The sequence below is a fragment of the Marmota flaviventris genome, chromosome 14, assembly GCF_047511675.1.
Source record: "Marmota flaviventris isolate mMarFla1 chromosome 14, mMarFla1.hap1, whole genome shotgun sequence".
NCBI classification, from domain to species: domain Eukaryota; kingdom Metazoa; phylum Chordata; class Mammalia; order Rodentia; family Sciuridae; genus Marmota; species Marmota flaviventris.
Genome location: NC_092511.1, coordinates 5,383,928 through 5,672,285, shown reverse-complemented (window position 1 = coordinate 5,672,285; position 288,358 = coordinate 5,383,928). Strand labels below are relative to the sequence as shown.

At 41.2% G+C, this 288,358-nt stretch overlaps 3 protein-coding genes, 1 long non-coding RNA gene and 1 pseudogene across 12 annotated transcripts in view; 4 read left to right on the top strand and 1 right to left on the bottom strand.

Annotated features, from left to right (window-relative positions):
* The window catches only part of Mboat2 (membrane bound glycerophospholipid O-acyltransferase 2), a 130,349-nt gene extending 7,374 nt beyond the window's left edge, over positions 1 to 122,975 (top strand). Inside the window, exons 2-13 of one of the 2 annotated variants that reach the window (XM_027937876.2) lie at positions 35,462 to 35,607; positions 41,180 to 41,257; positions 76,273 to 76,368; positions 87,369 to 87,424; positions 93,132 to 93,186; positions 99,005 to 99,188; positions 105,058 to 105,250; positions 109,063 to 109,166; positions 111,856 to 111,920; positions 113,560 to 113,692; positions 115,646 to 115,797; positions 116,988 to 122,975. In XM_027937876.2, the coding sequence (XP_027793677.1) occupies positions 35,462 to 35,607; positions 41,180 to 41,257; positions 76,273 to 76,368; positions 87,369 to 87,424; positions 93,132 to 93,186; positions 99,005 to 99,188; positions 105,058 to 105,250; positions 109,063 to 109,166; positions 111,856 to 111,920; positions 113,560 to 113,692; positions 115,646 to 115,797; positions 116,988 to 117,213 (1,488 nt within the window). In that variant the 3' untranslated portion in view covers positions 117,214 to 122,975. Of the gene's footprint in view, positions 1 to 35,461; positions 35,608 to 40,974; positions 41,059 to 41,179; positions 41,258 to 76,272; positions 76,369 to 87,368; positions 87,425 to 93,131; positions 93,187 to 99,004; positions 99,189 to 105,057; positions 105,251 to 109,062; positions 109,167 to 111,855; positions 111,921 to 113,559; positions 113,693 to 115,645; positions 115,798 to 116,987 lie in introns of those variants that run through there. The other variant, XM_071601321.1, reaches the window with a different exon arrangement.
* LOC114094592 (heat shock factor-binding protein 1 pseudogene) lies at positions 22,406 to 22,649 on the top strand (annotated as a pseudogene).
* Positions 122,976 to 136,787: 13,812 nt separating the features above from the next.
* Positions 136,788 to 239,590, top strand: Kidins220 (kinase D interacting substrate 220). Of its 6 annotated transcripts, none has more exons than XM_071601319.1 (31): positions 136,788 to 136,945; positions 144,689 to 144,832; positions 152,046 to 152,144; positions 153,081 to 153,179; positions 155,979 to 156,077; positions 156,426 to 156,527; positions 161,657 to 161,755; positions 164,072 to 164,269; positions 165,914 to 166,012; positions 169,078 to 169,176; positions 170,770 to 170,868; positions 172,704 to 172,881; positions 175,678 to 175,842; positions 176,756 to 176,935; positions 177,776 to 177,941; positions 181,143 to 181,294; positions 181,476 to 181,765; positions 183,852 to 183,992; positions 185,027 to 185,270; positions 185,413 to 185,501; positions 186,995 to 187,139; positions 193,450 to 193,612; positions 212,563 to 212,741; positions 214,160 to 214,386; positions 216,492 to 216,605; positions 228,166 to 228,297; positions 229,469 to 229,567; positions 231,032 to 231,268; positions 233,583 to 233,663; positions 237,718 to 237,774; positions 239,113 to 239,590. In XM_071601319.1, the coding sequence occupies exons 2-30, from the start codon at positions 144,725 to 144,727 to the stop codon at positions 237,766 to 237,768; spliced, it is 4,134 nt and encodes a 1,377-aa protein (XP_071457420.1). In that variant the 5' UTR covers positions 136,788 to 136,945; positions 144,689 to 144,724; the 3' UTR covers positions 237,769 to 237,774; positions 239,113 to 239,590. The 6 variants fall into 6 exon arrangements, with proteins under 6 accessions (XP_071457420.1, XP_071457421.1, XP_027793665.1 ...); XM_071601320.1 differs by having other exon boundaries at positions 238,376 to 239,590; XM_027937864.2 differs by lacking the exons at positions 237,718 to 237,774; positions 239,113 to 239,590 and having other exon boundaries at positions 156,429 to 156,527; positions 233,583 to 236,106.
* A 27,927-nt stretch (positions 239,591 to 267,517) lies between these two features.
* On the bottom strand, positions 267,518 to 269,849 carry Id2 (inhibitor of DNA binding 2). 2 transcript variants are annotated; one of them, XM_027937782.2, is made up of 3 exons: positions 269,383 to 269,849; positions 268,999 to 269,062; positions 267,518 to 268,172 (listed from the first exon to the last, which is right to left on the bottom strand). In XM_027937782.2, exons 1-2 carry the CDS (start codon positions 269,728 to 269,730, stop codon positions 269,006 to 269,008), a joined length of 405 nt encoding a protein of 134 aa, XP_027793583.1. In that variant the 5' UTR covers positions 269,731 to 269,849; the 3' UTR covers positions 267,518 to 268,172; positions 268,999 to 269,005. The 2 variants fall into 2 exon arrangements, with proteins under 2 accessions (XP_027793583.1, XP_027793582.1); XM_027937781.2 differs by having other exon boundaries at positions 267,518 to 268,118.
* An 18,455-nt stretch (positions 269,850 to 288,304) lies between these two features.
* The window catches only part of LOC139701766 (uncharacterized), a 5,255-nt gene continuing 5,201 nt past the window's right edge, over positions 288,305 to 288,358 (top strand). For both annotated transcript variants that reach the window (XR_011704301.1, XR_011704300.1), the window contains exon 1: positions 288,305 to 288,358. This exon is cut by the window's right edge. This is a non-coding gene — a long non-coding RNA (uncharacterized lncRNA).

Genomic DNA, 288,358 nt, shown 5'->3' with positions numbered 1-288,358 from the left:
CCAGCCAGAGCTGCCTTTCCTAGCACGGAGTTTTGGGGAGTATTCTTGTGGGCTTCTTGCTCCTTTCCAAGACTCCTAGTTAAATGTGGATTTCCTTCTGACTCTAGGAAGCAGTGTACAAGGATTCTCCTTACCTTTCCAGGCTACCAGACTTCCGTTTTTGGTCAGGGCCCTCAGAGCAGTGACCTCAGGTCCTTTTCCCATCTTAATGAGCTCTGATGACATCTGGAGCATTTAATTAGTTTTTCCCCTCCAATACTGGGGATTGAATCCAGGGGCGTTTCTACCCTGAGCTATATCTCCAGTCCTTTAAAGAATTAAAACAATTATATATTTATTTTTGTGGTACTTGGGATTGAACCAAGGGATGGTCTACCACTGAACTACATCCCCCGTCCTTTTTAGTTTTGAGGCAGAGCCTTACTAAGTTGCTGAGGCTGGCCTCGACCTTGTGGTCTTCCTGCCTCAGCCTCCTGAGTAGCTGGGATCACAGGTGCTTGCCACTGTGCCAGCAACATTTGTTTTTTTGCTTACTCAACAAGTCTCCTTACCATGCTATAAATTTCTTAAGAATAGGACCCTTTGTATCCCTCTGCTCGGGACTTGGCTTGGGGTATGTTTGGAGGAAGTGGCACTAATGTGATGAAGGACAGAGACTGGCTCAGATTCTGATTGTCACTTGTTAGCTTTGTGCTTTGGCAAGTTGCTGATCCTTTGTTAGCTAGCTGCAGTTTCCTGGTGTATAAAATGGGGCCCACTTCGCAGGGTTGAGGTTAGCACTGCAGAGGTAAAGAGGCAGAGGCTGAGTGTGGGCTGGGGATTACTGACGACTGTGATTCTCTTGCAGGGGCTGGAGGCCACAAAATTGTATCTGACCTTAGCCCAGTCCTCAGTTCATGAGGGGTCTACTGGAGTCTTCTCAGTCATATATTTGACAAGTATTTGAGTGTCTAGCATGGCTGGCTGCCGCAGTCCGGCTGCAGCAAAATAACGGGGGTGGGGGGGTGGGGGGTGACGAACAACTTGTGTACATTGATACAGCAGGAGTGGGAGCCGTTTACTGTAGGACAGGAGGGGTATATATACATTCCACACAGCTTATCTTAATTAACATAAACTAGATACAGCAGTCATCCAATAAGGAATCTCCACACTTAATGGCTCGCTGGCGTTACTTCACAAACCACTCCCTCTGGCAAAATGCCAGGCGCCATCTTGACTTGTTTACAGACCCTAACAGCTGGCAATGTGCTAGACAAGGGGACACTGAGGAAAGTGACTGTGGTCCCAAGAGGTGATTGTAAACTAGAACACTGCAGCTCAGGTCAGATGGAAAAGAATCCTGCTCAGGGAGACGGAGCGGCTAGGGACATTCCTGTTGCATCTGGGGCTTCCCTGGCTTCCCCTGGCACCCATGCCCTTCTGGGCTGGAAGGCAGGTTGGGACTGAGAACAAGGAGCCCCACTTCACTGGCCAGGAGCCGCTGGGCTGATGGAGCAGCCCTCGGACTTTCGGTGTGTGCCTCTTGCTGGCTGTGTGTTGCTCAGCGCTCAGAGGCCCTGGTTGGTCAGGCTTCCTGAAGGACAGACGCACAGCAGATCTCTGAGGGAGAAGCCAGTGGTATAAACCTTTTTGGCTGACTTAATTTTCTTCTGTTAGTTTCCTGGGAAGCCAAGCCAAAGATATGCAAACATTGAGAAATTTTGGGGTGTGTGACTGATTGTTCAAAAAAGAAATGAAGGTAACTCTTGAGGTAAGTCACTAGTTGCAGCTAAGTGATCACAGTGGCTGGAAAGGGAAGCTTTATCAGCGTTTTAATCAAGAGATTCAAACAAAAGAAGCCCTCTGATCACACAGTTGTCTTTATCTGTAAAGAACAAAGGACTGCCACTTCAAAAAGGACTCCTTTGGCATATCTTCCCCACTCTCAAATCCACCACGTCCTCCTCATCCTCCAAGTCTCCCATCTAGTCCAGGGCAAGCCTGACTCTTGGCCCCAATCAGGTGAGTGATTCCTCAGTGGATCCTCCCAGACCAGCTCAAAGGCAGGTGAACTGATGTCCTTGAGAGAAGAAAGCCAGGGGACTGGCCAGCTGCCAATCAGAGAGACCACCCTCTTCTGATCAGTTTGCCTTGCTCCTGTCAAGACATGAGATAAAGACATAACGTACCTCCTGCTTTAATCTGTAATTCTATAGAAAATTTTTTAGTTTTTGGAGGTCCTTTTGGGCCAGAGTAGATGTTTGTGGAAAGTTAGAGTTATAAATAATATATATTAAACATAAACATTTTAGGTGTGTTTAAGTTGTTCAGTTACATGTATGCTAAAGTAACTCCTTGCTTATGCAAACAAACAAAAGATTCAGACTCGTTTAATTTTCTTTTTGAACTAAATTGTAGGTAGAATATACTGCATACATGATAGATATCCAGATGATACTTCCTTGTGGATACTGAGTGGAGAGAGAGGTACTCCACCTTTTGCAAAACCATTAGTTTCAAAACCACCTGTCTACTGGGTGTTCAGTAGATGGTGATTGAATAGAACACATCTCATTTAATCAAGATAAATATTGATACATGCAATTGTGTTCTAGAAATTAACTATAGATAGAAAATTGCGTGAAACTAGCAATACATCTTAATAGTGAACCTTAGCAGTCTGTTTATTTAAGGTGTAGCTTAGCTGACCAGGTCATGGGGTTAGATGAAGTAGCTAATGCCATTTCCATCCCCTGTCGAGACGCCTAGAGGGTACCAGACAAGGTACATAAATGAGTGTTAATATTGGTGCCTCGTTTTCTGAGTCGTGCACAGCACGACCATCTGGAAGCTACGTGCAGTCTGAAGGGAAAGCCTCTGCTTGCTTTTTGACTGATCGCCATAAAGAGGATGTTGGCTTGCTGCTGCCCAAGTTCATTTTTCAAAGGAAGCTCGAATCTGGATTTTTTAATGGAAATACGATTTTTAAAATTCTGGAAAAAAACTTCAAGTTTTTTCTTTTTGAGCCCACATCTAGGCAGATCTCCCAACCAAGAGTTAGGTAGCAGGTTCTATTAGAGTTGATGGTGGTCAGTCCACTCTGAAGTACAGTGTTCTGCTCTGAAACTTTCTAGATTATAACCAGAGCAGGGCAAGTAGGACCAACAAGGGTTCAGAAGACATGTCAAGCAAGTAGCTGACAATGACATTTTTTATTTTATCATTTGATCATTTCATCCTTTTTCATCCAAAAAATTCAGATTACATTTTATCTGGCTCTTTTCATTTGGAGAGGGTCACGTCCTCAGCATAATCTCAAAGGTTAATACCCCATTACAGTGAAAAGCTGGAATTTTACACTACTATTATTTTATTCTTTTTGAAGATTCAGTATTACAATTGTTAACTGGTATACATTGTAAAGGCTATTTTATGGAGTGTAGCATTTTGAAAAAACAAGTCTGGCTAGTGGGGAATAATAAAATAACTCGGAAAGGTCTAGATTGTCTTACAGTGTGAGTGGTGGTGCACGCCCGTGGTCCCAGCTACCCAGGAGACTGAGGCAGAGTCATTGAGAGTTGGAGACAAGCCTGGGCAACGTAGTGATACCTGTCTCAGAAAAGAAAAGAAAAAGAAAAAAAAAAGATTGATTGTTTTATAAACCCCATCAGTTTTTCCAGTTTTCTTAACTGTTTGGCCAGAGTGTTTTATCATGTGATAGCTACTTAGCTTTGGGGTTTAACTTTAATCTGTAGTCTGCTTCATGATGACCGTGAGCCTGCCTTTGCCTTTTCTAACAGTAGAACTGCACAGCTGTTCGTATTAGCTACGTCCCAAGAATAGAAGTGACAAAGATTTTTGGTGCATGAATAGAGCCAAGAGGATGAGGGCAGAGATCAGGTTGGAGGTACCCTATCTAGTACTTAGTATCCTAGAGATAGTCAAGGGAGCGAACCATAGGAGAAAATTAAAATTCTAGGTGCCATAATTGTAGTCCCTGTGCATTTCCTGTGCGATCAGGCTGCATAGATCTTTTCCTTTTGTTCTTGGGAAATGTTGTAAATCTACGTAATAACTTGGCATCAAAACATCGAACTTCAGCTTTCCATTAAACCTGGATGGAGATTCTGATAACACTAATCAAAGTTGAACAGTGGGGTTTGAGTATTGTTAAATTGTATGTAGTTGAATTTTTGATTTGGATTGGAGAGATTCATTTATAAAGCCTGTCTCTTTCTAAGATATAGGAAATATAAATTTATGGAGAAATATGAAGTTCCAAGAATGTTTTTGGCATAGATTGAGAGTTTTACTTCATAGGACTGTAAAGTGATCTATAATTTTTTTAAAGGAATATAGCAGTGGGTAGGAAATACTTGAGGAGATTAAAAAATCCTACTTGGAATATTAAAAATAAAAGGATGTTGGTACAAAGATTAAACTAGAATAGTACAGAAGGCTGGTCTTGGATTGTTTTCCTTTTTCTATTTTATTGCAAGTAGGAACTTCTAGAAAATGATGAAAATATTAGGTGACTTCATTTTGTCCCCACCTCCAGATCTGGTAGATGCAAAACAAAGGAGAAAGGCAGTGCAGGTCAGTGTGTCCTGACTAGGTTGGTCACACGGGTTAGCAGGCAGGTCCATTGTTTTTTATGCCACCTGTAATCAGTGGGTGCAGGGTAGAAGAGGACACGCAACTGTTTTGTGTGTTACTGTCAGTTAACGTATTGGGAAAGATGGACGATTATAAAATCAAGACCTTTCTCTGAAATTTGACATCATGTAGGCTCTGTAGTACAGAGGACAAAATTTGGCAAGTTGGCATTATTCTGGGACTTGTAGATTTGGAGAGTTTCGTTTTTAATGAATGTTGGTGATTTTAGAACATTTTTGTTTAAAAGGAAAGTGATGGGTTTAGTATTATTTATTTTTTGGTATCATTTCAGATGTTGAGAATTACCAAGGGGTTTTAGTAGCTCCTGGAGAGAAAAAGATGAACAAGTGCTCTCTGGCCCTTTAGCTTCTAGTCTAGTGGGATGGGAAGACTAACAGATATTTATAGTGTATCAATGAGTGTTAGAAGACAGATGTGTTGGGATGAGTTTGGATAAGGCTGCTGTGACAGAGTCCCAACATTAATCCAGCTACTTAAAGATGATAGACGTTTTGCGCCCACCCCCCACCCCCCATAACAGTTTTGATGTAAACAGTCCACAGTGTGGGTAACTCCGCTCCACCTGGCTATGCTCTAGAGACCTGTGTGCCTCTAGCCTGTGGCTTTGTAACTTGAGGTCTCATCCCTAGCAGCCTGGTTGAGGCTCGCTCACTTAGGACAGTGGGCTTTTTGCATTTTGATTTGCATTTCCCTAATGATTACTGATGTTGAGAATTACCATATGATCCTGCAGTACCACCACTGGGCACCCATCCCAAGAAAATGCTGAAGAGACACCTACAATACCATGAGTATTGCAGCACTCAGCACAGTATCCAAGAAATGGAAACAACCCAAATGTCTGTCAGCCCATGAATGGATAAAGAAAATGTACACACACATGAGGGAATATTATTCAGCCATAAAATGGAATCAAGTTTTGTTGTCTGCAACCAGTGGGTGGGACTGGAGGACATTATTTTACATGAAAGAAGCCAGGCATTGAAAGACACATGTACCACTTACCTCAACCATGTGGAATCTCAAAGTGTTGACCTAGAAGTTGAGAGTAGAATGGTGGTTACCAGAGACTAAGGAGGAGGTTAGGTAGATGGGAGTGGTGGGCAGAGGTTGATCAGTGGATGCTGATTTGTAGTAGATCCTGGTGGTAGTCTGGTGGGCTATTGCACAGTGGGGTGACTGTAGATAATGATAATGATCTATATATTTCAAGAGGCTAGATGAAAGAATTTTGAATGTTTCACTGTAAAGAAATGGTAAATGAAATAGATATATTTAATTTGATTTAAACATTACACAATGTGTACATGTATTGGAACATCACATGGTACCCCATGGATGTGTACATATTTTTGTTTCTATGTATCAGTTAAAAATGTAAAGTAAAAATAAAAAGTCTGGGCTCTACCACAGAGTTGGGTTGGTATCTGTTAATTTTCAAATCACCGACAGGTTCACAGGCTGCAGGAGTGCTGGGGGAGTGGGGGACAGGAGGGTTGCAGCTTCCTGATGAGAAGGGCAGAGATTGTCGTAGGTCAGCACATACACTATCACTTCCACTCACGTTTCTTTTGCGAGAGCTTTGTCATATGGTAGAGGTCACTGCAAGGAGATGGATTGGGGTAGAAGTGGGACGGTGGCTGGGAGCCTTGCCCAGTTACAGTTCTGTTACAAAGGAAGATCAGGGCAGGCCTAAAGAATAAATTTTCTTGGTATCCTAAAGAGAAAGTGTGAACAAGCCCCCACCACCACTGTCTCCCAGGGATTGAACCCACAGGCTCTCTACCACTGAGTTGCATTCCCAGCCCTTTTTAAAATTTTGATACAGTCTTAAGTTACGCAGGCTGGCCTCAAACAAGATCCTCCTGCTTCAGCCTCCCAAGCCTCTGGGAATACGGCTGAGTGCCACTGTGCCCAGCTCAGTACTGGCTCCACGCTAGATTAGGAGAGTGTTTGCAAAGTAAAGAAAGGGCAGGCTCACTCTTTCAGTAAAGATGGATGGGTCGCCTGGCTTTGTGCTAGGCTTTGAATTTCAGAGAGGGTGAAGTGGGCTGGAGTAGATGAGGTAGCTAATTAAAACGTGTTTCCTGTGTTAAGATTGTGGTGACTGAGGTCAGGGTTCAGGAGTCGGCTTACATTCCCCTTGCTACACTTCCCAGCTGTGTGAGGCTAGGGGCCTGGCTTCTCCTGGACAGGGCCTAGTGTGAGGGAGCACTTGGCAGACATCACTGTGGCCACCTTGTTGCTCCTTTGTAAAGCACTGCTCCTGGGAAACAGAATCTGCTGTGGGCCGGCTGGTTGTCAGTCATCTGGCTGCTACTTGAACACTCAGATGTAGAACCTGTGTCCTGTGTTCTCACCTGCAGAGGGATCGTCCCATGCAGGCTGGCATGTCACAGAAAGCCAGAGCACCCTGGAGGACGCCCAGGGTCCAGGGAATGGGAGTGCTCCCTAAAAAGCAGTACTGACCATGGTGGGGAGTCGATACCGCTCTGCGCAAAAGGTGGGGTGTGTAAGTGCTGAGTGGCTACTGGGCTTTCTGTCATGTCGACACTGCGCACGTCACTACTTAGTGCTGTCACTCAGAACTGTGATGTTATTTTACAGCTTACTCCTTAGACTAGATAGAAGCCCCTTGGGGGAGGAGCTAGTCACTGTCCCCTGACTCTCCAGCACTGGATGAGCCGGTAGTGTTGGCTTGTTAGTGGATAAGTAATGGCTTGAGAACCATGGCATTGTGGAAAGGAGGTGGATTTTAGAGTCAAAAAAAGAAATCTGCTTTAAATTCTTCCTAGTTCAAGGACAGGATACGAAAAAGTAAGTACCAAGAAAAAGAATGTGGACTAATACATCCACACTTAAAGTTTCTAACAGTAGTAATTAAAATAGTTCTGCTTAATCCAAGAACCAAGCTACACAAAATAACACACCCTGAATATTTCCCTTGATCTATATTTTACTGCATTTCTTTTCTCTGCATTAATAGGTAGTGGAGAAGAAGTCAGGTCCTGCTGAGTGATGGAATATTTACAGATGTTAATATTAGAGTGCATTTTCTAATTGAAAAGCAATGACAGGGCTGGGCTGGGGCTCATTGCAGGGCGCTTGCTTAGCATGTGTGAGGCGCTGGGTTCGATTCTCAGCACCACATATAAATAAGTGAATAAAATAAACATCATCAACATCTAAATTATTTTTTTAAAAAAGCAATGACAAAGTAGGAGGAATTAATATTGAATAAATACAGTGAAGCTCATTTTGGAGAGGTCTGCACGTAAACAGCAAGTGAATTCTTGGTGGAGAATAACCCCACCTTCTACGCCTGACATTTAAGGTGCAGGTCCCAGCTCCACATCAGATCACTTACAGCCAGTCCGTAGCCGACTCCCGTTCCTCCTGATGGGCGTCCTTGTTGTCCTCCCAGCAGGGTGTTTTGCAGGTTATGCAGCCCTGCCACACCCTGTGTGTTCCCACCGTGCCTGGTGAGAGGCAGCTTGTAGCTGATGATGCTTACCACCATCACTGTGGATGGTGTCTCCTGCCAGGCAGCTTTTCTGACCTCTGGGCGACCTTACCAGTAGTGAACAATGCTAGGCCATTTAAATCTTCTGATTCCAGAAAGAGCACTTGTATTTTGGAAAACCCTAATTCCCCCCCCCCCCCCCCCAATAATTTTTTTCCCAAAACTTTTGAATTAATTGCATATGCTTAAGGGGTTAGAGTAGTGGACTAAGCATGGTCTTTGGAGCTTAAAATTCTGGCTCCCATGCTGTGTGACTATAGAAAATTATTTGATTTTTCTGATTTTTTGTTTCCTTGCTTTTAAAATGAAAAATTTCCTCATATGAAAAATAGTATTTTTCCAGGGAAGCAAGAGTATTTTCGATTAATGGAAGCCATCGTAACTGCTTAATAAATGGCAGTTACTATTTGTCATCCTTTTAGAATGAGGGGAAATTATATGAAATAATTTCCACTTAGTGAGTGCCTGCACTGTGCAGGCGTACGTTGGCTCCTCCTGTGTCCTGATTGCTCCATTAGTCCTCAAACGATACTATATAGTTTTTGTTACGGATTTGACAGCAGTGGCCCATCTGCCTGATGGGCAGCTGGTGAGTGGCAGGCCCTAGGCCAGAACTTGGATCGAGGACACGTTTGCTGTGAGGCTCTTATTCCAGTGTGTGCATATATGTTGATAGGTGCTTATTTTTTTAATATCAATTTTAAGTTGTAGTTGGATGCAATACCTTTATTTTATTTATTATTTATTTTTATGTGGTGCCGAGGATCAAACTTGGGCGTGCTAAGCAAGCACTCTACCACTGAGCCACAACCCCAGCCCGATAGGTACTTATTTTTGAAATGAGCAAAAACATATAATGAAAAGTATATTTTGTGGGTTTCTGAGTTAGATGTTAATAAAAGACTCACTTTTTTTTTTAGAATTATGTGTTGGTTTTATAAACTACTTATTCTAGAATGCAGAATGGAACTTTTAAAAACTGATAATATAAGCAGGCAAAAAGAAAAGTTATTGCCTTTGTTTAGGCTGGGAAGTGTAAGATTTTAATGATCACTGTTTCTCTTTTGGGAGGGAATTAATTTCCACAGACTTAGTTTTAGGCAAATAAACAGATTTAAAAACCTTTTCTATGTAATTTTCTGACCCTTAAACTTGCTATTTTAAATTTTTCTTTATAAATTTTTTTTTTGTTACAAAATTAACAATTTCCATTGTAGAAATTGGGAAAGTATTTTGCCAACTTAAATCTTGAATTCAAATCCGTAGGAGGAAAGTTCTGTCAGTACTTTCAGTCCTTACTTTTCTCCCTTGGGCAACTCCCTTCAGGAGGCTCCCTCTCTTCCCCTCTGGACTGGTTGCACTTCTGCTCTGTTGACTGCAGTCTCTACTTGTTCTGACTGTGTACAGGAACAAAATGCTTTATTTTCTGAATCCTGTGCCATTCCTTCTTTGGTTAGACTTCTGTTTTGCTGAAGCATATGTCTAAATAACTTCCTAAGAAATTTAAACTTTCTAAGTAAATTTCAGTCTTAAGTGTTTGGAGATGTCATCACGGAACTGCAGGTTGTCAGTGACTCCCCGTATAACGTAGGGTTGTGCCATTACTTTACATCACGCTGCTGGAAGTGTGATGCTAGTCTAGTTTTCGTGGCTTTGTAGTTGATCTGATTGTTCTCGAAGATTACTTAAGTTCTTCTGTTTATCTTACACTGCATGTTATTGTGTCTATATGGATAACTTGGTAAATTTTTGCAATGCAAAGATTCATGCTCTTTAGTTCTGGGAAATTTGCTGATTTTTTTTTTTTTTTAATATTTTCTTCTTTCTTTGTTGTTTTTTTTTCTGGAATTCTTTATTTGTTAGATGTTGGACCTTTTGGATAAATTCTGTCACGACATGTTCTGTTGTATTACCCATGTCTTTGAGAGATTTCCTCCTATCATTAACCATTTGACAGGTGATGACTGAGCCTTTAGAGAATTCCAGTCCCTGATGCCAAGTAGAGCTCCAGTTGGTTGTCTCTATTTTTTTTTTTTTAATTTTTTTTAATATTTAGTTATCGGTGGACACAACATCTTTGTATGTGGTGCTGAGGATCAAACCCGGGCCACACGCATGCCAGGCGAGCACGCTACCGCTTGAGCCACATCCCCAGCCCTGGTTGTCTCTATTGAACCTTGCCCCAAATGCAGATTTTTAGAGCAAAAGAAATGTTGTTATTATCTTAAGCCACCATGTTGTAGAGTAATGTTTATGTTGAACTTTTTTTTTGAAGGGGGCGGGGGTTCCCAAAACCCCAGGGGTGCCTAACCACTGAGCCACATCCCCAATCCTTTCTATTTTTTACTTTGAAGCAGGGTCTTGCTAAGTTGCTTAGGGCCTTGCTAAGTTGCTGAGGCTGACCTCAAACTTTGTATCCTCCTTCCTCAGTCTCCCAAGGCGCGTGTTACAGGTTTGGGCACTGAGCCTGGCTTATGTCATCAAAGCTTTCTTTTTGGCAATTATGTGTTTAAAAAATGTTGAACTTTAATTTCTATATGGTGGAATGCACAGAGCCTCCATGTACAGTTTGAACAATACTCACAAATGCATGTACTTGTTACCCATGTCCTCTGAAAACCTTGTGAAAGAAAATGTGGTAGACCAAGGTGAGAACAGTGCAGCATTAGACGATGAGTTGAAAAGAAATTGGCAGGATCTCTTTTATATTTGGGTATAATCTGAATATGACAGGAAACCATTGTACTTTATTTTAGAATAAACCCTTTATTTTAGAATGATTTTACTTCACACAAAGTTGTGAAGATAGTACAGAGAATTCCCATAAGTAGTCCTCTGATGTAACCCTTTTGTTACTATGTTACATTAGTATGGTCATTTACCACAACTACTGAACCAGTGTTGGTACATTACTAACCAAACTGTATACTTTGTTTAGATTTCTTTATTTCTTTTTGGTGGGTGGGGGTGGGGCTGCTGGGAATTGAACCCCGGGCCTTGTGCTTGCTAAATAAGGACTCTACCACTGAACCACATTTCCAGCTCCTTTTAAAAAAAATTTATTCTGGGACGTTTTTTGCCAAGTTGCCTGGGCTGTTGGTGGACTTGTGCTGCTCTGTCCTGAGCCTGCTGAGTGATGGGATCACAGGTGTGTACCCCTGCACCTGGCTGGGTGGTTCATTGGGATTGGGGCTTCAGCAGAGAGCTTTGGGGAACACAGACCCTTAGCCTGTAACAGGATCCTTTTTGTGTTCCAGGATCCTTTGCTGTTGCCATTGCATTGAGTCTTCTTGTCTCCTTAGGTTCCTCTAGATGGTGACAGTTCCTTAGGCTTTCTCTATGACAGTTTTGAGGGATGTTGCCGAATGTCCCTCACGCTGGGTTTGTCTGAGGTTTTTCTACAGTTTGGGCATGTGTTTGGGGTTGTATTAAACTGCAGTAGAAATATTGTGTAGGCCATTGAAGACTGAATCTGACCTCAGGGTATGTGGCAGGGCTCAAGATTCAATTTGGGGGTTACACATTGTATCTTTAAATAATTCCATTGTGCTTTCAGGCTACGGATTTGGTTTGGTAGAATAAAGTGCCCAGGCATAATTTGGTCAGAGTGATGAAAAAGACTGACATCACACAAATGTTAATAAACACGATGAGAAACAATATAGATAACCTTTTAATCAGCATTGGTGGCCTCTCTGTATGATTTTGAGTCCCGGCTAGTATAGCAAGTTGAGCAGTGGACAATTTAGTTTGATTTAGATACTTCAAAACTACTGGGAAAGAGGCAGTGTCCGTTTCTTCCCCAAGGAGCAGTGTGTGTCTGGCCTTGGGGACAGCCGCGTACCAGTGCCTCTTGTCTCCTTCTTTCCAGAGGGTAACCAGTCAGGAGCAGGGGCTTCCCTGGATGCCGGTGGTGACGGCTCTAGCTTTCATGCTTGTCCAGGTGGAAGCCAGTCTTGGCGCCTCTGCCTGTGTCCTTCTACCCTGCCTTCTCCCTTGTCCACTGGGGAGGGCTGGCTTTCTGTCTTGAAGTCTCTCATTGTGATGATGAAGATGGGGAGACTATAACATTTATATTATTTGGCTACATAATAGGACTTTAACATATATGGCAGTTTTGAAAAATGATATTACATTTGACCATAACCATTGAGAACTTAAATTTTAAATTGCTACATAGAAGCAGACCTATTAACTTTATTTATTTTTTATTTTTTTAAATATTTATTTATTTATTTTTTAGTTTTCAGCGGACACAACATCTTTGTTTGTATGTGGTGCTGAAGATCGAACCCGGGCCGCATGCATGCCAGGCGAGCATGCTACTGCTTGAGACACATCCCCAGCCCTTATTTTTAGAAAATAAAATTTTAAGTTAATATTATTAGAGGAATTTATGGGTCTTTCCTTTTCTTTCCCCCCAAAACTCTTTATTTATTTTTAGAGAGTTTGTACTGGCCCATCATCCCTTTTCTGGGGAGTTGATTTTAAGAAAGTTTTGCAGTGGCTGGGGCTCAGCGGTAGCGTACTTGCCTGGCATGTGTGAGGCACTGGGTTTGATTCTCAGCACTGTGTATACATAAATAAAATAAAGGTCTATCAACTACACACACACATACACACACACACACACACACATATATATATTCAATTTTGCAGAATATCTACAAGCATTGTGTACATAGAGGGTGATGAAAAAACTGTGCCCGTCTCTCTGGCTTAGGAAAACCTCTTCCGACTTTGTGTGCCCCTTCTAGACCCTCGTTCCAGAGAGGAGCAGCTTGGAGATAGGGTACGTGTCAATTCTTTGCTTTTCTTCAAACCACAGATGTGCATGTGTGTGTGGTAAAAATGACAGTTTCTCATCTTCGCCATTTTCAGCATACAGTTCAGCAGTGATGAGTGCAGTGCACCAGATCTCCACAACTTTTGCATTTTGCAAAACTGAAATTGCATGTTCATTGAATAGCTTCCCATTTCCTCCACCCCAGCCCCTGGGAACCACTGTTGTATTTCCTATTTTTATGAAATTGACTATTCTAGACACTGCATTTAAGTGGAAACCTATAGTTTGTCTTTTTCTGACTATTTCAGTAGCATGATGCCTCAAAGTTTATCATATGTATCATGTTGTCGTATGAACTTGAATTTTCTTCTTTTTAGAGGCTGAATAATATTCCATTGTAATAAGGTCTTATTCAAGTGTGAATGAATTGATAACATTTTATTTATCATTTGCAATTTTTTGAACCTCGTGTAGCAAATTTTTCTTTTTGTGTCCATCATAAAGGTATGCTCTTGTATTGTCTCTTGTTTTTGGTACCAGGGATTGAACCCAGAGACATTAACCACTGAGCTACATCCCAGTCCTCTGTAATTTTTATTTTGAAACAGAATCTTACTAAGTTGCTTAGGGCCTTGCTAAGTTGCTGAGACTGGCTTTGAATTTATAATTCTCCTGCTTCAGCCTCCTGAGTTGCTGGGATTACAGGTGTGCAACTGTGCCTGGCTTGTATCGTCTTTTTAAAAAACAATTTTCCTAACTTTAAAATATGTTATATTTACAGAAAAGTTAAAAGTATAGTTCAGAGAATTTTTTCCCCCCTGAACTGTTTGGAAATAAGTTGCTGACTTGATGTCACATCACTTCTGAATATTTTTGTAGCATTTCCCATAAACAAGGGAATAATTCTTTATAACCCCCAGATGACCATCAGAAATTAGGAAATACATACATTTCTTCCTCAGATCTTTAGACCTCTTTCAGATATTACCACTCATCCCACCAGGTCCTTTTTAGCAAACGAATCCAATTCAGCGTCACAATTTGCATTTATTTCTCAAATCTCTTCAATCCCCCTGTGTCTAGGACGTCCCTTTGTTGAACTGGAAAGTATCCTTTCCTTTTTTTTTTTTTATTTTAAAGAAAGTGTGTGAAATTGGTTTTAATTGTTTTCTAAATATTTGGTAGAATTTTCCAATAAAACCATCAAGGCCTGGACAATTTATTTTTTAGAACATTTTAAATTACAGATTTAGTAATTCTCAGCAAATAAATAATAGTAAATTCAGATTCCTGTTGGGTGAATTATAGCAGTCTGTGCTTTTTATGGAGTTGGTACCTTTCACCTAAGAAATCCCTATTTCTGGCATAAATGCCCTAGGGGGACCTATGGTCGTGGGGTCTAGGGATGTGACAGTGCTTTGTAACTGCATGGACGAGGAGTGCTGAGGGGGACACACACACTGTCTCTCTCCATCTTGATAAAAGAGATCATTTTATGAAATATTTTTATGGGTGTGTGTGTAGTTTTTTTTTTTTTTTTGGTGATAGAGAGGACTGAGGCCAGGAACTCGTGTGCTGAGTTATAATACCCAACCCTGTAAAATAGTTATTTTGAATATGGTCTTGCTAAGTTTCCCAGGCTGGCCTTGAACTTGCTGGCCTCCTCCCTCTGCCCCCCAGGTAGCTGAAATTACAGGTGGTGCCACCATGTTCCTGAAAGCTGTAGTCATTATTTAAGGGTAATGCATGGGCAGAAGTAAAACAGGGTCAGAGCCTCTTGAGAGAGGGCCAAGACAAGAAGATAATTCAACAGGCAATTACTTTTTAAAAAAACTAATATTTATTTATTTTTATTTTTTATTTTTATAAGGTGCTGAGGATCGAAACCAGGGCCTCACATGTGCCAAGTGAGCATTCTACCACTGAGCCCAAGCCTCAGCCCACATAGTGTATTTTTTTTTAATTGTTTTTAGTTGTAGATGGACACGATATCTTTGTTTATTTATTTGTTTGTTTGTTTATTTATTTTATGTGGTGCTGACAATCGAATCCAGTGCCTCACACATTCCAGGCAAGGACCAGCCCCCACATGGTGATTTTTAATGGCTTTATCAAGATATGATTTGTTCTGGGCATGGTGGTGCTTGCCTGTAATTCCAGCAGCTTGTGAGGCTGAGACAGGAGGACCACAAGTTCAGAGTCAGTCTCTGCAACTTAGTGAGGCCCTAAGCAACTTATTGAGTCCCTGCCTCAAAATAAAAAATAATAAGAGCTGGGAATGTGGCTCAGTGGTTAAGTGCTCCGGGGTTCAATCCCAGCTATCTGGAGACTAAGGCAAGAGGATCAAAAGTTCGAGGCTAGCCTCAGCAATTTAGTGAGGCCCTAAGCAATTAAGCAAGACTCAGTCTTGGGTTTGTGGATCAGTGGTAAAGAGCCCCTGGGTTCAATCCCTGATTAAAAAAAAAAAAAGCAAACTAACTCTCCCCACAACAGGGAGTTTAAAAAAAAAAAAAGAAAAAAGAAAAAAAAAGGGTATACAATTCAGTGGTTTTAATATACTCACAGAATTGTGCAACTATCACCACTGATGAATCTGGACCACTTTCATCATGAAAAGAAAGACCACTACTAATGTACTTTCTGTCTACAGAGATGCCTGTTCTAGACGTCTCATAAAATGCCTTTGTGTCTGGCTTCTTCCACTTAATGTAGAGTTTTCAGGGGTTCTCCATGTCTTGACATGTATCAGAATGCATTTCTTATTATTGCCAGATAATATTCCAGTATATGGATATTCTACATTTATTTATTCTTTCTCAGTGAGAGAGATGAATACCCTTAAATAACAACATTGGGGTGTTTCCACTTTTGGCTATTGTGAATAATGCTGCTGATAACACTTGTGTAGAAATTTTTGGGTGTATTTAAGTTTTCAGGTGTTCTTGCATATGTATGTGGGAGTGGAGTTTCTGGGTTAAACGGCAGCTCTGTGTTTAGTATTTTGAGGAGCTGGTTTCTAAAGTGGCCTGTTCTGTCTTACTTTCTCACTAGCAATGTGCGAAGATCCCAATTTCTCCACATTCTATCAACACTTATTATTATGTGTCTTTTTGATTGTAGGCCATGGTGGTGTGGGCAGCATAATGCATAACATTTTATAATTTTTAAAAAAGTAATTGCCTGTTGAATTATCTTCTTGTCTTGTATTGGACCTCTCTCAAGAGGCTCTGACCCTGTTTTACTTCTGTCCAGCTGTCCAGGCTGGCGAGCCATGGTGGTGGGGGACTAGAAGCATGCTTGATGAGGGGTTGTGCTTACTATCCTTAAGAAACTAAGGCGTAGAGTCCTAAGTGCCATAGGTGCTTGGTCAAGGCTGGAGTGAGGGTTCATATTTACAGTCCATGAGGTGATGGTTATCTTCTCGCTTCAGATCTGTGTTGTCAGTCTGCTGTGACAGTAGATGACATGCCTGTAAGCCACCGTTCCACCTTGTTAGGCCTTGCCCTGCAAGCTGCTTGCATCTCTGTTTCTCCCGGAAATGTGAGGGTGAGGGCAGTGCTTTGGGGACATCTTTATTAAATCATTCACAAACTTGACTACTTTAGCTTTTTATTAGTATAAATTACTTGAAACACCTCTCAACTGAGCCACTTTCCTGTTGTTGGTGATCAGTGCCTTTGATGGTGCTGACCCTGCCCTCTTCATGGAGCTCTGTGGGGCTGGACAGCAGTCGCCGTGGAGGGGTGTGGCTGTGTGATGGTGGGGCAGTGCCAGTCTTCCGTCTGTGCTCTCCCTGGCTAGAATGGACGCTGCTGTCAGGAGTGCTCTGGGACCCAGCATCACCACTCCCGTTCTTCTCCCTCCTCAGCACGCCTGAGGCGAAGGGGAGCCACGCTGGTTGCACCGTGGGTCAGCGTCGGCACTGACCTCTGTCTGGCCTGGACTCACCACACGTTGCTGTGTAGTGTGAAGCCAGAGACGTGCTTACTGAAGTTTCAAGCAATAGCAGAAAGAGATGACGTATGTCATCGGCAGTATCCCCAAGTTCTGGATAATGTGTTGATCTCAGGAGGTAAATGAGCTTTCGGTGTTTGACAGCACATGTCTGTGTCGGGGACTAGGTGCTGGGGGGTCAGGCAGCCAGGCCAAAGCCATTAAATATCCCCATCCTCTTGGAGGGTACATTCCAGTGATTATGTTAATGATTTGTCATCAGATCATTTAGAGAGTATGACATCGAAAAGAAAAGTAACCAATTTTAATCTTTTGGTAATAGTGTCTGAAAACTTTAAAATTGGGAAAAAGTGAGAAATTAAAAATGGTTACATGAGAGCAGTTGGATTCCAGTGTTTAATGTCGAGTGTTCCGAAGGCCAGGTGTCCGGCTCCACGCTGGGCATTGGGAGATAACCCTTTCGTGTCAAAAGGATCCCTTATGAAAAGGGCCATGCCAGGCACCTGTAAGTTGCCCTTGCATCGAATTGAGATCTGGTGACAATGAGGCAGCTCCGGAGCAGAGTGAGTACTTCAGTTCTTCAGGAGCACCATTTGAAGCCTTGTGAAATTAGTATGAGAGTTGGAATTGATCTTTTTCTTTTGTTAATAGGTTGGGTGCTTTTTTAAAAAATTTTTTTAAGTTACTGATGGACATTTATTTTTTATTTATTCATTTATATGTGGTGCTGAGACTCGAACCCAGTGCCTCACGCGTGCTAGGCAAGTGCTCTACCACTGAGCCACAACCTAGCCCAGGTTGGTGCTTTTTACACAGTTGGGTGCCCAGAGATGAGTGATTTCACGTTAAATTGGGAAAAGATCATTGTTTTTACTTAAGCTGATGCTTCTGATAGTCATAGCAGGAATGAACCAACAAGTAAATTGTATTATTAGCAAATATAATAAGTGAGTAAAGAGGTTTATATGAGAATTTTAGATAGGAGTAAGAACTATGAAGTCAGCAAAGTAGGGTCTGTGGTGACAGCAGATGGCGTGAGGCTTTGGCGTTCACGTCTGGAGCTGTGGAGGGACCTTTGGGCAGAGGTGTGAGGGTGGAGGTGTGTGTGCCTTCTTGGTGCAGGTAGGCGAGGCCCTGATCTTGCGTGAGGTGAGTGTGGTGTGTAGGTCAACATGTAGTTGAGGACACACAGTGCCAGGGGACACAAGACTAGGGAGGTGGGGGTGCCCTGGTTCTGTGGGGCAGCGGAAGAGTTAGAGTTTATTTTTGTTATGATGGGCAGTCTAGTTAAGTATTTTAAAGCTGAGGATTGATGGCTGCATTTATTGAGTTCCAGAGGATAGTTGCTGAGAGAAACTCTCTGGGAAAAGTGATGGGAATTTTTACTAAAATGCTTCTAGCTTTTCAATCATGAAAATGATGGATGGGAAGAAATACATTTAAGCATTGCACATCTGTGTTCCTCCCAAAATTGCTGGTCCAAAAAGCATGATCTGTGCCAGACATGAAATAACCCTTCCCTAAAAAAAAGTGACACTGTGAGGTTTCCAGTTCAACTCAAGCGATGATCAGTGCCAAATGTTTGTAAAATTAAAACATCTGTGGAGGTATAAATGACACACCATGAACTGTGCATATTAAAAGTGTAAAATGTGATGTTTGACATGGGTGTCCACCCACTGCGATAATGATGATAATCACATCTGTCACCTGCCAGCTTCCTAAGTCCCTTACTGGTGTCTCCTCCCTCATACCTTACTGGGAGCCGCCGCCTCCCTCAGCGCCAGGCAGCACTGATAGGCTTTTCCCCTACAGATGAGTTTGCATGTTCTAGAAAGTCATGTAAGTGGATCGCACGGTAGGCACTCTTCTGGTTTTTTTTTTTTTTTTTTTTGGCTTCTTTCACTCATTTTGGAGCTTGCCGCGCTGTTGGTGTCAGTAGTTCCCTCCTCGGATTGCTGAGTGGTACCTGCTGTGCAGACGGACTGAGCAGATGTGCTTTTCCAGTCTTCATGGCTTAGACAGCTTTTCCCCTTCAGCATGTCTTCTGTTTGCTAGTGTTATTTGTGACCATCTGGGAGACATTTAAATGAGCATCCACACTCTCCCACCCTCAGCTCTTCTGATAAGAGGGGTTACCTGTTCTTGTACTCATCCCATTGCCAGTTCAGGGATGAACTACTTGGTTGTTCATTTGCCAGAACAAGTTTGGCATTGCTGTGAGTGGGAAGCAGACCCATCCTTCCTTGTGTCTGTGTCCTGTGTGATATTTTGGATGTGTGTATATTGAGCTTTATTTATTTTTGATTTTGATTATATTTTTTTTCAGCAAATTACCTTACTTTAGCTTCCACAGTATAGCAGTTGTGAGGGCAGTAAATCTAGTACCTTTTAACTTCACAAGGGAGTTAAATAAATTCCTTCCTAGTGCATAGGTATTTTATATAGTTGGTTGGGACTGAGATGAAAATGAGATAAGCCCCCATTAACCTGATAAATAGAAGATACTTCCTTTCATCTGTGGTGTCTTGATTAAATCCCATGCTTTCTGCTTCTGTTCGGTGCACTTGGAAAAGCTTTCTGCTTTTTTTGTTTCTATGGATGATCTGAGAATATGCTTAGGGATTTGCCAGTTGATCAGCCCCTGGGAGTCTGGCTGTTTTAATGGCATCTGCTTTAGTGTGGAGGAGTTGTTTAGGGGATGCCTGGGTCTAGCCTTGCAGTTTTCTGTGCCCCTGATGGGGGAGAAAGAAAAGAGAATGTTGTGTCTGAGGAGCAGCCGGTATAGGGGGAGAGGTTCTTTGCTGGTGCGCACAGTGGGATCAGGTTGGGCAGTTGCCTTGTAGTTCAGGAAACAGGACAGTCCTGAGAGGCATGCCATGCGGTCTGTCCTTTGTGTGCTCACAGAGCTGATCCTCCTCCACCCTGAGACTTGGAGATCAGGGTTGTTACTGTTGGTTGTCTCTCTAGTTGCTGGCTGCTGGGATTTGTAAGTGCATCTTTATGATTACTATACTTAGTTTAAAATTTCTAGTTATCAGGTTTCTAATTATAGCAATTGATATTAAGAGCTTTATGGCCTTAAGAAAGATGGAAGATAAATAGAAATTGTATTCTTGGTAGATGATGCCCCTTGATATTTTAAGCAGACGCTTGAGCCAGGAAGTCCACTCAGGGATGAGTAGGAATGCCTGGATGAATAAAATTTGCTCCTGAGCCCTGAGAAGCTCCCAGTCTGAGGGGAAAGTGAGACTAATAGTCCTGAGAGTGAGTTAAGTGATGGTTTTAAAATATTGTGGAATAAAGGTTCCAGTTGCTGAATGGAAGTGATCTCATTAAAATAGGGAGCCCAGGAGGAAAGAGGCAGGTTTGGTGGTGGGATGACGTGGGGCAGGTGCAGGGATCCACTTCGGGATATGTTCAGTGTGAATTGTTTGTTGAGGGACTATCTGTAGATGACTGGCATAATCTACTGGGCTGATTTATAAAGATTGTGTCCCCAATTTGTAGGTTTGAATTCCTTTGTACTATTAATGGAGAGGTCACAGTTCTTGACTTAAATGTTGTATATTACCAAAGTTGATTTGTATTTTTCTAAATAAACAGTGGAGTTTAATTACTTTTTGCTTGAAAAGTTGTTTTTCTGTGTCTCTAGAAATGTTTGAAAATGCTCATTATTATTTTTTATTTTTGGTACTGGAGATTAAACTCAGGGGCTGTTAACTACTGAGCTACATCCCCAGACCTTTTTTTTTTTTTAAAGAGAGAGAGTCAGAGAGAGAGAGAATTTTAGTATTTATTTTTTAGTTATCAGCGGACACAGTATCTTTGTTTGTATGTGGTGCTGAGGATCGAACCCGGGCCGCACGCATGCCAGGCGAGCGCGCTACCGCTTGAGCCACATCCCCAGCCCAGACCTTTTTTTTTAAAAAATATTTTTTTAGTTGTTGAAGGACATAATATTTTTATTTTAATCTATTTATTTTTATGTGGTGCTGAGGATTGAACCCAGTGCCTCAAGCGTGCAAGGCAAGCGCTCTACCACTGAGAACAACCCCAGCACCCCTAGACATTTATTTTTTATTTTGAGACAGGGTCTTGGTGAGTTACTTAGGGCCTTAGGTGTTATGGTTGGTTTTAAACTTGTGTTCCTCCTGCCTCAGTCACTCAAGTCACAGATTACAGGTGTGCGCCATTGTTGCCGGCAAATGCTCATGTTCTTTAAGACATAGTTGCTAATTGCATAAAATGTAGTGGGACAAAACTAGCATTGTACATTCAGTGTTAGGAAAACTAGGTAATTACTATCTTAAATCCTGGTGCTGCTTTGTTTAAAGTGTGTTTCACTTTTTAAAAAAATCATCTATTTAGGAGTAGATGATAAATGCCAGTACTGTAAAATATAAACAGACCGGAACACAATGAAACATAAGTCTCCCTTTGTCCCTATCTTGACTCTGTGCAGCAGCCACTGTTCCCCACCTATGGGTACCTTCCTGAGCCCTTCTCTGGATATGCAGGGACACTGCTTCCAGGATCCCTCATATCAGTAGCTCAGATATGCCATCACAACTGCATTCTTTAATCTGTGCATTCTGATTTAATGTGTCTTCCTCTTAAGTTGCTCCTCATTATTCCCAGGTGCCTTTCCCATTTAGTGTGTCTCATGTATATGGCAAAGTCCACAAGCAAAAGCCCAGGCTCTTGGCAGTGCCTGTCTTGAGTGAGGACACTCCCAGTGGTCTCAAGCCTCATTTTTCATTGATCAGATGCAGCACTGGCACATTTTCTGAATCAGTGGTAGGCACTGATTGGCTGAGGCCACAGGACCAGGGGAGGGTCTGCTTTTCTTGTAGTGAGTGGCTGCCTGGTTATGAACAGAGCCAGGGTTTTCTTGCTGCTAAGAGTGTCTGGAAGCTCTTCCTACCCAGTCCTTAGGGCTGCTCCTTGTTTCCAGTTCTGTTGCCTCAGTGCTGCCCCCGTGCATGGTGTAAACACGCCGGTCTCCGGGCATCCAAGTTGCTCTCTAGCAGCAGTGTATCAAGTAGACTTTCACTGCCAGTGGTGTGTGTGTGTGTGTGTATCTGGGGGTGTGTGGTGTTGGGGATTGAGCCCAGGACCTAGTGCATGCTCGGCAGACCCTTTACCACTGAACCACATCCCTAACCTTCACTACCAGTGTTTTATTTTTTGTTATTGGGGATTGAACCCAGAGGTGCTTAACCACTGAGCCACGTCCCAGCCATTTTTAATTTTGATTTTGAGACAGGGTCTCGATAAGTTGCTCAGGGCCTTGCTGAGTTGCTGAGGCTGGCCTTGAACTTGTGATCCTCCTGCCTGGGCCTCCCAAATCACTGGGATTACAGGTGTGCACCATGAAGTCCAGCACAACCAGTGTTTTAAGAGTGGTGGTTTCCTGTGTGGACAAATGGAAATGTGGGGTGACAGTCTGAGATCTTGCCGCCAAGCTGGGAACTGGAGAGATGGCTGAGACTGATCCCAGGACCTTGCTGGACCTCACCTTGGTGGTGCAGACACTCCTGCAGCAGATGCAAGATGAATTTCAGACCATGTCCAACCAGATCATTGGAAGAATTTTTTGATGATATGAGTAGTCGCATTGATGATCTGGAGGAAAACATAACAGACCTCAGGACACAGGCTGGGGTGGAAGAGCTGGAAGGTGAAAACAAGATACCTGCCACATGAAGGAGTCGAAGGTTCTGATCACCCTAAAATCCGGAACACAGTTTTTCCAGCCAAGAGAAGACTGAGTGGCCTTTTGCAACTAAATACTAAGTGTGGACAGGTTCTATATTACAGTGTGCTCTTACCACATACTGTATAGTGAGGTTTTAGAGCAATTTTTCTCCCCAGTTTCTCAAACATGGTATCTTCACATCTTGGAAATTGGTCAGTTGTGCTCTTAATTATTAAACACTAAAATTTTGGCAGTTCCTAAAAAAAAAAAAATGTGGTTTCCTTATATGCTTGACAATAGCATGTGGTTTTGAAGTTTTTTATTTTGCCATTCTGATTTTAATTTCCACTTCTCTTATTACAGAGTTTTCTTTAAATGTCTGAGTCATTTGTAATTCCTTTTCAGAGACTAGATCATGCCTGTGTTCTGCCTATTTTTCCATAACAGTGTTTCTCTTTATATATATCAAGAAAATTTATATATATTTTATATATATATATATATATATACATATTAAGGAAATTAGCTTTATATATTGAGGAGCTTTATATATAAGGAAATTAGCTCTGGGTGATATGACTTATAAATATTCCTTGAAGTTTGTTGTGTTTAACTCTGATTATTGCACCCTGCCATGAGGGAGTGTTTTTCCTCCTCTGTCCTCAAGCCTCAGTGATTACCACAGACTTCTGTGGCCAGAAGGGCTATGGGGACTTCTCCCCACCAGCCCACAAGTAGTTGGTCCTACAGAGACACCATCGAGGTACCTCTGACTCAGTTCAGTTCTGACACATGTGCTGGAGGTAGTGCCAGCGCCCATCCGCTAGGCGCTCTGCCCGCAGCTCGGCTGCCCTCCCCAGAGTAGGGCCTCGCTGTGCCTCCCACCCTGTGAATCGGGTTCCCACACTTCCTCCTTGAGTTCTGTCAATTTGCTTGAGTGGGTCACAGAACTCAGGGAAACACTTCTATTTACTGGATTATTGTAAAAGATAATGCAGAGGATACAAATGCAGAGACGCACAGGGGAAGCGTGTGAGAGGGTGTGGCACTTTCAGGACCTCTCTGGGTGTGCACCCTCGCAGAACCTCCTTGGGTTCAGCTACTCAGAAGTTTGTGAACCCATCCTCTGGCTCTTTGTGGAGACTTCACTGTGGAGACATGATTGGAGCAAGGGTAACTGCGTCTAAATGGGCTTGGACAGAAAGGGTGTGACCTCGCGCTGACAGCAAGCTGCCTGCACACTCCTCCCTCAGCTAATGGGGACAGGACCCCTGTGGAACGAGGAGGGTCTCATGACCTACTTTATTTTTATTTTTTTTTTAACATCAGAAATTTATTAGTTGCTCAAAACCTTACATTGATCTTGACATATCATATATCATACATTTGTTTTAAATGGGGTATGAATTCTTATTATTCCCACGTGTACAGATTGCAGGACCACATTGGTTATACCGCCACATTTATACATACTGCCATACTAGTGTCTGTTGTATTCTGCTGCCCTTCCTATCCCCTTCCTATCCCCCCTCCCCTCTCCTCTCCTCCCTCTGTCCCATCTACCATAACTCATTTCTTTCTCTTTTTTTTTTCCTCCCCTTCGCCTCACATCCTCTTATATGTATTTTGTATAACAGTGTGGGTCTCCTTCCATCTTCTGTGCAATTCCCCTTCTCTCTTCCATTCCCTCCCACCTCTCATCCCTGTTTGATGGTAATCTTCTTCTCATGCTCTTTCTCCCTGCTCTGTTTTGAGTCGCCCCCCCCTTATACAAAGAAGACATTCGACATTTGTTTTTTAGGGATTGGCTGACTCTCTTGGCATAATCTGCTCTAATGCCATCTGTTTCCCTGCAAATGCCATGATTTTATTATTTTTTAGTGCTGAGTAATATTCCGTTGTGTATATGCCTCGTTTTTTTTATCCATTCATCTATTGAAGGGCATCTAGGTTGGTTCCACAGTCTAGCTATTGTGAATTGTGCTGCTATGAACATTGTTGAAGCTGTATCCCTGTAGTATGCTCTTTTTAGGTCTTTTGGGAATAATCCTAGAAGGGGAATAGCTAAGGGGAATAGCTGGGTCGAATGGTGGTTCCATTCCCAGCTTTCCGAGGAATCTTCATACTGATTTCCAAATTGGCTGCACCAATTTGTAGTTCCACCAGCAATGTACAAGTGTACCCTTTTCCCCACATCCTTGCTAGCACTTGTTGTTGTTTGACTTCATAATGGCTGCCTTTCTTACTGGGGTGAGATGGTACCTTAGAGTGGCTTTAATTTGCATTTCTCTGATTGCTAGAGATGGTGAGGCATTTTTTCATGTACTTGTTGATTGACTGCTTATCTTTCTCATGACCTACTTTAAAAGGGTAGTTTCAGGAATTTCTTTATGCCTGACTCCAAAATGAAGTCAGGGAAGAGTAGTGTTTTTATGACCTGCCTTGTGAAAGACACCTTCTGGTTTCCATGGCCTGCTTGGAAAGGGAACTATGAGCCCGACACTGTGCGCAAAACCCAAGATATATGTATCATGATATCACACCACCGCCACGATATCATACCACCATCATGATATCACACCACGATCATATCACCTCACTGTCATGATATTACACCACTATCGTGATATCATACCACTGTATTTGGCTGTCTGTAGAATGCCAGTTATATTTTACTTATCTGTCTGTTCATCATTCTAGCTTCTTAAAAAATGTACTTTACTATTGACCAAATTATGTTTTTTTGCATGTATCAATATGTAACAATGAATTCTACTAATATTTGTAACTATAACACAACAATAAAATTAAAAATAAATTTTTAATGGAAAAAATGTACTCTCTGAAAGAGAAAGTCTACCTTCTTTATAAATTCCTGGATATTCTCATGTGTTTGTATTTCTCTATTTTAAAGTTAATTTTTCTTAAGCCTATTGCCATTTCTATTAAATGTACTTTATAATTAACCTAGGGAGAAACTAACATTTTAATGATATTGAATCTTTCTATCCAAGTATTTTTTTTTTTAATTTACCCAAGTGTTTTTAAATCTTTTTCTGGTATTTAAAATTTTGCTTTTGTAGTTTTTTTCCCCCCTTGGGGGGCAGGCACTAGGGATGAACCCAGAGGTGCTACATCCACAACCCTTTTTATTTTGAGACAGGGTCTTGCTAAGTTGCCCATGACCTTACTAAGTTGCTGAGGCTGGCCTCGATTTGTGAGCCTCCAGAGTTGCAGGGATTACAGACGTGTGTCACCACACCTGCCCTAGATTTGTATTTTTAAGTTTTTTCAGTGACTTAAATATTTCCTGTTCCTATTGTATTTGGAGTTTTGATCTTCAGTTATGTCTTCTAACTTCTTGTCTGGTTTCTGACCTGAATCTGAGAGGTCAGTGAGTTGTCTAAGGGCAGCTGCTAATGAGTACTCCTCCTGCCATCTCATCTGCTTGCACTTGTTCATGATGCTCTCCTCGCTTTACGGAACACCAGAGGGTTAAAACCATCACATGGCAAGAGTTACACTGGTGTGGTCAGGTGACATTTGCTTTTTTTTTTTTTTTAATTAATGATTCCTCAAATAATTTGAAAAATGGTCAGTCTTTGAAGTTGATAGATGGGGTGTTTGCTTCTGAGCATACACCGAGCCCTCCTTCCTCTCGTCTGCTTGTGTGGTCATGATATATCCTGCTGTGACACTGGGTCTGATGCTTGCCTGCTGCATGAAAAATCCCATCAAGTTTTTTTTTTTTTTAATTTTTATGTGGTGCTGAGGATGGGACCCAGTGCCTTACACACAGTAGGCAAGCACTCTGCCACTGAGCCACAGCCCCAGCTCCCCCATCCAGTTTTATTGTTAAGTTTTCTGATAAAGTATTCTAGTAGTTTTGTTTGACTTTAGTTTGTATTCTAAAATTTTAAAAAGTGGTTCTTTCCTTTACCTTTGGGCCCTATCATCTCTGCTTGGCTTTGGTATTGGTTTGTGGCAGATGATGTTGCTGGATGAAACCTTTGTTTTCCAAAAACTACACATGAGTTTGGCCTGGGAAAGTAAGGGAAAAAAAAAAAGAATTCAAGGTTGCATTTCAAAAATGAGGAAAGATTCTGGGGCTGGTATTTCTAACTAGCTGTCCAGGTGGTTAAGATGCAGTTAGACTTTGGCAGGTGGAATCCCATGGTGCCAGGAAACAGAAGGGTGTTCTAGGTATCTTGGGCTTCTGGCTGTTGGGCTTATTCTTCTCCACGCTCCTTTCTATCTGAGTGGGGTCTCAACTGCCATTCATCTTGGGAGGGATGGGCTGAGAATGAAAGCGTGTTATCTAGAATTCATGTATAGTGGTAGAAAATTAGCATTAAAATATATTTTGTATTCCATCAACAGAGATGTGGATGTAACAGATTTTGTTGGTTGCTTTTATTGATTTGTCCTGGATTGCAATCTTTTGAGCTGTCTTGAAATTAAAGTTTTTTTTTTTTTTCCCTAAAGGTATTTTAAGTCAGTTCTTGGCATATTGTTAAGTGTTTGATACCGAAAGGTAATTAACAAATTTGTTTGGCATGTGTGTCAGTTAAAGTATTTTTCATAAAAGGAAGAAAAAAGTTTTTTTACCTTTTGAAATAAAGTAGACAAGATATAATGGTTTATCCATTAGAAGTATAATGAACTACAAATGCTGGTCATACATATAATTTTAAACGTTGTTGTAGACACATCAAAAGTAAAAAGAAACAACCAAAATTAATGTTTATAATGTGTTTTATTAACGAGTATAAAATATTACTTTTACATGTAATCAATGTGAAGTTATTAATGACATGCTTTACATTCTTTTGCTTTTCGTACTACATTTCCAAAGTCTTGTGTACACTGGCACTTGCACACATCTCTTTTTAAAATATGCACAGACAAGTGCTCTTGGCCACATGTGGCTGATGGCTGTTAATTAGCAGTGCAGATCCATTAGCAAATTGCACAGGTATAAATGTATGGTTTGATTTGCATTTTGAACACCCCAGAGCCTTCTGTGTGTTCCAGTAAGGGAGAGGAGATGTAAAGCAGAGAAAATGCAGTCTGTTGTGCAGACAGAATGTGAATATGTGAAATTTTCACATTTCTTTAGTCACATATTATAGTCTAGACACCCTTAGTAAAATGAGAAAATGGTAAGATCAGGTTTAACTTTGGGACTAAAAAGAAAAAAACACAAGATGAGAGCCTGGAGGGCAAGGTTCCGATCCTGCTGTGCTTGTTCTTTGCTCTTACGTGGAGATGATTTTGACGTCAGTGAGCACCAAGGATAACTTAGGTTTAGGAATGGAATATGGTGTATTACTGAGAATTATAAGACCTTAGTACTGGGAGCACTAAGGTGCTGGGTTTAAATAGGAATCAGATTGGTGTCTTAGTGTTGAAAGTGGGGATTGCAGAATTCCTGTTTTCTCTTACTGATTTAATCACATTTGAGCCATTTTCTGTTTTTTAAAAAACCCACGTGGATATGTGTTCAGATATTCTTGTTTTACAGTTGTGTGTGTGGTGCCAACAGCAAAAGCACAGCTCTGAGAGGAAGTGGCTGTTGGAAGAGACACTGTAAAGAAGGTGAAAGGCAAGCTGGGGGCTGTGACAGATGCTCTCTGCAGCTCAGTTTCTAGATTTTTCTTTCTTTTTGGAGGGGGAGCAACACTGGAGATTGAGCCCAGGGATGTGCCACCACAGAGCTACCTCCCTAGTCCTTTTTTAAGTTTTTGTTTTGAGACAGTGTCTTCCTTAGTTGTCCAGATTGGCCTTGAACTTGCTATCTTCCTGCCTCAGCCTCCTCCTAAGTTGCTGCTGTTATAGGCAGACACCATTGTGCTTGGCTTGGATAAATATTCTTTTTTTTTTTTTCTTTTGGTGGTGCTGGTAATCGAACCCAGAGTATTGCACACGTTAGGCAAATACTCTCCCACTGAGCTACATCCTCAGCCTGAAATAAATGTTCTGTTAAAAAAAACCTGAAAAATTCAACATAGTAGAAAGATAGGCAGAGGAAGCTAAACATCTAATGAAAATGCCTGGCTCTAGTAATCAGGGAAATACAAATTAAAAAACAGTGAGACAACATTTTATATTCATTAGCTTGGCAAAAATCAAAAGTCTTGACAGTACCACCTGTTATCAAGAATACGTGGCAGTGAACAAAGGAGTCCCAGTTTTGCAACATCTAGTCTCTAGGTGTTAAAGAGTTTGCTAGTGTCATCATGATGAAGTAGCTAGTAAAATTAGCACATTTTATACACCTTTTGTTTGAATTTGAAGGAAAGCTTCTCCTCTATAAACGACTTTTGGATATGAATTTGTTCAGTCAAACTAGGGATTGCATATGCCTTCTATTGTTCATGGAAGTGAAGGCAGGAAGAAGGAAGTGAGGAGGGAAAGGTTCAAGGCCACACTGACCCATAGTAGAAGGTAGCTGGGAGCACCACCGTGGCCATGTGTGAGTTTTCCACTAGGGCTATCACCCAGCAGGCTTATTCTCATGCAAAATGTCCATTTCTTCTAGATATTTAGAAGTACTTAATATATTTAAAAGTAGAAGTAGTAGAATAAAACTTTTATATGTAGCTCTAACAAAAAAAAAAAAATAGGGACCAGTTGAACTCATACTGCTGTGGGGCTGTAAACAGGGCCCTGCTTCCCGGGAGAGCAGTTGAACGCTGCCAGGTGGAGCCCAGTTGCTGACTGGAAGTCTTCCTTCTGGTCAGACACGCGCTGTAGCCGCCTGTGCCAGCATGGATGAATAGCAGCAATGTTCAATTGTAAGAGTTTACGGTTAGATTCTCACCATTTTTATAAAGTTAATCTTTCAAAGCAATCCAGTAAGTAAATTATATAGGTGGTGAGAGTGGAAATGTGCAGGAAGCTACTAGCCATCTTAAGGCTGGCAAGTACTCTTGTAGGCGGGGAGTGGAGAGGACAGGGTCGGAAAGGAGGGCTTTGCACCAGAGGCTTCACTGTTCAGAAATGTGGGGAACCCTGGGCTGTTTCCAGTTTGCATCTTTCTTCATTACCTCCTTCCTATAGGTACCGCCTCTGTTGGCTTGCTATCCAATTTTCCTGGGTCTGAGTGTGTGGAAGCAGAGTAACCTGTGGTTGGTGACATGGGCTCTTGAGTAGAGATGTGCCTGGTTGTGGATTATGTACTCATTCCTGTGGTTGAGCATGTTGCACACGCCTGGCACACACTTAGGACGTGCTGAGCGCCTACCATGAATGAGGGTGGTGTGTATTAATTAATGTCTAGCATGTGGTCAGTGCACAGGAGGCTGCCAGTGAGTACAGATGAATGCATGTTTAATGAACGGGTGTTCATAGATGGGATTTCCCTTCTGTCCTGCAACTCGCACTTCATTTACTAATACGCTGCCGATCTTACCTGTTAGAGCGGACAGATCCATATACTTCCCTTTACCACATTTAACAATCTTGTTTAATTGGTAATATCTATGACTTACATGTTAGTTTCTTTTTCCACATAATGTATTTTTTCTTTTGACTTCTTGAAGTTCTTTCTACATATTTTTAATATGCTTTATTATGTGTTTCATGGGGGTATGTGTATATTTTTCTTTGACATTGTTTTAGTTATATATCAAGTCAGGAAAAACTAGCTAGGTTATGCTGCACTAACAGGCCATCCCCAGACCTCACCAGCTTAAAACACCAAGTCTGTCTTGCTCTTTGTGTAATCATGGGTGGATGGAGGGGCCCGCTTTGCTCTCATTTCTGGAACATTGACTACAGAAAGATGGTCCTGAAAATTTCTTTTCGGGCAGTTGAGAGTTCTGGTCCATGCATCATCTTAGCCAGCAGATCCCCAGTGGAGGTGAAGTGCAGTGCCTCTTGGTGGTTAATGCACACGTTTTTAGTTAGGGTTGAAAAAGAACATTTCTTAGATCTGAATGAGACATTGACATTCTTAAATTTGCATGCCTTTTTGCCCAATTTGCTTTTGGTAGTTCATAATTTTCTCATGGCTATGTAAAAGTTTTCAGTATATTAAAAAAATGTCATGTTTTGTAGATATTTTCCCCCATTTTTTGTTTTTTGCTTTTTTTTCTCTGCATTTTCCCGTATGTAGTTAAAAAAATCTTTGTGTATTCAAAATCTACTGGTCTTTTTTTATGTCTGTTTTTTTTTTTTCCTTGGGAAAGGCTTTCAAATTTCCTCTTAAGGAATCTCTTAAACTTCTTTCAAATTTATTTTGATTTATTATTAAATTCTTTGAATGTCTTTAAAAGATAATCTTGTTGGTATTACTTTGAAGTTTTATGAGCCACTAAGTGCTAAGGTGGCTTTCAGACTCCGTGTCAGACACTAACTTACGTGTTAAATTGAACCCAGTCCCTCAGTGTTGAAACAAATACTTCCCTTACACTATGTAGAGTAAGCACCCCTCTGTCCTATCTAAACCATGGCTTTTCTAAGTATTTTTAGATGCAGTTTTTTTTTTTAAATTTTGTTTTGTTTTTTAAACATTTCTTTTGTAACAAACAGATGTGTTATAAATAAGTCTTCAAAAGGTTTCAGTTTTTCGCTGTTGCCTTCTCTCTCCTTTGCCTGTGCTGTCCACCTTTGCCTCCCACTCCCGCATTACTGAATGCAGTTTTCAGGCTCATTACTTCAGGGGTTAGGTCATTTCAATACCATAAGACGTGCCTCAGTACTGGGGAGGAGGGTTCCAGAATCCCCCTCACATACCAAAATTCATGGCTGTCAAGTCTCCTATTTAAAATGGTGCAGTATTGAATGTGACTTCCTGTATACTTAGCTCATCTCTGGATGATTTACAATCTTAATACAATGTAAATAGTTGTTATACTGCAGTGCTTAGAGAATAATGACAAGAAGAACAGTCTGTGAGTGGTCAGCACACACACACACACACACACACACACACACACAGAGTTTCCACCCATGGTTAGTTGAATCTGGTGATTGTGGAACCTGCAGGTATGGAGGCATGTCTTTATTTTCAATAAAATAGTTTTTGAAAGAAGAACATAAAATCTTTTTAGTTTACTTCTTTCCACCTGGAAGAAAACTTATATAGAAAGATAACTGTAACAGGCCAAAACAAGTGTACAGTAATTCCACACAGCATATTTTTGATCATGTTTATTAGCTATGTGAAATGGCCTTTTGTGGGTTTTTTGGAAACAGAACAGCCATACCTAGTAGATAGCATGTCTTTCAGAATCTTGCCTGTAGCAATTGAGTGTGATCTTCAGACCACCTCTGGAAGCAGAGGCTGGGACAGCGCAGGCTCAGTCAGACTTGGGCTTAAGTCTTCCTTTATGTGACCTTGAGCTTGGTGCTTAGTTGGTTGAGTGACTTGGGGTGCAGCTCCCCATTCTTGGGACTGGATGATGGAGTTAGTGTGAGGAGCACAGTGGGTGGTGGGTAGCGCGACCCGCAACCCTGGGGTCCTGAAGGAGGACCTGTTGGAGGTGCGTGCCTACCTGCACTCTTGCTCTTTCTCCCTCAGGATTCATTTGCCTTTCCAGCCCCACCTGATCTCAGCGACTAAGACAGATAGGATTTCTGTGTGGGGAAGTTTTACATTTAAGAACTTTCAGAGGACTTATTGGAATTTTGGGTGTGTACGTCTTCTAGTCTTTCCTAGCCAAGTAACAGATAATCTGGACTTTTCCATCTGGCTGTCCTGCACATCTTGATATGAATGACGCTGCTCCCCCTCCTTAGAGTTCTACCACCGACGACTGTCCCAATCTTATTTCACAGGCAGTTACCAGGCCTGTGGTCCAGGGTTGCCTTCGGGAAGCCTCCCCTCCGCAGGGGGGTGGGGGCTGCCCTTTCCCTGGGTTTTCTAGGCCTTAGCACTGGATTCCTGCTCCAGCTCTGGACTGGGACTGTTCCTCATCCTTCCTGAGCAGGACCATATTCTGTGCATCTTCCTGTCTCCCGCATGGTTACCTGGGCAGTTGGTGGGTAAATGTATGAATTCTTAGTCAGGCTCCCTCCACACTGGGACTTAAATCTTCTCATCTATAAGATATGGCTCTGGGGAGTTGTCAGCTACTCTCACCACGATCACCAGCGGTGGCCAGATCAGGAGGCTCCTTTGGACTTTTGACACTTGGCAGTGACCATGGCTGCTTGAGCATTTGCCCCCACCCCAGGACTATTCGTTCTTACACTTCTGCTTGCTCCTCTGTTGCTCTTGGTGCTTGGCCTTGGGTGTGAGCTTTGCAGGTCTCTGGGATTTTGCCTAAGGTTTCCTGTCATGCTGAGCTGTGTTTGCAGTGTGCCAGCTTGTCCCCTGGGCACTCCCAAGCCAAGAACAGCTAAGATAGAGTCCATTTCCCCTAAACTGCCCTTGCTGCCCACCTTCTCCCCAGCGTCCATCAGCTGTGAGCTGCCTTTCCCATGCTCTAGTCCTGTCTAGCTACCCACCCTGACCCTCTTCTTTAGCTCACTTCTCTCCCAGCAAGTCTAGGCCTCTGTCCTAGGCCTCTGTCCTCCGGGCATTGGAGCAGTGGCCTCCTACCGTGTTTTTTTGTTCTTTTCCTTCCTATGCAGAAGCAGAGTGCAAATCACAGTTTCTTAAAAGAAAAAAAAAATTGTCAGTGGTTTTTCATTGCTATATTTTCTGGCCCCTCCCTCCCTCTCATCTCCATCCCCTGTTCATTTCTCTCCTGCACATTTTTTTTCTTTTTTCTTGTGGTGCTGGGGTTGAACCCAGAGCCTGTTTATGCGAGCGAGCACTCTACCAACTGAGCTGTATCCCCAGCCCTTCATTTGCACTTTTAATCACTGAGTGCTTCCTTAATGTTGTAGGGTTTCCCCCCTTTTTCTTACTGTCCAGCATGATGGTTCTCATGCCTTGAGGATTGTAAGAATGTGTGCACGGGTGTGTGTTAACAAAGACATTCGGGCACCAAAGATTTTGATTAGAGTAAGATCTGATCTTGTTTTCTTGATCTAAAAAGATGACAGTTTGAAAATAGATGGTCACAAAGATTCTATAAAATCCGTCCGATATGTCAGTAGTTCTAAAATGTTTCTATAGTAATCATATTTTTTTTGAGTGTGTGTGGTAGTAGCAATTGAATGGGGCGGGGGGGGGGACAGCTGCCACTGTGCTACATCCCCATCCCTTCTTAAATTTTGAGGCAGGGTCCCTCTGAGTTGCAGAGGCTGGCCTCGTACTTGTGATCCTCCTGCTTCAGCCTCCCCTGTTACTGGGATGATAGGTCTGCGTCACCATGCCCAGCTTCACACTTTTTGTTTGTTTCTTTGTTTTTAATATTTTTAGTTGTAGATGGACACAATACCTGTATTTTATTTATTTATTTTTATGTGGTGCTGAGGATGGAACCTAGTTCCTCACATGTGCTAGGCAAGTGCTCTATGACTGAGCCACCACCCCATTCCCCACACTTTGTTTTAAATTATATTAATATACAAGTATGGGAAGAGAGAGAAGGCTGAGGGAGAAGGAGGGAGGTTCCTCAAACATAGGGATTTGGAACTCCCTACTGCTGTGGCCCAGCATTTCCACCTGCTTGGTGACATTCACCCTCAGGCTTCTCCTTTATGATGTCCTTAAACCACTATCTGCAAACTTTTTAAAGAGGCTGTCTAATATTGATTGAAATTCTGTGCATATGTTTCCTATTTATATTAGATATCAGAATTACCCTGGGCCGGTGCTGGGCCTGGGCGTTTGTACATGTCCTGTGGCTGCCCCTTGGGCATGCACGGCGAGGGACTTATAGGTGTCAGACCTTATTTTCCTCAACTCTTGGGTAGACGGTATTAAATTCTTTTTCTAAGATTTCTTATTAGGAAAGAAATTTCTTTTTAAAGAATTTCTTCAAGACCATATCCTAATTTTTATTCAGAGATTTGAAAGAAAGAATTGATATATTTGGAAGTTTTTTGACTGTAAAAAGCTATGGAAGTGCGAACAGTTTTTAATATCAAGAATACTGACTTTTCTGATGTATTTTACTTTGGGTTTGATTTTTTAAAATGCTGTTGGAACCCTTTAGGAGCATAAGCACTGCAGCCTGTCCGGGACACTGGGCTCAGGCGGGTGTGTCGGAGAGCTGTGCCTCTCGGGGGCAACGTGGTGTCTGGTGCGCACAGATTGAGGGACACAGCTTCCCGGACATTCTGTGAGAATGTGCCTCGAAAGAAAGAAATGGTGGGTTTCCTTGAGGCTCCACGTGCCCGTGAAGACCATGTTCGGAGCCCTTCTGTGGAGCTCGGGGAGAGAGCAGCCAAGGCCCCAGAGCCTTCGCCTCTCCCGGGGGTTTTGTGGTTGCTGGCCATTGTGAGGCCATCTGGAGGTGCTGCTGGGGACTTGGGGAGGAGTTTCCCTGTGGCTTTCTGAAGGCCGCAGGTCTGTTGTCAGTCCTCTTACTGTCCCTGAGACTAAGCCGCCAGGGCCCTTGGTTGACAGGCGTGGCGTTTAGAGTGTGCAGGCCCCACTCCCACTGCCAGGGATGCCCTGGAGCACTGTGGAGGCCAGCTCCTCTTCCCCCAGGAGAGTTAGTGCAGGGCTCCAACGCCTGGGCTCCCTCTGCCACACAGGTGCCCTTCCAGACTCCCCGACCTGGGCCCATCTGACCGTGCCAGGTGCAGTGTGCACAGAGGGTGTCGAAGCTTGAGGTTCCTCCCTGGGCAGGCTGGATTTTTGTTTGTTTGTTTTTTAAACTGGAAGCTCTTAATTTTATGTAACCATGATGTTTTTGTCCTGAGAATTTAAATGTACCATAAAATGAAAAATTCAAGTCTGTTGCTAATGCAAAATTTTGATTTTTCTTTACAGGTCAACTTTGTAGTGTGCCAACTCTTTGCCTTGTTAGCAGCCATTTGGTTTCGAACTTATCTACATTCAAGCAAAACTAGCTCTTTTATAAGACATATAGTTGCTACCCTTTTGGGCCTTTATCTTGCACTTTTTTGCTTTGGATGGTAAGTATTATTTTGATCACGTTTAAATGAAGACTATTTGGATATATTTGAGAATTGAGCTGCTAAAGATACATTTAAGGGTTTTGTTCTTTTATTTGCTTATAAAGTTTTCTCTCAAGACTTAACATTTTTATTTTTAATAGCAGAACAAAGAGTGGGGAATGGGCTGTCACTCTTTGGTCTTAGAGAGGAATTTACTAAATTGTAACTTATGAAAAAGGAGAGATAAAAAAGGATGTAAAAAGACATTTTCATCTGGCTGGGTAGTTCTTTGCAGCACTTTGCAAATCTTTTATGCCAAGACAGAACATTTTAAATGGTTGTGGTGCTGGTGATGGTTTTCTTTCTTTTTTTTTTTTTTTTGGTGCTAGTGGCTTCTAAGAGTCCGGTAATGTCCACATTGAGAGAGCTCTCTTACCACTGTTTAGGTTCTACCGTTGGCAAAAAGAGTGTGCTCTTGGTGAAGAAAAGTTATTTATGATGGAGAGCTTTATTTGTGTCCTTCGTGTGGGCCTGGGTGGTCCTTCAGTGAGCCCCTTCTCTATCTTGGGCTACCTGAGAGCCTTCATCCAGAACAGCGCCTCCTGGGTGCCAGGGAGAGCATCTTAACCAGGTGGACTCTTGGTGAAGGGCTGCTTGGTGCCTCCCTCTGGTGTCCTTTCTAGGACACTTACCTTGCGTGTCACTTGCTGATTGCTCACCACTCCAGGAGGATGCCAGGCTGCTTGAGAGCAGAGTGCGGTGAGGTGGAAGTGCACCCGCATGGTCTGTCCCAGCCACTTGCCCCCATGGGGTGTGGCACCTGCAGTCTGATGACACTTCTGTTTGTTCTGGGATGATGTAGCATTCTGGAGTGTGTTGGTATTTCTTAGTCTAATTTTTGCCTCTGGCAATTGCAGGTGTTTCCTAGAAACTCATGAAAAGTCACTGAGGAATGATTTATTGTGTCCCTGCCTGCATGGCCCTGTGGCCAGCCTTGAGTCAGGGTGCTGTCTTGGGCATGCATGTGTGCAGGAGGAGGTGTGAGTTGATCTCCCAGGTGGATCCAGACATGGTCTTTTCCTTCCTTGATGACATCAGATTTGTGTCATCAAAGTTTTCTTGGGTAGAAACCAAGGCTTCTGGTAAATCATGCAATGGGGGGAAAATATAAACATTAATGTGTTTATATTTATTTATGTTTATTTATAAACACCCATTTAAAAAACTTTTTATTATGAAAAATTTTAAACATAGGAGTACACACTCTCAGGTGCCCATTACCAGCTTCAACAGGTATCAAACCCTACCATTCTTTCTTATCCCAGTTTATTTTTCTAGAGTGAAGTACATTTCTGCCTATACATTTTACACATAAGTAACTTGGGTTTTCAATATGTACTTGTAGAATGTTCTCATGAGGGTTGGAGGAGGTTGGCCAGGGCATATCACTCAATTTGTGGCCTGTGGCAACAGTGGATGATGATGCTGGGACCCTGTAACATAGAGGTAGGGCCGGCAGGTTTCTCTGCTTCACTGTTCTTTACTGATGAAGCACTTCCTTGACATGCAAGCTGCCTTGGATGCTTCGTAACATGGTGGCACATGATACCTGGCTTTAATGTTAGATAATTGCAAGTTTTTTTTTTTTGGTACTGGGCATTGAACCCACGGGCGCTCTACCACTGAGCTACATCCTGAACCCTTTTTAATTTTGAGACAGGGTCTTGCTAAGTTGCTGAGGCTGACTCAAATTTTCGATCCTCCTGTCTCATCCTCCTGAGTTGTTGGCATTTCAGGCAGACACTGCCATGCCCAGCTATGTAATCTTAGTATTTCAAGTTATATGTGATAATCAGGATTTTTAAAAATTGAGTTTTCCTTTCTTAAAAGAGAAATCCATTTTGCTCTCCTTCCTTTGGGAAGAGAGGCGTTGATGCCTCTGCATCATGTGTAAGATCACTCTTTGCTAGTTGAATTTAGCTAGTGAGAAGTGAAATATTTTTCTCATTTACATTTTAGCACTTTGTTTTTCAGGCTTAAAGGTAATCATCTGTTACTGGTTTTTACAACTTCCTTTTGGAAGGACATACATTTGTACTCTGTAATAATTGATTATTTTACCTACTTCTGCTTGTTCTCAATTTTTTTTAAACTATCATCTGTAAGGTTTTTTTTTTTTAAACTGAAAATTAGTTAATAGTTAAAATCATTTAAATACCTTTGGTAACTGTATAGGGTAATGAAATGAAGCTTAGACTTTGAAGTCAGATAGACCCGATGAGGTCTGGGGGCTTTGCCTGTAGCGGTCTGACTTTGGACTTGTTATTTGACCCCTGTTAGCTTCACTTGCTTCTGTGTAAAGTGCAGTCAGTGATTATTCTGAGCACTAAAAGCCAAGGTGCTACAGCAAACGCTGTGAGCAGGGGCCATTACTCAAGGTCACTTATGTGTCGCAGGTTGAGTATCCCTTCTCCGAAACGCTTGGGACCAAAAGTGTTTCTGGTTCCATAGTTTTTGAAATATTTGTGTAGACTTCAGTAGTTGAGCATCTCCCATCCACAAACCTGTCCTCTGGAATGCTCTGGAGGCAAGCCGTTGGGAGTGAATTTGTAGATTACAAATGCGCAAGCTGGGTTCCTGTCACATAGTTGGTGATCCAGATTGGAAATTTTTGTGCTTATCCAATTTCTTTGTTAGTGTTTATCATACAGTATTGGAGTAGTGTTCTTGTTTTATTTGTGTGTTTCTCTCTAGACTGGAAGCTCTCTGAGGCCAGAAATGGTGTCATCTATTCTTATATTTCCAGTGTCTACCACAGTGGTTTTCAGAAAATGACAATTCAGGAGACGGGGGTTATAGCACAGTGGTAGAGTGCTTACCCAAAAACCTGGAGACCCTGGGTTTAATCACCAACACTTCAAAATAATAATAATAATAATAATAATAATAATAATAATAATAATATTATTCAATAAGTAGTTGAAAAAATCAAATGTTTTCAGCCTTTTTAAAACTTGTGCTCTATTAAATAAATTTATGTCTATCTTTAGTGTGATTTGAAATTCAAAATAAATAACATGTGTTAGTTAAAAACAAATTAAGGCTAGCTGGGTGTAGTGGTGCATGCATGTAATCCCAGTGGCTCTGGACTGGAGGCTGAGATAGGAGGATCACAAGTTCAAAGCCAGCCTCAGCAACGGTGAGGTGCTAAGCAACTCAATGAGACCCCGTCTCTAAATAAAAAATACAAAATAGGGCTGGGGATGTGGCTCAGTGGTTGAGTGCCCCTGAGTTCAATCCCTTGTACCAGAAAATAAAATAAAGTAAAAAATAAAATAAAAATAGGGCTAAGCATGTAGCTCAGTGGTGGAGCATTTGCCTAGCATGCATGAGGCCAGCATGGTTCCATCACCAGCACCTCTATCAATCAGCCAGTCAGTCAATAAAATACTAATACAACTGAAGTAAAAAATAAATTAAAATTTGGGGAGAAAGCATTTATTTTCAAAGTGCTCACACAGCTGAAAAGATTATGATGCACATTCTACCTCACCCCGCCCCTTGAAGAATCAACCAGTGGCCAGAGACAACACAAGTTTTCTTGTTGACTAGAATACCAGCTGGGTGTCAGACCTTAGTTTCCTTAACTCTGAAATTATGAAGGTTGGTTAGAGAGCATCTTAAAATTCTTTTTTTTTTGAGAGAGAGAATTTTTAATATTTATTTTTTAGTTTTCGGTGGACACAACATCTTTGTTTGTATGGGCCACACGCATGCCAGGCGAGCATGCTACCGCTTGAGCCACATCCCCAGCCCCATCTTAAAATTCTTTTTCTAATTTTTTTTTTTTTTTTAGAAAAGAAAACTAAAGAATTTCTTTAAAATTTTCTAATTTTTTTACTCTATTAATAATGCTTACTAGTTGGGTGCTTTCCCTGCCAGGTAACCCGGTCAGTGCTTTCCTTGTATTCGCTCAGTCCTGAAAGACCCAAGTGGCTGTTGTAGATCCGTTGCACCCATCTTCCTAATGAGGACAGGCGGAGTCGCTCAGGAAAGCACGAGGACATCACAAGTGCAGTAACCATTCGAACAGCAGCTGGTGCTGGATATGGAGGTGCTCTAGACAGCTGCCCACGCGTTGCACTGCATCCACAAGATTGCCAGGCAGGTCGTCAGAATGGCGATGCCAGGAGAGTGGGCACCTGAAAGTGACAGTAGGCACCATAGTGCTGTTTGAGAAATAAAATCATTGGCCTCAGAGTTTTCATGTCTTGTATTCCAAGGAAATTTACTCATAGAAAAGTAAAATTTTCCCCAAAGAATACTACAGCTTATTTTCTTTTCTCTTGTTTAAGATAAGTACCTTTAATGAGCTGTGCTCTCAATTTTAAAAGCCCCTAAAAGAATCTAGCAGGCCCTTCAACATGTTCGCTCAAGTCTGTGAGTGAGTTGTTGTGCTGGCAATAAATAGGATGTGGATGATTTTGAGAAGGGTGTGTGTTAATCATGCTTTTCTTTTAAGCCTCTTTATATTTGAATTTATACTCGTAAAGGTCTTCAGCCATCTCCTAGCGCTCTCACCACGGCAGCACTGCAGGCCAGCATTGTGTCCTGTGTGTGAGAGACAGGAGCAGAGCGGCCTGCCTGGCCCAGTGGGTAAAGGGAGTTGCTCCTCTGTGCCTGCCTTGGACCTTCTTCCTTACGTACGGAAAGTGTGTTCAAATATTTAAGTAACTTTTCTACATCAGTGGTGGCAGTTATTTCATAATGATTAAGTTAAAAAGTGATTCTAATCATAGGTTTTAGACATTTATTAATACTTCAGTTGTACACAGTGATTTGAAATTTTTATCATGAATTATTGATGCCACCAAAGGAGAAAGATTGAAAGAGGGAGCACGCACATGCGTGACCTCAGTGATGGTGTGATGGATTTTAATCCCAGAGATCCTAATCCTATGTTGCCTGAATTTTGTGAAATGAATGGATAAATTCTCTCATTTGTTTATTTTCTATATTAAGATATTAGAAAATGCTTCCATGTAAGCTAGAGTGTCTTGTAGATACATTACAGCAAATTATCAGATGACAAATGTATTCTAAATTTATTAGAATTGTTTTGTGAATAGATTTGGGCATACTCATTTTTTAGTAAGCGCTAATACTCAGTACTTTTTGTTGTTTTGTGAGTACAGTTGTTCAACAGAGAAAGGCAGAGTCAAGCTAGGGTTGGAGAAGGCAGCTTGGGAGCAGCGGATGTTGTGCAGGGCTTCCTTGAATACTGCCCTTCACTCACTGGCTTGAGTAGGAGGAAGGCTGTGATCCTTGAGCCACAGACCCCACCCTGCTTCCTGTTGCTGGGAGACATGGAATCCTGGGCCACTGAGTGTAGTGTTTAGGGGTTGGTTTCCAGCTTCTGGGGCTGAACATGGGACTACTTCTCCAGTGAATTTTTGGATTTTTGGCTTTGTAGGTTTTATTCCTTATTTTTTTAATCTGGGAATGTTCTGGGTTCTAAGTATTTGTTAGCTTAAGTTATTGGAGCTCGATGTTTGTGACTTTTTCTAACAGGACTCTTACTTTGTTACAGGTATGCCTTACATTTTCTTGTGCAAAGTGGGATTTCCTACTGCATCATGATCATAATAGGAGTGGAGAGCATGCACAAGTGAGTACTCAACTCAGAGAATTTTATTTGTTATACTAAAAATAATTCTGAATCATGATTCCTTAAGGGAAAAACTGCCGAGTTGGTGCTACGCATCACTTCCAGTCACTTAGAGTGTAGCTGCTCACCTCTGCATTGCTGGCATGTTAGGGTGGCTAGTTCTTTGATGTTCAGGACTGACCTGTGCACTGAAGGACCTTTAGAAGATCTTGGCAGCACCCCCCAAGTGTGACAACCATGAGTCCAGATGTTTTCAGATGTCCTGTGGTGCCATATTGCCTCCACTAGTCGATAGGTGACAGCAGTGAAGTGGGGTGGAGTGAATGAATTGGAGAGAGACTTGGGTAAATTTAGAAGGGGTGGATGATTGACGGGTAGTGCGGGTAGAAAATAAGGAAGTCCCAAGTTCCATACTCTACTCGAAAGTGGGGATCATTTTGAGGATATAGAGCATTTCAAGTGGGTATTTATTCAGCCCCTAAAACAATGTTTGGTGTATAGTTAACACTCAATAAGTATTTGTTGAGTAAATAATGTTGACTTTAAGTAACTGGAGACATGTAATGGCAGTTGGGTAGCTAGGTCTACACATATTGGGATCTGGATAGGAGGATTAGAGATATAAATTTGGAAATATGTAAAAGATATGTAAAAGGTACTTAATGTAAAACCCAGGGACAGAGCATACTAGCAGTTCCTGCTGGAGTGTTCCATAATACCTGACAAGTGATATATAACATTTGTCCATTATTTTTCAAAATTTGGAAACACAAATGTCTGCAAGAGTTTTGCACAAGAAATCAGCCCAGCAGCTTTTGATGAGTGCTTTTCTAAGTCTCACTTTATTTTGCATCTTCTGTGTTTACACTATTTATCACCCTTCTGTTGTGTTCTTCACCAATCAATGGTTAAAAGTTCTTGAAGTTTGAGTTAGTTTTTTTTTTAATATTTATTTTTTAGTTGTAGTTGGACACAGTACCTTTATTTTATTCATTTATTTTTATGTGGTGCTTTTTTATAGGATCGATCCTAGGGTCTCGCACATGCAAGGCTGAGCCACAATCCCAGCCCTTGAATTAGTTTTTATAAGAGAAAAAAGAACATTTTGGTGGTGTTTTAGGTGAAGCAATCTGCACCTTTATGATCCTGTTTTTAAAACCTTGTATAGATGGCTGGTTCAAAGTAAAACTGCAGTACCCTTGATATCTGATAAAAACTAGCTGTATGTTTTTCATCTGGAGATGGTAGGAGAAAAACCAGATTACGTTACTGAAAACAGGATTTATGTGCTACTTACTTGCTAAAGCAGAAGTAATATGCCTTGGGGTTAGAAGGTTAGTTAGGGTTAGCAAGAAAAAGGAAATTATTTCTTTTCTGAACCAATAGAAATCTGTGAAGTTAACTTTCTAGTACTTTGGACAAGTACTGTTCAATATGGTAGCCACTAGCTACATGTGGTTAATGTTAATTTAATGTAATATGTTAATTAAAACTTACAGTTCAGGTCCTTAGTTACACTAGTCACATTTCAGTTGTTATACAGCCACATGTGAGTAACATAGAGAACTTTTCTGTTATTCAGAAAATTCTATTGGATAGTGCTTCTTTAGAGACAAATAGTTGGGTAAAATCTTTATGGTAAGACAGATGGTTGTGTGTTTTTTCTTTATGTAAGTTTTTGGAGAGAAAATGATAGTTGTGTATATGTAACTGACATTTAGAACAGAATTCAGGTGTTGGAATCTGACACTGCTGATGGAACTGATTAGGATGAGTTGGGTTTTGCCATCTGAATTGTTATTAGGAAACAAATAGCAGGGGAATAATTAACTGGAAAAATGTGTGTTTTGATATTTTAAGGTCTCTTCTGTTTCATTTTATACCCATTTATGTTTTTGTGTTTGACTTTATTTTTTCTTTCTTGTTACTCATATATGCTCATTTAAAAAAATTTTTTTAGTTGTAGATGGACACAATGTCTTTATTTTTGTTTGTTTATTTTTATGTGGTGCTGAGGATCAAACCCAGGGCCTCACACATATGAAGGAAAAGCTCTGCCACTGAGCTACAACCCAGTTACACTAGATGGATGGGATTTGAACATTCTTATGTGTTGCTCAAAGTTATTGTCCACGTATTATATAATTCTACTTACATCTTTCAGTCTAGTTTTACGTGGTATGCATATTTTTTTAACAGCTGGGTTTTAAATGTTTAAAACGAATAATTTGTACTTCTCCGAGTACTCAACAGTTTTAAATTTCTTGAATCTATCTGCTTTATGGTCTTTATGAGGTGTTTATTGTATCATTGTTCTCTAAAACAGATCCGTGTGTAAATTAAAATCTTTTGACACAATATAAGCTTGATTTTTTGTAGCTCCCTTCATTTAACATTCATATACAGGCTGTATTATTCTGGTCCATATTAGGTAATTTACTTGTGAAACTTAACTTATTCTAATATTCACTGTTTTTTTTTTTTTAATAGCCAGTATTTTCAAATAAACTTTAAAAATTTTGAGGAAAAATAATTGAAAAGTTTAGGTGATAAAGACTAAGGAAAAATATTTAGGGAACAGAGTATTCTTACATATCTTATTAGTTAGTTTGGGCTTTTGTGACATAGTACCATAAACTGATAAAAAATGGAAATTTCTATCACAGTTCTGGAGGCTGAGCAGTCTAAGATCAGGCTCACAGATTTGGTCTGGTGCAGGCTGGCTTCTGACTCATAGTTATTGAGATTCTCTTTGTAACCTCACGTGGTAGAAGGAGCAAGAGAGCTTTCTAGGTCTCTTCTCTATGGGCATTAATTTCATTATGAGGATTCTGCCATATGATCTAATCACATCCGCAAGACTCCACCTCCAGATATCCTCACATTGGGAATTAGGTATCAAGATTGACATTTAAGCAGTGATACAAACATTCTGTAGTGCTACACATTGGATATTAATTCTTCTTAATTTAAGAGAGTGCAATGTTTGCCTGATTCACACAGCAGACTTTGTAAAGGACCAAATAGTGAACTTTGGCTTTTGGGTTGTAAAACATATACACTCTGCTGTTACAGCTCAAAGACAGCCACAACAAATGAGCATGGCTGTTCTTCAGTTATGTTTTATTTACGAAAGAGGTTGTGAGTTGAATTTGTTCAAATGTGAAAACTAAGATTTTTAAGAGTGGGAAGCAGAGAGATTCTTTATACCAACTTAAAAAAATGTTATAAGTTTGTTTTTTTGCTAAATGTAATTTTAAATGTTATATAGCACAAATAGTGGACTATCTGAGCTTTGTTTATTAATGGCTCACTTTGAATTACTGTTCTAAACCAGATAGTTTCCTAAAGAGATGGTGGAAATGTTTGCCTTCCTCTTGGTATAACTTATTTTGGTAGAAGGGAAGTGGAATAATGAGGTAAGAGCTGATATTTAACACTTAAAGTGAAGAATATGTTATTCAAAACAACAAAAAAGGAATATGGTAAAAGTAAAGGCTTATGAACACATAAATTGTTATTTTATTAGAGATGAACAGTCCTGCAGCTCAGGAGGTGGAGGTAGGAGGATCACAAGATCAAAGCCAGCCTCAGCAATTTAGTGAAGTGGTAAACAACTCAATGAGACCCTGTCTCTAATAAAATTCAGAATAGGGCTAGGGATGTGGCTCAGTGGTCGAGTGTCCCTGAGTTCAATCCCTGATACTAAAAAAAAAAAAAAAACAGAGAGAGAGATGAACAGTCTAATAGTGAAAATTTTAAATTGATTCACAATAGCATCAAAAAGAAGAATATGCTTAGGAATAAATTTAATGAAGCACGAGACAACTATACTGGAAATGAAAAGCACTGCTGAGTCTAAGTGAAGTTAGCCAATCCCCCAAAAAACAAATGCCGAATGTTTTCTCTGATATAAGGAGGTTGACACTCAGTGGGGTAGGGAGGGAGAGCATAGGAGGAATAGATGAATTCTAGATAGGGAAGAGGGTGGGAGGGGGCAAGGAATTAGCAAGGATGGTGGAATGTGATAGACATCATTATCCAAAGTACATGTATGAAGACTTGAAAAAAAAAAAAAAAGGAAAGCGCTGCTGAGAAAATAAAGAAGTCCTAGATAAATATACCATGATAAATATACGAAGGTATACCATGTTCATGGATTGGAAGTTAAGATGGTATTTTATCTGTATTTGATTAATAAATTCAGTGCATTCCTGTTAAAATTTTTACAGATATCTTTGTAGATGCTGACAAGATGATCTCAAATTTTAAGTGGAAACACAAAGGACCTGGGATAGCCCCTAAAGAAAAAGTTGGAGGGCTTACAGTACCTCATTTCAAAACTTACCTTAAAGCTCTAGTAATTAAAATAGTGTACAACAGGTGTGGGGGTAGACATGCATATTAGCTGAGCAAAATATGGTCAAATGATTATTGACCAAAGTACTAGGGCAGTTCACTGTGCCAAAGGATTATCATTTCAATAGTGGTACTATGACATTTGAACAACACATGCAAACAAATAATCTTTACCTTTACCTTAAAACACACACACAAATTAACTTAAAATACATTGGAGGCTTTCATGTGAGACCAGAAATTCTACCATTTGTAGGAGCAAATATTTTTGACATTGGAGTAGGTGAAGGTGTGATGATATTAAAAACATGAACAACAAAAGGAAAATTGATGGTTTTGACTTCATTTAAAATAAAACAGTTTGCTCTTCAGAAGACACTGTTCATAAACTGAAAAGGCAAGCCACAGACTAAAATAAGTTTGCAAAAATTTATCTGATAAAGAATTATAACTGGGGGCTGGGGTTGTAGCTTAGTGGTGGAGTGCTTCCCTTGCATGTGTGAGGCACTGGGTTCAATTCTCAGCACCACATAAAACTAAATAAGCAAAATAAAGGTATTGGGTCCATCTACGTCTAAACAAAAAATATTTAAACATAAATTGTATCTGGAATATTTAAAGAACTATTACAGCTCCATATTAAGCAAACAACCCAATCAAGAAAGGGGCAAAAAATTTGAATAGACACATCATGAGAAACGATAAACAAATGCAACATAAGCATATGATTACATACTTGGGATCATTGGTCACACAAAACCACAGCAAGATACCACTTTACAGTCCCTAAGAAGCAGGTGTGGTGATCACATAGAGAAAACAGGGCAGGAAGGTATAATGGGGCAGCCCAAGAAGGGAAGAGTTTGGCAGTTTTTTAAAAAAATTAAGCACATATTTATCATACAGTCTAGTAATTCTGCTCCCAAAGAGACAAAAACATATCCACATAGATGCTCGTGTGTGCATGTTCAGTAGCCATTGTGTGCATTCACAATAGCCCAAATTGGAAACTACCCAGACGTGCAGGTCTTTCTGCTGGGTGGAGCGCTGCTGGTCAGTGAGCAGGAGCCTGCCACACACGGATGGCTCCTAGAACCTTCATGCTGAGTGGAAGAACACAGGCCAGAGCCCATGTGTGCGGAGTTTCTACAAAAGGAAGACTGTAATGAAAGAGGAAATTAGTGGTTGCTGGAAGCTGGAGCTTGAATTGAGGATTGACTGAAAATGGAAATGAGGGAATTTGTGGGGGCGAGGGTGATGGAAGGATTCTTAAACCGAGCTTAAGGTAAATTTACTAAAATCCATTGAATTTACATTTTATGACATGTAAATTTTACCTCAGTAAAGCAGATGAGAGGCCCTGGGTTCCTGCCCCAGTCCCTGCCTCCCCAACAAAAATGAGCATTATAAAGGGAATTACATACAGAAAGATCAATATTAAAATTGAGGTACCATTTGGAAATGTTTGTTTTAAGGATTTTTAAAATATTTTCTCATTTTAGCAAATTTAGAAATGTTTATAGGCATCCACATTTTTCCTGAATTTAGTTATAAGAATGAAGGGTCAAAGATAACATTGACCCTCAAAGGGTGGAAACCTAGATGTTAGAGGGGAGACCTGATAGCACCCATCTAGTGTTGGAAAGGAGAGGGTTTGTTTGGGCTTTGGATTACTCCAGACAGGATTGGATCACTAGTTGAAATGTGAAAAGGCACATTTTTGGTCCAAGGAAGGATGACCTTGATAACAGTGTGATTTGTGAAATATTGCTTTGTCCTTGAGACATTTAAATAGATGCTTTGGGGACAACTTGGTTTGAATACTGTAGGGGACAGTGCCAGCTGCCCTCCAGATTCTCTTCTGAAAGTCATTCGGGATAAGCCGTAGTTGGAGCTTTCTGGAATCCCAGAATGTGAGATGTTTATGAGTGCCAGTACCTTCCCCCCCTCATACCTATAAAAAGCCCTAAATAAAGTTGAGAGTTCCCATAATTTCAATTTTGACTTTCTCCCTTTTCTCTGCCTTATGCCTCAGTTCATGCACTGCTGCTTTTGGATAGCAGTACCTCATTGTTTCCTGATGCCACCAGAACACATGGAAGGGGAGCTGCCGCCGGCCTCTCGCTCTATGACTGGACAACTGGAGCCAGGCCTGGGGGCTGGGGATTGTGGACTTGTACCCCTGTCCATTACTCCAGGTGTGCTCTTTTAAGTGATTTCATCCCGTGATTAACACTCATTCCTGGCTGTCACAGCCAGCGTGCCCTTTACCCTTTTTATGAAATGAAAAGCTGTTGCTATTAAAGGAATCACACATAGCAGCTAACAGGAGTCTTTCTAGATAATCAGCAGGACTAGGAAGTACAGGGCGGCTCTTCCTGTTGGTCTGCACATCCTGCTGTGCTTTAGAGCTGTCTCCAAAGTGTGTGCTCTCAGTTTGCCTGGGGAGAGGACTTGCCGCTCTTTCCTGACCTCACCTCTGCTCTTTCAGGGACCATGCCTTGCTGCAGTCTGGCTGGGCACAAATCACGAGCCACTGAAGCAGGAACAAACTTACTTCCCAACGCCACGCACGGGGCCTTCTCCCTGGACACACCACACCAACCGGAAATCCCTCCTCCGGAAATCCCTCCTCCTGCACTTCCCCAACCAGTGGGAACTCTCCGGGAATCCCCGAGAGAACTCCAAAGTAGCAGGGGACAGCAGGGGTCTAATATACAATTGAACACACAGCTTAACATAACCATCATCATCTCAATGGCACGTGTCATTCCGACTCAGCAATGCCTCCCGGATGGCAGCAGCTGAGGTCCATTTACTGGGACGTGTGTGGGTGCCAGGCCCAGGAGCCTGGTGGTCTCTGATTGGAGCTGGGGCCCAGAGGCTGGGAGCTGTGTCACCTCCTAGTCTCTGTTCCCTTCCATTCATCTGCCTCAGGACACTTTCTGCCCTGCTCTGCCCCTTGTATGGATTCCGTCTAGCTCTGTCCTGTCCATTCCTTTTGGCCTCAGCGGTCACAGGACCTCTGACTCTGGAGCAGGGGGAGGTGAGTGATGGGATTTGCTGGGGCTTCAAGCTCTAGTGGCTTTGTCAGTGGGATAGGTTTCTCGGGTATGATACATAGGTGAGAACCAGGGTCACAGCAAATCTCTTGGGGTGCACGAATATCAGGCCTCATTTTGTGGGAAGATGACCTGGTGGTTTTGTGGTGGGCAGGATTCCAGCAGGGGCTGTTAGTTGTGCAGTCAGTCTATTTGTTTATTGACATCTGCATCTGTTCTTTTCACTAGACTGACTTGGCGTCCTTGCACGGGGTGCCAGGCTGTCCCTCAGCCTCTTCCCTCAGGACTGAGGCTGGGGGGAGGTATGTGAGTGCATACTTTAAGCCTGTGCAGCTTAAAGTAGAAATGGCTGACCCACCCAGGAGCTGGGAGAACAGGGGCAGGGTGCTGTGAGTCAGGGCCTCAGCTGGCCAGAGTGGTAGCCTGGCAGAGCCTGATGCCAGCCAGTAGCCTGCGGAAGGGCCAGAGTGCAAGGACTGGTGGTTTACTAGGCAGCCAATTGTAAGAGATTATGGGAAGTGTGTGTGAGTGTGAGGTAGGCACAGAGGAAAGGCGAGCTTGGGGAGGGGACAGTGTCAACTCAGATCACACTTGTGAGTGCCTCCCTCTCTTGGGCTGAAGGGCATTGTGTAATAGTTCCCTGTGCTGTCGAGGGAGAAGCAGATGCATCACATTCCTCATCACGTATGAGGAATGAGGAATGTAGATAGGCTGACTTCCTTTGTCTGGCATTTGTTTAGTATATATGGTTTAAAAACAGACACATGGCCTTTCTTATAGAAATATACGGTCTGGTAATGGGCACACTCCCCACGTGTCTGGCCCAGCTAGCAGCATCGAAAGGCCTGGTAGTAGGTGTGCTGTGCGTGCGTAGAGCTCCTCCAGCTGCGTGCTGGCTTCATGGTCACACACCCCTGGTTGAAGTTAGTGTGTATGTAACTCTTGGTCTGCCCTCCCCTGTGGATGTGGGTGAGTTGGGGCATGAACCCTTCACTCATACGCTGTTCCACCCCCAGGGCCTAGCAGCGTGCCTGGTACCTCGGGGACTCAGAAGAATTCGTCCAGGCTGGAGCGTGCTTTCCCTGTCCTTGGCTGGCCACTTGGCCTTGTTCTCCGGGGTGAGCTGCTTTCCTTCCTGGGAAATTCTGTCTTCTTCTGCAGGTGCTTTTCATGTGTTCCGTCTGGAGAGCCCTTCCTCCTCCCACCCTCTCTCTCACTGATCTTTGAGGTTTTGCCCTCACAGACGACAAGTTCTGTGACGTCGTCGTCTTGCTTTGTTTTCCGGGTGTGGTGCAGTACCTAGGAGGTTGTACGTTCTCAGTTTTACTGAATGAGTGAATGAACGGAACATGGCTTCTGTGTGTCAGCAGGCCTGTCAGGTGACCTCCTGGAGCTCATGCTGTCCAGCCGCAGCCTCTGCTCCTTGAGGACCACTGGCTCATCACAGGCCTGCCCCCGAGGAGTCTGGCCAGCAGTGGCTGCTCCTCCTGCTTCCTCTGCACCCGGGAGCGCTCCCTCGCCTGATTCTTGTATCTGAAGCGTCTGCTGCTGGGCTGTACTTCTGTTCCTGTTTCCAGGGGTGCGGAATTGGGAGAAGCAGTGGGCTGGGGTAAGGAAGGGGTGCGTGTAGGGAGCTCCCCACCTAGGCCATGGGAGAGGGAGGGAATAGCAATGGGTTTCAGGCACAGTGAATTGGCATTAGGAAGACAGGGCTTTGTGTATTCTACTGTGCTGAAGAGGCTTTTGTGGATGGTCGTGGGAATCAAGGCACCTTCTTGTATTTCATTTTTTGTTTTTTAACTTTTCTATGGGAAAATTTTGAGTTCCAAAAAATAGTCTTGAGATGTTTGGAACACAGCACAAGGGAACTGCCATTGTTTCAGTCTAAATAGCAGAAACGTGGGCCATTAAAATGGAAGAGTGGAGAACCTTCTTTGCCATGAGAAATGGAACTGAAATATTTCTTTGTAATGTTGCAGTTGATTTAAAAAAAAAAAAATCTTTAGTTGCAGATGGACACAATACCTTTATTTGATTTGTTTATTTTTATGTGGTGCTGAGGATAGAGCCCAGGGTCTCACAATGTGCTAGGCAAGTGCTCTGCCACTGAGCCACAACCCCAGCCTGCAAATGGTTTTCAACAGCACAAATTATGTAAAAAATGTGAAAGATGTAAGTATATGCAGTCAATTGTGTGTAACTAACATGTTGCCCCCTGTGTGGGGGATTATTCTGAGAGAGCTGCAGGAAAGTGACTTCAAACCTCCTCTCAGGTGCCTCAGCTTCCCTCAGGTTGGATCAGTCTTTATCCTGTGGCTAAACATGTCCAGAAACTCAGTGGTAATGGCCGTGTGGTCCACACCTCTGAACTTGGTTGAGGGCGGTCGTTCATGCAGCAGTACTTTTTGCGCTGATAGTGGTGTCAAAGGCAGCGAGGAGGAGGAGGGGTGACTGAGTCCCAGCCATTGACTATTCAGTGGAGTAAGACAGAAACGGTCACACTACAGGGTGAGTATTTTAAAATATTAGGAAATAGTAAAGTGGTATTTTCCTCAGAAGTCCATTTTATTGATGTTTAAAAAATTGGCGCAGCGTAGTAGGACATGAGAAAAGATCAAACTCGAGCTTTGGCTTCCACAGGGTGGCCTTAATATGGGTCTTAGGAGCACTGTTTTGAAGCCAGAGAGGAGTTGGGTTTCAAGCTCTGCTAGATTTCCATTAGCTTTGGGATGTGGCCTTCCTGGGCCTGCAGTGGACTCGGTGCCATGTGCAGGAGCACGGTGTGTGCACTGCATGTGTGGGTGGCTCCGTGAGCCCTTGCTGGGTAGAGGTTTGGCTACCAGGACCCCGGGTTTGAACTTCTGGATGAACTGTTCTCGGAGGTCATTCTTGGTATGAAGCATTTCTTTTCTGGGTCTTTTGACTGCTTGATGAAGCCAGGACGGGCTTGTTGAAGGTGCTCTTGCTGTCCTGTGCCCGGTCTGTACCACAGATCCTTGTTGCTTCTCCTCAGAACATGGACACCTTTTCACACTGTTGTTGAACACATAGATGGTAGCTGATCAGTACTTGAAATTATCTCTTCCTTGTCTCTTGAATGTAACTGTTTTCCAGATAGCATCTATGCTGGTGGCTTTGAGTGCCCTGTTTGATGGGTGGCTTGCAGTGAGGTGGCTGTCCTGTGTCTCTCTCCCTACTTGCTTTTCCCATCCTGGGCTCACCACAGAACAGTGGACATGACTGGCCAGTGGGTGGAGCTAGAGAAAGTAGGGGCCGCCTTAGCTCATGTGGCCTTTTTCTCTGCCCACCATGACCCTGAAAGGCAGACAGCATCAGGGTCTGCCTCAGCACATCACCCATCAGGGCTGAAGAGGCTCCTACATTGCGGGTTCTTAGATAAAAATGTGTCACAACTGCCTGGACTGTGTTAGGAGTGAAGGAGGATCTTGGAACTGTGGTCTGGCAGGCAGAAGCCTGAAGCCATTTGAAAATTTGCTCTCATGAAGCTGATTAGCTGTGGTTAGTTGCTCAGCAGACCCTGAGGGGGACAGTATTACCTTTAGTGAGGACAATCCCATGAGACATAATAAAATGTGCCAGGAAAGAAAGTGGACTTTACGTCTTTTTCTTTTATACTCTTTGTGGACCATATTTAAAAAGCCCTTCAAAGGTTTGGAACAAAGGTACAGGTACTTTTGGTATTCCTGATACTAAACTAAAACTGTTAGCAGTTCTAAAATTGATTTGTAGTCTCATCTTGTCCTCATGATTGTTGCTATTCCAGCAGTTCTGTGTCTGCCCTGTGTTTGCATCATCATTCCATCCTGTTAACCATCCTCAGAGGTGGGTGTGGAATACCATCTCACCAGAAGTGGGCATAGGTGGTGGCTGAGGTTGGAGCCTGATTCCATTTGGCCTGTGCTATCCATCATTGTGTCCTGTTAGTTTTAATATTAACTGTGATTATGAAAACATGTTCTTCAAAAAATACCCTAATTGGCCGTGTGGGTGCACGCCTCTGATCACAGCTGAGGCAGGTTTGAGACTCACCTGGGAAACTTAGGGAGACCCTGTTTCAAAAAGTATAAAAAGGACTGAGATGTAGTTCATGGGTAGAACCCTGGTGTACAAGTGTGAAGGCCTGAGTTCCAGCAGTACCAAAGGAAAGAAAATACCTTAAATAGATTGAGGAGAAATGGAGGCGCCAAGAGGGTGACTGGGCCCTTGTTGGGTGGGGGTTTGTAGGGTTAGTTATTCTTCCTGAGAGCAGATGTGCGGGTGTTCCTTTTCAAAAGACTGCAGTTGTCATTTGGCATATTGTGTTTACAGTGTAGGCTTTTCAGATACTGTTAGCTCCCATAGGGAGTCACTTGGCCTAGGGAATTTCTGAAAATCTGTAGAACATACTATTATTGCATCAGATCGAAGGACATGGCTCAGATTCCTTTATACTGTTAGTCACTATGGAATCTCTTGGGGGTTTTTCAGTTCTAAACTTTATTTCCAGTTGTAAACTGAGTCCCTGTTAAGGAGTTGCCATTCTTGAAAACATGAGGTGAGCATTCTTTATTCAGGTCTGGGCTTGTGAATGAAGTAGGGGTTACATTCACGTAGGGATGCTTGCCAGACTCCAACACCCTCTTTGGTAAAGAAAAGGTTTACTTTGAGTGTTTTATTATGTCTAAATGTATTATAATAGAAAGAAACCTGCATGTATTACTTATGGGCTGGGGGCTCTACCAGGTCAGGAGTCAAAAATGTTTGTTTAATAGCTAATATGCCAAAGTATCCAATTAAAAATAAAAGAACTTTGAAGATGTTATCTAATTGGATGATATGTCTTTCTGGTCTTGAAAATACCATTATTTTAAAATAATGAGGTAGTTGTAATAATTAAAAATAAGAGTATTATGGTATTAGGTACTTCCTGGAAACTAATCTTGCTTTTATATCATGGTCTTAAGTCTGGTCAGAAAAAATGAGTCCATCCTTGTGGATAATGAACACTGTCCTTCTGTGACCTTCCTGGACCCCGTGCTATTTACATAAAACCTGTGGTCCTTGTGGAAGTGTTGTGGGAAGAAAGCATGAGTGACGGCTATTTTACATGATGTGAGAAACGGGGGCTTGCTGGATGAGAGCGCCACCTGGGTGTGGCACTCCTAGGTGGCCAGCCCTGGGGAGTGCGGGTTCCACACTGGAGGCAATGTGGTTTTACAGGAAGCCTTTGGACTGACTTTGAAACTTGGTGGTTTGACTTCTACAGGCCAGGCACTTTGTTGAGTTTTTGGGTTTTTCTTTTTGTTTTTAAAACAAATATCTTGTTTACCTGTTAGGTTGATCCTATGTGGTAGGAGGTGGTATTTATCTGTACATGTGAGGAAACTGAGATTCTTATCACTTGATCCAATCACTTGAACATGGTCATGAAACTAGTAACTGGCTCCAGATACAGAGATGCTCACCTATAATCTCAGTGGCTCAGGAGGCTGAAGCAGGAAGATCTCAAGTTCAGAGTCAGCCTCAGCAACTTAGTGCAACCCTTAGCAACTCAGTGAGACCCTGTCTCAAAACAAACAAAAAACCCAAAACAGGTTGGGGATGTGGCTCAGTGGTAAAGTATCCCTCGGGTTCAGTCTTGGTTAATAAAACTAAAACAAAACTAGAAACTGGCAGCTCTGGAAGTCTGTGGTCCAAGAAGCTCACCCTTGTTGCTGGGATGGTTAGATTGCTTTTTTAATGAGATTCTTTTAAAATGATTTTAAAATTTAAGTTGGGGAAACATTTTTTATTTGCTTATCAGACGGCGTAAAAATCTTGATTTTTTTTTTGAAAGAGTAAGATACTGTTGAGATATTGTATTATGACTGGCATTTTCTTAATCTTTACCAAAATGTGGTATTGGAGGGTCTTTTAATCTTTAGAATTTATTTAAAAATTTCCAGATTGTTTGGTACTAAACTGCTGAGCCACATTCCCTAGTCCTTTTTATTTTTTTAGGGTCTTGCTAATAAGTTGCTGAGGCTGACTTTGAACTTGTGATCTCTTCTTGCTTTTGGCTCCAGAGCTGCGGGGATCACTGGTGTGTGCCACTATACCTGGCCCAGTGTGACATTGTCTTAATGACAGCTTATCAAACAAAAAATCCTTACATAGAGCGTGTGTTGAAAGACAGACAAAGGGAAATAGAGGGAGCATCAATGGTCTGAAAAGCCCCCTGGCTTTTTGGTGAACTGCTGTTGGCAAGTGAGCTGGGAGACCATTGCCTGTGGGAAGGAGGTGGGATTACTGGTGTGTCCTGGCCTAGGAACTGACCTTGGGCTTTGCAGATCAGTGTTCCCTGGTGTGCCTTGCCATAGGGAGAAGGTGACAGACCCAGGATGGGGCGGCCAGTATTTGTCTTTCAGAAAAATTTAAAGCTCTATAGAGCTTGTGGTGGGACGCTCTGCTTTCACAGCCCAGGAGGTCAGAGGCTGTTACGAGAGCAGGAGATGAAGTCTTACCCTGTTGTCACATTTTTCTTAGACACTGGAGTTTTAAGATGTTTAGAAATGGCCTTAAGTTAGGCACTTTTTGTAGCTACTCAAATTTTAAAGTATGAAATCTAAAATCTAATTCTATAGAATCAGTATGATTGAATTGAGCACACTTAGCTCAGAATTCATTTTTGCTCTAGGAAATTGAAGGAGGGGGATCAATTGAAAATAATGTACAAAGATAGAAACATATCATTCTCTGTTTCCTGATTATTTAAGACTCTGCAGGATCTTTTTTGAAACCGGTCTCTGATCTCTCTGGTGTTTGATTCCGGTCCAGTGATTGCATTTGTGTGCATTTTATGTCAGAATCCCATTTTGTTTTACACTTAATGGCTTTCATTCCTTGTTTAAATTGTGTGTTTTTGATATCTTCTTATCCTGTTTCTTTTCATTCTCATCCTTACATATTTTAAAACAAACAAACAAGCCCAAACAGACAAGGTTTCATTACTCTAAAGGACTGAGCTCCCCGGGGAAACACTAGGGCTGCTTTGATCTTAGGCAGATGGAGCGACACCCGTCCGTCCGTGGTGGTTTTCCCAGCCCAGTCCCTCTGTTGTGAGAGTGCGCCCCGTAGCATCCTGCTCCTTGAGACGCTGTCTTCTGGCCATCACCTGCCATTTTCTATCCTTGCCTGGTTCTTAACGTTTGGGTTCCTGTGTGTCAGTGGGCAGTGTGGTGCCCTGCCACCACTCACAGGGACGCACAGCCTCCCTACCCAGCAGGGTCCTGCCTTGCACTGGATTCTGAGTAACTGTCTGTGGCACAGATGCTGGAAGCTTCTGTATGGAGGCCAGAAGGTCAGCGGGATGTGTGGAGCCTTGCAGGTGAGATGAGTGCTGCTCCATGACCTCTGGGTTAGGAGACTCTCGTTACCATAGTGACTGGGATGGCAAGCTCTTTCTGTGTGTTGCTTTCAGGAATCCAGTAGGGTTGTCTTCAAGTTCTTACTTAATATGTGGTCTTCTGTTTTCTGTAGATTTCCTAAAAGTAGTTGAATTGAGTTACAAATAAAATCTAGCAAAACAAGGTGAAATCTGTGTAACTCATCACAACTTTAATTACCGTTAGAGTCTTATTAATAACTAAATTCTATCAGCCCCTAGCATTTGCAGACACTACTGCTATGTCCGATCAGTGTTAACTGCCCCCTCTCCTGGCATTTGGTATTTATGATTGCCCTGGCTAGAGACTGTGACCTCACCTTTCAGTGGAGAAAAACAGAGAGCTTGAGTATGTTTGCAGCGTGTCCTCTGTAGAAACTAAGTTGGTACCGGAGTCTACAGTGCTGAAGCCACTTGCACCTGGCCACCAGACTCGGCTCCTCCCATCTCACTGCTGTGTGGATCCTCCCTGTGAATCTCAGTGTTCTATCCTTTTAGGGTTGTTTTCCTTTATCATTGCTTGGTTTGTGTGCAAGTAACATGAATGATCTTAGTTTGGTATTGAATTGAGAAGCTAGAGCTATTCATTCTTTTTGTTTTAATTTAAATTTTTTGAGATGAGGGGAGGACCTTGCACATGCTGGGCAAATGCTCTACCAATGAGCTACCCCCCAGCCACCCCCCAGCCCCGAGGGTGGTTCATTCTAATTCCCGAGTTAGTTTCTTGGTTTATCTGGGCCTCGATTGGTAACCCCTGTGAAGTGTGGGAGCTGTGGCACGTCAGTGGTTCTCGGCAGCTTTCCTCGTCCTGCTCCAGGCCTGAGCAAGAGGACTCAGTAGCAGCAGTTCTCACCTCTGTGGAGTAAATGGTTTTATCAGAAGTTTGGGGAGTGAGACAGTGATTCTGATAAGGCTTACCCTCTCTACACCTGAAAAACAAAAAATAAACACTAATGGTCCTCGCTGACCTGCTCACTCACTGTGCCTGCCGATGGACCGTCATGGGCAGTTCCCCTATCTTCCCACCACCACTTTCTACTTACCACTCCTCCAGTCTTGGGGTGCAGTCTGACTGCTTTTTTCTTTGTTTCTCTGACTGGGGTGACTTGCCAGCCTCTTGATGAGTTGCTTGACAGTTTGGCCCAGAGACCCTGGTAGTCCCTGAGATCCTTTGGGAGGTAATAAAGTCGAAACTGTTTTGATGTCAACACTTGGACGTTACTGTCTGCCCTCTCCACCTCATTCTCTCCAGGTGGAAGTGGGGCTTTTCGAAGGCAATGGAAGGCTTGATGTTGTAGCAGAACTGTTTTAGAATCCAGCTGTCTCTTTTGAGTTAGACGCTAAAGAGATTTGTAAGAACGTAAAACAGTGCCATTCTTTCCACTAATTTGCTTTTATTTTGGAATATATTTTTCAAAGAAATGTTATTTATGTTGGCCTGTAATAGATTTACTGTCATTTTTATTAACAAATATTTGAATTAACAAATATTTTTAAATTCTCAATTTTGTCGGGATGACAAAGCCCAGCAGTTCTCACCTCCGTGAGTAGGTGTGGAGGGGCGTCCCTTCGCTCTCCTGTCCTCCTGCACGTCACCTCCTCTGTCCTGGGGTGCACTTGTCGCCCCCAGGCACTTCATCTTGGGTGCACATGGGCTTCTATTGGGCATGGGCAGACCTGTGGAGTCAGGAAGAGCAGGCTGAAGCCTCCAGCTCTCTTGAAAGTCATTGTAGTGACATTTTTTCACTTCCCTTTCCTGTTCTTTTCAGAGCTTAGTCTGAATTGTAGCCACCTTGTTCAACCCATTCACTTCTCCCATCCTTGGCAGACAGTATAGATCTGTGATTAAAAGTTGTAAGATGAGGATACAGACAACTGGGAGGTGCAGAGGCAGCTGGAGGAGATGGGGAAGCGACCACAGGGTGGGAGCTGGGAGCTGTGTCTGCAGCTGCCTCTGGGCTGAGGAGGCCCCCACTGCGGCTTGTCCTGCACATTCCTCCCCGGCCCCTGCCCTGTGCATCTAAGTCTGAACTCACCCTTGGCCCCGGGTCTCCTCTCGCGCCCTCACACTCTCTGGCTGAGCTCTCCATCCAGACAGCCAAGCCAGATGGCTGGATGACACCCTCCCCCCCTCCTCCTCCCACGGGCAGCCATCACAAGAGCTGTCTGTGCTTCTCTGGCTCTTGGGCCACTTTGAGGACCTGGCATTAGTGAAGCATTCAGAGCTGCACCTGGCAGGTGTTAAGCTGCACCTCCTGGCAGGTAGGGAGCGCTCAGGAAACAGCTGTGAGCGTGTGCTGCTGTTCTCTCCCTCCTGAAGTCCCCTCACTGCTGCCCCTCAGCTCCTCCTGTGTCTGCTGTTCCCTGATTCACACCTGGATACCCTCACTGTGCTCTGCTGTCTGTCTGATTTTGCCTCCTTGCTTCAAGTCCCATATTGTCCCTGCTGGTGTGGCTGCTTAATGGTGCCCCTGTGACAGCCCCGCCTGCTTTTCCACTCTCCGCCAATACTGCCCACCATAATGAGCCGTTTGTCGCTCCACACACATGCCCCACTGTTTCACATTCGCTCCTTTGTATTTGCAAGCAGCACTGCCCCCGCATGAATTCCTGCAGGGCTTTCACAGCCCTGTCCACTGTGGCCTGGGGGTGGAGACTTTTCCCCTCTCCCAGGTAGGACAAGTCGCCTCTGCCCCTGTGTGATGTGCTTCACCTGCGTTGTGCATACCTGTTCTCAGACACTGGGGCCCTGGTGACAGTCCCGCCTCCAGAGCCACACCTTTCTCATCCTTGTTCATCTGCACAGTGGGCTTCTCTGGCCTCAATTTTCTCATTTCTAAATTGGGAGTAAGAACAATGTCTACCTTGTGGGATTGTAATGAAAACTGAATGAGATACTGCATTTCATTAAATAGAAGATGCCATTTATTGTCAGATAAACCATTATTTCATGTCCACTAAAGAGGATTTCATGGCATCAGTTGAGAAGGGAGTCTTGATTTTACAGATACTAAAATGTGAAAATAGATGTGTATCAAATAAGGTGAAATAGAGGACACAGAGGCCCAGCAGAGGTGTGCCATATGCCTGACGACTGTCCGTTTCCCTTTCTAGACTTTGTTCTTAAGAACACGAGTACCAAGTCTTGTTTCATATTGTGTCCTCAGACCCTCACCAGACAGTCGTAGGTAATTGAGATACAGCAACTGCTTATGAACTGCCCATTCTGTCATACCTGCAGAGGGCACACTGATGTGTGTCCTTCTTCCAAGTCCTGACTTCTCACCATCTGAGCTGCTGGGCTCCTGCTCAGCTGCGGGGGTATCTTCCTCCTCTTCCTCCTTCTCAGACCACTTGCATTATGAGCCAAAATTTGGAATGCAAAGAACTCATGCATTCTTGTCTATTTTTGAACTATACAGAATTGTTTGGGAACCCCTGCCATAATTTTCTACATAAATGTTTTATAAATACTTTTCCTGAAATATAATGGAAGAGAGATGAGTGATTTTTGTGTGTGTGAGAGAGAGTGTGTGTGGTTATGGAGTGGGAGATCTGGGCAGGAATACTGCTTATTGAAATGTACCCTGAAGGATTATACAGGTGCCTTATCATCTGGTTGTGGTGGCCGTAGACCTTAGAATTGGGGCGTGGTTGGGAGTCAGAGGAAGTTTTCTCAAAACATTTTTTTGAGTCCTGGTTTTAGCAGCACCTAGAATAAGGTAAAATCTTGATGTGTGTTTTTGTGGATAATTGCCTTTCTCAGTTGCCCCAATCATTATTGTCAGGCACGATTGATGTTACTAAAAGCTTTAAATTTTGGTTCCTAAGTATTTTTGAGATACTAGATAAAGCTGGATTGGGAACTATTAGTTGGATGATATATTGAACTACATCAAGAAATCTTAAATGTTGTTGTAAACTATAATATTATTCTTCGTAATCTGAAAGACAAAGTAATCTTGCTTAATACCAACAGTCAAAACCCAATTTTGTGGGGCTGGGATGTGGCTCAAGCGGTAGCGTGCTTGCCTGGCATGCGTGCGGCCCGGGTTCGATCCTCAGCACCACATACAAAGATGTTGTGTCCGCCGATAACTAAAAAATAAATATTAAAATTCTTAAAAGTATTTAAAAAAAACCCCAATTTTGTTGTATATTTGAGTCAATTTTGGAAATTTTCTTCATAAATGACAGTTAAATGTCTTAATTATGTTACTAAGCCAGGTGTGGGAGCAAAAGTTGAATTTTGTGAAGAAAGAACTGAATAAGAGGCAGGTGGTTTGGTATGTTTTTGTCATCTGTAAACAAGAAGAGGAAAGAACCGAATGGCTTCATACATCACTATCACTATTTATGTCTGGTTTAGTGCATACAGCTAAGCCCCTTGCCTTTTCTCATGAATAGTGTTTGTAAAGGAACAGACAAAATCCTTTACAACTTTATGTATGTAAAACTTTGAGATCTCTTTGTTCTCACTCAGAACACCTGGTCAGACAAGGCACGGCTGACTTCTAAGGAATAGCAGTCTTTATTAAGGAGCACAAGATTATCTGCAGATCTCTAGAAAGGAATCAAATGTGTGTTTTGGTCACTACATCCAAGAACCTGGTGTTGCAGTCTGTATTCAGGGAAAAGTCTACTGAGATCTGTTTACCAATTAAGTGGTATTAGATGCAAATTGTACAAGTCTGTTCTCTCACTAGGTATTTCTCTTCACTCTGTTGATTGTGGTGCTTATTTACGCGGAACAGAGGAGGAAAGCCAGATGTGGCCCTAGGGTCACGTTTCCCCGCCCCGTACCACAGTATTTCTGTTGTGTGCACTGTACAGAGCTGCTTTTCTGGCCCCCAAACCTTCTCTTTGGCTGAAGTGCAGGTGTGTGGGTGCTCTCCAGTATAGGCCAGGCAGAACCAGGGAGGGTGTCTGCTTCGAGTTGGAGCCCTTGTCTTTTTTTGCAGTGCGGGTACTGGGGATTGAACCCGGGGGACTTTACCACTGCTCTTTTTATTTGCTACTTTGAGATGGGGTCTAAGTTGCTCAGGACCTCACTAAATTGCTGAGGCTGGCTTTGAACTTGTGATTCTCCTGCTTCTGTCTCCTGCGCTGCTGGGATTAAAGGCATGTGCCATCACTCCTGGCTCAAACAAAATATTATCCTTTCATATTTAGTTTTGGTACCTAAAAGTGCCCAGCATTGAAGATATGGTATTATTTCTTGGGTCTTAAAATACAGATTAACCTACAACTTTCACATACTTTTTAACATAAGAGTATTTTTAAAATCTGATAGATCTGAGTTTTATGTGCCTCTTGATATACATGACAGAAGGTTCTGAGAAGGAGCAGGTAACTAAAACATGCTTCAGTCAAAATAAGTTTACTCATACAGTAGTGACAGGCTCCAGGAGGTCGCAGGTTCTTTGTTTATTGTGTAGGTACAAAGATTGAGGTTTATGGATGGAAGAGAATACAGAAAGTGTCCTTCATGAAATAAAAAGGTCACTGCTGTGCTCATTAGCCGCAGAAGACAAGCAGGGTCACTCCGCTCTCTGATGGTCTTTGGGGATGTCCCCTTCCTCGGCCACCCTACTCAGCCAGCAGCATTCCAGACTTGCCCTGTTCAGTCCTGGAGGCTCCTTTCCATGTTGCTTCCTGTCACTTCTTTCACTCAGCTGCCGGAAGTGCAGAGTCCTGGCAGCACTCTGTACCCCTTTTCCTGCTGCTCTGACCCCTAGTCCTTGCTTTGCATCCTGCTGTCATATGCTTTTCCTGCTTCTTTGTTTGAGGGTCTCTGTGAGGTTAATTAACTTTCTCAAGTAAAGGTTAAAACACCCTGGACGCACATTTGTGAATTCAGTCAGTCAGTATCCCCATATCTGCTTTGGTGGGGTTCTTTTTTTTTTTTTTTTTTTGTCTTTTTTGGAACTGGGGGTCGAACCCAGGGCTTTACGAATGCAAGGCAGACGCTTTGCCACTGAGCTACATCCCAGCCCCCCATATCTGCTTTGTGCCACAGTGTGTTCTCTGTGTTGAGGTGAACTGCTGCCAGTGTTCAGATGGTGGAGACAGACAGTGGGCAGCTGCATTCGGACATGGGGTTAGTTCAGAGTGGTGCCAGTGAAGTGTCATGACAGGTTAGCTAGGACCCTAGAAGGGCTCTCTTGTAGAAGGGTTGAGAACTGAGTGGGGAAGAGCCAACTTACCGGGAGCCAGAGAAAGTGCACTCTGGGAGATCGGATAGCTTTTGTGGGACTCTCAGGAGTCGGGTGTTTGCAGGGCTAGTGAGCCTGGGCCTGGTGAGCAAGGTGCCCAGTGGTGTAAGATGAAGTCCAGGCGGCGGGCTGGGCCAGATTGTAGTTTTCAGTGCAGTGGGAACCTCCAGGGAGCTATAAGCAAGGTGGTGTTTTTTGTCAAAGTACCATTGCTACTGTGTGTAGGTAGAGGGCGAGCATGGTAGCAAAAATACCAGTAGGAGAATACTCCAACATATAGACAAGAGATGTTGGTGGCTTCAAGTAGGAAGGCCTCTTTGGAGATAGAGGTGGAGATGAAGGGTCAGTTTTAGAGGCAGACCTAAGAGGATTGACCACTGAGTGTGGGCATGAAGAGAAGAGGGGAATCACCTTTTCTGGACTCAAGCAGCTGGTGAGTCCTGCTGTTATTAAGGAGGTGAGAAGGTGGAGGGAGAAACACATTATTGGTCAAGAGCCTTTGGGCCAGGTGAAGTTTGGGAGCCTTCTTAGACATTTGTGGCAATGTCTAGGTGCATCAGTTGGACAGGTCTGGAGTTCAGTGTAAAGGCAGATGGCCTTGGAGTTCAATGAAATCATCTAGGAAGAGAGTGCAAACCCACAAGAGAAGAGGGCTGAGGCTCCATTCAGGCCACTCGTCTGAAGTCCTTCTACTAGTAAAAGGTCAAGCCAACACCCCAGCCAGTGCCAACCTTTACTCCAGGTCTGACCTCAACTTTATGTGTTGAGACACCCAAATTTTAAAACTTGACTGGTTCTTAGCTTTTGAAATGTTTATATGTTCCCTTGGAAATCCTTAGTGCTTTTTTCCTACCAGCACGTCCTTCATCTTTACTCCATCCCCATTTCTTATGCTGCAGAGCTATCCTGGCTTCTAATCTCTTTCTCTTACAGTTCACTTTTATGGATTATTCTCCGTTAGTCTCCTAAAAACTATTTCATCATATTACATCGTCACATGGAAATCTTCGCGAGCTCTCTCATGCTCACAGAAGAGTAATTAGCGTGTGCATTCAAGGAGTTCAGGTCCCTTCAGAATGCTCTGAGCTCCTTACCAACCCACTTGTTTGCCGTTGTTTTCCCCAGATAAATATTGCAGTGGTACCACATGATATGCCGACTCATGGCTCGGAGCATTTCACGGACAGGGAAGACTCTTTCTGGGTCTCTTGCACTGTGTGACGCAGTGTCCATGTTGCCATCCTGGAGGAGCTCGGGCACTTCTGGAGTCTGTCCATCTCCTCACTGGTCTGTTCTGCCACGAGCTCATCTCTGCCCTGCCCTCTTCCTTGCAGGTGTCTGTTCAGGCCCATGTTATGCCGAGGACTTCACAGAAGGCCCACCGTTGGCCAGACTCAGAAACGGAAATGTCTGAGCTCTTGGAGGAGCTCAGTCTAGTGAAGGATGAGGATGTGCGAGAAACCAGTTTATCACAAAACGTGGTAGACATTCTGGATGGAACACAGTGGGTTATAGGGACCAGGTGGTGGCATTTTGATAGCTAATCCCATAAAACCTGCTATTGCTGCTTCAGTTTTTTGGATGTCTGATTCAATTGCAGGTTCTTGAAGTGGACAGGTTGTATCTTGCTGTTCTTTCTATTCAGTCCTGTAAAAATCACGTGTATTGTGTCAAAGTGACATTTTTAACAAACCAACTCTAAGGAAAAAGATGAGAAATGCTGTCTTCAATTGTGAAGACTGGCTGCTGGGTATCTGTGAAGAGGGTATGTTTGAGTGTGGGAGCAGTGGGAGGGCCTTGAAACTTGGCCCTTAGAGACTACATGACTTGGCTGGTTATTGATTTATCACCTAGTAATTAGTTGTGATAATGTAATAGAAACAGTGTGTGTTAGGATGTATTCCTGCACACAAAGAGTGAGAAGTGTTCCGTTTCAAATTTATAAAAATTCCATCAAATACAAGTGGATTGTTACTAAAAGTCAGGGAATTACCAAGAAGAGTTTAGAAATTCGATACTCTGATAGTGGTTTTAAGATGAAATTCTGATATTTTCAGGTAATTGCAGCAGAGTAAACACAAATATTTCTGCTTTCTTTTGGAATTCCATGTTCTGAAATTCCACTTAAGGAGTGTAAGCTCACAGGGAGGCTGGAATTCCAAGTGCTCACAGAGGGTGGTGATGCCAAGGAGCCAGGCTGTTGGCGTGGCTGAGCCCAGTGCTGAACACTGGAGGAAACAGCCCTCTGGCTGGGAGAGCGGGCTCCTGCCTGCAGGGGTGAGCCGGTTACCAGCAGAGACAGAGCCTGTCTGGTTGGCCAGGTTTTACCCTTTGACTGGTAAACTCTGTGCACCTACAATTTTCATAAAAGTATAGCAGAGACAAGCTCACTTTGGAATGCTGACTTCAGAATAATAGCATACATTCAGATGCTATCTCATGGAAGAATAGTTCTTCAGATTGCCTTGCACGTATTACTTCATGAAAGTGGACCAACTTCACTAATGATAAATTCTTCAATAAAATACATGAGTAAATTTTAAGCAATCTAGATCTCTGATTTTGTTAGACTCCAGATCCTCTTTTGAACTATACCCACAAATAGGATGTTCATGGTTCGTTTCCTTTATTCCATTCATTTTTGGGTCAACACATTTTTTATGTCTAGACATTTTCACTAACATGACTTATATTTTTAGATTAAAAAATACATGTCTATATTTAGCATATTAGTAAATTGTGTGTCTACTAAGGTCATGCGTGTGGTATTTTTCTAGTTAATTATTACTAAGATCCCGTAAATTATTTGCTAAATACCTCTCAGATTAGTGGCATCTTTAAATTTAATGTGTCCTCACTTTATTTTCTACCCCAATAGTATTTACCCCCTTATTAATTTGAGGTTTTAGGTTTATGTTTGTTACTGTTTAAATAGATAAGAAATAATGGGCTAGGATTGTGGCTCAGTGGTGGAGCACTTACCTATCATGTGCAAAGCTCTGGGTTTGATCCTCAGTACCACATAAAAATAAATAAAAATAAAATAAAGGTATTGTGTCCAATTACAACTAAAAAATAAATATTTAAAAAAGAAATAAAAGACAGTCAGGTGCATTGGCGCACACCTGTAATCCCAGTGGCGTAAGAGGCTGAGGCAGGAGGACTGCAAGTTCAAGGCCAGCCCCGGCAACTTAGCCCTAAGCAACTCAGTGAGATCTGTCTCAAAATAAAATATAAAAAAGATCTGGGAATGTGGCTCAGTGGTTGAAGTGTCTCTGGAATCAATCCCTGGTACCAAAAGCAAAACAAAACAAAAAAAGAAAAAGAAAAAAGAAAGGACAGATATTGTGGCATGTGCCTATAGTTCTAGCTACACAGGTAGGAGAAGGCAGGAGGATCACTGGAGCCCAGGAGTTCAAGATTAGCCTGGGCAACATAGTGAGAGCCTGTCTCAAAACATAAACAAAAAGAAGTAGATGGTCTAGCTAGATTGGGTGAGTTATAATTTAAATTATTTAATTGTTGAAATGGGGTATTCTAGAAACAGAAATGTGTAATTGTGCTTAGAAATTTCAGAATAGCTTTCGAGAGGAATGGCCTTAAGATGTGGGTTTGGAGAATTATTGGCTTAGAGGTAAGTAAATTCTCTTCGCGGTCACAGAGATACACACAGGATGCAAGTTGATATGCCGAGAGGTGAGAGAGGCTTGTAGATAACAGCACACATTAGACTGACCCTGTTTTTAGAGCTTCTGTGAGCCCCTAGGAGTTTGAACCTGATCTTTCCTTTCTGTCTAGACCACTGTTTCCACTTGGTAGTCCCCAAAACTCAGAGGAAAGGGAGAGAAAACAAGCAAGGCTCAGAATGGCATAGCAAGAAATAGTTAAACAAGAACAAAATTGTCTTTAATTACTTTGCTCCATTCCATTTTAATGTAAAAACAACACTGATTGAAAATTGTACCTAACTTGAGATGACACTTGTGATAACTTAACCTTCCCCCATCCTTGCTGGGATTCCAGTGGTCTACCCAAGTGATGGGTACTTTGAGTGTTGCTGAGCTTCTCTAAGCACCAATAGATTTCTTGTTTTACTGGTCTCAAAATATACACATGTAAATGTATATCATTCTTCCATAAAAATCAAAGAAAAGACTTAATTAAAAAAAAAAAAAACTTGGCCAGGTACACTGGCGCACACCTGTAATCCCAATGGTTTGGGTGGCTGAGACAGGAGGATTTCGAGTTCAAAAACAGTCTCAGCAATCATAAGACACTAAGCAATTAAATGAGACCCTGTCTTTCAATAAAATACAAAATAGGGCTGGGGTTGTAGCTCAGTGGTAGAGTGCTTGCCTAGAATGTGTGAGGCCCTGGGTTCAATTTTCAGCACCACATATAAATAAATAAAATAAAGGTCTATTAATAACTAAAAAAAAATTGTGTGTGTGTGTGTGTGTATATATATATGTTAACAACTTATATATATGTGTGTGTGTATAAATAGGGCTGGGATGTGTCTCAGTGGTTGAGTGTCCCTGAGTTTAATCCCCAGCCCCCTCCCAAAGAAAACAAACAAACAAAAAACAAAAACCTGGATTCCAGACCATTCTTTTTTTCTTTAGTTATAGATGGACACAGTAACTTCATATTTTATTTATTTATTTTTACGTGGTGCTGAGGATTGAACCCAGTGCCTCACAAGTATGAAGAAGCGTTCTACCACTGAGCCACAACCCCAGCCCCATCCTGGACCATTCTTTTTCTTTTTCTTTTTTTTTAATATTTATTTTTTAGTTATCCGCAGACACAACATCTTTGTATGTGGTGCCGAAGATCGAACCCAGGCCGCACGCATGCCAGGCGAGCGCGCTACCGCTTGAGCCACATCCCTAGCCCCTGGACCATTCTTAAGAAACATGGATTTTATTCTAGTGTGGTGGATAGCTGTTAGAAGTCTTAAGCACCTGCATGCTTTGTGAACCGAAGACTAGGGGTGAGAAGACAGGTAGACTAGTCAGGACATTGTGATGATGGTCCTAGCCTGGATGAGCTTAAGTAGAAACTAATTTGGTCCAGGGTGAATTTTGAAGGTAGATTTGGGTTTGAGTCATATTTCATGTGAGATAGGAAAATAGCTTTGAAGATTGGGCATGGGATGATAAGTCATAAAGATATATTAAGATGACTTTAGTATTTGGGGCAGAGCAATTGGGTAAAAGAATGATCCCTTTACCAAGACAGACGAGTGGGAAGTTTCTAGTTTGAGATACTCATTAGACAACCAAGTAGAGAAGTTATGTAGTTTGTTGCTTTGAGTTTGGGCATCAGTAGACATGTCCAGTTAGACATATAGAATTTGGGAGCTATCCTTATTGAGCGGGTATTTTAAATGATGGGATAGATGAAATCCTGGGAAGATGAGTATAAATGGAGAAAAGAAAGAAACTGGACCCTGGGGCCCCAGGATGAGAAGGAATCTGCAAAGGGATTCTATAAAATTTGATTGTTTCCAAATAATTTTTAATCTACTTTATTTAGATATACTTTACTAAAGTATATCTGTTCCGTGAATCTGGACAGATGTGTAGATCACCACCCCTCAGGCTTTTCACTCATCCCCAAAACTTGCTCTATCCCCTGTACAGCCAACCCCCGCTCCCTGCAGACAGTGATCAGTTATCACCATAGTTCTGCCCGCTCTAGAATTTCAAATAATCTGAATCATAGTCTGGTCTTTTGTGTCTAGCTTTTTTTTCTTTTTTTTTTTTTTTAACTTAATGTTAAATAAATTCATTCATGTTGTGTTTATTAAAAAGTTTGTTCCTCTTTGTTGTCGAGTAGCATTCCATTTTCTGGATGTACCACAATTCATGTATCTTTATTCTTATCAATGGACATTTCAGTTATTTCAAAATCTGGGCTATTAGGAATAAAACTCATAGAACATTCTTATACGAGTTTTTTGTGGATATGTTTTTATTTGGAAAAGGAATTGCTAGGGCAAAAGATAAAAGTATTTTAATCATATAAGAGATTGACAAACTTTCCAGAGTGGTCATAACACTTTATGCCTGCTACCAAAGTGTGAGAGTACATCTCACTGTCGTGGTATTGGTCTTATCTTTCCTGCCACCTAATGTCTCTGATGATTAGTGATGAGGCGTGCATCTTTCTTGTGCTGATTGACTAATTGTGCATCTCTTGGCAGATATTTTCTTCAAATCTTTTACTGCTGGACTTTTCTTGTTATAATTCTTTCTGTATTGTGGACCTCTGTCCTTTGCCAGGTAGATAAGTTCTGAATTTTTTTTGGAAAAGCAGAACCTTTATATTTTGATGAAGTCAATTTAGCTTTTTTTTTTTTTTTTAATTATAGTATTTTTGTTGTTTTTGTTTGTTTGTGTTTGCAGTGCTGGGGATGGAACCCAGGGCCTTGTGCGTGCTAGGCAGGCACTCTACCACTGAGCCACATCCCCACCTGCAGGATAACAACTTTTTAAAGATCACACAGGCAAAACAAAAAGGTTGGTATATAAGCTTGAGAATCTCGAAAAGTATACTGTTTAATTTGACTTCAGCACAATAAAACAAGTATTTATTGTTAATTTTTTATTCCCCCCGTCATTCATGTATTTGTTTATTCGGTATTGGGACTGAACCTCAGGGTTTTGTCTGGACTTTTGGTGAGAGCTCTGCCCTGAGCTGCATGCCCAGCCCATGTCCCATCAGAATTCAAAATCTTTGGATGATGTTACCTGTTTTCCTTGCTTGGGAAGAATTCTTCTGTGTCCTCAGCGTTTTGAGTTCATTAATTCCCTGAGCACCTTGTTTTTTCCTGAACAATTTTGGTTGTGTCTGATACCTAAATAAACAGCTGTTAGAAATGTCATTTTAGCTTTTGAAGCAAAGCAGTAATTCAACATGTGTATTTTTTCATGAATTAAAAAAATGTTCTGTTCTGGAACTTTTCATTTGCTGTTGACTTAATTTTGATATTAGTAATAATTGTATTGGAACACTTTTAGCTACACAGAGCAAGAATACCATGTCAGTGGTACTGTGGTGTAAACTGTAGAAAGTATCACCTCTCAAAGCTAGAAGTTTTGAGGCAGGGCAATTCGTTTTAGCTAATTTAGGATTGATGAGAGCATCAAAAATGCATATTCTGCTTAATTTTGTATTTTGCCATCCCAGCACATTGAGTATTCCTTAAGCGCTCTCCTCTTATCAGTGGAAGTGGCTGCTATATTCTCATATGACAGACAGTAGCAGATGCCCCATGTTCAGAGTGAGAATTGCCCAGAATCTGTGCATCATGTCTCACTGACCAGATCTAAGCTTCCTGTCAGTTGTCAGGAGGGTGAGGGCACAGAGGTCAGGAGGGTGAGGGCACTGGTGGTGTCAGAGTTGGTGGGACGGACTCATCGGGCATCTGCCCATTAGGAGGAGAGAACCAGGCTGTTGTCTAAATCCAGCTCAGGTTTGTCCAGGTCTTATTTGCATGTGCATATTATTTTTTGAAGATGTTCAGTGAAGTTCATACTTGGACCATAGCACTTAAAATGCTCATGTGCATATTGGCTAATACATCTGCTTTTTCTGCTGATGTATGAACTTAAAGAATCAAAGCTTTGCCCAACATCCTTCCTGCAATCTTTCTCAAAAGATAACAAAATTTGATGTGCTCTTTATCAGTTGCAAAGAGTAGAAAAGAAGCTCTCCACCTATAATTTTTTCTGGAATTAGGGTTTTTCCAGAGACCAGGTTTCTGGTTCTGCTGTGCCGTCCTCATGCATGCAGGGCGTTACTGGGGCAACTGTCACATCCATGTGCAGGGCCCAAAGAAAGATAAAAGTGGGAAGAGCCACGCTGGCTGTCTCGCTCCCCTTTTCAAGAACACCTAGCCTCTGTGGTGGAAGCGTAATACAAGCCAATTTTAAATTTTCTAGTAGTCATAGTTTAAAAAACTGCAAAGAAATACATTGTTTATTTTAGTAATATGTTTTATTTTACCCAGTATATCCAAAACATTACCATTTTTAAAGTGCAGTCAATAAAAATTATTAGATATTTTCATTTTGTTTTTATTATTGGTCTTCAGAATCTGGGGCATATTTTCTAATTATAACAGATCTCAGTTTCAAGAGCTCAGCAATCACATGTGGCTAGTAATTAATCAGTTAACAAGTAACTGAGTTTTGAGGAAAAATATATGTAAAAGTACACAGTTGGGCTTTTGCATATGTGAGCCCCACATCTGTGGGTTCAACCAACTATGAATAGAAAATATTTGGAAAAAATGCATTTGTACTGAACATGTACAGACTCTATTCCTTGTTATTATTCCCTAAACAACACAGAGTAACAGCAATTTATAAAACATTTATATTGTACTAGGTATTATAAATAAGGTAGAGGGGATTTAAAGTGCACAGGAAGATGAGTGTGGGTTATATGCAAATCCATTTTATATAAGAGACTGAAGAAGCTGGATTTTGTTGTCTGTGGGGGATACTGGGGGATAGTGGTATACATGAATTTATTATATAATTATAAATCTAGTCGATTTTTTCCACATAATTTACATATAAAATGTGTAATGCTCTTTACTATAAATTTTACACAGCCAGTTGACACCCATAGAATGCTTCTGGACTTTTGCCAAATTCTTGGTGTAAGTACTTCCACTTTGATAAGATTTAAAACCACTAACTTTAAGTTCATAAATGCAAAGTTTTAAAGAAATTCTCAGTAGCAGACATGTAGTATTTCCACCATTACATCTTTGTAAGTAAACTTTGTTGTAAGTGTATTAAGTGAAATAAGAAAGTGAAATTGGCACTTCAGAGAACATGTACACATTCTAATGTGTTCTGCAGAATCGCCTGCCCAGAAGAGGCTGTTCCAGTGGTGTCCACTAGCTGGAGTAGCCTGTCTTCCCCAGCCAGCGGGGACGGTGTGTGCTTTAACTTGCTAGTCCTTCGTTGGACAGATATTTTCATCCTAATATGCATTTCCAGGCTTTTACTGTTTATTCCTGTCCTGAGTTTCATTTATTTTTCTAAAGGAACTGGTGGTTAGTTTTTTCTTCTATAATTTTTCTCTTTATGTTGTCATCCATTTTTTACTTAAATTCTTACTATTTCACATTGACTTGAAGGATTTGTTAAAAACATTAACCTATAGATAGTAAATAATTTTGTTACATATTTAATCTTTTGTCCTTGTCATCTGTAAGTTTCTATGTTTATGTAATAATATATGTCAGACTAATGTTCAGGCAATTGTGATTTTTGTTTTGACATAACAAAGTTATGTCCACGGTAGGATTTTGAGGGTGTTTTCTTGTTTCTTATTATTTTACTTTTTAAGGTATTGTTTTAACACCTGGGTCTTCCATAATCTTACTGGATTGTTTTTACATTTGTGCATGCTGTGAACTGGGAAACTTTCTGAAATATGAGCTAATTTTTTAACCTCATTTAACCTCATCCATCTTCCCACTAATTAAATGTGCCAGCATTGTAATAAACAGGCTCTCCATTTTACAATGAGTCTTTCTGAACTTTCTCCCATTTGCTCAATCTTTTGATCTATTTTTGAAACAATACTACATTATAAATCACCATGGCATATTCTCTTATCTGCTGGGCTAGGGCAAGTCTTCCTTGGCTTATGCTTAGTTTTCCGGAAGACCTTGGAAATCGGCTAGTTTGGCCCCACCAAAAGTATGGTTGGAATTTTGATTAGGATTGCGATGCTAAATTTAGAGACCAGTTTCAGTAGAGTGGACTTCCATGTTTCCTGCGTCGTCCACCTGAGTTGGGGCTGGAGCTGTGCTGACACATGCACCTGTCTCCTGCTCCCCTCGTGGGCTAGATACTGAATGTTTAGGTAGACTTTTTTTTTTTTTAATGTTAAGGAAGTGACTTTTTCCTTTAGTTTACTAAGAGTTTTGTGTTGAAATATATTTGAATCTTCATAAATGCCCTTCTAATCTATTGTTTCCTTTGATGTATCACTTTGATTTTATACACACACATACACACACCACAATTTTCCTAATATATATATATTACTAGTCCTCATAGAATCATAAAATACGCTTCTCTGAGATAGCTGATTATTTTAATGACAGTTATGGTTTTCCTTGGTTGTGTGTGTCAGCTAGGCTTCGGTGGATATTTTGCTTGGGGTCTTATGTGGCTGCTGTAAATGTTGGCCAAGGCCGCAGTCATTTGAAAGCTTGACTGCTTCATATCCACCATGGTTTCCTTGTGTGTCTGAGCTGATATTGGCTGAGCAGTTGGTGATCAGCTGAACTGTTGACTGGCACTTCCTTGTGGCCTCTGCATGTGGCCTCAGCCCTCTCATCTATGGTGCCAAGGCTCAGAGAGAGCACTCAGGGCCAGCCTTTCAGGAAGACCAGAGCTAAACCTGCAAGCCTTCCTATGATGTAGCCTTAAGATTTCAGAAACTAAATGCCCACTGTATTCTGTGGGTAAACCAAGTAATTGAGTCCCGCATAGGTTAAAGAAGAAGAGAATTATGTTTCTGCTCTTTATCCCAAGAGCAGCGTGTGCAACAGGGGGGTTGTCATGGGTGGCAGCAGTCTTCAGAGACAATCTCCATAGTCCACATATATACCATGAGAAACGGACACTCGCTGTCCTCCCAGAATCCTCAGGGTCTCGTCTCGTTGCAGCATCAGGCTCATGTGCTCTGACTTCTCATCTGAGTCAGATCTAGTATGAATGAGCCTCTCTCTAGGGTGGGCCTCAAGTACAGTTCTCCATGGAGGAGTTGAAGAGGGAGGTTTTGCCTCTCACACACCTGGCGTTTAGTGGTGAACAGTGGTAGATAACTGTAGAAGATGCTTCTGTTCAAAGAAGGTGGGAATGGAAGGCCCCATCAGTCTGTGGTCCAGAGCAGTTGTGAAGTCCAGACAGATGTGAATTCCTTCCTTTTTCATAAAAATTAATCTGCTTTACAGTTGAAAAGCTCTCCTAGTCTACTACCTACCAGTAGAAAATTGGGGACCCAGATCTATCTATCTATCTATCTATCTATCTATCTATCTATCTATCTATCTATCTATCTATCTCTGTCTCTCTCTCTCTCTTTCTCTTTTTATCTTTATTTGTTTATTAATTTTTTATGTGGTGCTGAGGATCGAACCCAGTACCTCACATGTCGAGGCAAGCTCTCTACCGCTGAGCTATAACCCCAGCCCCTCTCTTTTTGTTTTGAACTATTTATAATGCCTTTAAAAAACCTTGTGGGCTTCCTGTGCTTCTAATTACAATCTATTACTTTAGACAGAAACCACACTCATAAACCTCTTTAAGTCAATCTCCTTGCCACCATGGTCTGAAAGTCAGAGTGTCCAGGAACAACAATACACTTGGGTTCTTGAATGCCTTTCTTGTTGCTTCTTCTGCCATCTTGGAGCCTGCAGAAGCCTGCTGGGAACGGGACTTCTCATGGGCAGGTATGGAAGGCTGTGGTGCAAGGCCATTTTTGCTGTCTGTAAGCAAGGAATTATGGAACCAAAGAGCACAGAGCTCTTCCTAATACTGAAGGTGTTTAGGCCTGAGATAAAAATGAATTATACTTGGGCAAGAAATATGCTTAAAGAAAAACACAGTGACTCTCAATGACCAGCCGGACAAAACCAGAGTTATCTGGGCAAAGAGAACTCATGCCTGTGGTGTGGTTCATGCCAAAATCCAAAGCCACTCTTTGAAATGCTAGGGCCGCTTGAAAAGGAATCTGTGATGCGTGGTGCCATACTGTCTGAGGGTTTAAAGTAATGAAAAGTAAATAAAAGTGGATGGCGGGGGACTTCCTTTTGTAACAGATGGTTGACAGGCCATGCCGTGGAGATTGTTAGAAACTAGCTTTTACTGGAGAACTTCTGTGAAGGTGTGCCTTTTAAGTCTTACTGAGGGATCATTGGAGATGACACTTGACTTCATCTTTACCTTGACTAAGAACATTTTGCTGACTAGAAGGGCCTTCCTATTTTTGTATATCCTCATTAAAACCTGAACACTCATTTTACTTTCTGTCTGGGTCCGTACCTTGCGATGGCATCTGCAGGAAGCCGGCTAATGTTAACCTTAGGTGTGTTTCCTGTTCTCGGCTTCGCAGCTGCCTGCTTAGCCTTGCTCGGGCTCCGGCCAGCTCCCTCTCTGGCCTTCCTGCCTAAGCCCACATCTCCTGGGGCTGTTCTGCCTCTGAGCACAACCCAGTCCCCAACCCTGTGCTGCGTTTCATGTTTTTGTTACAGAAGCACCCCATTTCCAAAGTGCTTCACAGTCTGTTTTAATGATGTCACTAGATCAGAGCACAGTGGCTTTAAAACAGTGACTTGTATTACTGTGTTTCTGTGGCTTGGGAAGGTCAGCTGAATGGTCCTCTCTTTCTCCTGTGCCATTGGCTTATTCACTCACCGCCTGATGACTGGAGGCCCCCCTGCCTGGTGTCTGCCCCCCTTCCCTTCTCCTCCACAGTCTCACACTGCAGACCCCCACATGCAGTGGTCTCAGGAGCGTCACTTTTCTCTCATGACAATTAACCACCAAAAGAACAAGAAGTAGCAACTGCCAGGACAATTAGGGGCCGTGTGTGGAACTCACAGTATGTTTCATATAGAAGACTGGCCCAGACTGAGGTGGACAGAGAAATAGACTGTCCCGTTGTGGGGAAGCAGGCAAACTTGCAGAAAACTTATGATGAGAGATGTTGTGACTAGGAAATGAGTGGTTTCTAGAAATTTAAGTTTGGTTTGTGAGCGCTTGGTGATCACATGTGCACACAGGTGTAATGATTGTGAGGTGTAATGATCATGGTTTGTTAACTTTGTACAGCATTTGAATTAGGAAATCGTCCTCCCTTTGTCCTTGTTCAAAGTTTGAAAAAAAAAAACAACACAGTTTCATAAAATCACCTGAATTGCCTACATGAGAAGCTTTTAGTTTAGTCAAGTACACTACTTTTCATTTTCATTTCTCTGTATTGTATATGTTTAGAAGGTCCTTCCTGAATTGAGAACATTTGAATCTTTGGCCACAGTTCCTGTTTGGTATATATTTTGTTTTATTCTGTAGTCCATTGTCATAGTGTGGAGTGAAGGCAGAACTTCCTCACATTGTAGACTCATGATTTTATTGCACTGTATAGTGTTATATATTCTAAAATATGTTCCTGCTCTTTTCTATTGATATGTGAATTATTTTTCATACTGTTTATTATAACTCCAACCCAGATGTCTTAAGTTGGTGAAAGTCACTAAGTGTTCATACATCTAAATGTGGCTAAATGCCACCTAACCCACACCAAAGATGTGTGATTATGATTTTAGATTACTGAGGACATTTTTAGACTCCTGTTAAGAATTTGTTTTAATGTATATCTGAGCCAAGTATTTTTGTGCTAAATTTTGTTTTCTAGAATATAAGAATCAGTAGACACAGCAGATGTCAATAATTACAATTTTATGCTCGTAATTATAACTTTCAAATATGTAACTTGATGTGTGGATGTCTTTCACAAGTAAATGAATAAAGGCAGTAATTGATTGCATTTACCATGTAGCCAAGTAAACCAAAGCAGATAACTAGGGAAGAGTTTTCTTAATTTATGAAGTTACTTGAGCTAGCTGCAACTGCCTGTAACCAGCCTGTGCTCCCAGCAACCTAGGAGCCGGAGGCAGGACAGTCACAAGTTTAAGACCAACCTTTGTCACTTAGTGAGACACTGTCTCAACAAAAGTAGTGCTGGTCATATAGCTTCCTGGTAGAGTGCTCTTGGGCCCGTTATTTGAGAGTAGATCTAGTGAGATTTAATCATTCATCCATATCATTTAATTAATGACTTACTTTAAAATATACTCTTTAAATGACTTTTTTATCATTATTAATCTGGCTTTTCTTTTTTTTTTTTTTCCAGATACTGTTTTGTGTTTGCTTTGGGATACCTCACAGTGTGCCAAATCACTAGAGTCTATATCTTTGATTATGGACAATATTCTGCTGATTTTTCAGGGTAAGATTAAAACTTTGATTCAGCACTCCAATTTATCTTTTGTAACTCTTGGTTAAAATAAAACAAAATATAGTTGCATTTACTAGTTCCAGTGAAAAACTATCATTAAACATTTGAGTTCAAAATTCCTTTATGAATTTAGAATTTTTCTTATCATAGTTGGTTTCTTTATAATACTTTATGTCACAAAATATTATTCTAGATATATAACAATTTAATTTCTTACATAACATTCTGATATTGAAAGCATTTTCTAATTCTGATAGAGATTTCAGCAATAATTAATGATTCTGGAAATTTAGCCCCCTGGAGCCCATATTCTTGCTGCTTGCCCTCTCCCTCCCCCACCCGCTCACCCCCTTACCCCCTCTCCCCCTTCCCTCTCCCTTTCCCACTATCTCCACTCCACTTATCTGACATTAGTTTCAACAGTAGTGGAGGTGACTTCAGGTTTCCATTGCTGCAGAGGGGGTTCATTCCCTCCCTGGCCAGTTAGGTCTGTCCTGTTCTAGTAGCTGTTGGAGTTTCTGTTAAGACACCCTGCTGCACAGCCCTTGTCTCCTGATTCACTCCCCCTTCTACACAGGGGTGTCTTCATACACAGTGGGCCAGGTGGGGAGGGGGAGATTTTAAACCTCAGTGTTCTTTATGTCGGGCTCTACAGCTTTCTCTATGGACAGCATACAGAAGATGCTAGGTCAGTCTTGAGTCATTGGACAGCACAATAATCAGTAATAGATCCAATTTAAGAATAAGTAAATTGGAAAAAAATTAGACAAAACAGGTTATAATACTTCTGGAGGAAAAAATTGCTCGACAATAGTAATGGGCCCAAATTGATGAAAAAAAAAATCACTTCTGTGAAACAGAAGATGGACCCATCTTTTTCTCCCTAAAGAGACCAAGTGAGTTTTACTGTACAGATATAAAAGTAGTCTTGAATGAAAGTAAGGTTGCATGAGAAATAAAACCAAGTGAAAACAGAAGGATGCCATAAAAACCAATTAAACCCACTAACTAGCAATTTCACTCAAAATGAGTGAAATTGAGATGCATACCTAGAACGCAGAAAAGGAAAACAGACTGTCAATCTTCTTATGAGTAGTAGGTGTTCTCGAAGAAATTGAGCTGTGGCTGGGTGCAATGGCTATGGGTGTAACCCCAGCTGCTCTGGAGGCTGAGATAGGAGGATGGCAAGCTCAAGGATAGCCTGGGCAGCTTAGTGAAACCCTGTCCCAAAAAGGGGCTGGGGATGTAGCTCAGTGGTAGAGCACCCTTGCGGTCAGTCTTTAGTTTCACTGTGTGTGTGTGTGTGTGTGTGTGTGTGTGTGTGTGTGTATATATATATATATATATATGTATATACACATATGTATATGGATGAATGGATAGATAAATAGAAAGAAATTGAGCTCCTAAACAGAATCACATGTTGTCATCATAGTGTAATGAAGTTAGGAAGTATTTAAAAAGTATCACGGGGGGCTGGGGATGTGGCTCAAGCGGTAGCGCGCTCGCCTGGCATGCGTGCGGCCCGGGTTCGATCCTCAGCACCACATACAAACAAAGATGTTGTGCCTGCCGAAAACTAAAAAATAAATAAATAAATAAATATTAAAAAAAAATTAAAAAGTATCACGGTCACTGCAAAAATTAACCTAAGAATAGTGATCATGTTGCCCTTGTTCATCTTATATCCTTAGTGTAGTAGCACACAATGGCATTAAATATTTAATTGAATTAGAAATAATACTTAAGGGAAAAAGTAGAAAATACAATAGGAAAGGGAAAAACCCAAATAGGGAAACATGAACCATGCAGACAAACTGAATCGAGAGGTGAATTCATAGCTTTGAATACTTGCATTGTAATAAATGAGAAATAAATTAGGCATTTAATATAAAATAGAAACAAAGAATTTTCTCAACTAATTTAGTTTATGAATGTTGAAAACAGAAATGTTAACATCAGCATCTAAGCTGACAGTGCCGTGCAATCATTACTTTTCCACCCCTGGAGTCCTAGGACTCCATGGTAAGTTCTGCAGGCAGTGCAAGAGGATAAGGAGCTAAGCCACTGAGGTTCTAGGTCTCCCAGTCTTGTTTCAACCCCAGTTAAGGTTTTGCTAAGTTAATATTTTAGGATTCTACATATTTCATTAAGAAGTCTTTTCTTTATTTTTTAAAACCACCAGATATAAAAGTAATTTAGTATAATCCAGTTGAATTTGATCATACAACCAAGTGGGTTGATGCTAATACAGCTTTGTGTGACCAGTCCAGAGAGACCCTTACTACCTTTTCTTCAGTTTGAAATTAGTCATTACCCTTTTCATTTGTCTCATCTGCTGCTCCAAACTCTTTTCATTCTCTAGTCCTCCACCTAACATCTCACCGTATTAGCTAGTGATAGGCTACCTGCTGTTACACAGTCACATAACTTCAGTGGAATAACATAAGACTTTACTTCTCATTCACGTTACAGTTCACTGAGGATGACGCTTCCATTCCACACAATAACTTAGGGGACCAGGCCCTTTCTTTCTTGTATTTCCACCTCCTTCAGGCTCTCTGGCAACTTCTTCTAAGTTGATGGGGCAGGTGGTGTCTTTGCACAAGGTATGTACACATACAATTCAGGATATGTTTAAAACATTAATTAGATAATAGGAACTTTTTTTAAAAAAATATTATTGTAGTTGTCAGTGGACCTTTACTTTTTGTTTACATGTGGTGCTGAGAATCGAACCCAGTGCGTCACACATGCTAGGTAAGCGCTGTACCACTGAGCTACAGCCCCAGCCCAAGAGGAACTCTTTTTTAAAAGATATTTTTTAGTTGTAGATGGCCACAATAACTTTATTTATTTTTTGATGTGGTGCCGAGGATTGAACTCAGTGCCTCACATATGCTAGGTAAGTGCTCTACCCCTGAGCTACAACCCCAGCCCCTAAAATGGTCTGTTAATAGAAGTTTCTATTTATGGAAAGATTGAAAGCTGAAATTGTTAGAGCTTAGATTAGCCTTAGAAAATAGATACAAGAGCTGGGTACTGTGGCACATGCCTGTAATCCTAGCGGTTGGGGAGGCTGAGGCAGGAGGATCATAAGTTCAAGGCCAGCCTCAGCAAAAGCAAGGCACTTAGCAACTCAGTGAGACTCTAAATAAAAATACAAAAAATAGGACTGGGGATGTGGCTCATTGTGAGTTCAATTCCCAGTACCAAAAGAAAAAGAAAATAGATACAAGAGAAATATAAAACAACAAAATAGTTTTCCTTTATACCAACAATAATCAATTAGAAAACACAGAAGTTTCAGAAGCAGTAAAAACTATGAAATATCTAGGAATACATGTTTTAAAAAATGAGCAGGATTTCTGTGTGAAAACTAAAACTTTTATTCTAGGACATTGAATACTAACTTGAGAATCATTCATTCATAAGAATAGTAAAATTCAGTTTTGTAAGGATGGTAATTTTCCTGTTGTTAACCTGACACTGAATGTGGTAAAAATTGGGGTTTTGATAGAGATAAGATAAAGTGATTGAAAAGTTTGTCTGGAAGGTTAAATTCTTGAGAGTAGTAAACTCAGTATAAAGATTGCTACTGTCTATAAAATAAGAATCATTAAGCCAGGTGCAGTGGTACACACCTGTAATCCCAGTGACCTGAAGAGGAGACAGGTGCATGGTATGTTCAAGGTCAAGAGCTTGTCTTAAAGTAAAAAGCACTGGGGGTGTAGCTCAGGGGTAGAATACCCCTGGGTTCAATCCCCAATAACCCCCCTCCCAAAAGGTCATTAAAATACTATGGAACTGACATAGGAGTAGACAAATCAAGAAAGCCAGGGTAGAGGACCTAGAAGGAGAGACCCCAGGGTTTTAAGAATAAAAATACCAAATAGCAATGGTGGGATCAAAACCAGTGGGCAAGCCTGGCCCATTTCTTCAGCACCAGGACATCAGGAGGAGGAGGAGGGAAAGGCAGATCCTTACCTCACATGGAGATTGACAAATTGTAGATGGAGGCAAGAGCAGTTTTTCTGGCAGAAGGATAATGAATTCTGATTGAAATATGTTGATTTTTGTGATGCCAAAGAGATTTTTTAATATGTCTACCAAAAAAAGCTATGTGTGACATAATTTTCCATTCAAATCCAGACTCTGTCTCAGCAGAGCAGACGGAAGCAGATGCTCAGTAAGCTACTCGCTGTGGCTTAGCTGGGCCTGTCCTTGGTGGGGGTGGTGTGCCTTCTGGTAGGTGCTTTTGTAGGTGACAGTTCTGTTAAGCACATGCAATGACAGGCCCTGGTTCCAGAACTGCAGATGTGATTTGTCCCCTTCATTACTCTCTTCAGCTGTATTTAAATGCAGAGTCTAAGTTTAGGGATCTCTTCGCCTTCTGTGAAAGGAGGACAAAGGCCCTTGCTGCTCTTTGTGACCCTCCTCTGCCTCGCAGTGCACCCAGAAGCAGCTGTAAATGGGGTGACTAAATTATTCAAGTGCTCACAAGCCATGGTGTTCCACCTGTCCTGGTTCATCCTGTGGGAGTATCTCCCAACCCCTTGACCTACATTTGTCTACAGGAACCATCCTGTCTAGCTGCTGCTAATAGGGCTCAGGTGACTGTGGGTGAAGAGAGACAACCTGTTTATCATTTGTCTGTCCCCCACCCATGCCTGGGCTTTTCCTCTGAGTTTATGGCTGTTACAAGGCAATGCAGCATAACCTCTATCAGAAACATACGTGCTGAGGGGACCAGGGGCTGAAATGGAGTATCAAATTCCTTGCATGTATAGTTTTGTCAAAATGAACCCAACTTCTATGTATAACTATAATGCTCTAATTTAAAAAAAAAATAAACACAGTGCTTCTTAACACAGGCCTACAGAGCCTCTCACAGCTTTTCAGGTCTGTCTCTCCTGTTCTTTCTTTGGCAGTACTTTTGTTCACCCTGTTCTCTGCTTGGAACAGCTTTCCAACCATATCTGCCTGTCAAAACCTCCCAAATCTTAAAGGACTGAATTAAATAACTTATTTGAGATATTTCCCCCTTGGCTCTGTGGGTGTGAAGTTTCTCTCACCTCTGCACATTTGTTGTGCTTTTCACTTGACACTTGTTTATGTAGTTACAGTAGCCCCTTTACCCGTAGGAGGCACCCCAAGACCCACAGGAGGTGTCTGGAACCACAATAGCACCAGACCCTCCATGCACTGTTCCTCTTCCTATATCTACAGAGCTGTGATCAGCTTTGACGTTCACTAAGGGAAGTACCTTACAGCTTTTCTTGGGCATATCTGAAATTCTGTCAGCACTACTTGTGTACTTGGGGACATTATCAAGCATGTGATGCTGTGACAGTTGATACCATAACTAAGACAGCTAGGAAAGGACTGATGGATGGGTGATGCATGCAGCATGGACAGACGAGTGGTTCGCAACCCCAGTGAGACACAAGGGAAAGGCACAAGATTTCATCCTGTTACGTAGAACTACATGTAGTTTAAAGCCTAGGAAGTGTATATTTGTGGAATTTTCCATTTGGTATTTTCAGATTTTGTTTGGCAATTGGTAATCAAAACCACAGAAATCGTAACTGAGGGTGAGGAGGCCATTGCACTCGTGCCCCTGCTGATGCTGCTCTAGGCAGGAGGCCTCTTTAGGAGCAGCGCTGCCACGGGATGGTTGTGTCCCTCCAGTGCCTTGCTCTTGGTAGCAGTTCCAACATGTGCCAGAAGAAGGCTGGATGTCGGACAGGGCTAGCGCTTAGCAACATCTGTGACTCAGATACTGTCTAAGGGCTTTGTCGTATTGCCATTTCATTTAACCCCACGGTGGCAGTGTGGTCCCCTTTTTATAGACAAGGACAGTTGTGAAAAATGTTAACTAAGGCCCTCTTCCACGAGGGTGAGTGGTGGAGTTGGGTTTGTTTTCTGACCTCAGTGTCCAAATGCCTCCTCAGCACATCCCACGTGTCCTCCTGTGGGCATCACTCTGGGCACACCTCGCCCCAGCTGGCTCCCCTTCCCTATGGTCTCCGCTCCCTGCCTTCCTCCCCAGTCAGCCCTGTTCTTATAGTTGATATCCCTGTTCAGAAACCTTGGTGGCGTCGGGTGTTGAACTCAGCATCAAATGCAGTGTCAAAGCTCCTTCAGCCCTGTTGCCTTTACCTTCAGAATATACCTGGAATGGGCTGCAGACACCTGTCCTGTTCCCTGGTCTGAGCCACTGTCCCTTCCTACCTGCCCTCTACCCCTCTGTCACTGTTCAACCCAGAGTCAGAATGGTTCTGTTTAAAACCTGATCACCTCATGGCCTAAATTCTTCCAGGAGTTCTCTGCCTCAGATTGAAGCCACAGTGCCCCGCCGAAGCCTGCCAGCTCTGTTTCCTCCTGCCTGTCTTAGTGACCTGTCCTCCTCAACCCTGTGCAGTCAGACTCTGTCCATGGGCTGCTGAACTTGCTCCTCTCTCTCCTGGGTATTCACCCCAGGTGTCCATGGGCTTGTTCTTTGTTAGGAGCCACTTTCCAGATATGGCCAGTGCCCACCTGTGTCCTGCACTCCCTGCTTCTTTTACTGTGCAGCTCTTGGTGACATCTGGCATGCTGTATGTTTACCTGCTTCTTCATTATAATCTCTCTCTCTCCACTGCTATCCACCACGGGACGGACTTTGTCTTGTCCACACTCTGTCTTCAGCACCTGGAGTGGTGCTTGGTGCATTTTAGATGCCCACTAGTGCTTGTTTTCTAGATGAGAGAGAACAAGTAGATGACGGGTGCAGGACTCTGATCTCAGTGAGCCTTCCAGCCTGCGTTTGGCATTAGGCAAGTGGGGTTGGTTTGGTGTGAGCCCCACTTTTTGTGGATAAAGAGTACTTGTGTCCCTAGGGATTTCTGAGAGTTGGTAATTGACAGTTTGCCTTGTGCTGAAGTGATTGATATCCTAGTCTCAAGCTGACCATTTACCTAGTAGGTCTCTGTAGAAGCTTTGTAAGATTAACATACAAGCATCACTTGAGTTCCGTAGTCTGGGAGAGATAATGGAGCACTTCTTCAGAAAGCATGTGTTCATTAACCCTTCCTTCTCCAATAGTGTATAACGACAGCTGAGGGTCCATTGTTATAGAACCACTTCTACTATTCTTGTTCTTTGTAGGGAAACGTGTAAATATTTTTAAATTTTTTTACAGCCTTTCCTCCTTTTTGTTTTGGAAAGTCTGGAGTTTCAAAATTCTGTACCTCATGAGTATTTTAATTTATATTAGCTGAAACTGTTCCATTAGTTTATTTATTTGACTAGTTAGATTCCATGTTTTCCTACATTCCTAGCAGAGTCTCCCTGGAAGAAAATTTCTATAATACTATTTAAATACAGTGATGCTGTGATACACAGAAGGAAGAGGAAGTCCCACTGACTCTTCCTTGGCGGGTCCTGGAGCCCTCTGCTCCCCTGCCTGCCCTCCAGCTCCCAGCCTCCCCCTGGGAAACAGGCGTGGTTATCTCAGACTTTCCTGGGACCTGGGAGGGGAACATGTCAAGAGTTCCTTTCTACACAAATCCAGTGGAGAGTTAAAAGTATCAGTAAAGGTGAGAATGAAATAATTGGGAGAGTCGCTCTGATTGTCCTGAAAAAGATATTTGGGAACATATTTGCTGTTGAAATCTGCAGCTTGCTTCTGTGGCTAGTGGTGTTGGTTTTACTGGGGGGGTGCCTCTCTGTCCAGCAGCGTCTGCTGACAGGGTGAGGTCCGCACATTCCCTTGGCTCTGTTCTGCCTCCCCGCGGTGCCTGTGCTGGGCCGCAGTCATCTGTCTGTTTACCTGCCGCTTGCTTCTTAACTCTTCTTAGACCTTTTATCCCACACTGACTTTCCCTTTGTAGTCACTCTATGATAATTTTACCTTCTGTTCTTTTCTTAAATTCACCATTGCCCTGAAGATAGGTTGGGCCAGAGGCAGTTGTGAGACCCTGGGTTGAATCCTCAGCACCACATTAAAAAAAAAAGATATTGTGTCTATCTTTATCTTTAAAAAATAAATAATTAATTAATTAAAAACAAAGGGAATGTTTGGGGCTGATGATCACCAGTAAAGGAAACAGAAACAATTATGAGACAGTTTCATAAACCAGGCAGTACTTTGTGTATCAGGTGCCAATTTCTGAAGGCACAAAGATAAGGCAGCGTTCCTGCTATTGAATAGTTCATGGGTATTTTTGTGGTGACAGAGAAGTAAACAGTCTTATTTTAGTATGACAAATGCTTTCAGTGGTGACAGTGGACAGATGGAGAGAAGTGTCACTGCCTGTAGGAGACACCTCTTGGGTAGACACCTAGCAGGGTCACTTCATTTTGTGTCTTTACAGTATTCCTGTCTGGTACCAGGCTGAACTGTGTGTTGGAGGTTCAGTATGGAGGGCGTTGGGCTTCCCTGCTTCATGGGCTTCTAAAGAGAGAGATTGCTGGGCACAGTGGAGCACCCTGTAATCCCAGCTACTTGGGAGGCTGAGATAGGAGGATTGCAAGTTCAAAGCCAGCCCAGCAATTGAGCGAGACTCTGACTCAAAATTTCAAAAAAGGACTGGAGATGTGACTTGGTGGTAGAGCACCTCTGGGTTCAGTCCCCAGTATCACCACCAAAAAAAAAAAAAAAAAAAAAGAAGAAGAAGAAGAAGGGAGACACTTTAAAAATAACCATTGTAATTTAATGAATATAAGAACTGCAAATATGAGAAACACCTTGAAAGAAACAGACAAGAAGCTGAGATGAGGTGGAATGTGTGAGTGTGGGTATCTGTGCTGCTGATGATTTGAAGTGTCTGAGTGTGGGCATCTGTGCAGCGGAGCTGTTTGACATAGGGCCTCTTGGACAGAGAGTAACTTTCAGGCTGAGACTTGAAGGAGGGGCTGTAGGTCTTTTTGCATCACAGCTCCAGAAGAGTAACCCACATGCACCCATGAGCCAACTCTTCTCCCAGCTGAGCATGACATCCTGAGGTTCTGCATCCCTTGCATCTGGTGAAATAGAAGTTGCATGAAGGTGCAGAGTGTGGGTGGGGACAGTGTGGGCAAGTATTCAGAAAGCATTTTGAACATCTTATATATGATACCTGGAAGCTTACCATGTCACTGAGTTGATTAAATTTAATAATTATCAGTTAATTATGTTTTAAGGTGACTTGAGGATTAGACTTTAGAACTGAAATGGCTTTCATAATTTACTGGTAGGATAAACTAAGAAGAGAATTAGGCAGGGTGAGAAAAATGGTACTTTTTTCCCAGGGGAATGGAAGAGGTAGAGCAGGTTTATGGTCCTTAAGATCATGAAGGATGCTCTCTCTCTTTTTTTTTTTAATTTATTTTTTAGTTGTAGGTGGACACAATACCTTTATTTCATTTTTATGTGGTGCTGAGGACTGAACCCAGCGCCTCACCTACACTAGGCGAGCACTGTACCCCTGAGCCACAACCCCGGCCCCATGAAGGATGGTCTTCGAAGCCTAGAGGGCATGAGTCTGCTCTCCAAGCAGAGGGGGATTAGGCTGACTGAGGAATGATTTCTTGGGAATGTGTGGTCTAAACACAGGTCCCCTCCCTTAAGTCTTGGAGTTTCTTCCACCCTGGCCTGTCAGGTGTGGAGGAGGAGCCCACGTGCTCACGGGCCATGTTCCCGTCTGCTTTCTAGAGTGGAAGTGTTTGGAAGCTCTGTCCCGCCCTGGGCCACTGGGCCTTTTCTGTCGGTGGTCACCTTTCCACCTACCTGGCTGGCGCGGGGGATGGGGGGCGGCTCTGCCCCTCAGCAGGCCTCTGGGCCTGCTCTGTGGGTGGTCACAGTTCCCTCTACCTTGCCGGTGCAGGGGGAGGGGGCAGCTCTGCCTCTCAGCAGGCCGCTGCTCCTCTTCTGCCGGTGGGTCGCAGGCCCGCCTACCTTGCAGGAGTGATTGGAAGCTCTGTCCCGCCCCGGGCCATAGAGTGGAAGTGTTGGAAACAGGCCCTCAGACTGTGGGCCGACATTGGGAGACATAGTGTAACTAGTGTCCTGTCTTGACACGTTGAGAGACACTGATTGTTTGCCAAAGGTGGCCATTGGCACTGCACGACTGTGCTGTGAGCAGAGAGGTGGTGGGGGAAACAGACTCCTCCTGGTGGGGTCAGCTCCCTGGCCCTCCTGCCTAGTGCAGGTGAGTCTCTGCCAGGAGGGTGCAGTGAGACGTTCTGCTCCAGGCACACAGAGTACATGTGTTGCCTCCAAGCAAATGAATTTCATGCCTTTTGTTTTTGCAGTTTCCCAAATTAAATTAACCTAACCTAAGGTAACTATGTCTGCAGTACCAGGGGTAGAACCCAGCCGCCTGCTTGCTGGGCAAGCACTCCACCCCTGAACCACACCCACATTCCTATGTGCTTCCTGTGTAGCTCATTTTTTTCCTTTCCAAATTATCCATTTAATTAGAACACTTTTTAAAAATGGGGGAAGTGTTGCCATTGTCTTGCTTGCAACTTGATTTTGAAGTCCTCTTTTCCTTCAAATAAGGCTCAGCTGCTGTGCCTGGCCTGCCCTGCGTGGTGGCTGGCATGCACTGCTTTGAGATCAGGGAAGTTGCAGCAGTCCCTGTTCTCCTTTCCTCCTCCCTGTGCTGTTGCCCTCACCTCTCCCACTTCTCACCCAGACGCCCTTGTCTCCCACCCCTTCGCCTTTCCCAGGCAGTCATATCCTACCTTCCCCCACCCGGGGCTGGAGGCAGCAGCTGGCAGTGTGTGTTGAAGGAGGTGCTGGGTCACAAGAGGCCAGGTGTGTGACCTCTGGACCTCCTTTTCTGGGGCATGAAATGAAGAGATAGGACCTGATCACTGGCTCACAGAAGACCCCTGGTCTTGAAATCCCATTTATGGTAGAAATGTCATCATTTTGTAGTCCCCTAAGAGGAATGAACTCTCTTTACATGCCTTTAGTGCTTTGACTTTCCTCATTTAAACCTCCTGCCTTTTGTCTGTTGTAGCCCGATGATGATCATCACTCAGAAGATCACCAGTTTGGCTTATGAAATTCATGATGGTAAGAATTCTGAAATTAATTCTTCATTTCTGAATATAGTCCCATTCAAATAATCTTTTGCTTGAGATACTACCACAGTTCTCTGCTCCCCGCAGAGTGCCAGGACAGCATGGGGTGAGGTGGGGGTTTGACGGGGCTTGGGCTGCCTGAGCAGGCTTGCTGCCCTGGTGGCTTCTTTGTTCTGCTTTGTTGGCTTGTTTGCAGTCCTGCCGTTGGAACTTGGAGCCTTGCAGATGCCGGGCAAGTGCTGTACCCTAGAGCTACATCCCAACCCTACCTTGATTTTTTTTTTTTAAATATTTATTTTTTAGATGTATGTGGTCACACAATATCTTTATTTCATTTTTATGTGGTGCTAAGGATTGAACCCAGTGCCTCACGTGTGCTAGGCGAGCGCTCTACCACTGAGCCACACCCCCCAGCCCCCTACCCTGATTTTTAATTCAGTTCAGCAACAAAAAGTGAAGTAGCAGATCCAATCATTTGGCCCACATTAGTGACAATTTAAAATACAAAGGAAAGAGACTTTGGTTCTAAATCTACTTTCATTTCTGTTTCATCTCTGCCTTGAATTTATATTAAAATTTTTATGTTTTCCTACCCCTCCCTTTATATTTACAATGCATAGGTACATATTTACATACACTTTTAGGGTAAGCATTTATATATTTTATTTCAAATGGACGTGTAACCATAGGAAATGATAGCAGTTAGAACTCTGAATCACAGAATTTAGGCTCTGGTTTCTTTGGAGATGGAAGAGTGATCCCTGGAGCCCCGTGTGCCCCCTCCACCCAGCCTGTGCCCACTGCAGCCAGAATGCACTGTACAGTTAGGGGCCAGCCTTGACAAAGCTGTGAAGAGAGGGAGGGTGTTCCTCTTCTACCCTTTGGCTACTGACAAGCAGAATCAAACGACTTAGCTTTTTGGAGGAATAGAGGGAGAGAATAGATGACTTTCAAGGAGTCTCAAATACTTGTTTAATCAGATGTGTGTATTGAACAGCAACTCAACGTCTGTCCTTCTGATGTGGAGATCTGAGGCAGGGAGAGGCAGAACTGGCATCTGAGTCTCTGTGGGATGGTGGCAGCTGAGACAGAGATGGCCTCTGAGGGCGGCACATTCCTGTTTCAGGTTTCTCATATGTAAAGTTGTTAGAGTCTGTAAACAAGTCAAAATAACACCTGGCATTTAGTCAGGGGAATGTTAGAGTTCGTAAACAAGTCTGGATGGTGCCTGGCAAAATGCCAGAGGGAGTGGTTTGAGAAGTAACAAAAGCGAGTCATTAAGTGTAGAGATTCCTGATTGGTTGACTGATGTATCTAGTTTATGCTAATTAGATAAGCTCTGTGGAATGTATAAATACTGCTCCTGTCCTGCAATAAACGGCTCCCACTCCTGCTGTATCAATGTACACAAGTTATTCGTCACCCCCCGGTTATTTTGCTGCAGCCGGACTGCAGCATAAAGTCATAGTTCGAGATCCCCTTTGGAGGATCTTTTCAAGGGATAATAGCTGATTTGTATTGTCTCACGGGTTCATGTCCTCAACAGTGAAGTGGGTAGTGCTCTCCAGACAGGGTACTAAACCAGTCATGAAACTTTAAGTTATCTTTGGGTGCTGAGACTTCCACATCCTGATGATGTCAAATCATGCCCAGGACTCTGGGAGGAAAATGTAGGAAAGTCAGGATCAGGGATCTAATTTTATTGGTTTAGAAGCACATGAGAATATATATTCAACTCAGAGCTTTAAAAAAAAAAAAAAAAAAAAGCAGCAGAACTTCATTTCCTGACCTGTTCTTTTAGTTATTTCTTTGGAGCAGTTTAGATTTTGTTTAGCCTTGGCAATAGTTGAAGAGTTTAGACTTCAAAATGGTGCCCCTGCAATCTGCCTCAGTCCATTCTCCTGGTCTCCTAGGCTGGCCCTGCTGCATCCATACCCTGCCACTTGATGCTCACGGGGCAGAGGGTTGGCCCTCTGGCCTGTTTCCCCAGCAGTCTTACAAAGGAGGGCCTCCTCATCTGTGTGTTGGGGACACCAAGCCCATTCAACTCACCGTGTCATTGAATTCATGTCTCATACTTGCTACAGTGAGGATTCCAGGCAAAGTTGATCAGAATCAAAAGGACTTGTAGTGTGGTCTGGAGGAAAACAGGCTCAGGTTTCCAGGAGTCCCCAGTGCAGTTCCAGAGGATGTGCTGGATCCCCCAGCAGCAAGTCACAGCAAGGCCTGAGAAGTGTGGCCTGCCGGGGAGTTCGCTAGGACTCGGCACCCAAGGCTTTTAGGGACCAGTCACATAGGCACCCAGAGGGCAAGCAGGACTTCACAGTAAGTAATATTGTTGGCACAAACTGTCCAGATATGAGGAGCATTGGTCTGTTCTTTTATTCTTTTGGAACCGGGAATTGAACCCAGGGGCACTTTGCTACTGAGCCATATCCCCAGACTTTTTAAAATTTTTTTATTTTGAGACAAGGTCTTGCTAAGTTTCTTAGAGCCTCAACAGCAGAGACTGGTCTCAAACTTGTGATCCTTCTGCTTCAGCCTGGGATTACAGGCATGTGCCACTGCATCTGGCATAAGAGAGCATTTATATTGGTAGGGACATTTTGCCAACTCAGTGAGCCCTAGGTCCATCTTCTTACCAGTAGGCCTTTCTGAGCACTGCAGGCTCAGCAGGTGGGGCCTTTCTCTGAGTCTCTGGTCTTTTTTCAGAGGCCACCCTGGGGCAGTGCTCACACAGGCAGCCTCAGGAAGCAGGTGCTCTTTGGTCTCGGAAACTGCTAGACGTGATTTTCAGACATCTCGTCACCCTCACAGGATTGGTGATGAGATGAGATTTTTTATTTGTATTCTTTCTCCCTCCCTCTCTTTCCTTCTGGTTTTGAAGTATGCGAATGGCATTGCTGAGGCCTCAGGTAGATGAGGTCCTGAAGATGTGCTTGTTGCCTGGCTGCGGGAGTGTGTGGCATGTTTTCTCTGGCGCCTCCCAGGAGGACCGTGCAGTGTTGCTGGGGCCTGTGCCTGGCGTGGGAAGGTGGGGAGCCTTGTTTCCTATCAGATGCAGGCTGCATGACTTGTACTAGGTTGGATTTCTGGCTTTAAAAACTAGCATCTTGTCTTTAATCTGTTTTTGGTCATTCTATTTAAGTGCCCCATTTGTGAACTGAGAAGGGAGGCTCAATTCCTTGTACAGGGAAACACAAAACACAGAACGGGTCTAAGAGAATCTCCTTTAAGCCCATTTCTACTTTCCTTGGCTCATTTGCTACTCTAAAATGATAGTGGCCTCCCCGGTCAGGATAGCAAATCAAATGGACACAGAAGCCCACGACACCAAAGGCGTGGAAATGCTGACAAAACAGCACAAATATGACATGGAGCATGGCTTGGCTTCCCAAACGGGGCTGTTACCGTGGCCCCTTCCTGGTAAAAGGAGCAATGTCCCTGCCCACAGAATGGTAAGGAGCTTTTCTAAAAAATACTGATCCTCATTTCCAGAGAGAGCCCTTGGTTTCTTTTTGTTTTTAAGAAAATGGTAGACAGGGGCTGGGGTTGTGGCTCAGTGGTGGAGCGCTTGCCTGGCATGTGTGAAGCTCAGGGTTTGATCCTCAGCACCACATAAAAGTAAATAAATAGAGATATTGTGTCCACTATAACTAAAAAATATAGAGACTATTAACAAAGAGAAAAAAGAAAAGAAAAGAAAGTGATGGACAGCAGTGTTTCTGACCTGGGGAAGAAAGCAGAGTTTAAAGTCCCAGAAGTCTTCCTTGGCTTCTTCCGGACCACTGTTCACCTTTCTCTGGTCTACAGTTTTAAGGTTTTTTCCTTCTGATTACAAAATGTAGGTATATATTCACTGAAGGAAATTTGAAAATGCAAATTAAGTCCAAAGAAAAAAATAATGATCCTTTGTGTCTGTCTGCCAGAGCTGCTTTGTACTAATGTTTCCTTTGTGTTCTTAGGAAGCCTGGTTCTCTTTAAAATATTTTTGTTGTTGTAGTTGGACACAGTACCTTTATTTAATTTATTATTATTTATCTGTGGTGTTGAGGATCGAACCCAGTGCCTCGTATGTGCTAAGCGAGCACTACCTCTGAGCCACAACCCCAGGCCCTAGTTTTCTTTTTATATAATTATCAAAAATAAATGTGGGGGCTGGGGTTGTGGCTCAGCTGTAAAGTGCTCGCTTGGCATATGCAAGGCCCTGGGTTCAATCTTCAGCACCACATAAAATAAATAAATAAAATAAAGGTATTGTCAACTACAACTAAAAAATATTAAAAAAAAAAAAAAAAGTAAATGTGCAGTTATTTGCCCATTCCCTAATTGTTGTATACATAGGTAGTTTCTTTTTTTTTTTTTTTTTCCCTATTATGTACAAGGCTGTGATGATCCATAGTGCATTTCAAATCACACCTTTGTGTCATTTCCTTACATTAGAGTCCTGGTGCTTTTTTCCACTGGTGGAGAGGAAGATGACATGGGTTTTTCTTAGTAGTACATTTATTTTTTATTTGTATTCTTTCTCCCTACCAGAATATAAGTGCTGCAACACTTATATTCTATTTTCCTCTGCTTCCAGTGCCTAGGATAGTTCCTAGGCATTTTAGGTTCCTAGGCCATAGGATAGTTCCTGTGGCATTTTAAGACTAACAATTTTCTTCTTATCTTTGTTTTGTATACACACATAATAATATTAAAATGTATTACATAATTGAGATCATGTTATATGATCACATTTTCATTGTTAATGAAATTGCAAATCTGTCATCATCATTAATCATAAAGGTAGCATTTTATACATTAACTGAATGCTGGTTTCTTGTATGGTTTGTTTTTCATGTTTTCCTGTCCGCCTTAATGTGTTTTGGTTGGTTTGGTTTTGATTCTTAAGGGTATGTTAACACTGTATCATATTTGCTGTAAATATTTCCTAAGTCTGTTATTTGCTTCTTAATTTAGTCCCCTTTTGGTCTTTAGATTGGATTTAGGGTATATATATTTTAAAGGATATAGATCTAGTAAACTGATATGTAGCCATAGAAATAACTTCCTATTTGGGAAGAAATATATTTGAATACAATTTTGATTTGAGTTTCTGTTCATTGGAGTCATGTGGGGTAAGGAAATTATTCCTTGCTTTATGTTGAGATTTTACTTTGTAGCACAGATGTTTAGTGATTTAAATCATCCAACAATCAAAAAAAATTAAGGCTGCTTTTTTGAAAAGTCATAGCGTTTACTGTTAAGAATAATACATTTGTAAGTTTAAAACAGTAGCAGCATGGGGCTGGGCCTGGGGCTCAGCAGGAGCACACTTGCCTGGCATGTTTGAGGCACTAGGTTCGATTCTCAGCACCGCATGTAAATAAATAAAATAAAGGTCTGTCAACAACTAAAAATTTTTTTTTGTTGTTTAAAAAGTACTAGCATATCGGAATTTTTAAAATTTAACAAGTTTCCTTTAGACAGCAGTCATGTTAGTGGCTTTGTTTGTGTGCTGTTTATCTTATACAGACCTGGGTGTGTTAGACTGCATGATGGTCCTTTCACATGTTTCAAACTGTTGCCATGAGAAAGAAAGGGACAGTTGTTGAGAATATAGCATGAATTTCAGGTGATGTAAGCATGAATGGGGAAAAATGCCCTCTTGGGAGAATTCATAATTGATCAAATTACCTTTGTTTGTTTCTCAGGGATGGTTCGAAAGGATGAAGAACTGACTCCATCACAGAGGGGCTTGGCTGTAAGGTTTGTGCCTTTGTATTATGTCCTGCCAGGTTCGCGGACCACCTCTGCCTAGAATATGCATTACTTGTGTGGCCAAGGCTTCTTGGTCTTTCTAGAGTTATCTGGTTCAGGAAAGCCCAGGCAAGCCCAGGCTGCTTCCCTCTCCTACCTCCCTGCCACTACACATTGCCATGTGAGACTAGCTCCCCTAGACCCTTGCCCCCGGGTATTCATAGAGTACACAGCTCCTGTGGACCAGGAGGCCGTCTGCTAAGTTTTTCTCCCTGGGACTCTTGAGTTCCTTTAATGCGGATGATAGTATGTCTCCCACGTAGTAATTATTAGTAGTAGTCGTAGCCACCATTCGTAGACCAGTAACTTGATAGCAGGCATTGGCCAAGACAGAATATATCAATATAACACACAGATGCCACATTTTGAAAAAATGAAGGACCATTCAGATATTGCTTATTGTTAACTTGAGGCATTAATTCTGGCATAGGCTGCTTCTTCATTTGTTACCAATATTCTGTCGCATAATCTAAAGAATAGCTTAATGTCTGGCAAGGTCTGTCTCAACTAATATAGTTAGAGATCAGATACTCATTTTACTTAAAGAAAAATTTCCTATAGAATACTTATTCCTGAGTCTTCAGCTGGTAAGTACACATCTACTAGCAGAATGAGATGACGTTTGTGACAGGAGACAGACCTGTAACAGATGTTCCCCTTGGATCCCAAGGAGCATGCCTTTAAAAAATGTTCTGTTTTATAGATAAAGAAATTGTGGTATATATGTATATGTATATATATATATATACACACACACACACACACACACACATACATACATACATACACATTGGAATGTTACTCAGCCTTAAAGAAGAATGAAATTATGGCATTTGCTGTTAAGTGGGTAGAACTGGAAAATATTGTGCTATGCGAAATAAGACAGTCCCAAAGAACCAAAGACCGAAAGTTTTCTCTGATATGTGGATACTAATTCACAATAAGGGTCAGGGGCTAGGGAAGAATTGAGGTAATTTGGATTAGACAGAGGGGAATGAAGGAAGGAGAGGGGGCTGGGGCGTAGGAACGATAGTAGAATGAATCGGACATTATTACCCTATGTACATATGACTGCATGTAGACCTGTGTAACACTACGTCATATACAACCAGAGAATGAGAGGTTGTATTCCATTTATGGATGTTGTGTCAAAATGCAAATTCTTCAAAATTAAAACCCCCCTCCCAAAAAGGAAAAAAAATCAGCATTTAAAAAAAAAAAAGTGTTTTATTCTGATATTCTCTGTCTTGTTACCAGTACCCAGCTCCTCGGGGGCACTGACTGATGAGGATTAATTGGATCTGGTTCTCCAGCCTTTCTGAGTTCCTGATCCAGCACCCTGTGCTCTGTTTCCCCTTTCCCTCTTGAATAGCCACCTGACGGATCCCCAGACCTGGTTCAATTCAGCTCTCCCCCTGCCTGAACAGTGGAGGGAGCTGGGGGAAGACCCTGGCTGTGGCTGTTTTGGTTTTGAATCTGTCACGGGCTGTCAGTGCCATCCTTGGTTTCCACAGCTCTCCCTCTCTTGTGACATTACATGGTCTCCTTTCTCCCAGACTCCCCAAACTTTATTTTTTGGAGAAAATAAAAGCAACTCTACTTTATTCTACGATCCCAGAGCCTATTAGGTGGGCTGGGAACGTGGCTCAGCAGAACTGTGGACCTGCACGGGTGGGGACCCATCCTTAGCACCACAAAAACACAAAGCAAAAGAAAGTGCCCCTCAGAACCGCCTGAGATCTGAAAAGAAATTCTCTACTTTCTTTCCTCGAGCCAGGAATTAACTGTCTGTAATCCACTGTTCACTTCCACACTGACTCTGCCCCGTTCCTCCTTTTTTCTCCCCCTCCGTGTGGATCATTCCCACCAGCCTAAGGGAAGAGGCTGGCTTCAGGGTGTTCTTGTTTACATCCCCCCACCCCCTTTCTCTCACCTGCCCCTCCAGTCAGGTTTTTGTCCCCGTTCTTTCCACGTTGCTCATAGTCTTAGCAAATTTCACTGTTAGCTTGTTTTTTGAGGTGCTCAACCATTTGGTGGTAGTTGCCTGCTGACCCCTGACTTTGAGATGCCCTCCTTGCCAGCCTTCCAGGATACTGCATCATGTGATTTTCCTCTTCCATCTCTGTCCCTTCATCTCCTGCACTGTTGGTGTGCTCCACGACTCAGGCCAGATATCTCATGTTTTTCCAGGTGCTCACCTGCAGCCCAGTTCCTCTGCGTACCACCTACATGTTGCTGTCTCTCCTGAGCCCCGGCCTCATTATCAGTGTCGCTGCACTGACAGTGATAGCCGTGTTCAGCACAGAACTCTGGTCTGTCTCTCTTCCTTCCCCCACTCCTGTTTCTCACCATTGTTGCCTTGTAGTTAATTACAGTGCCCGCCATCACTGGTGCCTTCGGGGGGGGATTTTCTTAGTATAAATCCACTTTACCAGTGAGTCAAGGTCCTTTCGACTTGATATCCTCCTGCCTCTTGAACCTGACCATGGCTCACCATTCCCACTGCTCTCAGCTCTGCCCAGACACTCATTTTCTACTTGGCAGGTTTTCTAACTTAGTCTCCCTATTTCCCTAACTTAGTCTTTCTATTTTCTTTCCTGTCCTTTGTAGCTTCCTTTCCACTTAGCAGCCAGAGAGTCTTTATGTGCTTTGGGTTATATTATTGCCTTTCCTGATGAAAACCTCCAATGGTTTCCCATGTAATTTAGAATAAAATTTCAGACATCTGACCACAACACATAAGGCCCAATAGGAACCCAGAGCACTACCACATTTCTTTTTTTTTTTTTTTTCCTCCTTTCCTGGTATTGCAGTTTGAACCCAGGGCCTTGCCCTTGCTAGGCAGGTGCTCTCCCAACTGAGCTACATCCCTAGCCCTGTTTATATTTTTTATTTTGAGACAGCTTCATTCTAGGTTGCTAAATCTGGCCCCAACCTGATATCCTCCTGCCTCACCCTCCCAGGTCACTGGGACGACAGGTGTGTACTACCATGCCTGACTTCAGTGCACTCTTACCTCTACAGACCACCCTATCAAAAATTCCTTCCCTACCCTCCTTTCACTTTCTAGCCCCTGGTATGTCCTTGATTTTCTTCCTAATATGTATTACTGTCAAATTTTACACAGCATTATTTAATTGTCACACTCCCTCTCCCCCAAACATAAAGTCATTAAGGACATGAACTTTGGTTTGTCAGTCATCTGAAAACCTATCACCTAAGTAGTGATTTACTAATTAAAGTGATTCTTCCTTCAGAGACATTTGACAAGGTCAAGAGGCATTTTGGATTGTCTCAACTGGTGGGTGGTGTTACTGATATCATATGGGTACGGGCCAGGGATGCTGTCAGACGTTCTATGTGCACAGGACAGTCCCCACAATAAGGAATTATTGCCAAAAAATGTCTGTAATTCTAGGGCTGAGAAATCTTAACGTAAGACCACGCATAGCTGGTATCACGTCAGCATTGATGGAATGAAAGAATGAGTACTTGATTTTGTATCATAAAGAAGTATCACAGTCGGGCTTCAGTTCTCATTTTAATAGCAGAGGTTATGTCAGTGCACAAAACTACTCATTCAACATGACAATTGAGTGGGAATCACTTCAGCAAGTTTCCTGGTTAAGCGTTTCTCCTGTCCTTGTGCATTGCAAGACAGTACTTTGACTTGGTGAGATTGAGCCGTGCTGGGTCAGCCTGACCCAGGTTTGGGTCTAAAAGAATTGATGCTAAGAGTGGAGCTGTGCAGCCGGGGGACATGGAGTGTCTATGTTCCTCAGAGATTGCAGGTGCCTGTCCAGTGTTTGGTGCGGTGGGAAAGTGTTTTGTGTCAGTATTATGCAGGACAAGCCAATGGCGAATGCTAGAAACATTCTCACCCATCAGCTTTGAGCTCAAAGGGGAAAATATTTAAGATTCCAAATACTTAAATGTACAACAATAATTCTGAAAAAATTATAAAAGGAGTTTTGGCTGTTCATCTAAACAGTGTCAAAGGGCAGGATGTAGTGTGTTGTTCTATAGGTTAGTTTTACATAAAAATAATACACACACACACACACACACACACACACACACACTCTCTCTGTCTCTCGTTGTCCAGAGTGTGTTTTTAAGAGCGATCATGTCTCATTTAGAGAAAAGATTATAGCTTGTTCAAGAACACTGTTCACTGCCCCCAGGTTCTTCTTTTATCTGTGATGGTTTGTAACTAGCAGCAAACAGTAGACTTGCTTAGTAGAACTTGTGTTAAGAAATAAACACATATGCCCCTTACTCATTTATATGATAACGTGTAGTCTGTAGTTGTCTGTATTGAGCACTCACTTTTACCCTGCTGTTTGCATTGAGAACCAGGATGCTTGGTATACTTTGGATATCACATGCCATTTGGATAGGCCTCAAGGCAATGAAATTAAAAATGTTTTCAGATGCACTGGACTCCTTTGCCTTGTGGGCCCTGTGGTGACCCATCAGCAGATCCCACGGTTCTACTGCCAAAATTGATGCAGGGTGCACCCCAAGGCCCCCCATGCCTTGGTTGCCCCCTACTTCTCCCTTGCTCTGTTTGTGTACAGGGACGAGAGTGATGCTTCTGAAACACAGATCTTTAAAACCCTCCTATAGTTTTCATCTCATTCACAATGAAACCCATGGTTCCTACCATGACTTAGGAGGCAGGTCCCATTGTCCCCAGGTCAGTGTGCTCCAGCCTGTGGCCATCCTGCTGTGGGCATGCCTTGCTTAGGGGCGTATCATTGGCCATTGCCTGTATCTGGAATTGTCACCACCAACATTCACACACCTCTCACTTCCTTCTGGTCTTTTACCCAAAGGTGCCTTACAAGTGAGGCCTTTTGATACTTCTTTTTTTTTTTAAATATTTATTTATTTATTTATTTTTAGTTTTCGGCGGACACAACATCTTTGTTTGTATGTGGTGCTGAGGATCGAACCCGGGCCGCGCGCATGCCAGGCAAGCGCGCTACCACTTGAGCCACATCCCCAGCCCAATACTTCTTTTTGTCTTTTTATTTATTTATGTTTTTGTACTAGCGATTATGCCCAGGAATGCTCTACACTGAGCTATATCCCTAGTCCTTTTTATTTTTTATTTTTTGAGACAGGGTCTCTCTAAATTGCTTAGGGCTTTGCTAAGTTGCTAAGGCTGCCCCTGAACTCCTCACCATCCTCCTACCTCAGCCTCCTGAGTTGCTGGATTACAGGTGTGCACCATTGCAACAAGCTTCTGACTTCCTAATATTATAGAATACCACCTTCTCTTTGGAGCACTTAGCATTTCTGGAAATAATATATGTATGTATTTGATCATCTAATTTCTGTAGCTGGTAAGTAAGCTTCATGATGCAGAATTTCCATTTGTTGACTGCTGTATCTGAAGACACTGGAGCATGCTGGGCACATGCTGGTAGTTGATACCCAACATGTATTTGTTGAATGAGTGAGCAAGTGACTAGGAATAGATGACTCTTTATGCCATGTCGTGTCTGCCTTAGGTTTCTTTCTCAGTGAGAAATCTATGTAGAAGTGTAGTTGCTAATACAGGTGCTCATAGAAACTCTCAAACCCAGAAATACTGTTGGGCCTTACCACATCCCAGTCTTTTAAGTTTTTACTGTGTGGGTGCAGATGAAAATTTAATCTTCTTTTATTGTGAACATGATGAAAACAGAAGTAGATAATATTATTCCTGTGAAATCTCTCAAACGGTTTCATCTCACAATTGCACGTCTTTTCCTTGCAGGCGCATGCCAAGCCTCCTGGAGTATGTAAGTTACAACTGTAACTTCATGGGCATCCTGGCGGGCCCACTCTGCTCTTACAAAGACTACATTACTTTCATTGAAGGCAGGTCGTACCACATGACACAGTCAGGTGAAAACGGAAAAGAAGAGGTGCAGTATGAGAGAACAGAGCCATCTCCAAACGTAAGCCCACGACATGTATCTGGAACCTTTATGAAAACACGTGTTCATTCATCTTATTTTAAAATGATGATGTTTTCACATTTTGAATTTCCCTATTTCTTTTATCTTTTCAAGATAAACGATTCTTCACATTATACTTAGTAGTGATGCCTTGTAGAAGTACAGTCATGATTAAAGAACAGACTCTACGTGCTGAATCCCTTAGTGAGAATGACGTGGTATAAGGGTGTGGCGTTGTTTTACATGCGAGCCCTCCCTTCTGGACTGGACCCGGATCACCTTCCAGGCTGATGCCTTGGCCTGTGCCTTGGGATTCGCATGTAGGAAGCACTGTTCTCCTTTTGATTTCCTGCTTTACCCTCCTCATCCTAATTGTTGCCAGTCAAGATCTTGTTCCTTTTTAAATGGCTGCTTCACATATCGTCTTTTCCATGAAGCTGTTTCTGGTCCCTGCAGTAAAGTGATGCTAGTAATTCTCACTTGGCCGGGCTCTACAAAGCCCCTCCCTGGCAGCTGCTACGCAGCCTTCCCAGCAGTCCTGGGAGGTGTTCGCTCTCCTCACTGCCTTGAGGAGAGTACTGACAGGAAGGCGCAGCCCTTAGACCAGGCTTTCCTGGGTGACTGGAGGAGAATTGGAATTCAGACCCAGACAGCCTGGCTCTGGAGTTTGTACTTAAATTGCCTCCCAAATGAATACAATTTTATGTCCTTTGAACTGCAGGGGTGTTTGGACTGCACAGTTAGAGCATTTTAAAGAATGCTCTAAGGCATCCAGGCTTCCTATAGGCTTTTTCCCTTGCATTCAATCAAGTATTCCCTGGGAAATCATAGGCTAATCAGAAAGTTTGTGTGATGGAGAAGAGGGGCTCCTGTGCTTCCTCTGCATGTGGCTTGGAGCAAAGGGTCACCACCTTTCCTCTCAGAGCCACCGACCTGCATATGTGCAGGCAGCAAAGTGTGAGTGAAAAACTGTGGAACCTTTTGCAGAACTTCTTCTGTACCATGTGGCTCATTGTGTTTCATGCCAGAAGGATGTTTTATTCTCCATATTTTTCATTACTGGTTAAGTACTAATTGAGAAATGCCAGATCAAACTAGGTTGGACTCAGACTTGAAATTGGAATCTCTGCCATTGAGTATTTCATGTGTCCAGTCTGAGACTTAATCCTTCAGAGGCCTCACTTCTATAACAGAAAGTGAAGGTAATTATAGTTGGCCCTTGAGATCTGAGGATTCTGTATGCACAGGTTGAACAAGAAATATTTTTTAATTGCATCTGTATTGAGCATGTCCACATTTGTCCTATTCCTTCATCAATACAGTATTACAGCTATTTATCAGCACTTTGTAGTAGCTGTTGTAAGTCATCCAGAGATGACTTGAAGCATATGGGAGGATGTGCATAGCCTATATTCAAATATTACACCATTATATATAAGGTGCTTGTGCATCTGCAGGTTTTGGTATTTGGAAGGAGTCCTGGAACCTCTGTGGACACTGAGGGAGAATGGTACAGACAACTTGTATAAGTTTAGTGGAGTGCTGAAAGGAGAATGGAAACCTGGGGGTCAAGATGCTGGACATTTAGTGATGGGTTCAGCTTTATCATGTGAGCTCATCAGTTAATGTTGAGTCCCTTTCTTCATGTCTTCCCCACTTTAGGGAGTATCTGAAGAGCAAGGGATTTTGTAAAATATTTGAAAAAATATCAAGAACTATAAACATGTGAGTGTAGTAGTGAACCAAACCCAACAATAATACAGGCTTATATCACCTCACTTTATTTTGTGTGGAATTTACTCTTATAAAATCTTGCTTTCCTTTTGGGCTATAGATATTATCAGAAGTTGTTGACAGTGGCAAATATCATTTTAAAATTTCTCATCATTTTAGTATATTTTGTGTAAATTCCATAGGCATATAATTGACAAAGTCAAATAGCAGTAATTACTTATAAATCCCTCAAGTTGCATTTGGAAACTCTTTGTGCCTCCATGGGCCGTGCATACTCTTAGAGTCCAAAGTAGGATAGTCAGGTAGCCAGTTGGCTCTTTGGTTGGTTCCTCCCAGTTGTCTTTATCTACATTAGTTAATGTAGGACAAAGTAATAGTTGGTTTTAAACAAAGTAGCAGCTTATCTCACGTAGCAGCTTGGGTGTCGCAGTCTGTGGATATCATGGTGCCCCCACAGAGTTTCTCACATTCCCTTGATCAAAATTAATTGCATAGTTTCACTCGGCTCCAAGAGGCTGAGAGATGCATCTTGAGTTGGACTTGCCTGTGCCTAAGTGCCATTTCCTCTGCTCTGTGGAGGAGGGTAGCTCCCAGGCAACACTGGCCAGTCCCTCCTGATGTCTGTGGGCCTTTGCTCTGGGGCTGTTTGGTTTCTAGAGTAAGAGATCTCCCAATCTTCTGTTCATCACAGACTTGACTGGTGGTCATGGAGGGGGGCAGGAGCAGGGGCAGAGGGTATCCCTTGGGAGGTGGACTTTCTCCAGGCTCTCCACGTTCATTCTAGCATCTTACCCAGCCTACTCCAGACCTGTCTCTAAGCCTGGATATTTCCAGCCTCCTGCTAGAAAGATGGAGGGGTATCTGCCTCTCTAAATTAAGGCATCTTCTCTGTGTAAATCAGGTGTATATGGGGGTGGTATACACCACATACTCCCACCTTACGAAGCAGGTGGCTAGAGAAACCTGGCTAAAACTGCCTTTCCACAAGCTCTTCTCCCAGGTTCAGGCCTCCTGCTTGTCCCCCATTTTTCAAAGATACCTGATGCCTGCACTGATTGGTTCTCACTGCTATCTATGCCTCTTTGAAGTTGAGATCACATCTGTGGTACTTTAATTTTCTTTCCTTCCTTCTTTCTTTCCCTCCCTCCCTCCCTCCCTCCCTCCCTCCCTTCCTTCCTTCCTTCCTTCCCCTAGACATAGTGTAATGGCCACAGTATTTTATACCTCATTTTTAGGCTAATATATAGGGTCATTTATCTTATCTGACTTCATTTTCAATTTTTAGTTGTTCTCTATTTTTTAAAATGCCTTTATTCAAATGTATAGGTAAGCTATTTGAAGACTGTGTAAAGAAAGAGTAGCCTTGCTGAGTGTGATGGTACATACCTGGAATCCCAGCTATTTGGGAGACTGAGGCAGGAGGATTTTTTGTTAAGAGGCCAGGGAAACTTATCAAGGTCCTGTCTCAAAAAAATAAAAAAGAGTTGGGATGTAGATTAGTGGTAGAGTGCTTGCCTAATGTGGGAGCTTAGGTTTAGTTCCCAGTATAAAAAGGTGCAGCAAGAAGTCCTTGATCAGTGAGATCCTGTCTCTAAATAAAATACAAAATAGGGCTGGGGATGTGACTCAGTGGCCGAGTACCTCTGAGTTCAATCCTTGGTACCCCCCCCCCCAAAAAAAAAAAAGTCCTTGAGCCCTCAATACCAAGAAGGAGCAACTAAGAATAAAATGAATAGTTTTTTAAGAACTGCAAAGAATTTAACATGCTTTTTGGGAGGGGCAGTGGGGGTGTACCTGGGATAGAACTCAGGAGCAGTAAACCACTGAGTCACGTCCCCATCCCTATTTTGTATTTTATTTAGAGACAGGACTTCACTGAATTGCTTAGCACCTCGCTTTTGCTGAGGCTGGCTTTCAACTTGAAATCCTTCTGCCTCAGCCTCCCAAGCCACTGGGGTTATAGGTATGTGCTACTGTGCTCAACTAGCGTATGCTTTAACTCTTGCCTTTGAGTTACTCTTTTGGCATTGTTACAAAAAAATATTAAAACATAGATGTTCTTTTATAAATTACTTGATTTGAATTTTACTTGGCTATTTATAGTACAGAGCACTCTAAATCTAGGTATTCTGTTATACATTTCTTTATTTGGATATAGCTTTTTCTTTTTTCCAGTTGTGTCTTTTCCTTCATGACCTGAATCATCTCTTTTATATTGAATGAGTTTGAAATATTCTGGTCTTCTAAAAATACAGAAGTAGTATAGTTTTAAGTCCACAGAACACCAAGAGGTCTAGGGTATAGTTCACTGGTAGAGCACTTGCCTAGCAAGTTCTGAGCCCTGGGTCTTCTCCCTAATACTGCCAAAAAAAAAAAATTTTTTTTTCACCATTAAAGAGATGTATATATTGTCTATTATATAAATAATGTTCATGAAATGCCTAGAACCTGGAAAGTATATGAAGCACAATAAAATATGCATATGTGTATATACACATAAAAATATAAATATACACACACATAGATGTTTATATATTTATATAGAAAAAAGATACAAGTGGAAAAAAGGTAAAGGAATATATATATGAATGTATATATATATATATATATATATATATATATATGTATGTATCCAGATAAAGGAATGTATAACAGAATACCTGTATTTAGAGAGCTCTGTACTTTAAATAGCCAAATAAAATTCAAGTTAAGTAATTTATAAAAGAACATGTTTATTTTAATACTTTTTATAACAATGCCAAAAAAAAAAATAAAATGACTCAAAAGCAAGAGTCAAAGGACTTAACAGCATACCACAGGGACACGGCCACATCAATGTTTGTAGCAGTACAATTTACAATAGTTAAACTGTGGAACCAACCTAGATGCTCCTCAGTAGATGAATGGATTAAAAAATGTGGCATATATACACAATGGAATATTATTCAGCAGTAAAAGAGAATAAAATGGCATTTGCAGGTAAATGGATGGCGTTGGAGAAAATAATGCTAAGTGAAGTTAGCCAATCCCCCCGCCAAAAAAAATAATGAATGTTTTCTCTGATATAATTGGGTAGGGAGGGGGAACGTGGGAGGAATAGATCGGGCAGAGGGGTGGGAGGGTAAGGGTGGGTCAGGGGGTTAGCAATGATGATGGTGGACTGTGATAGACATCATTATCTAAAGTACATGTATGAAGACATGAACTGGTGTGAACACACTTTTAAATATACAAACATATGAAAAATTGTGCTCTATATGTGTAATAAGAATTGTAACGCATTCTACTGTCATTTAAAAAATAAAAAATAAAATCAATAATAAAAAAAAGGATACAGTTCCCTCTGCCAAATGTCCCTGTGCTAAGTAGGAAAAGAAGCACAGCCCAAACAAAAAGAACAAACAAGCAAGAGTCAAAGCGTGTCTGTATGTTTGTTTGTCTATTTATGATTGTGTACACATACACACACACATTTTAACAACAGAAGAGAGGGCTGAGGTTGTGGCTCAACGGTAGAGCACTCGCCTAGCATGTGCGAGGCCCTGGGTTTGAACCTCAGCACCACATAAAAACAAACAAAATAAAGGTATTGTGTACAACTAAAAAGTAAATATTAAAAAAAAAAAAAAAGAAGAGAATTGGGGAGATAAACCTGGAGGTGTCAACCTCCATGTCCCCCATCCCCCCATCTCCCGTCACAGATGCAGCCAGGTCTGTACCTTGGGCAACCTGCCTCCCAGGAAATTTGCAAGTGTTTTTTAGTGTGGAAATGAATTTAGCAATTTGTGATTCCAAATAACATACATTAATATCAATTTTAACTTTCACATAAAAATCTACCAAACGTTATAGTGTTAATATTTTTTGGTATCCATTTGCATTCACATCTTTAGCCTTGTGCATGCTTTTAGATTTTTTTATTCCCTGAAAGTTCTGAAAACACAAACTGAGGTTCTGGTCTGAGTTGTGGTTTCGTTCCTGCTGCTCCTTTGGGACAATGGGTCACCTGAGACCCTGAGTGCTGTGCAGCTCCTGCCTTGGGCTGGTGCTGGTTGAGGATGCGAATCAGTGATAACATGTAAGAGCTCTTCAGGGGGTTTGGATGCAGGTGGTGACTCTGCCTCACACCTTGCAGGAATCCGTGGTTCAGAAACTCCTGGTGTGTGGGCTCTCCTTGCTCGTTCACTTGACCATCTCCAACATGTTGCCTGTGGAATACAACATTGACGAGCGCTTTCAAGCCACAGCTTCATGGCCAACCAAGATTACCTATCTGTACATGTCTCTACTGGCTGCCAGACCTAAATACTATTTTGCATGGACCTTAGGTAAGTAACATGTAAATAGACTTCTCTGTTTCTGTGTTATAGTGTATCTTATAGCTAATCATGAGAGTGTCTTCGTTGTTTTGTTTTTTGTGATGGGGCTTCTATGTATTGCCAAATTGGCTTTACATTCTTAAACTCAAGCTGCCCCTGCCTCAGCCTTCCCAGGAACTGGGCCTACAGGCACACCAACCATACCTGGCGCAAGAGTACCCTCTTGAGGATGTATAATTAAAGACCAATTTGAAAAATGGGAGTTGTCTGGGTAGAAGACATAAGCCCCACCATTTACATATGGGATATCCTAAAAACCAGATCAAGCCCATTCTATTATAAGGTAAAAACTAATAGATCATTGAAGTGACAGATATTTTTAAGTGCCGATTGAATGCTAGATTCTGTATTAGCTAGAATATATATATAGTTTCTCCCCTCAAAATCTGAGTATATTAAGCTTCCATTAAGATTAAGTAGATTGTTAAACATATGATAAGGACTTTATCGGCAAAGTGAACAAAATTATATTGGTACACTGAAAAGAGGTTGTTGGTTATGCCCAATAGGTAAAGCAGGTATTAGAGAAAAGATAACCCTCAATTGTGGTTTTTACGATTGAATGTGACTTTAGCATGTGAAAAATGGCTAGTTTTTTAAAAATACTTTTTATTTGATGTACCTTTATTTATTTACTTATTTAGTTATGTATGGTGCTGAGGATCGAACCCAGTACCTCACGCCTGCTAGGCAAGTGCTCTGCCACTGTGCCACAACCTCAGCCCTAAAAAATGGCTAGTTTTACATGCATGAGCCAAGAACTGTGGAAGTACCTAATCTTTGACAGGTGTAGCTGGGGCCACACAGGAAGGAGGAAACTGGGATTTAGAAATAGTGCTTTCCCAAGACCCTGCCACCCTGCTGAAAGGAGCCTTAGCAGACCTCCGAGGCTGACAGCTGAGGCCAGCTCCTGTCCTGGTAAAGAGACAGAGATACATGTCCCCGGACAAATCAAAACCTCTTGGATATGTGTCATCTTGTGCTTGGACCCACTGGTTACGGACCCTCTGTTCTCAACGCTGTGTCCATCTGCCTTGTGTTTGGTACTTGGTGGCTGAGTGAACACTTGAAGAAGCATGTCAGTCACCTGATGCTAGGAGCAGGCTGAGCACTGGCGTTTACTACGTGCTTTGTTTAGTGGTGAACAAACACTTCTGAAGATGTTTTTTTACACCTGTGATACCACTTATAAACTAGGTACAGTAGTGGAGCAGTCCTGTAATCCCAGCAGCTCAAGAGACTGAGGCAGGAAGACCACAAGTTCAGGCCAACATCAGCAATTTAGTGAGACCCTGTTTCAGAATAAAGAGGACTGGGATTGTAGCCCAGTGGTAGAGCGCCCCTGAGTTCGATCCCCAGTACCACCAAAATAAATAAATAAATAAATAAATAAGTATTCTGTCTTTAAATTGAGACTGAATTTTCTCCATACCCACCCAGCATTTGTAGGGTTTCATTAAGAAATGCATAAGAATGCCAGACATGGTGGCACAGGCCTGTAATCCCAGCACTGTGGGAGGCCAAGACAGGAGGGTCGAAAGTTCAAGGCTCATGTGGGCAATCTAGCAAGACCATCTCCAGATACAGAAACAAAAAGGGCTGGGAATGTAGCACCACTGAAAGTGTTTGCTCAGCACACGGGCCCTTGGGTTCCATTCCCAGTATCACACATGAAAGAGAAAAAGAGATTCATAACTAATTATTTCTTTGCTAATTGTGACAATTAGAAGAAACCTTGAAATGAAAAATTAGAAGATTAGAAGATTGTATACCCCCACCCCAATATTTGGTTTGATAAGCCAGGAAAAGATTATTTTCTTTTTTCCCAGTTCCTCTTTAAGGACATAATTTGATCAGAACAATTTGAAATGGAGCTACATTCAAAGAATTTTTGCCATGAGCTTATAAGGCTATTTATTCATTCAGCAAATGCTTTAACTTTGTAGTGTGCTATGCTATTATAGGTATTAGTGGTGGTTAACATCTGCAATCTAACTTGCAGTTTTGGATCAGGCAAGGAGCAGAGTGAGGCTTATTTCAGCATCTGAGTGGGCCCATCCCCTCTCCTCCTGAGCCTTTTTTTTTTTAATTGTCCATTTGGTTCTCAAATTGGAGTTCTGTGATATCTGGAGGTCCAGGGTCCAAGAGTTCCAGTATCATCCTTTAATATAGTTTTTGCATTTTGATCATAATTTTTAAAAGAAGAATGGATCATGTGGGTAATTACTTTGGTAGGTTCTTGTAAATAAATGTTTTTAAATTTAGTTTCTTTGATACTAAATGGCTACCTCAACAGTAATGTTTAATTTTTCATTTCAAGGTTTCTCAAAATAGGAATCAGGCTTCTAGATTTCCCACCTGCCCTCTTCTCACCCCTTCAAATAGATCATTTCTTGGAATTTGAACAGTTTTTTGTTTTTTGTTTTTAACTCAAGTTGGCATAGCCCTGACTTGGTCTGTATAGGGACAGGTCAAAGTTGAGTTGATGCCAGTGGTTGGCTCTTTGGAGTCATGGGTCACTCACCTCACCTCACCCTGAGGAACCTCGGGCCACCTGAGGTGCAGGCCAGGCTCTTGTTGGGGGCTGGATAAAGGGAGGCCTCACCTGCTGTTTGGTCTCTGAGCCAGTCCCCTTGGGAGAGGAGCCGTTGGAGAGGAGTTACTTCCAGATGGCAGCAGGCCAGAAAAGATGGCAAAAGTGAGCAAGTTAAGAAACCAGAGGTGGCAGCCTCCGTGGAGCAGGGCCTCAGCACAGACGTGCTGCCGAGCTGCCGAGCTGCCGTGCTGCCGTGCTGCCGTGCTGCCGTGCTGCCGTGCTGGTAGTGAGTGTTGCCCTATCAGTAGGCTTACTTGAAAGGCTCCTGTATCAATAAGCTTACCTGAAAGGCTCCTGTATCAGTATGCTTACCTGAAAGGCTCCTGTTTACTGGACCAAAGGCAGCTAAGCTCTTTAACCCTGACAAAGGGATCAGTCTAGCTCATGTGTTCTTTTTTCCTCCAAAGTGTAAATTTTGAAAATCCTGTTTAATATACTAAAACACTAATATGGAATGAAAACAACTTAAGGATGGGGTGCATATCTATAGTCTTCTGTTGGTTTTTGGTGGATTTCAGCTTACTCTTGGTTGTAGCAGAAACAGCATAAGTTATAAAGTTTTCCAATTGATTGGGAAAGGGCTTATTTGAGGGAGAATTCAAGCAGATATATAAATCAAAGATAACTAATTGAGCATTGTGGTGAAAAGGATTAAAAAACAGATTTTGGAGATGTAGAGTGGATTCTAATGAACTAAGACAGAAGAAAATTGAAATGAAAACATGCCTCATCTATATATTCTTCTTTATAATATAGTCAAATATGTGTCTAAAAGGAACATGGTGATCTCACAGTGGAGCATCTCCTAGCAGTTTGGTGCTGAATGCTTTTGGCTGTGTTCCAGGAAGCATTGTAGAGTTTCAAAGTTATTTTCTACACACAGTATGTACCTTTATTTAGCCTGTTGGTGCCAGCAGGTCTTAAATTACACCTGCCCTTTACTCATGCTTAATGTGTTATATTTCATTGATTATTCAAATTGCCCTTATTGGGGTAGTTATTTTCAATGTGTGTGATAATGTTTCTAACCTTCCTTAGAATACATCTATTTATACTGTTTAATAATAAGAGACACATAAAGCACAACACACATCTGGGAGGATATAGATTTCTACAAAAGTTCTTAATACTTTTCTTTTCTTTTTTTTTTTTTACTTTGCTACAGCTGATGCTATTAACAATGCTGCAGGCTTTGGTTTCAGAGGATATGACAGAAATGGAGCAGCTCATTGGGACTTGATTTCCAATTTGAGAATTCAGCAAATAGAGGTGAGTAAATCATGAAGAAATTATCATTCTGTCACTCTACCAGTATTTACTGATGACCAGCCCTGTGCCAAGGAACCAAGGAATAAGATGGGTACCAGAGGGCCCTCCAGCAGTGCCATCAGATTTCTGATCAGAGAGGGCTAGGCATATAGTGTTCTTCAGACTGGGGCTTAGCTTAGTGCGGGTGTCTCAGGGACAGATGTCTTAAGCAGGAGACTGCCAGGTACTCCAGGTAGGAGGAGCAGCCTGAGAGGATGAGAGGTTTAGGCAGTTGTGAGGGCTCCTTGGGCTCAAGGTGTGCAAGGCCAGGCATGCCCAGCACGGTCTTAGAGGCCATATGAGGGGTTTGAACTTTCTTGCAGGAGCAGTGGTGGAGCACTGCAGGTATGTTACAGGGGCAGGTGAGTAAGCTGAAACCAGAGACATGTTCTAGAAGGATCCAGCATGTAGAACTTGTTGTCCTTACAGGCAGAGATCTGCTGGGAGGTATAGTATTAATCCAAGATGCTGGTGCCTTAAACTAGGAAACTGCCAGAGGGAATAGAAAGAAAGGAGCGCTGTGTGTGAGATTCAACAGAACTTGGTAATGAATTGGAACCAGCAGAGAAACAAGGTGTAGGTCAAGCATAGCTGCTTTAAGCAACCAGGGTTATGGTGATGCCTCTCACTGAGATAGGAAACAAAGATGCACAGGTTTGGAGAGATAGAGAGTGTGTGTAAATCTCAGACTCACTAAGTTGTTCAGCAGGCAGACAAGTGGTCAATCAGCAGAGACACCTGAGCCCAGAATTGTAATTTGGGAACTAGAACTCATAGCCCTGGGGGAAGCTAAGAGCAAGGCCAGCAGAGACCACTGAGAGAAGAGAAGGTGCATCTGAAAGAGCACAGGAGGCCAGACAAGGTGGCCATCAGGAAAAGAAGCAGGGAGAAGAGGGAAAGCCAGGCAGATGCTTCGCCAGCCTGTGAGAAGCTTTATTCCAAGCAGGAGAAATTGCAAGACTGTAGGTAAAAGGTCAACAGGGAACTTTATGAAAATGGCCCAGGCTGGACCCACCCAGGATCCCGGCATGGTCAGCAGGCTCTGCAGTGAGGAGCTGCAGGAAGCAGAGCGCTGGCCCCGGGGAAGTTTCCCACGGTGACTAAACCTGAGTGGGGCCTCTGGGTCTTTCTCAGTTTAGAGGGAATGTGGAATAGAGAGGAGTCAGTCAACTGTCAGATCCAGAATTAGGAAATTTCACAGGGCATAAGACATATGACCTGTGGGGTTGTTTTTTAAAACACATTAGTGGCATAGAAAAAGTAGAGGGTGGAGAGGGACTATTACAGATTAAAGGAGACTGTGGCCAACAAATCAAACAGGGATGTTTGACTACAAAAAGGGTATTAAATGATGCTAAATCATTTGAGCAGGGTGTAGTGGGTGGTACATATCTGTAGTCTCACCTGCTTGGGGTGCTGAGGCAGGAAGATTGCTTGAACCCAGAAGTTTGAGACTGTCCTAAAAAAGAAAAATTATTATTAATTTTGTTAGATCTAATAATGGTTTCTAAAATGTCCTTGTTGGGCATCAATTTTGCATTATCTCCACGTGAAATGCGATTGTAGTAATTGTTTTGAAATCTTCCTAATAATGTGAGGAATGAAAAATGGAGAAGAGGAAGGGAAGATGGGTTCATGCGGAGCCAGGGACGCAAGTGTGGTGGTGGTCCAGGCTTCGGTTTGTGGTCACCACCTGCAGAGCCTTCCCAGCACTTTGTTCCCTGGTCGTCCCCCTGCAGTGTTAGTGCTGTGGACATACTGTGTGTCTCTTGGTCTACTGTGTGCATGCACGTGGTTTATACAGGAAAAGACGGGATTTATGCACCCCACTAGGACCAGTTTTCATCCTCTTGGGGGCGCTGTGTGGAATAACATCAAGAAAAGCATTAGTTTTTCCAAGGAGAGTGTGGACAGCTCTGCTAAGTGTCCCTGAGGTGTCAACTGAGATAAGGACAGATAAGTGTCCTATAGGTTGCTTTAGTTGAGAACCATGAGCCTGGAGGTCTAGAATGCCCCTGCTGTTCCAGGCTTGGCTTGCAGATATGCCTGTGGGGAAGGAGGCAGCTTGCTGTCAGGGGCTGGGGTTATGATGGGCAGGCAGGTTGAAAGGAAAAGAGACAAAGGCCTCAGGGATTTTGATAAGACAATAGTAAATAATGGACCATGGAGTCTAAAATGGTAGAAGAGGGCTGGTGATGTAGCTCAGAGGTAGAGTGTTTTGCATGCACAAGACCCTTGGTTCAATCCCCAACACAGCCCCAAATAAATGTTAATTAAAATAAAATAAAACACAGTCTTCCTCTCCCACTTCACCCAGACAGTGGCAGGGATTGGGAGAAAGGAAGATGATGAGGTAGACACTCCAGTCCTTGGTGTTGGACAAAGGTGTTTGTGTACTCAGCAGGACTTTCTTTGTAGTAATTTCATGACAAGCTTTGTAAATACTGACACACGGGAGAAAGAGAGTGCATTTATTCATTCTCAAAAATTAACTCCTTTTAAGAATGATGTTATTACTATCTGCGAAAAATAGCATCAAGAAATGAGGAATCTTTTGCTATCATCATTATGCGGAAGTTTTAATTCATCAGCATAATATTTATAGCTTCATTGTTTTGTTGGCCAAAGAAAAGTTTCCTTTGTTTTTCAGATGTCAACAAGTTTCAAGATGTTTCTTGATAATTGGAATATCCAGACAGCTCTTTGGCTCAAAAGGTATGTTTCTTCAAGAACATTTTTAGATGTATTTTGGCATCTAGTACTTGAAGTTGAACTTCGTCGAATTCATGTTCTCAATTAAATTCATGGTGTGTTAAGTGACATTGTGGCTTTGGCATTAACCTAGGAAAGACTGTTAGCACCCACCTGATCAGGACAGTTGGGCCTGAGTCACGGTTCTCTATCACCACCTCCTCAGCCAGTTTCTGCTCCTCTGCCCGAGTCCTCAGTGCCTCTGCTGCCATCCCCAGAGATGTGGAGTGGTTTTTTTGTTTTTGGTTTTGGTTTGGGATTTTTGATGCTGGGGATTGAAACCATGACCTGGGCCTGCGAGGCAAGCATTCTACCAGCTGAGCTATATCCCAAGCCCAATATGTGATTTTAAAGAAACTCTGTACATATCCACTCTACATGTGCTGCAGGTTTTCTGGAACAGTTCCAGTTTGAATATTCCAGTCTGACAGATCTTTATGTGTTAGGAACAGGCCCAAAGATAGGCCAGTCCCCCCAGAGGTCTCAGAGCACAGCAGTGGACCAGGCACCTGCTGATCCCTATGGGGGGTATTGTGAGAGAGCAGGAGCAGCATGGCACGCAGGGAAACAAGGGGACATTTCTCAGAAGCCTGAGCCCCAGGATGTCAGTTAGGATGTGCGGCCCAGAAGGAGAGGGCACCAGCCCTGGGCAGAGCAGGGCCTGTCCAGTCTAGGATGACACCGGAACACCCAGGCTCTCTCTCCAGTGTCCACAGGCACCTGCTCAGTCTTGAATTTATTCTTAAAGTATTGTTCCTGTTCAGAGAGGGCTCAAAGTCGCCTGCCTTTGTAGTGTTTCTTTAAAACAATTGAATATCTTACCCCTTGAGATACCTCGTTTTTACCATGCCTTCCTGATCCCAGCCAGGCCCCCAGCAGTGTCGGACCAACTCATCTGTTGTGTGATGTTATTGTTGTTATTTATATATTTATACTTATATATTTAATTTTAAATTTTAAGCTCATTTTCATCTGAATTATATGCCCTATTATAGGAGAATTTCAGACTAAGCATAGCCTATTAAATTTACCAGAAAGAATCATGTTCAATTGAAAGTTTTGAGTGTTTTTAACAAAAGCAATAAAATCGCTCATGGCTGGGATCCTACTCCTTGACCCCAAGCTCAAGGCCAGCCTGAGCAGCTCAGTGAGACCCTGTCTCAAAGTAAAAAACAAAAACAAACCAAAAAGGGCTGGGACATAGCTCAGAGGTAGATCGCATAGCGGAAAGGAGCCTTGGGTTCAGTCCCCAGTGCCATCAAAAAAGGGGAGGAGGGGAGACAAAGAAAAAAAATATGTAGAATAAAACCTCTAACTTTAATATTAATTATAAATTTCTGGTAAATTTTAGAGACTCCCAAATAGTAGAAATGATAATTTAGTGGTTGTGGGAAAGTAGGAATTGAATTTATGTTTCTAAATTTGATACTTAATAATCGTAACATCCCTGAGATTCCAGACCAAGTTATTACCCAAGATAGATAGTATTTGTTCTTCTGGCTACTAAAATCCTGCCAAGTAATGGGAGAATGATCAGTGTAGGGTTGGTAAGCTCGGATCCACTCACTCCTCTTGGTTCTTTGTGTTTTTTTGTGGTTTTTAGGGTGTGTTATGAACGGGCCTCCATCAGTCCAACCATCCAGACTTTCTTTCTCTCTGCCATTTGGCATGGGGTATACCCAGGATACTATCTGACCTTTTTAACAGGGGTATTGATGACATTAGCAGCACGAGCTGTAAGTATCAAGAATTTTAATTATAATTCAGTGACCCTACTTCTTTAGCCTTGATTAGCACAGTCCTCTGCAGTGGAGCCCACATACGTAGCGAGTCTCCCTGCACGCGGCCTTCCCTGCTTTACCGGAGAAGCACACAGGAGGCACTCACATATTATACTTATTTTTACAGAATTTTCTGAGGGAAAGAGAAAAATAGTTAAATAAAGATGATCAGAATCATAGGTTTGTTTGAGAAGTGCTTTTGAACTAGCTGTGGTAGCACTCAGAGGTAAGGTGGCTTCATTTAACAAACAGCAAGTATTGACTGTTAAGTTTTAAGGTAGCATGATGGTGTACGAGGGAAGTCAGGAAGCTAAAGGCTGTGCCTTTGATAGTTTGGTGAAATCGGGTATCGAGTGTGTGTACGCTGTGAGTGGTTATATGCACATACCAACGCATGTTTCCCGAGGCATGTATGATAGGCTCCATGGTTTTTTTAAGATGGTAAGTATCAGAGATGAAAGAAATATTTCTTCATTGAGATCCAAAGCATTTAGTCTGGGCTTTGAAAGATGAAAGGTAGAGCTAGGCATGGTGGCGGATACCTCTCATCCCAGCAACTCAGGAGGCTGAGGCAGGGAGATCACACGTCAGGGCCAAAAAAAGGAAATTATTATTTCAATACTGAGTGAGATGTGGGGGAGATATGGGGGAGAAAATGTTACTCTAGGCATGGAATGACATTAACAAAACTGTGGTTAAAATGTCATGCTATATTTGGAGAACAATAACTAAATCTAATTGAAGAGGAGAATTGTATTCATAAATAGTGGATAATTCTGGATAGGTACAGAGGGGAGAGGAGGAGAGCAATAATGGGAGAACTTGAATATCAAAGTGGGGAAGAGCCTAAGCCTGTTCTGTTTGCAGTATTAGGTAGTTAAGGTAAGGTTTGCTTTTCATTGTCTTTCGGTTTTTTATTTTTATTTTTGCAGTGCTGGGTATTATACTTAGTGCCTTGCAAATGCTTAGCAAGCACTCTGCCAGGGAGCCAGCTCCCCAGCTGGGTAAGGTTTGTAAGAATACTGACCACCATACGTGAAGAAATGGGTTTGTCATTAATGAGCAGAGTGGACTAGATAATAGGTGTCCCGCTGGTGAGCTAGGCAAGAAGTCACAGGCAGGATTTGGTTTTGGCCACTAAGAATGATGGTCTTTGCGTGGAAGAACCATTTCTCATGTGCCAGCTCCACTCTAAAGGAGTTAAGACGGCATCTGGAGAACAGGGCTGTGCGTCCCATAAACATACTAGACGAGAAGAGTGAGAAACGCAGGAGAAGAGACAGCACCATGATTGGGTTGAAAAGGTTGAGATGTTTTCACTACCTTGAAAGCATTAAAAAGTCATCAAAATAGTGAAGATAGAGGCTCTTCCGGCTTCCATTTGTGAGTGATGTGTGTGGTTGCTGTTTGTTTCTGGTGAGTGCTATTTAACCTGAGCTCAGTGCACGGGATCTATTTGTTCACATGTGTAGAGGTTAAAGAGAGAGGTGACGAATGTACTTTTCATGGTGGCAGGAGAAACTGAAAATAGGTTGAACTCTATTGTGTCCTCTCCCAAGTACCAGTTAAGGAGCTTTGCGTAGTATTGTTTTTAACTCTTTGGGGAAATTTTTCATTTTAATGCAACTTCAGATCAACTAAGAAGTTGCACAGAGCTCCTGTAGGCCTTAGGGCCCAGATCCATGAGTTCATGTCTCGCCTGGATGCCTTCTTTTCCACCTCCACAGCTTATGCCCAAGTGTGTTCAATTTTTCAGAACCAGCTTTTCTCACAGTGGTAGTATCATTTTAGACTCATGCCAGCTGCATGCAAGTTCAACATTCTTGATATAGTCATTGCCAGTATAATTGTGTAAGTAATGTTAATTTAAAGGTATAGTAAGTGTTTTTTGTTTATTTTTTATTTCAGATGAGAAACAACTTTAGACATTATTTCCTCAAAACTCCCCAACTTAAATTATTTTATGACATCATAACATGGGCAGTAACTCAAATAGCAATAAGTTATACAGTTGTGCCATTTGTGCTTCTTTCTATAAAACCATCATTCACGTTTTACAGGTAAGTGTTACTCGTAAGATTTGTCAGGAAAGAAAGTTCCTTGCTATTGCATGGGATATGAAAATAGTACTGTACCTCATTTTCTGCTGGTAGAAGCATGACAGTTACTTCTTAATCCTGAACCAAGCAATCTCAAATCTTCATGGGATGGCTCACACTCGTGAAGGTGAGGGAAGTGCCGGCTGGTAACTGCTGCCTTAGCTTTCAGGGATGTTGAACTGGAAACCTCCTGGCCTGATTGTCCAGAACCTGGTTGGGAAAAAAGTCGGGTCTTTACAAAGAATGATTAATTATCTTGGTTTCTTTAATCAAAGGAAAATAAGTTACTTAGATTTTTCCTTATTTGTTTCTTTTCACTCTTTTGTTTCATCAGTACTATGGTCATCACTGTATTATTAGAAATTGTTAACTTGAATTCCATATTTTTTGTTTATTTGTTTATCTCCTCCCCTTGCCCCATCTAATTCCACTCCCCCATAATAGTGATAGCTTAGAGATCAAAACTTGATCCTTTCATAAATTCTTTAGACTTTAGAGTGACTTAGAACAGAATGTGCAGCTGGAAAATTGTCAAATACAATATTACAAAAATCATACATACAGAAAGACATTTCTACTTTAACAGAATCATTTCTTACTTTAAAATGCAGTAAATTGGGCTATTCGATGCATCTCAGGTACTTCTCTCAATCACTTGAACTTCCAACTATTATAGAGCAGTTGAGGTTGCATTTGGTTTATATTTGATTTGGGGAATGATGTTTCTGAGTATCTTAAATAACATGGCCTTTCTTTACGTGTGGAAGTCACCACCAGGCACTGTTGCTTATCTGTTGCTTTCCTCCTCAGAATCCCTGTGACTCAGGGAGAGACAGTGGACAGCAGGGGGCGTGGCCAAGCCAGGCTCTGCTGTCCTTATTGTCTCTTTGGTGACTCAGAATTAGAGTCTCTGGATTGAAGGGATTATTTTCAGATCACTACCACTGTTAATAAGTACCTTTCTTCTTGTCCTGTTCCAAGCTGTGTAATCTACTCTCGTGCTCACGGGGGCAGAGCTCTGTAGAGACCCTGGGCCGCAGTGTGGAGTCCACCTTGAAGGGGAGGGAGCAGTGACGCAGGTGTCCACAGGGTGCAGTGAAGGATTACTAGTGTCCAAATTTAATATAACTAACTTTTCCTTTTTCTTTTAGCTCCTGGTATTACTGCCTTCACGTCTGTAGTATCTTAGTATTATGGTTGTTGCCAGTGAAAAAGACTCAAAGAGGAAAGAATATACATGAAAACCATCAGCTCTCACAGTCCAGAAAGGTTGACGAAAGAGAAAATTCTTTGGGAGAGGACAGTTTCTCCACAAGAAACAGCATTTGCAATCAGAACCAAGAAAAAGCCTCTAGACCATCTTCATCAAGGCAGTGATGGGGAGGCCTTCCTGCTGACTGCCTTTCTTGTGTTGACAGAAACCAGTCTTAGCACCTTCGCAAGGGGTTTGTGTTTGTTTGAAAAGAGATTAACGGGGGAAATGGGACAGCTATAGGTAGGGAATTTCCTGTAAACCAGATTGGAAACGGAAAGAAGCAGCCCTCCCATGCCATGTCCCTGTGGGCCACGCCTTACATAAAAATATTTTCATATTTCATGGGGCATTCCGACCTCAGCATATGTCCACAAGGTCATATGTGTGCCCTGTTGCCGAATGTATGTTGTGTACCCCAAGGCACTGCAGAGGTGGAAAACTTATCGTGTCCGACTGAATGATTGAGGGGGTTAACTTTTCCAAATGAATGTCTTGCCTTAAACCCTCTATTTCCTAAAATATTGTTCCTAAATGGTATTTTCAAGTGTAATAGTATGAGAAGATTATTTCAATATTTGATGTTGTATAATGTAAAGGAATTTAGAAGGAATTTGAAACAGGATATTTAAGATGGTAGATACTTTAAAAATGCAATAAACATCTCAGTATTTGAAGGGTTTTCTTAAAGTATCTCAAATGACTACAGTGCATAGTGAAACTGTAAGCAGTAATGGATGCCAAATTATAGGTAGCTTATTTTGCTGGAGAGCTTAATTACCTTGTGTTAGTCAGAGAGTCCTTCCAGGAGGAACTTCTTAAACATAATTAAAGGTTGGTAATGTGATATTTTAAGCTTATTTTCTTAAAAAAGAGAAAATGAGGCAGGAAAGTAGGAATGAAGAAAGCTCTGTGAGACTTGGAGCTAGAAACAGTTCCCCCTTTCTTCATGGGGTTCTGTGTAACTGTCTAAGACATAAAAGTTTAAAAACTGGGTAATACTTTGGACTTTCAAGTGAAATTGATCAAGCATAAATTATATAGAATTAGAAGAGATAATGAGAGTAACAGTGATAGACTGCTTTTTTTGAAAGAAGTCTCTAGTAATTAGGGTTCTGTCTGGCTAATCAATTTCCTATCCTTGTCACTTTAATTCCTATGTGGAAAAGTTTTAGGAAATCAAAAACTTAAAAGACATGGCGACTGAATGACGTTTTTGAGACTAATAGAAATTAGTTTCCAGATGCTTTTAAATTTCTCACATTAAAATTTTGTTGTTAACTCCTGCTAAAATGAGTTTTAGATTCTGTAAGAAGAAAACTGTGATTCCTTCTTATGGGCCATTTCTACCATGAATAATCTTGCCTTGAATTCCTGGGCATCTCCTTTAGTCTGCAGAGTATTGTGCTGGCTGCAGTAGCAAGAGCAGGAGCTGGAACTGGAGGCCAGGTGTTACAGCTGGGCCCAGCCACAGATGGTCGGTCACCCTGTGGCAGGGAAAGCAGATGAGGCCTTCCAACCTCACCGTTGCTTGACCAATCTTTGGTGGAACTTTTCTTTTTGCCTTAAATTTTTATGAAATGAAATTATATGTCTATGATGAGTCTCTTTTTCTGATCACTAATAAACTTATAAATGAAGTAAAGACAAAACAAAAATCTGACATAAGCTCTGTAGTATTTCATGTAAAGAAATGCAAAGTCAATGCACTTGGAACTTCTGTGGTCTCAAAAAGTCAGTGTATTGTCTTAGAACTTTTAGAAACACACTTGCTTTTCTAAAGGCTTATGTTTTTCTCTCTGATGAGGCAAACCCCACTTCTTCCTCCCAGGCCAGGGTAGATAGCTAAGTAACTTTTGTCTGTTTTCCCGTGCATTGAAATTAAGCTAGCTGTATAATGTGAGGTTAAAAAGGAATGTTCATGGAAAGTGTCTCCTCTTAAAACATCTTCTCAGTTTAATCAGTGCTGCAGAGAATCTGCTCACTGTTAAGAGAAAGTAAACAAATGTAGAGTAACCAGAAAGCTCTGCAAAAACTTTTGTGTTTTTTGTTTTCTTGGTTCTCTCTATCCAGCTACTTACAGAGAGTCACCATTTATTTCTGTTGCCCGAGTATATTTCATCTCTCAGCCCACATCATGGCCCCTGCTTTTTGCTGACTGAACATCTAACTACAGCTCTGTCTGCAAAGAGCAAAGTGTTGGGCTGGCTCCTGGATTCCCACCAGGATGGCGCTGAGCCGTCCTGGTGGTAATTTTTACCCCCCTGAATCTACTAGTGCTTTTTATGAAATGTTTTTTGAATACCTCTCATCTGATTTGGAGAAATAATCACAAATATGCAATCTAAAAGAAAAACTAGGATTCTAATTCTCACCTTGATTTTTCTCCAAGAAAAAAAAAAGTTTTACAAAATGAATATTCTCTTTGGAGTGATGTGAAGATTAATTTTTTGTTTCTACCTATGGTAGAAGAATTAAAATCTAGCATATCTCTACTGCTGTCAAGTATAAAGGGATTCATTGTGATGTGTGCTTGCTTTTTTTTTTTTCCTTCAGCAGCAGAATAGAATTCAGTGTGTATTTATATTATTTTCCCACTCTTCAGATATCATGAAACCACACTAGAGATGATCAATCAACATCATATTTATACTTCTGGTTAATTACATACTACTCAGGGAAAAAAATTGAACAAAAATAATTATTCTTCCCTCAATTTCATTTTCTTGAAACAATAATAGTTACTTTGACGTGTCTCAACTGTCATCATTTTATAAGTGGCTCATTCTGTTTTTAAAATTAGCATTTTTGCTGGAACTCAGGGTAATAGGGGATGTTTATTTAGCTTCTGAAATATCCAGAGTAATAGACAAGATTTATTTGGCTTCAAAAATGTCCAGCTACCACTTCTCGTATCAGCCTCCACCTTCCACTTGTTTAACATGTTGCCATTGGTCCCCACCATGTTGACACTCACACAGGGACTTACATACACACCGCTTTTGAGAAACGTTGGCAGTGAAAGGTGGTTTCTGGAGGTAAGGGGAGCTCCTCCTGTGAGCACTGCCTGACCTGGAGGAGGAACTGGAAACTCTGGCTGTGCCTGTTGAGTGCCTGTTCTCTAGCGCTCATGCTCCCTTCCCTTGCAAGGGAGAGGAACGAGGACCCAGAAGGGGAGCCAAGTGCAAGGGCATGGGCAGATTCACAAGGAGAACTATTGTGGTTGCTGATTTTCATTACTGACACTCAAAGCCATGACTTTTTTAAAGGTTGTCATAGCAACAGAGTATTTGTGAGTGTGTATGTGTGTGTGTGGTACTGGGAATTGAACCCAGGGATGCTCTACCACACCCTCCAACTGTTGTTTTTAGGCAGGGACTCACTAGTTTACTGAGGCTGGCCTTGAACTTCTGATTCTTCTGTCTCAGCCTCTTGAATCAGTGGGATCATAAGTGTGCACCACTGCACCTGGCCAGAAGAAAACCTTTTTAGTTGTTGTTTGATTGTTTTAGTTGTGGTTTGGATCTTTTAAATTTTATTTTGTTTTGTCTTTGGTACTGGGGGTTGGACCCAGGAGCGCTTTACCACTGAACTACATCCCTAGCCCTCCTTTTGATCCTCCTGCCTCAGCCTCCTCAGTCACTGGGATTATAGGAGTGTGCCACCTTGCCCGGCTCAGAGGGCAAACAATCCATTAGATCAGAAGGTGTGGCAATATACTATTTCTACTGAACATAGCCCTTAAAAATGACTTTCATAGTGAAATGGTCTCTATTGAAGAAAACATTTATTTTTTATTTTTGGTACTGGGGATTGAACCCAGTCCTTTGCTGAGACTGGCCTTGAATTTGTGATCCCCCTTTACCACTTTATTTTAAACTACAGAAAATAATTAAAATTTTTGCCATTAAAATTATTTTATATAAGTCATTCTTTATTTGTTGACTTTAGGACAAACATTTCCTGTTTAAAATTCATACCTTTTAAATATTTAATTTGGATATTCTTGAACAAATTGGACATTTATACTTTTTGTTTCCAAATTCATAATTATTGGATAATTGGTTTTATGAGTTCTACATAAGATTGAAAAAAATTACTTGAGAGAATGATTATCTCAAAATGGTACCTGTATTGCTGTCAGCTAAGGATTTGTCCAAGCTTCTAAATATCGGTCAGTATTTTGAGGGTTAGTCAGACATTAATAGTCCATTCTGCTGAAATTTAATGCATCAAATTTAACATAGGTGCAGGATTCTGAATAACACTGTGAATGCAATCTTAACTACCCTCAAGGCCCTTACACACCTGTTGCACTTGACCCAGAGGCACCCAATGAGTGGTTGATCATCATGCTCTTTCTTTGGATGCTAAATTTCTGCTAATAAAAGTGGGTTTGTACCACTGTGGTTGAATGAACAGATTGCATTAAAAAAAAATAATAAATCCACACTGAAATTTGAGTTTGAAGGATTAGAATGTAAAGGGTCTCTGCAGTGTTTTTCTGCAACACCATGTAGTCAATTCTATTTATAGTAATTCTCCTTACAGAAGAAAATTTAAAATGAAATTTTCAACATTGATATTTTGTAGGAATGCACTTCTAATCAGTGATTAAGCTGCTTTTTGAGGCTCTTGTTGTACAGAGGATGCAGCCACTTGCATTTTAATTGATAGGCTGCTTAATAATATTTTATATGTTTTAAAATAATATTTATTTTAATAGGTTTTTAACATAAAGTTAAACCCCAGTAAAGAACTGACAAGCTTCAGGTCATTGATTGGGAAAATTTTGTGAACCAAAAGTAAAGACACATTTTTATGCCAACTAAATTGTCTTGCCTTTAAAACTGATTATAACTCTTCTTTTAGTATGACTTTTATAAAGCAAAAAGAAAAACAAACCCAAGACTCTGTGTTCTATAAATAGTATAAAGATCCATGTAAAACTGCTGTCTGACACTTACCAGTGATACACAGCCATCTCTCCAGCCATGTTTTATCAAATTTTGCAACTATAAAAAGAAACAAAAATATAATGAAAAACGGAAAGTTACAGAGCAACATAAGCAAAATGACTAACCAATTTCTTAATAGCATGTTTGAAGTGGAAAAAGTGTATGCTGTTTACTGTTTCCAGCTATAGTTTGGATTTTCTTTGAGAAATTGATTTGTTAATATTCCTTTCCGTCCCTTCCCAGGAAAGGACAAACTTAAGTACTGAGGCATTTTAAATATGCTTCTTTCCCAATTTAAGTATTTTTAGTTGGATTTGTCAATGAAGTACATTTGCTACTGACTTTTTATCGCAAGGAAAAAAGTGTTGAACACTATGTTCTTGTCCGTCTTCTGTCATCTTTACAGGATTGCCTCTCAAACCAGAAGGGGCATAATATAAGGCAGAGGGAAGGAGGTAAAAATACTTGAGGTAAAGCAAGGGGTTGTGTCCCACGCAGGGAGGTGTGTGATTCATCCCGCCCTCCCTTCAGAGCGCGTCTGGACCTCTGCCTGGAAGTTGCTGAGTCTCTGTTACTGGACGGTGAGGGGAGTGTGGCTGCAGTAGCCACGGTCAGCAGTGTTCTCTCCCCTCCCCAGGCAAGAATGCCATGTGGTGTTCTGTGCTGCTTGTTTTTATTATTCTAAAATATTTTTTTAAAGAAGTGTTATTTTTCAACAGATCCATAAGTCAGTTCTTGTTGTACAGTGAGTTGCAACCACCACTGTCAGTTCAATGTGGTGTCTTGAGTTCTTACCACTTGTTCCTGACCTGTGTCCCCAGAGCTCTTCTGGTGGCTTACTGCTGGGTTTGAAGGTGTGTTGAATGTACATGTTTTCTTTTTCTAATTTGTGTGTCTTTGAAACTGATTAAACAGTAGTTTAAAAGAAATGGTGTGTGTTTGCTTATTTTAGACTTTAAATCCATCTGCAGAATGGGGCACTGTCATAAGAATGAACAGTTTTTTTTCTTGAAGAAGTCTTCGATGTAATGATGATGTTCTTAAGAATCATTGGCTCTTTAATTGCCTGTACATTAGTTTTATAAATCTACTGTCACATAAGCACTTGGGAGGAAATTAAAGCCACCCTTAAGTTCGCATTTAGCATTTGTGTTCTCTCCTCAGACAGAGAGGGAAGAAGTTACTGACTGCCTAGCAGGGAGAGTCGGCCTTCCAAGCTCTGTGTGGTCTCTTTCCCAGCACTCGCATCTGGACCTGGGTTTTGCTTCTTAGAAGCAGAACACTGTGACCCCTGCAGACATGGTGACTGGAGATTTAGGTGCAGACTCAGGGACTCTGCTGCATGCTGCGGCTGAGGGAAAGATGCCTCGTGTTGACTTTTTGCACTGATGCGCAGCCAGTGGGCAGGAGAGGTAGCCAGTGTTCTTCAAGATGCTGCGTACCTGGATGTCCCGCCAGGCTTGCTCTCATTCCCTTAACTTGGCTAGGGTTTGGGGAATGGGAAGGAGGGGGCGTTGAGAGGCATGGTGCTTTACTGCCCCCTTTCTTTAACAGATGCAGACTGGTTGTGTTGGCTCAGTCCACTTGTTGCTGCTGCCAAGCGTCAGATTTGTGTGTTCCCCCCACCGACCCTGAGGTAGTGGGGGTCTAATCCATGCTCTTGGCTTGCTAGACCAGCGTTCCGTCACTGAGCTGCATCCCCAGCCAGCAGCTTAGATTTTTTAGTCATGAAAAATCACATTTCTCCATACTGGTAAAAACCTTATCTTACTGCGTAGCTTTTGTTGTCCAAGTAGGCTTGGCTCTGTGCTTCTTTTTTCCGTCATCTCCTCTGGACAGTACCAGTGGTATCTTGGTGCAGGCTGGCTCGCCTCCAGCAGGGGGTCTGGTCCTAGAGCAGACGGACACCCTGGGGCAGGAACCCTTCCCTGGTTGCCATCCATTTGTGGAAGGTGAACAGGAGAGTGACCTTATATGCTGGCCTGCAATTGGAGCATAGATGTCAGTGTTAACATTCGCTCCTGGGAAAGTCTTCGCCCTGTGCCCAGGGACTGGAAAGTGGAGTTCTTGTTTGTCACCCCATACTCCTTGAATGCATGTTGTAAGCTTCAAAGAGATTGTCTTGGATCAAGCCCTTGTGGGAAGGAGGCATCTGTCAACAGCTCATGGAAGCTGCCCACAGTCTCAGCCTCTCAGGCTGCTGGGAAGGGAGTCAGCATGGTAGCTTGGCTCGCTCACTCTCCCCAGCACTTCATGAGCCACTTACTGGGGTTGTTTTTGGCCTCTTTCTTGATGAATCTCCTGAGGTTTTTGTCTATATCTCTTGATCTCTGTAGCATTTGACCAGGTCAGCTCCTGAGATGCATTCTTGGCTTTTGTGTGATTTCTGCCTTGCTTCTCTCTCTGTCTCTGATTAATCCTTCCCAATCCAGGTTCCTCTAACCAGCTTACACCCTTAACACCTCCCATGTTTTCTGCTCTGCAGAGCCTGCCTCCCACACATCTCCATCAGACTCCACCTTCCTCCAGCCTCTCCCCACCCCAACCTAATGTATGAGTAGTTCCTGCTAAGTATTTGCATAGGCACCTTCAAGCTCAACACATCAGACCAAATTGCCTTCTCATTACACCATTGCCCAAGCTTGAATTCCTCTGGGGTCCCCATCTCAAAAATTATGACTTGCACCTGGTGCAGTGCACATGCACATTGCAGGTTCAAAGCCATCCTCAGTAATTTAGTAAGGCCCTAAGCCACTTAATGAGACCCTCTCTCAAAATTTTAAAAAGTACTAGGGATGTGGCTCGGTTGGTTAAACACCCCTGGTATCAAAATAATAATAACAACTTTCCCTGGTTAACACAAATCAGAGACTGATTTCCATCCTTGCCTTTGTCAGCTGTGTCCCTGCCACAGGATGACTGTCTTCCCCACCTTGGCCTCCCAGTTGCTCACTCAGTTACAGCAGCAGCCTCCCGACCCAGCATCTACTCCCCAGTCCTGTTGCCACCCAGCCCATTCTCTGAAAAGCAACCTGGAGGCCTTTCGGAAGTCACGGATCAGATTTTTATTCTCTTGCTTCAAAAATGAAACTTGCTGGGCACAGTGGCACACACCTATAATCCTAGCAGACTGGGAGGCTAATGCAGGAAGATCACAAGTTCAGAGCCAGCCTCAGCAACTTAGACCCAGTCTCAAAAAAGGGGGGGGGGTATGTGGCTCAGTAGTTAGGCTCCTTTGGGTTCAATCCCCAGTATCAAAGAAGAAAGAAACCGTCCCTGAAGCCTTCATGATAAACTCTTGAGAACAGCATGAAGTCTAAGGTGATCCAGTACCTGCTTATCCTCATGCATCTCTGCCCCAGTTCGGCCCCTCCCCCTACACACAGCTCACCATGGCCTCTACCCACTGAGTCACCCTGACTTTTCTATCTGTCGGTCCTGTCCCCTTGCTCCTTTTCTGCTGAGTTCCCCTTCATCAGTATTACTGGGGAAGTGTTTAGTGAGCTCACACCACAGACCACAGGCTATGATGGAGGCAGAGGCATTTAAAGCCATGGTACTCTTCCATCTTCCCCTGAACCTCCCACAGCCAAGTTCTATGCTCATTGTTCCTGTGCATGCCTTAAAGTGGCCACAGGGTGATTATAATGTTAGTAAATGCTAGATGTAGCTGGAAGTTGAAAAAAATAACCAAACGTGGAGTAACGAATATAGAACAATGCACAATTTGGTGCTTACTCCACACTATGGTGCCTGCGGCCATGGGACTTCATTTCCACAGGTCTTCATCAGCAGCCATAAGTTGGTTGATATACAGGTACAATTCCCAAGTCTCTGTATTTCGTGGTAGAGAGCCAAACAGCCCAAACATTTTAAGTCCTGAGGGCCGTGCTTAAGATAGGAGGACCATGTCAACATGTGCTAAGTAATAAACCATTACTCAGCAAATAAATTATTTCTTTATGTTTAATAAACTAAATCTCAATACAAATAATTCCAAGTTTGTACAATGCAAGAAAGTTGTGAAATTTGATGAATTTTAGAAAACCCACACTATAATTCCCCCCAAAATAAAACGAAAACATAAGACTTAGGGTGTACCATAAACAGATACTTTATGTCCAGACCCTCTGATTAGAAATTATTTTATAGTTGTCCACATCCACACTAACTTGTTCCCTCCATCATCTTCACATTGGCTTGACATGAGTAGTAAAATGCATTCAAGTGAATGAAGCCCCCCAAACCCATGAGTCATTCTATCACAGATAGTTTTCACATTTTGGTGTGTTTCTTTCTGGTCTTTTTCCTATTGGATTGGTAGAGACGTATTTTGCAAAATAGTTTTTAAACTTCCTGTTGAACCTCCTTTGAGCCTCTCTCTACCTATTTCACCTATCTTACTTGAAAGGACAAGAAGAAAAAGGAAATTCACCAGGTATGTTGGTGTACGCCTGTAATCCCAGCGACCCATGAGGCTGAGGCAGGAGGATCAGAAGCTCAAGGCCAGTCTCCCCAACTTAACAGCACCTGTCTCAAAATAGAAAGGTCTTGGGGTATAGCTCAGCACTAGACACTTGCCCAGCTTGTAGCCATGTATATAGTCCCCAGTATCATAAAAAAAAAGGAAGAAGAAGAAGAAAAGGAAATTATGGATGTGACTAATATGCAGATTAAGGAAAATCCATGTTAGCCCTACTCTAACCCATAAAAACAAAATAGGGGGCTGGGATGCAGCTCAGTGGCAAAGCATCTGACTTGCATTCGCAATGCCCTGGGTTCGACCCCCCAGTTCCCCACCCCCCCCAAAAAAAGAAAAAAAATAGGTTGTTCAGTTAGTTGCATTTATAGACTTTGAAGCAGTAAGAGGGTCGGGACCTGTATGTCTCTTCACTTAGATGATGTTTTCCTGGAAGTAATTTTCTTCAAGTGACTGTAAGGCCATACCCAGATAAAATAAAACAAGTCTTTTATTCAGTCAGAATGTTAGGAATGTTACCCAGAATGTTAGGAAAGTAGACAACAGCACATCAAGATACTTCCCCTATTAGGAGCCAGCTGGGTGACTCCCAGTTTGTTCCTGGAGGAACTGACTAGCACCAAGTAGGGGCTTGACACCATGTCATGTGCGCCTGACAGCTTAGTCCATGTGGACTGGACCTGGAAACCACGGTGTGAGTAGGTGTTCTTGCTGTATCATCAGGTGCCTTTTGGTGGGACTTCCTGTGTGAATGGTTAACCACCTGAACTTGATGCTGCTATAGTGATCATGTGGGGTTTTCTAATGTCATACTCCACACTCATGTATTTGTTTGCCAAACTGTCCACCACCTGCCTTTCTGCCTTTCTTTCCAGGGATTGAACCCACTTGTGCTTAACCACTGAGCCACATCCCCAGCCCATTTTATTTTTTTATTTTGAGACAGAGTCTAAGCTGCTGAGGCTGGCTTTGAACTTGTGATCCTCCTGCCTCAGCCTCCAGAGCTGCTGGGATTACAGGCGTGCGCCACCTCGCCTGGCACAACATATTCTTGCTGATTTCAATGTCCTTCTATAAAGACCCATCCAATATAGCCTTTCAGTTCCCTGACCTGTTGTCCTCTGATGGTCTTGTCCCCTTTCCTACATGGGACACAAATAGCATGTTTTAGACCCTACTGTTACCAGTGGTCTCATTTTAGGCATTCCCTTCTGAACCATCTCCTACTTTCCACTTCCCTCCCTCTAGTATACAGCTTCCATTGACCCTTGACACTTTTATTCCATGGATCTTGGCCCGAGTTCTTACCCTGCTGAGATCCCAGTGGGGGATTCTAACCATCCGTGGCACATGCCTTCAACTCCTTTTTTTCTGTTTCCCTTTTCAGATTCATCCAGCAAAGCCAAGCAAGTCCTTTTAAGTGGCTTCCTCCACCACAACTGCCCCTGGGCACCTGATGGTTCTGCTGACGAGTTTGACCTTGGCAATGTCCAGCAAGGTCAGGCAGTTCTCCACCTCACTCGCTCTGCCTTCCCTAATAAGACTTTCCTCCATACATGCATAGATGGACACAAGACCTTTATTTATGTTTACGTAGTGCTGACGATTGAACCCAGTGCCTCGCATGCGCCAGGCAAGTGCTCTGTCATTGAGCCACAACCCCAGCCCCTTAGAAGACTTTTTAGTGCCTCCTCTGCCTGTCCCAACTCCAGCATGTCCTCCCCATTTTCAGTTGCAGCAGAGTAACTTTTTTCATTTTAATGAGTAGAACCTCTGCACACTCCCATACCATCCACATCTTCCGACCTGCAAGTGTCCCCACCCCTAACTTTGTCCCTTTCATTACTGGTGATTATCTGAAGAGCAAAATCTGGTTTTGGGGGGAGGAACCTAAAATTGATGAGATTCTAGAAAATAAAGGTGACAATATTAGTTAAAAAAGCATTTGCTTTTTTATATTTAAGGTAGAAAAAGAAATCATAAGTTTCTAAAATCTGAGCAATACTATAAATAAAATCTAGAAATTTTTTGACTTATATTTTTAGATTGTTATTATCTATGATCTGATATTTTAAATAGTTATTTGGTTGATTTTTTTTCCTTAAATGTTTTAGACATATACTCTGCATTTTAAAATGTTTGATTTTGTAATTAGACACATAATTCAGACTTTCCACTAGCATGCTTGATTGAAATTTGTGTTTTAGTATTGATTATTAGGATGCATAAAATATTCACCTTTGCATATAGATATATATACTCTACTATAGATATCTAATACTAAAAATCACATGAATTCTATAAGATTCATCAAAAAAGAAAAAGTGTGGGGCATTGTAAATATACTGAATCATTGAAGAAATATAAATATATTCAACGAAAGTTTAATTTTAGAACAGTTTTAGATTTTCAGAAAAGCTTTTCAAGGCTGGGCATGGTGGTGCACGCCTATAATCCCAGCAACTCCAAAGGTTGAGGCAGGAGGATTTCGAGTTCAAAACCAGCCTCAGCAACTTAGCAAGATCCTGTCTCTTTTTAAAAGAGTGGGGATGTAGCTCAGTGGTTAAGTGCCTCTGGGTTCAATCCTCAGTATCAGAAAGGAAAAGGGGTGAGGGGGAAGCTTGTCAGGATAGTATAGTGTCCCACTCATGCAACATTTTCCCAGTAAATATTTGTCAAATGAGAGAGTCCTACAGTGGCTCACTCATCCATCCAAGGGGTGTTTGATGTCGGGTGTGGTGGCACCCACTGGTAATCCCAGCTCAGAAGGCTGAGTCCTAAGGATCACAAATCCAAGGCCAGCCTCAACAACTTTGTGAGACCTGTCTCAAAATGAAAGGACTGGGATGTAGCTCAGTGGTAGAGTATACCCTGGTTCAATCCTCAATACACCCGCCACCCCCAACCCCACACAAAAGTGGTATTTGGCACATAATAGGCTCATTGATTTGCATAAGTAAAATGAATGAATGAGTGAATAGAGGCTCACCCACAACCCACAGTCTGTAATGATATCCTATAGCTTCCCCATTATTTTCCCATAGTAGCAGTCTCTCCTACTATGCCTCCAGGAAGTTCTGTTATCTGAGGTCACCAAAATTTTATGCTAAGTATATATTGCTCCTGGCTTAGTTCTAGTAGGTAAGTAGAGAGAATGCCAGAGAACTTTCTGACATTAATGGGAGGCACCAAGAACTAACCTCCAACGAGGCCAAATAGTAGAAATTCACAGGGCCTAGAAGGATAATATTGGAGGACTTATTCTACAAAATATTAGGACTAATTATAAAACTAGAGTGATTTATACCATGCTATATTGATTCAAAGATGCCCAGGTGCTGGGGCTGTAGCTCACCGGGAAAGGACTGGTCTAGACTGTAATCTCAGGGACTGGGGAGGCTGAGGCAGGAGGACTGCAAGTTTGAGCCCATCCTGGGCAATTTAGCAAGACACTGTCTCAAAATTAAAAAGGTCTGGCAATGCAGCTCAGTGGTAGAGCACGGAGGATTCGATCCCCAGTGTAGGGAAAGAAAGAAAATACAAACCCAAGGAAGCACGTGAGGGGCAATTTGGAAGTAAAGAAAAGATTTAATACTTCAAGAGAAGCAAATGGAAAAGCAACTTTCTTTAGGTTAAACTTTGGTTTTAGAGAAAGATATAGGGGGAAAAAGTATAGAGAGAAGTAGAATAATTAATAATAAAAGAAGTTGGGGCTGGGGTTGTAGTTTAGTTGTAGAGAGATTGCCTAGCATGTGTGAGGCACTGGGTTCCATCCTCAGCACCACATAAAAATAAATAAAGGTGTTGTATTCATCTCAACTAAAAAATTTTTTAAAAAGTTATTGACTCTAATGCTGCCAAATAATATGCTGGCCTAAATTTTTAATATGTCTTTAGCAAGGAAAAATTGCTGATTTAAGATATGATAAAATGAAACTAAATTTTAGATGAAGATACAGCATAGATAAAATTTCAAAATGTACCAACTAGCAGATCTGAATTTTACATTCATTCATTCTATTTATTTATCTATCTATCTATCTATCTATCTATCTATCTATCTATCTATCTATCTATCTATCTATATCTTGCACTGGAGATTGAACCCAGGAGTGCTCTACCACTGAGCTACATCCCCAGTCCATTTAAAAAATACTTTTTATTTTGAGACCACATCTGAGTTGCCCAAGCTGTCCTAGAACTTGGGATCCTTCTGCCTCAACCTTTAGAAAAAGGTTAGAAAAGCTGGGATTATAGGCATGCACCAACACAACTGAAATTCACACACACACACACACACACACACACACACACACGGCATAGTAAAGTTCAACATTAACATGTCTCCTAGAAGTGAAGGGGCTAAAAATATTAACCAGTGAATCTAATGCAATATTAACTACCTCTTCTCTTTGCATTCCAGCTATTTTTTTCCTTTTATGGGGATCTGTACTTGTGAATGAAATTTGGCTTTGGAGACTAATGGAATCGCACATTTTGCTTGGATGAGATAGGAAGACACTATAAATGAGTAGTGATTCCAGTTTTCGAGAAGGGAAGGAAGAGGGAGTGGAGTGGGTGGCTCAGGGGTAGATCACTCGCCTAGCACCAGCAGGGTGCTGGGTTTGATCCTCAGGACCACATAAAAATAAAAAAATAAAGGTATAGTGTCCAACTACAACTAAAAAAAAAAATAAGTTAAAAAAAAAAGAAGGGAAGGAAGGATCCCTACACTGGGGATCGAATCCTCTGTGCTCTGCCGCTGAGCTGCATTGCCAGCCCTTTTTAATTTTGAGACAGTGTCTTGCTAAATTGCCCTGGATGGGCTCAAACTTGCAATCCTCCCACCTCAGAAGGGAAGGAAGGATCCCAGGTTCTAGGACAGCTTGGGCAATTCAGTGAGATGTGGTCTCAAATAAAAAGTACTTTTTAAATGGACTTTAGCTAAGTTGATATTGCCCTAAAAATACTTTAGATAGGGCTGGGGTTGTGGCTTTATGATAGAGCACTCGCCTTGCATGTGTCAAGTGCTGGGTTTGATCCTCAGAAACACATAAAATAAAATAAGTAAATAAAATAAAGATATTGCAAAAAAAAAAAAAAAGCTTTAAATATAAGCCTTTAAACCAATGGTGTTGGATGTGAATCCCGAGTGGTTCCTAACACCGCAATGCCCATTTACATCTCTTGGTGCACATAATTCCCCTAATCAGGCTTGTCTCTTTTTTGGAAAAATTGGTCAAATCCACCAACCTCCAGAGACCTTTCACTCAACCTTTCTTTCACTCTTCTGAACTACCACTTACTTTCTCCACCCAGCTTTGGTATTGGGGATTGAAACCAGGGGTGTTTTACTACTGAGCCACATTCATAGCTCCTTTTATTTTTTATTTAAGACAGGGTCTTGCTTAGTTGCTTAGGGCCTTGGTAAGTTGCTGAGGCTGGCCTCAAACATGCAATCCTGCCTCCTGAGTTGCTAGGATTACAGGTGTGCTATCTTCATGTCTGCCCTGAACCAGCACTTCTTTGGCTCTTAGCCTATCTCCTACTGATAACATTCCCCACTAGCATATCACCTGTCTCCCTAATTAGATTGTATTCTCATAATACAAGCTCTGAATTTTTAATTTCTATCAGTGAGACAGAATTTGGTGATGACAAAAGGTTGAGTGTGTCACACCTGTGGCCAGTCAGTGGGCTGGCAGCATGAACGGGTCTGCTCTGCTTGCAGAGCTTGTGATGGGCTGAAACCCCAGGTCTTTTTCACCTGAGCTTAGTTATAACTCTTTCCCATCCAATTTTAACCATACTGCAATGTGAGGTGTTTTTTTTTTTTTTTTTTTAAGAGAGAGTGGGAGAGGAGAGAGAGAATTTTTTAAATATTTATTTATTTTTTTTAGTTTTCGGTGGACACAACATCTTTGTTTGTATGTGGTGCTGAGGATCGAACCCGGGCCGCACGCATGCCAGGCGAGCGCGCTACCGCTTGAGCCACATCCCCAGCCCTGCAATGTGAGGTTTTGCATTGGCCCTTCCTGTGTTGCATCTCAGGTCTGCCCTTAACTGTCTTCTTGTGTGTTCCTTTTCTTTCTGGGACCATCCCAGAGTTGAAGAAACTTCCTTTCACATGTTTTTTTTTTTTAAATGTGGAAGGAATATGCTGATCAAATAGGCCAGAGAGGAGAGCATCCCCATCACTCTCTGCTCTCAAACAATGAGTGTTAAAATGAGTTTGATCAATAAAGTTTTTTCCAAATTTCTATTGAAAAAGTCAGAGGACTTGGGTTGGGGTTGTGGCTCAGTGGTAGGGTGCTCATCTAGCATGTTTGAGGTACTGGGTTCAATCCTCAGTACCATATAAAAATAAACAAAATAAGGGTATTGTGTCCACCTGCAACTAAAAAAAAAAAAAAAAAAAAAGAGAACTCAGTGGTGAGAACAGGGGAATTATCTCCAAATTTTTATACATTTTTCAAATTCTTTATGATGAATACATATTTTTGTAATCAGAACAATTTTTAAAGTGATGTGGTATGCAAAAATATTGAAATTTTTACAGAAAATATGACGGTGAAATTGAAGCCATATAAAAATGCTGGACTACTGAAATCACCATCCCAATTGCTGATCCTGTGGAAAAAGATGAAAGGGTGATTAAATTACAGTTTTGATGGGGAGAGTGGTGACGAATGGAAAAATAACTCCTATTTTTCCTTCTACACAAAACCACATGACAAGTAGAAAAGTCAGAGTCTCAGAGTGAGTCTGCTGGAGTAAAAGCTTGGGGATGCCTTTGCCAGAAAGTTTTAGGCAAGCTACATAAAACACAAAAGACTAAATAACATGGAGAGAGGCTTGTCTTTGAAATAAAACTGAGGACAAAGCATTTGGTTACCTTGTGTAACAGTTCTGCCTTTGCAAGTTAGGGCCAGTAAATAGGAAAGGAATCAGCAGCATTTGACCTCAGGAAATATTTATTATCAAAATAGAGATAATTTACTCAATGTAACCATATTCAAGGCAAGAGAATGCAGTAGAGTAGGATTACAGTCAACCTTCATTTTTCCTAGGGATGGCTTCTGCAAATGCCCTGTCTCCCCTTGCTTCCTGTCCCTGGATGGCGTTTTGAGTAGATCTCATAATTTTCATGTTACCTTTAGATCATAAAATGTTATCTAGTAATTTTTCATCATCAAAAACCCTCATTTTAGTATTGAAGTATGTGGCTCATATAATAATAATAAAAAAAAATGTGAACTTAGAATTTCTCTCCTCCCCAGGCCTGCAGTGGAGCCTGGGCTAGTTGACAAAGTTGTCCTCTGTTATGGTGACTGTCCTCACCCCACCAGCCCGGGCATGATATCAGCCCACACCATTAAAGTGTGGGCTGATATCAAGACTGTTTCTCATTGCTTTTTCCCAGGCTGGCACTTGACCTGCTCTCAGAAACATCCCCACAGGACGGTCAGCTTACAGGGGTTTTCATTTGGTGGAGAAGGAGTAAGTCCAGGTAGCAGGCGCCAGCCTCTGGGGCTGAGATGGGAATTGGCAAAGATCTTCACTGAGAATGCCCCGGCTTAGTTCAGCACTGCTGGGCTGCCTTGGCTGGAGAGCCCCCACTCCCCTTCTGCCGCCTTACTTACAGCTGCATTCCAGAGGCCTGAAGGAAGGTGCTTTGCTTGTGTGGGTTCCTCCCCACCAGGGTAGCTCACTGCTGGTGGGCAGAGTTTGGCCTACTTACCAGTCTGGACCTGCCTAAAGCCCTTCTCCCAGGCTTGCTGTGGAATGGCGGTTTCTATAACCACGCAGTACTGCTGGAATTAACAGAAATTCTGGGGGCACCTGGGCTGGGGGTGCATGCCTGCAATCCCAGCTCCATGGGAAGCTGAGGTAGGACAATTGCAAGTGTAAAGCCAGCCTGGGAAACTTTGTGAGACCCTGTCTCAAAGTAATTTAAAAAATAAAAAAGTAAAAAGCTTGGGGATAGGGGTTGGGGCTATGGCTCAGCGGTAGAGCGCTTCCCTAGCATGCATGAAGCACTGGATTTGATCCCCAGCCCCACATAAAAAATAAACAAATAAAATAAAGGTATTGTGTCCATCTTCAACTAAATAATAATAATATTAATGATAGCTTGGGATATAGTTCAGTGACAGAGCATTCCTGGGTTCAATCCCAGTACCACAAATAAATAAATAAATGTAAATTTAAAAATTCACATTTCTTTCCTTGCCCCAACAAGTGTAGAGTCTTGATTTTTAAAAAGCTCCACAGAAGGCACAGTGGTGGCTCATGCTTGTAATCCCAGTGACTTGGGAGGCTGAGACAAGAGAATTGCATGTTCAAAGCCAGGCTCAGCAACTTAGTGAAGCTCTGTCTCAAAAATAAAAAGGACTGGGAATGTGGCCAGCCCTTGGGTTAAATGCCCCTGGGTTCATGCTCTGGTACAAAAAAAAAAAAAAAAAAAAAAAAAATCCACAGATGATTCTGATAGGTATTCCACCAATGTGTCAACCTGGCCATTCATGAGAAAAGCCAAAAAGGAGTGTGGCTTCCTCAGAAGCTGGTGTGACCCTCCTGAAACAATAAGAGAATACTCCAACAGCATATAATAAAGAGCTAAAATGTATGGCTTCTTCTATGGTGGCTTGCTGAGGCCAGACACCATTCTAAACTAGGTGAGGGGAGTTAATGGTGCCCTGGAATCTAAGGATGGAGCAACCTCAGAGTGGGGGTGACCCACAGAGAGTCTTGCAAACAAAGTACCATTGGGAACTAACTTTAAAGAAGTGGAAAGCTACAAGAGCTTTAAAGGAAGTGACCTAGCAAGCTCTTGGAGAAATAGTGAGTAATGCCACCATGAACACAGGAGAGAATTTGGGGATAGGGTAGTCCTGGTGTGTGTGTTGCTTTGGGCACCTTTAAATACATCAGAGAGGATGAATGTTCCTAGTCAGGGGTGGTCCGATTAGATAATATGGGAGCCAGTATGTAAAATGACCTCAAACTTCCTGTCTTCTTTGTGGGGTAGGGAGCCAGGTCACCTGAGACTAGCCACACCAGAGACAGATCACACTGGGTGGGGAAGGTTGAAGCCAGAGTTAGACAGGCAGTCAGTAGATAGGTAAATCGAGTCAGGTCCATCAAGGAGGCCAATTTTGAGTGAATCCGGGAAGTTGGAGACTGTCCCTGAGGGATCTTATCAAGAACCTGCCCCTGCTCCAACCTGTTGCCAAGGTAACCTGTCCCAGGAATTTTCCCTCTCTACAGCTTAATGTGTCCTTGTCTACTCCATCCTGCCCTTCCCCCTTCAGCCCACCTATTTCCCACCTTTTGGCCATCCTTGGGCCTAAAGGAAAGAGATAAGGAGGAAAAGCAGGAGAACAAAGGACTCCTAGGACATATAAAAAGGGCAGAACACCTCGCTTCTTGGGGTACCATGATACCAGCTAGGGCCCCCTTCTCCCTCGCTGGAGAAGTCTATGTCACCCCTTTTTAAATAAACCCTGCTTCATATGCTTGCCTCGGGGTGCTTCTCTATAATGTTCAAACTTCAACACATGGAGAAGCAGGACTTGCCACTGATAACGGGCAGTATCAAGGTGATGAGTTCAGCTTGTTCACAAGTTTAAGGGAGGTGGAATCTGAGAAGGAACAGCCAGAAGAATGGGAGGAAAACTAGGAGAATTAGTAAGTACAACGAAGGGAATATTTGTAGAAGGGAGTCGCATCCAGTTTTCCATGGATGGAAAGCTGTCCATCACATTTGGTCTCTGGACAGTCACAAGTATCTTTTGCAGACTCCCGAGCAACAGAAAATGGAAGGGAGGATGGGGGCGGGAGTTGCAGGGCCAGGAGGATGGAGGAGGCGGGGGTGGGGGAGGTGGCGAAGGAGGCTGTGTGCGCTCCCGCAGATCCGCAGCACAGAATCTGCCTTCTGGACTCTGGGAGGAATTGAGCGGGTCTCTATTTGCATTGTCATTGGAAGTTTAATTGTTTATTTTTATGAATAATCTTGACTATAAGGGCAGATAGGGTTTATAAATTAACTATAATAGGAAGAGAAACATTTACAGTGAAAAAATGTTGCTTGGGCAGTAGTCAAAAATACGCCCATTTGGAGACCAGAGAGCCACCGCCGAGGGCAGTCACCTGGCGCTCAGCCGCGCCGGCCCCTCCAGCCCCGCCTCCGCCGTCCTCCCGCCACGCCCCTGGGGCGTGGCCACCCAAGGCTCCGCCCGGGTTCCAGCCACGTGATCTGTCAGTTCAGGGGCAGACGGAAAATGGCCGCCGGGTGTGGTGAGGGCGACGCGTCTAAAGCCGCTGTCTTTTTCTCCTTCGTCCTCTGACACCGCCGGCGGCCCAGCGGACGGGTTCTTCCGAGCTGAGAGCGCTGTTCTCAGGCCACGTTGTGAGACGGTCAGTGTGGGCCGTCTCGGGGCCAGCGCGGTGGAGGGGTGCGCAGGCCGCGGGGAAGGGGCTAGCCGCTTGGGAAGGGCGGTGTCCAGGCCGCGGGGAAGGGGCGAGCAGAGCGGGGAGGGCGGTGTCCAGGCCGCGGGGAAGGGGCTAGCCGCTCGTGGAGGGCGGTGTCCAGGCCACGGGGAAGGGGCGAGCCGAGCGGGGAGGGCGGTGTCCAGGCCACGGGGAAGGGGCGATCCGAGCGGGGAGGGGAGGGGGCAAGGTCCTGCGCGCGAGCTGGGCCAGCGAGGCTGGGCGGGGCGCTTCGGTGAGGCTTTCAGGGCGAGTGACCGCTGGCTGGACGCGGGAAAGGTCCCTGGACTGGGTGTTTCTGCTGGTCAGTCTTCCAGGGTGCGGAGGTGAAAGCTGTTAGGAAAACGGTTCTGCGGAGCAGATGCTTGCATACCCACTCCCTCGAGGATTCCTGTAGCAGGTGCAGCTAAGGAAGACGGTCTAGGTTTCTTTTCCTAGGATTCCTTTGCGAGGTGGTGTTATTTTCTCCTCTGCTTTATTCCGGGCTCCATTGCTCCATTGTCCTGTGCAGGCTTTTAAATGCCTTGCAAACTACCAGCAAGCCATTGGTTATCAGGCGTCCAAGATTTGTCAGCCAGCGATTTTGGGGTTTTTATTCTTTGAGGTTGTTTTGACATATAGAAAAGATTTAATAAAATTAAAAGTATTTATTAATAACTGTGGAGCCATCTCTGCTCCCTAGAGGGATTGTTAAAATGCAGCTCTCTTAGCCTTTCAGAGATTACTATTCATTTGACGTGGGGTGTGGCTCAGGAGTCACGTCTTGGGGTGATTCTAGTAGATTAGTCCCTGCCCACATTTTGGCAACACTGAGAACCAGACATCTGTAGGTTATTTGGAGTGAGGTCGCGGTTGATAGACTGCTGCGTCAAAGTGTATTCTTTGTTCTCTATCTTTGCCAGAGTGGGCTACTTAATCAGAATCATTTTGGGGTGCTTGTTTAAATATTAGATTCTGGGCCTACCACTGATCTACTAAACGGGATTCTGTGGGGAAGGAGACAGTGTATAGTATTTGACAAGCTTCACAGATAATTTTAGTGCACACCAGTTTGAGAATCCTTTTCTACACACTGTGTGATTGATTTCAAAGTCTGTTTTTTCCAAACACTGGATGGATTTTTTCAACCCAACCTTTTTTGAGCTGTTCACCTTTAGCACCATACAGCTTCCTTCATCAAGCTGGGGAGATAGGGAGGAAGCCAGCATAACCATGCAGAGGTACGTCTCCTCTTTTTCCTGGCTGCTCTTTTTTCATTAAGAGCAAAACCAACCTCTAGTCATGTGCATGTGCCATCTAGTCATCTCTAACCCCTTCTTTTCTTCTCCAGCCATATGCTTTCTTTTACTTATTTTTTTCATTCAGAATATCTCTTCTATATATTTTGGTGGATCAAACAGGTCAAATATTGGGGATTTTATATTGTTCAAGCTAATATCTTCTCCATTCCCACTGCCCAATCCTTCTGCTGTGGCCTATTTTGGTGGATCCCTGACTGGTCCTATAGTTCTATTTTTTGTTGTGTGTTTTTCTAGTCTGAGCTGCTAGGAGGTTTAATTTTTATAGGATTGCATATGAGTGTGTCATTCTTCTCTTTGTGCTTTTGCTCAAGAACTGTCAGATTGTCTACTCATAAGCTACTGTAGTAGAGGTATGTAGAAGACAAGGAACAGAAACCTCAGGGAAATTGAGACATTCAAGACCATGTGGGAAGTCAGGATCCCAGGCAATTTAATCTTCTGCATCTTTCTTGGGGGCCACATTTGTTCTCTTACTAAGGAGGAGTTCGTTTGATTATTCATAGCTGTTGAGTTCTCTCTCTGCTGACTGGCACAAAATTGCCTTTTAAAAAATATTTTTATTAGTTGTTGACAGACCTTTATTTTTTTATTTATTTATACACAGTGCTGAGAATTGAACCTAGTACCTCACACATGCTAGGCAAGGGCTCTATCACTGAGTCACAACCCCAGCCCCAAGTTGCCGCCGTCGTCGTCGTCTTCTTTGGGGGTGGGGAGGGGGTGCCAGGGATTGAACTCAGGGGCACTTGACCACTGAGCCACATCCCCACCCCTATTTTGTATTTTATTTAGAGACAGAGTCTCACTGAGTTGCCTAGTGCCTTGCTTTTGTTGTTGATGGCTTCCAGATCCTCCTGCCTCAGCCTCCTGAACCGCTGGGATTACAGGTGTGTGCCAGCCACCGTGCCTGGCCCCAAATGCATTATTTTATACATGGTCCCTAATAACTGGCATAGTTTTGAATTCCAATTCTACGTTGGCCCAACTTATCTTTTTGAGCATCACTTGTAGTGATTGTATACCCATCCCTGGTTGTGGCTGAAGGTAGCTGTTGAGGATAGCAAGGGATGTGGGAGAGCAAAGAAGATACATCTTTAGTATACCTCTGCAGTTACTCAGTTTGATAATTCTCTATTAAGTTTCTGTTTGTTCTAGACCTGTATTAGGTTCTAGGGTTAGACAGCCTTTTATCATCGAAGAGATGACAGATCTAACCCACCTTAACTTTCTGGCGTTGGCTCTCACTTCACACTTAAACATCCCAGTCCTATCATTCATCATATCCTGGGCAGACAGCATATAACCACTCATCTACACCCTCGTCATCTATTTTCAGCCTTTTCCCTTTGCTTGGTGTGCCCTTTGTTCGTTTCCCACCTAGTGGACCTGCTGGTTCTTCAGGGATCTACACAGAATCATGATGCTTCCATGATTCCCCAGCTGGAGCAGAAACGTCTCAGAACTCTCAGAGCACTGTTCTACTTTGAATTACAGCTTGGGTTCATCTAGTTTCTATACCACTTGCTATTTGTATCATGTTAGGCACAGTACTTATTTATGCAAACCTTTTTTGTCATCTGTAAAATGAAAAACTAAAATGAAAAACTAAAGTGATGCTGTTTTCCTGAAGATGTCTTAGGGTGTACTGTAACCTTATTGAGGGAACGATTGCAATCTACTGCAGGCTAGCATGGTCTTGAACATAATACTGCCCAATACATACTTGTAAAACAGACAAGACTGCCCTCTGGGCTTTCTTTGTTCACCTAAGGTCTGTTGACCCTATTATATGTTCAGGCAATGTGTCAGGCACTGAGCAAATGTTGGAGGAGGAGGAGGAGGAGGCTCTCACCTTGCTCTGGAGGGGTAGGACCTTGACAGGGAAGTCTCACTGTAGAATTGACTTTGGAATTGAAAGTTGAAGACTGTATAGAGATTCGTTGGGCCCAAGTCAGATGCTAGTGAAGGTAAAGGGGAGAATGACTTGAAACTGACGGGATTTCTGGGAATGACAAGAGGAGTATGAATATGGGCTTGAAGTTTTTTTAATTTTTTTAGTTGTCAATGGATCTTTATTTTATTTATTGATATGCGGTACTGAGAATTGAACCAATGCCTCACACATGCTAGGCAAGCGCTCCGCCACTGAGTCCCAGCCCCAGCCCCAAGGGTTTTTATTCTAAGATAGCTAAGAATAGAGCTTGCTACAAGTGAGAGAAAGTGGGACTGACCAGAAGTGAAGCCTCTGAGGGAAGGATAGGGAGATTTGACCTTTGAGAACATAATCTGATTTACTGGGTACACTTGGAAGCAAACCTGCTTCACTTATTGTTAGAAGTCTGGATGATGGGAGTCATTTTGTTGCCTACAGTTTTGGCAAACTCTTTTCTCCTGTTAAACATAAATGTATTTATGTGATTTGATCAAATTCAGTTCAGCATCCATGTATCAGTTAATATGTGCAAGGAAGTGTTTAAGGTGCTTCTGAACTTGTGAAGTTCCTACTATCAGGAAAATTATAATAATAAGGAAGGAAAGAATGGAGGAATGCAGAGATTACCAGATTTCAAAGCTTATAATGTTGATGGTCCGCAAGGCCTCCTATATTATTTTTTCCCTCAAAGTACACAAAGGAGAGAATGATGTCATGAGTGTTCATGACACTCTTAACAACTACGAATGTTTTGCCAACTTTATTTCCAGGAATTTTCCTCTTCCCCTGTTACCCTTCCCTGTGTCCTCGTTCTTTAAAGAGACTTGACCCTCCATAGGCAGGAATAATGTCTTATCCAGCTTGTCAGTCAGAATCCATAACACAGGGTCTTGCAGATTTTAGGCTGCCAATGGACTGTTGATAGAACTTCACAAGTTCAGAAGCACCTGAACTGTGTGAATTGTATACGTTTTCACATAATTATATGACAAAATAGGTCATTTTTCCATAAAAGATTAGTTCAAAGGACATCCTTTGGGGAGTTATGGCAAAGCAAATTCAACATAAAAGATTTAAAAAGGTGTTTTATTAATACTTTTGTGTAATCTTAGTCTAAAGCAAGGATAAAAGTGATAACCTTTTTTAGTGGTGATGGAGTTCAAACCCAGGGCCTTGTGTGTGCTGGTCAAGTGCTATACCTCTGAGGTACACCCCCACCAGCCTGGAAATAACCTTTTAAAAAATGTTTTAAGGGTCTGAGATTGTGGCTCAGCGGTAGAGAGCTTGCCTAGCACGCGCAGGGCCCTATGTTCGTTCCTCAGCACCACATAAAAATAAATTAATAGAATAAAGGTATTGTGTCCAACTACAACTAAAAAAATAAATATTTTTAAAAAATGTTTTAAGTATCCAAAGGTGATGCACAGTCTATATAACTGACTGGAGGAGAAAAAAATTATAAAAATAAAGATAAAGACTCAATTGTGAGTGAAAACAGTGCTCAGTGGGTGAACCAACTCCGATGGAGTGGCTCTAACAAACAGCGTGAGAGTCTGTGTGTGTATTTGTTTATTTAAGAAATATTTTTTTGGGGGTACCAGGGGTTGAACTCAGGGGTACTTGACCACTGAACCACATCCCCAGCCCTGTTTTTTTATTTAGAGACAGGGTATTGCTGAGTTGCTTAGCAGCTTGCTTTTGCCGAGGCTGGCTTTGAACTTGTGATCCTCTTACCTCAGCCTCCTCAGCTGCAGGGATCACAAGCGTGTGCCAGCACACCCTGCCTGTGTGTTTGTTTATATAGATATGAATGCACGGAATTCTCCCTGTCAACAGGAGTCACCTTGCAAATGGTTTTCCTCTAGGCACTCTCACACCAAAGGGTTCCTAGAAGCTTCGTCTCACTATCCATGCTTATATATTTAAAGCGGTGATTTATTTACTGCTCACAACAGTAGATGGCTCTTGCTTCAGGGTACCAAGTTGAAGAGACCAGGACTGGTGAGAAGGGCATGAACTAGGTGAGAGATGTGTTGTAGACATTTTTAGGATGGATGCCTAGATGCTGATGGTTTCCTCTTTTCTAGAAACAGTGTCAGTACTGTATGAGCTCATAACTCCCTCCCGACCTTGTGTCTATTGTTGTTTGGTCTTGGGCTGGCAACTAACTCAGTCTGGGTTCTCAGGCCTTCCTACCCCCTTAAAAAAAAAATCTTATTTTTTTGAGATGGTATCTCATTGTGTTGACCAGGATGGCCTTGAACTCCTGGGCTCATGTGATCCTTTTGCCTCAGCCTCCTAAGTAGCTGGGATTACAGGTGTGTACTATTACACCTGGCAGTCAGACCTTTCTTCCTAAGACTTTGGGTCTGGTAACAAAGCATAACTGCTTTCTCTAGTGTTAGAAGCTGTTTGATTGAGGCTAAATAGCTGTGAGAAGCCATGTTCCCATTAATGGAGAAGCTGGTCTAGGATGAAAATAGACGAAACCAATAAAGAAGAGAAGGCCGCTGGCATTCAGGTCCAGTAGCTCATACCTTTTTCATTGTCTGGTTGTGGGAAGTAAACTAGTATCCCTGAAGTACATTTATCTGTTTTGTTTAAACTAGATTACTTTTCCCCTTGCATCCATAGGAGTCCAATGAGGGTAGATGATAAAGCCCTAAATGGAGGCACTGAGAGTGGGGCTGCCTCATCTCCTTACTTAGGAGGTACACTGGATAGAGAATGGTAGCTGTGCAGCTGTGAAGAGACGGATGGTTGCTTTGGTAGGGGGGTTATGAGGGTGGAGTTGTAAATGGAAGGAGCTAACTGGCAGAAACAGACCCAGAATAGGGGTGAGGGCAACTCCCGGTTTTGAGATAGCAGTGTTTATGGTACAAAGTATGGGTTAAGGTTTGTTTATTTGCACTTGAATGTCCAGTTGAATATAATGAAGTTCCCATTCTGTTGAGACTTACATTCTAGTGGAGGTGGACAGATAGTAAGCAGATGGTGATAAGTGATGGAGAATAATAAAGCAGGACAAGGGGGTGGGAGTGCAGGGCCATGGTGGAGCAGTGGAAGGTTATTTCTCCTATATCCCACATCACGTTGTGTTTTCTGATCTTATGAGATGAGGGGCAAGCCTTGTGCATGTCTTGTAGAAAAAGAGTTTAGGCAGACAGAAGTGTAGTGCAGAGACCTGGGGGACAGTGCTTGGATGTCATGCAGTGAAGTGACCAAGAGAATGTGAGAGGAGACGAGATCAGCGGTATTAGAGAGATGAGAGGTTGTGCCACCTAGAGTCCTCTGCCAGATGAAAATGATCTTTGAGTGCTTTGAGAAGCCATTGAGGATGCCCTCTTGATTCAGTACTGCCCCCAGTGTGGTTCTTTAGTTGGCAGTGATAGCATTACCTGAGAGTTAAAGATGCAGATTCAAGGAACAGAACTGTGGGGTCAGAACCTCTGAGGATACAGCCCAGAAATCTGTGCTCTAAGCTTTCCAGATGATTCTGATACATGTTTAAGGTCTTTTAAGTTTTTGGTTGATAAATACTAATTGTGTGTGTGTGTGTGTGTGTGTGTGTGTGTGTGAGAGAGAGAGAGAGAGAGAGAAAGATACAGTGTGATATTTCCATGCATATTTATACATTGTGGAATGATCACATCAGGCTCACATTCTTATCATTACTTTGTGGTGAGAACATTTAAAATTCACTCTTCTAGCAATTTTGAAATATACGTTATTATTAACTACAATCCCCACGCTATGCAATAGATTAATGACACTTCTTTCTCCTATCTAACTAGCCCTTTGCATTCTTGGACCAACAGCTTCTTTTCCTGACCACCCCCACATTCCTTCAGCCTTTAGTAGCTCTGGTCCAGCTTATGTTCTCAGACAATCACTATAAGTATGTTGTGGTGGATAGTGGGAAGGGCAGGCAGAGCAGAAGCAAGGGAAGGAAGCTGTGCTTGTTCAGGTGAGGTCAGGGTGGTTGTCCAGTGTGGTAGTGATGGAGGTAGTGTGGTAGTGTGATAGTCAAATGTGAAATATTTGCTCTACCTATAAAACATGTAGGTGATATATTGAATGTAGGATATAAGAGGAAGAGAAGTCATGTACAGTTCAAAGATTTTTGGCCTTGGAAGAATGGAGCTGGAGCTGCCATGTACTGAGATACAGACAGTAAAAGGAGCAGTGAATCATGTCTTTGTATTTGAGTTGATGGTGAGGGTTTGGGGGATGTATCTGGAGTTTGAGGTTTGAATGATTAAGTTTAAGATAAGTGTGAGTCTTGGGAAAAGACATCATGTCAGCATTTTAATTGCTCAGCTGTGGGGCCTTGTTTTTCTTCTTGCCACTTGGTTAAGACTGATAATATTTTCATAAGAACTTAGTTTTTTTCCCTACCACAAATTATACATCTTTTGTCTAATTTACTTTTAACAGGTATTGAAATAAAGATAACTATAGCTTTCTGTGAAAATGTCAGTTCTGATATCACAGAGTGTAATAAATTATGTGGAAGAAGAAAACATTCCTGCTTTGAAAGCTCTTCTTGAAAAATGCAAAGATGTAGATGAGAGAAATGAGGTAAGGCCACATTTCTATAATTAAGTTCTTTGTTTTTGTTTTTTATTTTTGTTACTGGGTATTGAACCCAGGGGTACTTAACCACTGAGCCTCATCACAATCCCTCTTATTTTTTATTTTCGGACAGAATCTCGCTAGATTACTTGGGACCTCACTAAGTTTCTAAGGCTGGCTTTGAATTTGCAGTCCTTCTGCCTCAGACTTCCAGGTCTCTGGGGTTACAGGCATGTGCTACCATGCCCTCCTTGCAATTAAATTCTTTCAGAGATATTTCCTGGCTAACCCACAGGCACTATGCTCAGGATAGAAGTGAGTAGGAATGGCAGTTCTCAGCCATGTCTTATTGGACTTATGATGTGACATTATTGTTGAAAATACTCGATGTAGTCCATGTTTTTGGACTACATTTTAACTTATATAAATGATTAAATGAATGTAGGTTGATAATTGATTGATTTTACCCTGATGTAATAATCAATATTCAGGAAGTTTGATTCTTTGAAAATTAAAGTGTTTCTAGGAAGCTTTAGAGAGCATATAGACCTGCTCTTCCTACAAGTAGACTAAACAGACAAAAATTAGGAATTTAAAAATATTTTCTTCAATGGAGTCCTAACTTTTGTCCTTAATTTTTCATTCTACACACTGGGAAACTTTAAGTGCAGTGTCTTTAAAAGAGAGTTAAATAAGTTATGTGTTATTGTTTAATTAATTCATAAACATTAACAAATTAGTTATTTCTATTTATTGATATGAGTACAAAATGTTGATCTTATTTTATCATGTACAGCCAATCTGAAGATTAATTGGCATGCCGTTTTAAAGATGAATAAACTTTTTGTGTGAATTTTGTAACTGGCAAAATATGTGTGTATTTTATAAAACCTCAGGAAAATAAACATTTCATAGAACTGTACTTTTAATAGTGCTTTTTTTTGTTAGCAGAAAAGCTGAATAAGGAATAATTTTTTAATGTAATGTAAGTACATGTGTAAAATGTGTGTATGTACTTGGATTTATATGTGTCCTTATGCATTTCTGTGTATACACATATAAAAAATACTTGTTTTTTATTATAGTAAAAAACCCCACATAATATGAAATTTATCATCTTAACTATTTTTAATTTTATTTATTAACCTTTTTTTGGTGGTACTAAGGATTGAATGTAGGCCCTCCCATTTGCTAGGCAATCACTAAGCTGTATCCTAGCCCCTTTTATTCATTTTCAAAACAGGGTCTTACTAAGTTGCCCAAACTGATCTTAAACTTGAGATTCTCAAGATTACAGGCATGTGACATTGCGCCTGGCCCATCTGAATTTTTAAACATACAGTTGAATCATCATAAGTATTTCTACCTTGTTGTGCAACAGATCTCCAGAATGTTTGGATCTTGCAAAACCAAAGCTCTGCATATTGGACAACTTTCCATGGGGATGCGGGTGCAGCTCAATAGTAGCATTTGCTTAGCATGCATGAGGCCCTGGATTTGATCTAATGATAATGCCTATATTTTCAATGTTTTTGTGTTGAACAAAATATAATATAGTTCGTTAACATTTGTTAACTCTTTTTGATTATGAATAGTCAAGAATTATCATAAAGAGATAAGATTAAAACTTGGCGATTATTGTTATAAAAGAATTACCTAAAGAAGTATTTTATTAGTATATATTAGTTTATTTAGAATAACAAAATAGTTTGAAAAGAAATCTTTTGTTCTTAATACTGAAAGAACACCTTCACTGGGAAGGAGACAAATAGCACATCAGTAAGTATAAGATTATATTACTCTTATTGCCTTAAGGAGTGAAGCATTTTTGGCATTGAGCTAATATAACATCATACATGAGATAGCATTCAATGGCAACTAGTTATCATTATAGCTAGTTTAATATTGTGTCAATTTTAATTCAAAACCCCTTGATATTTGGCTCCATGTGAAGATTTTGGGTGAAGTAGCTTTCTTTCTTTTTTTTTTTTTTTAATTGGCTTTAATTAGTTATACATGACAGTAGGATGCACTTATATACTTTGATGTATCATACATAGGTGGGATATGATTTCTCATTTTTCTGAGTGTGCATATTGTAGAATCACATTGGTCATACAGTCTCATTGAAGTAGCTTTCTTAAGGCCTTTTTCTGTTTTTTTAATTCTTAGCACTTTACATCTACAACTTTTTTCTTTTTTGCAGTGCTGGGGATAATACCCAGGATCTCATGCATGTCAGGCAAGCACTGTACTACTGAGCTACATCCACTGCCCAACAGCTTATAAAATTTAATCTTTATAGATTTTTAAAAGTTTTTTGAATTTTCTCACTTCTATTTTGTTCTTGAAAGTATTTAAGTAATTTCATAGTAATGTATTTTAATTATTCTGAAAAGGATTCTTAAATATTAGATCAATTTAATAAAGTAATGTAGATAAAATAGTCTGAAACTGTGCTTAAAATATAATCAGCCATAATCAGTAAATTCTAGCCTCCTCCTTTGTTTTCTTCCTACTTTATTGATAAACTAGATAAATTTCTTGGCTTTGTAAATAGTCTCAATGATGGCATATCTTTGCCCTTTTTGAGCAGGGAAAGACTTATTTTTGGAAAGAACAAAGTCACTTTCGGCTCTTATTTGTACATGAGGTAGAGTTGAGGCTGGACATTATTCTACTGGTTAGGAAAATGAAATGGGACTTAAAGAGATACACTGTATGTGTTTATAAATAGCTGCTAAAGAAAATTAAGTAGAAATTGGAATGTAGGAATTACAAATAACAAAAAGATGATGGAATAGTGGGTGTTTCTGCATTGTAGTCTTTTGAGAAATTGAAAGAAATGATGGTACCTGTTAGGACTTTGAATTTGGGCTGAGTGTTCAGTTTTGTGTTTGGTGTCTTGGCTTGAGGTCATTGTGTAGTGGAGCAGGGATACCTTTGTCTGTGCTGCATTCAGAATAGAATACCACACACTGGGTAATTTCTCAACAGCAGAAGTTCACTGCTCATGCTTTTGGAGGCTAGGAAGTTCAAGGTCAAGGAGATGGCATCTGATGAGGCAACATAACAGTAGCCATTCCATGGGTAAGAGAACATGAAAGAGAATGAGAGAAGAGGGAAGGGAACCAAACTCATTCTTGTATCCTTTTATTAGGAACGTATTCCTTTCACAATGGTGGCATCAATCCATTTGTGTGGGTTGTGATCTCATTACCTCATTACCCCCCAACACTGTTGCTTTGAGGATTAAGTTTTCCTGCCAGTGACCTGTGCAGGCGGTGGAAATGGGGTTCCTCTTCGTGGAATGGGTTGGCTGTGAAATAAAGACTAATAAAGACAGAAGGGTGAAAGAACCACAGAACACAGGAAGTACTTTTAAAAAGCTGGGGTGGGACAGGTTTGCCGATCTTAATGATCGAGCTTCCACACTGGAAAAAGAGTGGGCAAGCAAAATGGAGCCCTGGCTTGCTTTTTTTATATTGGGGAACATCAAAGGTTTTTCATGGAATATTCTTTGCCAAATAAGGTAGGAGATGGGCTGTCCAGTTCCCAATGGGTTATGCCCAACTCCAGAGCTACAAGAGGGGGTCTTCCTAGTAGAGCAGAGATAGAGGTCATGTGCTTTGGGCAATCTAATGCCTGCTGGGGGAGCCAGGATAGTTTCCAAGGAAAAACCTAAATCTCCATGGCTGGATACCAAGTGAAGATCCTCATGTAATTCACGGGTGGCTCCCCGTATAGTTTCCAGCACACAAACTTAAGGGAACACTCAAACCTTAACAGGGGGTTGTGGATTATGAAATCTTGTGCTTTTTGGAAAGAGTTAGGTTCAGGGTTTGATGGGGGCATCTGGGCTTAGATATGGAAGGGAACTTCAGTGGTTCATTTTCAGGTGGAATGGTGAAGTTGTCATAACATAATAAGTTAGTCCTTATTTCTGCAACTGTAGTTACTGGATTGGTTAAGCAAGAACCAGGAGAGTCCAAAGATAGGCTTTGTTTTAAGACAATTTATAAGGTAGCTATCCTTCTCTTGGAATCTAATAAAACTTATGGCAACCTTTGTTGAATTTCTTTTACTTTTTTGGATACGAAGGTTTACCAGTGAAGATTTGCTTTGAACTGTGTCTAATAGCTCCCAGGACAATGGTTTAAAATTGAAGGTTTTATTGTTCTCATATAATGACAAGCTACAAACAGAGGAGCCAGTCCAAGACTGGTGTGGTGGATTCAGGACATCTCAAGGACCCAGGCTTTTTGTACTTTTCTGGCCACTCCTTATTGTCCCAGTTACTCACCTCAACTTCAGCATTCTGTCTGCATATTGGGCAAGAAATTAGAAAAAGGATATAAGCCACCTGAACTAGTCCCCTCACAGCCAAAGAGCAGTGTCATGGGATCATTTCTGGCCACAAGGGGGGCTTTTTAGCCAGCACATTGCCACCCCAGCCAAATGTGGTTCCTCTGGATACTGGAAGACAGTTCAGAGTTTCTGCAAGAGAAAATTGTGACTATTTAAGTCATGTGGCATGTAATTCTAGTAAATCAGGTTTATACCATCTTTCTTTGTGTTTGGGTACTAATGCACATTTACATTATTTTTGAAGATCTTGTTTCATGAAACTCTTTAACTGTGTGAACCATCTGAGGTGCAGCAGTGACTCCAGAATGTAAACAGAATGTGCCTCTGAGTCTTTGCTATTACTGTTTTGGAAATGGTGATGTAAAATTCATGCATTCTTAGTGTCTTGGATTCATTTTGTTAGCTTTAATTTCTGTATTTTACCAGGGACTTTGATATCTCACTCTTCATCTGAGTAGATTAGAAGGGAAAAACACGCTGTAGAGTATACACTGAACAATTTAGAGCTGACAGAGGCATGTGTGGTATAGTAATTGATGTCTGTACTCTGACTCAGAACCATAAACATAATCTTTAAGGTAATCTGTTTAACAAGTAGCAGTATGTGCACTTGCTTTTTAGAATGGTGATTATCAAATTTAATGTTTAAAGGATTAACTTTTTCACCTGTAAAATCTGTTTATTTGTAACCCCTCCTTCCCTAATGACTCCAGTTGAATGATGTGGTAGCCATATATAGTTTAGTATCAATCATTTACTAAGAATGTCTATATTTAAATGTGAGTTACTTTTGCATTTATTAGTACCAGTATTTGTGTTAAACTCTTTATTTGTGTTATCTTTGCAATAGTTTTTAATTGTACTTGACAGTTATTATTATAATCATTTGCTTGTTTCTGTGTTGCTCTTAATTGATTTTTAAATTTTTTAAGACTTGGCTCACTTATATACTTGAAAAAATTGGAGCACCTGGTTGGTGTCAACTGTCCCTCATATTCCATTACAATATATTTTTTATTTGTTCTTTTTTAGATATACACGACAGTAGAGAATATTTTGATATATAATACATACATGGAGTATGTCTTATTCTAATTAAGATCCCATTCTTGCGGTTGTATATAATATGGAGGTTCACTGTGGTGTATTCATATATGAACATCGGAAAGTTATGTTCAATTCATTTCACTGTCTTTCCATGTACAATATTATACACATGAACAAAATAGATACATTTCCTCAGGGAGTATAGAGCCTTTAGGGAAGATAGACAAAAATCAGTTGTTAATCACACAAATAAAAATGTATCACCAAGCAAGGATTAAATGGTAAAGGGCAATCCCAGGATCAGGGCAGGCCTGTCTCTCTGTCATTCAGGGCTTCTGTAGGCCTTGGTGAGTTCTTATCCAGAAGATCAGTGGGGAAACATTGAAGGGTTTGAAGCAAAGAAATGACGTCAAATTGGCATTAAAAAAAAAAATTACAGATTTTTCCTCCATGCTGATACACAGTACACATCCACATAAGTAGGTGCATAAATAAGTATTTTTAAGTTTTGGTGTAAAGTTTTCTCTTATTCCTTTGTTTTAGTATCTTTAGAATTATCTGGTGATTTCCTAATATGTACTGCACTTTGAGTGGAGAAAGTGACTTGTCCCAGAGCCAGCTGCAGGACCCTACCCTGTTTCCAGGGCCAGTGGAGCTACCCACTGCATTCACTTTTGGGAAGACTGGAAACATTGACTCAACTAGCCCAGACTTTATTTTAATGAGTCAAGGTTGTAAGGAAAGGCTTAAATTACATATGTGTATTGTATAAGTAGCACTTGTGTTGCTTTTATGTTTTGCTTTAGATAAAACAAGTGTGATTAAAACCTCATTCTACATCATATTTTGCCTATGTTGTTTGCCGCAGTCTGGCTGGGCACAAATCACGAGCCACTGAAGCAGGAACAAACTTTATTTCTGAACTCCACCAGCACACTCCACACACGCTCCCAGGAATTCTCCCGAACGCCACGTGACTCATCCAGGAACCAGCAACCGGAAATATCCCTCCTCCGGCACTTCCCCAACCAATGGGAACTCTCCGGGAATCCCCGCTAGAGCTCAACTGGAACTCAGCGGGAACTCCGTGAGAACTTGCTGGCGTCACCTCTCAACCACTACTTCTGGCAAAAGTGCCATGCGTCATCCCGACTCGGCTGTGGCCCTCAACAGTTGTTAGAGTATTTGGTTACAATAGTTAATGTAGCCTTTTGGAATGATGCATATTTGGTTATATGCATTGTGGAAATTAACTTTCCAGATCTTAATGCTATGCATGTTTACTGAGTTTGAATGAATTCATAGTGTCAAAATCAGATTATTAACACCATGGAAAGAAAAAAATTTGATTTAATTATCTCTTTGACTTTTAAATTGTCAGTAAACCAAAAGTAAATGTCCTGCTGGGCACGGTGATGCACACCTGTAATCCTGGTGGCTCAGGAGCTGAGGCAGGAGGATTGTGAGTTTAAAGCCAGCCTCAGCAAAATCGAGGCACTAAGCAACTCAGTGAGACCCTGTCTCTAAATAAAATACAAAATAGGGCTGGGGATGTGGCTCAGTGGTTCAGTGCCCCTGAGTTCAATCCCCAGTAGCCCTCCCCACTCCACAAAAAAACCAAAACAAAACAAAAACAAAGCAACAACAACAACAAAAAACTAAAGGTTTAAAGCTGTTTCTAAATGAAAGAAATATAGTAAAAACAAGTAGTCCTTAACATACTTCATGAAAATACAAGTGTGGTGAATTTAACTGTAGTGTTGCAGTGAAAGCATATCATCCCGGTGTGTTTTATATCCTCCAGTGTGGCCAAACTCCACTGATGATAGCTGCTCAGCAAGGCAATCTGGAAATAGTGAAAGAATTGATCAAGAATGGAGCTAACTGCAATTTGGAAGATTTGGTATTTATAAACATAATTTATTCTTTGGTCTTTTTTTTCCTTTAACTGTGTTTCTTCAGTTTTAAGAAATGATTCAAAAGTAATTGATTAAATTTGTACTTTCAGGTATATCTTAACTTTGTCTAGTGTGCTACATCAGTTTTTTAAAGAGTATTTTAGGAGAAAAAAGTTTGCTTTCAAAATGAAGGATGTCAGCTCTTTTTGTTTTTCTTACATAGATGGTGATGGCTGAATAGAGAGCACATGTTCATACAGTTAAATGCCTGCCTAGAAAATATCCCCTAATGATGCTTTACTGCAAATATCACATTTGATAACAGTCAGAGGTGGTCCCTTCTGATGTCGCTTCTGGGGGATAAATCATCATTCCAAAAGGTTACATTAGCTCTAATTCTTAGAATCACTTTGAGGGTCAGGTCACATGGCTACATATTTTTTCAAATTGAATGATCATTTAAATTGCTCTCATGAATAAAGGTTAAAATAGTATACTTGTATCCTTTGTTTTAAAAATAAAGGATAGCTTTTTTTTTTTTATTATGTAGTGGACTCACTCTAATTTAATGGCCTGTGTATGTGCTCTCAGATCTGATTATAGGCTTTTTAATTTCAATTTATAGTAAAGATTGCTAGCCACAGGATTAGCCTTGAGGTTTAGGTGGTCTCATCTTTTCTCCCTTTTAAAAAACACTGTATGCGATTAGAAGTCCAGTGAGAAGACTGAACAAGCTTTGTGAAACCATTTCTGCATCATTAGTAGTGATAGAGGTAGATAAATTCTTAAGAGAAACTTAGCATTATTTTATAAAAGTTTAAAGTGGGCTGCATCATGGCAATTTGGTATGATCATTTGGTATGTAAATTCAAATTTGTTTTTCCTCACCTTGGAATGTTATTTTTGGTTTTAAAACCCACCATTATTTTTATGTGTTCAAGGATAATTGGACAGCACTTATATCTGCATCAAAAGAAGGGCACATGCACATTGTGGAAGAACTGCTTAAATGTGGGGTTAATCTGGAGCACCGTGATATGGTATGTACATTTTCCTTATTATGATATTAATTATCTGAAATCTTATCAGGAATAACAGATACTTGTGAAGTCCTATGTTTTTATGTGTGAGGTGATATCATTATGACTTCAGGATTTGGGATTGGACCTTCAAGGGTGTTTTGAACCCAAGCATAATAATGTCCCTCTTTTAGAACGCACCATCTTTAGTTTATTTCAGAGTTTAAAATTCTGAAATATTGTTAAAAAAACTTATTCTTCCACATGTCGATATTTTATAACTTTTGAAAAATTGTTGCCTTTAGACACAACTTTAAGAAGGACGTTGTAGAGTTTTAAAAATATTTTTGTCACTTATAACTTTCAGAATAATACTTGTACTTTTGTTTATAAAATGTAATTTTGTTCAGACTTGCTATCTGTGCACATTACAAGTTTAACAAGCTGAGGTCCTTAATTGTCACTTAGCTTTTATTTGATCTTGGCATCTGGTTAAAGCATAAAAGTAAAATGTGTTATTCTGTAAAATGCTTAATCTTTTTAAAAGTTAATTCTAATAGGAGACGAAAGGAATGAGATGATCTGCCTTGACATATAATACAATTATTACTTAGCTGATGGTGCTTTATGAAGTACAGGTGGTCTGAGCTTTAAAAAAAACTACTGCATTTCCCCATTTTGCACTTAATAGCATATTATGATTTATGTATGGGTTTTCTCTCTCTAGTCTTGTATTCTTAAAACATAGCAGAATAGGTGGTATACTTACTTTTATAAGAAGATACTGTTATACTTTGTATCTAAAATGTCCCTCAAAGACTGCAGTGTTAAGTGCTTAGTTCCCAGCTATGGCCCTAGGGATGTGGTGGAACCTTTAAGAGGTGGGGCCTAGTGGAAGGCGGTCAGGTCACTGGAGATCTGCCCTTGGAAAGAACATTGGGATTCTGGTCCCTTCTTCTATCTCTTTGCTTCCTGCTGCCATGAGATCCACAGGTCTCTGCTGTGTGCTCCTCCCATGATGTGCTGTGCTCCACTGCCACAGCCCAAAAGCAATGGGCCAGGTGACCGTGGACTGAAACCTTTGAAAACATGAGCCAAAATAAACCTTTCGAGCTAGGGCTGTAGCTCAGTGGTAGAGCACTTACCTAGCACAGGAGAAGCACTGGTTCGATCCTCAGCACTGTATAAAAATAAGCAAGTAAAATAAAAGTATTGTGTCCATCTATAACTAAAAAACAAAACAAACCCAAAATTAACCTTTCCTTCTCAAGGAGTTTATCTCAGATCTGAGGTGTTTTTTTGTTTTTGTCACAGTGATGGAAAGCTCACTAACATATTCAGAGAAATGTTTATGTTGTATAATTTCCAAAAAGATGTTTGAGTTTAATCAATAGAAGTTTAGGGAGAGAAGATAATAATGTCAGTAGCCTAGGCAAAGGATGGATATAGCAGCTGAGAGTAAAAGGTGGTGCTCTTACTTTATTGGTATATAAGGTATCTTGTTGTTCTCAATATTTTATTAAAGGGACCATACTAGTTTACCATGTGATGAATATATTAGGTACCAGTTCTGTGACTGTCATTTTTAGGTGCTTTATGGCCTCTGTATCATTTAATTGACTTCTCAAGACAATCCCATGAACTAAAGGTTGATTTTTATTTTCAGTGTATAGTTGAGGAAATTGGGGCTGGAAGAGGTGAGTCTTTGTCCAAAGTCACAGAACTACTAAGCAGTACTAAGCAGTCAGTGTGGGTGGGTTTTGAGTCCAGCTCTGCCTTCTCCAAAGCCTTTCTCCTCTATCATTCTTCTATATACGTCTGCAGGGAAGTTAAGATTTAGGAATTTTGATAAGATTTCTAAAGAATGATTTGTTAAACTTTTTTTGGTTTTCCCGATTTCTCCTATTTCCCCAAAGTAATGATCATACAATTTTTAACATTTAAAGGATCTTTGTGTTTGGCTTTAAAATGCCACGAGTTGGGGAAACTGGGGACCCTGTCTCTCTCAGTAGTTATTGTGGCAACTTAACGTCAAAGGATTGGCAGATGGTAGTAGCTACCAACGTAGGGAAGACAGAGTCCTGGGACTTGTGCAAGGAGAGGAGAGTGATTATTGGGGTCCTGTGGGATTCAGAAAGAATTCCACGATACATTGTCAAGAAGTCTGGGGAAGTTTCTTTCTTTCTTTCTTTTTTTAATATATATATTTTTAGTTGTCTGTTGACACAATATCTGTATTTGTTTTTATGTGGTGCCGAGGTGTGTTAATTCTCTAACATTTTTAAGTAGCCAAAATTACTACAAAATTACTGCAAAACAACAAGCTCTACCTTACATACCAGTGCCTCATACATGCTAGGCAAGCACTCTACCACTGAGCCACAACCCCAGCCCTCAGGAGGAGTCTTTCTGTAGGCACTAAGCTGAATGAGTTTAATGAAATATAAAACTATTTCTATAATTAGCCACAGTCTTTTGATTTTTACAAATTTAGGTGTTGTTTCTTGAAATTAATTCCCTAACATTTTTAAGTAACCAAAATTAATGTAGAAATTTGGAATTGTCCAACAAAAATGTTCCCTATTTCAATATATGTGATATAGCATAAACTTTAGAGTCATTTGGGAATGTAAGAGATTTGACTCATTTCATGTACAATTATGTATGTTTCTGGGAATATTGTAAAATTACATAGTACTACCTTCATGAAACAATGGTTCATAAAGATATACACAGAAGTACCTTGATTAGTGGTAGTATTTTTATGCTTGGAAAATACCCAGTTTTATCCTGCCCTTTTTTTTCTCCTGTTTTCTTTAGGGGGGATGGACTGCTCTCATGTGGGCATGTTACAAAGGTCGTACTGAAGTAGTAGAGTTGCTTCTTTCTCATGGTGCCAATCCAAATGTCACTGGTCTGGTAAGCAGTAACAAAAAGCTCATTTGTGACTATGGGGTAAATTTTCTTAAGGGATGCATTAGACTGTTTACATGTGACTTCCAGGTGGATGGAGATTTTTCTAGGTCATATTAAATACAGAATGTGATTTCTAAACAAAATAAGAATTTTATAAGCTAAGTTTATTTCTCAATTTTTGTCAACATAAAAGTAAATCTTAGAGCTCGAATGTTAACATTAACTTTACTTAGCAGATGTGTTTTGTGAATATCCACCCAAAAGATTTTCTCTTTTTCTCCCTCCTTCCCTCCCTTTTTCTTTTTCCTTCTTTCTATCCCTCCCTCCTTCCTATCTATCTGTCCATCCCAGCAGTACAGTGTTTATCCAATCATTTGGGCAGCGGGGAGAGGTCATGCAGATATAGTGCATATCTTACTGCAAAATGGTGCTAAAGTCAACTGCTCTGATAAGGTAAGTTGGTAGGATGTGGCCAGATTCCAGTCTGTATTATGTCCACTTGAGGTATCTAAGTTATAAACATTTTCAAGTGTAATTGCTCTAATGTATCTCATATTTTTGTATATCATTGTATTTTTAGATAGATATATATTTCATGGATGAATCCCTTGTATGTATTTTTACTAAACATCCTTTTGATGTTTATTTTGTTGCATTCCTTATTCTTAGGGAGATAGACAGGGATAATGGATTCACTGTTCTCATCATTTGAGATTTTCTGTTATAACTGTTCCTCCCACCTTCAGTCCTGTCTGCTTTCTCTGTATTGTTGCAAGAATGATCTTTCTAAAATTCAGGTTTGGTTGTCTCTCTCTTGTGCTTAAGATCCTAAAGACTATCCCTGGTATTATGGATGGAATAGGCTATGCCTCCTTTCTCCCTTTTCCCCTGCTACCTGTACCCCAACTACCTTGTGTGCAAGCTAGCCAAATGACATGGTTTCCTGAGCTCCTATGCTCTTTCCCAGGGAACCTCTTTCTCAGTGTGTCCTTTCCTCCTTATCTGCCATAGCTTCTATTAATTCTGGAGGCTTGGCTCATCTCTAAAAAGCTCCCTATGTTGTTGTTCTATTCCTTTTTTTTTTTTTAACCCTTAACACTCCTCTCAAACATTGAATAGATGCTAGTCTAATCCTCTTATTTTTCCTTGCTCTTGAAGAGCTTTGGTAACTTTCACTGCTTCTGGGTAAAGCCCAGTCAGATGTCTCAGTTTGGCTTTAGTCTGTCTTCCTAGGCTAAACTCTTGCCATTCATTTCTATATACACTATGTTTTTAGATACAACAGCGTGTCTCACATTCTGTGACCTTTATTCTGTTCCCTCTCTTAGGAATGATATTATTACCTCCTCTGATTGATGGACTCCTATTTATTTTTCAAGGCTCATTTGAGCTCTTAACCTGCCTGGTTAAGTCTCCTCCTTGGTGCCCTTTCTCTGTGCTATCAGTGCTTTCTACGCATCCTTCCATCAGTGCACACAAACTATTGTCTCATAATGATTGATTTTTATGTCTTTCTTACCACTGGAGAGTACATTTCATGAAGATAAGGAATATGCTCCTCACTTTTTTTTTGGGGGGGTGTCATTTTTTACCTCCATTATTTTCACTAGGTAACTTAGAGCTTGGCTTATTGTTGTGATGATTATATTCTTTTCAGATTAATAACTGTGTATCTGAACATAGAAAAGAGTAGTTATTTCCTGAAGACTTTTTTTTTTTTTTTGTAATTGGAATAGATTCTGAGCATTATCTTCTTTAAGTACACATTATTGCTTACTTGGGAATCACCAATGTCTTGATCTGGATGGTGGTCATACAGGTGTGTACACATATAAATCTTCAAGTAGTGTATTCAGGATTAGTTTATTTTTATACTTTATGGTTTTTGTGCCTTGGTTTTTAAAAAATATTCCATAAAATAATAGGTTAATGAGGAGGGTAAGCCTATTCAAACATTTATAATGTGGCATTTAGGAATATTGGCTACTTTAGATTGAGGTTTGAGGCATGTGTAAAATGGGCACAGTTCTGTCTTTTGTCTTCTTATGTTAATAGACAAACCTTTATTTTTTCCTTCTGGCCTATTGAAAATTATTTATATATAACCTGACATTCTAGGCCCTCCAGAATAATTTATGATGCTACTCAATCTGTTACTCTTTAGCATTTTGAGAAGATGTTTGCTACCTGCTATGTGCAGTGTCCTGTCCCCACACTTAATACAGAAGATTCAAAAACAAAAACAAAAAATGTTCTATGTTTAGAGAAGCAGGTAGATAAATGGGAGTATAAAATGTGAAGCTAAGTGTCAGGTGACTTAGGAGTTTGAAGATAGGAGAATCCATAGAAGAACTGACACTTAGTGTAGCCTTAAAGAAAGGGCAGAACTTATATCTATGGACAGTATGGGAGGAAACCTTACTAGGCATAGGAAAAAATAAGAGCAGAAAGCCCCAGAACATGACTTCATATGGCATGTTCATGTGACTTCACTGCTCATGCTGAGCAGACCAGTGTGGGTAGAGCTGAGCCAGGTGTGAAGAGAGGAGCTGTGGGAGGAAGCCATGGCCCTAGAAGGAGCCAGCTTCCAGTCGGCCTTGAACATCTTACTGAGGAAGTGGTTGTCTCTCCTGCAGATAATGAAAAACATTGGAGAATTTGAGTAGTTAATTGATGCAAACTGGTATTTTAGAAAAAAATCATCACTTAATAGTGAACAGTGGGATGCATCAAAGACCAAGGGAGTATTGTTATTCTGACAAAAAATAGGTTTTTATGGTAATTTTTAAAAAAAGGAAATGAAGTTACTTTTTAGATGTGTTAACTTTGAAGCAATGGTGCATCAATAGTTAAAGGTGTCTGTCCCGCTGGGTAGTAGGCATAGAGATTTGGGCTGCTGGTGATGAAGGAGTTGCATAGAGGTGGTTCTTGAAATTTGGGGAACATGGATTTGATAACTAAGATTCATAGTAATATATTGTGATGACTAGAGGGCTGATTATTAGGAGTGTTTCCAGAGGAAGGAGAATTTGGCTGGCAAACAAGTCAAAGGCGATGAATGAATTAGATGTTCAAGGTCAAAGATACAGTCAGACACAAGCCTGTAATCCCAGTGGCTGGGGAGCCTGAGGCAGGAGGATCGTAAGCTCAAGCTAGCCTCAGCAATTTAGTAAGGCACTAAGCAACTCAGTGAGACCCTGTCTCTAAATAAAGTACAAAAAAGGGCTGGGAATGTGGCTCAGTGGGTTAAGTGTCCCTGACTTCAGTCCCCTGTACCAAAAGATACAGTCAGAAGTTCAGAACACTGCAGAACTTTCAGGAAAAGAAAGAACTGAGTTAAAGATACGTAATAGATCTGGGATTCAGATAACTATTGGTGAACTCAGGAATACTGATTTTGTAATATTTGTAGTAAAAACTAGTTTTTGAGGGGGTTTTGGTGAGGAATTAGAAATAGGCATTATACATTATTTTGAAAAGTATGAAAGAAAGGGCAAGGATGAATATATTGATTAATATATATTTATATTCATATAAATATGAATGTAAATAAAGTTAATATATTCATATAAAATAAGCTACCCTCTCTCTCTCTCTCTCTCTCTCTCTCTCTCTCTATATATATATATATATATATATATATATTGAGAGGGTAGCTTATTTTGGAAAAGTTTGTTTGGACAGGAGAACCTAAAGAGGAAGAACTTAAGTTGGGAGCCTAACAGGAAGGGGGAATAGGAAAAGACTGATGATGTGGGAGGAGATCTCTAAGTAAGGGTCTGGGTGAAGAAGGAAAGATGGAATCAAGAGTGCATCGAGGTATTCTGTTTAGGAGGAATAGAGGCCAGAATGTGAGGAGAAGAGAAGAGAGAGGCTTAGTAAGGTGACTGGCTGCAGAGCTGTTTTGAAGTAGATAGGAAGCATGGCAAAGAAGGTCTTGCTGGATCTTAAGAGCTCTTTGTGATGTTTCAAGGGAGATGTCAGCTGAACTTATGAGTGAGGTCCGGGGACTGGTGCGAAGGGGAGGGGAGCAGGCACAATGGCATACAGCTTTCCACAGTTCTCCAAGGATTGTGAAAATCAAATGTAATAGGTTTTCACAGGATGAGATTTTAATTATAATTAGAATATTTAAAGAAGGCTTGATGAGTGGTAAATGGGTATGTGTGTTACCTTGGCAGGTCTAGGATCTTGCTTGTAGGGCAGGGGAGGGCATTTCAGTAAGAAAAAATTTTATCCACAAAGGAGCAGGCTAGAAAAGAGAATTTAATTCTGGGCGAAGACTGTGGATGCAGGAGTAAAATTGGGAAGTTCTTCCTGTAGCCCTTATTCCATCTCTCTGAGTTTATTTGGAGGCAGTGATGGTGACAGCTGTTCTCTTTATGGCCTTTCTCCTTTTTGTCAGGCCTCCCTTCCCATATGCCGTATTTGCAGCCCTGTGATTCTGCCTGTCACAAGGTCACATTCATCAAGGGAGAGTGCCAGCTGCTACAGCTTGCAACAATGTTGTTGATGGGGTGTCTTTCATATTTGTAGAGAGGTGCTACCCAGTGTCATAGTCACTAGGTACATATGGCTAGTTAGGCTTAAATTGAGTAAAATTAAAAATTTAGTTCCTCAGTCACATTAGCCACATTTCAGTACATAATAGACATGATGACTAGTGTCTGCTGTGTTGGGCAGTATGGAATTATAGAGCATTTTCATCAACACAGAACATCCTATGGACAGGGCTGCGGTAAAGAGTTCATTAAATGTTGATTCCCACCTGTAGGTTCCCTGTTCTTAAAGATCTTCATGGGTTTTCATTTGTTTATTGATGTCCAGACTCCCCAAAGCCTCAACATTCCCTTTATGCATGATTTAGGTTTTCTGATGTCTTTTGAATCAAGTTCCAGAAAAAAGGTCCATTTGAGCACAGTCTCTGTAGGCTGAAGTGGTCAAGAATAGAGGCTGATGTGGGATGGCGGTTAAGAGTGTGGACTCTGAAGCCAGGCTTGTTGGGTTCATAGATCTTGTTCCACTTCTTAAGCTTTGTGACCTCAGCCTTGGTAATGGCCTCACTTTCCTCATCTGTGAAAATGTGATACTATGAATTGCACAGATTCTGTAAGAAGGATATGTGCATTAACCATTTAAGTCTCATAAATTGCTTTTTCTTTGAGCTTATAAGAATATACAGGATACCAAGATTTATGTGTAAAGAAACCATATTGATAGAACTGTTGGGCCCATGGTTGTTATTCTTTGTTCCTCTAGTAGACTGTTGCACTGTAAATTCTGTTTCATAAGATATGGGAAGAAGTGAAAGCTTGTTAAATTAGCGACTGTGTGAATTTATGATGGAAAAATTATCATTGATTATAATAAATATGTAAAGTTGGTTAAAAGACATTCTCTGATTTACCACCTATTCAGAAAAAGTAAAATGGGGGACATAGAATTTATCTAAAATTACAATTATGACTGCTACAAAAACTTATCTAAAGAACACTGAAATTATGATTTCATCAGAATTCATGCTATAATCTAGTTTCTTTTAGTATATTTCTGATGATAATTTTACATTTATTGTTTGATAGTATGGAACCACCCCCTTGGTTTGGGCTGCCCGAAAGGGTCATTTGGAGTGTGTAAAGCATTTATTGGCCATGGGAGCTGATGTTGATCAAGAGGGAGCTGTAAGTATCTTTCGTATCTTAACCCCTGGTTTCAGGAGAGAGAATATTTTTCCTTAGTATATGCCTGTAAATATTTCCTTCCAGTTCTTAGAAAAACAAGCATTTTTTTCCCTATTATCCAAAATGAAAAACTTAAGAATCAGGTACTTTTAAGAATCAGGTGCTAATGCATACAAATTTTGAGAGGCTAAAACTACTAAGTATAATTTTCAGTAATCTAATTGTTTGAAAAACTCTTCAAATTGAATAGTTTTTTAATATTTATTTTTTAGTTGTAGTTGGACACAATACCTTTATTTTATTCATATATTTTTATGTGGTGCTGAGGATCGATCCCAGGGTTTTGAGTGTGCAGGGCCAGTGCGCTACCGCTGAGCCACAACCCCAACCCCAACCCCTTGACTATTTTTTTTAAAGTATTTTTTTCAGTTGTGGATGGACACAATCCCTTTATTTTATTTAATTTTAATTTTTTTTAGTTGTAGATAGACATAATACCTTTATTTTTTTTAGACATAATACCTTTATTTTATTTATTTAATTTGTTTATGTGGTGCTGGGGATCGAACCCAGTGCATCACGCATGCTAGGCAAGCATTCTACCAGGAGCCATAACCCCAGCCCCCCTTTATTTTATTTCTTTTGTGGTGCTAAGGATCGAACCCAGTGCCTCACACATGCCAAGCAAGTGCTCTACCACTGAGCTACAACTCCAGCCCCAAATTGAATAGTTTTTTTAATCTTAGTTGTAGGAAAAAAGCTTATGCTCTATTAAAATGCTTTTTCCTTAAAAACTTAAAATAGTATTATAATTTTTTTGAATTTTTTAGCTGTACTTTATTCTCCCTCTTCAGTAAAAAAAATAATAAATCAGAAGTCAGCTGTTAAAACCTAGAAAGTTCAAAATTAGTTTAATACTGCTTACTGACTAGCAGTTGTTAATTCCTAACTGAGCACCAGCTGAGTACCCAGCCTGTGGTATTAGTACTGGGAAGACCAGAGAAGCCTCATAAATTGCTTTTTCTTTGAGCTTATAAGAATATACAGGATACCAAGATTTACGTGTAAAGAAACAGTTAAAATAATGTAGACTGCTGTTTACATAACTACCTTGTGTGAGCTGAACAATAAATTGTTCTGAGAAGATATACTACCAAATCTCCGGCTACATAAAACAAGAGTAAACTCTCCACATTGCACTGGAATAATGGCAACTCTTCCTCCTGTTTTCCATCTTGTCACAAGCCCCTATTTGCTGACCTTTAAGGACTATATAGTATTTTCATGCTGTTTGGAAACAGCATGATTCGTAGGCAGCCGCAAACATCATGCCTTCCACTTGACTCGTTTCTGGACAGCTTGTCAAGTGGATGAGTGGCTTGTCTCTGTGATGATGGACTGCTAAGGAATTTGAAAAGTCTGTGTTTTTCACATGTAAGAGAATTATGGCTTAATGAGATGTGTGATTTTTAGAATTACTTAAGTGATTTTTATCTATTTTTGAAAATGTGGTTTTTAGATTACTGTGAAGAACATACATTATGCTTTTTCTTGAAATATTCCATAGCGGGGCTGGGGATGTGGTTCAAGCGGTAGCGTGCTCGCCTGGCACGCGTGCGGCCCGGGTTCGATCCTCAGCACCACATACAAACAAAGATGTTGTGTCTGCCGAGAACTGAAAAATAAATATTAAAAAATTCTCTCTCTCTTTAAAAAAAAAAAGAAATATTCCATAGCATTAATTCATTTTTTTAAAGAGAGAGAGAGAGAATTTTTTTAATATTTATTTTTTAGTTTTTGGTGGACACACATCTTTATTTTATTTTTACGTGGTGCTGAGGATCAAACCCAGTGCCCCGCACATGCCAGGCGAGCGCACTATTGCTTGAGCCACATCCCTAGCCCAAATTCATTGTTTTATTTCAGTTTTTCCTATAGGCTTATTATAAAGCATTCTTAGTTTAGAATTTGATTCACCTTTTTTCAGTTATTTAATTTAGAATGTTTAATTCTGAGTCATTCTATCAACTGCAACTTCATCACATTAATAAGAGGGTTCATTCATTGAAAATGAGTCCAGTGTATGATTATCATTTAAATGAACTGAACCTCCTACTAATTCTAATGACTCTAGAGGATTACATATTTCACAAACTTGAAGTACGCCTCCTGTCATTTTTTGGTATGTGTTTGATTATGTTGGCATTTCATTATCGGAAATAACTGTTAAGAATAGGCTATTTGAAAACATCAATTTTCTGATTATGACAGCAATTATGTTTTCTAGGTATGCTAATTTCTTGGACTTTTTTTTAGAATTCAATGACTGCACTTATTGTGGCAGTGAAAGGAGGCTACACACAGTCAGTAAAAGAAATTTTAAAGAGGAATCCAAATGTAAACTTAACAGATAAAGATGGAAATACAGCCTTAATGATTGCATCGAAGGAGGGACATACGGAGATTGTACAGGACCTGCTTGATGCTGGAACATACGTAAATATACCTGACAGGGTAGGTTACCTATTTCAGATTTGTTTATAGCGGTGATGTGGGTAGAAGATTACCTTCATTGCTGGCTTCTTCTCTTTCGAGTTCCTCATGCATGATATGTACTTGTTTAAAGATAAGTTTATTTCTACCTTTGAAACTAATAAATTTAAAACCATTTATTTTTTTTGAAGAATATCCTTTTTTATTTTTGTCAGTTTTGTTATTGAAAATGTCACATGCTGTAATGCATTCCACTGTCATATATAAATAAGAAATAAATAAAAAAGAATGTCACATGTTACAATTAGCCTTGTAACTATTCTTGATATATCACTGTGGGTATTTTTCACATATGGTGTTATTCATTATCCTAGGACTTAAAGTACCATTTTTTACAGTTAAGATTTTCACAGTTCTTCCTCTTGTCCTGATTTCTTGTCTGAGTTCTCACTTACATACCCGGCTTCATCTAAAGTCTCCTTGTCGTTTTCCCTCAATGTAAATCTGCTTCCTCAGAAAGGAAGCTACTTAATCCAAAGTAGCTATCCAGTCATTTTCTGTCACCTTACTCTAATGTTTTTGTATAGCAGCTATCTTATTTTTTGTTTATTGTGTGTTGTCTTTCTCTGCTTGATTAAATTTGCTCAGAGTTGGGACCTTGTCTGTCTTATTTCCCAGTGCCTAGAATGGTCTGTGGCACATTGTAAGCAATGAAATTGTTACAGTCATTTGTGTTTCTCATTTGTGTTAAATGGTAATGTTCTCAACTAAAATCTGTCCGTCTTTAGTTTGGTTCTGCTGTTAATGAGCCAGTTACTATAACACACCATGGTGTTAAACTTAGCAGTCCTCAGGGATGTCGTGTTGACTTCACAGCCCATTGGGGCTTGCTCAGGATTGAATCGAGTCACAACTTTTAAGCTCACCCAGTTTAAAAGCCTACAACTGATTTGTAAATCAGTAATAAATAACAAGATATTTGTGTCCATTGCCAAAATAATATTTGAATTAATGGGAAAATAGGATTAAAAATGCCTGTTGTTTTGTTAATACAATTTCAAGGCAAAGAGTTGTGCTCATAAGGTAGTCAACTTGGTCTGAGTCTTGTGCTGGGGAATGAAGCAGTCTTTTCTACTGGCCTATTACTGTCCAGTTGACCAAATAGTCATGGATGCTAGTCTGAGGACCAGACTTACCCCTTAAATAAATGTGGCTATTTTACCACTGATGGTATTAGCTTTACAAAATCCTTTTTCTAGAATCTATGACTATTTTTTTCATATGGCATTATTCTAAGGAATTTTTATCATATAATTTCCAAATGTTCATTTGGTTTATTGACAGCTAAGGCATTATTTTATTTAAAGTTTGTGAATTACGTTCAGAGAGAATAAATTCTTGTCTTGGTACTTTGTCTTCCTAAATTTTTGTCATGAAATTTCACAAGTCCTTGTTTTGAGGCATACCATCCTCTGTCCCTTACTCTGAAGACTATTGATATCAGATATTATTATCAGTTAATTCAGAAGTTTCACTTATTTGGAAATAGAGACTTTTTCCAAGAAATATTTGAAACAAATCTATCATATTAATAAATGAATAACCTTAACTTCAGAACAGTTCTTATTTGTTCTCATCAAATAACCTTGTGTTTTGTCTTTTTAGAGTGGGGATACTGTACTGATTGGTGCTGTCAGAGGTGGTCACGTTGAAATTGTTCGTGCACTTCTCCAAAAATATGCTGATATAGACATTAGAGGACAGGTATGTATGATTATAGTGCAGTTGTTATCTTGGAGCATAATTGGTTGTATATATTGACTGATCATAATGTTATTCTTCCAGCCTTCCTATGGGGATGAAAGCTTGTAAACTGTAGTACATTTCTTGGGTAATATACTATTATTACAAATTTCTGAGTTAATGTTGAATTATTTTCAGATTGAAGGCGATCAAAAGCTCATGTTTTTAGAATATACTGGTTTTACTAACAAAAACATTTGATTCTGAAATTTTCTGAGGTACCGAGACAGTGGCATTTGAGTATATGATTTCTTTTTTGTTGTTGTTTTTAAGTGTTTTTCTTGTTTCGTTTTCTTCATTCATGTACTGCTGTTCTTTCATTTGTGTTTTGTTTTCTCTTCTTTCCCATTCTGGTCACCTCTTTGGGACCACCTGGAAGTGCCTGTGAACTTTGCTTCAGATGGTCAGAACTCAAGGCTAGAAAGGTTATTAATTTTTGACAGGGACTCAGGGCTTCACTCAGTGGTAGAGTGCTTACCTTCCATGTGCAAGGTCTGGGTTCCATGTCTAGCACTGGAAAAAAAAAATCTAGATTGTATAAAAGCCTTGCCTAAACTTGTGAATAGATCTACTACTTCAAGAGCTTTAGAATTATGAAATTTTGTTTTGGTAACCCATTTTGGATAGTCTGCCTTTCTGCCCTGTTTTTTTTTGGTTCTGGGGATTGAACCCAGAGGTACTCTATCCTATCACTGTACTACATCCTCAGCCCTTTTTGTTTTTTATTTTGAGGCAGTTTCTTTTTCTTTTTTTTTTAATATTTATTTTTTAGTTGTAGTTGGACACAATGCCTTTATTTTATTTATTTATTTTTATGTGGTGCTGAGGATCGAACCCAGGGTCTTGCACATACAAGGTGAGCGCTCTACCACTAAGCCATGACCCTAGCCCATTGAGACAGTTTCTTGCTAGTTTCTTAGAGCCTTGCTAAGTTGCTGAGACTGGTCTCAAACTTCTGATCCTCCTCCCTCAGCCTCCTGAGTTGCTGGGATTGTGCAGCCAAAAATCTCTTGTATCCAAAGTCTTTTTTTTTTTTTTTTTAAATCAATAACTGTTATGCCTCATGCTACAGAGAAATTAACATGGGACCTTGGCCTTTAAGAAACAAATATTTTCGGGCTGCTTTAGTTTATTTTTATGCTTTTTTTTTTTTGGTACTGGGAATTAAACCCAGGGCCACTCAACCACTGAGCCACATCCCCAGTCCTTTTTTGTATTTTATTTAGAGACAGGGTCTCACTGAGTTGCTTATGGCCTTGCTAAGTTGCTGAGGCTGGCTTTCTTTTCTTTATTTATTTTTTTATTAGCTACACATGGCATTACAACAATGATCTTGGCAATTCATACATTTGAATCATTGGGGTATAATTTCTCATTTTTCTGATTGTACAGATTGCAGAATCACACTGGTCATAGAATCACCTATATACATACAGCAATCATAATGTTTATTCTATTCTGCTGCCTTTCCTATTCTCCCTATTCCTCCCCCCCATCATTTCTGTCTATCCAGTCTAATGTGACACACTTTTTTTTTTTCTTTTACTCATCACAACATCATACATGTATTCTGTGTAATGATGAGGGTCTCCTTCCATCTTCTGTGCAATTCCCCTTCTCCCTCTTTTTCCCTCCCACCTCTCTTCCCTATTTAGTGGTAGTCTTCTTCTCATGTTCTTCCTCCCTATCCCATTTTGAGTCACCCCCCTTATATCAGAGAAGACATTCGGCATTTGTTTTTTAGGGACTGGCTAACTTCACTTAGCATAATCTGCTCTAATGCCAACCATTTCCCTGCAAATGCTGAGGCTGGCTTTCAACCTGCAATCCTCCTGCATCAGCCTCCCAAGCTGCTGGGATTACAGGTGTATACCACTGAGATATTTTTATGCTTTTATATAAACATAAAAGGTGAAGTGACAGGATGATATATGATTGATTGTTTATCTAATGGAAGGTTCAAATATGGGAGTCTTCAGTAAGGAAAGAGAATATTAAAGAAGGTTTTCAAAAAAGGTAGAATTTGTATTAAATTTGAAGATGAGTTTGATTTTAATAGATAGAAAAAAAGGAAGGCTGGGTATTTTAGGCAAAGGCTGGGGAAATAATAAAAGAAAATGTAAAAGTTAAAGGTTGTTCCATAGCTAGTGAATAAATCAGTTGACACTGAGGTATTATTGGGGTATTGGGGTAGAAGATAGGGATAGAAATGGAAAGGAAGTAGGGGCAGAGGTTTGAGTGATGCACTAAGGAAATTGGGCAGCTAGTGATCATTTTAGAATGAGAACTCCACTGGAGACATTTTGGAATAGTAAATGTAATGTAGCAGCTATAAGAAGTCATTATCTTCTGGATTAAAGTAATATTTTCATGAAAAGATGGTTTCTAGATCATTTGTTTTAGTTTTGCCAAACTACTTTGTATCTGTCAATCCTATTTTCTGTTTTAATCAGTGTTTCTTTGTTTTCTAGTTCTTCTTTTCAGGTCTGTGTGGATTGATTTTTTTTGTTTTTGATTTAGATAGGATGTTCAGGAATCTAATCAAGACAGTATAGGATGCAAGGAATGTGGAGATTAAGAAAGCTAAAGATGGTAATCCTGTTGTTTGTAAAGTATGTCCTTTGCATTTTCTTAGAAAAACTGGGCAGGTATACTCATTTCATATTACAGATGAAAATCCATGGGTCAGAATATTTAGGTGACTTCTCTAGGTTACTGAGCTCAGGTATTGATTATTTCTAACCCCTTGCATGCTTCTGAAATCTGATTGCATTACAAAAGTGTAATTTATTAACTATGTGGGATTGCTACTTTTAAGTCAAGTAATATTTTCCTTGTCTTCTTTCATGAAGAATTTCTCAAAAGTAAATCCCAGATAGCAAAAGAATTAATATCATTTTCCACCATGACACCTGTTGCAATGGTTTCTGGTAGAAATGTTAATGATATTTTATATTTATAGATAGCAGTTTTTAACATTTTATGTTAAATAAAGTGATTATTGATTTTTTTTTTTAATTATGTAGGACAATAAAACTGCTCTATATTGGGCTGTTGAAAAGGGAAATGCAACCATGGTGAGAGACATCTTACAGTGCAATCCTGATACTGAAATATGCACAAAGGTATAAATTAGCATTTCTGTTCTGTTAGCAGTACTAATGCTGAATATTAGTACTGCTTGTTTTTTCAATCATTGTGTTTGATTTTAGTGTTATATTGATTTTATTCTATGTTAAATTGACGAGTAACTGTATTCTTCAGAGAGTTCTACATTCATAACAAAATACAGTGTATAATTTGTTACTTTTCAGAAAGTACTATCAACTATTCATAAATTGTGGGCATTTCTCCCAAATTCTTTCAGGCTCCTGTTTGGAATGCAGAACATATTTTCTTTTAAAGACCATTGTGAGTGGTTGTTGGCTCTTCAAATCAGCCATTTTAGCTTATTTTACACAAAACACAAAGAATACAAAGCTAAATCCGACTTTGGTGATTATATTTAGTCGTATGTGTAATCATTTTCCATGGGAAAAATATACTTGGAATTCTGGATTGAAATGGTGGGAATTCTTAATGAATAAAGCAAAATTATGGACTCATCCATAAGACCATCCTATTTCATCTGCTTTACCTGGACCAGCATATTTCTAAATCAGTGATGGTCACTTCAGTTCCCTGGGGGAAAAAATTACCTGGGATATCTGCTTCTTTGTGTGGCTCTTTTTTTTTTTTTTAAATATATGTATTTTTAGTTGTAGATGGACACAATACCTTCATTTTTCTGTTTGTTTTTATGTGGTGCTGAGGATCGAACTCAGTCCCTTACCCATGCAAGACAAGTAATGTACCACTGAGCCACAACCCCAGCCCCATGTGGGTGACTCCTTGATCATCTTTTTTTTTGGGAGGGGGTGGGTACCAGGGATTGAATTTAGGGCACTCACCACTAAGCCATATCCTCAGCCCTACTGGGTCTCACTGAGTTGCTTAACACCTCACTATTGCTGTGGCTGGCTTTGAACTTGCCATCCTCCTGTCTCAGCCTGCCAAGCCGCTGGGACTACACGTGAGCACCACCAGGCTCAGCTGTTGATCATCTTTTTTCTTTTTCTTCTGGAACCCATGTCAACTACTGTAATTTTGTGGCTTCTGTCTAGTTTCTTGTCTTTCCAAATTTAGTGCTGCATTGTAATCTGTTGTTTTGCTTCATTTGATTCTGGAGGCTACCATGAACTCTTTCTAAGTTTTCCCAAGGCAGGTTGCTAGCATCAAATGTTTTTTCCTGTTATACAAATTCCTTGGGTTATATATATTCCTTGGGTTCTCATGTTTCTTCTAAACAGACTCTAGACACAGAATTGGCAGGTGGACTGTGTGTTAGTTGGTGGGGGAGTGTAACCTCTCTGGAGGCTGCCCAGAGTCACATTTGGAGCCTGGGGACCTGGCTGGAGCAGCCACTGCAGCAAGTGTTGTTTGGGAGCAAGTTGAGTACAGCCCATATTTGACTAAGTGATGCAATTATTTAGTACCAGTATGTGGTTGTGAAAGGAAATTCATTTTTCTTGTTAGTTTTTAAAATGTATTTTTCTGAGAACATTGTAAATATAGCCTGTTAACCATTGTCAGATATATCTTGACAGCTACGTTTGTTTGATGTTCAACACTTAGGAGTAAGCTGTGAATGTGATAAACCTTTTTATCTGTGCCCACAGGATGGTGAAACACCACTGATAAAGGCCACCAAGATGAGGAATATTGAAGTAGTAGAGCTGCTGCTAGATAAAGGAGCCAAGGTGTCTGCTGTAGATAAGGTAAAGCATTTGTGCAGAGGTGTGCTTTCTGGAGAGGCCTTGGTAGACTGGCCTCTATGTCTGGTAGACTCACTGGAGTCTGATTTTCTTGTATGTAGGAGAGATGACCTGCTGGGGTGTCTGTGCTGAGGAGTGGGTAGGTTCAGCGTCCTGTTGGGGAAGCTGCTTCATATTTTCCTTCTTTGGCTTATACCCGTGTGGGCGCTGCCCTTGACACAAGGAGGACATTATTAAGGATAGAGCATGTTGCAGAGGAAAGAGGCTAAAGGGTCTGCAGAGAATAGACCCTCAAAGCTTATTGGCATTAACATTCACTAACAGGAGATGAAATGTTCCGCTGTGTGTCCTTACTATATTTTTTTTATAGAGTTTTCATGGTGAAATCCCTCCAAATTGCTAAATACTTTATGTAGAATCCATTCCTGGTTTTAGTTTGCTTTCAATTTAAACAGGCTTAGAATGTTAGGTGTATTCATGTTTTCCTTGTCTTTTCAGAAATTTTGTGTCTGGTGGAAGTGCTACTGCTAATGTTTTTCCTTCTCACAGGTTTGAGATGAGAAATGGAATTGAGTGGGGAAATGAAGAGGGTGAAATCTGGTTCAGATATGTTTAATTTGAGGATTGATAAGACATTCAGGAAGCTGTGGGAAGCGAGGGACTAGAATCTGGGTGGGAAATTTAGTCTGGGAATGGAAATTCGGCAGTTAATTTCCAGAACATGAGAGTTGCCTGGGAGTAACAAAGATAATCATTGTGAAGAATGATGAAAGTTATGGTCCAAATTCACCTCTTTTAATGCTGAGTGTTATCATAGTTTACTCTATTGTGCTTATTCTATTTATTTTATTGTATTATCATAGTTTACTCATTTATTCCTTTTATAATGTTAGCTGTTTAAGGCTAGAACTGTCTTGTTTTCTCCAAGACACCCAGTGCAAAAAGTGCTGTGTACAGTAGTGAGATCAGTTATTTTGCTGCATTTAGAACATGGGAAGGGAATCTAGAGAGGAAGTAGGCCTGAGAAAGAAGAGGAAAAATCAAGATGAGATTGTGCCATGGCAGCCACAGGAAGAATGTTGAAGGTCAGTTTCTCTTAGTGTCACAGAGTAATCACAGTGGACGAGAACTGGGAATTTAAATTTGGGGTCATTAGTAGTTGGCAAGAGGTATTTGTGAAGGAATAAATAGAAGAGCATTTTGCAGAATGAAGAGGTCGTTTGTTTTTTATATTAAAGTTTTCTTATTATTGGATATAACCACTAACAGATGGGATTCTAATAGGAGAAGAAGGTAGGTTGATGTTAGGGAAAGTGAAAGATGAGGAGAGTGGAAGAGATTCTAGTGGTCAGAGAAAGACAGATTGACAGAGGGCTCAGAGGTGGAGAATGTAGAGTAATGGAATTTAAGGGCTGACCGTAAGGACGGGAGGTTGACCAAAGGTCATAGCTGATGAAAGAAAGCTGTGAAATGAACTACAAATTTGATGAGAAAGATGACTGATGTCCTTGGGCAATGAAGATTTGGATGGCAGAAGGATTCTGAGGAAGCAGATCCTGGCCTGGGAGGAATATGGGGAGAAAGCTTGTGTCCTTTCTCAGTAAGCTGCAATGAGGAGGAAGATGGCCTTCATTCTAGAGGGCTAGGGCAGAAATAGTTTTTGAGAAAATCTAAAGACATTGTGAGGAAGCTAGAGATAAAAATTCCTATTATGTATATACTCTGAAAAATACGAAAAGTTCAGACTTTCTGGTATTTTGTAGAAGCAGGAAAATTGTTGTCTATTTGCAATAGACATGAAAATGTGAAAGGTCAGTTTTCCTGTTGCTATTTTATAGAAAGGAGATACTCCCTTGCATATCGCTATTCGAGGAAGGAGTCGGAGACTGGCAGAACTTCTTTTAAGAAATCCTAAAGATGGACGGTTACTTTATAGGCCGAACAAAGCTGGCGAGACTCCTTATAACATCGACTGTAGCCATCAGAAAAGCATTTTAACTCAGATATTTGGAGCCAGTAAGTACTGGGTTTTGTCCCTGACAAAGCTTTTATTTATTTATTTATTTTTAAATATTTATTTTTTAGCTTTTAGGTGTATACAATATCTTTATTTTATTTTTATGTGGAGCTGAGAATCGAACCCAGTGCCTCACGCATGCCAGGCGAGCGCTTGCGGTACTACTTGAGCCATATCCCCAGCCCCCCTGACAAAGCTTTTAAATAAAGAATGTTCAATTAAAAACTAAGAAAAATTTTTAAAACACCAACTTTTTGGAGGTGTCATTAACTGGAGAATTTGAAGTTTAAAAAGTTATTATTTGTTGAGGAATAGTCCTTCCTATCTAAAAGTATCTTGCATTGTAGTCAGCATTCTAAGTTACATACACTGAGTCATCAGTCAGGTTTTTTTAATTTTTATTTTTATTTATTTTTTGTTGTTGTTGATGGACCTTTATCTTCATTTATTTATATGCGGTGCTGAGAATCGAACCCAGTGCCTCACACATGCCAGGAAGTGCATTACCGCTGAGCCACAGCCCCAGCCCCCATCAGTCAATTTTTAAGACTTTTGAAAACCCAGCTTGCTTCTCCCCCAGTCTTTCCCCCATTGTTCCCCCAGGTTACTTTGTGCTCTCATCAGATGTACTCTGTTATCTGAGGAAGCATGGGGATTTACATTTCTCTTTGTTTTGTCTGCAAAAAGCCATGCTCTCTATCCCTGTGAATATTCTGTTCTTAATAAAACCATCTTTTCCAAAGTTTGTTTCATATCCACTGTCTCCTTCTCCATGACTTTTTAACTGATCTGCCTAACCAGAAAAAAATGTTGTCTCATTTGAATCTTAAGTACTTGTGTTTTCTTATTTTTCACCTCTGGGCATTGAACCCAGGGACTCCAACCACTCTACCACTGAGCTACACCCCAGCCCATTTTATTTTTATTTTGAGACAGGGTCTCACTAAGTTGCTTAGGTCCTCGCTAAATTGCTGAGGCTGGCTGTGAACTTGCAATCCTCCTGCCCCAGCCTCCAGAGCCATTGGGATTGATTATAGGCGTGCACCACCATGCCTGGCCTAAAGTAGCTTTTAACTGAAAAGGATACACATGAGAATGTAATCATTAATATATGATGTTTTGAAATACAGAATTATTTTTTTACTAAAATTAAAAAAAAAAATGTTCCAGAAACCAATAGGAGATAGTAGAATTCTATCACTTTCCTGTTTGACTTCTTACTCATATCTTGTTTTATGATTCTAATGTGTTATGTCTTTTTGAGTTTTAAAATATTAGTCTAATTATAATAGTAATACACAGTCATTAAATTTTGAAAAATGAAGGCATGAATTTAGCAGAAAAGCAAATTCTTCATTGTCTTCTACCTTCCAACTTGTAATTAATTGAATGACCCTCCAGGCTTTTCTTTACATTTATGAAGATTTTTTAAAGCCAGGTGTTGTGGCATATGCCTGTAATCCTAGCTATTTGGGAGGCGAGATGAAGGGTCACAAGTATAAGACCAGCTTGGGCAACTTGGTGAGCCATTGTCTCAGAATAAAAAATATAAAAAGAGCTGTGGGTATAGCTCAGTGGTAGAAGGCCCCTGAGTTCAATCACCAGTGCATCAAAAAACAACAAAACAAAACAAAAAAACACGTATAAAATGTTTTATACTATGTGTATAGCTTAAAAAAAAAGATCAGACCATGTTATGTTAGAAAAGTTTTTAATAATGAACTGTCGTAATTTAATTATTATATAATCTTTCATCATAGAATTCTAATAATATGCTCAGTTCTATATTGATGAACATTTGGATGTTTTGCTGTTACCAACTAGTACTACAATGAACGATTTGTACCCATTGACTTTTATTTTTAGTATTCTCTTTTTGGTTCTAAGGATTGAATCCAGGGTCTCACACATGCTAAGCAACTGCTCTACTATTGGGCTACTATATCCCTTAACTTTTTTCTAAATCTTTTTTTAAAAAATTTGTTCTTTTAGATACACATGACAGTAGAGTGTATTTTGACACACATATAGATACATATAAATATGGAATATAACTTATTCTAATTAGAACCCATTCTTATGGTTGAACACTATGTGGAGTTACACTGGTTGTATATTCATATACAAACATAAGAAAGTTATGTCCAATTGTTTTTTTCTAATTCTGTTTTGAAGCAGAGTTTCAATAAGTCGCCCAGGCTGGCCTCAAACTTTTGATCCTCCTGCCTCAGTTGCTGGAATTATAGGCATGTGCCACCAGTCTAGCTAGGATTCTTTTCTTTTTTCTTTTTATTTTTTGGTACTGGGAATTGAACCCAGAGGCCCTTTACCACTGAGCTACATCCCCAACCCTTTTTATTTTTTGAGACAGGATTTCACTAAGTGACTTAGGCGCTTAATTGCTAAGTTGCAATCCTCCTGCATCTACTTCCTGTATCATATCACTGGGATTATAGGTGTGCACCTTACCTAGTTTGTGTTTTTATTTTCATTTTACTGACTCGAAATGCACATTATTCCATATTTTAATATCTCTGAAGTTGGAATGTGTCTTGTAAGTGATGGATAAAAAAGCATTGTCACAATTTGGTAGCTTTTTTTCTTAGATGTACATAAAAATAATGTATCTTGTATTGGTAGGTAGCTTAAATTCCATGAAATATGGTATTTACATCGGAGTCTCTGGACCTATTTTTACAGAGATCTAAACATTTCATAATAAGTTTAGAATTGATGTTTCTTCCAACAGGTAATACCACTGTTTAAGTAAGGGTCTGGTGTGTTTCTAATTACAGGACACTTGTCACCTACTGAAACAGATGGTGACATGCTTGGCTATGATTTATATAGCAGTGCCCTGGCAGATATTCTCAGTGAACCTACCATGCAGCCACCCATTTGTGTGGGGCTATATGCACAGTGGGGAAGTGGAAAATCTTTCTTACTTAAGAAACTAGAAGGTAAAGTACATGTACAAAATCTGTTTATTTAACAAGTTTTTCTCTGTAGTAAAGAAAAAGAGCTCTATGTATGGGTGTGTATGTTACATGATTTGCTAAAATGAATTTTTTTGGGTTTTACTTCCCTCTCATTTGTCCTCCCCATGGTCCTTGGCGCTTTCTTTCAAAAACATCCAGTCGTGTGCTAACATCAGGTCAAACCCTTGGTGCAGGCTCCTCAGGCCCTTCACGTTCTTGTCAGTTTGCACCTCTGGTGCACTCTGCTGCAGTTAACCAGACATTTTGGGTCAGCAGACCAGACATTTTTCCTGACTTGGTCCCTCTTTCAGGAGCTTCCTACACAGCTAACCCCCCACACCCAACACACACACCTTTTGCTTGGCAAAATGTACTCATTCTTTGAGGACAGGTTTTAGTATTGCCTGTAAAGATTGCTCCAAGTTTTATAGAAAAAACAGCTTGCATGGTGTGCATTTGGGCTCCACACACCTTTAAGAGCTGTGATTCTGGAGTGTGATTGGAGGGAGAGGGTCAGGGGATCAGAGAAGAATGCTGGTGAAATGTAGTTTGAAGACACAGAGTATTATTTTTACTTTTGCATATGGAAACAGTACATTATTGTTTATATAATACAAAACACAAAAATATCAATAAAATCGTGACAGATGGAAAAGGATTTTGTGTATCCTCAGTGTGAAGCAGGACAGTGGGTAAGAGGTAGTTGAGGCTCTGGAAAATGAGGTGCTGTGTTTATGGAATGAGACCATTGGTTCAAATGATTGGGTAACAGCATTCTATTTAGGGACTTAGTGCCTAATAAAAGTTTATCTTGGAAATGTGAAAATTGAAAATCAAGCTAAAATTTGTATTTCTTGAAACAGGAATAAAGTTATTATATTAATTTCTCTTTCAGATGAAATGAAGACATTTGCAGGACAACAGATTGAACCCCTTTTTCAGTTTTCATGGCTTATAGTATTTATTACAGTGCTACTGTGTGGAAGTGTTGGCTTACTGTTTGCTTTTACGGTTGACCCAAATCTTGGAATAGCAGTGTCATTGAGCTTCCTGGCTCTCTTATATATTTTCTTCAGTAAGTCTTTACTTTTTCAAAAATGGAAAAAGTATCAAAACTAATTGTTTTAATGTAAAACATTATCTGTATCTGTCTCTTAAAACCTATATGTGAATTTCATAATTGGATGAAAAAAATTGATCTTTTTTACTATTTTTTAAGTTGGCCTAGAGGAACATTGTTCACAGCATGGCTAGAGTACCTTTAAAAACTAGTGTGCTTGTTAATATTGAAGCAGGAATTACTCTCATACATGTTAATTAATGACCCGTTTTTGTCTTTTCTGAAGAGAAAACTTCGTAGGCATCACTAGCATGCTCTTAAGCATTTTGACAATCACTGTAATTTTTATTTTCTAAAACCAGAATAAGAAAAAATATAAGGGCTGGGGATGTAGCTCAATGGTAGAGTACTTGCCTGGTGTGTATAAGGCAAGAGTTTGATTTCCAGCACTGAAAAACAAAATCTCTGGTCTTGGGGTGCCTTCCATTGCAAGAAAGGAAATAGATTCACCTTTGGAGGAACTGGCAGCTTCAACACTTGGAAACTATGATAAACTCAAAGTTGTTTACATTTGAATCTGAACTGTGAGCATATCTCTGTTTAAGACATTATCTTTCTGATTGTAATTCTTAGGTCATATTTCAGTCAGTTTCCTTTCGGTTTTTCACACATCTTCTGTTTGTTGGGGGGTTGGTGTTAATTGAGGAATTCTTTGAGGAGTAGTTAGGAAATACTGTCGTGCCATAAAATGTTAAGTAAGCTTAGCTGTTGTTACTTCATAATTGACTATTTGTTGAAAATAAACCATCTCACTAATGATTGTTTTCAATACTTTTTAAAAACTGTGCATTTCAGTTGTCATTTATTTTGGTGGACGAAGGGAAGGAGAGAGGTGGAATTGGGCCTGGGTCCTCAGTACCAGATTGGCAAGACACATTGGGTATTTGGAACTCCTCTTCAAACTGATGTTTGTGAACCCACCTGAACTGCCAGAGCAAACTACGAAAGCTTTACCTGTGAGGTAGGTCAGTCCCTTTGTCAGAGTAACTTTTATTAGATAAGGTGAAAAAAATTTAAAAACTTAAAAAAAATTTACATAATAAAGTTTATTTTTTTATTTTTATTTTTTTTAGAGAGAGAGAGAGAGAAAGAGAGAGAGAGAATGTTAATATTTATGTAATTTTCGGCAGACATAACATCTTTGTTTGTATGTGGTGCTGAGGATCGAACCCGGGCCAAATGCATGCCAGGCGAGCGCGCTACCGCTTGAGCCACATCCCCAGCCCTTAATAAAGTTTATAATGCTCAGTACTTTGAACCTTTTATATGAACAAAGTGAAAGCATAAACATTTCCTGGTCAAATGCATTTAGGAAATTTACTTTACAGTCTCTCTCTCTCTCTTTCTCTCTGTATATGTGTGTGTGTGTATATATATATATATATTTGTTGTTGTTGTAAATGGAAACAGTATCTTTATTTTCTTTATTTGGTGCTGAGAATCAAACCCAGTGCCTCACACGTGCTAGGCAGGTGCTCTACCACTGAGCTACAACCCCATATTAAATCATTTTTCCATAAAGAAGCCTGTTTAACTTTGGCCACATATTATTTGTGCATAAACCTTTTCCTCCCTTGTCACCTGTTATCATCCTTTGGTGCACTCTGAAGAGAGCATTAGATTGAGGATGGAGTCCTGGCATCAAGAGCTCCAGTCTGGAGACCCAATACCTCCTTCAGTGAATGTGTAACCTCAGGAAACCCAGCTTGCTTCTCTGAGAGGCTCTTTCCTCATCTGTCTAAAATTATTATATCAAATAGGAAATTTATGAGAAAATTGAAAAACATTTAAGCCAAGGAATTAGGGGAAAGATATAGGGCTCCTGATGAAAATAAAATGACAAAGAAGGGAGAAAAAAGGTTATAAAATTAAAAGAAATTCAATAAGAATTAGGGAAAGAAAGGAAGGGGAGGAGGTATGGGCATAGGAAGGATAGTAGAATGAATGGGACATTATTACCCTATTTGCGTATATGATTACGTGACTGTTCTAATTCTACACCATGTACAACAGAATAAGTTATACTCCATTTATGCATGATGTGTCAAAATGCATTCTCTTGTCATGTATAACTAATTAAACAAATTTTAAAAATTAAGGAAAGAATTAAAAGTGTATTTAAGGATTAAGAATTTTTTTATTTTGGGGGGTGTACCAGGGATTGAGCTCAGGAGCGCTCAACCACTGAGCCACATCCTCAGCCCTATTTTGTATTTTATTTAAAGACAGGGACTCACAGAGTTGTCTAGCACCTTGCTTTTGCTGAGGTTGGCTTTGAACTCACTATTCTCCTGTCTCAGCCTCCTGAGTTTCTGGGATTACAGGTGTGCACCACCAAGCCCAGCTAGGGATTAAGGATTTTTAAAGATAAAATATGTGTAATTTGAAGATGAAAATAAAAAGACCAAATCAAATGAAATATCCATACTGTGAATATGAGGGCGAAAAATAAAAGTAAAAGCTTACAAGAGCAATGAGATCTCTGTGTCCTTGGGTAAATTCAATCAACCATGGTTGAAAAATACACCTATACTGAAAATGTACAGACTTTTTTCTTGTCATTATTCCCTAAACGGTATAATAATCATTTGCATTATATTGAGTATTTCACATAATTTAGAGATGATTTAAAGTATGTGGAAGGGGGGCCGGGGATGTGGCTCAAGCAGTAGCACGCTCGCCTGGCGTGCATGTGGCCCGGGTTCGATCCTCAGCACCACATACAAACAAAGATGTAATGTCCGCCGATAACTAAAAAATAAATATTAAAACTCTCTCTCTCTCTCTCTCTCTCTCTCTTTCTCTCTCTGTCTCTGTCTCTCTCTTTAAAAAAAAAATAAAGTATGTGGAAGGATGTGTATAGGTTTTATGAAAATAGTGCTATGCCATTTTATATAAGGGATCTGAGCTAGTTCTGGAACAGTCCCCACAAGTACTGAAGGACTACTGTAGCTAGCAGGTTGGATCAAGTATTAAGAAAAAAGTTTAGAAATGAGAAGTTTAAGGGGCTGGTGATGTGGCTCAATCTGTAGCGTGCTCGCCTGGCATGCGTGCTGCCCGGGTTCAATCCTCAGCACCACATACAAAAACAAAGATGTTATGTCCGCCGAAAACTAAAAAAATAAAATAAAATAAAATTCTCTCTCTCTCTTTCTCTCTTAAAAAAAAAAAAATAGAAATGAGAAGTTTAAAAAGAAAAAAGATCAAAGGAAGACCCAACAATAGAATAAAATACATGGGTAATTATTTTTATAGAAAACAAGAAAAACACTTTAATGAGAATATTTTTTTAAACTTTGAACAATTAAAATAGTATCAGTCAAGACCATACAGTATAGTATAATGTGATCCTAAATTATATTTTGAAAGCAATGCTTATTTACTGGATTGAGATGAGAGTTTAATTTAGAGATGGAAGGAGAGCAAGGAACTAATATAGAAATAATTATTCAGAAACTCAAGATGCAAATAATTCAGTTATTTTGAAGAGCAATTATGAAAACAATGTTTTATAACTATTTCTAAATCCTTGTTAGATGTCAAAGCTATAAATAAAATGAGATGCTTGAAAACCTTGAGTTTTCAAATGGGTTCAAAATACTTAATGACTCTAAGGAATATTTTTTTTTGTTCCAATCTCTTCAGTTGGTATTAGAAAGCTTGCTTTGTGCAGCTCTTTTGGCTGTATTCTCACATGGAGAACAGTGAGCTCTACTCAGGTGTCTGATATTCTTTGTCCAAGCTCCGTCATTGCTGTTTCCCCTCTGCCCTTGAGTTACTTTATGTAACTCTCCTACATTTAGCATTTATTCCGCCCCTCCATAGAGAAGTATGTAAAATGTTGAAAGCAGAAGATACCTACTTACAGGTTATTCCCTCTTCAGAATTTTAAAAGCAATATTTTGAAAGGAACATTGAAAAAAAAAAAGTAAAGGATGTAGAGCTTGACGTGTGTTAAAGTTCATTGTTGGGGGCTGGGATTGTGGCTCAGCGGTAGAGCGCTCGCCTAGCGCGGGCGGGTCTCAGGCTTGATCTTCTTCACCACATAAAAATAAAGGCATTGTGTTGTGTCCATCTACACCTAAAAAAATAAATATATTTTTTAAAAAGTTCATTGTTGCTTTAGACAGCTGAGTCATGTTTTGTTTGATCTTTTCCCCAGGTTTTTATTTACAGATTACAATAGGCTATCCAGTGTAGGTGGAGAAACTTCTTTGGCTGAGATGATTGCAACCCTCTCAGATGCTTGTGAAAGAGAGTTTGGCTTTTTGGCAACCAGGCTTTTTCGAGTATTCAAGACTGAAGATGCTCAGGGTAGGATTCCATTCCTTATTCTGTGTTCATGTCTAGAGCATTAAGATGGATGAATGTTCAGTTTATTTTCATGAAAACATGAATTGAACATCAGAATCATCCGTGCTGTGACTGTAATGATTAGGGTTTTTCTAGATACTTGATATGTTAATAATTGTTAAAATCATTTGTTGTATTACAGGTAAAAAGAAATGGAAAAAAACATGTTGTCTCCCATCTTTTGTCATCTTCCTTTTTATCTTTGGCTGCATTATTGCTGGGATCACTCTGCTGGCCATATTCAGAGTTGACCCAAAACACATGACAGTGAATGCTGTCCTCATATCAATTGCATCTATAGTGGGGCTGGCTTTTGTGCTTAACTGCCGTACATGGTGGCAAGTATTGGACTCTCTGCTGAATTCTCAAAGAAAACGCCTTCATAATGCTGCCTCCAAAATGCACAAATTGAAAAGTGAAGGATTCATGAAAGTAAGCACTCATTTAATATTAGAAAAAATTGTAACATGAATATGCTACTCCTACCATGATCATTTGGGCTTTAGGGAGTATGATCTTCAAATGTTAAGGTGTTGCATTTAGTGTGTGTATTTATTCAAAACTATTTTCTTAAAACAGTTTTAAGGTTTACAGGTAAATGAAGAAGAAAATACAGATACTCCATTTGCCCCTCACCCCCTGCATATGCACCATCTCTTCTATCACTGTCATCCCCATCCGGTGATACATTTGTTAAAACTGATGAATCTACATAGACCCATCATAATCACCCTGTTTGTAGTTTACATTAGGGTTTGCTCTTGGTGTTGTACATTCTATGGATTTGGACAAATATACAATGATGTATAGTATCATACAGAGTATTTCCACTGTCAATAAAAGCCTTTGCAATCCACCTGTATCTCTCTGTCCACCTAACACTGGCAACCACTGATCTTTATACTGTCTCTTGGTTGTGCCTTTTCCAGAATGTCATATCAATGGTATCATACAGTGCAGAGCCTCTTCAGATTGGCTTTTGTCACTTAGTAATATGTATTTATGTGCCCTCCATATCTTTTTGTGGCTTGGAAGCACGTCGTCTTTTAGCACTGAATTATATTCCATTGCCCAGATGTACCACAGTTGATTTATTCATTCACCTATTGAAAGACATCTTTTTTGCTTCAGATTTTAGCAGTTAAGAGTAAAGCTGCTATAAATATCTGTGTGCACATTTTTGGGTAGAAATGTCTCAGCTTCTTTGGGTAAATACCAAGGAACATGATCACTGGATGGCAAGAGTGCGTTTAATTTTGTTAAAAACCACCAAATTGTCTTCCAAAGTGGTTATGCCATTTTGCATTCCCATTAGCAATGAATGAACTTCCCATTGTTCCACATCCTTGTCATCATCTGGTGTAACCAGTCTTGTGGATTTTGACCCTCTGGTAGGTGTGTAGTGGCATATCATTATTTGAATTTGCATTTCCCTGATGACATATGTTGTGTAGCTTCTTTTCATGTGCTTATTTTGCCATCTGTAAATATTTAATAAAGTGTCTGTTGTGGTCTTCAGGATAAGACATAACCAAAACCTACCCAAAACATTCCTTGCTTTGAAGTCTTTGAAGTCCCTTCCATCTTCTGTATCATTGCTGTCTTTCACATGCATACACATAACTACACATGCGTACATAGAAATATGTGCACAACTATACACGCATACAATATCCAGCTACACACATATGCACAACTACACACACACACACACACACTAGGAGTAATGACTTCCAAAGTGCTTTTATGCTGAACCATAAACCAGACATTACTACATTTGTAGTTTTATTATATTTTCCTGTGGAAATATATATTTAGAGCGAAAAAGATTATCACAATGGCATGTTTTTATAAAGTAGACTTTTATAGGCTATTCAAAGGAGTTAGTAGATTATTCCATAGGTGTAGTTACTACTAGAGCCTAGTAATCAGATTTGTTTTAAAAAATAGCAAATTGAACCACGGAAACATAAAATAGGACCATACTTTTCCTGCTGAAAGGGACTTTCTAGAATTCTACAGCTACTTCCTTTGGCCAGAGTCAACCATGTCATTCAGATGCCAATGATAGTGTGGAAATTGGTAATCAATCAGTAGATATTTGGATTTGCATTCAAATCCAAGTCTTTGGCATCAGAGCTGTGGCTTTGGCAAGCCAGTTGCTCACCTAGGGGGTCCTTTTCCATTTGTTCACTAGCTTGTTTCTGTGGTACTGGAGACGGAGACAGTGCTCTGCAATACTACTGGGCCACAGCCACAGCTCCCCACGGTTGTCCTTTTTAAGTGGCTACAGCAGCATCAACATCCTAGGGTCATTTTGAAGGTGAAGTGCTCTAAGTTATGTGTATTCGCTGGGTGCACTGTGAAGTATTGGGTACAGTTTCTATTGGGACTACAGGTGGCAGCAAGGACTGTGCCTCTCTTTCCTCCTACTGGATGACATTCTGTCATGCTTTTCAAGGAATGTACTTTACCTTCTCATATCTTCAGTGCTTTCTGTCAATTTTGCTTTGTGCAGGTTCTGAAGTGTGAAGTGGAATTGATGGCCAAGATGGCTAAGACCATCGACAGCTTCACCCAGAATCAGACAAGGCTGGTGGTTATCATTGATGGACTCGATGCCTGTGAGCAGGACAAAGTGCTTCAGATGCTGGACACAGTATGTTTCAAGTGCCTTGAAGCTTGTCATTGTCGTCTATAGCCTGGCAGTGGGGGGATAACATGACTTCATGAAAATGTGCTTGTTATGGGAGTAGAACCGTTTTTCTTTCCTGATTTTTCCTCTGAAAACAACCATTCCTTTTTTAAAAAATATTTTTTTAGTTGTAGTTGGACACAATACCTTTATTTTTATTTGTTTGTATTTTTATGTGGTGCTGAGGATTGAACCCAGGGCCTTGCACATGCTAGGTGAACGCTCTTCCGCTGAGCCACAGCCTCAGCCCCTGGAAACAACCATTCTTTATGCAGAGACATAGCAAGAGTAAATGTTTCATTGTGAAGTCATTTACATAATTTTTACATAAAGGCAGTTTGAGGAAAACCACAAATGTATCTCTTAAGTCTAGAGTGTGAACCAACCTTTGCTTTGCAAATAGTTATGAATAGATTCTGATATAATGTAAGGAATCTACAGAATGTGCAGGGTTTTTTTTGTTGTTGTTGTTAAAGAGAGGCACTTTGCTGACTTTCTGTAAGGTATCTTTTTAAAATATTTTTATTTCTTAGGTATAGGTGGATACAGTATCTTTATTTATTTATTTTTTAAATTTTTATGTGGTGCTGAGGATTGAACCCAGTGCCTCACGCATGCTAGGCGAATGCTCTGCCACTGAGCCCCAGCCCCAGCCCTGGAAGGTGTCTTATAAAGAGCAGCAGTGTATGAGCAAGGGCTGGTGTGCCTGCACCTCACATGTTGACGGTTATTTCTCACCTGTGTTGATCTTACCTCCTGTGTAGACTGCAGTGCTTCAATGGAGAACTGTGTTGCTTTCTTTTCAGGTTTTGTTGCTGTTAGATGTGACAAACCCAGATCAAGCCATCAGTAAAATTTGTTTTCATGTTGAATACATTGTGACAAAAAAATGAATTCTGTTTTATAGTTATCAGAGGAAAGCACTGATATCGAGAAGCTATTTTATTACTTGGGGTAACTTAAACTCTCTGACACATTGTACGTTTCTTTTGCTTCAGGTCCGAGTTCTGTTTTCAAAAGGCCCTTTTATTGCCATTTTTGCAAGTGACCCACATATTATCATAAAGGCTATCAACCAGAACCTCAGTAGTGTGCTTCGCGACTCAAATATAAACGGGCACGACTATATGCGCAACATAGTTCACTTACCTGTTTTCCTTAATAGTCGTGGACTCAGCAATGCAAGGAAATTTCTTGTAACTTCAACAGCAAATGGTGACATTTCATGCTCAGATACTACAGGTAAAGATCAAGCTCCTAAAGTGTTTAAAAGAGTTTTGTAGTTCGTTTTTTTTTTTTTTTTTACCTTGAAAAATATTATTAGTATTTTATACCTTTGTAATACATAGAGAGCAAATGGTACTCTCTTGGTACATTCTTTCAGGGATTCAGGAAGATGCTGACAGGAGAGTTTCACAAAACAGCCTTGGGGAGATGACAAAACTTGGTAGCAGGACAGCTCTCAATAGACGGGTAAGATGCCATTTGCTTTACTAGATTTACTTAATTAATTAAATAGTCTCACAGCACTCAGGATGGAAGCAGGTCTTTGCACATGCCAGGCAAGCACTTCAACACTGAGTGCACCCCCAGTCCAGTTTGTTATCAGCGCTGTGTGTATTGCTGTTGTTCAGATGAGATTAAAGATGCCACCTCAACCGTCTGTGGTATTACCTAAAACTCTTCAGCCAAACACTAGATGTGATTGCTGGTTTTCTTTCCCTTGCAGTGTCTTGGGGAGTGTCTGCATCTGCATCCCTGGCAGCCCTAAATGGGAGGAGCCCTTCTTCTCTCCCAGCACAGTCTCAGCCCAAGTGCTGACCCAGATCCTAAGCCAGTTGAATAGAAAGCTCAGAGTGAGATTTTAAAGTACACCTAATGACTTCCCCTGGTTGAGATGTTCCTATTGCCACTGTAACTGTAGGGGAGAAAGGTTTGTAGTGAGACAAAGCTCCTGGCTTTGTCTTCTAACCTTCCTTCCTCTTTCCTGAGATTTGCAGGAAGTACTTGCTCCTTTGTGGTACCCATAGTGATTCTGTGCCCTTTCCTTCTACCTTGTGTTTCTCTTCTGACACTTTGGTTGTCCCTGTCTGCCTCCATCTTGTTTATGTGGAACAGGAGTGTGTTCCATGTCTGTCTACATATGATAAGGCAGGAAGATGTCTACCTGCAGGAATTGTGCCACTTAGGGCCAGCTAACTTGATCTAGCACCTTGTCTTTTTTCTGGTTTGCTACTATTAAATTTAGATAATTGAATTTTTTTTTTTTAATGTGTCCGGTAATATTTTGACCATTTGATTTTATGTCTCTACCCTTCCTGGTTGTGGATGGGAGTTAATATGACAAATGACATTTGATAGCACTAAATTCAGAGGGGTCTGCGATAATCTTTTGAATGTCTCCCCTGGGAGTTGGAATCTTGGTCACCTTGTGGTTGCATCCACTGTTCTCTTACACCAGGACTTAGGTGAGGGACCATGCTGTGTGAGATGGAATTTCTTAGTGCCCCCCCCCCCCCCAGAGTGCCTTTCATTCTTATGGAGCTCTGTGAGGAGAGTTAAAGTGCCAGTGTCTGGGAGTCCTTGGAAACGGGCATAATTCCTTTATTTTTCTAGGCTTCCTGTAATACTGAGCCTCCACAGAGTTTGAATATAATTCTCTTTACTGGATTCTGTTTGCTAATTATCTTAAAGGCATTGAGCTTTCTCTGACTGTACAACTGTAAACCACAGTACATGTGAAGCTAAACCGTAGCATAGGATGCAGTTGTCAGTAATGCGACTCCTATCCGTGCCGTTTCTCCTCAGGGGGTGGTAATAATAATGCTTAATTAGCATATCATCCTCCTCTTTGACTAAAGTAGTGCATTTTGCTGTTGCTGTAAACATATATTAACTTCTTAAAAAGCCCTGTATTCTCAGACTGGAAGTGTGGGCACAGTCTCACTGATGATATTCTGTTTCAGGACACTTACCGAAGACGGCAGATGCAGAGGACCATCACTCGGCAGATGTCCTTTGATCTCACAAAATTGCTGGTTACTGAAGACTGGTTCAGTGATATCAGTCCCCAGACCATGAGAAGATTACTTAATATCGTATCTGTGACAGGTGAATTTTGTTTCTTACTGTCTCTGACAGATAGTAAGCTTTAAAATAAACAAAGTGGTTTAATTTGAGAAGCAAAGGCATGTGTTAGATTTATATTTTTACATTGCTGAATAACAGCTTTGTATCAAATGGATCTGATAAGTCAGTGTTAGTTGAGATGAAAATCGGCCATTAGGTTTACACTGTTATTATTTTTCTTTTGTAAAAAAATTTGTTCTAATTTTAGTTATACATGACAGTAGAATGCACTTTGATACATCATATGTAGATGGAGTATAACTTCTCATTCTTCTGTTTGTACATGATGTGGAATCCCACCGGTCTTATATGTGTACATAGGGTAATAATGACTGATCATTCTACTATTCTTCCTACCCCCATATCTCCTCTCCTACCTTCACTCCCCTGTACCTAAAGTAATTCTGTTCTGCCCCCCACCCTACTCATTGTGAATTAGCATCCACCTATCTGAGAAAACACTGGCCTTTGGTTTTTTGAGATTGGCTTATTTTGCTTAGCATGATATTCTCTAGCTCCATCCATTTACAGGCAAATGACAAGATTCATTCTTTTTTAAGGCTGATTAATATTCCATCACATATATACACCACATTTTCATTATCCATTCATTTGTTGAAGGGCATTTAGGTTGGTTCCATAGTTTAGCCATTGTGAGTTGAGCTGCTATAAACATTGATGTGGCTACATCACTGAAGTATGCTGATTTTAAGTCCTTTGGGTAGAAATGAAGCATAGGATAGCTGGGTCAAATGGTGGTTCATTCCAAGCTTTCTGAGGAATCTCCATACTGCTTTCCATAATGATTGCATCAATTTGCATTCACACCAGCAATGTATGAATATACCTTTTCCCCCACATGTTCACCAACATTTATTGTTGTTTGTATTCTTGATAATTGCCATTCTGACTGGGGTGAGATGAAATCTTAGATGGTTTTAAAAATTGTTTATTTTGTCTCTGGTTTAATTTTTCCCTGTGTATAAAGATAATTTTATGCTGATTTATGTAATTGATTATACTTATAATTTAAAATGTTGAAATTTAGATTTTATATACTGTTATGCTATTTTCATTTTCATATAATATTTGAATAAAAGGTATTGACAACAAAATTGAGGATTATTGCCCTATGACTAAATTCTTTGCATAGAATTCTGCTCTCCATTTTGTTAAGACTTAATTACTAATCAGTATTTGGTCAGTCATATAAATATTTGTAATTCAGTTTGTAAAGTGTATCTCTTACTTTGCATGGTATTAACTGGTAGTATTGACTCTGATAGTTAAACTGCATTATATTTTATACTAAGGTTGAGGTTCATAATGTGAACTGTGTTACAAGTGAAGCTTTGAGGGTTGGAAGTGTAGCTAAGCAGTAGAGCACTTGCTAGCATACCCACAGCCCTGCGTTCAATCCCCAGCACAGCAGAAATAAAAAGACAAGTGAGGTTGTATCTGATATATTATAATATTTTTGATCATTAAATCTTTTTAAATGAGGTCTCAACCTCACTAGGCCATGTTTAACAATGGGACTGTTCATTATGTTACCAAAAGCATTTTTGTACTCATTTAACAAATATGTAGTGATCTGCCTTAGGCCAGTATTGGTCTAGATGTTGCAGGGATAATGCAGTGATCATGACAGAGTCCCTGCCCTGAGTGGAAAGACTGGAGGCTTCATGTCATGTCTCATAAGGATAGTGCCATGAACACATGGTGGTGAAATGGCGATCGCACCCCCACACACGTGGAATCCACAGATTGTTCTCCCTTTCCAAGAAGAGTTCTCCCTCCCTTCCCTTGCCTCTAGTTCTTGTCCCATTTCTCAGCAGAATTCTTTGAAAGAGTTGACTGTCCCTGGTCTCATACTATTCATCCTCTAAGCATGCTCCAATACTCTTTGCTTTTAGAACTTGAGCACAATTGCATTTTCAAGGTGGCTTCCATATGACAAGTCCAGGGGCCAGGTCTCAGTCCTCGTTATTTGCCGCCTTCTGGCTTCCAGAGAGCTGCATGTACCATATTTCCCTCTTGCACACTGTAGTTATCTCCCTCTCTCCTTACCTTTACATTGGACACCCTTGGCCTTAGTTAGCTCTCGGAGCTTTCTCTTCTGCCTAGAACAGCTCCTTTAGTGATCCTGTCTCATCTTGAATACCTTAGACTGTATGCCTTAGACTCTTAAATCTGTATCTTTCACCCTGTAGCTCTCCAGTTGCCCATTTGATGTCTGACACTTCATATGTCCAAAATTGAGCTTTTCATTCTTTGCCCCCAAATTAATCCAGTCTTTCCCATTTGTTAATCCAACTTTTTTTTTTTAATGATCCTACTATTCCTTGTTTTTCTAGTGTTTTGAACATGAAGAAGTGATGTATTTTATCAAATGCTTTTTCAGGATCTGTTTATTTATTTATTTGTATTAATCCAACTTTTTCCCTACACCCTTGAGGGAAAAATAAAACCTTATTGTCTACCTCCAGTTTATTAAAAAATTTCCCCCTGGGGTACTGGGGCTTGAACCAGGGCCTAGGTAAGCACTCCCCCTCTGAGCTACGTCCCAGTCCTCTGTTGGTTAGTTTTTTACTGTTGGTCTGATTCAGAGTCTGACCGCGTTTCATTGTCGCAGTCTGCCCTTACCTGATGTACTGTTGTGTTTCACCGCTGTTGATTTAATGGTTGCACCAGTCTTCTAACTGGTCCCTGCTCTTATCTTTTTCTTTCTACTGTCTAGAGATGTGGCAGTCACAGTAATTCTTATAAATTGAAACTGTCATGTTATTTCTCTGCTTAAAACTCTGTTATGTGTCCCCATTTTCCTAAAAGTGAACTTCCGAGTCCTTACAGTTTCTTAGAAGGCCCTTTAGGATCTGTCTTTCTCTCTCCCCTCCAACCTCTTCTCCTCCTCTCCCTCCCTTTATCTCTTGCTGGCTTCCTTTGTTGTTCTGGAAAATGCCAGGAATGTTCCCACTTAAGGGCTTCCCACTTTTGTTTTGAAGAAATGGAAATTGTATTGATTATTCTTTAGATCTATGCATACTGGGTTTTCTTCCTTCTTTTAAAATTTTGGTTTAATTGTCTGCTTTTCAGTGAGCTCTTCCTGCACTGTCTTACACAGAATGACCTCCCCTCATCGACCTGCCTTGCTTTGTCCCTTTCCTGCTTGATTTCACTCTGTCTTTCAGTACATTCTATCATTTACCTTTTTTTGGCCCATCTCTCCTCAGAAGAATGTAAAACACATGGCAAGGATTTTTGCTTCTCTTGTTTATTGCTGTTTCCTTAATACCCACAATATCTGGGACACACTGTTGTGAATGAATGAAAGAGACCTGAATGAAGTGAGAACTAAGTTTTTACATATTTCTTAAGAAAAGCTTCCTAAGCAGAAGGAGGAACAAGTATAAAGGCCCTGAGGTAGGGCTCCAGGAATAGCTGGAGGTCACAGTGGTTGGAGTTTGGAGAGTAAAAGAGGAAAGGGGTAGAAGTGGTGTGAGAGAGACAACCAGTGGCCTAAAATCTGTAGGAAGAACTTCGGATTATGTTTATATGTTAGACATTTGGGGACACTCTAAAGAGGCTGAAATTATCAATATCATTTAACAATTAATTGATACAGAGATTTGCATTTTAAAAATACTGATGTTTATATATTTCAGAGTAGAAACAAAACCACATCTTAAATCTAAGAACTTCTCTAATATTAGTCTTTTTTAAAAAATATTTTTTAGTTGTGGCTGACACAATACCTTTATTTACTTATTTATTTTTTATGTGGTGCTGAGGATCGAACCCAGGGCCTCGCACGTGCTAGGCGAGCACTCCACCGCTGAGCCACAACCCCAGCCCCATCTAATATTAGTCTTTAATGGGAAACTTTTTATACTATCACACCAGAAATATTTTTATTCTATGTTTCATCAGCTCTAACCCTGCCTGAAAATTAAAGATTTCTTGGTAAAATTTCCATTTCATAAAAGCATTGAATGCCATTTGTTTAATTGCTTAAAATTAAAATTATTATAGTAACTCTTGAACTTACAGACTGAAATCTTTGTATTTTAATGGAATTTTTTATTGTTTCCATGATGAATTTTACATGTAATTGGGGAAAATTAATTGGAAGTGTATAAGGAAATATATTTTATTGGGAAGGGCAGGACAAGGTACAGGTCTTGGGTTTGAGCCTGGGATTTGTTCCTTAGCCTCTTGAAGATGCCATTCCCATTTATGTAAAAACACATGCTGTCTGTCAGCACTGTGCAAATGGTTGTCACTCTTAGAAAAGACCTGTGACAGACAGGCTCATATCAGAAAAGAATTTGGGGTTTCAGTAGATAAGTTTTGGTAAGTATTTACTTGAGTGTTTTCCTGTTTAAAAAGCATGTTTTATTTTGTGCAACGTGCTTTATTTTATGGATAAAGTTGGAGAATTAAATTAAAAATAATCTTAAAAACCTTCACTGAACAGAATTTTCTCTTGCTGTAATCTTATTTCTTAACTAATTCAGGGTAGGCATATTCTTAAGGAAGAAGGCTTGTTTTTTCCACTTACACTTTTCCAGTTGTGTGTGTGATCAGTTAGTTCCTTCACAGCTCAGCCCAGGCGGGTCCCTGGGCTTCTCCTCCACCCTTCCTCAGTGGGCTCACTGCTCCTCTCTCAGAGCTTCCTTTGGGAGGTTCCCCTGGGGCGGCCTTCCCCCAGCTGCTGCTTCTGGATTGTGCTGATTGGGTCTTCCAGTGTGTGTGCGTCCCATGGTTTTATAACTGATTTTCTCTCCTTCTCTTACTCAATCTAGTCTTGAGTTCTTTTAGAATGTAGACGTAATGATGTCTCTGTCATCAGTCACTAACATGCTCAATGAGTGAATTTTAAAACTCAAATGAAGCAACTGGTTATTTTGAGGATCAAATCCAGCCATTAGGGGATGAAGTTTCATCCTACATTTCTGTAACTTACCAGTGCAATTAACTTCTAATGTTTTTCAAAGATTTTTCAGTTCAGAAGTTTTAGTCTAAGTATGTTAACAGTGTTGCAGGTATATTTTAACTTTCTGCTTTTCATTGCCTGTTTTTTTTTTGTAAACATTTAGTTCTATGAGTACTTTTCTATTGAGAGTAGATCTCCACATCTTTTGTTATGATTTTTGATTAATTCATTTCATACTTTTTTTTTTTGTTTGATTTATTGTCTGTTCCACTGAGAATAGGCTTCATGTAGTTTGGGAGCAAATCTATTTTGTTAAGCATTTTATCCCCAGCATTAGTTTATCACCGATTATGAAATTCTTAAGTTTTCATAGCTCTCAAATGCTTATGACCATAGCTCATAAGCTATAGAACGTAATGACCCTGTTGCTGTTCTGGCAGACCAAACCTCACCTTCCAGGGAAAAAGAGTTCAGGAATGAAAATGTAGTTTGCATGTAGAAGCAAATTTGCTGAAGGAATGAGGGACTGGAGATATGGGAAGAATTGGGTTGGGGTTTATATATCTATATCTATTAGCAGCAAGAAGAGGGATGCTTCATATTTGAACTGAAGCAAATAGCTATCTTAGTCCAGACAAACTAAATTGATGATAATGAAAATAAAACTAACAGTATCTTAAAAGAAAAAAGCAAAAATACCAGCTATTCAGGATCCTTACCAAATGACAGTGAAGCTCACAGTGCAATGAGATGAAGCACTGGTGTGAAAGTCTAAGGATCGCAGCCACCCGTGGTGGAACAAGAGTCCTCGGAAAACTCCAGCAGCAGGCAGGCTTGTTCTATTAGATACGTAGACAGCAAATCTTGGACACATAGCTCAGTTGTTAGGTCATTTACATAGGCTGCCCTTAGTACATAAAAATGAAAGTGTACGGGGTTGCACATTCAGCCATGGTAAAACAGTGGGCTAGCGTTTTTGGATCCGTAGGATCTTAGCTGATGGTACTTTAAAGGATGGGATTGCTGTGGGTGAATTGATGCTCCACTGTATGTTTGTAGGAAGCATTGAGATTATGTGATACACAGCTTGAAAGATTTTTGCCAGCATGTATGTGGTCAAAGAAGTGTATTTCACTAATATCAAACTAAACAAAAAATAATTTTGAATTAAATAAAATAATGCTTAAGTCTTTATCTTTAAAATCTGAATTTTAGTGTATAAATACTAGTTATGAATTTGTAATATAACCATATGGCAAATTTTAAAACTTTAAGTTATTTGTGAATAACTAAGTGTTTTATTTGACATAATATTACACATATATTAATATTTAAATGTTTCTGTGTTCTTCAAAGGGCGATTACTGAGAGCCAATCAGATTAGTTTCAATTGGGACAGGCTTGCTAGCTGGATCAACCTTACTGAGCAGTGGCCATATCGGACTTCATGGCTAATATTGTATTTGGAAGAGACCGAGGGTGTTCCAGATCAAATGACATTAAAAACCATCTATGAAAGGTAATTTGTTTGACTTCTTTGTATTTAAGTTCATCTAAGGTTGAAATTTTAGAATAAAATTAACCATACATAAAGCAAACAGAATACAAAATCATGTATAAAATGAATACTTCTGAATTCAACTACTTATTAATTCCATTATAATTTTGGAGTGGTATTAGCACAGGTATATTTTCTTTCATGTAAAATTTACATCTTTATTTGGACTTATTTTTCCTTTTCCGGGTATGTAAAGTTTTTAGAGTTACTGGTTTCTTATCAAATTAAAAAATAAAGTCAGTGCTTTTTATTACAAAAGCACTTCAATACCTTTAAAAACTTTAATTCCTATTCCTATTCTATAAAAACTCTCTCTTTAGAAAAAAAAGATATTACAAAGGAACTATACAGTTTGATATAATTAGGTTAATCACAACTGTTTTGAAAATGTAAATGAAATATTAAATCTAACAAAATATTTAGCATATAGCTCATATATTAAAACTTTTAAGATTTCAAGTAATTTTTATTCCCTTAAAGTATTGTCAGCAAATGGTTTTCCTAATTTTCCAATCCCTATTGTTATGCACATCTTATTAAATGTTTTCTAGGTAAATAACTGGTTTTAGAATTTTAGAAGTTTGTTATTATATTTATCTAAAGATTTTGAGCTGTTCTAAGTTTTGCTATATAATTTATGTAGTTTGATCAGTAGATTAAACCCAGAGTACCAGATTTAGCAGGTGTTCCAGTAGCAGCAGGTAGAGTGGTACACGATTCCCTTAGGCTTGTGAAGGTGGCACCAAATTGTTTCTGGTCTTTGATCTTTTGGAAATCATAGTATTATGAGACACATGAGTCTGTTTTTCCTTTGGTTTTGCGGTAATTACTAACTTTATTTCTTGAAAAAATTGGTCTATCAGAACACAGAAGCTGTGAAATTATGAATGCTTGTTAGATAAGCACAGTTATTAAATAGTTAAAAATTTTTAAAAAGTATTACTGCTTAATAATAATTAATACCAATATCATGGGATTTATTTTTCTCATGATCTCATAAAGCCCTATTTAACATGAACAACAGTCCTTTGAGAACTTTCATTTATCCTTGAGAAATTTGTGTTATCATTTGTGTATAAATAAGAATATGTCAGAGAAAAGGATAAATCTTCCTTAGAACTGTACTGAATTTGAAGTTAGGGAAAAAAAGCTTTATCCAAACTGGAAGGATGACTTCGGAAGGCATAGCAGAAGTAATTTGAGAATTGACATAGTTCTTAGACTAATGCATTAATCTAGCAATGCATTTCTAGTTTTTAAGAAATCTGAATACTTACAGGGAGCTAATTCTCTCACAGGACTATTTAAGTAGGGCAGGTTGTTTAGCATCGCCAGCCTTTTTTCCCTAGCACCAGAAGCTCTGCCTGGTGCCTTATATATTTCTGTCTCTTTATAAAGTTCAGAGAGGTGGTTAGAATGGGTCCATGATGTCGTTATGCTGGGCGTCACATTAAAGTGAATTCACACTGTGATGGCACCTATCACAGAGCCCAGCAGCCTGATTTAGTGAACAGAGCAATGACTCAGAAGTCTAGGTCCCTTCGCTCCAGTCCTTACTCTGCTAATAATCACCAGAGTAATACTGGACAGGGTGTTCATATGTGTGTGCCTCAGTTTACATATTTCATAATCTAAAACATTATCATTTTTATTTTTATTCTTTTTAGTTATATATGACAGTATAATCTATTTTGATATATTTATACAAGCATGGAATATAACTTATTCTAATTAGGATCCCAGTCTGGTGGATGTACACAATGTTGAGATTCACTGTGGTATAGTCATATATGTACAAAGGCAAGTTATGTCAGATTCATCCCACTGTCTTTTCTGTTCCTATCCCCGCCTCCCTTCTCTTCATTCCCCTTTATCTAATCCACTGAATTTATATTCTCTCCCTCCCCCTGATGTGGGTTAGCATTCACATGTCAGAGAGAGAACATTCAACCTTTGGTTTGGGGGGGATTAAGCCATTATCTTAATGGTAGGCTCCAAAAGTTACTAAATGCTTGAGTTTTGAGGAACCTGAATTCTGATTAAAAGAAAACACATTTGAAGCATAATTTGAACACATAAGACGGCTTATGCAATTAGCAGTTAAATTTAATTGGTATCAGATTGAATCTTAGTCTAAAACTTCATAGTCTAAAACCACTGTTCTTTGCCAATAGAAAATTGCCTGACCTTTTAAAAATTTTCATCCTAATTTCCAGCATTTTGAGCCTTGTAGAAAATTTTCAAAAATTTGTTTTTAAATTAATTGAAATGTATTTTATAGTAAAGAATAATTAACATATAGTTTGAAGGTGATAGTAATTATTGTACCCTGCTTATAAAAAATAGAATATTTGTGAAATAACTATTTTGGGGGGTGTGGGCATTTTTCATCATATAACAAAAATACCTCAGAGTGAATTTTTTGTAAGGGATTTTTTTGTTGTTGTTCAAGTCAATATAGAATATCGTGTGTTGGAGGCATAATGAAGTGAGGTCAACTTTGTTTTGTGATGAAACCAGTAAGAGACTGGTTTTTTACCTCAGCCCTTGCAGCTCATAGTCCTTGAGTCAGTTGGATTCAAGGTGACTTTTTTCTTTTTGGAGAAATAAGTCTGTCTTATATGCTAACAAATACTTACGAAGAATATTTGTAGCCAGGCCAAGAAAAAGTGTAGAAAGTAATCTTTGAGGATTCATGAGGAGTTGACTTAAGATAATTAAATATAATGAGATGATTTGGAATGAAAAACTATAGGAAGATAGTTTTATCAGCATATTGAAAGACCATATATTGGAGGATGTTACAGTAATTTAGATAACTGTTTCTAGTTAGCTGTGGTTGAGTTCTTTGATGCTTGTCATTTGAATAATAAAAAGTTTTATTTACAGCCATAAAAAGCAGCAGTATATAATTGATATTCATTTATTTTATTAAAGAAATCTGATTTGGTAAAAACAATCAGAAAATAGTATTTTTAACGTTAGTAGTAAAATTTATTTTTTTAATCCATAAAAAGCCTCATTTATTTTTATAGCAATTTGATGACACATCTGCTTGCTTTATTCATCTGAGAAAGAAAATGTTGGTTCTTGGTGTTTGGTAAAATTGCTTTGTTAAATTATTTTCTAAATTGTTCAACTTTTAACAAATGACATTTGATACTAACACTGGAAAGCAATTTCAGCTAATTAAGTAGATCCCTCTATAAACCATTGGAACATTAAGATGACATACTGTTCATTCAAGATTATTTTAATTGGTACAATTATTGTAATTTTCTTGCAATTATGTGTTGAGTTAAAAGCTTTTGTCTAGATCATTTGAGAGGGTTTTTTTTTTTTGTTAACATACATTTAGTAAGAAGAATGAGAGTAAAATAAAAACTAGATAGATTTTCTGTCGACTTTTTATTGCAGCACTTTAGATGACTGTTAAAATATTTTAGGATAAAAGTTTATTTCTTGCATTTTAAGCAATGATAAAGGTTTTTAAAAGATCAATTTAAGTATAGTTTTTGTGAAGATAATGTTTTAAATTTTTATTTTGGCTCTGCTTAATCCGTCTTTTTTTTACTCAGGATGATATGGTCAGAATCATTTTGTGTAAAAGATAATAACATATTTCATTTTTTACTCGTTTAATTAAAAAAAAAAACAATTGGACAAGTTTTGAGGCAGCTTGAGAATGGTAGCCATTTTCCATTTCATTAAAATAGCTGTTTGCTGAATGGATACTGTGGATGTCTAAGTTTTGGCCTTTAGACCTATTTAATATTTTAAAATTATTCCATCATGTCTTATGAATGAATGTCATGTCTTAGGATGTTTCCGTCTGGTGTTCACACAAAGCTTTCAAAAGCTTAATTTGATTGTTTCCAGTCATCTCATACCTCTTTTTGCTCTTTCTTTCTTTTTTTTTTCATTTTTACTCTTCATCATTTGGAGTGGATTTCGCACAGGCTTGTTTCCTTTTCATATGGACTTAAACTTTAAATTTGAATGGCATGAAAAATTAGACCTTAGTTAGTTTGTGAAATTTTGTCTCACCTGTCTTGTAATACAAAGAACATCGTTTTGCCAGGCACAGGGGCACATGCCTATAATCCTAGCGACTTGGGAGCTGAAGAAGGAGGATCACAAGTTCAAGGCCAGTGTGGGCAACTTAGTGAGAACCCTAAGCAATTTAGTAGGACTCTGTTCCAAAAATAAAAAATAAAAAAAAGACTGCAGTGAGTCTCAGTAGTAAAGTATCCCTGGGGTCATGGGCCACTTCTGGAAGATCACTATAAGGACTTTGGTTTTTGCTCTGAGAGAAATGAAGTTTCATTGCAGGGTTAAGAAAAAATGGTGTCAGGACTGGGGTTGTGGCTCAGCGGTAGAGCGCTCGCCTTGCATGTGCAAGGTCCTGAGTTCGATCCTCAGCACCACATAAAAATAAATGAATAAATAAAATAAAGTTATTTAAAAAAACCCACATTAAAATAAGAAAGAAAAAATGGTGTCCATTTCCCCGATGCTGTAATGTTTACTATTTGGTTGTCCAGACTTGTCCTAGGAAACTCTGTTGATTAAGAGAAGCATATTTTATGAATGTCTTGCTGGGAAGGGATAGGAGTAAATCTTGGTGGGAAAATTAAGATAAGTGAGAGGTACAGAAAATGGTCTGCCAACTACTTAGCTCATAATAAAGATGAAATGAGTGGGAGGAAATGGCATGGGTGGCACTCCATGACTATGTCAGAGCTGGGTAGTAACCTCAGTGCACTGAAAGAAAATCCTGTAGTTATTTTGTACATCTGTCAGAATTTATAGGACCAATTTCCCTGTGTATCTCTCCTGTCGAAATAGTTTCTGGTGTCTCAGGGTCACTTTATTCTTTATTTTCTAATAAAATGGTGGGTTTAGGGCCTACTTTTTGGATCATATTTTAAAGTTGCCTTCTTCCTTGTAGTCGGTTTCATGATCTGCCCTCCTAGTACTTAAACCCCTACTTGAGAGTGAAAGCTGATGTTTAGTATTATTGAGGACTTCTAGGTGTAGGAAGATATTATAGGCAGTAGAACAATTGATGAACTACTTTTAGAGTAACACTGAATTTAATGTGTGGCAGTGTAAAGTGGAAATGATGGAATTTGCATAACACACTGGGTTCTAAGAATAAAGGGGAATAAGTACTCAAAAATTGCCACGCATGACTCAGGTTTTTACTGGAGTTTCAAGCAACCTTAGCAAGGTTCACCAGTTCTTTTTTCTTTTCACTTATTCTTCACTTTTCCACACTCTCCTGTCTCTGGCCCATACTCCTCTCCATCCCACCTCATTATTCTGGTCTCATCTTAATTGCCACTATCTCAGGAAGCCCAGATACCCCACATCTCTGAGATGTGTCCATTGTGTACTAAGATGCTTGCCATAGGCACTCTCTTACAAATATTTGCATTGCTCTTTTTGCACTGTAGCTTTTTAAATACATTTTTGCTGAAATTTTTACAGTGACTTGGTATAGAGAAGACAGTAGTGAGTATTCATGAAAGAATGAAGAAATCTGATGCTGACATTTGGATTGAGGAAGAGAAGACTCACTTCATTTTGAAAAAGAACACTGTCAGTCTAGACTTGGTTCATTGGTTCTAAATGTGGATAAAATGTTTCTTATGTTGTTCCCCCAGTAGGTCCCAGGTACATAATAAGGTCGTGGGCCATATAAATTGAATGGTGATTGGGTACTTCACCTCACACTGAATGGCTTTTGTTTTTTTGTCAGGTGATGCTAAAATCACAGTCATTTTTTCTTGAGCATTTACCTGTAACTTTGAGTTCAGCTGCCTTTCTGAGGTTCTCATGTTTATAATCCCTTCATGAAGGTCATGGTAGAGTTGCTTTGTGTTGGCAGACTTAGATGGATCCTTCCCCCTTCAATTTTTTTCTTATAGATTTTCAGTGTGATTTTAAAGGATAAAACATTTTGTGTTCATCCATTAAACATATACAGAGTTTGTTTTGTGCTGGGCACATTCTAGAAAAAGTACTAGCTGATATATTATTTGATCCCTCTGTATGTTCTGTGCATTGGATTAAGCACTTTAATATATTCTCCTTATCACCTAGGAGGCGGAGCAGGAGGGAGACATAGCAGCCACTGTGTGGAGCTTCTCCAGGCCTGTTTTTCAGAGCCAGGAGCCAGCCTTTGTAGCCACATGGATAGTAGAAACACAAGATTAAACTGATTTTATTTCCAGATATATTTTATTCAATTCTCATTGATAAGCCCATAAATATTTATAATAGTTAATACATATCAGTAGGAAGGTACCTCAGGTAGAAATTTTTCTAAATAATTTAAGTTTGTCATTTCTATTGGAAAAAAAATGTGAGCTTCTTATCAACTTGTAGAAAATTCCAAATAAATGCCTAGTAACTGCAGTAGATTTTGTAAGGAAAGCTTTAAAAATATCATTTGTGGTAATTTAGTACTTTAACAGCTGGTACATCTGTTTATTTAATCCTTTGAACTATTTTTCTTTTTAGTAAGTGGCTATAATTTTTTTCCTAGGTATCTTTCTCAATAGCTTTTCTTTCACTTTCTATAGAAAAAATTGATTTTTAAAATATTTTCTGAACTTTTAACTCAATGTCATTTTTAGCATTTCATGCAAAATGTAAAACAAAGAATTTTAAATGTTCCAAAGTTGTGTGTTTCTAATTTCAACAAGAAAAACTCAAATATATTAACTAAAGCTTTTTAGAAACAAGTGACAAGGTCAGTTTTTCTAAAATAGGTTTTAATATGTTAAAAAATACATTTAATATATAAAATTAACTATTTTATTTATTATTATATATTTTTTATAATGCAAAATATTTTGTAAGTATATTTTTAGACACATCTAATTATTGAAGAATTCAAATTTACCACCCCAAATTAATATGCCTTCAGAGATCAGTTAACTTTTCTTTTTCTGAAGTTAATTTTTTCAGTGGAGCTTTGTGATTTCAGATTTTCAAATCAAAATATTTTAAACCATTTTAAAATACAAGAAAAACTAGAATAATATGCCACAAAAATCGATAGCCATTACAAGGCTAAAATAACATGAGGTGCTAATGCTAATGGAAGACCACCTGCAGAAGTGGCTTCTGTTAGCAATGCTCAGCAAGTCCACAAGATGGGAGTGTGGCACTGCAAACACCGTCAGCACGTTTGGCCATTAAATGTTTTTTTGTGATGCTTTTTGTTCCCCCTTTCCATAGCAGAAAAACAAGGGAAAATGATTTAATGAAAGGTTGAATTTTCATGTACTTCCTTCCCTCTCCTCTCTCTTTACTCACCTTCTTTCCCTACTTCTCTCCCTCCCAACATTAACCAGCACTGAGAATCATGACCATAGGCAAATGAATCTAATCATGTGGTATAATTTTAAAGTTTGCTAATAGCTTTTTCTCCTAAAATTAATTAATTCCTCCCTTCCTCCCTTCCTCCATCGGTTACCCTTAGTGGAAACCTATGCTGCGCAGGTGCTCTACAACTGAGCTATGCCCCAGCTCTCTCCTAGAAATCTTTTGAATTAATATTTGGGCAGAGGGTGGATTTGAAAAAAAGATTTTTAAAAACATCTTTTTATTAGTTTGTATTTAGATTTAAAAATATTAAATACTAATTTAAAAAAAATTTATTCTTTTTAGTTATACATGACAGTAGAATGTATTTTGACATATCATGCATACATGGAGTATAACTTCCTGTTCTTGTGGTTGTACATGATGTGGAGTTACACTGGTCATGTATTCATATATGAACATAGGAAAGTGATGTCTGATTCATTCTACTGTCTTTCCCATTCCTACCCCTCCCCCACCTATTGTGAGTCAGCATTCACACATCAGAGAGATCATTTAACCTTTGGTTTTTTGGGATTGGCTTATTTCCCTTAGCTTGATAGTCTCCAGTTCCATCCATTTACTGGCAAATGCCATATAAATACTAATATTTTAAGATACTTTGTGTAATTAAGGTTTTGCTTCAAATATTCATTAGTTGACTTTGCTTCAAATATTCATAGTTGATTTCTCTTCTCTGTGCTTGTTATTCAGGGTTTTATTACAAAACATTTGTTTCCATATATATGATTAAGTGATGGATATCTTATCACCTGGTCTCAACATGCAGTACTATTAGTGTTGCCTCAAACAGCTATAAAAATTTGATCTCATTTACTTACATCTGAGCATTTAAAAATTGATAGCATACCATAGACTCTGGATACCAGAATCAGGCTGTGTTTTTTAATGACAAATACTATTTTCATATTGAATCACTTGTGAATTATTTTGCTTCTTTTTACTTAAATCATCTCTTGCTCTAGATTTGAATTTTTGTTTTGTCATCTGAGTTGCTGTTATCTGATCACTTACATTTGTAACTGGGTAGGCATCATCCTGTAATGCACTTATTTTTATAGTTTTACCATCAGTGGAAACCTTTTTTCAAATGAAATCTTTTGTAGAATTTTATTAACTAAAGCGGAATTAATATAAATCAATTTATTCAAATTATAACATTTTAAAACAAATGTAATTAGAAAAATGGGCTGCTCTGAAGGATATTATAAAATTGTTGTGATCCTACCTCAGTTTAAACACCTCTTTGTTTCTCTGGTTAGTTCTAACCTGGGAGAGTGAGCATCACCTGGAGGAGAGGCCATTGTGCTGCTCAGGTGTGCATGGACACGTGGTGCCTCTGCCATGGTGTGGTACTTAGCACCTAGCTAGGGCCTAGCCAGAGTGTCGCTGTGGAGAAAACTGGTGTGTGATAGCCTTCTCCTGAGTTTGCATACTGAACATTTTATTTATCCTTTAAACTGCATGCCTACTTGTTTCCCCCATTTATATGAAAAAAGCAATTTTGGGCCCTAATGTTTTGGCCAAGTAGATTATCTTGGAAATATATACCCTTAGTGGAAAATAATGTTTTAAAATGTGAAGTTCTGGGCTGGGATTGTGGCTCAGTGGTAGAGCGCTTGCCTGATATGTATGAGGCACTGGGTTCGATTCTCAGCACCACGTATAAGTAAATGAATAAAATAAAGGTCTATCAACAATTAAAAAATATTTTTTAAAAAATGTGAAGTTCTTCTAGTAAGTAAAAGAATAATATTGTTAAGCTCTGTCAGTCGTTTCTGTGGCAACTTAGGTAAGCACCTTTAAGGTTTGCATTATTTAACCCTAATTAGACCATCCTTAATTAAACAATGCGAAACACATTAAATACTTGCAAAAGCCTTTTTTAAAACCAGAAACGCACACACTTGAAGTATTGTTGTGACTATTCTCTGTGCTTGTTTCCTAGTGTAGGTGCTGAATAGGATGCCTGTGAAATGCTGACTTATTTGTGTAGGCTCTGGACAGTGAATACTAGAGAGAACACCTGACGCTGTTCCCAGGGCTGTCTCGAGCACCTAGCTGGCCGCTTCAAGTGCGCAGGTGCCTCTATGCTTTCTCTGCCAGTGAGGCTTTGCTTCTTTGATCTACTGAGCAGTATTCACTCTGGATAGACTGTGTGGACAATTTCAGCTTTGGTTACTTTCTTACTTTTATTACTTTAGGTATAGTGAGGTGTCTATTTTCTGACCTCTAGGCTAATGTGTGAAAGGTGACTCATGGAATAGTTATCAAAGCATCTTTCCAAGGATCTTAGAGATGAGTAAAACTTACAGGTTGTAGCAAAGGCAGTGCTGAAAGGGAAATTTATTGCTGTTAATGCATACATTAAAAAAGAAGAGAGTAGGCTGGGGTGTAGCTCTGTGGTAGAGCACTTGGCCTGGCATACCCAAGGCCCTGGCCTCAGTCCCCAACACCACCAAGAAAGGGAGGGAGGGAGGAAGGAAGGATGGAGAAAAAGAAAAGAGATCTTGCATTCATAGTCTAACTTTAAACCTTGAGGAATTAGAAAAAGAAAAGCAAGGGAGGAGGAAACTCAAGGGTGGTAGGAGGAAAGAAATAATAAAGTGCAAAACAGAGTAACAGTAAAAACAATGAAACCAAGAATTGTTTCTTTGAAAAGATAACAAATTTGATGAGTAATATGGAAGTCCAGGTTTGAAGCTCAATCTGGAGGCCAGGATGAGGAGAGGTGGCTCAAAATAGCTGTTTCCTAGGATTGATGAGGGCAACAGCTATTTGATGGTAGACTCTTCTCATGTATTTTATCCAGTCTGTTTGGAATTTAGGAAATGAGGGTTTTAATTTGAGGGTTAGATGAGTTGGAAAACCCACAATATTTATGCAATTATAGGCTGAAAAAGTCACTACCACTATTCCTACTTTTGGATTTATTATATACACACACACACACACATTTTTTTTCTTTTTCTTTTTCTTCTTCTTCTTCTTCTTCTTCTTTAAGTTCCAAGATCCAAGTCTGGAATTTAGAAGGACAGAGCCATACTGGAGATGTTATTATCCAAACATAGATGCAGTCATTTATATAGTAGACAGCTGTTACCAATACCAAACTGGCATTTCCAAATCAGAGTTGTTGCCATATCAGAAGGTGAAGAACTTCAAAGCCATCTTAGTGATATTTGCAAATAAGCAGAACATGGAACAGGCTGTAACTCTCCCAGAGATAGCACCTTCACTTGGGTTACCTGCTTTGAAGGGCTGAAAATGACAAATATTGCCAACTTTAGCAAGCAGAGTCACTAGCCTTTGTGAGGTGGTAGAATGATGAACGGAAACATTAAAGAGCAGATAGCAGTTCAGTTGCTGATCATCTGAAGTGATTGTGTCATGTATCATTTTGCAAACAGGTGTGCTTCACTTTACTAAATGTTAAAGTTATGTGATTGTCGACACATGCCAGGTGTAATGCATAATAAATGATAAGGATATGGTTGGAAAGATAAATCATCTTGATTGAACCAACTGATTATTTGTTTTGGTGATGTAGGTATTACTTCCTTGTTTTCTTATATTAAAATATATATATTTGTTTGTATGGAATTCTATTCCCATAGTTCTATTAAAGAATGCACTCTTCTTGGGAAAAACTTTTCTATTTTTGAATTAATGGTTGCAACTTATTTGTGTAAACACTAATAAATACCTTAACTCTTATTTTTACACCTAAAGTGAGTTAAACAAGATTGGTCTTAATTGAGTAGCCTAGGAACATAGTGTGGCTAATATAGTCTTTATTTGCTTACCTGAGCCCTTTTAGCTATTTTATTTAAAAGGATTTGGTTATAGGCATCAAGTTGAGATAATTATTTTGGTGGTTAATCTTGCTAACTTTATCTGTTATTATCATTTTATAGTACTTTATAGGTATCTAAAATATGTACATATGTTGACCCTGTGAGGTAGGTAGGACAGGTACTGTTGCCTTCATCTTATGAATGTGGATCCGAGGCTCTGCAGATTGGCTGGCCTGAGATCACTTGCTGGAGGTAGAAGTAAGAGCCAAAATGAAACTTCTGGGTCAGTAGCTTGTCTCATAATGTATACCACATATTCCTGAAATTGCCAACACTCACAGCACACACACACACAGCTTAACTCTTTATTATTATTATTATTATTATTTAGTTGTAATTGGACACATACCTTTATTTTATTTATTTTTATGTGGTGCTGAGGATCAAACACAGGGCCTTGCACTTGGTAGGCGAGTGCTTTACTGCCGAGCCACAACCCTAGCCCCACAGCCTAACTCTTAAATAAAATAATGCTAATCAAAGAAATCATAGCAAGTACATTCAAAATATGAATATCTGAACTTTTTTTACCACACTAGTAGAGATGATCAATGACGTAGATAGTAAAAACAATCCTAAGTGGTTTTGTTTGCTGAAATTTACAACACATTGAAGAAAAAAATTCACATTAGAGGAAATTTTTTAAAGTCTATTTTAAGAAAAAAATGTTGGCTTGGATATTGCTCAGTGGTAAACATTTGCCTAGCATGAATGTGAGTTCAATCCCTAGCTCGACAGGGGGAAAAAAAGGAAGGAAGGGAAAAAGAAAATAAAGTTGGCAATCTCTTATTAGACTGATAAAGAAAAAAAAAGGCAAGATAATAATTAAAGTTAGCACATGGGAGGAATAAATGAATTCTAGTTAGGGCAGAATGGTGGGAGGCAAAGGGAGGGGGCAGGGGATTACCAATGATGGTGGAATGTGATAAACATGATTATCCAAAGTAAATGTAGGAAGACACAAATTGGTGTCAACATATTTTATATACAACCAGAGATATGAAAATTTTGCTATATATGTGTAATAAGAATTGTAATGCATTCCACTGTCACGTATTTTTAAAAAATCAATAAAAAATAATTAAAGTTAGCAATTGGGACATCACTGCCACCCTTAAGGAAATAAAAAGGATTACAAGAGATGCTCAGTTAATGCAGAAAAGGCATTTGACAACATCCAGTATGTTGATCAAAAATACTCAGGAGGGCTGGGGATGTGGCTCAAGCGGTAGTGTGCTCGCCTGGCATGCGTGCGGCCCGGATTCAATCCTCAGCACCACATACAAAGATGTTGTGTCTGCCAAAAACTAAAAAATAAAGAGTTCTCTCTCTCTCTCTCTCTCTCTCTCTCTTTAAAAAAAAAATTTAAAAAATACTCAGGAAACTAGTAATAGAAGGAGACTTAAGAAATATGATAAAGAGCATTTATGAAAAGCACAGTGGTGAAAAACTGATAGCTGGGCTGGGGATATAGCTCAGTTGGTAAAGTGCTTGGGTTGCCCTGGGTTTAATCCCCAGCACCACACATCACACCCACTCCAAACACACACAAAACCAAAAAAAAAAAAAAAAAAAACCACAAAAAAAACCCCACCTGACAGCTCACTCCTGAAAACAGGAACAAGACAAGGATGCCAGCTGTGTGTGGACTGAACGTTTGTGTCACACCAGAACTCATTTGTGAAGCCCTAACCTCAATGTCTGGTGTTTGGAGTTGGGCCTTTGGGCAGCAATTAGGTTTAGGTGAGGTTAGTGGGGTGGAAAACTCCTGATGGGATTTGTGCTCTTACTAAAAAGACACTAAGAGAGCCACATTCATCTATGTGAAGACACAGCAAGAGGAGAGACTTAGTTCTCTGCAAACCAAGAAGAGGCCCACATCAAAACTGGGCCATTTGGCATCCTAATCTCAGACTTTCCAGTTCTCCAGAACTGTGAGAAATGTCTGCCATTTGAGTCACTTATCTGTGGTATTCTGTAGTAACAGCCTGAACTCATTAAGATACCCTCTCTCCATCCACTGTATGCAACATTGTACTAAAGTTCTAGCCAGAGCAATTAGATAGGAAAAATATATGAGAGGATTCCTATCAGCTTGGATAGGAAGTAGTAAAACCGTTTCTAATCATAGATGACGTAATGCTATCCAAAGGAAATCCCATAAGAACTAATAAATTCAGCAAAATTTACAGAGTACAGATCAATACAAAAAACAATTGTATTTCTGTTCACTTGCAGTGAACAGTCTGAAAGGGAATTTCTATTTATAATAACATCTTAAAAAATACAGTGCCTAGGAATAAATTTAACCCAGGAGGGGCTGGGGTTGTGGCTCAGCAGCAGAGCGCTCACCTCATACATGAGGGATCCTGGGTTCGATCCTTACCACCACATAAAAATAAATAAACGTATTAAATAAAGGTATTGTGTCCAACTACAACTAAAAATAAATAAATATTTTAAAAAATTTAACCCAGGAGATTAAAGACATATACCCCGAAAACTAGAAAGCAATACTAAAGGGCTGGCAGTGCTCAGTGGTAGAGCATTTGCCTATCATGCACAAGGTCCTGAGTTTGATCCTTGGAACCACATGCACACAAAATCACTAAAATTAAAGAAGACCTAGGTAAATAGGAAGACATTCTATGTTTATGAATAGGAAAACTAAATGATAGAATGTCAGTACTACCCAAAGTAATTTACAGATTCAGCACAATCTCTATCAGACTTCCAGTAGCCTTTTTTTGCAGAAATGAAAAGCTGATACTCAAATTCATATGAAACTGCAAGGTATAACTCAAATAACTGAAAGAGTCTTGAAAAAGAACAAAACTGTAAGGCTCACACTTCCCAGTTTCAAACTCATTGCCAAGCTGTAATAATCAAAACACTGTGTCACTGGAGAGACATAGAGACCAAATGGAACTGAGAGTCCGGAAATAAACCCAAACATCTATGGCCAATCAAGTTTTGACAAATGACAAGAGTGTCACTTCCTTCATTAGAAAGAATGTCTCTTCAACAAATGGTGCTGGCACAATTAGATTTCCACACATAAGAAGAAATGAAATTGAACCCTCAACTCACACTATGTGCAAAAATTAACTCAAAATGGATCAACCTGCACTTTCCCAAGCACAAGGCTATGTCAGTATCAGAAAAGATACAAGTGAAAATTATTTCATTCTGAAAGAATAGAATTCTTTAGGAAAAACATATTTTTTTGTGCATAATTTATTTACTCTTCCAATATTTATTGAACAACAGTGTTGTGACAGTTTTCATACCATGGTGAACAAACCAAACTTGTTCCCAGCTTTGATGGAACTTATAGTTTGGAGAAGGATATGGACATTAAGAAGATAATTCTACTAGTGAACGTTCAGTTCCAGTTGTGATATGTAATATGCAAGAAGTATATGTGCTCTGGGCCTGTAGTAGAGGAGTATGTGCTGCTCTCAGAAGACCAACCTGATGAGGGGCAAGTTTTGCTGATATACAGGATATTAACTGGGTGAAAACGGGGTGGGTGGGTGGGGTGGATAGTTAGCTCCTGAGGAGTCTAGGGGTTCTGGTTGTATTTCCAGAGATAGCAGTAGTCATCCAAGTGAATTTCATGTTCCTGTTTATTCCTGACCCTTCAACTATAGTGCTCAGTGGCTGTTTTCTATCTGTGTGTTCCATCCATCTCCCAGAATCTCCATTATTTATGGCATAGAGGGTATTGAATAAGTGGGCAATCCATGGTAGAAGGTATTTGAGAGTCTACTAGAAATTAAATTTGTTTCAAGGTCATAAAATTCTAAGGCATTTAAGAATTTTTAAAGAAAAATTGGCTGGGGTTTAGCTCCTGGTGGACTGCTTGCCCAGAAGTGTGAGGCTCTGGGTTTGGTTCCTAAGCACAAAAAAAAAAAAAAAAAAAAAAAAGAGAGATTAAAAAATTTATCTTAAATTTTAACTTCCTTTTAACTAATGACGTTACTAGGCAGTTTCTTCAGAAAAAGTATGATAAACAATACCTTCTTCATAAATTATGCTCTAAGAACCTACTTATATTTTTCAAATAGAATTTTTTTCCACGTGTTTTAATCTTCATTTTGGATGGAAGTGATCTGAATGGTTTATGTAAATTCTACAAGAAATTAATAAGGACTTCTACAAATCACTGTCATTTGTAATTAAAATGCTTTAACTTACATTGATGTTGGCATTAACAAGTGCTGCTCCATTGGTGGCATAGAAAGAAATTGCATTTAAACTTACCAGGAGCTCATTGATGCCCAAGTTTTTAAATGCTTTCTGTGGGCCGTTTAACTGCTGGCAACTGTAGTTCACATGATTCATAATAATGGAAATTTAAATTTATTTTTAATTGAAAAGTGAAGTTACTTAAATTCTTTAAATGTTAACCTTTAGAAAAACATCTAAAAAATAAAGGCCCATATGATTTTGATGGCCCTCTGCCAAAAGATTATAATTTACATAAATATCTCTTTTAGCTGAAGAGTTTAATGCATTGAGCTCAGAAGGTTAGAAGAGAGACTTCAATCTGGAACCCGGCAGTAGTAGCTGGCTTGTGAGCAGTACCATTGTTCATGGCATTGAGAACACTGTTCGCATTCAGGCCTAAGCAGCGCTGGCATTTAAATGCAGTTAATTTGTTTCATGTGACTTGTCAGCTGTGTGTTTTTATCTAAATCTTTCTAGTCCTACTCTCCCCCCACCTACCCCCTGTGGGTTAAACTTATGAAATAGATGAACTACCTTTTAACTATTTATGTTCTGGTATACTTTGGTCACTTTTGCAAATGATGCTTCTGCAGTCAATCTTTGGGTTTTCCATCCACTTTAAGTTTATCTAACAATCAGTTTGAATGCCATTTTACTTTATTAAAAGTAATCCCATTTCAGAAAACTTTTTCTGTTTCATGCAGGTATGTATGTCTACAGAAGGACTACTTGAAATTCATTTAGACAGAATTACTGTCTTTATTTTCTCAGCAGCACCCTATTCTTTTGTTTGCTAATTTTGTTCTCTAGATTTTTCCTTAAATGACTTTTAATATTTGGCTTCTTGCCGAGTACTGGGTCTGAGTGGTAATGTGCTGATTCCAAAGAAATAGTATAACTGTTACAATTATTTAAGGAAGATTCCCATTTCATTTTTGAAGGGATTGAAAATCTTTTTTAAAAAACTTTTTTAGTTGTAGATGGACACAATACCTTTAATTTATGTATTTATTTTTATGTGGTGCCTAAGATCGAACCCAGTGCCTCACATGCTTAGGCAAACATCCTACCATTGAGCCACAACCCCAGCCTGGGCATGAAAACCTTACTGCTCCTCTGAAATTGTACTCATTTAATACAGCCTAACAGTTCATATTCTTGATTGGGAAATGAGTATCTTTGAAGATTAGTGCCAGTGATTTTGAAACAGTTTTTTGAGGTACAATTGATATATGGCAAACTGCCATTTTATAATGAAAAACCAGCCTCTATCTCAGAGCAAAGCTGTCCAAGGAAGGGACATGGCCTTTGTCCTTGGAAAAACCCACAGAGCACTCCTAGGCACATTCCCACCCTGCTAAGTTGTTTATCTATAGGAGAGATCTGCTGCGCCAGGTGTCCCTGACTCAGTCAGGCTAGGTGGGGATCCATAGCAGCCCCCTAGCAGCCACCAATCAGCATGAGACAGGGAAATACCTGGGATGCCAGATAACCCTCCCAGTAGTTTATGGTAGTTGATAACCTGTTGGGAAACCATGTTGTTCAGCACATACACCCCTCTTGGCTTAACCAATCAGTTCAAACGAATACCCCTTTTGTACTGACCAATCACCCCTACCTAACTTGTTCCGGCCAGTGAATGTGCTATTCATGTTTTAGAGTTGTTGTTTGATTTTCCCGCGGGTGAGGTGATTTGTTATGCTGTATGTGAAGTCCTTGCCCTTTTCAAAGAATGTATATAAGCTCTGCTCAAGCTGTTCTTGGGGCTCTTTGCTCTTTACCTCTTCGAGGTAGGCTTGGAGCCCCCAGCATGCTGGACCCCCAATAAACCCTTTGCTGTTGCATGAGACAGTCTCTTGGTGGTCTTTTCCTCCTACGTTCGCCTGACCTTTACAATAATTGTACAGTTTCAAAATTTACAAAAGGGCTGGGGATGTAGCTCAGTGGTGAAGCACTCCTGGGTTTAATCCCCAGTTCTGCAAAAACAAACAAACAAATAAACAGTATAGTTTTACTAGCTTAATATTTTTATTTATTCACAAAATCAACATCATCAGTCAGGAAAGTGGACAAATCCATCATTTCTAGAAGTTTCCTACTGGTACTTTGTAATCCCTTTCTGTCACCTACCTGCCTCCCTCATCCCCAACTTCACAAGGACCTTGACCTGCTTGCTATTGATTGGTTTATACTTGCTACTTTAATATAAATGAAAACAAACAACTATGCTTTCTTTATTGGCTGGATTCTTTTACTCAGCATCATTTAATGAGATTTACCCATGCTGTTGTGTGTATCGATGGTTCACTCCTTTTTATTGCTGGGATGTGTTCTGTTGTATGAATATACCATCTTTTATCCATTCTCCCATTGGCGAATGTTGGGGTTGTTTCCCGTTCTCCTCATCCACCTTCCTGTCTCAGCCCCTCTCTCCTTTTTTTTCATCTCTGTCTCTCTCTGGTGCATTTTCCAGTGCAGCCTCAGATCAGCCTGCTGCCTGGCATCTGCTGGGTGGACCCTGCAGAGTTATCTGTATGTCACCATTTGAACCTACAAAAGCAATGTTTCATGCAGTTTGATGTAGAATGTGTAATAAGTATTTTTAATGAACAAGTGTTACTTGTTTTACTTTCAAGAATCTCTATCTCATACAACATTGTTTACTTTCTGTTTGAACTCAACTCTCCACAAACTTCTACTTAATAAAAGACTAATACATTTTATTAACAGTTACTGTGTCTGATTGATAAATGTGTTTTTTCCCAGTCCATTTTTCTGTATTTCTCTCATATTAATGCTTATATAGTAAGCATATATACTTTTACAATAGAAAATAAAATCTTCTTTTTGTTTAAGAAAAACCTGTGCTAACATTTTTCCAGTTTGTCTAATTTATTTGAAAGTTCTTTATTTGGGGGCTGAAGTGTGTAGCTCAATGCTTGAGCACTTGCCTAGTATGCACAGGGTCCTGGGTTCAATTCCTAGTACTAGGGGGGAAAAAGAAAAAAAAGTTCTGCAAAGCAAAGAACAGTGATTGTCTATTTAAAAATCATGAGTTTCAGAGCCATGACTCTCTCTCCTATGTCAGAGGCCCATGTCCTCATCTGTACACCAATAACTTATTTTGTCATCCCTGAGAGGTAGCCACTAGTGTGTGGCATACCTAGCACATGTGTTACTGTTCTACCTGTGTTTCCCTGTCAAGTCTGCCTTTGGCTAAAGACAATATGGTTCTGACCTCGTTCTTTGTTACCTTAGTAATTTTGTAACTATACCACTTTTTGGGTTTCTTTAAAAAACAATTTTAAATAAGAACAAGTGTGTAATGTGTTAGTTGTGTAAGTAACAAGTTTTTAATTTGTACAGAATTTGTGTTTCTTATAATGACATTAATGAAAATTTTCATTTATTTCTTATTTGAAGAATATCAAAGAATATTCCAACAACTAAAGATGTTGAACCACTACTTGAAATTGATGGAGATATAAGAAATTTCGAAGTATTTTTGTCTTCAAGGACCCCAGTTCTTGTGGCTCGAGATGTAAAGACATTTCTGCCTTGCACTGTAAACTTAGATCCCAAACTACGGGAGATTATTGCAGGTGGGTGTTGATAGTACATTTAATTTTTCTTCCCTAAGGTCCTCAGATGTTTCCCTGTTTCTATGTTGCCATATAAGTTTATTTTGCTTCATGAAAAAACAAGAAATTTGAACCAAGCATCACACAGGAGAATTACTGCCATTAAGGACTAGGAGTCTTATTCTTTTGGGAATGTTAAGAAAATGTTTCAGCTTACTTTATTATAATCTCCTCCCCAAATTCTTACTTTGGAACTTTGGAATCAGATTTTTATTCACATATGGTTGTGACATTTAGATGTCAATCCATTATCATTTCCTGTCACCAGTCTTCTGTTCCTAAAAGGGCTCTTTCCAGAAGATTAAGGAAATCTTTCTATTACTTTTAAGTTTCTAACTTAAATTTGTATACTTGAGGATCATAACATTAAGATTTTGAAATAGAAGAAGTTCTTGGGGTACCACTGTGTACCTATACACATATATACCACAACTTTATTGAAACACACTTTCTGCTCTGCTGGCTTATCCTTGAGTATTCCAGGAATTAAATTAGTACGCTATGTAAGGAAGTAAGCCAGATACAGAAAGACAAACACTGCTTGGTCCCACACATGTATAATCTGGAAAACTGTTTTCATAGAGAAGTAGAGTCAACAGTGCTTACCAGAGCCTGGGAGGATAAGGAGAAAGGGACTGGAAGAGACGTGGTGAGTACAAAGGAACAGCGAAGTAGGAAGAAAAAGTTCTGACTTTGATCACACAGTAGCAGGGTGCCTATAGTTAACCATAACTTAACATTTATTTCAAAATACCTAGAAGAGGAGATTTTGTATGGTCTCACCACAGAGATATGATGAATGTTTGGGGTGTGATGGATATGCTAATATCCCACACAATAGATACATGTATCAGAGTAGCATAGTGTACCCCATAAATGTGTACATAATTAAAAATAAACTACTACTGCAGTTTTTATAGGTATTAGTCATAAGCCTGATGTAAAATGTGTGTTTGGGTCTATGGAATCTGTTGTTTGGACAGGGTTGAGTCTACAAACCTGTAGTCTTATTTAACTTTGTGTTGATACTAGATAAATCTGGGTTATTACAGTTGGTAATACTTCATGCATTATAAGAATTTTTAACATATCTTAAAAAAATCTTTAAAAAGAAGAATTAGCAGGCTTGGTAACTTAAGAGCAGAATCCATATGTTGGTGACTTTTCAAATGGTGAAAAACTTTTTATAAACATTAATTGAGCTTTTTTAACTGAAAGATCAGTACGACATTCAAGATTTCTGTCTATTTCCTGTTGGAATCCCTGACAAGAGTGATATAGCCATGTTTCTGTCTAGTAAAGAAAGCTGGAATGGTGATTGGACTAATAACCACTACCCTGTTTTCTTTGGCTTTCTGGAATATGGTGGAATCTTTCAGATGTCCGTGCTGCGAGAGAGCAGATCAATATAGGAGGACTTGCATACCCTCCACTTCCGCTACATGAAGCTCCTCCTCGGGCACCCTCGGGCTACAGTCAGCCCCCATCTGTCTGCTCTTCCTCCACTTCCTTCAACGGGCCATTTGCAGGTGGGGTGGTGTCACCACAACCTCACAGCAGCTATTACAGCGGCATGACGGGTCCTCAGCATCCCTTCTACAACAGGGTAAGGACACAGTGGTATCTTTGCTTTTAAGAATTTGTTTCAGGAAAATCTCAGGACTTTTCTTCTTGTGGATTCTATTATTGTTTTGAAACTGTACATTGGCTTTAAAATAGGAAACTAAAGTTTAAATGTAAAATATATGTTTTTAAAAATCAGCAGAACTTTGGAATTTAGCATATTACAGATCTCAAAAGAGTCTGAATATTAGAGATGCTTTTTATTCATTTTCTTGATAAGAAAGTGTACACCACAGCAGTGACTATTCTGTGCTCTAAAGGAATGTATTTCTTCTTGTTTATAAACAAATGTTCCTTTGGTATATCTTGTATAATTCATTCTAGCATTTACAACAATGATAAACTTAAATTCCTATAGTAGTTTGTTATACCTCTACTTACTAAGATTTATACTTTTGAAATGTGAGATAATAATGGGAAAATACTGTTTGTAAGACTCAGGTGTAATCGCCAATTAATACCACTATAGCCTGTTTTTAGTTTTATTTCAAATTGTCTTATATACTTAATATAAATATGCAATTTTTAAATGAGAAGATGAGAGTATAATTAATTATCAATGGTGTTAAAATACTGTGAGGTTTAGTGGGCTCAGCCTACAGCTTATCTATTCTCATGTTAATGACATTAAACACTAATATTTCCTACCAGAAAATGGAGCATGAACCATAGAATTATGTTTCTTGGACTGTACTCTAAGATCCATCGCAATTCCTTATTTTTTGTTATCTTCCTATTTTGTCGAATTCAAGAAAATATAGGGGCTAGTATTCACAGACTTCAACTGCCTAGCTAAATAAATGTAATAGGAGCTAAGAAGAAAGAGAAGTTTAAAATAAATGTGGCAAAAGAAGGACTTTCAGAATTTAAATTAAATTTTCAATTTTTAAATTGAAATGTGGCCATATTAGTAATTAGGCATTGTTGGCCATATTAGTAATTAGGCATTCTGTTCATAAAGAATACCTAATTCTTTATGAACAGAATACCTAATTACCCTAGGAATGTTATTCCTTTTTTCCTATGGACAAAGAGACAAAGATAGAACAATAACATTTTATAGTGTATTTTTCCTTATAAAATTTAACATGTAATAGGCAATGTCAAATGCACATTTTTAATCACATTCTTAAAATTGGCTATAATTTTACAGAAACTCATTCAATTAATACCATTTGAAGTTTTGAGACCAAGAAGTTTATTTTAAAAAAATTATCAGATCATTTAGGCCAATTTCTTATATTTACTAACTTAAACAATAACAATAATATGATAATGCTTTAATAATATTTTATTATTTTTAAAACATTTAATTTTCTTTTTAGGTTTAGTAGTTATTGCTATAGTTATTTGAGGTTTTTAGTCTCAAAGTTAAAAACAGAATAATTCTCTTAAACCATCAGAGGTAAAGAAGGTGGGGGAAGATGCTATATTAGTGTAACATCCGAGTGAATTGTAGTTTTGCCCAGATAATCTGATATGTGAAGCTGATTAAAAGTAAATGCCGTAGTTCTGGGTTTCATGTAAACAGGATTCTCCACCTATTTTTAAGAAACATAATTACTTATTTAGAAATAGAGCACACTCCAGGATGGTTAGGATATAAGGAAGCTCCAGGAACTTGGAGTGATGCTATTCCTGAATTTCATACTGGAGTGTTCTCATATGATCCAGACTTTTCTGGGTCTTATTTGGGCTAATCTTTTTTTTTTTTTTTTTTTGTAAGTAATAGTGTTCTAATAAGATACCAGTCTGCTTTTTAAAAAGACATTGACTTAATATATGTAATCACTTTGAACCTGCCACTTGACAAGTCTGTACACGTTAAACATGTCGAAACTGTAAGGTACAAAATTTCAGTTGCTTTCTTTAAAAACGCTTATAATTAAATGAATAATATAAAATGTAAAACATATGTCTTAAATTTTGGTTTTATATCTTACAGAATATGAGGGAGGCATTTTTGTTCTTTTGTCACTTGCACTAAAAGTTTTGGAGTTGTGTTTGGTTAGTTTCATTTGATAACTCTCATTACACTTTTATTTCTATAATTGTTCATGCCCTTTTTTGTTACATGTTTTTCCATAGCCATTCTTTGCCCCATACCTTTACACGCCAAGGTATTACCCTGGCAGTTCCCACCATCTCATCTCACGTCCATCAGTAAAAACGAATTTGCCCAGAGATCAGAACAATGGCCTAGTAAGTATGTAAAAGGGTAACTAAAATATTAATCTCATAATAAACATAGATAGCACTATAAATTGGGTTTTTTTCCTTTCCAGAGTAAAAGAGTGCAACTTATTTTATAAATAGTTTTAAGAAATGTAAGACTATTACTAACACAAAATGTATTTTGTTTTCGTTTCTGGTAAAATCTGTAGAAGGAAAATGACTAGCAATCTCAGTGATTAATGTTAAGTTTTTTACAACCAGAGATTTCTGGCTTGTAAACTAATGTTTGTTACCAAAACTTTTAAGACTAAATCTTTACCTCTAATAATTTCTAATATTTTTTTGAAGGCTATACATATGTGATATCTGCATAATTATGTATTAGCACCATGAAAAACATAGATGCAGGCAATGAAAACATTTCAGTCTTATGTCACAAACTAAACAGGATAAGGAGAAATCGCTCAAAGGTACTATTGAATCTAATTAATCCAAAACAAAATACATTTTTGCCTAATATATTAGGAGTTCCTGATGATAAACTAGTTTAAGTAACAAGTAAAAACAAACTCCCTGTTAATATAATTTAAATTAAATTTTAAAATGTCATGAAGGGAAAATCTAGTCATAGAAACGATTCAATGTTGTATGTATTATTATTTTAACATCATGTTCATTCATCAGAGTCTGGCTTATCTCTGCACCGTTTCACCCATGCTTTCCTGTTTTATGTTGTTAGGAAGTTATCAAGGAGGATGCTGCTGAGGGGCTTCCTTCACCCACAGACTCCTCGAGGGTAATGGAGTAGTCTTGTGGTGTGGAACCTAGCATCTCATTGCTTCTGCAGCAGTAATGACATCTTAATCGCCACGGCAGCAGTTCACTAACTCTGCATTTGTGTGATGGCAGCTAGTGCAGAATAGCTGAATACTAATACTTATAGCTCATGAATTAATTAAAAAGCTGATATTTACCCTTTACTTCCTCCTGCTTTTCCCTTTTTATCACTGGCATGGGATGAGGATTTTTATTCTCCCATAAGTTTTTCCCAGCAGCCATCAGAAGCATTCAGGTGTTTGTTTCTTAGTGTTGAGCTCTGTTTTTACCTTTGATTGTTTTTGTGAAGAATATAGCTGGTAATGCACATGTAGAAGAGTTTTGAAAATATCTAAAATCACCTTTGAGACTATAAGAAGACATGAACCAGATAGTATGCACCTAAAATGCATATTCTCAATGTGGGCATCCATAGGTAATAGAGTCTCTTAACCTGTGTGTGCACAGGTAGTCTAAGTCTTTGTGCAGTACTAATATTCTTTCTGTTTATTAAAATAAAATTTCCAGACAAATGCAGAGCTGGTTCAGCATGTAAAGGAAGTTACTCAAACCTCCCCTCAATACCTTAAGGCAGGTTCTTACTAACAAACAAAAACTTTGTAGAGGAAATAACTTTTATTGTTTTATTTACAGAATATATTATCCCAAGTAAATATGATCAATTTAATCTAAAATTATGCTGAAATGTGGCATAGTACTTTGAGTCAGAGGGTGAAATATTGCATCCTAATGTTATCAGCAATTTTTGACTTAAAGCATGCATTTGGGTAGGCAATAGTTTTTTAAACTTTAGTTTCCTTTGAGTTTATGTTAGTAAGAGAGAAGAAGAACCATTTTGTTTGCTTTTAGGGCTTGACGATTCTTAAGTCATTAACATTTCAGCTCAAGTGTTTGGGTAACTTCAATTATCCACAAATGATAGATGTAGCAAACCATAATAGTTCTCTTTGGATGCTTAGGGAATCTTAAATCCATGGATCATCACTGCTATATGCAAGAGTGGAGTTTTGTTTTGTACGAGAGCCTTTAATACAGAATTTCATGCATGCAGTGCAATTCTCTGAGCTAAAATTCCTCAGCAAATTTTTGATGAAAATAAGTGACTGTGAAGAATTTGATAGACTTAATGGCATAGATATGCTGAAACAGTAGCTGTTACCATGCCAAAAAGTGTAGGGGCACACTGGTAATCAGAAGTGTCAGTAGTTTCTTTTAGCAGCAGAAAAGGAGCATTAGGCAAAATTAAAATGAGTTTTTGGGAAGGTAAAATAATGCAGTATCTGAGACATGGTTAGAAGCCCAGTAACAAAGTGTAAAGGTACTCTGCCTGTATTTAGTGCCTTTGTTTAGTAAAATAACCAAACTATTTGTTGTTTTTATAATAGTAAAACATAGTTTTGTAACTGACATAGTCGGATTAGGTACTTACCACGCTTTCTTTGCTTTTAAGAAATTAACAATGACAATAACATGTAAAATGTGTTTTGTAAAAAAACTCGTAAAAAGTAGACATGTAGTTCAAAGGTATATTGAAAACAGTGGTGGAAATGTGAAGAACTTGTATGTGGGAACATTGTTGGGGACCAAAAGACTTCTCAGTGCAAAAATATTTAGTCCTTCTGCTCCTAAGGCTTTCCAGTTCTGTCTTAGGCAACAGTATGGACGATGGACACCATGTCCACATGGTCAGCTATCCCCAGCATGTGCTATTGATGGGGGAGGGCTGCTCACAGACCAAAAAGTGTTAGCCAGCTCTGGTCTTTTCAAATAGAGGTAGACCCATCTTTTTTTTTAACCACGAAGAGTTTCTGATAAGCCATTATAAAGTATATTCTTATGAAAACAATTGGGTTTTCTCACATGACATAGTTCAGATTATACCTTGTGAAGCCCAGCCAAGGACTTACACGTAGACATATGCAAGTGTTTCTCAAAGGTGAGGATTTCAAATATACGCTTCCATGCTTGCTATATTTTTCCTAGAATTTTATGACTGAGAAAAATTAAGTGCCAAATCTTGAAAAAGTGGGGAAAATATTAGACCTAAGATATGCTCCCCAGAATATTAGAGCTGAAAAGAACCAGTTATTTTCACCTTTTAGGCAGAGAAGCCTTTTTTAGAAATGAAGTCTCATCAGAACTCTAGTTCATAAAATCAGGGAGAGCAGACCTCTGGCCCCACCTGGACTTGCCTTTCCTCCTGAGGTTTCCTCAGGGACAAATAATAACCTGAAGTCAAGCGTAAATGACTCCATCACAGTTGAACCCTGTGAGGCTCAGCTAGAGGTACAGGAGGGGAGTGCCAGATAAAGGGCCAGAATGAGCATGTCCCATGTCCCAGCCTGTTGTTCTCCAGCACCCTGCTGCCTGCTTTGCCCCTATTTCTGTTGTGGGTAAAGAAGGGCTTTGGTCTTTGAGTTAAATAGATGCTGATGATGAACTCTTAGCCTTGAACAAGTTTATTCACCTCTCTGATTCTCAACTTTTTTAATCTAGAAAAAGCCCACCTTCCTCTTAGGTCTCAGTTAAGAGTTACTCAGCCTTAGCATACTTTTAAGTACATTATTATTATTACAACTACTCCAAAGCCAAACTCCACAGAGCTTTAAAGACTCAGAACTAAAAAGTTTCAGATTAAATAACCTTTGTCTCAGTAGTGGGAGCAGTGTACAAATAACTCCAGTCAATCTAGGTACACTCAAGACAGTTTACTTGTTATTACTTCTTAGACTCAAAAGATGTAATTTGGTTTGTGTTCTTAGAATTTAGAAGAATTTCTAGGTTTGTTTTTTTTTTTTTTGAATACTTAAATAGTCATGCATCACTTAATGAGAGCAGTTTGCTCTGAATATTGCAGTAATAGGCAATTTTGTTGTAGTGTAAAACAACCTAGAGTGTACTTATACAAACTAGAACAGCTATGATATCACCAGATGGTACAACATCATGGGACCAACCAATAATATGAGGTCCCATGTTGACTGAAATGTTACACATGTATGACTGTACTTTAAAATTTTGAAAGCTTTTCAGGGAAATTTTACTTGGTGTGTTGAGCCTCTTTAGTGCAGTTTTCATTGAGAATTACAGTTGACCCTGAACAACACAGATTTGGACTATGTGGGTCCATTTATGTGCTCATTGGGATTTGCAACACTTTGAAAAAACTTTACAAACTATAATCTAGAAATATTGAAAAATTAAGAAAATATGGTGTATCATGAATACATAAAGTATGCATAGATAAGTCTATTTTATCATTTACTTCCACAAAATATATACAAATCTATTATAGTTAAAATTTATTCAAACTTATGCATACCAAGACTATCCATGGTGCATTTGCAATGAGAGAAATGTAAAAAGTGTAAAGATGCAGTATAAAATCATAACTACGTAAAATTAACCGTAATACTTACTGCAATAATGTTGTAGCAATCTCCTGTTGCTCTTGTCAGGAGCTCAAGTGTTGGGACACTCTGCTTAAAATACTGTGGGATGCTGGCCAGCTTGGTGTGAGCAGTTGTCTGTCCAGTCAGCTGCTTATCAAGGTAAAAGGTGATCTCTCAAGGTGCTCATGTATGTATGTAATCCATACAGCAACCAAAATGTATTAATCAGCCGTCATTGGTAAGCCTCCAGTCAACAGCAGGCTATTGGCGGTTAAGTTTTGGGGGAGTCAGAAATTCTCTGAATTTTTGACTGTGTGTGGAGTCGGTGTCCTTAATCCCCTTATTGCTCAAGGGTCAACTGTAGTGGCACTGAGATCATTTGGTGACAGCTTAGGAAGGCTGGGTTGGGCCAGGTCTCTCTCCCATTCCCCCATGGCATTGTGCTGTGTAGTCACCACAAGAGTGGTGTGACTTAGAGTGACTTAGAGTTCGCTGCTCCTGTGGTAACAGAATTTCACTGACAAACATTTTTCAAAGGAAGGAATAACATGGCATTTTTTATCCTTTTACCCTTCCCTGACTGACGGAGCCTGGAGTACCGCAATGCCTGTGTGATCATTCATTGTTCAGCGCACATTAATTGAGCATGCAAGGCACTGCCAGCCAGGGTACGGCAGGTAACACAACTGCTAGAAGTCCTGCCCTCTACAGCTGGCTGTGGCCTTGAAGGCCCCCAAGGGAGTTAGCAATATTAAGAAGTCATTCTTTCTTGTCTTCTTGACATTTTGAGACATCTGTAAATCACTTTATGCCTTGTTGAAAAAGCATGACAATAGATAGCACCAAATTTAAACATAAAGAACTTCAGAATTACAAATGCAGCTTTAATACAATAACTCAGCTTCCACTGTGCTCTTACATGCAGAGATTGAAGAAAACTATTGTTTAATAAAGGCATTAAAAATGAAGGTCTTGATTTTCATTAAACAGGATCCAGTTCATGGAGTGACCAAGTAAAAAAAGATGGGGCTCATTTGTAGACAATTCATATTTCCACCACTGGCTTAGAACTTACATCCTGTTTTCAAAGTATGTGTCCAAACCAAGATATCTCTTATTGTTCAGGAGAAGACTTGGACAAGAAAGTTAAAGATGCTGTGGGTAAGGAGTTGGGACAATAGGTTTTACTTAGACCAGGTGCTCTGGACAGGGGTCCTGGGAGCTGGTGGCAAAACCAACGTGGACATCATTCACACTTTTAGAAACGAGTTTTCATTTGAATAATTTCAGTTCATTTTTTCCTTTATTAAAGTGTAGCAAAAAGTGTATTTACTTCCTGCTTCAAAGTCTTTCCTGTCAGATTTCAATTAAGAAACCTTTTTCCTAAACAATTGATAAACTTCAATTAAATTCACCAGAAATATTACAGTACCATTTATAGCTGAGAGTACATGTAAAAGTTTAAAAAATAACAAATCATATTCATTGTAATTGTGTAGTACCTGGGTTTTAAAAAATATTTCCCTTGGAATGTACTAAACTTTATCTGTCAACTTTGACAAGATTATTATTTCTCAGTTACTTTGGAGATTACATTTTCCAACTAAGTTAAGAGTAGCATTCCCTTGTGATTTGAGTATGTTATAGTGATGTATAATTTCATTAGCACTCCTTTTTTGATATTTTTGCAAATATCCATAGATAGTCACTTTTTTGAAATTTTATTTATAATCAGCTTGATAATATAAATGTAAAAATGGGATTCTCATGATGAGTTCCAGATATTATGTTAAAAGAAAGACATCTGACATTAGACCAGCAGAACTCCTGACTGTTGTTTTACTAAAGTGATGTTGTAAATGAAGAATATTGTCATCATCTTTAGACTGTTTTAAACATACCAAGAGTACTTTCCACCAATTAAATACATATAAAAAAAATTAACAGCAGTTGTTATTTGCTTTGAATTAGAATTTTAAAAAATTCATGTAACTAATACTATGTTCATCATAGTATGTGGGTTCTCTCCATCACATTTGTGATTTCTTGGACTGTGAGACTCTTAAGGCCTTTCTTTTGATATGGTGTTATAGGTCATCTGTTATTATCTACATACCCAATGAAACAAACCTCCATTTAAAAGTGTTCCTCTGACAATTAACTACAATGCAGCTAGATATTTGTTTTGGGTTATTTTTTTGGCAATTAAAAATTACTTTTTAGTATATTTTAGTTATACACAATAATGGATTTCATTGTGGCATATTCTTATATGCATATAACATGGTTTCATCTTATCCACATGATATTTCATTTTATAAGTTAATCATATAATAAGCTAAATAAGCCCTTTTATTAAATGTTTTTAAGTTCTAAGCTTATATATAGGAGGAATATTGACTTTTTATAGCAGATTTAATTTCCCAGTTTTCTTTTTGACTATATGGTACATGATTAATAATAGAAAATATGAATTTTAAATAGAAAATAGAAAAAAATTTTGAGAAATTTTATAACTTTAAAATTACCAGGTGCATGTTAATGAAAATAAGCGTGTGTGGGTGCGCGCACGCATGTGCACGCATGTATGCATCATCTGCTCTGTGATGCTGTCGGGGTGGTTTGTTCAAAGTGCAGGGGAAATATGAGGCATGCCAAGGGTGCTGCCTGGGTTCACAGTGCTTGTGGTTGTGATGTTGTCCTCGTGTCCTTCACTCTGTTTTATTCCTTCCTTAAAGCTGAGTGACTCTGGGTTTAACAGACAGAGACAGGTACAGCAACTCTGAGTGAGCTTTCCTTCTCTCCTTACTAGACTATTAAAAGCAGTCACTGGCCTCTTCATGCTTGGCTGTTAACAAACCTCTGCTTGTTCTGGTACCTCGGTTGTATTTTAACAGTTGCTTTCAGCCTTTGCATGGCATTCATTTCTGCCTAATCAATTTTAAGCTCATTTAATGAATTTACCAAAGATGATAACATTTCAGAGTACAATTTTAATCTACTTACAATATAAAATGAAACATTTACCCAAAAATAATTTTAATATTTTGTTGCTTATTTATACCTGGAGAAATTCTAATTTGTTCACATTTTGAAGTTTATATTTAACAGTTTAAATTAACATTTGCTACATTGCACTTTACAATTTAGAAAATTTTTAAAAATATTTTTTATAGTTGTAGATGGACACAACACCTTCACTCTATTTGCTTATTTATTTGTGGTGCTGAATATCGACCCCAGGGCCTAAACATGTGAGGCAAGCGCTCTACCACCCAGCCATAATCCCAGTCCCCAAATTAGAAAATATTTTAAAAAGTAAATTCTCCTTTATAAAATCAATATGCCAAAGTGATCTGTTTTTTACTTATAATAGGTAAATTTTAAGTAAGAATGCATGGTAAATGTTAAAATATATCATTTGAGTTATTTTTTGTATTTGGAAAGTAATATATTTAGTTTCTATTAAAATTTTGCCTACTGAATTATTGAATATGCTTTTTGTTATTTCCTTATCACTTTTATACTCTTTTCTCCTTTTTTTAAAAAATGGAATTTCTATCCAAAAATCATTATTTTGGTTATAAGATTTATTTGATTTCAAAATAATTTTATCATTTATGATTATTTTAGGAAAAAAGACCTGGCAGGTAATTACTGGTTTTTCTTTATTCAAAGAAACATTATAACACAGTTTTGCTAATTGATAATTTCTCCCTTGATAAAGCCCAACTTTATATAAATAGATAATCAAAAGTCAGACTGTAGTTTTGATGGAATTATGGGAATCTTATTCTGCATGTATGTCTGTCATTTTATACTTTTTACCCTAGTTGACAGAGTTAATATGGTCTATTTCTGTTACACTTGTCTGTCTTAGCTTAATCTGAAAGAGAGTTCTTTTGGAATTTTTTATTTGGCCTCATACATTGTCTAACACTGAGCTATGTCCCCAGGTCGCTCTTGGGATTTTTTAAACAATATTTTACTATAAAAATAATTTTAGACCTAAAGAAAAGATGTAAAAATGGTATACCCTTAATATTAATGAATTTTATAATTCCACAATTATCAGAGGCAGAAATTAAAATTAGTACAATACTATGTACTACACCAAGACTTGCTGGCATTTCATCAGTTTTTCCACTTATATTATTTTCTGGTCGGGAGCCTCTCCAGTTATGTTCTGTTATTTCTCCTTGGTCTCCTCTAATCTGTGATAGTTCTCTGATCTTACCTCATTTTCATAACATTTATTAACACTTTTGAATAATACTGGTCAGTTAGTTTATAGGGCCTCCCTCAATTTGAGTTTCTCTGATGTTTCTGCATGGTTGGAAAGAGGTTGTGCATGGCAAGAAGACCACAAAATGGCCTCCCAGTGCCTCATGGTAGAGGGTTCCTGACACTCACAAGCCTTGCCACTGGGAAAGCTAACCTGGGTCACTTGGTTGAGGTGACATCCACCAGGTTTCAACACTGTAAGGCTTTATATTTTCTTTACATATTAACAAATATTTTGGAGTAGATACTTGGAAACTCCAAAAATGTCCTGTTTCTATTTATTCTTACCCATGATTTTGAACATCCTTTGGTGGATCTTGAGTACAACCTCCATTATTGTGATGTTTGACTGGTGGTCATTTTCTGCTTCTCTCTTCACATTTATTAATTGGATTTCTAAAAGTATTAAGTATTATATCAGTAGGGAGTGTGAATATTTATTTCATATATGAATTATAATCCAGCACAACAATCATTTATTATGTTGCTTAAACTATTCTTTTGTGATTTTTTTAACAACAAAAAAAGCAAATGTATCCAGAGCAAGGAAACAGGTTGAGGAATAAAATCATTTGAAAGACAGAATTAAAGATTATTTAAAAGATAAGTGTAGTCATACAGTGGTGGCACATGCCTGTAATCCCAGGATTTTAGGAGGCTGAAGCAGGAGCATCAAAAAAGGCCAGCCTTGGCAATTTAGCAAGACCCTGTCTCAAACTTTAAGAATAAGATCAAGCTAAATGAAGTAAGTCAATCCCCAAAAACCAAGGGCCAAATCTTCTCTCTGATAGTGGATGCTGATCCATAATCAGGGGGAGGGCATGGGAAGAATGGAGGAATTTTGGTTGGGCAAAGGGGAGGATGGGGTAGGGTGAGGGCAAGAAAGATGGTGGAATGAGTTGGACACCATTACCCTAGGTACATGTATGACTGCACATATGGTGCAACGCTACATCGTGTGCAACCAGAGAAATGAAATGTTGTGCTGTAGTTGTATGCAATGAATCAAAATGCATTCTGCTGTCATATATACCTAATTAGAATTAGTTAATTAATATTAAAATCTAAAAATAAGGGCTAGGAATGTAGCTTGATGGTAGAGCACCCTGGGTCAATCTACAGTACCACACACACACACAGAGTAAATATTATTCAGCAATAAAAAAAATGAAATATTGATTGTTACATGTTGCAACATGGATGAACCCTGAAAACATCATGGTAAGAAAAAGAAGTCAGATACAAAAGGTCACATAGGATTCTGCTGGTATAAAATTTCTAGAATAAATATTGCATGTAATGAAAATGTTCTAAAATTGTAGTCATGGTTCACAGTGATATAAATATTAACCTAATAATCATTGAATTGAATATTTTAAATGAGAATATTATATAGCATGTGAATTATTTCTCAGTAAAGCTGTTTAAAAGAAAAATTTAAAAAACAAGTTTGGCACTAAAAATCCATAGAAAATATTGCCATAGTAGATAGTAGACAGTTAACACTTTGAATATTGGCTGTACTCATCAAGGCAGAAAACAGAACTCTGTATAGAGATATTAAAACTAAATTATGGAAGAACTAGTGTTTTGCCATTCATATTTTAAAAGCAGTTCAGCCCTGGACAGTATAATATATGGAACATTTTAAATTTGTAATCAATTTAAAACAAACTTAAGTAAATGTGTCTAGAGAAATGTGTATTCTAGGTTATTAATTTATAAACTTTTATGAGCCTGTAAAATACTTCATAAACTTGATAAGACTTCCTAACACTTAGAAAATTACTAGTCCAACTGTCTATTCAATAGCGTCTGCTTCCCTGGCTGTATTTATGCTTATATGTAATATTTGCATGTGCTGTATCTATACTGTGTGTATATGTATTTGTCAGTTAGTAGTAAGAATACTATGTTATGTTTTCACATGACAAATAATGTTTATCAAGTGCCTAACAGGCATTTTTAACTACGCAGTAGTCTACTTTTTGTCCAGATACTGATAAAAGCAGTAGAAAATATTAATAAATTAATATACCCTTGAGGATATGCTAAACCTTATTTATCATTTGAAGATTAGATTGAACAGTAAACAGGAAGATTCTTTGAAATGCCATTATCTTTATCCTTTATATCAGTTGGTTTATCTTCTCTGTATTATGGTTATAGTTCCCAAAACATCTTCAAAAATAGTTGTATGAAAGAAAATAGGAAATTATAAAACCTCATCAGTTGGGTTCTGGTCCAAATCCAGCGCTGTTTATGCTGCTCCTGGGCCTCCATGTGCATAACCACAATTGAAGGGAGCACCACAGGCGAGTCCATAGTATGTCATCACAACAGATGTTTTCCTTCATCTGAGCACTAGAATTATTATTTTGACTTTTCTTTTTAAATGAGAACAGCTCTAGATTCTATTTACTTTCACATGTGTTTAGCAGTAATACTGTTGAGAGTTACGTGATCATTGTAATATTCTAGAAGGGAAAGTTTTAGATCCCTTGATCTTTTGTAGTCCTATAATATAAGCATCACTAATTTTTCATGTTTTTTTTCCTTTTAACCTCTCGCCTCTCTCCCCACCCCTCTTTTTGCAGTACTGGGGATTGAACCCAGGGGGCACTCTTCTACCACTGAGCCACATACATCCCCAGCCCTTTTTATTTTGAAACAGGTTCTTGCTACATTGCTGAGGCTGGCCTTGAACTTGTGATCCTCCCTTCTCAGCCTCCAGAGTTGCAGGGATCATGGGCGTATACCACTATAACCAGCTGTCCTTTCTCTTATTGAAGACCCTTCTCTCTTGAGAATAGGCTATAAACCTTGGAGAACTTGGTGTAGGCCATATTCTAGTTTAGAAAAGTGGTTTTGATCAGGCTGTGTCTGCTATAATAAAAGCTACTAGTTAAGGTAAAACAGTAGCTAAATCTGTTCCCAGTGGTGTTTCCGTACCATGTTACATGCATTTGTTGTGTTTATTTCAGAAATGTAACTGAATGATTTTTCTGTCACATGACCTCATGTATCTGGCATTAGATGGTATTCATACATGCATTTTTCCTTGACCTATCTAGGGATCAGGCCCAGGCACAGGAACCGTGCTGTCATTGAATTCCATGAATGTGGATGCAGTATGTGAGAAACTGAAACAAATAGAAGGGCTGGACCAGAGCATGCTGCCTCAGTACTGTGCTACCATCAAAAAGGTGATACGCGCATCCTTATGCCCAATGGAGACGGCCTGTGGGTGTGGAAGACAAGGCCCTGAACGGGCGGGCGTACTTCAAACCAAGCCTCTCAAAGAGGGGCTATCTGCTGAAATAGGAAGGCTGTAAATGAAAAGCAGGAGCCATGATTTTGTGTCCTAAAATTGCCCTTTTAGCTCTTATTTTACAAATGGACAAAAGAAAGTAGCTGAGTTACAATGCTATTTTTTTTAAATGCCCTAAAATAAGTAAAAAAAAAAAAAAAAAAAAAAATGCCTTGATGAGAAATTGAAAGCTCTAGAGGACTGCACATTTAGGTGAACATCTTTTCCCATGAGGCTTGAGAATAACCGTTGAAGTGTTCCTAACCTAAAAACCCAAAATCCCAAATCCTCTGAAGTCTGAAGCTTCTTGGACATGGGGATCAATATAAGTTTCAGATTTCAGAACATTTCAGATTTCAGATTCTCAGGTTAGGACTACTCAATGCCAAAAGCCCATGCTAGTATTCCCAAATTTGGAAACTCTGAAATGTGAAATACTTTTGGTCAAAAGTGTTTTGGATAAGAATACTTGGCCTATAATTATATTTGTATATTTAATAATTATCAGAGTAGGTCACACTAGCAACACATTTCCCACAACTTCACATTTTTGTGACATATAAGATTTATGATCCTGTCACAATGAATGAAAGCATGTAGCTTTGGACTTGCAAGGCTAATGCATTCATGGAAGTCTCTTTTGAGATCCTGTTTCTGCCACACAGTTTGATGATTCCTGGGGTTGCAGGGAAGTCATCTCCTATCTGAGGTCAACCAAGTCCAGATATAGTCAGATTTTCCACGGTTACATTTATATATATACCCTAACATTTTTCTTGCTACCCATGGCAGGGTAAATAGTTTTGGAGTTAGCTGGGAGAGTTAGCGTGTGGGTGATCTCTGAAGGGTGATGTTTTATTTGAATGTTTGACACTTGGGAAAAGATGGAGTGGCTTTTGTTATGCAAATTCAGCTTGTTTGTTACTATCTTGTGGATGATAACCTTTTAGAGGTCAACCTTTGTAGTCTTTAATGACTCTAAAACCAAATATAAGAGTACTTGTTAATCACTAGTGATTCAGAATATTTTACACTTTGTCTTTATACTTGATTTTATTTTTACTCAGGCAAACATAAATGGCCGAGTATTAGCTCAGTGTAATATTGATGAACTGAAGAAAGAAATGAGTATGAATTTTGGAGACTGGCACCTTTTCAGAAGCACAGTAAGATATTTATTATGATATGGATAACACTGTTATTAAAACATTAAATTATTTACAACATTGTATAAAACCAGAACCAACAAGCACTGGCCTAAACTGGTGTGGTGGTGATATCTGTAATCCCATCTACTGGGGAGCCAGAGGCAAGGAGGATTACAAGTTCCAGGCCAACCTAGGCAATTTATTGAGACACTGTCTCAAAATAAAATTTATAAAGGGCTGGGGGTGCACCCAAACACTAGAACACTAACCTGGCATGTACTAAGCCCTGGGTTCAAGTCCCAACACTACACAAAAAGTGTTTTTAATTGAATTTTATACTTGTGTAACATCCTGTGTTATGTAGAGTACACACAGCAGTATGTGGCAATCTTTGCCTTTTGGGGCATTTCTCCCAGAAATCTGAGGAAGAGACTACTCTCCAACTCTCCATGTTTTCACTTGCCAAAGTGTGTGTGTGTCTGTCTGTTGTCTCTGTCTCTGTCTTTCTTTCTCTCTCTCTCTCTCTCTGTTTCTATTTATTTATTTTTAACTAACATGGACTTTTAATTTTTTTTAATTTGTTCTAATTTGTTATACATGGCAGTAGGATGCATTTTGACATATTGTACACAAATGAAGCACAACTTCTCATTCCTCTGGCTGTGCATGGTGCAGAGTCACTCCAGTAGTGTAATCATACATGTATATAGGGTGATAATGTCTGTCTCATTCTACTGTCCTTCCCATCCCCACAGCCCCACCCCTCCCCTCCCTCCCCTCTGCACAATCCAAAGTTCCTTCATTTTTCCCTACTTAATCAGGCCCCTATGTGCCCTCCAGGCCTCAACCCTCAGTGTCCAGCATTACCAGGCCTACTTGGCTGTGTTCTAGCAAGAATCCCTGTTAATTGGTTTAGAAGGAACCCCTGGCCTCAACATGTGATTGCTTTTGGTATCTGATCAGATTCCTCATTGCCTACCAACCTCCCCTCCCCTGCCTTCATCAAGCATTCTGTAAAATCTGTTGAGTCAGAATCCTCTTTACAACCAAACCCTCCCTGCTCCTTGGCTGTGAATTTCCACTTGGCCTTGCTGTGATGAGCCAGCTCTAGACTGAGGCCGTCTTCCTCACTGCAATAGTTTCTGATTGAAATCTACCTTTAATGCTTTGACTACACCCCAGCTCTGGGTTTCTTTGACACACTCCAGTTGCATTTTGTGCAACTCATTTTGCTCTCAGATTTTTAACTAAACTAATGATATAATGGACAAATTAAGAGTAAGAACTGTATATATTTTAGATGATTTCTGCCATTCTTTCAGTGTTATTAAATTAAAGTACAAATTCATTAGAAATTCACTTAGAGTATGTGTGCCTTCTCATTCCCGTTATATCTTTATATTGTTATATTTTTTAAAACTATTTGTAAAGCTTTTAATTGTGATTTGTCAATGTAGACATGATGTCTTTTCTTCTGTTAAGGTATTAGAAATGAGAAATGCAGAAAACCAAGTGGTCCCTGAAGACCCCCGTTTTCTTAATGAAAACACCAGTGCTCCGATTCCTCATGGGGAATCTGCTCGTCGGTCTTCACACAGCGAATTGCCTCATACTGAACTTTCCAATCAGACTCCTTACACACTGAACTTCAGCTTTGAAGAACTGAACACACTTGGTCTAGATGAAGGCGCCCCGCGTCACAGTAATCTAAGTTGGCAGGTATTTACTGCATGGCATATGTCATAATATTGAAGAATAAGGGCAGTATTTGATTCACTGAGAATACAGTAGTATGCTAATAGAGTCACCTCTGAAAATGCTTAATGAGTACCCAAGTGGGCAAGATAGAGGAGTGCCTTCTCTCAGGCAGCTGTGTTCACCTAGTAAGGGACATTCAGTAAAATAGGGAAAAATAAGAGGTTTCAAAAATTGACAAGAACTGTGAAAATAAAGTAGGGCGATGGTGTGGAGAGTAAGAAGGACTGGGCTGCAGTGCTGAGGGTGCTTGCAGATTCGCCTTTCCCTTGCTGTGTTCCTGGGAGGGCAGTTCATCGTTGCCTGAAGCACATCTTCATTGACAGTTAGCCCCGTCCTCCCAGTGAACCCAGCCTATAATCTGATTTTCCAGGATACACACACTCCTTGTGGGTATTGTCTGCCCTTTGTCACCTGCTGTTGGACATAAGTGAGATCTCCCTTGGGATAGTCTTAGAAAAGGGAGGACAGGTGAGAAGCAAGAACTGAAATACAAGTGAGAGACCCAGGAGGAGGAGTAAGCAGAATAAGAAGAGGAACTAGTGGAAAACAGCAGGGTCCAGAAGCTGGCAAGGGAGGAAAACAGCAAAATCATAAGGAACCTCTGCTGACGAGGGAGTAGTGTTCAGGAAGAGCAGTACCTGGCAGGGCCACCATTCTTAAGAGTGTTTTGTTTAGTAGTAAAAATACTTTTTTCATCCTTTTTCTTCTTTTTATCTTATTTAAGTTGAGAAACCATTTTATTATTGAATATTAACACAGGTAAAATTATGTATTTTATAATAAACAAAGCCCACATTTTATTCTTTTATCTGTGTTTCAATAGTGCCTTTCGTTTCCCTAGGATTCCTTTTAAAACTTCTTAAGAAATCTCAGCCTCAGCTCTACTATTCCTGGTATTTCCATCTTTACCCGGAAAGTTCTTTGTTTCCCATTCATGCGGCAGTCCTCAAAGTGTTCTTAGGATCCCTTTATACTCTTAAAAATCATCGAGGACCCCAAAGAATTTTGTTTATATGTTTTACTATAAATATTTATTGTGTTAAAAATATAAACCAAATTTTTTTCTAAATATTTATTAATTTATTTAAAAATAAACTAAATACATGTTAAGATAATTAATATTTTTCTGAAGAATGGCTGTTTTCCAAAACAAAACAAAACAAAATCTAGTGAGAATGGGATTATTTTGCGCATCTCTTTAATGCCTGGCTTCGTAGAAGAACATTGGGTCCCCTGAGTGCTGCTGCCTTGAGTACTGTTATGTCTCCTGCATGAGGTTTGGCAGCTCCGTGGGCGCTCTTGGGAGGATGAAGGTGGGTGGGGGAGATAGCATTGTCAGGGGCCACACTCTGCCTTTGGGAACAGCTGTACTGTGGATGGAGGATGGCACTGTCCTTCCTGTCTGACAGTGTCCGGAGCCCTCTCAAGGGTCCAGGACCTTCCACAGAGCAGGCTTTGCCCTGCTTCTTGTCCAGGATCAGGCTTTGCTCTTGCCCCTTTCTAAACTCTTGTGATGCCTCTTCTTCCATAGCCCACTGCTGTTTCCTAGTCTGTACTTTGTAGATTGCTCATTTATTAGCTTTCGTGGGATCTAAAGCAATTTTAATCCCAAAACTTTATTTTGGAAGTCAGACTTTTAAAATTATTTCATTTTCTGTGTTGACTAGGGCCCAGCTTCTGGCCTCATGGCTTTCATTGCAGTTATTAGAAATCTTTGTCTTCTCTGTTACACTCTATTCCTTTTAAATCCTTCCCCTTTGGCATTTGAAGTACATTTTCTTCCTCTGGATTGAAATTTGACAGAAACTTCCATGTCTCACAAGTTGAGGCAGGTTCCTTCTATCATGCCTTGAAGACGCAAGTGTTTTGTCTTGAGATATGTCTTAACTCTCATTGTCCTTCTTTCTTCCAAGAGGAGTTTTTATCAGTGAGGTGACTTTACCTGAAATAAAATTTGAAAATGTAACATTATGAAAATAAATGCTAATATTATTTGTTAATATAAACTTTAATTATACTTTTAAATATTAATGATAAATTACTTTTATTAAAATTTGCATAAAACTTCCTAATAACAGTAGAATCAGTCGTAAGTTCACACTTTTGTTAACGTGTTAGGTAGAGTTCTTTTAAAAGAACTTGGTATTTTGATGATTTAAAATTGTTATTGTATATATATGTTTTCTAAGCTGATGTGTTATGTCTTTCTTTTTTCTTTTTCTTTTTTTTTTTTTGCTTATTTGAATTCTTAATTTTTTTTTTTCTGTCTTCACAGTCACAAACTCGCAGAACCCCAAGTCTTTCGAGTCTCAATTCCCAGGATTCCAGTATTGAAATTTCAAAGCTTACTGATAAGGTGCAGGCCGAGTATAGAGATGCATATAGAGAATATATTGCTCAAATGTCCCAATTAGAAGGGGGCACAGGGTCTACAACAATTAGTGGCAGATCTTCTCCACATAGCACGTATTACATGGGTCAGAGTTCATCAGGGGGCTCTATTCATTCTAATCTAGAACAAGAAAAGGGGAAGGAAAGTGAGCCAAAGCAAGAGGATGGGAGGAAATCATTTTTAATGAAGAGGGGGGACGTTATAGATTATTCATCATCAGGGGTTTCCACTAATGATGCCTCGCCCCTGGATCCTATTACTGAAGAGGATGAAAAATCTGACCAGTCTGGTAGTAAGCTACTTCTAGGCAAGAAATCCTCAGAAAGGTCCAGTCTCTTCCAGACAGATCTGAAGCTTAAGGGAAGTGGACTGCGCTATCAGAAACTTCCAAGTGATGAAGATGAATCTGGTGCAGAAGAATCAGATAATACTCCACTGCTTAAAGATGACAAAGAGAAAAAAGCTGAAGGCAAAGCAGAGAGAGCATCTAAGTCTCCAGAACACAGCACGGAGCCAATCAGAACCTTCATTAAAGCTAAGGAATATTTATCTGATGCCCTCCTTGACAAAAAGGATTCATCGGATTCAGGAGTGAGATCCAACGAAAGTTCTCCCAATCACTCTCTGCACAATGAAGCAGCTGATGATTCTCAGCTTGAAAAGGCAAACCTCATCGAGCTGGAAGATGACAGTCATAGTGGGAAGAGGGGAATACCACATAGTTTGAGTGGCCTGCAAGATCCAGTTATAGCTCGGATGTCCATTTGCTCAGAAGACAAGAAAAGCCCTTCTGAATGTAGCCTGATAGCTAGCAGCCCTGAAGAGAGCTGGCCTGCGTGCCAGAAGACCTATAATCTGAATCGAACCCCGAGTACCATGACCCTGAACAACAACACTGCTCCAGCTAATAGAGCCAATCAAAATTTTGATGAAATGGAGGGAATGAGGGAGACTTCTCAAGTCATTCTGAGGCCTGGATCCAGTCCCAACCCAACTGCTGTTCAGAATGAAAATCTAAAAAGCATGACACACAAGCGTAGCCAGCGTTCAAGTTACACAAGGCTCTCGAAAGATTCTCCAGAGCTCCATACAGTGGCACCTTCTGATAGTACAGGTTTCGGAGAAGAAAGAGAAAGCATTCTTTAAGAAAAGCAAGGAAAAGTGGAATAGTATTACTATACTTATAACAAAATTGTCCTATATTTTGAAACCATCATGTACATCACCTGTATGCATTTCATTATAGTTTGTTAATAGGTGGTCAAGCCTTTGGTGAAAGAAGTATGTGCTTTACAACAGAGGACACCTAAGAAATGGCAGTTCACCAGCCAGCCTCTATTGTCTCTATATTTAGCAGCATAAAACCTTACTTTTAAAAGTCTTTTGTTGGCACATAACTCCATAAAACTTTTTGAGACAAGATCATGCTATAAAGATAGATCAGAAATGTTTTATTGAATTTAAAGGGCTTAATTTGCAAAAGAAAAAACTAGTGCTCCCTTTTGTAGAACATTCATTCATCAAACATTTAAGGAAAATCATGCTGTTAGATGAAGCAGAAAAGCAAATTTTGTTTTTAAGGGGTTTAATCTAGGAAAGAATTTACATATTTTAGTGTATCCCAGATATTAAAGGTGAAGGAATACTTAGTAGATTGAGAATCAGTGTTCTATATAGTGTCAAATTGCTTATCAAAGAAGTTTAAATTTTAAGTAGAACCATATAATATATAACAAGAAGGGCTTTAAAAATTGACAAGAAAGTGAGCCAACAGTACCCATAGTAGTATAAGTAGGCCATTATGAGTTTTTTGTCGGTTTAACATAACTTCTTTATGGAGAATTAATCTGGCAGTAGATCCTAAGTCACAGGATTGTAGATGGTGAGATCACAGATGCGTGACCTAGATTTAGTGTTATATTTGTGATGTTTATCACTTAATCAATTTTATTAATATGCTATGCTGATTAAATTATTTATGTGCCCAGTCATTGTGCAGATAGTTGCTTTTTTGTGTTTCATTGCCTTGATGTTTGAGTGTCATGGAGCATTTTCATGAAGTGTTTATTCTGCATGATCTTTTAACAAAGATTTTAAATGTTTAAAAAGGCAGACATGTTAAAGTTTTAATATTTTAACATTTACAGTGTTTATTCATTTTCAATATTGTGTAATTAGTAAATATTTCAGAGGCAGAGTTTTGTTCCTTTTTAGGTGAGTGGTTGCAGTTTACTGTCACTGGGGAGGATATTCTTTATATTGTTCGTGAAATTAATACTGGAGTATTAAGTGTACAAATAGATTTAGAAAATAATAAAAAATTGCATGCTATTCTGACTCATGGATTTATGCTCACTACAGTGACGATGATTCATCTTTTGATTAAAAATAAAGTAATTTGTGTGTGTGTTTTGTTCATGTCTAAAGTTTGTAAAGACTTTAGGTTCACATACAGTCACATAGTTGGCAGAGTGTTGTAAACTGCCTCTGTGAGTCTTTTTGAGAGAATCTGGCTCTGAGGTCCCAGTGCCTCAATGGTGTGTTCCAGAAACTTCAGGGACCAAGAACATGTTGATATCAAGAGCACTAGATGGTGCTTTTCTGCAGCTCCAAGGGGCAGGTTATCCAGATCTCTGGAGGATATCAGCTTATTACTGAATGTTCAGGACAAGTTTGCTTTTTCACACTGAGCAGAAATTGACAAACCAGATGGGTTATTGAGTCACCATCATCCCTTTGAGTTTGTGTCAATGTGTATGTGTGTCTATATCTATTTATAATGCAGAGCTCAGTCTGATTCACATGTATGCACAATTCTGCTTTAAGCTGGATGAAAAATGATAGAAAATTGATGCTGTAGTCCTGCTGATCCCTGAGGTTCTGCCTCATTTAGGAGTGTTATATTTTAGGAATCATTCTCCCCCCACCGTAGGCCTCAGGTCTGTTGGTGCAGCAACCTCTCAAGCCAGATGTGCTCACTGTGGCCTTACGGAGTGCTACCTCTGAGTGCAGCCTCTTCAATGGAGAAGACTGGGAATGAAAAGAAACTGTTGATATTTTTCAATACTCACGTTGCTGAGTGTTCTAAGGATCAGCTTTCTTATACTGGGAAATTTAAGCATTCATAGCCGTACCAACATTTTCAATATTAAAAGGAAAATTTGTCTTCAGGTTATATATTTTACCTCTGTAAATTTTATTTATGTAGTGGTCAGAATGATTTTAATTGCCTAGTCAAGTAATTTTAGAATATATTCACAGTTCTCTTCTTGAGAACTCTTTTGCATGCTGTAGTGCTGCAGTACAATGTATTTCTTGTCATGATTTTTTTTTTCTTACAAATACTAATTGTTAGAAATTTTTGAATGAAATTAAATCCTTTTTTTTTTTTCTGGCTAAAATACTAAATTCAAAATGTTTTAAGACCACATAATTTTTGGCTACACCAGGAATTCTCAGCCTGTTTTAGAAATATGCCAGAGTTTAAGAATTCATGGATTCCTGGCTAACTCCTGAGTAACTCACCTGCACTGCTAGGACAAGGGAGGACTAAAGGGCACGGCCCTCTTTACTTCCTGGGTGAGTGACCTTGGGAATAAACAGGCAGAGGGAAGGGCAATAAAATTGGCATTTTTGGCAAACACCTGAGACTGGGCAGCAGGCTCCTTTGTCCCCCAGCTTCTCTTGGGGACCTGCTGACACCGGCACAGGGAAGAAACAAGTAGGGGTGCTTTTCTGCTTGTGACGGGTGCAGCGTGGAAGGGCCTGGCCAAGTTGTCCGAAATGCTTGCATTATTAGTTTCCAGGTGGTTGTGCCCCCTGCCATTCCCTCAGAATGTAAGCATAGGCCATGATTATACAAATGAACTGGGAAAATAGAAATTTATCCATAACAGTGAGCCAGCAATGGATGGTTTTTAAAAGGCTCATCACTTATCAAAGGTTGAGAATCCCTGGTTGAGATTGATTAAATAGAGACTTAAAAATCTTATGTAATTCTAAACCCTTTCATACCTAGGAAGAAAATGCTGTTCTTGAGATAGATAGATCTTCAGAGGATCCAGTTTAAATACAGGTATGTACAAAAAAAAAAAAAAAAGTTTTCAAGGTCTACTGGTTATAAGCCAGTTACTGAAAAACAATTCTTACCAACTATAGAATTTGTATTTTCGCTACTATTCCCCATAGACAAGAAGCATCTAGAATGATTGCTAGGAATTAACCATGGTCATCTACATGGTCAAAGCGTTTCTGTGCAAGGAGTGGCAAGCCGGAGCCCGGCTACACCTTCCTCAGTGTCTGAAGCTCAGGGCTGTGGGCAGGTCGCTTCACAGGCACTTTCTGGAATTTGGGCTGAAACCCTTTTTGAGTGGGGCCTCAGTGGCTATAGAATGAACAGTGTCCTAATTTTCCAGTACAGTGAAGCATTCTGGAAAATAATGTATAAGAATAGATGGGTGCCCTCCTGTAATCCCAGGGACTCAGGAGACTGAGGTAGGAGGATTGCAAGTTTGAGGTCAGCCTCAATAATTTCTTGAGACCCTGTCTCAAAAAGGGCCAGGGATGTAGCTCAGTCATAGAATGCCCCTGGGTCTAACCCCTAGTACCAAAAAAAAGGTGGCGGGGAGCTAGTCAAGAAGGAAGAATGATCACAGATATTCCTTGACTTGGGGCAGGATCACTTCCTGGTAGGAGCACTGTACAGTGACTCCTGTGTCAAGGTGCAGCAAACAGTCCTGACCTACTGAACATCACAGCCTATCGACAGCGTGACTGGAATGTCAGTGTCCACCGTGGCCTAGGTGACTACCTGGGCGGAGTGGCTGCTGCCACTGCGGAGCATCCATCGTGGGGGAGTGTGTGGCCACATCTAGCCCAAGAGAAGATCCACATTGAAAGTTCCAAATAGGGTTTTCCATCCAGTGTACCATTGTGAAGTTGGAAGATCCTAAGAGGGACCATCTGTTTTTCCAAAGCAGTGGGACAGCTATTTAAAAGTCAATAAAACCTAGCTGGAGTGAATACCTCCCTAACTTAGCAAGAAGCACGGATGACATCATGCTGTGGAATAAAGGCAGTGAGAGCACATGTTCCTATCTGCCTTTGGAGATCAGCTGTCAGGTGGATCATGGATACACCCAGGTCCTGACCTTTCTGGTTCTTTTGTAGTGTAGTTTACTTTAGTGATGTGTTAGGAGTCCTTTCTTAATTTTGCCGGGCTTTTAGCAAGACATGGAATAACATTAAAGTGAATTAGTAAAACACAAATAAATGAAATTGTTTTAAAAATGTAGGACTGTGAACTCCTTATCCAAATTAAGAAGCTGTTTGAAATAATTAAGCTTGTCTTGATTATTCACTACCATTTTCTAATTTTAACATTTTATACTCATTTACTTCATTTTCTTTCAAGGCAAAAGGGACTCTAGATCCCAATACCCTGCCCATAGACCCACGCAACACTTCCTCTCATTTCTCCTGACTGTTCGGTTAACTTCTCAAAGCCGCCTTCCTCACCAAATGGGGTGAAGAAGACACAGTCCACCATTTGGTGACCACGCTATCCTGTTGACTGGATGAGAGAATTGTTCACCTCTACCGGTTTTCTTTGTTCTCAGTAGTTGTAGAATTTAAACTAGTTTTAATGAAGTTTCCTTTTATGAAATTTCAGGTAAAAGCCCGAATGTATAGCAAAAAGCATGTAAATAATCTACAAAACCTGACATATCAGGTCTCACAGCATCTTCTTGGTCAGATATCTAATAAAAAGTTAGATGGTTATTTTCAAAATTATCATAGTTCTTGACACTTGCACTTTTTAGCTGTATTTCTGAGCATATGTAGACTGCATATTGTTATACTTAATGCAAATTAAACTTTTTATTTTGAGAGGTTTTTTTTTTAGTTCTTTGCGTTTTTCTCCCTCTTTTACCTGAGTTCAGTCTTTTTGTGTTGGGAGTCTCCCCACCCCTGCCCCAGTTGCCTTGTGCTCATCCTGTAGCACAGGAGAATGCCAAACCTCAGCAAGCATTCAGGCCAGACCCTAGATTTCAGAGAGCCACAGGGATATAGCTCAGTTGATAGAGTGCTTACCTTGCATGCACAAGGCCCTGGGTTCGATCCCCAGCACCAAAAAAAAGAAAAATTCAGAGAGCCTGTGCACGTCAGCACATGCTTAAGTGAATTTTAATGAAGCACATCTAAACCAAGGCAGCAAAGCTGGGGATTCTGTTCCCAGATCCCACATGGGGTCTTGAGGGACTGACGGTGAATGCCTTAAAACTATCTGTGCCCTACTTCTTTATAGGCCCCTCCCTCTCAGTTTATACCCACCCTGTCATAAGTTTCCTATTGGTGATTCCAGTGAACTTTCAAGAAATAATACTATGCTGTGTTAAAGGCTCCCAGGATGGATCTCCACAGCCCATCTTGATAAGCTTTGTCATTTTAAAGTGCTAGGTGAGGTGTCCTACTGGATGTATTTGAAAATCCTCTCGTGTGCCTTAAGCCCTTTGGTTGGTCCTTCATAGAGAGTCTGACCTTATAAATCAATATAATTGTAGAATCAAACTAAAATGGTTCAATTTTGTATTTTACATTAGAATATGTTCTAATACAAATGTTGAAATATGAATACATGTTAAAATATGTTGAAGTTCAACTTAGCTATGTTGGGCAAGTTTTCTCTGAGCCCCCAAATGGGATATGTAATGAGAATATTTAATATCAGGACCAGTGCAGAGTCCGAGATGGAGGTTTACCCTATGTAGTTCAGTTTTTCAACCTGAAACCTAACCTAAGGCTAGTTGTTACTTTCAGTGACCACCCCCACCCATCTCTGCCATTTCCCATCTCAAACCACTGATCAAGTTTGACCTAGGATTCCATATCGAATATTTTATAATGAATGGACCGCTGTGTATTTGAAAATCTATCGTGTTGAGGTTGGCAAACCACTGTAACAACAATCCTCAAATCTCATTGATTGAATACATTTGAAGTTTATTTCCTGTTTGTGTAAATTCAGTATTACCTAAGTTTACACCCAGACGTAAGGACCTGGCTCTTTGGTCTTGTGGCTGTGCCATCCTCCAAGGCTGTGGAGCCCTGTGGCCCACCTTCTGCGCTCAGTCAATCCATAGGAGAAGAGAGGGAGGCAGGGATGTTAATGCTGGCCAAGGCTGGCCTGATACACCCAATGCTTTCTGCCCCTGTCCACATGGCTTCCTATGTCACCGGCCCCTGTGAGCATCAAGGGAGACTCAGAAGCTGGGTATGGCCATGTGTGCTGGAGGAAGGGGACCATTCAGGTCAGCACTGAGAGTTGACATGAATTATCCATAGCCTTTAAACATGGTGGTCTTCTAGTATTAAACAGTAGCGGCAATTAATTCTTTCTGTTGATGTCTCTTAAATGTTACTTTAGTTTTTATTCTGTTAGGACAGTCTGTTAAAATCATAACACCTAATTGTAAGAGAGACTTTTGGAGAGTGTAGTTTTCAGGAAGTTGGTTCTTTCCATGCTTCTGAGAAGCTTAACATGTTTCCAGTGTGGCATAATTTGTAGGAAGACCAAAATTCACAACCCGTAGAATTCCTTTCATTCAAAGAACTCTCAGACAATCAAATCCACCCAGAATCTGCTTGATTTTGAGATTTAATTACAAATATTGATAATATAAACATTCTATTGTTATGGATTCTTTAACCCCTGGCCCTCCCCAGCCCTTAGCAATGGCAATGGTGAATCATGGTGGCTTCTGTAGCAGTTGTGCATCTGGTAGCCTTCACCCCAGCTGCCTGCCCTATCCCTATCTGAAGCAGGGATGGTCCTCAGTGAGAAGTTAAACCCTCCTCGACTGAGCACTCCTGTCCTAGAAATACAGCCCCACCCCGCAGTGGGCAATCGGGCACGGTCTGCACTTTTGATTGCAAACAAACTCTTCTGCCATCTAACTCTATGAACTACTTCCCAGGGTTGGTTTTTTTGTTTGTTTTGTATCAGAATTTCTTTTAATTCTAAGATGCATTGGGGTTTTCTTTTTACATTTTGACCTGTCTGAAAGTAGAATGTGATTTACAATCAATAGAAGCAATGGCAGCGTATTTTTCTTAATGGTCCCTAAATTAATAAGACACCCTATACGTGACAGTGTCTTTCTTGGATTTAATAAACTATGATATTAATGTATGGCATGGTCACATTCAGTTGTATCTTTAGCAATATAATGGGTTAATGGTGACTCATGATCAGCTGATCGTTCAAATTCAACTTTTTATGCTAAGTATTTTATCAGTTATTTGTCATTCTGCATTCATTTAGATATTTGAAGTATCATTATACATTTATTATAATAAAAATACCTGTGTGCCTGACAATATTCTTAGACATTTATACATACGTGCTAATTTAGTTTTCATGACAATCTTATAACAATAGTCATGACTATGCTCAATTCATTTTTGAGAAACTGAGACACAAAGAGGGTTAAATGGTTTTGCAAAGTCACACAGCTCCTAAGTGGTAGAGCCAGGATTCAGGCCCAAGCAGTGTAGCTACATAATGCCCACTCTTGAGAAAATATTTGTTCTTAATGTTCTTTACCAGTTATGGAAAAGTCAATTCTTACATATTCCCACGATATATTTGAATTTTAGTTTTATTTGTTATAACACCACCAGCAGCATTATCTACTTGTTTTAAAATAGGGTTTGGCAATAATAAGGACCGGAGAGGGTGTGGGGGAAAGGAGCACTCTTATACTGTTCATGAAATTGTCAATTAGACAGGCGCTAGGGAATCAGTGTGGAGGTTCCTCAAAAGACTAAGCGTGGAACCACCAGCTGTGTCACTCCTTGGTGCTTATCCTAAAGAATTAAAGTCATCTTCCTACAGTGATACATGCATAACCATGTTTATAGCAGCACGATTCCCAATAGTCAAACTATGGAACCAGCCTAGGTGACCATCAACACATAAATGGATAAATAAAATGTGGTATATTTGTACAATGGAGTTTTAATCAACCATAAAGAAAAATTAAGTCCTTTGCAGTAAAGTGATAAAACTTGAGAACATTGTGTTAGGCAAAGTAAGTCAAACTCAGAAGGTCAAGGATCCCATTTTCTCTCATATGTGAAAGCTAGAGAGGAAAAGAAAGCAGGGGGTGAGGGTGGGAGGATATCATGAAAATCAAAGGGAGATCAGGAAAGGAATTGAACTGGGGCGAAAGGAGGGGAGGGAAGGGGAAATATTGGAGAATGATATTGGCCAAACTATATTGCTGTATTGTGTGCATGTATGAAGATGTAACAACAAGTCTCACTATTATGTACAACTATAATGCACCAATAAAAATATGGAAAAAATAGAAATAGGCTTTGGGTTTTCTCAAAGGGTTGTTTTAGAAAAGTCTTTTAAAAATTTACAGCCATGGGCTGGGGCTGAGGCTCAGCGATGGAGCGATGGAGCTCAAGCCCTGGGCTTGAGCCTCAGCACCACATAAGAAGGAGTAAATAAAATAAAGGTGCTGTGTCCAACTACAACTAAAAAGTAAATATTTTTAAAAAATTATAGCCATGTAAATTACATTTATAGAGAAAAGGAATCTTGATATTTTTAACACCAAACATCTTTGTCCCTACCAATTATTTTGGAACATTTAATTTTTGATTAAAAAAGTAATGACTATATTTTTATGTCCCTCATCCCACTATTATTCATGGATTAAACTACTATTTAAAGTTTGTGCATAATGCTGAATATATTTATTGTCTACGCAGTCTTACTGTTGTCTGGCTCTCCTACACCTGCCCTTTATCATGCCCATTTGTCAGTATGGTGTGTGAGATTATAATCCTAAATGTCACTGTATGTATTCTCTTTACACTTTACTATTGAACAATATTAGTGCTCAATAAATGTTAATAGATAATATCTACTTAAAAATCATTGCAGTGGGCTGGGGATGTGGCTCAAGCGGTAGCGCGCTCGCCTGGCATGCGTGTGGCCCGGGTTCGATCCTCAGCACCACATACAAACAAAGATGTTGGGCCCGCCGATAACTAAAAAAATAAATATTAAAAAATTCTCTAAAAAAAAAAAAAAATCATTGCAGAGTTTTTTTTTAATGATTTTGGTCACTGTGTTTAAGGAAAGAAAAAGAGGCAAAATGAGTACCCTTTCCCTTCCTGATGACAAAACTGTCACCAAAGCCAAGAAACCATCAGTTACATCAACAATGACAGTGGGTTGAGATGGTCTAGCGACATTTCAGTTTCATAGGATCGGCTTTCTGATCATTTGAGTGCTTGCCCTGAGCCAGAGCTGCCTGTCACATGGGTGGATTCATAAGTCCTGTGACCACATAAAGTAAGTATCCTGACGACCCTCAGTTACAGGAGAGTGACTGCAGAGAGGCACAAAAGTGAAAGCTTTTACATAATAATGCATTTGGATTTCTGTGACTGTCCTCTAAATGACCATCGGCAGCAGCATCTTTATACGGGAGAAGACTGAAGATTCAGGAGTTAAGATCCCCCTCCCCTAGGTCACCCAGCTAGTCAACAGAGCGACCCCTGACGTTAGGATCTTCGGCACACTTGGCCGTGCTGACTGAGGTGCCGGCTACAATGCTCCCCACTCCTGCAGCACCCCTTACTCCTGCAGCGCCCCCCACTCCTGCAGTGCTCTGCTCTGCACAGTGCCCCTGGGAGCCAGGCTAGTGGAAGCACTGAGCGCACAGGAGTCCTCGTTTTGGTAGCATCAGTGCCGGGCTTTCTCATCATCCTCTGCTTCCCCTGATGACACCCCCACTCCTGTGCCTCACTGCCTACAGCTGGGAGTCCAGACCCAAGGCCCTCCTGAACCTGAGTTTCTCTCCATATCCCTCTGGCTACATGGTCGTTGCTGACAGGGTCCCCTCCATTGAGCTGGTACCCACTGGTACCCACATAACTAACTTGAATAGCTTTAAATGGGTCTCTGCGTATGTGTTTAAATTTTGCCTTCCCAAATAACTGATTTGATCAAACCCATCATGGAATTAGAGGGTCGAATGGCCAATAAATTGTGGTTGAACACAGAGCTGAGTGACCAGGCCTGACTTATTTATTAAATGGTCACTTGTTTGTTGGCCTCACTTCTTCATCTACAAAAAATAAAAATGAGGAAGGGGAGGTGATTCTGTGATACCGGTGCTGCCTAAGCAGCACTCACACAGCGTGCCAAGGCAGGAGAAGTCACTTTGCAAACATTCCCTGTCTCGCCTTTGCCAGGGACACTCAGAGCAGAGCAGGGACCCCCAACCAGCATGCAGCACAAGGGCCCGTGAACTGCTACCCTTGCTGTGCCTTTCTGTCTATCCAACAAGGTCTGTGGCTGGGTTTTCAGACCCCTACTTGGTGTTCAAGGGACAGTCACAGACAAGTGGAGTGAGAAGAAAAGTGGTCCCTCGGTTTGGCCCTTCTGTGAGCAGGGAGGAGGTTGTAGATTGGTCATGTTATTACAAACTAGAATGCTTTGCTTCAAATATTATGTGATCTACTATTGTGAATTTTATGGACTTTTTTATGTTGAAGGAGAGGGAGGGAAATGTTTCACGAAGACACATAAACAGGGAGACAAACAGATGCAGGACAGAGGCAGAGGCAGGAAGGACACAGGCTACCTGATCCCAGGACTTGATATAAAACCACAGCAACCATGGTGGTAAGATAGTGGTGCAAGAGATCACTGGAGCACAGGGAGAGCAGAGAGAGAACCGTGAGTGTAGTCACACTGATTTTTATTGTAATTGTTAACACACATTAATTGTGCAGATAGCTGGGGCTCCCTGTGGCATTTCCATACAGGCACATGTTGTGTCATGTCCGTCCTTCTCCCCAGTCCCGCCTTTCCCAGTCCCTAATAATCCTCCCTCTATTTTCAGGTCATCCTTTTTGTTTGTTTCCACATATAAGATAAAACACATGACACTAGTGCTTCTGAGTCCAGCTTTTTCACTTAGCATAACACCTTTCAGTTTCACCCATTTTCCTGTAAATGATGAGGTTTCTTTCTTCTTTATGGCTGAAAAACACTCCATTGTGTATATATGCCATATTGTCTTTATTCACTCATCAGTTGATGGGTACCTACCCTGATTCAAAATCTTTTTTTTTAAATTTTTTATTTTTTTTTAATTGTAGTGGACACAATATCTCTATTTTTATTTGCTTATTTTTATGTAGTGCTAGGGATCGAACCCAAGGCCTCACGCTTGCCTTGCATGTAGTTTTATTCCAACATACAAAGCTCAGTACTCATGTACAGAAAAGAGAATGTAAGCGTTTTTAAAAAGGAAGAAAAAAAGAAAACTGAAGAGGGAGGGATCTAGACCAGGAGCCAGTAAGGTAGGAGAAGAATCTCAGGGTGATAATCAGCAGGAAGATCCCTGGGCACTTCTGTTGCAGGGAAGGCCCTCCGCCTGGCCCTCTCCAGAGCTGCGTTGGTGAGAAGTCTGCAGTACTTGCATCGTCTGTTTTGTGAGTTCCTCCATGAATCCTAAGAAGACATAGCTTTCCTTAACAAATTCTTTACATAACAATAATTTTAACATTCAAGTACTTTAGAACTTCAAGTGTGTTTTATGACTTCTATTAGGTTTCAGAATTACAAAATAATCATCAATTGATTTGGGGTGCTAAGGAAATTCGTGTAAGTATAAACTGCATGGAAATCATGGTAAAGAGAATAGAAAGCTGAAGAATAGATTATGGAAATAAAGATCATTTTATAGCTTCTCCTGAGAGGGCATTTTCACCATGCCATTTTACATTTTGGGTTTTTCTTTGATGTGTATTGTGAAATTTTAGAGCACACCACAGAATTGTAACTGAAAAGTAAAAGTGACCAAAATTCAAATATTTTGTAAATGGCTTTTGGGTTATTTCTGCCATTGCTCCCCACCTTTAGCAGAATTAAGAATGAATATAAAACATTGCCTGAAATTTAGTGCGATAGTTAATTTCATGTATCAGCTCTTCTAGGCCATGGGTTGCCCATTTAGTCAAACATTTTTGTGTCTGTGAAAGTGTTTTTGGTTGAGATTATGTCTAAATTGATAGACTGTGTCAGGTGGATGCAATCAATTGAAGTCCTAAATAGAACAAAAAGGCTGAGTTAGGGGGACTCCCTGCTGCCTGGCCGCTGGAATTGGGACAGTGGTGTCCTTTAGCCTTTGGACTTGGACTGAAATGTTGGTTTCTTTTGGGTCTGAAGCCGTCCAGCTTTTGGACAGGAAATCATACCCCTTCAATCCTGGTTCTCAGACAGGAACTACACATCAGCTCTGTTGGCTCTTAGGCTTCTCAACTGCAGATCTTGGGACTTCTCAGCCTCTATAATCACACAAGTCAATTTCTTATAGTAACCCCCTCCCCCGCCCACACACACCCTTCATTGGTTCTGTTTCTCTAAAGAACCTGACTTTGGTATTGAGAGTGGAGGAACATAATTTTTTTATATCTTTTTTTTATTTTATTTTTATGTGGTGCTGAGGATCAAACCCAGCACCTCGCACATGCTAGGCAAGCGCTCTACTGCTGAGCCCCAGCCTCAGCCAGAGGAACATAATTTTAAGGATGAGTTTTCTGAACGGTGCTGAATAGGTTTTGGGGTGGGGAAAAATTCATGCAAGTGTGGTTTTATCTTTCCAATCTTATTAGATTTAAAGATGCTGTGGCTCTTTCCATTAGCAAAGAGACTACTACTAGTCCATAGTATGGTGGCAATAGAGATATGCAAAATATCATCATTGGATGCTCCTAATCAACCATTTACAAAAAGTGTAAGATTTGGGTGAGTGTGTATATGACACCTCCTAAAATTTTTGACAAATTGACAACTGTAATGAAATTGGCTGGTTATTCCTAGTGTCACCAGACAAAATGGGGAAAGAAAAAGGTTCAAATGCTGCACAAATGACCTAAATCTTCTATGTTGCTCTCAAGGAAAGCTATACCTCCTGTAGCTTGAGAGCTGAGATTGCTGAAAATCAAATGCAGAATCTCACCCTGCAACTGGCTGAGTTGCACTGCACATTGAACTCCCTGTCTTTCAGGGTGTCTGCTGTTAAAGTGAGGGCATTTATTGCAAGAGGTTGGGATCCTGAAAGTTGGAATGGAGACATGTGGGAAGACCCTGATGAAGCCATGGTTCTGAGCACCTATGTTCTGATGTCTTCTTTGCTGTGGAACGGATGCTCTCTAACATCCAATGGGACTAACTCTTCACCGCCTGAGGAATTGATAAAGGCCTCCCCCAGACAGTTGCTGTGCAAGACAGTGTTGATTCTTCTCAGGACCCCACCCTACTCTTTGCTTCAAGATCTTTAACTAAACCCAGGAGGGTTTATTTCAGGAAGTTCCTAAAGGTGGGGTACAAAGTATGACCCATGAGAAAATATGCTACAATCCAAAATAACTACTTGAGTTTTCTAATTCATACAGATGGAAATCTGGGAAGTCCATATGGGGAGGATGTTAAGAGTGTGGGATAATGGTAAAGAGACAAAGTTGGATCAGGCCAAATTATTTGACATAAGCTTACCGAACAGAGATCTGCATTTAATGTTGTAGCTTGGGAAGTTCTGAAGGCTTTAACAATTTGATTGGTTTGTTGGCTGAAACAGAACCAAGGATGGCCTATAGTGGGCAAGCTGCAAATGCTAGGCCAAGTAGATATTTCTTACTATGTCAGAATAATAAGGTAAGCATCAATGCTATTTCAGCAAGGCTAAGAAACAGAAGCTGCCAGCATCTTGGAAGTGTCTTAGGTGCCTCTTCTGGAAGTACCCTTAAGTGCCATTGCCTTGACTTTTGCTGGCTCATAATCATTTCCTTGCTTTCCTTTATGGTTTTACCACCTACATATTTATGCTTGAGCAATGTTACCTGGCTTTGATCTTGTGTAAATAAAATCATGCTGCTCGCTTAACCTGACTTGCCTCTTTCACAGGCTCTGTTTGTGAGGCTTATTTCTAACCATGTATGTCATTGCGATTCATTAATTTTCACTGCAGAAAATAGTCTACTGTACAAATATTTATAATTTATGTATTTACATTATTAGCTATTTAGGTTGCTTCCAATTTTCATGGACATGTTTGTATGAATATGTGTTTACAAATCTCCAGATGTACGAATGTGTGATTACCTGTGCTTACGTGCTTACATGTGCAAGAGTGTGGATCTACATTTTTTATGTACAAAGTTCTAGGCTAGAGTTATATACAAGAAACATGTACTTTTATAATCAGAAGGAATATGCAAAAAAAAAAAATCTTTTAGGTTGATTGCCTCCCTGGGCTCCCAGACAAGTCTACCCTTCTACTAGGCCAAGCTGGAAAACCCTGACACAGGCCCCTGGAGCTGGCAGCACGAGGACTGTGAGTAGGAGCTTGGGAAGTTGCTTAGAAACCGAACAAAATCAGGACTTTGAGTCTGGAAGGATACAAGGAGATCACAAGTGTGACTTGGGCATTGACGTTGTGACGGGTAGACTGGGACAAACCAGTGCTCAGCAAGACCCAGAACTCTGGGGTCTCAGGCCTCCCCTTCCCTGGCACCAACTGAACTTGTCCACCTGGACATTGGTTGTCACCTCACACAGCCTGCCTAAAAGAGAACTTGTCGCACCTCAGACCAACTGTCCAGGCTGTGTCCTCCTCCTTGCCGTGGCACCATGATTATCCCTGTTACCCAGGTTCAGAAATGGCGTTTGCTTTGCCTCTGCTCCCTCAGGCCTTCAGCCCATCAATAGCCAAGCGCGGAGCTTTCTTTCTGCAGCCTCTCTGCAGACTGTCACCTTGGGAGCCCTCTACCTGCAGTGAGCCAGCAAGTCACTGGCCTCCAGCCTCTCCCCTATGGCTCCAGGCTGGGGAGCAATGTGGAAGGAGCCTCCTGCTCAGCACTGTCCTGTGTAGTATCAAATCTAATCACCCTCCACAGCTGTTCAAGGCCCTGCAGAATCCGAATCCAACCGACTCCTGTACAGGCTGACTCCTCGGCTGAAGCTCTCCACTTACTGGTTGTTCCTGCGGGTTGCACAGATCTTCAGGAGCCCAGGCACACGTCCTTAGCTCTAATCTGCCCTTCACTCCTACTCCTCTTTCCTCTTCAGTATTGAAACACTGTCCCTTCTAGGCACAATATTGTCTATTGAAATGCAATAGAAAACTATCCTTGAGACTTAAAAACTTAGCACAACCCACTGAAGTGTTCATTCTGCAGCCACTGCTCTGTGGAAGGCACAGGGCCAAGGTCAAACTTGAACGTGGTCTGTAGCAAGTTCACAGAATTTATTACTATCACTGCCATAGGCTGAAAAATAATCGAATCTCAGGAATTTTTGGTAAATATGATAAATGCTCAGTTATTAAGAGTGTTCTTGTATAACTCATGGAAATAGACAAATCCTGAGCTTAGCAATACCCAGAAGAATAAAGGTCTCCAAAAGGGCTTCAGAGATTCTAGTCCAAAACCCTCAATTTGCAAATTAAAAAATCTAGGCTCAAAGTGTTTTCCAGCATGTTGCAACTTGTTTTAATTTGCAGCAGCATTAATCTCGACGGTGTCTAAATTAATCCTGTTCTAGCAGCCTTAAAAAATAGAAGGCATTATTAGGCATTCGCTTAAAAGGAAAGGACCATTATTTGGAGCCAAGAATTAATATCAAGGTTTATGTGAAATAAATTTCTCATGTAAAATTAAAATAAATGAAAAGGGGACTCGATTGGAATAAAATGACATCAAAAGTGAGTGTGGCATGCAAATTAAATAGGTACAGAAGGTATCAATGACAATCTAAATAAAAAGTCAGTTACTCACAGGATCATGAAATAAATAAGATCAGTGAATTTAGCAAAATGACGAGTCCCAGGAGAATAACTTTTACACAAGTAAGACTTAAAAATCTGCACCATGAATTCACTGAAAAGTAGTGAGCCCAAAAGCTTAGCATTTGTTCCGGTCTTTCAAAGGAAACTGGACAAAAATAGTATATATTTGAGGAAAACAGTAATTGATGATGAAAGGTGGTGTTTTCTGTGTGACCCAGAAACAAAGTGTCAAAGTTTACACAGGAAAATTATAACATTCCCCAGATCCCAAGAGTGCATGTAAAAAGCACAAATAAAGACCACATTGCCTTGTCCTGCTGACATCTGTGGAATTGTTCAAAGTCCTTCCATTTCCAAGTGTACATGTCCTGAAGCAGGTGAAGCATGAGTCACAGAAGGAGAGCTGCTGGGGCCCGCTGGGGGCCCCTGCCTGCTGGCCTTACCATGGTGCAGGCCCAGTTGAAAGTGGGTGTACTGAGCAACAGTTTCTGGACAAGGTCTGCTACCAGGTCTATCACTGAGCCTGGCATGTTCTGCGGAAGTCAGAGTAGAAAGTGTCATGTCAAAAAACTGGATCCATGGTCAATGAGTTTGGAATATCCAATTAAATCGGCCACTGGGAATTTGTTAGAACTTTTAACCGTTAATCTTGAAACTCCAAGAAGAGAAAATGTTTTGCAATCTCTTTTAAATATCTTCTGTGCCTAACCTTTCTCTGCATTGACCCCTCACCTCCAGCAACACATAGGACAGCATTCCATGGAACATCCTCTAAAGGGATCTTGATTAATTAAGGCCTTTCCTCTGAATGACTTTTGGCAATTCTATAAATCAAATCCATGGGATGTTGCTGTTTAAATTAATTCCAAAAGAAGAACACCATCCAAGGTTCTTCTTCACTGCATTATATACTACTCATTTGAGCCAGTTGAGTACAAATTACTGACTCCCTGTTAAGAATGGGAGAATGATCATGAGTGTTTCTTTCCATCCTGACACAGGTATCAGCCTACAGGGGAAAGGGCACAGGTAAAACATGTTACCTCAATTGACTCTTTACTCTGAGGCTACTGGAGGATGCACTCTGGCAAAACAAGATAGTAAAACAAGAAAGAGAAAGACACATGGTCCAGGAAACAGGATCCCAAAGATAAGAAGGGTATGTATAAGTCAAGATTATAGCAAAGGGGTAATCCACACCAGCACCCATGCATCCATACTGAGGCAGAAGGACAAAAATCTTCATTAGAAGAACAAAAGAAAAAGAAAGGGAACCAATATATTTGCATGTATGGAAAATCAGAAAACAGGAGACAGATGTAGTGAAAATTTTGGGGGAAATAAGTTTATTAGAAAGAATACATATAAGCCAGGCACAGTGGCAAATGCCTGTAATGCCAATGTCTTGGGAGGTTGAAACTTATCATTGCAAGTTTCTGGCCAACCTTAGCAACTTAGCAAGACCCCTGTCTCAAAATAAAAAGTAAAAAGGACTAGTGATGTAGCTCAGTGGTGGACATCCCTGGGTTCAATCACCAGTTAAACAGACAAACAAAACAAAAGGACAATTGAACAAACATGAAAATCATCTTTAGAAAAACTGAAGTATATGCAAGAAGAAGCAGGCTCTTGGTTTGCCACTTGGTGTAATGCAATTTTTAATAATATAAATACTGTTTTAGTTATGATTATAACTCCTTGGAAATATAAGCCAGAGGGGAAATGTGTATACATATATGTACAATGTGAGGGAAACCTCGGTTCTCATCTACTCTAGTACAAGTGAACACAGGATGTCTACACTGGAAGGAGGGTCAGTGTGCGCAAGGTTCAGTTGAGTGGGGGTGAACAGGAGAGCAGCAGGCCGAGCTGAGGGGCTGCCTTTGGGAACAAGACTAGGGTTTTCCATTATAAACCTTTCGGTGTTCATGTATTACCCTGATTAAAAATGAAACAAACAAAATTTACATATAAAGCTATCCAGGTCTCCTTCCTTTATACCTCCCCTGATTGTTCAGGTCAGCTGCAGAAGGCACACCTCTCCTATCTTCCCGTTGGTCTTGGGGAGGCCAGGAAGACGGCGACCCCACGAGGGCCTCTTGGGCCACAACAAGCAGTGCATGGTTTGGCCAGAAGCTGCCTCCCTAGGTATTGTAAGTTTGCCCTGAGGATTCTTCTGTGCACTGTGAACGGCGACCTTACTTGAGGTCTGCACATGCTGTACCCTACTCTAGGGGCTATCCTCCTTTGTGCATCAGGAGGAGCTACTGTATAACCTATTTATTTGAATTGAAAAAAAAAAGTTTATCTTATTAATGAAAAAAATAAGTCTAAGTTGGTTGATTTGTTTCACAGTGAGGACTCTTTACCAATTAATTGCCAATTAGCTTTTATGGGTGACATTTTGCATTATAGTACAAGCATTTTTTTGTGGCTTCAGTTTTGATGAATTAAAGCACATAAGATAAAAAGCATACGGTCAAAAATATTGCTTGGGAAAGGTTTTTTTGAAGGGGTTGATCTTTCAATTTTCTGAATCCTGAGTATCAACAGTTAAAGAGGGTGCTTCTAAGCGAAAGAGTCAAGGTAAAGTTAATTGTTACTTGATAAATCCCTATACCTTTTTTTTTCCCCCTAATTCCCAGAAATGGAAAAAGTGTGACTCCAACTAGGGAAATGTCCAAGCCAAGTTATTTCAAATAGCCTTGCACACTCAGGCAGCACCCACTCTGCGTCCCCTTTTGCTCCTGTAGGAGTTCCCTTTCTATTCTTCACACTTGAACAAATCCTACAAGCTGGATTTGCAGGGCAAAGAACCTGGAAAGAAGTCGGTGGTGGGCTGGGGATGTGGCTCAAGCAGTAGCGCGCTCGCCTGGCATGTGTGCGGCCCGGGTTCGATCCTCAGCACCACATACAAACAAAGATGTTGTGTCCGCCGAAAACTAAAAAAAAAATAAATATTAAAAAAAAAATTCTCTAAAAAAAAAAAAAAAGAAGTCGGTGGTGATCTGCTGGCGCCTGTTGCCCCACTGGAGGACCCAGCCTGCCATCTCGAGTGGCAACCGCCCAATCAGGCCTTGCTGTCTACCATCCCTATGGCTGAGGCAGGCAGGTGTCCCTCCTATGATGAGCAGGGGCTTCCAGAAACACAACTCTTGCGGGCGAGAAGGGACCCCCAGGGGTTGCTGCCGGAGTGTGCTAGTCCAGGGGTTTACCATTGGGTCAATGCTATTGGTCCAAACTTATGCTAATCAGCTTTTGGGAAATCACTAACCTATCCGCTGACCCTTGAGTCCCCAGCATCCACCTTGCTTCCATTCTGGTCTGCCCCATCTCCTTTTACTAGAGGCTACTCCGGAAGCAAGGTGGATGCTGGGGACCGGGGCTGCAGTGTCGGGCGGAGCAGGTGTCCATGCTGGCCAGGTCCCTGCAGTGTGACCCGTTGGCATGCCCTGGCTTGCGCACCTTAGGACCCTGCCAGTCACTGTGGGCTACACGTGTCCACTTCCTGTGCTTGCTGCCCACGCCCCAGCCCACCTGGTCCTCCGCTCTGGAGCTCTGGGAAGGCTTTGATACTGAAAACGATATTTGATGATCAATCACCATGGAATTTCTAGCAAATTACTTGTTTCTTTTGAATTTATTTTTATTTTTAATTTTTGGAAGTAGGGATGAATCCAGGGGCACTTTACCACTGAGCTATATCCTCAGCCTTTCTTATGTTTTAAGACAGGGTCCCACTAAGTTCCTTAGGGCCTCACTAGATTGCTGAGGCTAGCTTTGAACTTGAGGTCCTCCTGCCTCAGCCTCCTGAGTTGCTGGGATGACAGGCATGAGCCCCAACCCCCAGTTCTTGTATTTTAAACATGGGTGATTATGGCTATTAAATGGCATTGACACACCAGTGGATGCATTTAAGAGAATAATATAATTTCTACATGAAAATTTATTTTGCAGGCATTTAAACTGATAAAGATTTAAGATGATTTAAGATGGCAACAAAAATGTGTGAGCACATACACATTTTTTCCAAAATATGTTAAGGAGATTACACGAACCAAAATGTTTGGAGATTATCATTTTAAACTGTTTGATCTCATTCCTCTTCAGACCATGTTCAGCTTGTCAGTTGTCATAAAAATTTACCCCAATTGACATAAAAAATCACATTTTATGTTTATTATTTTGTCTTATAATTCTATAGTTATGGGGGCTGACTAGCCTCTACTAGGTGTTAGGATCTTCCGGTCAGATGGTGGCCAGGGTTGGAGGCATCTCAACATTGTTCTCACTTGCATGTCTGGTGGTGGTGTTCACTATCAGTTGAGATGGAAAGTGTTGGTGGCAACCCTTACACATGGGTTCTCTCTGCAGCTTGGGCTTCCTCCCAAAATGGCAGTGCTATACCAAGCACAGATACCAGAAAGAGAACTAGGCAGAAAGTATCTCACCTTTTATGACTTTGGAAGTCACATGGAATCTCTTTCATTGCATTTTACTGCAGGTGATTCCAAATTCCAGTCTGGGTACAGGGTAGAAGGCACATACAACCCCCAGCCTTTGTGTGGAGACAGAAAAATTCTAGAACAGCACGTGGGACCAGAAATATTTTTGCAGCCATTTTTGGAAAGTACCCGGATCACTCCAGGAAGGAAGACAAGTACACTCCCAGGCTGGTTCCATCAGGTCAGAAAATGAATGGGAAAATACTTCTGCTGCGGGCTGGGTGCAACTCAGCCTGGGTTTTGAAAACATAATCTCCTGGGGCAGGAGAAGAAATCACAGGTCACAGGACGGAGCCTAAAGGGTTCTTTCATTTTGTCCTTCTAGGGAGACTGAGAGGTGTGACACCTGCTCACACCCAGGGGGAATGGCAGGAGAGGGGAAGACGCTGCAGCCTGCTTCTGCCGCACACCCTTCATAAGCTTGGGTTCCTCACAGCGCCTGTGGAGTGAGAGGGCCCGGAAGCTGTCTTGGTGGAAAGATTTGAAATCAAGTAGATATTTTCCTTCCACACGGAGGCCTTCAGAGTTCTTTTGTTATCTGATTGCTTCCATCTCCATGCCCCTCCCCACCAACGGTTTTCACTTAGTTGGAAAATGTCAGTTAAAAATCACACCCTTACTATAGTGAAAGAGATGTAAAAAATAGAAATGGCTTTCTTTTCAGACACCGTCACCATGTCTCTCTTGCATATGGCTTCCAGTAAGAATTTTTTCTTCCATTTCACTGATGATTTGGCTATGGAACCTCAGAAAACTTGGGCTCTTGCCTATAACTAAGAATATAAAGGCCCTGCACAGAAAATGTTGAATGTATAAAAATCTTCAATATATACTATTTTTGGATTGCATATCAACATAAAATTAGGATGCAAGTCCCTGTCTTTGTCTAGTTACAAAAAAGCTACCACCTTACTAGGTATACATGTGTGGAAATGGTTCCAAGATGTGTTCAACATTTCCAGAACTTGGGTCCTTTTGTGTACTTCAACCAATCGCTAGAACTTGAAGGCTGTTACCTTCAACAATGAAATCAAAGAGTGCCATCAACTGTGCACACGTTTCCAGTAATTAGAAGTTTCTCCCACAGGTAAGCTTTATCCATAGTAGAGTTGGCGTGAGGTGGGGAGGAAAGAGCTCCCGAATTTTGTCCTTGGCTATTACACCTGGGAACTCTTTTCACCTCACCACTTCATTAATTATTAAAATAATCATTTCAAAATCAAAACATTTGAGAGTAGGATTTTCTAAACAGAAGCATATGTACACATAAATTATATAAATAAATAAATATATATATATATATATATATATATATATATATATATATATATATATATCCATTCTACAACGACAGGGATAATTTTGTCATATCTGAAAGATACCCATTTTTATATGTATCATGTAATTTATATCATTAAATACGATACATATTATATCTTTCTGATATGCCAGAACTCTCTCTGCAACATAGGAGTGGAAATATTCTATTATCATCTATTTCAGCCCAAGGTTCTGCTAAAGGTCTGGTAATTCAATCAGCTGGGAATAATATTTGGGAAAAATAAAATAATCTAATGAATTGTGATGCTGCATGATGGGTGATTACTTAATATGCTATTTTCTTGGGTTAAAAACCAAGCTAATTTTGGTCTAGTAAATTAGTTTGAAATATCTTGGCGATAACTGAAGAAGACACATACACCGCGACACCTAGACATTTCAGCAGCTGGAGGAAATGCCAGCGTCATTCCTAAATGGAGAGCTTTAGTGGCAAAGCGAGATAAGCCTGGAGGAGTTACATGGCCAAAATTATCCCTGCCATTTCCACCAAATGTTTCCGCAGAGCCTCCAGCGGGTGTCTGCAGCGGGGAGTTAGCCTTTTTTAAAGAGGCAGCTCCTCCCGGCAGGGCCTGAGAATGTGGCACACGCCCACCATCCCCCCACAACCCCAAGTTCTTAATACAACACCTTGTGGTCGCCAGCCTCCAAGATGGGCCCAGAACGGCCCCCAGGAATGCTGCCTCCTGGCATTCACAACCTGCACCCTGTGGGGTCCCTCCAGGGCTGGTCTGTGTGACCAGAGTGAGGTGGGTCACTTCTGAGATCAGGCAATAAAAGTGCAGTTTCTGCCTAGAGCATTTTGTCTGTCTGTCTCTCACTTTCTCCGTTTCACTCTGGGCAGCCCTCTGGAGAGGCCCGTGTACTGAGGAACTTGAAACCCTTGGCCTTCGCCTGAGGTGGGCAGTTACATCAGTGAGGGTGAAAGTCAGTTCTGCCAGGTCGACCCTTGAGATGACCTTGGCCTGGGAGAGATGCTGGGCCAGAACCACCTAACAGGCTGCTCCCAGAGTCCTGACCCTCAGAAACAGGGCAAGAGAATAAATGTGTGTTGTTTTAAGCTACAAATTTTGGGGTGACTTGTTATGCAGCAGTAAATAACTAATACATGATTAAAATTCCATTGCAGATCTGACACTTGATGAGCCTTGGAGTTTCTCCCCCGAGCAGTGTGGGCTTTACTCACACAGGAGAAGGTGGGGGAGCCCCTGCACAGGGGAAGGAGGGGACACTCTGAAGGCCGACTGTGCTCTCAGGCTCCACGGCACAGCTGCAGCCAGACAGCAGGGCAGGGGCAGGCTCCACCTGTGGGGTCCCAGTGAGCTCCTGCTGTCGGCCTCGCAGTGGACTGGACACTTCCCTGGCTTCACTACATTAGTCTTTATAGCATCTGCTCATGGTCGATGTTGAGACGGGCACACTGAACCCACAAGACAGTGTCCCCGAGTCTCATCCTCAGTAATGGCTTAGCCAGGAGTCAAAGTCAGGTTTACTGGCTTAGAGCACAGGTCCCCTCACCCCGTGTGTTAGGACGACTTACACAGGGCATGTGGGGCTGGGAGGAGGTACCAAGGGTGGGATGGTGAGAGAGGGCCTGGGTCTGGCTCCCACCTCTTCCCGGCCTGGGCCGGGCAAGGGGCTGTGGCTTTGGAAGCCTCAGGGTTAAAGAGCTGCTGAGATGCCTGCCTCGGGGTAGGGGTGGCCTGTTTGCGGGAGAGCAGCCACCCAGTGATTTGGGCTGGTGACTTTATTTTCGTGCACGCGTGCTTCACACAGGGCGGGTTTCTCAAGACAGCTCTGAATACTCTGTGCAGGGCTGGCGATTGCACAGTAAGTATGGACTTTGGCTCTAGATTATTCTGGAAAGAAAGGTTGAATCCATCTTGGTTGGGACCTTTACACAACTAGAAAACTCAGGTGAGGACCTCGGTTAGCCAGCTCCTGTGTCTGAGCCCAGCTGACCCCAGGATTAGGACTGATGGCCCTCCCAGCTCTCGGGGCTGTCCCTCCTCCTGTGTGTGTGCAAGAGTTTGCTGGCCAACAGAGGAGGCTCGGCCCAGACGGACACCACGCTCATCCTACCCTGGCAACCGCTGCCATATTCCCTCATGTCCTGGGTGCCAAGAGCCTCTAATTCCTTGGGCCTGTGGCTGGGAGGTGCTGGTCCACTCTGACCACCGGTGCTTCAGTGCCTGCCCTGGCGTGCTGCGGCCTCTGTGCTCTCAGCCCTAAGGACCGTGTGGAGGTGAGCCCTGCTCTCTGACGCAGAATGACGGGCTCCACAACAGAGACTCTGTAGCCTTCCACTTTTTCTCTTGACAGAGTGAGTATAAATCCTGGATGAGCATTGGCACTTTCTGACTAGCCAGAATAAATCTGTGAAGGACAAAAGAGGCATGCGATGGTGATTCTGGGGACATAGCGGTCGCCTTAACATCGCTTCATCAATCAGCCAGTTAGTGCTTGTAGCTGATTGTCATGAAGGAAACATTTGCTGATTACAAAATACTGTGTGTTGGTGAAAATCCTGAAAATGAAAATCACCCAGCCACCCTGAACAGAGGAGCCATAGTTAATTTTTAAAAATACTTTTCTCCAGCCGTAGCTTGCTCCTGCCCCGAGTCCTCTTTCTTCACATACATAAAAAACGTGCATATATTTAACAAAAACAGACTTATACAACCTTGCAGGTAAATAACAAAATGAAAGGTAGGAGAATACTACTGTAAGAAATTTTAAAATTGGAAATACATATTTTGGAAAGGGAAGAAGTTTTGAGAAAGATTATTTTGGAGTAACAATAGAAATGTATTATAAATGAGACATTCGACTTTAGGCTCATTGCAATATAGTAATTACAGTTACTAAAATACTAAGAGAAACAATCCAAATCAGATGTAAAAACACATTTGCCTAATATGCAAGGTTTGCGCAAACAAAGTTTATCTACTGGTTAATAACACGGTCCGTCTTGCCGAGAGTCTATGGGTTGGTAAGCGTGGCTTCCACTCCCTCCACAGAAACAGCCTGTATTGTTGCTTAGCAAGTTCTTCTGACAAGTGTGTTCATTTTACTTCGTCCTTTGATACAGAGATCCCTAAAACAGCACTGACAAACTGTCCATTGTGCCAAACGTGGCCAAGAACTTGTGGGGCACGTGCAGTTTTCTTCATTTCTTTGATTATAAATCCTTCATGTCAGTCGAGGCAAACTTGTTGCAATGAAACAGGTCGTGATGGAGATTTTGTAATGTGATGCTTGGGTGTTGCAATTTTGACAACTTATCTTTCATATTGTTATTAAACCAAGAATATGAATTGTGTGTGAATTATGAATAAGAAACAAGAGAAATTTGGCTGCTTATTAGTTTGATTCCATTTCTCTCTGTTCAAAACTCTCCAACAGTTACAACTCCTGCAGGCACAGAAGCTGAAGCTCTTAGAGTGGCCTGCGGGCTGGCTTCTTGTTCCTGTCTTTTCTTTCTCAATCACTCTGTCTTTACTGCCTGGCGGTAGCCCCTGGCCTTCTCTCTGTGCTGAACTTCTCAGGCAAACTGTGCCTCAGGGCCTTTCCACTTGCTGTATCTGATGCCGGATTCCTGTTCCTATTCAGGTGGTTTGGCCCCTAAAGTCTTGTTCAAGTCTGCTTTAATGACCTCTATTGTGCTAGGCAGGTCATTAAATACAATTGTTAACTAAGTATAAAGTGTTAACTAGGCAACTGAAAGAGCACTTTAAGGTATCAGAGAGGAACTCTGCAGGAAGCCTTTCCAACCCCAGGGCTGGGCAACAAGGGGTAAGGGGGAATTATTAAAGTGGGAAGGGTAAGGAGGCCCCGTGGGCCTGGGGCCAGGTACTATGATAAATGGGTGCTGCTGGGCTAGTGCTGGAGTCTGGGACCAGTGCAGTCACTAGGCCAACTCCTTGAGTCCTAGAAAGACTGCGGTCTGGATTGGGTGCTGCCATAGCAAGGCCAGGGTGAAGAAGTACCGGGTGGGGCTCCTGGGAGCCCCTAGATGGAAGTCCCAGGAAATAAAGCAGCAGCAGCCCGTGTCCTGAGGGACCCCAGGGTTGCCCGCTTGCTTGCTCCTGGCAGAGGCCCGCAGAGCTCCTGCACCTCAGGTCTAGGACAGAGGGCGGGCTTGGAGACAAGGTCGCTCCCTGGCTCCCTGCTTCAATTCCTCAGAGCACTGACCACCCCAACGCACACGCACATGCACACGTCATACTTAACTTGCTCATGGCCATCTCCTGCTTTTGAAACGTGAGCCCCTGGGACAGGGATCCTGCTGGCCCGGCTGCTGTGGCGAAGCACTGTGCGAGAGGCATCTGATAGACTATGTTGAATAAATGGATCAGAAAATCAGTGGACACACCAGAGCGTGCGGGCAGGAGTGGCCTCCGAGGGTGGGTGTTTCCTTCCTGCAGATAGTAAGGTCTCCAGCGAAAAGAATCAGCAGAGTCTTGATGCATGGTCTCCATTGTCCTCCCTGGGTGCCTTCCACGACCCCGGTGACCTGTGGGCATCTGGAGCTGCCGATACTACAGAACCCTATCTATCCTATACATACGTGTGATAAAGTTTGACTTATAAATGTGATTAACTACCAATAAAATAGAACAAGTCCGACCACAGACTACAGTAAAAGTGATTTGAAGCTTAAGAATAGTTTATTTCTGGAACTTTCCACTTGATGTTTGGAATGGCTAATGGAAACTGGAAAGTAAAGCCGTGGATAAGGGGAGGGGAGGATTCTTCATTTTGGTCACTGACTTTGGAACTCTGACACTTGGGTTTGGTTTCTGTTTCTCTGTTGACGTTGTCTTTTTGTTCCGTCATGACACTTTACAGGGTTGAGTCCCATCTTCTTCTTCTTTGCCCTCTGTGATTTGGGATCCTCCCGCAGAGGAAGCCCGTGGGACAGGACCTGGGGCGTGTGCTCATATTGAGATGACTCTCAGAAGCCACCGTCAGGCACAGAACCAGGGCTTGACAAATCCACCCAGAAATTTCCTTCCCAGTCAAGACATTTTTAAATTGGATTGACTCAATAAGTTTGGATTAAATTTAAACTTGAGATTTTTCACTCTTTTAAATATTTTACTTTAGGGAATGAAATTTTCAGTTGACATTTTTTATGAGTTTTCTTTTTTGTGATAGGCTTTGGCAAACTCTGGTAAAATTAGAACCAGAAGAGTGGCCTCTCCCTTTCTGTGGCTTGCTTTGCTCTCTAGGGTTTTTTGAGCCATAAAGAGTTGAAGAACTATGTGCGTCTTCAAGAACTTTCCTCCAGAGCAGATGCGACTTATTTAGAGCTTATTTAGAAGACCGTGTTTATAAAACAAAGTTCATGGCTATTTCCAGGTGGAGACCCGTGTCCACCTAAGCCTGCATCCTGAGAAGAGGCCTGCAGGGCTCCTGTGGCTGGGAACGGCCTCCTTGAATGGCAGCGGGGCCAGGCAAGGAAGGGCTTTTTCTGTGTGGCCAAATGGTGAGACCCATGCGGGTGGCCCAGCACAGGTCCCAGTGGGGGCGGAGACAGCTCAGAGCCGTGAGAGTGGGAGGTCCATGCCCTGCAATTTAAGGTCAGCCTAGAGGGGGCCCATGAGGAGCTACAGCGCTGAGGGAGGCTGGAGCCCTGGTAGAGAGGGGCAGCGGAGGGAGTGGGCATGGGGTGGGTTTGCTTTGTTGTCCTCTGATTTACTTTACTGAACATTCCAAGCACATCTGAAAGCAGAGTGAGCAAGCACCCCGTGGGCCGCGGCTCGGTGGCGACAGTAGCAGCACTTGCTGTCTCTGCCCATCTATCCTTACCCCTCTTTTCTTTTTCTGAGATATTTTAAAGTGAATGCTAGAGAGTGCGTCATTCCTCTTGAAGATACTCAGGATGCATCTTAGAATGCCAATTTCACACCTGACAATGAGTCTTGAACATCATCTAATGAACCCCCAGGCCCGCATTCAAATAGAAAACCAGGTCCATTCAGAGTGCAGGAGCCCAAATCAGTCCCTCTGCTATCACATTTGGTCATTTCATCTGTGATTCTTGTAGGTGCCCAGCCTCTGCTTCTTTGAGGACACACTGGCTTGCTGGAGAAGCCGGGCAGAAGGCCTGGGAGAGCCCCACTCTGGCTTTGCTGGGCACTGTAAGACGCCGCACCGCACTACGAATGGGAGACACCACACGACACAGATCACCGGAGAGGTTCCGCTTTATTACAAAAGGCTGTGTGTTTATATAGGTCTAAGAGAGGTAGCAGGGGCTGAGGTAGATAACAGGTCGCCCGTTTATTGGCAAGCTCTTCCATATGTCAGTTTTTACAAATGTAACTTTGGGGTAGATTCCTAGGCAGCTGGGTCAATTAATAAATGCATATGTAATTTTGCTAGATATCACATTCTTCTGCATATTGGTTGTGCAATGTCCCATTAGCAATATTGAAAGGCTGGGGTTGTGGCTCAGTGGTAGAGCGCTTGCTTAGCAAGTGTGAGGCACTGGGTTCAGTTCTCAGCATTGCATTTAAATAAATAAATTAAATAAAGTCCCATCAACAACTAAATATATGTATATATATATATATTTAAAACAATATTGGAGATTGTTTTCTCTAGGTTTGTCAGTAGTATCTTGTCAAAGTTTGGACTTCTGTCACTGTGTTAGGTAAGAACTGATATTTCCTGTTATTACCATTTATAGTCACCTTACGAGTGAAGTTGACTCTTTTATTTTGTATTTATAAAGGTTCCTGCATGACTTTGTCTACACACTCTTACTACTTCTTGCCCATTGTTGATTGTGCAGTTGGACTTGTGTGGTCTTGCTGTGGAGTATTAGCTTGACTAAGAGCTTTTAAGAGCGGAGTGTCCATCGATCAAGTTGCTAGCCGTGATGAACGCCCTTCTGTTGCTGAGACCTTGGGCAAAATCTGCCTCATGTGTTAACCCTCCTCTTCCTATCCTTTGTGCCTTTCTCTTTGACCTCTTACATGTGATAACTTTCTGTTATTTTTCTGTGCTGTATTCTGGGTAATTTTCTCAGAAGCCTTTTCCAGTTCATTAATTCTCTCTTCAGTAGTTTTCAAACTTTTTAAAAGAGTTGTAGATGGACACAATACCTTTATTTTATTTATTTTTATGTCATGCTGAGGATCAAACTCAGTGTCTCACCCACGCTATGCAAGCACTCTACTAATCAGCCACAATTCCAGCCCTTTAAACTGAGTTTTAACATTTTCATTGAATTTTTAATTTCAAAAATTATATCACTTCTACTTTATTCATTTCCAAATCTTCCTATTCTTTTTACATAGTACCTTGTGACCTTTTTTGTTTTGTTTAATTTCTCTACTCATTTTTGTTGCTCTTAGAGTCTTTGTAGTTCTTTGACTTCTAATCTTTCGCTCCATTGTATCTACTGATTCTCTTACACAGTAACTTGTTTCCATTGTCTGTTAGGTTTTGAATTGTAAATCATTGTCCCTCAGCCATTGACTGTGAGCATTCTGTGTGGCCTGGAGTGAGGACATTTCTCTCCAGGGAGCTTTGTCACCAGTCAGAAACCCATTTTTATGTTAATTTACCATTAAAGGAATTTCTCTAAACCAGTAAGTAGTATATATTTGCATCTCCATCCACCATAAGGGCAGATCTATGGTTATAAATTTGAAAAGAGGCCTTTTTGTTCCTACCCTGCGCTCAGGATATTGAATTCCTTACCATCTTCCTGTGGGTGAGGTTCTTCCTCCTAGTCTATAATTGAGATCTCAGACCTTCAGAGGTCCTGTTGGTGGTCTCAGTTCGAATCCCTGTTCCACAAGGTTGCAAAATCTTGACCCTGATTCCTGTTTGCCAAAGTCCCCTTTACTGAGTGCAGCATCCTCGCCCAGGACTGCCACAAATTCTGTGCACTCTGCTCACTCATGACTCTCTTTTGTCTCTTTATGTGTATCCTCTGGAAAATCCCCTTCCTCTTGCAACCCTGGGTGGTACTGTCCATGTGCCTGCTTCAGTGGTTGGCACTAAACCAAATGCCTGCTGCTTGTCTTCTCAGCTTATCTTGTTTCCTTTGGCCGAAATTTTCTTTATGATGAAACAAAGACATCCAAGGTCCAGGTGAAGTCCAGGCATCTTTCATCCAGAAAGACACCCAAATCCTGGAGCACCTTCTCTAGCAGCGAAATTCATCAGCAACTGGAATAATGTGTGGTGGGTCAAGCTAAAGGAGATTTGGATAGTCCAGGGCTGTGCCCCTAACTGTGGAGGGCCCATACATACATGACTATCCTTGAGTTTCAAAAGCTCTCACAAAGCAGCTGGCTATTGACAAGAGTACTGTTTTCTATAAGATTGCACATCTTTGCCCTGTATGTGGAAACTCCTCCTACATTCTGGAAACAGCTGGGGACTGAGTTAGTTTGTCTACTACCTGGCAGTATGCAATGGATCCCTCACTGTATATCTGAGTACAGTCTCTATAAAATGAAGAGACTACACATCTGCTTACTTCTAAGGAGTTAGCCATGGCTTCAAAAACTAAAAACAAATGTAAACTGACTTATACATTTATTCTTTGAGGTTAGTGTGATTTTCATTCTAAATCCAGATAAGGACAGTTCAAGAAAATAAATCAGTTCATTTCTAAAATTCATATAAAATAATTGGAATAGAATACAAAATGGACATAAAAAGTAATACTACATCATGTTCAAGTAAGAATTCTTTCATAAATCTCTTAGCAGCAGAAAAATCAGTGTAATCTATCAGAGACAAGTAATATTGACAAATGCAGTAAAATAATTTTACTAAATTCACCCTCAAATTATAATGTAAAATTCTCAACCCCAAACCAACCTAGCAATTGAAGGGTTCTCCCCAAATTCAATAAACAAATGTATGTTTTTCCCCACACGGAGAAAAACTGACATATTTTCATTAAGATTTAGAATAAGAAAAGGGCGCCCACTCACCCCCATTCCAATAACAAACATTGGAGATTCTGGTTAATGTCATGAAAAAACTGAGAAAAAAGATTAGATACAAACTTAAGGGAAGAGAAGGGAAAGCGACCTGGCCTGCCTTCTTCTGACCGCACAGTTTATCTACCCCCACGCTCCAATGTCCATCTCTTTAAGGTCCAGCATCCTGTCTGAACTTTTTTCAAAATCCAGGACAGCATCTACTGTCACTAGTGGGTGTGAATTTGCCAAGGGGGTCCCACCCCGGTTCTGAGGTGGTAAAAAGATGAGAGCGGCAGGTGGAAATGACTGTCCACGCGCTAGAGACGCGACCTTCCGTGACCGTGTCAGTTTTGGAAGTTGCATTGCCCTGGCGCTCGCCCCGCGGTGTTCCTGGGTCGCAGCGCCCAGACCCCGAGGCCCACCAGGACAGAGCGGCGAGCCGCGGTCCTCACGCCGGCCAGCAGGTGGCGCCCGGCCTCCACTGAGAGACCCTTGAAGGGCGTGCGAGCTCCGCGCAGGAGAGTGCCCCCAAAGGTGCCGCTTGTCCTCGGCTGCGCAACTCTAGGTCGTGGTCCAAGCGCTGCAAACTGTGTCCGGCGCCCGCCCCGCCCCGCGGCCCCGAGGCCCCGAGTTCTAGGCTCCCGGCCGCGGACTGACTCCATCGGTTCGAGCCGACTATGCGCGGGTCCCCGAGGACGGGGGCGACGAGGGGCTGGCGTCTGCCTCCGGCCCGGAGGAAAGGACAGGGGGCCCGGCAGCGACCTGTCTTCGCACTTCTTGCGCCCGTCCCGCAGGGCCCCAGCGCGCAGGGTGGCGGGTCGTGCTGGGCCAGCAGCTGGCGACAGGTGGCGGGATCACAGGTGACCGGTCTAGAGGGCGGCCTACATGGGCCCTGGCCCCGCTGCCCAGGTGCGGCGGCCACAGCCCGCTTCCCTGGGGTGTGACTGCCAACCGCGATCACCCCGATCACCCCGCGGTGCGGTACGGCGCGGGGTCCGAGCCCCGGTGGCCCGCAGCCGCCCGCCGGCCGGTCCCGAGCGCGGCGAGGCCCTGGCCGCCGCTCCCCTCCCCCGCAGTGATGGATTCGGTGTCAGGGGCCAGGAAACGCCAACGCCGCCGGGTAGACTCGGTGGCGCCACCCAAACACCTGCTCGGGCGAGAAAGTGGCTCCAGGTGAGATCGTACACCCCCGCCCTGGACCCGCCGCTTCCTTCCCCAGGTGTCCTCCTCGCACCAGCCTTCCAGACCCCCCCCCCAGTCGTTTCGCCGCGGGACGGAACATAAACACGCGGGTTCTAATCACCTACCAGAGTTTCATACATACTCGAAGGTCCCAATGTCGCCACCCGAGCGGGGAGGGAACAGCCGCTGTCCACTTCCCTGACTTGGACGGCCTTTCTCTCCCCACCCTCCTTCCGTTACGGTCCAGGGCGGCAGCGAAGGGTGAAGGGCGCTTTAAGTTGTCAGTCTGGGAAAGAAGCCGGCCCAGCCTGGGTGAGCTACAGGTAGAGGGCCAGGGGAGGCCCAAGGAGGCTGCTGACTGCAGGGCCGGGGTGCAGCCGAATTCCCACCGACAAACAGTGAGACCCAGAATTCCGGGGAGCGGATGCTTTCGGAGGAAGGAGCACTTTCACCTATTCCGAGGGGCCTTCACACCTACTGTCTCCCTAGATCCCACATTTGGGTGACCTAACCCGTAGGAGCCAGGGCCCACAACTCATTCTTAAATTCTGCCCCACAGCACAGAATCAAGTTGTCCCTTGAGGACTAACTGAAAACTTTTGGGTGTACCGCCTTCCCAGTACCCATCAATTCTCCTAAACAGTAGCAGCAATCCTTTGCTCCAAGGTGCTGGAACTGATCACACATGTGATAAGGACATTCTCTGCACGCAAGTCCCCAGGTGTGAGCAGCAGAGGAAGAAGGGGTTCGATCAAATGATGAGAGTGAGAACAGCCACGGACAGAGCAAGAGACCTTAAAAATAATTCAGAATTCAGGTATTGACTTCAGACACATTTTATTATAATCTTAATACAGTCTACATAAATTTGAACTTGTATTTATTTGGGTTCAGTTATAACATAGCATAATAAAAATCAAAGCACTGGTCCTCTGAAATAAAGCAGGCAATCACCATTCAATAAACACACTTGATTTATTTTGTATAAAAGGGTTAAGTTTACAACTAAACTTTTATAAAAAGTTTAGCATGAATAAGTACATCATTACACTTTTAATGCAGAAATATACATCTCTGCCACTATACAAGAAAACTCTAATTAAAGAGTTCACAAGGTTTCACTCAATATATATATATATATTTATGTATAAATATATACACAGCATTCAGTAGGCTTGCGTCAAAAAGGTAATTTCTGACCAAAAGACTTCATTTAAGTAACTGAATACTGACTCCTTCTGGTATTCACGCTCCACCTTTGAAAAAAGGCAAAGTCTGCTTAGATTGGGCAATTCCTTGTGATTTTAACGTTTTCGCTCCCCATGGTGGGAATAGTATATAAAGAAAACCTTCCAACTGCAGAAAGGGCATTTAAAAGTCTTTTTCATAAATAACGAATATCACAGTCCAGGACAGAGAACACCCTGGGAAGATGATCATTCTTAGTTTTCCTTCCATTTGTTTTTCTTTTTAAAAAGGTCCATTCAATTTGTCCTCCTGGTGAAATGGTTGAAAAATAAGTTCAGCGCCTTAAAAGATCCTGTGGATTTGTTGTTGCTGTTGTGCAAAAAGAAAAAAAAAGAATAAAAAGAAAAAAAAAGTTATGAACACCTGCAAAAGATCGGGAGAGAAAGGCATGTTTAGGAGAATGTAACCCAAGGGCAGAGGCCGGCAGACTGGCGCCGAGGAAGCCACAGTTTGAACATTTAACCAAACACTGGGAGATTGGGCAAACCCTGGCGTCCAGATGCAACGCACACACTGGGCCTCAAGACAGCACAAATTAAACATGAAAATAGCAGAGACTCAAGGGAAAAACTTCCCAACCCAATCTCCTATTTGGATCTCCAACAGCAGTGTTCACAGGCGCCAGTCTGCTTCTTGTAACAATTATTTGATTGAAAACAGCCCTTTAGTTAACAGATAGGGAAGTCTGCGATCCCAAAGCAAAGGGGCTAAGGCACAGGGTAGCAGTCCTCAGCTAGTCCAGAGAATCCCAGAGAACTGCAGTTTTAGGGAAGGAGGATCACTATGGAATTTGTGGTGATAAGATTAATTACAGTGGAGGTTAGTACCTCATAGTACTGGAGAATAGTGGGAAGAACCAGGGCATTGCATTCGCTACAAAAGCCAATAGACACTCCTTAGCCACCGCCAAGGTAAGTTACTGGTGTCATTTTTTTCTTTTCTTTTCTAAGGAAAATGTTCTGTGATCTTGAGGAAGCAGAGTGACAAGCCCCTTCACATCTGGCGAGAAAAGGTAGTGCCCTTCACACAGTGAAATAAACATGGGTTTACTAAATCAAACATTTTGCAGATACACAAGCAACATGGCCCAAGCAAATTACAAAAAACGCATGCACTTGTGCGAGCACACAACACACACACACACACACACACACACACACACATATTAAGAGGCACAAGCAACACTCACCATTTATTCAGCCACAGAGTGCTTTGCTGTCATTTGACATTAACTCAGAAGGGAATTCAGAAGCCTGGAGAGGAAAAGGATAAAAGGCACGAGGTTAGACAATCTTAAGGAGAAAGGATCTCGTATTAAAATTATTATCATTAAAGTACTCTACAGAACAGCAAGTTCCCTTAAACACGTTTATGCTACAATTCAGACTCATGCATTAACATGTCAGAACTTATTAGCGATTTCACACACGGCTCGATCTAGAGCAATTTTTGAGAAAATAAAGTTAATTAGCTCATGTGTAAGTCACGGTCTTGACAATGGACCGACTAGTGACAGCCCTGACGATCGCTGGAGTGTGGGGCGGCAGAGAGAGGGCATCAGGGGCAGTCTTACCTGCAAGGACAGGATGCTGATGTCCGTGTTTAGGGTGGTCAGCGGCGTCCTGGACGCCTGGTTCTGTCCCGGTCTCTGGTGGTGCAGGCTAACAATAGTGGGGTGCGAGTCCAGGGCGATCTGCAGGTCCAAGATGTAGTCGATGACGTGCTGCAGGATTTCCATCTTGCTCACCTTCTTGTTCTGGGGGATGCTGGGCACCAGCTCCTTGAGCTTGGAGTAACAGTCGTTCATGTTGTACAGCAGGCTCATCGGGTCGTCCACCGGGGTTTTGCTCCGGGAGATGCCCAGGCTGTGGTCTGACAGACTGTTTTTCCTAACGGACCTCACTGGACTGAAGGCTTTCATGCTGACCGCAGTGGAAGGAGAGACCGGGAGGGAGCGGGCTGCCCTGGAGCTCAGGCCGCCGCCGCCGCCTGCTGAGCTGGCTGCGCTCGGCACCAGGATCTGCTCAGAATGAAGCGCGAGCCCGGCGGGGCGGCTTTTATCCGTCCTCGCCGGGGCCACACGCTCGGTCTTCCCTTCGTCTCCATTGGCGGAAGGCGGCGAGTCCATCAGACTGAGCGAGCGCTCCCATTGGCGGGCGCGGGCGCGGGGCGAGCGCTCGGTCCTTCCGCGTTCGCAGCCAATCCCCGCGGGGTGGGCGGGGCGGGCGCGAGCCCAGCTGGGCTGGTAAATAGAGTACTGTAAACGCCGGGCGGGAGGAGGGGGCAGACCCCGGGCTCGGAACGGCGCCCGTCATTCTCATTCCAAATGCCCGACTGGACGCTCGCTCCGGGGTGTGCCCTAGAAGCCTTTCACACCTTGGAGATTTCAGCAGCCCCAAAGTCGGAACGACTAGGGCAAGTTCAGCACAGCCTGGGGAAAGTCACCGTTCACTGCAGCCCACGGGATAACGTCCCGAGAAAGACAGCAAGCAGTTCAGAAAGAGAAAACGCAAATGAGTGTGCCACTGAAAAGTCACATTTGTAGAGTGAGTTCCGTCTTTTAGGATGAGGAAAGCTATGTTTAAGAAAAAAACACCCATGCATGCATTAAAGGACGGGTTTAGTGTGGGATTTTGCAAGCTGGAGCAACTGGGTAAGCACTATTGGAAACTCAGTAAAATGAGTACTTATTGGAAACCAAGCCTAACCTTGCCCTGACCTCTGAGGAGCTGTGAGGGGCTTGATACTTACAGGTTTTTTTTTTTTTTTTTTTCCAAGAACGAGGCAAGACTATTATAATGATCCTATTAATCGGAAATCATTAGCAGAATTTGCATATTGAAAGTACATTTACATACACTGCCCTTGAAAGGCTGTGGGTCTATGCCCTTCAGTGTAGGTGGCAAAGTAATGTGATAATTATGCACATGCAGTGATTCCTGATGTCACATTCCAGCACCTACAGTATTTCTAAAACTCTGGGGGTGTGCCCCAAGAAACCTTTCACCCTTGGAGATTTCACAAGGCCCTGGTAGGTGGCCTTTAGCCCACTGACATCTTAACACTTATTTGTAAAGAAAATTATGTTATTATGAGGATTGGAATCTTTTGAGTACTGGTACTAGATGGGTTTTCAGGGTTGGTTCGTTTGGCTGTAAATCCTTAAAAACATAGTCTTTCAGTCCAGTTAAAAAACATTCATACTATTGATTCAAATATTTTAATTCACACATAATTCTAGCTCAACTTAGGACCACAAAAATCGTATTCCTCTAGAAAACAATAAACTAGAAACCCCCAGAAAACGTAATATTTGTATCTTGCTTACTTTTTGTTTCAATCTCCCTGTCCTCTGCATTTCAGAAAGAGGAAGGAGGCTGAACTGGCGACTAGAAGCAAAGCCCAATAGGGAAACGGTATTTCTTGCTTCAATTAATGATTAATTCCTCAGCTGGTGGGCCAGGCGGTCTCTAACCTCCACGTGACAGCCATGTGCCCCAGGGCTTCTCTCTTGGGAGGCAGATTTGGTGGCCACCTCACTTTGGAGGATGAAGGTGGAGGATTCCTACCCACGGAGAGAGCTGCTGAGTGCCTTCAGAGGCCCTGAAAGCCTAGCCTGCAATTCTGTTCCTGACAGCGTTCGATTAACGTTGCCTCTGATATTAAGTCTGGAAGTGATTTACTACCCGAGTCCCCCCCCACAGTTCGAGCCTTTTGATGTACTTTGTGTGCATGTGTTTCTGTCACATACGTGCCACAGTGGAACAGATTTTGTTTTGACACTATTTTGGTTCATGATGTTATACTTTGACTATTTTACAATAATAGCCAATGTAAACAAACATCTTTGGGATTCTCAAATTATTACTTATGATTCTTGGACATTGCAGCTCCGCGATACTGACGCATTCCTAGCTTTTTCCAAGGACACCGTATGTTAACATCCGTGCCAGCCTCATTATCCCAACAGTGAGGCTCTGGGCTGATGGTAATGAGCATTGTGCGGTATTACTTTACGCACTTGCAGAGTTGATTCAGGCAGTGCCTTCTCCCATGATCATTTTTGTACCCTGATGTAGTAAAATTGCTAAATATGGTGAAAGTTTTCTGGTGTTTCTTTCTTTAGCTGTCATGTCGGAGTCCAGTCTGCTCGGCTGTGTTGAATTCGATTTTATTGGCATGCTACCCAGTTTAACATTCATTTAAAGATCATTTTAAGGAGATTATGAAGCTGTATAAGTTAATGATTGAAAAATGCCTGAATGATAGTATGTCTATCTCAGCAAGCCCAAGACGAAATCAACCTTTAAAATTATGTTTTCGTGGGGAAAGCGGGTTGAAGCACTTTCGGGGTGGCTTAAAAAGGCATGAAAAAACTTGCCAATTGGTGTCTATGTGGGTTTGCATTTGAGGGCTCTAAAGTTCAAATGGTCCCAGCTGCGAGAAGGACCCAGCTGCAGGAAGGGCTGGATCCGTGGGTGGTGGGAAGGTGTGAAGGGCTTCCGGCGGGGGGTGGCGAGGCTGCCCCCCCCCCCCCCCGGCTTACCCACTGGGTCACCCCCCATTTAAAGCAACAGACCTGCTCTGGAAGTTCCCTGAGCCTGGGTCCCGGGCTTGCTCCCTCACTCAGCCTCCGTTCCAGGCCCCGCCGGCGCCCCCACCGCGTCCAGGCCGCTCGCGGTAATCAGAAGCAGCTCTGGGCCGCCGCGGCCCCGCCGCCCTGGCTGTGGTCCCCGCGTGATGCCACGGGGGGCGGAGGAGCCGGCGGGGCGGGGGCGAGTCTCAAGGTCCTCTCTGCACATCTGGCGCAATTGGGAGCGCTCGCCTTTCTTCCCCCGGTTTTGTTCTCACAGCTGTGTCCATTCCGCCCGTGACCCCCCGAGTGATCCCTGACAGGTGATGAATTGGCAGCAGCGGCGGCGGCGGCGGCGCGCGGGCCAGGCCGCGGAGGGGCCGGAGCCGGAGCCCCGGAGCAGACTCTCTGGCGCCAGGCGCGTGACGCCGCCCATTCACGCCGCCCTGCCGCCTTGTCCTCGCGGCGCCGCTCAGGCGGCTGCCATGGCAACCGCGCCGTCACTCAGCGCGCGCGCCCAGCTGATCAATGCCTGCGAGGCCCGGGCGTCCTAGGCTCGCCCGGCCCGGCCGCCGGCCCGCGCGCACCTGCAGCCTGTGCACGTCTTAAGTTTCGAGTGATTTGGGGGAAGGAAGGAGGGCCGAGAGAAAAGAAAAGGCAGGCGGGCGGGGCGAGGAAAAAACCGGGAGAGGGAGAAGAAAGAAATCGTCCTTTCGCAAAAGGAGGCGTAATGTGGCTTAGAGGTTGCCAAAGCAAAAGGTTTTGCTTTATTTCATTTGTTTTTGCAACCGAGGCATTCCGGGTGGGTCTGGCACGAGGGAAGGGTGGATGGGAAGAAGGTCACTGTCTCAGCTCTGGGCGAGATTTATTTATCCCTCTGGTTCTTCTCGGTCTTTGCCGGGATGGCTTTGATCCCGGACTCCTAAAAATACCTTTGAAGGACCCCCACCCCGCCGCCCACTGTCCTACTGCCTCCCTCTTTGGAATACTGGGAGGTTACGAAAGAAAGAAAGAAAAAACACCATTAGACTTTTCCAGAAGGCCCCCCGCTGCCCCTGGGGAGGCGGGAGGATGTGCAGCCCCAGTCCTCGGCTCCTCGGAGCCTCAGCGTGCCCGCATTTGCGTCCTCATTACCACTACAAAGCAGGGACCAGACCGAGCCCCTTTATAATGCTTCATTTTCGACTGAGAGCATCAAGAGGCCAGAAGCTCCCGAGTCAGCCTGCAGACGCAGACGCCTCCTCGGTCCCGGCTTTATCTCCAGGGAAAGTTCCATTTTAAGAACCAGATGCCAACATTCCCGGATAGTTTATGGCATCCGGATCCCTCAAGGGTGCTCATCTGCAGTTCAGAGTGTTGGTAGCAATTATTTATCGTCTGCCCTGGAGAGGAGTTCCTGAACATAAATGTCCTCTGCTGGCCCTAAAAACGGAAAGGGGCGGAGGGGGGGGGGACGACGACGACGCACAACTGGCCTGTCCTGTTATCTGGTTTCGCAGAGTTTGTTGTGGTTTTCGAGGAAACAGCATCTGGATTGCATAAGGATTCGAGTTTTTTGCTTTACTTGTTTATTTAATACCTTGGCAAGAGGGAGCCTTTACCCTGAAACCAGATAACCGAATTTGGGTTTAAATCAGCCTTCCATAAGGGCAACGCGCAGGGGGGAAAATGAGAAAAGCCACGAAAAGCAAACAAGAGGATGTTTATTTTTCTCCCTTTGGGTATTCTGAAGACCTGCCTAACCTCTTACACTTCTTGTCTCACACGGCTAATAAATGGCATTAGCAAAGGGCTGCGGCTACTACAAGGGCTTAACAGCCGTTCCTTCCCCCTCCCTGCCACGATCCTGGCCCTAATTCCTTATAGGATTCCCCCTTGGTCCTATTTGCCCAGAGCTCTCTAGAGCCCCAGGTAAAACGCCGTAGCAAATCCAATTGATGACAACAGTCTGATCCCCTTTTAGAGGGATCACTTTTCAGCTCGGTTCAAAGAAAGCAGTGTTTGGGAAGTTTGGTGAAGGGGCCGATTTAACTACCAGTACTGCAAAATATTTTGTTACAGATGCTGTGAAGTGCACCGATTTGTGGTTCTGTTTGGCTTTCACAAAGGATTTTCCTGTGCCTTTTGTTCCGGTCACCAAATTAAAAAAGAAAATTAACTCGAGTGAGAGATAAGGTCTTGGAAAACAATCTCAGGCCGCCCGCGAGCTGGCGGGAGCGGGGCTGGCGTCGCAGAGTCTGCGCCGCCCGGAGGCGTGCGTCGCGGGGGTCCGGCCACCGCGGGGAGCCCGGGTCATCGCCCGGACCCCTGGCCGCCGCCCGTTGTGCGCGGGGAGTGCAGCGCCCAAGCCGCCAGGTCTGCCCACCAGCGTCCGTGGGAATCCGCAGCAGCCAACGACAGGGGCGGGCTTGTCCGGAATCAAACTGCATCTTAAAATTGTAATGCGGCACCAAAAGCAAAACCCAGAGTCCCGGCCTGCGAGTCCCTAACAAGAAACACATTGTGCGCGCCACTCGCTCCCCCGCCCTCCCCGCGCTTTGGCCCAAGCCACTTTTGCGCGCCTGCCCGGCCGCAGTCGGCCAAGTCCATGACTTCAGTGGGAAGGAACCCGCCGGCCCGCACAGCCCCACGTGCGCAGCCTGCAGGGGTGCCACCCCCACGCACCCCTGCACTCCAGGTCCGGCGACCCGGTGGTGCTCTGCGGAAGCGCAACCTGCGCCTGCGACGCCACGGATACTGCCCTTTGCTAATCCCAGAGGCCAGTCCCATCGCCCTGGGCAATGGTGGCACACACTCAGGCGACGCCAGAGCTGCTTGTGTCTTCAAGTTTAAGCTAAACCTTCCTTTCCTTCCCCGTCTTTTAGGCTTTCACTCCCAGAAGTGGCAATTTCTAAATCTCTCCCTCCGCATGCATGTCAGCCCAGCAAGCCCCCCTGCCACACGCCTGTCTTGTGTCACTGCTCCCCATTTTGTGGGAAAGGACTGGACGTGGGCTACATCTTTAGGGAGGTGACCGCTGGGGACTCGGAGAGCGGCTTGGACATGGCTCGTGAAGGAGAGCCTTGAGCATGGGTTGGAGATTTGAATCGGCTCTGTAAGAAGCCTATGTTCCTCTCGGTGGGGTCCCAAACCTGGCCTCGCCTGTTTAGACACTGGAGCTGCCCTTCAGCGGGAGTCTGGAGGAGCCAGGGAATTAAACCCTGTGTAACTTTAATCTGCTCTCCTCCTTCTCGGAATGTGAATGAAGAACATAGACATTCTCTTTCAAAGAAAAAAGGACCCTTTGCCAGGGCCTCTTTACTCAGTTTGAACATTCACAGCGAGTAAGAGCGATCTTTTACCAGCGGGTGCACAGCTCACATTGTTTTTCACTTGACCCAAAGAGGTTGGAAAGGCAGATGCTGCCCCCATTTCACGGAAGAAACTGAAGCATGGATGAATAACAGACCCCTGCCCTCTGTGGTTGCTTGGGCTCCAGCCCACATTTCCTAGAACAACTCCAAACAGGATGAGGAGGTGTGGGAATTTGATTGGAGGGGGAGTATTGATTTTTTTAAATCTGAAATTCATTGCAACCCTGCATGGCTAGATCGCTCAGCCTAGGAACTTGTAGAACACTTTGTAAAACACTTCACTCCAAAGTTAGTGGAGTGACGGAGCTTGACCTTGTATTAACCAAAAGTCAACTCAGATCTTAGGACTTTTCAAACCTTCCTGTGTATAAGAATCGCAGGATCACACCATGAAGTCCAGGGTCACATCTCCACATTCAAATTGAGCAGGTTTGGTGAGCAGCATCCTGAGGAGAGGCTGATTGGGGTGGGGTGGAGGCTCCCTTAGAAGCTTCATGTAAATACCTCCTGAAACAGCCTTTCCCTAGGCCATCTACCTGGTACAAAGGAGCCAACTTGGACCCCTTTAAGGAATTGAACATTTTAGAAACTCAAAAAAGTCCATTATATTTACCTACAAGTTTAAATTTTTTTTAGCTTTTTTTCTTCTTTGTTCCTTCCTGATGTTCCATTTTTTTTTTAATAATCTCTTTTTCAAGAGTGTTCTTTAGACATTCTTTCAAGGTAGGTCTGTTGGCAACAGGTTTTTGTTTTCATGCATTTGAAAGCTTGTTTTCTTCTTCAGTCCTGAAGGATATTTTTGCTGGATATAGAATTCTGAGTTTTCAGTTCCCTTCTTGTCGCAGTTGGCAGGTTGTGAACTTCCTCCCATCATGACTGCTGAGGAGAAATGTCGCAGTTGCCTTTTGCCCTGTAGGTAAGAGTCCTTCTCTCTCCCTACTTTCTTTGCCCTCAGTTTTCAGAAGTTTATGATGTATCTTGTGAATTTCTTTAAGTGTATTCTCTTTGAGGCTCTCTTTGCCTTTTTTTTTTTTTTTGCCAAACTTGGGTAATTTTCAGCAATTATGTCTTCACATACTATTTCAGTCCTTCCCTTCCCCTTCTGGCACTTGGTGACAATCAAGTGACACAGATCCCCAGATCTGTGAGGCTATGTTCAATTTTTAAAAGTTGGTTTTCTCTATTTCTCCTTTTTAAAATGGATGGCTTCCATCTTTCTGTCTTTAAGTCCACCAGTTCCTCCGCCTCCTCTTTGTTCTTGAGCCCATCCAGTGAGTTTCCTTCAGCTATTATATTTTAGTTCTGAAAGTTTCTTTTGGATCATCTTTATGTCTTCTATTTCTTTGCTGAGAGTTTGATTTTTCATTTTTTTTCTGAGGACGTTCGTAATTATGAAAAGATTTTTATGATGGCTTCCTTGTTAGATAATTGCAACATCCATGTCAACTGAGTATTGGCCACCATTGATGGTCTTTTCTCATTCAAGTTGAGCTTTTCCTGGTTCTTGATACGATGAGTAATTTTTAATTGAAACCCGGACAGGTGGGTATTATCCAGGAGACTGAAACTTATTTGAAATTTCTACTGCAGCAGGCGTCTGCCATCACTGTCCTGATACACTCCTCTTTCCCTGGAACCTCGACTGACACCACTGGGAGGTAGCAGATACCCCAACCTCCCTTGTCCCCCTTTGAGTCCACTCAGTGGATAGCAAGTAGTGCCTGTTAGCCTAGGGGTAGGAGTGGGGCTTCTCAGGCTCCCACATCGTTTTTTACTTTCCAGGCATCCAGCAGGCTCAGACCTGGCCAGCTGGGAGGACTGGCTCCTCCCTGTTGACCTTCTGACACATCTGTCGTAGGGAGAGGCTCTTGGGACGGCATGTGGAATACAGGCAGCTAGTTCTGGGGTAGAGCTGGGGCCCATTTCTTCCTGTGGCTAAAGTGGAACGGTTATCATCTGGATGGTTTTGGTTTCTCAGTGTCTGTCTCACAATGGCCATGTCACAAATCTGAGCTTCTCGGAGCCCACCATGCCATGAGGCACCCACCTTGGGGGGGTGAAGAGGCCTTGTTTTCTTCAAGTGTCTGCTCAATTGTCACCTTCTCGGTGGGGCCTCTGAAGACCACTGGATTCACAATCATTGCCCATTTGTGGTCCTGGCACCTTGCATTGCCCACCCCTGGTCCTCTGGTGATCCGGGCAATTGACTCCCCAGTTTTTTCCTTGTCTCTTTCCTCAAGAGTGTAGTATCCTGGTGGTGGGAGGTTTTTGTTGGTTTTATCCACTGGTGTTTCCTAAGCTCCTAAGAGAGTGCCGACACTCTTAGGTGTTCAATAAATGCTAACTGAATACGGGGATGGATGGATGCATGGATGATGGATGATGGATGCCCCAGAGCTTGATTTTGTTGGTGCCAAGAGTCACATTAGCTTCAATTTCTGAGCTTGGGAAACCTGTCCTCTTTTCCAGCCTGAAGTGAGATCTGACTCCTCTCCAGGCTGTGACTTCCCCCTCTTAAAACCCACTTTGTTATCTTACTACCCAGCAGTTTTCATCAGATCTGTTTGCACGTTCATTAACTCATGTAAACGTTAATAAAAGGACTATGAAAACAGCTTCCTACATGTTTCCTCTTGCTTCGAACACCCGATAGGCCATGTATGCTGATGGGGTAATCCCCTTTATTGTGCTTCCAGGTGACAACTCCTCTCTGGGAATACACCCAAATACCCCCTGTCTGCATTTCCCACTCTCCCTTCTGCGTGGCTCAGGGTTCTCAAGGAAGCCTGTCTCTCTGACGTGGTGGCGGCCCTATCCATTCTCAGCCCAGTTGGGCCTAGGTACTCACTCGTTCTTGACTTTAAAAGTGCTTGTGAAATCAAAGTGGAAATTCACAAGTATTCATCCTCTCCTCTGCTGCTTCCTGGTCACAACTCTTCATCTATCTGCAAACGCCCCATGCTGCTGAGCATAATAGTGGTTTCTCCATCCCCTTTCCCTACCTGAGTCCAAGGCCCTGTCCCTCACATTCTCCCTGGAGCCTCTCACTGAGAGGAAACTGCTCTGAGACAGACGTCAGTGTTCCCACAGCAGCAGAGGAGGAACCTGCGTGCTGAAGGTCACTGTGAAAGAAGCCAGGCAGACCCCTGAAGTGGCTTTACTTCCTTCCCGGCGTACTGTGAGCCTGGATTTCCCAGCCTCCTTTGCAGTGAGGTGTGGCCACGGAACTGGGCGATGACATCTAGTAACACGTGCAGACCTTTTTGCTTGTCACAACTGGAGAGGGCAGAGAGCTCTATTGGAACCTAGTGAGTGGAAACCAGGGAACACCCTGCTCCACGTTCCCTACTGCAGAGGGTAGCCCTGCAACAAAGAGGCGGCTCAAAGTCACCGCGTCCCCGGGTGAGGAACTCTTTTCCAACCAGTGAAGCAGGAGCTCGTTGTGAGTAAATCTCAGGCCTGGTCTGTGAAACCACCTCAGAGGGTTCTGGCTTGTATTCAGGATTGGCGTATACAAGTGCAGACACCGTAGAAACCTCCCTTGAATATGGCAAGCCACCAAAATGTGAAGAACCCTGTCCCTGATAGGAGCTGCCTGCCAGTTGGTAACCCTCATGTTAAATCTGTGTGAGAAATGAACTTCCTGGGGCGTCCGTGTGCAGGGTGCTGGGCTTGTCCACATAGCAGTGGACGATCCTTAGTCACCTCAGCTGACTCGGTCACAGGCACTTCTGCTTATGTCCTTCAACAGATCCTGCACCATGTGCAGCTGTCCTGGACCAGCCCACACATGGCCGCAGACACTACCTGGGGAACACCCGGAGTCCTTCTCCTCAGTTGTTCTAGTCCTACAGGACTCCAGAGTGGAATCTCTGTATCTACAGTCTGCAAGTTTAATTAGAGACATCCTCTCGTGCCCAGTCATCTTAGTGTCCAGGATTAGTCAAAATAAACACAAGTTCCACTGATGTGATTCTGCAATCTGTGTATGGGGTGAAGGTGGGAGTTCATAACCCACTTGAATCAAAGTGTGGAATATGATATGTCAAGAAATTTGTAATGTTTTGAACAACCAACAATAAAAAATTAAAAAAAAAAAAAAAAAACACAAGTTCCTGTTTTTTTTTAACAGATTTATCAGATTGGTTAAAAAAAAAAAAAGTCCCAGTGAGCCTTCACTGAGAAGGATGCTAGATTTAGCAGATAAAACACAGGTACGAACACATGCTAAGACTCTTATTCATGGTTCATCTAAAACTCAGATAGGTGTCCTGCATCTTATCTGGCCACCTTAATTCCTGAGCACTTACATTCTCCCAGGTTGTGTGAGATGTATCCAAGGCTCAAAATAAAACTAGAGGGAGGCATCGTGATCCTCCTCATTCTTGGGTGAGGACAACAGAATGTGAAAGGTGAGGTGCTTCCCTGGGCTCACCCCACCCGTCGGGGGCAGTGTGGGGTTTCTAAGAAGATTGTGGTGGCGCAGGCTGTTCCAGCTCCGTCACTCCACTTCCATCCTTTTTCTTCAGTCAAATATGGGGAGAGCTATTCCTGAGCGGAGCAGGAATGTGTGAGAGCCCCGTCCTGCGAGTTGTGAGCGGCACCCGCTCTTCCTCATCTTCGCCATCGCTGGTCACACCAGATGTCGCTGGTGTTGGAAGTGACTCTCTGATGACAGAATGGAGCCTCTAACATTGGGGGACCTTGAAGGAGCTGTAAGAATCAACCTCTCCACCCATTCAAAACACCACCATTGGAACAGTGTGACGAACGGTAGTCCATTCACTTTTGAATGGAAATCACTTAATATCAGAACAAAGGACAAATATTTTATTTTTACTTTGTTCATTTATTTTTATTCTTTTTGAGTTGGGTTCTCCCTAAGTTGCCCAAACTGACCTTGAACTGTGATCCTCCTGCCTGAGCCTCCGGAGTCACAGGGATGGAAGGGAAGCAGTTCTCGCCCAGCCCAGGGCAGCGGCCCTGTGTTGGATGGGATTGGGTCGGCTTCCGCTTTGACTTTCTACTCTGCACTTTTTTCTCCAGGAGTTTCCTGGGTCCTGTTTGTTGACCCCCTCAAGCTCTGTGTGCTGTCCTCTGCCTGCGGAGCTCTAGGAAGTCCGTCAAGGCCACTTCCCCTTCCCAAAGGCCCGTCTTGCTGTGGCCCCGCGTCTTCCCCGTGCTCCTGGCAAGGGCAGGGAGCTCTGCCCCGGCCTGCCCCGGCCTGCTCAGGACCTCCCAGGGCTTCTGCAGCCCAGTGACTCAGCGTGACTTAGCAACCTGACTTTTCACGCAGCCTGGATATTCTGCCACTCAGCCAACGTGGGCAAACATCCACACGGTTTGGCACAATAATCCTAAATTACAGTGTGGGGTTAAAAAAAAAAAGGCTCTGATTTCCCCATACCAGGGTGGGCAGAGCCCTTGAACAAGGCTTTTCCCCTGGGCCAGCGCTGGGTGGTCGGGGAGCATGGAGCTTTGGGGCAGCACACCGGGAGTCCTGTGGAGAGGGGCTGGTGGATGCCTCCTCGATTTAAAAATAAAATAGCTGGCCAGGAAGGAAGCGGCTCCATTTGCTTGCAGTGATTGCCACCATGCTGTATCAGCTTTATTTATTTGGGGTAGAGGTACTGCGTGCGTGTGGCACATTGCTCAACTGAGTGGCCCTTTACCTTCTCTCTCTCTTCTCCAGCTGCCCAGAGGGACAGCTGTTTAAAGGAGTGTCGCGGCCCTAACCTGCAGAGGGGTTTCCTGCAGAGGCCTGCTGTGGGACCTGGCCAGCATCCCCGATTCTGCACAGGACCACGGGCACACAGGGGAAAGACAGGCACAGAACCTGCACCCTGTCCCTGTGCAGAGCTCTGCTGTTTTCTAACAAGCTAGTGGCGACTGTCCAACCAAACACAGAGACAGAGTCCGAGTGGAGGGGCGTCACAGAGCTGGTGGGGCGTGGTGCGTGGGTGGCGGTGTCGAGAGCCCCATTTTGGTTGAAGGTGAGTGAGGGCCGAGGCCAGGTGGGACATGGTAATTCTTCATTCAGTGCCTCCAAGACCTGGGGGCCGGCAGTGGAGTGAGTGCCTCGTCAATGTCTTTAAGAAGAGGCCCGACGGAGAACTAGCCTTGCGGGGCCCACGACGGACAGTGCTCACCTGAAAGTTCCATTTGAGCACCTGGGATAGCTGCGCAGGAAACAGAGAGAGGAGGTGGGTTTGTGAGCCAAGCAGAGGATGACGGTGGCATTGCCTTGTGACAGGTGAGGTCCAGGAGACAGGCAGGCCAAGCGCGTTGGGGAGCCCGGGCGGGGGGCTCACCCAGCCTGGAGTGCAGAGGGAGGGGGACTAAGACCTCCTGGACATGGGTTGTGGGGGCAGGTGGGTGTGAGGCAGAATTAAGAGGGGTTGTGGCCATGCTGGTGGGTCAGCAGACCCGGCCCTTTCCCAGCCAGTGACCTCTGGAGGTGGGCACTGTGACCTGGCGCTTTGGGCGCTGGGAGGGTGCTCAGGTGGAGAGACAGGGCTAGGGGCGCCGGGAGGCCCTGAGGAGCCCCACCCTCTTGGTCTGGCTGCTCTGACAGACAGTAGGGTGGACTCAGGAGCGGGGAGCCCACCTGTAGGCGGGGTGCTCGCTTCCTGCAGGCTCAGCGGCCATTTTGGAGCAGGTGAGTAGCAAGGTTAGGTTCACACTGTAGAGAGCTCCGGGGAGCCTGCATGGCGGGCACCTAGGAGGAAGGATGGGGAGGGACAGACAAGCAGCATCACAGTCCGTAGGAGGGAGGGCGTCGCCCCTCCCCGTGGGCTCCAGCTCTTGTCCCGAGGCAGACACAGAAGCTCAAGGTGACTGGCGGAGCGCGGCAGGAGTGCTGTGGGATTTCTGGGCTCCCTGTGAGCCCGCAGGCTTCCCACCACACCATGGAACTAAAAGTGACCTTTCCTCTGGCATTTTTGTCCAAGCCTTTGTCCTCTCTCCCGCCGTCTGTGATGGGGCCTCTTTCGGGTCAGGGAAGGGAGACAGAGCCTTCCCTCTCAGCCTTTCCATAGGCTCCCCTTCAGTGGGTACCTGCGGGCTTCCAGGGGACACCTGGCTCCTGGCTTGCTTGGGCTAGCCCGTGGTTCTGAAGGCAGCAGCTCTCGAGGTGGCCAGCCCTGGTGGCGCTGGGGTCCCCAGAGTGCAAGAAGAACCGCAGGCAGGCGGGTGTGTTCCCTGGTCTCTGGGGAGATGCCTCAGGCAGCCCCTCCCCGGCTTTCCGCAGCCCTGGGTTCCCCTGGTGGTATCTTCAGGCTGGCAGGACTGAGCTGGTGAACCTTTTACAGAAATACATGTTTTGAATATTTAATTGCTCACAGAGAGTTTTAAGATTAGCGAAAGCCGGAACTTATATGAGACATTTGAAAAATTTCCTCTGACTCTGAAAATAAGTTTGCTTTTAAAGCAAAGAGATGATATCCAAGAGCAAGAGCCAGGCTTGGTGGCTTCCATCTGTAACCCCAGTGGCTCAGGAGGCCAAGGCAGGAGGATTGTAGGTTTGAATTCAGGCTCAACAATTTAGCAAGGCCCTAAGCAACTTAGTGAGACCCCGTCTCTAAATATAAAAACGGGCTGGGGATGAGGCTTGGTGGTTAAGAGCCTCTGGGTTCAATCCCCGGTACCTTCCTCCCCTCCCAAAATCCAAGAGCAAGAAACCTCATCCAAAATGGCCATTTTCTTGAAAAGTAAAGAAGGCGTCAAGAATGGGAGAAGAAGGGACCTTGACTGGAACTGGCTCCCAGGTCAGTGCTGGGCAGTTGTGAAGGAGAACCATAGACACTGCGCGTGGCTGTCCTGAGGGCAGGCACCTGCCCAGGGACCAGTGGCCACTTGGCCTACTCCTGCTTGTTCCCTTAGGGAAAGTCCTGGGGCATTCAATGCCACCTCCCTCTCCTTTGAAATGTACAATAACGCCATGATCACCAGACTCGTCCCACCTACCTTCCCTAAGCAAGCCTGGAAGCCTTAGGTCAGCGCTGTCCAGTTTCCGCAGAGGCCACCCCCCTTCACGATGGCGACTTTCCGCCCAGCACCTCGGCTTCCTGCAGGATGCGCACACATCCGCTGTCCCAAGCTGGCGCTCAGCCTGTGGCCTGGACGTTTGGCTTGTCCTTAGGCAGCAGAGGAAAAGGGTGTCGGGCCGTCTTCAGTATGAAGGAGAGCCTCCAGCTCCGGAATCAACATCCAGTGAAGAGTATTTTAATTTCTGGAAGGGCGGAGGCGACGGGCAGGCAGAGGGCTGTGGAGACCAAGAACGGCTTTGGGTCCAGTCTTCATGAGCATTTCCCAGCCTCAGTTTCCCCAGAGAAATTATCAGTAAGAAAACAAAAACCAAAATTTTATAAAGTATGCAAATACCCGTAGCGTGAACATTTGAAAACTGCATTTTAATGATGAAAAGGAGCCCAAAGCCAAAGGAGAATGGTGTTCTGGATCCTGACTGGTGCCTCTGCATTTAAGGTGACGGCTGATGTTGGATAGACACCCACGGTGAAATGGGTGCTCGGCAGGCCGGTGAACACAGCCTACACCCACGTGGTCACCTTTCTTTTTGGTAAGAGGACCTGAAGTCTGCTGTCTTGGCAGACCTCCCGTGCACGGCGCAGTAGCTTTGGCCGGTCCTCCTGCTGTGCCTTAGGTCTCTGGGCTAATTCATCCTGTACAACTGCAACTTCCCACCCTGGGACCTTCGCCTCCCCATGTCCCTGTGACGCCATGACTGCTCTGTTTCTATGCATGCAGGGTCCTTTTTTTTTTTATTTTAAAATATGACATTTTGTTCACCATGGATTTTTGCTTTGATTTTGATTTCTTAAATATTGCATTAGAATATGATTTCTCTTTTTCGATCCCCCTTAGCTTCTGCATTCAAGACCTCACCGCTTTCAATCAAACCTCACCCTGGTGGGACCTCAGGGCTCCACTGTGCACCGTGCACTGCCAGGGTCACTTGGCACAGATGCCCTGATGAGCACATGGGTAGACTCCCTCAGAAATGGGCCCCACACAGCCCGGCCTCCATCCAGGCTCCCAGGTCTCCCCTGACCCCACGGCCTGGAAACACCCTCTCTGTTCAGGACCTGCTCAAAGGTGCCCTTCTCTGTAAAACCCCCAGCCTGCTCTCCCCCAGGACACCTCTGTGCCTCTGCTCCTCTGGTCACTTCAGCTCTAGCTCTGATGGCCTGCCCCATACAGGTATAGCTCCTCACCACACGCGGTGTCCATCTTCTGCCCCTCATGGTGGACTCTTCAAGGGTGGGCACTCTGCTTTATTTATTTATGCTTTGTCTGGTGGGTGGGGGTCTCCATGGTAACCAAGAAGGAATTACTGGGCTGGGGCTATGGCTCAGTGGTAGAGTGCTTGCCTAGCACTTGATCTCCAGATACAATCAAAAAACATAAACAAACAAAAACTCAAAACAGCACACCAGAGATGAGTTGTTGAGTGCTAAGATGGTTTTGCTGGTGTTGGTAAACCATGAGTTTGAAAAAAGTACTGGTCCCAAGTGAGTCCTCTCCCTTGTTTCTGTGTGCCCTGGGACCCTCCAGGATTGCTGGTCTGTGGTTGGTGTAGGAGTAGGAAGAGTAGAAAAGTGGTCACACCTGAGAGCAAGTTTGGAGGACCAAGGACAGCCGTGTGGCTGCAGGAGAGGGTGGGGAGGCTCAGGGCACCCACCTATGAGCCTGTTCAATGGGCATTTGAGGGCTGGCTGTGGGGTTTGACTACATGAAAGACAAGTGAGTTGCGCTATTAACACCTGGTAACGGTGATGGGGGAGGAGCCAGCAGGAAGGCTGACCCTGAAATAAGGGGTCCAGCGGATGAGGGGGGCTCCCGAGACACCTGGATGGTAAAAGTCTCAACAGAAAGAAGAAATTACGATTATGTGACAAGTTTCCCAAAAGTAGATCTTCAGAGAGCTCTGAACACATACACGTACACACAAGCACATACACATACACATTCATAAAGTACACACATGCATTCCCACATATACAGGCACACATGCCCACATATACAACACATGCACACATACACATGCACACACAGGTACACAGTCACCAAGTACACACAAACACACTACACACATGCTCACACATATACCTACATGCACACACATACACAGAGACTTACAAATTCACATGTGCTCACCACATGCATGTACATGAGCATGTACACACACATGTGCCATAACTCACATGCCCACAAATGCACACAATGCAAACACATGCATACACGTGAACACAAGCATTGCACATACAGGAACACACTCACAGGTGCTCAGACATGTACATGCACACACATGCACACAATTCACTCACACACATACATGGGCTGATGCACATACATACAAGCTTACTTGCACACACACCTGCATGCCCAGACACATGCACACAAACACACACATAATTGCATGCACATATACACATACAAAAACACGTTTGCACTCATGAACACACATACATGCACACATACACAATGCATAACCACACACCCACTCATGTGCACACATAAGCACACATATCTGACACACTTTCTTTTGCCTCAGATCAAAGATATAGGAAGTTAAATGCTGTGAACAGCTATTGGAAATTCCAGCCCAGGTCACTTGATAGTACTGTTAGCTTTACTGCCTGGCATATTTAAGAATAAATACATTCTGTAATGAGATGACAGCACACAGAATGTTGGCTATTATAAGATGGACTTCTGGAGAAGAAGTGAGCATGATTTAGGAAGGTCATAAATTGTGGGAAGCAAAAACACAGAACACAGACTCCGGGAAGCCAGAATCCAAGAAATGCTCTGGGCTTTTGTCAAGACGCTCGCCTGTCACCGGACAGCAGGCCGTCCCCAAACACCACGGCCTGAGCAGCAGCCCTCCAGCATGCATGGCCTGAGGGCTGGGGATTGGGAGCTGGAGTGCAGGAGGCCTTGCTGGGGCCGAGGTCCGGATTGTTGGTGGGGGGCTTTCCCCTCCATGTGCTCCGACTCTCTACAGGGACTTGTCATCTGTAGGTCCCCGGGGCTTCCTCACCTGACATCTGTCCTCTAGGAGGGTGACGACGAGGGCAGCAACATGCCACATAGCCTCACTGCTGCCCAACTTGACTGGACTCCAGAAGACGCCCTGTTATGGTTTGGATGTGAGGTGCCCCCCAAAAGCTCATGGGTGAGACAACGCCAGAGGGTTCAGAGGGGAAACGCTCAGGTTGTGAGAGCCTTAATCTAATCAGTGAATTGATCCCACTGGGGATTCACTGAGTGGTGACTGGAGGCCGGTGGGGTGTGGCGTTGGGGTGTATGTTTGTATCTGGCAGGTGGAGTCTCTCTCTGCCTCCTGACCATCGCGAGAGCTGCTTCCCTCCACCACGCTCTCTGTGGGGATGTTCTGCTTTACCGTAGCCCCAGCAACGTCTGTGAACTGAGACCTCTGAAACCGTGAGCCTCCAAATAGGCCTTTCCCCCTCCACAATGCTGCTGGTTGGGTCCTTTAGGCACATCAGCGAAAACGCCAACCTAAAACACCCCCCTCTCTAGAGGGAGCAGGGACGAAGTCACACTTCACAGCCAAGCCCAGAGAGGGGTTTGGGGGCATCTTGGGAAACAGGATTTCAGGAGGACAACTAAGGAGTGGGATCCTGAAGGGTAAGTCTGACACCAAGGTCAGCGTCAAGTTCCTCTGTGGGATGGGATATGTCCTGGGAGCACATGGGCCATCTCCTCCAGAAAGCTCCCCTCACCCACTCGAGTCAGGGGTCACTATTTACAGGTAACGTTTGCCCATGAGAATCACACTACCCCGATCTGAGGGGAAATGGCCGACTGCTGGTGGCAGAAGTTCTGTGGGGCAGGAGGAATGAGCCTGTGATGAAAGGTGACGGAGACGGCAAGGGGCGGACAGACCCAGAGAGATGCCATGGAACTCCACACCCTGGGAGTGAAACGTGCCCCAGGAAGCTTTGCGGGACCTGGGCAAGTGGCCCTGATGTCCAGCAGGGTCCGGGTCTGATTTTTTCTTTTTAAACTGGGATCTGGTGAGAACTTCTGAACCTCTGAGCCAGTGGCCCCGAGGCACCAGGGTGTTTGCAGGGCTCTGCTGGCTCAATGGACAGCCCACTGTCCTGGGGCACTGACAGGGGACTCCAGTTAGTGGGAGTGGACCTGTGATGGCAGAGACACACCCCAGAGGAAGGGCTGGGGTCCCAGAGGAGAGGGGCTGAGGGAAAGGGCTGAGCTGGGGATTCCTGTTGGGAAGGCTGCAGTCCTGGCTGGCCCAGCCGAGGCCATGTGCTTGTTTGGTGCCCACGGCCCAGGGGCATAGTGTCCTTGGGTCCGGAGGCCACCTCAGCGGAGGAAGCAGCTCCCTGTTCTGTGCCTTGTTCCCGTGAGGCCTCCTGGCTGAGCGAGGGCAGGTGGGGGCTCAGGCTGGGGCAGGGAGGAGAGGCCTTAGGCCGTTGCACATGGGAGGAGGCTGGAACCTGTGTCACCTGGCCTGTCTGGCGGTGCTGTCTGGGCGAAGCGAAGCCTGCGGTGGGGGGAGGGGGGGCGTCTCAGCCCCAGCACTGCCACCTGCAAAGACCTCTGTTTTCCAGCAC

Bases quoted from the DNA above. Each gene is read 5' to 3' on its own strand.
- Kidins220 (XM_071601317.1), top strand. From the start codon at position 144,725: ATGTCAGTTCTGATATCACAGAGTGTAATAAATTATGTGGAAGAAGAA. The intron at 166,013-169,077 runs GTATGTATGATT...TTAATTATGTAG, and splicing joins ATATAGACATTAGAGGACAG to GACAATAAAACTGCTCTATA. The intron at 181,295-181,475 runs GTAGGATTCCAT...GTTGTATTACAG, and splicing joins CAAGACTGAAGATGCTCAGG to GTAAAAAGAAATGGAAAAAA.
- Id2 (XM_027937782.2), bottom strand. From the start codon at position 269,730: ATGAAAGCCTTCAGTCCAGTGAGGTCCGTTAGGAAAAACAGTCTGTCA. The intron at 269,063-269,382 runs GTAAGACTGCCC...TTTCCTCTCCAG, and splicing joins TCAGCATCCTGTCCTTGCAG to GCTTCTGAATTCCCTTCTGA.